Source organism: Ciconia boyciana, chromosome 17 (genome assembly GCF_034638445.1).
Source record: "Ciconia boyciana chromosome 17, ASM3463844v1, whole genome shotgun sequence".
Taxonomy (NCBI): Eukaryota; Metazoa; Chordata; class Aves; order Ciconiiformes; family Ciconiidae; genus Ciconia; species Ciconia boyciana.
In genome coordinates this window covers 1,190,517-1,408,453 of record NC_132950.1, presented here as the reverse complement: position 1 = coordinate 1,408,453, position 217,937 = coordinate 1,190,517, and the positions used below count along the sequence as shown (strand labels likewise).

General features: G+C 46.9%; 1 protein-coding gene across 2 annotated transcripts; it reads right to left on the bottom strand.

Annotated features, from left to right (window-relative positions):
• Window positions 1–27,862: 27,862 nt before the first annotated feature.
• Window positions 27,863–156,635, bottom strand: CALN1 (calneuron 1). Of its 2 annotated transcripts, none has more exons than XM_072882233.1 (6): window positions 156,584–156,635; window positions 141,859–141,983; window positions 102,042–102,185; window positions 87,847–87,959; window positions 34,369–34,522; window positions 27,863–28,176 (listed from the first exon to the last, which is right to left on the bottom strand). In XM_072882233.1, exons 2-6 carry the CDS (start codon window positions 141,974–141,976, stop codon window positions 28,049–28,051), a joined length of 657 nt encoding a protein of 218 aa, XP_072738334.1. In that variant the 5' UTR covers window positions 141,977–141,983; window positions 156,584–156,635; the 3' UTR covers window positions 27,863–28,048. The 2 variants fall into 2 exon arrangements, with proteins under 2 accessions (XP_072738334.1, XP_072738332.1); XM_072882231.1 differs by lacking the exon at window positions 156,584–156,635 and adding an exon at window positions 154,860–154,950.
• Between the last annotated feature and the right edge of the window lie 61,302 nt (window positions 156,636–217,937).

The window sequence follows — 217,937 nt, the reverse complement described above, 5'->3', positions numbered from 1 at the left end:
CATGCACTGTGCTGGGGCCTTTTTGGTGTCAGCCACTTGTGATGCTGTGGGCTGTAACAGGAGCACAGGCATGTGAAACAGCCAACCTCAGCATGTCCTGACCTCTTTGAGATGCTGAGCAGGAGCATACATTGAGGGGGGAAAAAAAAAAAAAGCCTTTGAAAATTACACTGTGTTTTTTTCATAGTAAGAGCAAAGTCCTTGTAGATAAGCAAGCCAACAGCACAGCAAATCGACTGTCTCTCCACAGGCTCCCCAGCTCCATTCACCTTTGGGTGAGTCTTGTCTTCGTGGTCTCCTTCACCAGCATATCTTGTAAAGAGCAAAGCTGAGTGGGGTGGGGGGCCGGGACCCAATCTGAGCATCTGCATGCTGTAGGGTGTCTTTCCAACCAGAGCTGATCTTGCCAGCTGACTGGAGAGGACGTCAAAATCTTCAACGAGACTAAATCACCCATCGTTCCTTAGCAACCCACAGGCATTTTGCAGAGAAACAATCTAGCTTAAGCTATTTTGGCTTTTTCTTCTTTGGTTTCCCTACCCTTGGGCCAGCGTAGTCTTAAAACAAGTAATCCAATGACAAGATCCACAAGTCAGCATAGCAACATCCCCCTTCCCTCCTGGGTGCCTGTGGTGAACACAGCAATCTGCCTCTTCTGAAGTCTCAGTCCTGGTCTTACCCCCAACACAACATTTGCCTTCATCCTCGAGAGCGGATACCTGCAGCTGAGCTGTAGGAGCGGTGGCAGACTGACTGCGTGTAGTGGGACAGCCCTTGCTCTGTACATCGAGCAACTCAGGTCTTTGCTGTCTGAATTTTTCCCCACTGAAAAAAGCCCCAGATTAAATAGCCAGCAAAGACAGCGCCGGGAGGCTGGAGGGCTGAAACACCGACACGGAGCACGATGAAGCCTGACTGTGCATAAACACAGACTGGCACCGCTGCTCCAGGCAGGGTCCTGCAAGGAAGCGACTGACAGTGAAGCTGCAGAGCCCGATTCCCAGGGCTCCTCCAGGGGTGGAGACAGCCGGCCTGGCATCACTGCAGCCTCCTAGTTTCAGGCTATGTAGTTTGTGCTGTCAAATCGGGAGTCATTCACCATATCCCTATAAAGGCTGCAGGGCCCTTACCTAGCACAGCTATTTGTTTGCAGTGTTTTCAAGGGAAGGGTTAGTTGCTCTTGTCTGGAAGCATCTTGTCTTCTCTGTTTTCTGATTCTAAAATTTCTTTAAAGAAGCTATGGAGCCTGCCAGCCTGGACCGCCCAGTCCTCTCTTACTCTTCTCAAACAAACACACTTTTACTTTCCACCACAAGAGGTCCCCAGGATCCTAAGGCAAAAAAAAAAAAAAAGGAAAATACATCTAGGAGCAAGGTTTGGAAGCACCGATGCTAAACCAGAGATGGGGAGGAAGCCTTGCTCTCTCTCTCCCAGACATGAGACTTCCAACACATCTCTTGCTGTTTGGGTTTGGATCCTTGGGGTGAGATTTCAAACTTTCTCAGCAGGTGTGGGAGCTGGTTGGAGAGCCGAGGTGCTCCCACATAGCCTGGGAGCTTCTGCTTCAAGGGAAGAGCCAGACTGGGGGAAAACTAAGTTTTCCAGCAATGGGATGCACCAAAGCAACACACTAGAAGGGCTGGCAGCTGTGACAAGGTCGTTGCCTCCTCAGCAGTCGTGGTCTCTTCAGTGGCTGTGATCAAGTGTCCAAATTTCAGCTTTTCTCCCCTTCCCCAGCTAAGGGGAGCTTAGTCTTATCATGCAGCCCTGTTATGAGGCTGAATACATTTCTGTTAACATGTGTCACGATGTTTTCATGGGGAGTGAAATGAAGAGTGGTGTTAATTGAGGAAACACGACCCGTGATGCTTTGAGGCTTTATGAGTAGTACAGGCTTGCTTGTCCTCCTCCCCCTATGCCTCGTGGCAAACAAAGCCCTGTTTAAACATATTTCAGTGCAGAAATGAATAAAGGTCAACTACAGGACTGCTAAGGTTACAACAGAAATTGTCACTGGAATAGATTTAGGGCCAAAACTGGCTACCAGGTGGACAGCAGCCCATGTCATTTAGCACCGGCTGCCAAGAGAGTCCCCGTGCCCTTGCAGCATGCTCTCATTTCCCCCATGTAAGGCATGGAAGTGGGCAGCAAAGACAGAGCCAGTTAATTTGCCGCGCGCTTTGGAGATTTGGTTTGAAGGCAGATAAATGGCTCATGCAATTTAATGTTGCAAATGATGTGAGGCTGGAGATGGCAGAAAGTCAGGATACAGTAATAGGAAGCCTGGCTTCAGACTGTGGCGTTAAATGAACAGCGGCAGAAAAGGGCACACAAGGGCAGCAGGGTTACTGCGGGCGCTGTGCCTTTGAACTCCCCTCCGAAATGCTCTGAGCAAGATTGTGCTGGTTAGTTCAGAGACGAGCTGTGAGCACCTCCTGGTGAACCGGCAGCTCTCAGCTCCTCTCACCCGTGGCGATGGGCGCAGGGAGGAGGGTTAGCCCTTCTCCAGTGTTGGACATGGTGTTGCTCCTGCATCCTCCGTGGCTCTTTTATCTCCGCTGTTTCCCAGCTGGTGCTATTGGGATTTTTGCCGGTGGTCATAACGCAATGCATGCGTGCTGGTGCCTGCCTGGCTCTAGTGCTTCCTCTTCCCTTTCATCTGCTTATAGCACAACAGGTGTAATGCTTTCTTGCCTTGCCTGGTTTGGCCTGGCTTCTGCTGCACAGTCGCCCTCCCCTGCCGCACGGTGCGGCTTTGGTGGCAGCTCTGAGCACGCAGGCGCACACACGCACAGTGCCATCCCTCGCCTGCGCTGCAGACCTCCCTTGTCCTTTGCATGGCCAAGCCAACGGTGAAAAATCAGGGGGTTTTTTTTTGGCCTGGACTGGTTTTCCATGTGTTCCCAAGCATGGCTGTCTCTCCAAAAAAGAGGGGAAAATGTTTGTCTTCCTCTCCTCACACACCAGCATTGCCTTGGACATCCTTACTGCGTGGAGGGACCATGGGAGCTGGTTACCCCCAGTCCTTCCCTGGCACGAGCACAGGCTCTCTTGCCTTTCTCCCCCAGACCAGAGGGATATTGACAGTGAGAGAAAAATGAGAACTGAGCTTTCTTTTTAATAAAACACTTTGGTGTTACTCAAAGGCTCATCACAGGATGTCAGTATGGATTTCTCTGTGGTCATGATTGGTTTGAGCTCATCAGCAGGCAAAAGTGAAACAATCTTTCCTTTTAAATGTTAATAGACACCTTTCTCATTCTTATCCTGCAGGCAGACTTGGTGATGTGTGATTTATTCCTCTTATTCTTGCTCTTTCTGCAGTGCTGTCTGAATGCTGTACATGTATGTGTATATATATGATTACTGTGTATTTTATATTCCTGTACTTAGTCATACTCTCTGGTCTCTGTGCATACGTTACTTTCAGATCTGAATACTCAAGACCCATAGATACCTCCAACCTCCTACCGAAGCCCATGCTTACAGAGCTGGCTAGTAAACTATCTGGTCTGGGTGGAGGGCCAAGTCCCAGGGGACTGCTCTCATGCTGAGATGATGATTCATGTCACATTGGATCACCAGGACACTAGACACCTCTGTTGTGGACAGAACCAAGGACCCCAGCCCAGGGCTCTCCAGGAGTTGGTCAGTGTGTTGGGTCTTCTGACAGCCTTGTGTTCATTGTGTGGTGATGCACGCAGAGATGATGGACGTGTGTCTAATTAGACCATGTCTGTACTTGGTAGAGTGGAGGAAGATATGAGAACAAAAAACTTGGCAGAGGTTGGATTCAGACTGATGCATTAACCCGGGGCACTCGGTCAGCCTGTGAGAGGGAAATGGCTGTGCTAGACCTGACAGATCTTGTATGAAAACAAGGCGCATGGTTCTCATAAAGAAATGAATGTATATTCTTCCTAAAAGACTATCAGGAGGGTGCATGAGAGGAGCTCTGGCCAGGAGAGCTTCAGACAAGCTGTGATCGAATCAAGAGAAATGGTGGGACTGGAGTCGGGGAAGGGAGAAGGAATTATAGGGTGCCAGTTAACGAAGGGGCAGTGCTTGTGTGGAGACTTTCGCTAATGTGGTCAGAGACTGAAGAGCTCAGTGTTGCCTGGACTCGAATGGCTGGTGAGGAGGACATAGTCGTGGGAATCAAGCACAGTGTCACCAGGGGACTTTTTGGGAAGGGAGCTGGGATACTATCTGGGGCCAAACACCAGATCATGGCTGTGGGAATGCAGCTAGTTAGCACAGACAGGATCCTCCTTCTTCCCATTCCACTGCCCCATAAGTACATACCCAGATGTCTCCCAGGGAAAGGAACCAGGACAATATAAAATAATACTCTCCTGGCCCAGTCCACTCATTCTAAACTGTATGCATGATTTACTCTGGTGGGGTTAGGTTATTGGTATAAGCCCTTGATCGTAGCAAGGCAAAAGTGCAGATGAATTTGCAGGAAGGGAACTGTGAACTCTGTCTTTCCTTTTGAGGTGGCATTTCTCAAGCTCTTGAAGTGAAATTACCCTTGACTAAATCAATGATCTTAAAGTTGTAGCTTGTCTGCAAGAAAAAGGTAGTTTAAATGGAGAGAAGAGGGTTTCGCTCAATAAGAGTTACCTATGGAAGTGAAAACACTCAAGCTCTTGCTGGGATCTAGCTGTGAAATGTGATGCCAAAGGCTTCCAAACATCAGCTGTGAAAGAGCTCTACACCTCACCAAATATACTCCACTTCCCCCCTCCCCCCGAGATACCAACTCTCCATCGTCTTTGCTCTCTCATTTTAACGAGGCATCAAATGTTCAAGAAGTATTTGGGCTTTGTTATCAGATGAGCAGCTCTTCCTTTCTGCTTCATATGGAAAACAAGAAGAGCGTGTCTGGCTTTGACCTTGCCTCATTTCCAAGGCCAATTATTCTCTTAGATGTGGCCTTTGTGAATGGCAGACAATGATTTTCACTGTAGTTCCCTGATTTCTTTGTAGTTAAGCAGACCCTGTTCTCCACGCTGACTCTGGGAACATGGGCAAGTTTCCAGCACACCCAGTGGCTAGTCTCACAAGAGGTGGCTTGCAAGTTCCGCTAGAGAAATGCTTTTCCCTTCTTCTTCCCACCCTACACCCTAGAAAATATCCCATGCTTCATGCAGGAGGGGGATGGATTTCATCCTTTAGCAGCTGAGCCAGCATAATGCACAGACTGCTGACAAGTCCTTGTGCACAAATAATATTTATTCATCACTGAAGGGAGGTACTGCATGGGAAGTCTCCTCCTACAAGAGGGTGAACAATCTCTGAGCCCACTCAGCTGTCTGAGGCGCTTCGTTGCAAGACATTGCAGAATCTGGTGCTGGAAACGTGGAAGCTCTGCAGCAGCCCTGGTGAGAAGGATTTGGCTGTTGAATCTGCTCAAACTCCCGCTGAAGGCAATGGCAGTTGTGCTGGCAAAAAATGGGTTCAAATAAATGTTGGCCCAGAGCTCACGTTGACAAGCTGTGTGACTAATGCAGTACCTAGAGGACTCCTAGCAGGAAGCGTGTGGGCATTAATGTCAGGCTGAAAGCAAGTACGGCTCCAGCATGGATGGGGGAAAGGGGGACGTGAGAGGTACCGATGCTTGCGTCATCTCTTCTAACTATAGATGTTTAGCAGGGCATCTGAGTACAGGATCCGGTGAAGGGACTCTCTGATGACACTTCCCCAGAGTCCTACAGTAAATTATGCAAAAATCCTCTTTGAAGGAGACCTCTCCAGAAAGCCCTGGAGCAAGCAGTATTTCTCACATTAATACAGGGGAAAAAGCTAACGAAGATTAATGTTATCAGGGCATGAGGAGAGTGTGGAGGGGAGTTTCCTTTTAGGTGGTTAGAAATAGATTTTCTCTTGGCATTTAAAACTGTACATTTCTTTTTCTTTGGCCATATTCTTTAACTACAACTTTATATGAGTTCTGCAGGCAGCTCTGCTCTTACAGCTCTCTAGAGATGAAGCCTCACCAAGCACTTTCAGCCTATTCATCACCAGGTTGGATCCTGAATGGAAAAAAAAAATAAATCACATGAATAAGTGTGAACTGGGGCTGCTGAAGGGCACTCACGTACCCCTTCTCCCAGGGTTTTTCATTTCTTTTTTTGTGTAAGTTAGGAATAAAGAGATGTTTCCTTTCCTGCTCAGCAACTTCCTCTCCACCTTGTAATAAGGAAACAGAATGGGAAGAGAGGATTTCTATGCTCTCGGTCATGTGCAGAAATGATGAACCCCTAACTTTCTCACTCTGGTCCCCAGAACAGGAACTGGTGCTCTGAGAGCTGTTTGCATCCCTCGAGCACCAAAGCACTGGCGTGTTGTAAGATTAGAAAGTGTTGTGATCCCTCCCAAAATGCCTGTTGGCCACAGCCACGTGTGAGTGAGAGAAAGCGTGGCTCACACATGGAGAGCTTTCCCGAACGTCCTCAGCTGCATCCTTTGCATCCTTCCTCTCTTCGGGGATATGTCTGACCCAGACCTGAACAAGACCCATCCCCTTCAGGGGGCTTTGCAAACATCGCCTTGGCTGGATCTGACACCTGGAGCTGTGTGGAGGTGTGGAGGTGTCTCTGTTGCCGTACCCAGATCGATGTTATTAAACTGTCTTTATCTTAACTCATGAGTTTTATCACTTTTAGCCTTCTGATTCTCTCTCCCTTCCCACTGGGGGGAGGGAGCGAGCGTCTGGGTGGTGCTTAGTTGCCAGCTGGGTTTAAACCACAACTGTCCTTTTTGGCACCCAATGTGGGCCTCAAAGTGTTGAGATGACAGATCTGACCAGAGCGTGTTAAAACAAATTTGTGTGGATAGTGTGGGACCTGAGCATGACGTAAATGGTACGGAATAAGAGGTGGAGAATGTGCTGGTTTTGGCTGGGATAGAGTTAATTTTCTTCAGAGTAGCTGGTACAGGGCTGTGTTTTGGATTTGTGCTGGAAACAGCGTTGATAACCCAGGGCTGTTTGCGTTATTGCTGAGCAGTGCTTACACAGTGTCAAGGCCTTTTCTGCTCCTCACCCCACCCCACCAGTGAGTGGGCTGGGGGGCACAAGGAGCTGGGAGGGGACACGGCCGGGACAGCTGCCCCCAGCTGCCCAAAGGGACATTCCAGACCATACGGCGTCATGCTCAGCGTACAGAGCTGGGGGAAGAAAAAGGATGGGGAGGATGTTTGGAGTGATGGCGTTTGTCTTCCCAAGTCACCGTTACGCGTGATGGAGCCCTGCTTTCCTGGAGATGGCTGAACACCTGCCTGCCCATGGGAAGGAGCAAATGAATTCCTTGCTTTGCCTTGCTTGTGTGCACGGCTTTTGCTTTACCTATTCAACTGTCGTTATCTCAACCCATGAGTTTTATCACTTTTACCCTTCTGATTCTCTCTCCCTTCCCACTGGTGGGGAGTGAGCGAGTGGCTGGGTGGTGCTTAATTGCTGGCTGGGGTTAAACCACAACAGACGCGCAAGGTCATTTGTGACTTCTGTCCCCACTGCATGCAACAGCCAAGCTACCTTTCAGCATAAAACTCAGGCAGGGGAGCTCTTTGGGTGACATCTCCTGTGCACAGCTCCAACAAGCTATCTGAGACTGTGCTTTGGGTCTATTTAAACTCACCCACTGATTCCTCTGATTACTTCTTGATGCAGAGAGGAGATCGAAGAAAGAAGGATTAACCAAAAGTTGTTTGCAACCATATCTGTTCAAAGACTTGCGTTACAAACTAAAAACCTGCGCTAGCAAAGTAGCTATGTCTTCTCTTACAGACTGTCCTTTGGTGGGAGAGCTTGGCAGAAATGGCAGGAACACAGGAGAATCTGTTTTTTATCTGATTTGGCTTGTTTTATGCAGCTTGGTCCCCTGCAAGAGCTTTAGATAACATAAAGGTCCTAGGGAGCAGTGTTAGCAATGTACCCATTGCCATGTCATTTGATAAAGTCCCTCTATGCCAAGTGCAGTGGATCAGTCACCTTGTCCTTTCCCTGGCATCTAGACAATCTCCTGGGCTTAAAAAGATATTGGGTTGTGAGTCTAAAGCAGAAACCGTAGGTTTTTGCTAATCTTTGAGTATGGCAACTCTTTAGACAAAGGGTTTTTAGCAGGAAAAAGGCAAGTGTTTCAGACCTTTTTAATGGGTACTTTTTGTAGTTTAAAGAATTGCTTTAAAAGGCAGCCAGGGATGTGGCTTGTCCTATGTAAACATTAATATTCTTCTAAATTGATTCTCATTAATTCACTGTGGACAAATCTTAATTCAGTGTTACATTATTTGTGCTGAGTTATTAGGTAGAGCAGTGTGCATTTGAGCAGCACTATCAAGCTGTGCAGTAGCTAGGCATACGCTGCAGTATTTACTTTCCCTCTTCAAAAGGCATGTCCACCCTTTTCTTTCCCCTTCCCCTTCTCAGGGGTTTTCCTTGGGTTCAAGGGACCCTGATTCACCTACTCTGGGCATTATCACCAGCCCTCACTCTTTCCACTTGCTGATCTTCAATGCATGTCACAGTAAGACCAAACTGAACCCTTGTTCAAGCTGGAAAGTCAGCTCCCATGGGCTGGAGGCGGTGCTGGCCACCCCTGAGCGTGGTGGTTTCATTGACATGGATGCCATCATTAGGAGGAAAACTCTGCACTCTGCTGCTGAGACATAGGAAGCACTTGGCGTAAGGTGTTTTTGTTCTCAGACCCTACAGATCTCTGCCTGTCCCTGGTAGTAGCTGAGCGCTGCTGCCCGAGCAGAGCTGAGCCTTGTGGGCAGTAGCGCTCAGCTCGCTTGCAGCCAACAGGAGTCCCTGGTGCAGCGAAGAGTGCCAGCCTGCCCAAACAGGAGAGCGTGAGGAAGAGTCAAGTGCATAAGCTTTGGTGGTGGTTGTTAAGCAAAAGATGAGATTTGCACTGGATTCCTGGAGGAAAGCACACTGACAGCCCTGCTGCACTTCTGAATTAATTCTGGCAGGGAGTGAAGCGATGCTGTAGCAGAGGCTTTGCTATGCAGAAGGTCTGTCGAGGTCTGTGGGGTTTCTTCCAGCTGTGGTCTCCTGCAGGACTGAGGCAGCTCTTCCGTGACGGAGGGCAGCACTGAGTGACCTAGAAAAGCTGAGTTTATCCTGCATGCTAAAGCAGCAATCTGTTGCGATCACAGTACTTCATACAAAGGTGTTTAGAGAGAATGCCAATAATTGGCTATTTGGAGAACAAGGTGGATATAAAGGGCACGAAGGAGCTGTTTTTGCACAAAGGTGCCATCTCTTACTGCTGCAATAAGAGAAAAGCACAGCTACACCAGAAATGGTGTGTGCTCTGGGATGTCATATAGCCTCTGTGTGTGCTCCCATCATTTGAGCACTGACTGGTACCTGCTCACTTCAGAGATCATGGGTGCAGTTTCAGTAGCTTTTTTCTTACTCTAGCATGGACATTTTCCGAACCAGAAGTGTAAAGGATGCAGCCAGTCATCATTTCTGAGAAACCAGCTACAAGGTTTATAATAAAAGCTCACAGATATCTGGGTTTGAGCCGAAGCTATCTTCTATTGTCAGTATGATATCTGCCTACACAAAGGTCTGTTTTTCCATGTGCAGCGTAGTTGGTGGTGGAATTGAAAGCACTCATCCGTTGCATGTAGCGCCTTGACTTCTGATAGACCTGCAAAGAAAGAGTTTACACTTTGCACACAGATTATTGTCAAGAAGTGCAGATGTAAGTACACTGAACTCGCTGCCGAAAATAGCCTGGCTCTCCTGACTGGCATATGAGCGTGCGTCTCGCAGGGCTTCGTGCAGCGACAGTGCATGTGTGCACATCTCCTTTTACCACTAGATGTCATAAACTGTTTTTTTATCCTCATTTTCAGAAGCTGCTTTTAGTGTGTGAGACATCACTTGATGGAGACAGTCATGTTGATAACCCCTGAATAAGCTTCCCTTTTTGGGTTTTGGGCTTTTTTTTTTTTTTTAACTCTGCCTAAGACTGGAATAAGACATGCGATGTGCTTTTTTTAACATCTCACACATGTGCCAGAACATTATTTCTGCCATGCTGCAAATGACACACTACTGCATGTTTGCTGCAATCTCAAAGCTCATTTGGGCTCTGATTTGCATTTTTAACTTTAAACTGCCTCAGTGTCCTTCCTGAAAGCGGTGATAACATTAATGTACTCTTGTTTGCTGAGCAAAAAATGGTGATAGTTTTAGCTTTTCTTAGTTCAAGTCCAGCTCAGAGCTTGCTGTGCATCCACTCTGTGGTGAGGCTGGGAGGTTAAAAACAAAACAAAACAAACCAAACCCAACCCTCCCTCTGGAGGCTGATTAATGTTTCTTGCCAAGAGGTGATGCCTCTTAACAGGGGAACTGGGAAGTGTCCCAGCATGTCTACCAATCTTTCTGGAGCTAGACGGGTTGCACTTAGCAAGTAGGACAAACCAGCAATTTTTCACACTTTACCCTAGCTTTATTTGAAGACAGGCATTGTAAAATCTCTGCTCTGGACTGTGCAGCCGTGTCAGGCATAGAGGACAGACAAGACTACGCTTGCCTGGTGTGAGATCCCTGGCTGCTTTCTGATTGCCCCAAGAGATCTCAAGACACCTTTCTGATGAAAACACACGTATTTGTATGTAAGGTGAACTTTGCTTCGGGCAGTGTTAGCATAGCCTGTGAGCACGCAGAGAGCAAGCTGCACACTTGGGAGAGATCAGACGTTCCTGCAGACCCAATTAAGGATCCAATGCAAATGCTGAGATAAAAAAGTGCTACAAAACGTACTCCTCTTCCCTTTCATCTATGCTTCTTTGGTGCTTAACTCATAGCTGTTTTGTTTCCCTGAGTAAAAAGAACTGGAGAATATCATAGGGGAAAAAGAAAAGGCAAATGAAGCTGTGCTACTTCTTCAGAGCAAACAGTCTGCAAGAATGTGAAACACAACCTTGTTTCTTACAAAAATGTCCATCTATCTTGCAACCAGCTGCTCAGTGAGAGCTGGAAAGCATTTAGAAATGTCTTGACAACCTCAAGAATAGGCTTGCTTTCTTCACCCTACACAACTTCAGGGAGAGGCTGGGCATGTGGCCCCCTCCAGGCTTTCTGATGTTCCCAAACGTTACTTGAGATGTTAACAGTTCACGCTGGGGAGACCGCAGAAAGTGCCAGGATCACACTGACATTACTTCAGCCAGCTCTTCCTGGAGAGGAGCATGGCCATCGTCCTCGGTATGGAGGAAAGTAGATGGAAATTGTCTTCAGCCAGAGGGCTGTCATCCTGCTGCACCGTAGGCTGAGCATTTGCTGGCCTCTCCCCAGCGCTCTGTGCTGGTAAGGGGCAATGCTGTGGGGACAGCCTGGCCCCGTGTGAAGGGGTGCTGGTGCTCTGCCTGGAGCAGGGCAGCCTCCTTGGTGGTGGGGTAGGTGTGAGCCTTGGGGTGAAAGTGCTCATGGCTTCCCTGTGGTCACAATCAATTTTTCTGTGGGCTTTTGAGTTTCGGAGTGGCAACAAAGAAGGACATTTCATATTGGGGTGTCAGTTGTGAAATGGATGAACCCATGTTTGATTCCTATGGAGGGAGTTGTGTTGGTGAAGTATGTGAAAGAGAGGTTTGTGGGGTGATGTTGGCTGAGTTATCCTGGAAACGATTTTGTGAGTGAGCAGCTGGGGGACCTCCAGTGCCCAAGTCTGCTCAAAGCCATGGGGAGGTTGGAGTGAAGCTGGAGCCCAGGTACCCCTGTTGTGTGATAGTTGACTGGGGCTGTGACCACTTGGCAGGTCCTCCTCTTTGACAAAGCTGCCAACTGCTAAATAGGTGGTTGATAGCCATGTTTATGCTGGACACGTTTGCTCAGACAGTTCAAGCTTTAAAGGACAGAAATGCTCTGTGGAACCAATTGGGAGGCCTGTGCAAATGCTAGAAAGGGGCAAATGTGAGATGGCTGCAATAGTGTGCTCAGGGGGTGAAGGAAAGCCAGAAGGCAACTGGGCCTGGGAGAAGCTTGGCCCGTTCAGGAGGTGCCAGGTGTGAAGAGCAAAGTGGAGAGCAGCTGCGAGAAGAAAGAAGCAGGTAGGCATGGCCACATGAGGCTGAGGAGCTCCAAAACTGGACTTGCTCTGATGATGGGGGTTTTTGCTCATCTCCAAGAGAGAGGACGTGGGGATGGCTGATCTGAGTTGAATTCTCTGAGCTTCATTCTTTACCCTTTCCTTCAACACACCTTCTCTCCTCTCTTTCCTCTCCTCAGGAAGGACTTCCCTGTTGTTCTGGTGCAGGTGACAGAAAAGTTTGGCTTGTTTCACTTAATGCTGAATATGGGAGTGTGAGTTACATTACCCATTTATTTTGTGCCTTCTGCCTTGGGCTAGACCCTTGGAGGGTCAGTGCTTCCTAGAGGGGAGTCTCACTCCTCCTTGGGAGTCTCTTGTGCGGCAGATTCATCCAGTGCTAGAGGTGACTCCAAAGACGTGGCCTCCCCATGTCATTGAGGAGCTGGATGTTGCAGCAACGTTTCTCTAGATGGATGTGGAAAGGAGGGAGGCAAATTTCTTCACTAAGCACCAGAGCGACCTTCAGTAAATTTGGGGCAAGGCTATTGATTTGACTTAGCTGCCAAGTTCATTAACAAACTCATTATGGGGGCTATCTGAAGGAGAGAAGGCTTCTTTTTATAGATGTGATGGATTTCTTAAAGTTAATTTCCAAAGATAAACACAATTACCAGAACTCCTCATTACTCATAAATTATCTTCATGGAGTATGGTTCCCTGGGATAGAAGATCTGCTCTGTCAGAAGTTTAGGAAATATCAAAACAAACGAACAAACAAACAAACTCTAGCGAACAACAAGGGAAGCAAAACTAACATAATTAGGTCCCAAGAGATGCTTATTCCCAGCTTGGTGTAGAAATTAAGTCAATACAATTGAATGGTTAAATATTGACTGAATTGTAATATTTAATCAAGTAGTATTCATATTGCTCCTCTTTCAAAAGAGGTTTATCTGGTTGTTTTATTGGCTTTTTAATCAATGCTTTAATTATATTGGTGCTCTAATTTCATAATAAGCTTGCATTAATTAAGGTAGCTCTTCCATATGCAGCGAGTAATAGGAAAACCAAACCAAATAAAAAGAGTATGCTTTTCTCATTCTCCAGAAGACATGTAGACTGTGCTATTTACACTCATTTACTCTTGCAAAGGAAAAAGACACTTGGGAATTTGTATTACTCAGAGTGACCATGGATTTTTTATTCACTGCTTAGGTCAGCTTTGCCTTCAACCTCAGTGAAAGATATGTGAAAATAAGAACTTGGGTCAACAGCGTCTTATCAGGTTATTGATCAGATTCTGAAAAATGAAGTGTTTGGATATAATGGAAGATAAATGAGGATCCCCCCAAAATAGAGAAATACTTAAGCTTAGTCTTGGGCCAGCCTCTGTCTTATCTGGTGTCATTCGCTATTGATGCCAGCTCTAACTGAAGGGATGAGGGTGAGAGGTGAGAAGAGAAAATTGAGCTTTTTTGTTAAACAGGAAAATTTGTCTTGGTACTTAGGACACTCACAGATTCATACAAGCTGGGGAGAACCGTTAAGAATTTGCCTGTCATTTTTTCCTAACTGCTAAAGAAATAGGGACAGGCTTCAGGTGGTTAAATGTGGATGGCTACAGTTTAGATGCCTACACCTGAGCTCGTCTTCCTGTATGAGTAGCTGTGACTCAAGAGAGTCCAGGGCACAATTTGGATGAAGAGCTTATTAAAACTGCCTATGTCTCCACTGTCACTGTAGCCTCCCCTAATAACCAGTGGACTTCTACAGTGTAAACTGGCTGCCAGTGGTTAAGATGAACACTCATGATAAAGATGTTTTGTGCCGCAAATGATAAATCCATGATAAATCAGGGAAGTTGTCTCCCATGCCACCTACCTCCATGCTTTGACCAACCCGTCTCAGTGGCTGTAGTTTAGTGGGGACAGCATGGGGCTTGTGGCAGCCTCTGAGATGCTCCTGGCTGGAGGCTTCTTGTGTTTGCTGTGCAGCAGATCCATTACTCCTGGGTGTATGCGGTATGTGTGCAGCCTAATTCCTGCTGCAAATGCCAATGAAAAAGTAATTCCTCATCCTATTTTTTTCAGGGAAACAGCAAGAAGGCAGATTACTACTTCTAAGTGTGTTTTTGCAGTTGCTCGGTAAATGCAGATGATTGCTCCTGGTTTGGATTAGCACAGAGGTGTGAGCCGCAAGCTCTGCTCCTGAACCCTACCTTAGCATACCAGAGAAGTGAACAATTTCCCTGGGATACAGAAGAAGGCATTGTTTTGGCAAGAGGCAATAAAGCCTTGTGGTGAGGTCATGTCTTGGACTGGAGTGTGTTTGGAAGGCCACGAAGATGCTGTTAGCCCAAGACTTCTTTGTCATGCAGTAAGACCTTTACAAAGCTGGACCATTTCGATACAAAGGGTTTTCATTAATGAGGTCACTGTGACTGGAAGGGTTCTGCTATCACCAGGGTCGCAATAACTTTAATAACACATTATTTCACGCTTAGAAGTGATGCAGACATAAGTGGATTTGTTTAGCCAATGAGATAAGGTGTCCCAAAAGTATTAAGAAATGTCTGTGAATATATAAATCAGATGGTTGGGACTGCAAAAGGATGTGTTTAAGAGACAGCTTTTTGGAGCTGCCCGTAGTTGATGCTTCTACATCTGTTGATCATCATCTTCTGTCAGAGTGAGGAGACTGTGAGCTGTAAAGGGATAACAGTTTGCCTTGTAAGAACGCTTCATTGATTTTTATTAACACTGGTTGTTAGCTCTACCTGCTGGTATCTGCTTAGCTCAGCCTGGGGCGTTCTCTAACAATTTCAGCGTGAGTGTTCAGAGCCAAACCTAGTGAAAGGGATAAGTAAATAAATATCACTTAGCTCCCGCTGCACGCCGTGTAGAAGATGTCTTTATAGCTTATTGCGAAGGCACCAGCATATCAATATTTCATAAACCAAATTTAGAAAGAATTAAATGTTAATCCTTCTTCAGGAGTGTGGCGTTGGCCTAATTGCAGCAATAACAACCTTTGTGCTAGCACAGGGCTTTCTGCTAGACCGGGTTAGTAGTTCAGCCAGTCTGTTAAAGAAACACTGTGTTTACCTGGGCTGCTGGAGGTTGCTTTGGGTTTCTGGAAAGCCAGCAATGGTTTTCACTTCGCCAGCTTCGACGTAAAGGAGTCTTTTTATTCATGCAACTTCACTCTCTGATTTGGTTAAAAATTCTGAAATAATTGCAATTGTGATCTGAACTCCAGCTTCCTGCCTGACAGATGTCAGCAGTCCGTACCCTGAATTCTTAGAAGCAATTTATCATGGCAGCACTGTAACTGCTTTCCCAAGAAACAACAATGATTTGTAGTACCCCTAATATGCTACCTATCCCTTTCTTGTAGCCTGTTACTGAGACCAGCATAAGCAAATCCATATGCTCAACCTTTCTTCAGTTTTGGCACAGCGTTGTCCCTCTTGAGTTGTTTCTTCCCTTTTGTCCTCTGAACCGATGCTTGTTTTTCCTCTTTATAGGGGATAAACATTTTAAAATAATTGCTAGTTTAATTTGTCCAAGAGGCAGTGAACATTGTGATCAGTCTCCAAATGAATAGGACAGTAGCTAATTGATTTTAAAAATGCTCTCTGAAATTGAGTTTAAGCAATAATAAATATTCAAAGTATGTGGTTGAAGGTCTTCAGGATTAAAGTGAGGTTCTGTACTTGCAAATACATTTCATTTTGGCAGGGTTGTGTTGACAGGTCCTAATCTGGAGCCTGTTTCTGGTACTTGGAGCGTTCTTTCACCATAAGAAGCAATTCCCATTTTCAGTATTTTTCAGGCTTCTAGATTCTTTCTTGTTTGAAGTGAGAGAAGACACTAAAATTGGCACCAGCACAGTAGGAGCTCACACAACATGGTAAGAAGCAACATCTCCTTTCCCTCAGATCTTATAGCTTTGGTCATTAGCTTCTTCACGCATATTCCTTGATCTGTCTGTTGACAAACTCTCCAGGCTCCTTCTGGAACACAAAAAGGCTTCCTTAGAAATAGTGAGAAAAAATGACGTATCTTGGTGTGCGTGATTGTCATTGCTGACCATATAATTTGAGAAACCAATTATCCCTTGGCGAGTCTTACCTTCAGCCCAGGGTCAACAGACCCATCTTGATGGAGGCAGGAGAAATCCACAGGTTTTCCAAACATCTCCCATGTGCAGGATGCTCAGAGTTAGTCCCATCCTGTCCATACCAGCGAGGTCCATGCTGCTCCCCAGCCACAGACTGTAAGCTGGAGATGGCGCCAGTTCCTGGGTTTCTGGATGACAGTTCAGATTTAGAAATAAGGTACTGTCCCCCTCGTACGGTGGGGGAGAAGATTAAGAAATCTCTTCTTAATCATAGCCAGGATGCTTGGTGATGCAGAATTGGCCCCTTCATCACTTACGGTTTGTCTGGTTACTTAATGGCAAGGGCACATGGAGCACTCAGTGCATTGTCAGGAACCTGACCCAGGCGCACAAGACGGAGATGTGTTTAGAGAAGTCCAATGAAACAAGGATGAGCAGTGGTAACTGGTAATGCAGCAGTGGCAATATAGGGAGCTGCATTCTCCCCCCACAAACAACTTGAGGCTAATGAATTGCTTGTTCATGCTCTATCTGAAATCATCTCTATGTAAATGAACATGATTCTTCTAATTTCAATAATATGTAGATGCCAAGGTTGCTGATGCCAGTCCAGAAGGTGCAGAGCAGCCCATGTGTGTGGACATGCCAAGCCATGGGATGAGCTCCCCAAACACTCTGCGCAGCCAATGGGAAGGATGCTCTTGCTATTCGATTCACATATCTTGCTGAACATGCAGATGAATTTAATTTATATTTAATCAGTCTCTGCAAACAGCAATCACTCGAGAGGTTTTTCCGTATAACATGCAGTGATTACCCTTATTATAGCGATACTGTTTGTACTGCCAGAGCTGGGGTCTCAGCCCCTCCATTTGAAATCTTTCACCTCAGGAGGTTTTAATGCTTTCTGTGAAATGCTCTGCAGACTGGAACTTGACAAATCAGGAAATGGCTCAGTAGCAGCCATGCTCACAGTCATGGTCTCCTTGGGACTGAGACGCCTCTGAGAGCCCTGCTTTGTCCCCGTGGCTGTACCGGGAGTCGAGATGCCGGAGGAGCCTTGCCTGCTTCACCACACTGACCCATAATGCCAGGTATTTGCAGTATTAGTGATTTTGCCCTAGGATTTGTGTGTGAGAAATTCAGCCCTGCGGAAAAGAGCTTCTGCTCTCTAAGATGTGATGAACTTTGACTATTAGCTGACGTGTTGAAACCAGCCGTGTGGGGCCTGTTCATATGGCTGCAGGCATCTGTCTGGCATCTCCAGTGGAACAGGACCTTTCTAGCAGATCAGACTTGGTGACTTCAGGACAGAGGCTGAAAACTGATGGGCTGAAGGTAGAGAGCTGAATTTTTTGTGAAACTAACTTGTGATGTAGAGAAAGAAGATCTGGAGCTTTTGCACAACCTCAGATGGCCCTCTTCCAGAGTTTTCTCTATTTGTATGTGTATGTAATTTTACCTCAGACCTAGAAGTACTCCACCATCAGCAAGCATTTAAGGAAGCACTGCTAGGTGCTATTTTTCTTCTCAAAGCAGAGGTGGGACACACTGCTCCTCGAATAGTTTTGCAGCTCTGTCTCTGAGCAGTCACAGGACGTTGAAAATTTGCTTGCCTGAGCCATCAGCGTTATGCTACAGGTTGCTGACCCTGCGCTTACACTGTTGCCTTGAATTTCTGTCTGTAGTGACATGTATGGTCACCCTGTGATTATTTCAGCTTTCTGTCATTATATGGTGAACTATTTTTGACAGCTTACTCTAAAGCCAGCTCACTATAGGCAAGTGGAAGCCTAGACAGAAACTGGGGTTAAAAGGCATTTATTACAGTGTGGCAGGCATGCACTTGGCATCTTCAGTCTGATACTTCCACGCTCTTGTAATTGTGTGTGTTGGTGGCAATTCTAGTGGATTTATCAACTTGCCTTTTGGGGACGTGGTGGTGGGACAGCACCTTTATTCATTACAAATGGTATTACAGTTAAAATGAAATGTCTTTCAGCCATTCCTTGGTGTTCCTTGCCCAAATCTCTGTATCCCTAGCAGTTCCTTAATTGTACCTCCTCCTTTCTTCCCCCTTCTCCCCCCCCATATTTCCCCTAGGCTTAGCATCTGGCATGAAAGTATCCCAGCATCCCAGCCCCTGCATAGACAGCCTCCTTTCTGAGCAAAGACCAAGAATGGAAATTTCTTTTTCAGACAGTTGCAAACCAGTAGAAGTTGGGAGACTGATGTGTAGCATTCAGCAACCTCAACGCTAGCAGCAGCGATCAACATCTGCTGTAATTACTTTCTTTAGAACTTTACAAATGTGCTGATAATTTTGGTGGGAAGAAGAATAAATGGGAAAAGATCTGGAAGATACTCTTGGTGAATTTTTTAATTAAAATGTTTTTGATTTTTGAGAAACTCTTAAAGAAGCAATTAAAACAAGATTATATTAGTCTATACTTACATGGGAAAGCCTTGCCAGGATTAACTAGCTTTTACCAAATAAATTACTGCCTCTGGATTTGCATTAGCAAATACTTTCTATAGATGTTAATCAGAAAGAAGTGCATATTGAGTGGGTGAGATCCTAGCAGCAAAACCAGCCTGCAGGGTCATGGGCAGAGTGTACCTACCTGGAGTAAAGTACTGTGTCTAACCAAAGACACTGTCTGCTGGAGTTTTGAGCCTGGGGAGCCCATTGGTGGCAAGACGTTTTAGATAGGGCCATGTCTGAATTTCATTCAGAGTAAGAAAAGCCTTATTTCTTCAGTATTTGTATTTCAGTAATTAAATTTGAGGCCTTGGCCAGACTCCATTTAAACAAAGCAAAGAGCCAGGGTGTGAAATACTGTGCTGTGTGATGACCTAATCCAAATCCCACTAAGTCTGGGAATGTTTCCACCAACTCCCTGGGAGCTGGATTAGACCCGCGCAGTCATTCCTGCCCATTGCCAGTGCCCACTCCTGCGGCACCAAGCACCCGAAACCTCCCGTTGGGGCACAGCTGAAGGATGTGGCTTTTGGGTGGTGTCCTTCCCCTGACCATCTCTCTTGAATGGACAGCATTAAAATAACATGAGAGCTGAACAAGCTTTGGTAGAGCTGGAACAGTGGTCATGTGCACAGGCTCTTTATGGTGGGATAAAGCAGTTTGGTCTCAGTCCAAGTGTGTTGTGTTTTTATCTTTTAAAGTTTGTTTTCTCCCTGCAGTCAGTGCAGATTTCCCAACGGTATCATACTAACCTGCCCAGCATGGTGCTCATCCTTGCTGAGGGCTGATGGGCACAGAGGATGTGTACTAGCAATGATGCCAGTGAATTTCAATTTCTCAATGGTTCTAGTGGCTGAAATACAACATACAAACCTGTGGTTTCATTGAGGATATTGAATGCAATGATTTGCATGAGAACTCTGTTTTCAAAGGAGAGCTGTGTGGTGCAGGTTTCTCCTTCCAGCAGAGAATTTCTTCAATTACTCATTCGTTGCTATGATAAATGTATAGGAATTCCTACAATACATTTGATTCATTCTGGTAATTAATTCAGGTTCATTCCTAAGCCATTCATTAAAACACTCTCCAGTTACATAATGTAAGAGGTCAACTAGAGTGTACCATATCTTTTTTTAAACTATTAGATCACAAATTTTGTAAACATAAGTTTCGTGCATCGCTTGCTTTTCAGTGGTAATCCACGCATAGACAATTGCTCATACCAAAAGTTGTGATGGTTCCAGGAATAAGGAACAGTATCTGAGTCGCCAGGCTGTTGTACAAAGGGTTGCAATTAATAAATAATGTGAGTCCATGAAATGGAGTGTCATATATATCACCGTCTGGGGAAAACCACTAATTTTTTCAGAGTTTAAATGAAGGAATCAGAAATGCTATTTTTACAAAAAATGGTCTGATCTAGAGAAAGTGTCACAGCTCCTTTCCAAGCACAAGGTAGAGGTGGTACTCTACCTACAGGCATGGTGGGAGCTTTGGGGGTTGCTCTGGTTGTCCCAGAAGTCCTACCACGGTGACTTGGGTCCACCTGGGTGAAGATGACTTGCCTACATCAGCTGTTTCCTTTTAAGCTTTAATTTAGGCACCACTACCAGCAATCTTGGGGACAATCATTAATCTCATCCTCATCTTCTCCAGCCAAACGGTTTGCAGGACATGGCAGACTGGTAGCTGTGGAGAATGGTCTGCAGTGAAATGAAGAGATCTGGATTTTGTAAGGGAGCAGCTGCTCTTCAGGACACACGAGTGTAGTTTAGTCTCACAGAGCAGCTCGCATGGTACGGAGCCTTGGCAGTAGAAGAGACAGGATTAAAACCTGTGGTCAACGTCGTCTTCCCAGCAGCAAAGCACTGGACCCAAGCCCATCTGAGCTCAGAGAAACAGGCTCTGACTCTCTGGTAGGTATAAGAAAAGGGGTTTTGAGTTTCTAAGCAAGTGCCATAAAAGAGCACATGGCATGGTCTGACCTTTCTCTTTGAGATCTGCGTGTGGTGCCCACCAGCCACACCAGTTGTGGCTTTGACTTCCACTTCCAGAGGAGAAGTTCAGTTCCTCTCTTTGGCATGCTAATGAGTCCTGTGCATCTGTGTGGCTCTCGAAGCATTGATCCCAGCTCTGAACAGCCAAGGCATCTATTCAGCCAGGAGCTCTTTCTGTAGTAACAGGCTTTAAAATATGTAAATCTACTTTCAAAGCAAAATAAAAACCCCAAATGTTCATGTATCCCTCAGAAGGGCGAAAGGGTCTCTGTCCTAATATTTTATGCAAATCTAGCTTTTGCTGTTGTACTTGGGCATGAATAAATATCAATGACTGCTTCAAAATAAGGAAAAAAGAAACTTCATCCCTCATCAAAAGAAAAAAACCTTTATTTCTATTGCATAAATAATGGTAAAATTAAAATCTTTTTATACAGATTATATATTTACAGTAGTGTTTGGTTAGAGGAAACGGCCGATACATATGGCATTCGTTTTTCCTTTATACACGTCTTTATACACTCTGGTAACTTGCAATAACATAGGATTTATTTAAGTTGCATGCCAAGATAATTTATATTAATATTTACAGTATTTTGTACAAAGGTTTTTTTTGTTTGTTTGTTTGTTTGTTTTTTTACCATTATGCTGCTGACTTTGTGAGTTGTTGTCTTTAATTAAAATGCCATGTCTTTTGTTAACAAGCAAAAAATGGTCAGTTTAGCAATGAACAGTAAATGGCCTGAAAACAGTGAGGGATGAAATGATGACAAAAAGGAGATGCACGTATTGGTGAAGAACTTCCTAGAGATGAAACAGGAGGCATTGAGTACTTAGAACCTAGTATGGATTAAATGGCAACAGGCTGGATTCTGGGCTTATTCCAGTTTAAACAATTAACTCTAACGAGTTACTTCTGATATACCCTGGAGTCCGCAAGGAAATTCATCTCTCTTCCCACCCCGTCCCAATTAAAATCTGAGAGAACAAGAGCTGCTGCATGAAGCTGAAATAACTTTGGCTCCTCTGAAAGAGATGGTAGGAAATGTAATCCCGTTCTTGGGTTGGTGCAATATGAATATGGAGGCGTGTATCTGAAGATTGATGTGAAATGGCAACCCCAGGGGCCTGATGCTGCAAACACATTGGCTGTACGGTTTGGGTTTAGTGGGTCTGCTCGCAAGAGAGACAAGACATGCCTGAGTGCTGGAAAGACCAGAGGGGTAGCTACTAGAGCAAGCTCAACAGCTTCAAATGGAACGGTCAATGCCTACTTGTTGGCTGATGAACACAGAAGACCAGCTGATAAAGGAAAGTTGTAGGATGGATCTCACCTAAAGCGTTGTAGAAATAGCAGTGTTTGAAACTGCTTATTCATGATGCTGGCAAAGACTGGCCATGAACAGCTGTAGAAAATAATTGGTTCGAAAATGGCAATTTCATTTAGTAATGCTCTTCAAGGCTACAAAGTATTCTGGTCTGTCTTGACAGAAAATAAAAAAACTATGGTATTTTCATCATCAAATTTTCAAGTACCGATCTTTAGATCCAGAGAATTTCCTTTTTCTCCTTTCTCCCTCTTCTCCTTGCTTCTGGGGCCAAAATTCTTTCCTAGTGAAGATGCCAAATTGAGGCAGTTTTTCAGACTTTTGTCACTGGAGAGGTAGGAGTGGAGTACTCCTCCAATTAAAATGTTGTTGTCAGATTTTCTGTCCATCTTGCTCTTGGTGAAGCTTCTATAGTTCCTAGAGCTGCCTAAAACGTCCTACTTGAACTGGAGAAAAACAAGACCCAGTCCTGATAACAACTAACAATATATAGAGATGAAAATGTTGTGAGCCTTTTCTTTTTCTGTATTAAATTCCTGGGAAAGTAATAGGTTTTAAGTGATGCCAGGGAAATGTAATTGCACTGTCAGAACACAGTACAGTAAAATAATAGATTGAAAACCAGCTAGTTCTGTACATCTTCATCTGTGGAATGTAAGCATGATTCAGAGCCAAGAAAAAAGATACTTCATCAGATTCTCATTTTAGAAGAGTTGGTTTTTCTTCTTTCAAATAGTCATCCATAAAGCAGAAACTAAATAATTTATTACACGGGTGGATAAAATAGGGAACTTCATTCTTAGTGATCTTAATGTATTCCTCCTACTCTCTTCTCTCCTCACAGATCTAAGTCTGACTCGGGACTGTGCACCTCTTGCTTTTGTGTGATGACAGCCCTTTGCAGCACTGCTTGCTCTGTGCACGTGCGCACGATGTGGGGGGAGAGAATCTTTCGTGGAAAAAGCTGAGAGTGTCCTTGTACCAGGCACCTCGCAAAGCAGTGTGTCGTCTTGAGCAGAGCCAGCACTGGACCTTGGACGGCCATCACAGTCCTCTGGGTGTCCCAGGAGATGTTTTGGTCTTCTGCAGCAGGCAGAAAGATGCAGCGTGTTTTTTGTGAAAGAATATTCCTACACTTTCCATGGAAAAATGTGTTTGTCAGTAGGTACTGTCAAACAGACTTCAGCCATCCAGAGTAGCATCCTTGGGAATGCTTTCTACCTTTTCTTGATTTGCTTGCTTGCTATCCTATTTCTTGTGGGAGAAGGACCAAAAAACCCCATTTACTTGGCCCCAGCTTAAAAAGATATATATATGTATATATCTTTTCTCTTACAAAGTTGCTGGAAGTCTCCCATGTAAAGCAACCAACATCCAGCCCTACCAGTGCATCATATCCAACAGTGAACTCCCAATAACCACTCAATAGTCTGTAAGAAATCTCTTCAAATCACCAGATGATACCCAAATATTCAGCTCTAGCTCACCTGGGAGTAGGGGCAGGTAGCTGTGTCTCCTACCACCTCCCACCCTTCTGCTCACAGGTGACCCTTGTCCTGGGGGGGCCTATGATCACCTTCACCAGGACAGGGTGTCTGCTAACAGTGGGTTATTTGTGGGTATCCATCAAACATGAAGAAGAATTACTTTTTCTTTGTCAACTCTCTTTTATCCTACATGACCTCCAACAGCATGAGGAACAAATTCTCCCTAACAAAGCCAAGTTTTCCCAGTTGCCCACCCTGTTTAATTCTTTAAATTACTGTTGATACTGCTTCTGAATAGAAATTACATCTCAGTGGTGGACTCGTTGAGAGGGTCAGGCCTCAATGAAGTCCTTGGGTGGCACAGCCTGTCGTGGGCAGGAGCCTGCTCCCCAGGGCCACCGCCACCAACATGATGTACTTGTCCTGCCTGGTAACTCCTCAGTTGTGGTTTTCTTCATGGCCGACCTTATGGTATGGCTTTGGACCTGACAGGTAAGCAATGTTCCTTCAGCAACTTTTGCTGAAATTCACTTCTCTGTGGCCTCCAAAGTATTTCAGCGTGCCACGTGCCTGCCATGCCTTCTGTTGGCTTCTCCAGGAGCAGAGAATCAGGATGTGCCTTCAAAGTTAAAGCCAATGGTTAAAGTCAAAGTCAATGGTTAACAGCGATGCAGCCCGGTGCCTTGCAGGAGCAGTAACCCAAATCCTGCCCATCAGAGATAGATTCCTACATGAAGGACCTGCCCAAAGTGTCCTCAACAATCACAGGACAGCCTGTGTTGAGCAGTGCTTATGCTGCCTTGATTTCACTTGCTCCCAAACCAAACCAAAGCCTCTCTCAGGCGAAAATAATCATGTCCATCTCAAAGCCTTCCCTGCATGTCAATCTGTTTAATTGCACACATTTTTTTGTGGCTAAGCCAACAGAGTTGTCTTTGGAGTGCTCACAATTTGCTAATAATTTGCTAATCCACGAGCTGAAACGCTGTCCCAGGTTGCTGGGAGCTGTTTGTCCATCCTTGGTTTGGCTGGGAGCGCGTCTGCAATTGCTGGGTGTCGCTCCGACACGGTGGCACACATGTCACGAACAGCAAGGGTTGCCATAGCAATATCCTTTTCGTACAGAATTGCAGTGCTGAAAAGACACTTAAATTCTCATGTAACTGGCAAGAGCATAAGTTTAGTGCTTTTTCTGACAGCTCTACCTAGCACTGCTGCAGTCTGGGTATTTTTTAAAGTATGTTAATTAGCACTTAAATAGGTTTTTTTTCTTAAAGTATGGGATGTGGGGTTTTTTATTTTTATTTCTTTGATTCTTCTACTTTCTTCCCCCTAAGCTTTTGCCATCAGGTTCCAATCAAAATTTTACTGCTCTATTTTTACCTACTGCCTGTAAAAGCAACAAAAAGCCCTTTTTTTTCTTTTTGTGTAGAAGAAAAAAAAAAGAAGATAAATGTATGTTACATAAATGGAGCCAGGGAGGTAGGTAAGAGACTAAGGTCCAATGCTGCTGGCTAGGAAGGATGGGAAGGTGTCGGTAGAAAGGTTGTAGGGAGCAGAAAGGATGAAATGGCTTGGCCTGATCCATCCTGCATTGCCACTAGCTACCAGAAGAGCCTGACTGATTAAAGATCTCTTCAAGACAGCTTTAGATGGAGAAAGGATGCTCTAGGAAGGAAAAGGAGACCTCTGGCAAGACATGATGCTGATTCTTAATGGATAAATTGGGTTCCCTCCAGAAAAAGCACCCCCTCCCCCCAAATCTTCTACCCAGTAAAATCAGTGGGGAGTTTTGCAATGAACTCTACTGATACCAGGCTATGGCTTTTACCAATATATTAATTATAGGTTTGGTTTTACAAATGGAGCTTCAAGGTGAAGAATTATACTGAAAAATGACTGTATTTACAAAGGTTTTTATGGAGCATGCATGTAGAAATTATGGAGCCTTCCAGAAAGCTTAAAGGAATGCAAAAGATCATCTTGTCCATAAGGTAGCTGTTATAATTGGAGTCTGCCTGGTATTAGCTGTCAGATGAATTAGAAGAATGTGGAGAAATGCCTGGTCTATATGTTTTAGCTTGTGTTTCTGGGCTCAGCGAAGAGGCACTGCTCTGCCCTGTGTTTCTGCTGTCGCTGAGTGGGGCTGGTAGGTTGGTGCCCACCTCTGCCCTCCATTTCCATCTGCCCCTGCTGCCCATGTTCACTCCAGCACAATCCCCAGAGAAAAAAATAAGTATTAGTCAGTAGCAAGTAACATTTAGACTTTTTTTCCGCTGCTGCCACCTTTTCACATGCCCCTGAGACCTAAAAATGTGGATGACAGTTTCCTTAAAATGATCTCAAAGCTCGTTATCTGCAATGTCCAGCGCAGCGAGTGCTGGGTGCGTGCCTTGGCTCCCCAGCGGTGCGAATCCCATGCTCAAAGCTTGCCTAAGATTTTTCCGCTGTTGGTTTGAAGTCTGCTGCTGCCCTATAGCAAACATAAATCTCTCCATCTTCTGGGAGATATAACCATTTTTTGTGGAATATAGAGTTGACCTCTATTAGTCACAGCAGAACAGAAATACAGAAGTGTGTGTTTGTGAAAGGGAGAAAAAAATAACTCAGCTGCTCTGGAAGAGACGGCTGTCGTCTTCAGTGATGGAGGGGGGGCACCAGGAAAATGGCAACGATGTGGAGGTGGGTGACTGAGGCACACATCTAAAGGCAAAATCCAAAGCAGTGGCATGAGTTTAAAGGGGTGATGGGGGACAGAAAAATGAGAAGCAGATTTTTAAATTAAGCTACTAAAAAATACAGCTTAAATGTTATCAATCGAACTTGTAATCAAAGAAAAACCTGAAACGAGTCTTTGGGACGGATCCAGGCTTAAGCCAATGGCTGCTGTGCAGGATGAGGGAAGCTCGTGGTTTGCAGTCCCTTGGGGAGCCATCCTGCTCCCTCTCGTGACACAGGAAACAGTCATCTACATTTACAGGAGCAAGATCTCGCTGTTGCTTGGTGTTTCTGGAGCTTGCCCATCCGGCACCACGAAGCCACCGCAACTCCAATCCCTGGGTGCCTCCGTGGACCTCCCTGGGAGCGCTCCCCACACCGGTTCCATGAGCACCAGCTGGGAAACCTCTCCCATGAGGGCAAGGAAACCAGATCTCTCCTGGGGTGACAGACAGGTGCACCATTCATCCGAAGGTTAATGCAAGGATTTGCGTCAAGTTTAAAAGGAAAAATGCTTTCCGATGTAACCCTGGATCCAGGCTCACCCAATCCTTGCGCTTTCTGCAGGACGTGTTGTGTTTCTAGTCTGCATCACTCCATCTTCCCCTTGCTGCTCATTGAAATCTCTTCCAGGAAAAATAACTAACACTTGCAGGATCTGAAAGTCTGACACACTACGTAACATATGGCGGTAGGCTCTAGTTTGATTCCTTCTTCTCTTGCTTCAGTCTGCTTTTCAGCTTACCCTCTTTGGAGCCTGTCCGTGGGACAGTGGTGGTGGTGGGATGGCTCCTGGGAGGGACTGGAACAGCTGGCTGGTCAAAAACACACACTACCTTGTAGGTGAAAATAACCTCTCCCACGAGAAGGTGTCTGACTCGGACGTTTCACTGCAGATTACAACCAGGGCATATGAAATAAATAAAAATTGCGCGGGCAAGGAGAGGGGAGGAAAGATCTTTCTGAGCTTTCCTCATGATTTTCATCTCAGATAAGGTTATTGAAGACCAATATAGAAGAAGGGCAAAAGTGCTGGAAAGCAAATGTTGTTGAATATGCAGACAGGACCAAATAGAGGGAGTTTTAACTGGTGCTGGTGGTTGCGAGTCGGTTGGAAGACTGTGCACAAATCTCAGAAATGCCCATGTGTGAAAATGGGTGGTGCTTCTCAAGCCCTGATTCATGGTCAGAAAAAAGACATCCACAGTCTTCTGTCAAAGGTGGCATTTACGAAGCAAAAATAGAAATTTTGTTTGATGCTGGCAAATTCTCCTCTTTTTTACTCTCAATATACTGTACAAGGGTGCTCTAGGTCCCCTCTAATGCCATAAACTCAAAGGCATGGTCATAAGGGAGAAACAAAGTGAAGCTGGAGTACATGAAAAAAAACGAACAGAACTTGCTTGTGGCAATGCTACGATCAACTTCCTGGGAATGTGGGCCCAGCAGAGAGCTATGCGAAATAGTCAGTTGGCCCCTAGGTTAAAAGACAGCCCCGCTGCAATAAGTCATGAGGCTGTGCCTTCTTAAAACTGCAAAACAGGCTGCTGGATGAAAGTTTCTTCCAAGTTACCATTGCTGTTTTGAAGCAACAATTCGGGACTCCTGTATATTTTTTTTTTATTGCATTAGGAAACAAAACCTTTAAAGCATTAAGACAGCCCTTTTATGTCCCTGCCAAAAGGATGTAGTTGATTCACAAGACACATTACGCTGCTGGCCTCAGGCTCCTTGTCGAATGGTGCTTTATCTGCCTGCCTCTGTCTCTTTGCCGTGTGAGAGTCGGTTCGGGGGAAGCTCACCCGGTGGCATGCGCATGCATGGTCAGTTTGGTTCACAGTGTCATGGCGAGAGGTTACTCCATGCCGCTCCGCAGGATCTGGTTGGCCGCAATCAACATCACGCTTATAATAAAGGCCATGGCAAATGCGCAGATAAGGCTCTTCCGTACACAGGTCTGTCTGTTCTGCTTCTGGGCATGCACTGCAGGGAAGACATGGGAAAGATGAGATGCTTGGCCAAAGTAACGTTTTTGCTTTCCACAAGGATCAGCTGAGCTCAGAAATCCTCCTTTGCCTCTGATTATTACTGTGGCATAACCCTCTAGTCCACGCCTCAGAGATCCCCTGCATGGGCCAGGTCTTACCTCTCCCTGCTGGAACATTTCCAAATAATCCACCTTACCTTTCATTGCTTCCAAACCAACTTTCCTAATAGACCACCCTCTCATACTGCAGGAGTCCTTTCTCTCTCATCTTGGCTTTTAAACCCTTCAAATGCTTGTAGGTGTGTTTCGGTTTATCTATGTGTTTCTTTTAAGCTCTTTATGAAGTTCTCTCTAAAGTTCTTTAATTGGTAATATTGGTCTTCTGTGAATCCCTTAGACTCATCCAGGTCAACTGGGAATGAGCAGAGATTCAAGATGTACTCCCCGACAACACTTAAAAAACCCCCACTGTGATAGTTCCCATGAGTATGCACAATACGTTAGTCATTTTTCCAAGCTGTCTTTAGGTTTTCTCTGCCTAAGCAAAATCAGACTTATTAAGAACCTTTTCAAATGAATGCTTGCAGAATAATTGTCAAAAGAGGTGAAAGTAATTTGCAGCAGTTAAAATGCAGACAGAGTTGGAATTTTTAGCGTTTGCCTTATTTTATTTAATTTTAATTTTTTTAAGTTCATCGACGAGGATTCATGCTGCGACTTGCTAAAGCCAGTGCATGTCTCCGTCTTTGCCTCCCTACCTATGAATATCAGAACAATACGTGCTGTTCGGGTACTGTGAAGATTAATCTGTTTGAAAAGGCCTTGAAGGTCCCCGAGATAATCACAGAAAGCCAGAAGATCCTCATGCACGGGATGGGTAGTTCTGCCCTGCCGCTATAGGCAGTAACACATCATCTTGTTTTGGCCTGAGAAGGGATGTACCCATCGCCTTTTTCTCATGGACAAACTTGTGATGATGGGAGACTTTCAGATGGTTGACAACAAGCTCAGAATTACAATAAACCTAAAATGTGACCAGGGAAAGGCTCCAAGTGCCCATGTTTGGAAAAGTCCGGGAGAGTGTTTTTAGAATATATGGAAAAAAACCTTGTTCTGATCCAGGCTTAAACCTCGTTGCACAGAGAGCGGGGGGCATTGGGTGCTGCATTTTGAACACTTGTTTCATCCCCCCTCACCTCTTCTGGCCAGGATTTAGCAGTGCCCGTGTCCTAATCCCAGCTCCCACGCTGTCCCCCAGCATCAGCTCGGCGCTGGAGGCACAAGAAGCCCTCATTTGGCAGCACTTTGAGTCAAGCTGCCCAGAGCAGGGAAACGCTGCACTACCGGTGCTCCAAGGGATTCACTATATTCTGTGCAGATAATGAAATCCCCCTTACAGCAGCTCCTCTAAATTACTTGCTTTCTGCTTGCACTGCTCTATTCCTTGATTCCTTCGCTCGCTTTTATAATGCACACAGAATCAATACTGTGGTTCCTTGGTTCTGTGCATGATGCCCTGGCACTTTGAAAAGCTTGTTAAATCACAGCTTTAGTTATTGCTTTATTTATTTTTCTATTATTTCTGTACTTTGAAAACACTCCCAGCCAGCAGACAAAACAGTGTCATAAGCCATCACAGTCAACATTGCCATTCAGTGAGGGGCTCTGATGCTGATTACGGTGACTGGGAGCAGCAGTCGAAGACTGGCCAAGGCTTTTTGTGATGGCAACTCTCCTATTCAAAGGAAGAGAGTAAAGCATGTTCAGTGTTTCTTGCAGAAGTGTTCCTGAATTGAACTATTTCTTTAGTCTTCTGTTATACCATCAAGTAAAAACAGAGTTTTAGAGCAGCAGGATCCAGGTAACAATCCATTGTTATTGTTCTTTACTGACTGGAGGTGCACCAAATAGCCAAATAACCTACCAAATAACTTCAGAAGAAAGAGGAAAGGTCTGTGCTGAAATGTAGAGGTGTTGCAGATCCAGAGAGACCCTCTTGCTGTTGGTTGGGGCTCAGCAGGAATTACTCCAGCAAGAAGATGAGTATTACAGTTCCTCTGCCCCCTTGCAATCCACAGGGAGACAAAGAAGCTGAAATTACTGACTTTCTTCACTGTAAACAAGACTATGTGCTGCCCTGAGAATTGCCCTCTTAAATATAAAAACCCATTTGCCCTCCCTGCTAACTGGTGAGATTTTGCCCTCAGTTCTCTCCTTCTCCAAATTCATAGATCCTTTGAGCACAGCATCTGTGTTTCTTCCTGCTGGTTTCCATAGCTGGCATTGTTGCAGGGCTGGATGCTCAATCTGTTTTGCATTAGGTTGCAAGCACAAGTTTTACCCATGGGACATGCAGGAGTTTGGACGTGAGCTGGTTGCTTGGACGTGGTCAGAGCCTGAAGCTCCTCTGGACATGCCCCAGCCTCTTCTTAGGGGGGAGAGCAATGCCCAGGCTATCCAATGTAAATGAGATCTCAAGAAGCAAAGCAAATTGAGACTGGGTCATCCTTCATCTTCTCAACATGCAGAGAACATGCTGGTGAGGAGGACTCACCATGGTGTCACTAGGTGGCAGACACAGAGCTACCGTGTCTACAACCTCCACCAGGACATGGCGTTAATGGGTCCAGCCCATTTCAGGGTGCATCAGTCCACTGGCTGCGGCTGCCAGGCTGGTCACGATGCCCACGGTGGGTTTGAGATGGTCAGGGTAAGTGCTGAGAGCCTTCTTGCCTGCAGAAAAAAGGCTTGCTAACATGAATAGCTACAGTGTATTTATAGTGGCTTCTGTCATAACCCTGCCAAAGGTGAGTGATATTTGCTTTCTCTGGCTGGCTGAAGTTTTTTTCATTTTAAGAGGTCAGTTTTTCATTCCCAAGACCTTAGCTGAGGAGTGGATGCTCCTAGTGCTTGTGTGGGGGGAGCAGGGAGGGGAGCTGCGGCAGCTCTTGTACATCCAGTTAATTTGAGTATCAGTGCTGAGGATGAAATACCCATGGCAGACAGCACGGGTCACTGTAACCAGCTGGCACTCTTGTTTGCCATGAGTTTAATGTTGCGAGCGTTTGGATAAAGGGAACTGCCAGACAAATGATTTTTGTACTACAAATTTTTGTTAGTACAATGCCACTGCAAATAGTTGTCATTTTCTTGTGTCTCTTCTCATAAAAACACACACTCTTCTTGGCTCTCAGCTTTGTTTGCCTGCCCTGAGCATTAATAAAAATTGAAAGAAAGGCTGAAGACATAACCGTGCCTCCCTTCTGGTTGTATTCTTTATCAGCGGGGCTGGTGTGGGATGCTTGTACTGAGGAGCTGGGCATTTTCATTGCTTTCCTCTTCATCAAGAATAAGGCAAATGAAAACCTCTAGAAATGTGTAGGAGGGAAAGTTGTAATGTAAGCATAGATCTAACATCTTGCAAATGACTCTAATGTTCAGAGTGAACGGAACAAAATCCTGGACTTGTCCCTGACCATAATATGAATATTGTATTTGGTTTAAAGCATGTGTGGTTGTGTGTGTGTATATGAGTGTGTGTGTGAGAGAGAGAGATGTTGATATAGGAAGACTATTACATAGTTGTGAAGACCTTATTACAACAAGAAGCTAAGATGGCAAAATTGTGGGAATGACAGAAATTTGTACGTATTTGTACTGATGGCGATGTGTCCTGTACAGTGCTGTTTAGCACCTGGCTGGGCTGAGCCAGCTAACCCCAGGTGTGGAGAAGAGGGGATGTCTCTGTCCACAAGATGGAGAAGGGTTTTGGGGCTTCTCTTCGATGGTGAGGTGACAGTGAGTGGAGATCCCTCATTTCAGCAAGGTACTACTGAAAGCATCTGCTATGTCTCTTCCCCTAGGAGCCATTCCCAAATCTCAGTGAAAACCATTGGGGCCCATCTTGGCTTCATTCCTACCCATAATTAAAGGCACTTCTATGGGGTGGATGAAATGTACATTAAATATAGATGTAGGCCTCTAAGCTAGTCCCTTTAGGCTACCTTTACAGTTGAAAGAAATAGATGCTTTTTAAGGTGCAATTCATCTGATCCCAAGGTAGCACCTAAAATAAGCCTGAGGAATTATAACGAAAAAGCATCATCTCCTTCACTCCACTAATTAAGAGGTGAGTAAAGGGTGACTGACTTACATGGAGACACTTCCGTATAGCCATTTAAAGCTAGGCTGAGATGCTGTCCCACCTTCATGACAGCTCTCCCTTAGTGCCATGGGTCCATGCCATGAAGCCCTATAATTCCTGCTTTTGAGCCCTGTAGGGATCTTAGTGTTTGGGAAATGGGAACACTGGGGCACAAGTAGGTCATTCAGGTAATGACATGTCCAGCCCAGAGAGCTGCAGGGATGCGACCTGCTCTCAGTCTGCCTTTCCTGGGAGAAATACTCATGTCAGAGCTCCTACGGACCAGAACCATCCCCTTCCTCTGGGACCTGAAGCAAAACTTTGCATCTTTGTTGACAGTGTTCAGTTGATCTTTATTCTCTGGTGGATTTGTGCATGTGTGTGTGTATTTCTAACAACATCTAAAAAAGGGTCTGTTTTGCTTCTAGGTTCTGCCTAGCACCAGCAATGCCAACATCCCACGAGAAAAGCTGTTCTTGCTGTACTTTTGGAAGCTGGGACTTCCAAAATGAGATGCTGAGCATTTAGGTTTTTGGACCCTTTTTTTTTTTGCGACTGGGATAGTTCACCCAAGTACTGAAGCTGAAAGAAGCCTGCATGCCTCTCGCCGCGGTGACAGCTGGCGCATGTCTCCACTGAATCAGCAGGTCAGTGGGGACTAACAACTCCATTCATGTAAGTAAGCATCTCTTCCTCCCTGCTGCTCTCCAGGAGGAACAAAAAAAATGTTGCTTGGCTTGATTCGAAAAGCTTTGCTGCTTGCCTCCCTCCTGCAGGCTTTTTAAAATTCAGCTGTGCTCTTCTACATCTTTTCTGCAGTATTTAGCAGAGGGTGAGTGTGCTGGATATAGCTTCTGAATCCCATTAATTAGCCAGGCTAAGAATTGCACTAATATTTTTATCCTTTGCTTTGTTTTAAAGATGCTTCAGTGTCTCTGCCTGGTGCCCTTTCAGAGCCTGTTTGACCCCTCAGAGTATCAGGATTCCCCCCAAAATGGCCTATATAAAGCGGCATTGCTGTGGTTGAGAAAGCACAGTAGCTGTCCCAGAGTCACATGCACAAACCCTGAGATCCTCTGTAGGTATCTCCCCGGACTTTTCTGCACTTGAGATGATTTGTATCTGTTTAGTTGTTCCAACTGGCAATGCTTTGGAGCAGCACAAGTTCCTCTGGCCAAGAAAATCCTTCTCCCAGGGTGGCTTAAAATGGGAAATATTCTTGCCAGTGTTATCTCTGTTCGAAGTGGAAAATCCACCGTAAAAGTTGAGGTTGTGTCTGATCCCAGTTGCTGATCACTTACTCAATGGTCTTGTGGCACTGCTGAGAGGACACTGTGTTAAGCAACAACTGCCGAAGCAAAATGTTTCCCTTTCTCTAGCTACCTCTGAGGATTGCTTAGACCTTGATCTTGCAGACACTCTCGCATGTGTCCTGGTGTGTACCTGTGTAGCAGCATATTGCAGCTCCACATCAGTAGTCCTGACAGCGCCGAACAAGAGGTGTGCAGGGCAGTAGGGTGCAGGTGCACCATCTCTGTTCGTTGCTGGTGTTACAATGCAGAGGACTCTCCCCAGCTGTTCCCTGGGAGCCCAGAGCAGAAGACCTTTTTCTGTTTGTGGAAAGACAACAGAAAACTGGTGGAGCCTAACACAGCTTGCTAGAGCAGGACCCAGTGCCAATAAAGTCTTCCTATGATAGGCTGAGAGAGAGATACGTATTTATGTAGGGAAATTTAGTCTGTCTTAGACGCTCAGCATGGGCTGCACATCCCTCTGCCTGAATCCCACCAGAGAAAGGAGGGCCATAAGGCAAAGCACCCACTAGTTCATCCCCCTGCCTGAAAGAGGATCAGCTTTACTTAGACCACATGGAAGAAGGCTAATGGCAGCTCTTGAGCTCTCTAAGTGTGTCATTGCTACTTACTCTGAAATAACTCCACACTAACTCCGTGCTTGCCCATTGCATGTCACGGATCAGACTGAGTTTTACAGATGAAGCAGAAAGAGAATAATTGTACGGAAACACAGAAACTTTCTCTCTCACCTTCAAACTCTGTTTGGCAGTTGCCAGAGTTTTCATTTAAACTCTCCTCTTCATTGATAATGATGTTCTCGATGTCCTTCATTGTTAAGTGGTCTCGGAAGGCGTGGTAGAGGATGTGTTTCAGCTCTTCCAGTGTTATCCTCTGCATGTCGAACTGTGGGAAGAGGACCGAGTTAGACTCAGCCACTGGTAACAAGCATGGTACTCGGAGGAAGAGAGGCATGTGGGCATGACGCAGTTCCCTACTTGTGTTTTTTTTTAACCTCATTTCAACACCTCAATATAACTTTGCAAATTTTGCTCTTTTGGGTTCATTTAACACTAACAGTGTGAATGTTGCAAATGGATGTTGCTAGAGCTCTTGCCAGCTTACTTAATGCTGGTAGAGCAGTAGAGAAACACAGCCCTATGCCAGGGATGGTCTTCCAGCCTGGAGATGCAAGCAAGCTGGTATCAGTCCTGGCCATCCCAACAGAGGTAAAACCCCGAGAGACTCCCCTGGTAGCTCTTACATCTTGCTATGAGCCACAACCTTGAACCTGGCCCCTTTTTCCTTCTAAGTCTCCAGTTGTGTCTGCGTGGCGAGCACAAGCAGAGAACATTTCCCTTTTAGTTGAATTCTGCTGTAGATCCAGTAGGTAAATGTTGTTCTTACACACACCAGATATTAAAACCAGATGATTCCTGCAGAATATGTAGAAATGAACATTTTGCAGTAGAGGAACTTTGCACATGTGTAAGGTTTGTGGTATTAATATCTGCTAATGGTACAGAAGAGAGAGCATTCACACTGGCTGACTTGCAGTGCCACGTGAGGAGACCAGTCTCTCTGAGCCATCGGTGCAGTCAATAGAGAAGGATGGAAATACTCTGAGTCACCCCAAGCCTCCCCCTGTGCTGCAGATGGTCATCCTGTGAACAGCACCTTGAACTCTCAGGCCTTACAGCCCAAAACACAGGCTTGCCTACAGCAAACAGTGAGCACCAGGACTTGTACACCCTCTCCTAAACTACCCATCTTTGAGAAACCTCAGAAAGGCCAAAGACCTCTGACTTAACACTGCAGTGGAGGAAAGGCGATGCAAACTTGTGCCTGCTTCTGCAATTGAGAGCATGGCGATAGCGTGTGATCAGATTGCATAGCTGGCGTTTTGGAAACGGTACAGCAAGAAATTCCCGCTCCTTTCGCCCCAGCCTGATAAAGACAGGACAAACCTTATCAGTTCTGAGCTGCTTGGTGTGTTATCTAAGGTTGTCTTCCCTGACCACTGCTGCACACCTCATTGCACAGATGCAAAATCATTAATCCTCAAAGTGGTTAACTAAGAAAAATAAGTGCACTTTGATTAAATCTGGACCCTGAAATAGTATGTGTATCTGTGTGTGTATAGGCAGATTTGCACACTTATATATTTATCCATCTATCCTTAGAAGCGCTGATTTCTACAATTCTATTTATTTGTTTATTTCCTGCAACAATCAAAAACCTGGTGCAGAAAATCTGCAGAAAAGTGGACAGCAGGGGCAAGAGCCAAAGTTCTTGTTTTTGCCCCAGATGAGTTCTCCAAAAAGCAAGTCTGGTGGGTTTGGTGGTTTTGCTGCTGTCTTTGTTCCTCAGGGATTCAATGTTCATGCTGCCCAGCTAAAAAAAGCAAGCGCACAATTGTCACCAGCAGCTCCTTGTTGCACAGTTCAAAGCTGGATTGCAAATCCCCCCGGTATTTAGTCACAAATTTCCAGCCTGCTTTGTTGTGCATGAGGAAATCTCACTGCCCATGTTCTGCTTTCTTTAATGTTAAAAGAGCAAGTAAAATCGAGCAGCTGTGTACTTCACAACCGGCATGATTATGAAAAGCGTTTCTCTTGGCAACTAGAGGTGTGGAAATGGGGGGTTAATTCATATGGTTGCCTTACAGTGGTGTCAGGAGGTGTTGGTAGTGGAGGTTTGCAGAGTGCCTTGAGGCTGTCCAGGGTCTGCAGCCCTCCCGGTCGGCTTCCTGCAGTGCTGATTGCACACCACTGCCATGGAGGTAAAAGCAATGATTTCTCACCTACCACTCACTCCTGCATTCCTTTGGGGTCTTTGTCTTGGGGAAACTCAAACCTGAACTTGAGCCCCAGCATCTTCCTGAGTTCACCCATATGCCAAACCGATAATTTCATCCTAACGGTCACTTTGTATCAACAGGAGCAGCCCCTCTGCCTGTGGTTACCCCATCCCATCTCATCAGGGTGTGATGTTCAACCTGTGTTGGAGCTTTCTTCCTGTTCTTGGCTCAGGGACAGTTCTCTGAGGCCAATACGAGCTTTTTTGCTGTAGTTTATGGGTTTGTTTTTCCCCCTTCAGGGAACAGTCTTTCTAGAAGCTCTCCAAAACCTGTGTTAACCCATCACCAGATGGATGCTCACCCCTATGAGTGCTTCACAGCCCAGAGCAGTGTCTCTGAGATCTGCTCTTTACTTGCATCCTTTTTTGAGGATATCTGCAGGGATGTGTGAACCTCCTTAAGATTTACTTACTGGAAGTGCTCACAGACTTTACATGGGCAGGGTAGCTGAGGATGAGGGACCTCCAGTATGCTGCATGCATCCTGTTCTTGTGGAGAGTAAAAGACGATTGAATGCTTCGGGATGTGCCTCACCATGTCCCAAGATGAGTGTGTTGGAAGACCAACATCTCCAGATCAGACCCCTGCCCCTTCATGTCTGCTTCTGGAATTACAGGTGTGAAAACCCACCTTGGGACACACCATTGCCTATGTTGACATACATATGCTGCTCCTTTCCTCTCACTCCTAGGAGTCTTTGCTGGTCTCCCTCTATACCAGCAGTGCCACTAACAAGCTTTTGCAGAGTCAACTGTGATGCTACCTGTTGCTTTGCTTCAAGCTACCTGGATTACAAAACACAACCATGGTTATCGTCTAATCTTACTGACTTGTGGGGTTTTGGGTCTTCCTGTACCAGTTAATCTACCTAGTGAGAAATAATTGTTCTCTTGACAAATATGCATCTGTTGCTGCATCTCCAGCTTTTGCTTTTAAGCTTTCTGTGAATATAGGGAGAATTTTTTTTATTGTTCCATTGTCATTTTGACTTTTAGGACGAGGAACCATCTCAGATGGGGTTCAAAATCACCCTTGTTGCTCATGTACTGAGTGTTTGGCCTGTTGGCAAAAATACGGTCATTACTCCTGCTTTTCCCTAAGCTCTGGTATTTTCATGCAGGAGGCATGTCCTCCATTAGATATGTATCAGCACAGGAGTTTGTCCAGAATGGGCTCAAGCTCAGTGTAGCCAGAGACAAGACTTTGCACTGGACTTGGGCTCCCAGGTAGTTTCTTCTATTATCATTGCTCTCCAATCTGGCAGTTTCCCGGATTCACTTTTCAATTACTCTGGCTTTTTATTGTTGTAATAACAGTAACCAGGGAGCAACTCCTAACTGTTATTGGCTCCACTGAGAGGAAAACTGTGACTGTTGCAAGCTGAAAACTTTCTATGGGATTTATAATTAGAAGAAATCAATGATGCTGCTTTTGAACCAGTGCTCTTGGAATACACTGTAAGCAATGACATAAAAACAAACTGTGCCTAATGCTGAGGCTCAAATGTCCCAAGTGATGCAGTGAGTGCCCTGAATTAAAACCTGTTCTTGTACAGGTACGTTCAGCTTCTATGAAGAGCATCAGGAATTGTCCACTGCAGTTTCTGATGGACCTCAGTAACTGTCCCCAGCAGAAACATCTCCTGGATTTGGAATATGTTGTCCCGAGAGACATCTGGAAGGGAAAGTGGACCTGATCCAATCCAGCCTGTAGCTTCCTGACGCCTCCTTGATTGAAATTTCCTGCTGGGAATGAAAGCAGAGACCCTACCAGTTCCTTCAGGCTCCCTACCCCCAGTTTCCAAAATTTGTGGCTGATTGACAGCTGCCATGCCTGCAGAGAACTAGTTTCACTCCTGGCACCTTTTTCAGATACTTTTGTGTTCTACCTGGCATGCTCTCCTTCTGCTCTATGCAGGGAAATGATCCTATGGGAAGAGCTTGCTTCTTTGAAGAGTTAAATGCTGAAATATTACTTATGATAATTTTCTTTAATATCAGCTCTGCTTTTAAAAAAAGAGTGGGAGGCTCCTCTCTTGAATCCTAAGTTGGCCTCATTGCCATGCAGATGGGGCAATGCCAGGCTGGGACCCTGCAGCAATGTGAGCGGGGCCACTCTGGTGACCTGCAAGGTCTTTCGAAGCCACATAATAAAAATGCTCTTCTCAACAAGAGGTGGGACTGGCTCCTCTGGCAGTGATGGTTTTAGCTAGGAGAGCACTTGGATACTTCTTTTTCCTGAGCCTATTGGGCACAGGTTTCCCATGTAAGCCATCTAAAAAGGTCATCTTGGGCTGTTGAGGGCTCCAAGTGGAGACTGAGACAGCAGCAGGAGAGCAGGCTTTTGCCTGGTGTTTTTGAAAATCAGGTCTGCAAAACCAAAAGCTTCACAGAATCATAGAATCATTTAGGCTGGAAAAGGCCCTTAAGATCATTGAGTCCAACCATTGACCTTCCACTGCCAATTCCACCACTAAACCATGACCCTAAGAACCACGTCTACGTTTCCTAGATTTCTTGTTTGGGGCAGCCCTTGATAATCTCTGAATAATGAGATGATGCCTTTGTTTTGCTCTCAGACCTATTGCATGTCAGGCCATGGGTGTCTTGAATACCTACCTGCAAGGCAAATGCAGACTGGCTCTGCCCACACTTGCAGCTGACTGCCACAACAGGGCATGTGGCCCAAAAAATACTCAGACTCTTGGCAGAGCAGCTGGGCTTTGTGTTGTGCTAACCACAGTCACATTGTTTCTGGGCGGCTCTGAACACAGGCAGCCCTGTGAGTGCTCACAGCCGACTGTGCAGCTGTTCCTTGAGCCAGACAGGCTTTGAGCTCATAAACTACTGATCTGGGACCTTTCCATAGGACCAATGTTTCATGTTGGCCATATATTAAAGCGCACAGCCCCAGTGTGCTCCACGCAAAATCTAATGTATTCCCATCTCTGCCTGGGGGCTGGATGAATGGCCATTTTGTACTGACTGTACCTCCCAGATAAGCTCAGCCACAGAAATTTTATAATGAGAGGAAAACAGCGTATGCTGGGGAAGCCAGGAGTCTGGAGGGGCAGGGAGACCATGCAGAAAGGGAGTGAGCTCCTGCAAGCAAAGCTGTGTTTGCAGATGGGATCTGCTGTGCTGTGAAGGCTGAAGGACTCACTACTTGTGCCTAAGAGGCAGCAAGTGTCGTTTCAATCCACAGCACCGCGGCAGGCCCCCACTGTAAAAGTTCCTGGTTGAGCTTTTATCTATCTATCTATCTATCTATCTATCTATATATCTATCTCTGAGAGTATTGTCTTATCACATATATATAATAAAGTGTAAAGTATAAGGGAGGGGTGTGTGTGTATATATATATATATATAAAAATATGTGGGAACATATGAAATATTTTTGAAATGCCCAGACATACACCCTCTCCAAATCTGAAGGTTTCTCATTATCTATTTTTCTATCACAGACAACATGCCACTAAAGGGAGAACATCTGCCAGCCTGAGACCTGGAGCGACTCTCACTGCCCCCCCGGGACAGAGGGACAAAGCCATTTTGCAGCCTGTAACATGCTACTGGTTTTAAAGCAGCAATGATTTTTTTCTGTGTTCCCCCAAATCATGACTACCATTACAGCAAAGCTAATTTCCTCTACCTGCCCCCCCTTGCTGACCCACACATCCACTGAAGGAGGGGTGGGAGTCCTACAGCACCGGCAATGAAAGCACAGAAGATTTTTGCTCTGCTCCGTACACATGTCCCTGTCAAGGCTGGCTGTCTACATGCTATAAACTGAAGATAGAGGGGTCCCTTTTCCCCATCACTACTTCTTTTTGTCCTTCCACCACTTGCTCCATGCCAGTGCACTTGCATTTATGGCCCAGGGTGAAGTATGCAGAGGTCCCTCAGGGCTGCTCTGTGGGCTGTGCCAGGGCCTGGGGCTGTTCCCACGTGTGCACAAGCACTTTATCTGGGGACCATGCCCAGCCATCTGTGGAGGTCTCACATCGCCCTGCTGGCAGCAGCCTTGTCCCAGCTTGCTGCCCTTCCACGGGGGACAGGAAGGAGAAGATGGGACAGTGCAAGGGAGAGCATGTTCTTCTCCCTGCACCCAGTGCAATGCTCACCCCCCACCTCCTCCCAGTTTAGCTGTGTGCCTCTGCTGCTGGGAAAAGCCTCCTGCGAGTGGGCTGAAATATGATAATCCGCAGCAAAGACCAGAGAGCCGCCTGCCCCTCCGTGCTGTCAGCTCCCCTGTCGGGAACATCATTTGGGGTAAGAAAGAGAAGCAAACTAATGTCCTCGCCCTAAACTGGGGTGGTTGTGGGAGTGGAGCAAACAGCACCTTTCCCTTGGGATGCCCCTTGCAGGCAGACAGCCTGGCAGGGTAGTCAGAGCACGCCGTCACCCTGCCAAGTTGAGCTCGAGGCCCTGGGTGTCCTCTCCATTGAATGGGCCACTGTGCAGGGCTGTGTCACCATCCCAGCACACAGGTGGAGAAGGGGCTTTTTGCAGGACAGCAGATATAAATTCAGCCTTGGCAGCCCCCAATTGCCTTCAGCAATCCCCACTAGCCTGTAAGAGGGAGCAGAGCTCCATCCATCGACAGATCATCTCCTCCTCCCGGGAGATGATGTTGCACAGCTCTGCTGCTGCAGAAAGACATGGTCCCATCCTACCAGGGGCTGGAGCCCAGGACTGAGTGCTCTGCTTGCCCTGGGTACCAGCAGACAGCGCACCCACAGCGTGTTTCTCCATCCCGCTCTCCCATCACTCACAGGGAGCACGAGGCTGTGCTTGGCCCATCTGTACATACGCACTCCCAGTGCCAGAGGCATGCAGGCTCAAGAAGCCCAGCAGGAACCAGTGCCCCTATAGAAATAAACTTCTTTTGTCACCCAGGTACCACTTGCTTACGTAGCCTTTGGGAATGGCCAGCGTCCCTGATGCTGCACCGGAGCACCTCGCCTGCTGGGGAGCGGAAAGGGGTAACAAGCTCATTTCCATAGTAACCGGCTCATTACTGTGCTGGCTAACGGGAGATTGCTCCATTCTTCCTGGCAGCTTTGTCAGTAGGGAATCGTACACACATTGATAAATTAAAATCAGATTTAAGTGCATATTCACAGCACCCTTAACCCCAAGTGCCTGGCCTAAGTTTGCATTATGAAATGATGTGGCATTCAAAACTAATCTGGTCCGTGGATACCCCCCTGCATGTCCCTCCAGCCACCCCATAGCCCACGTGGGACCGTTGAGAAGCACCGCTGGGAAGCCTGCAGCTCTGCGAGAGGCACCGACGCCTGTAGATTACAAACTGTTCTGTGTATGTGTCAAAGCAACCTCCTTTACCAGCTTGTCTGGGTGGAACAAGACCACGCTGAAGAGCGGTGGTCTCTGTGAAAGGGTGTATGGGGTGAGAGCATGTGAGCTTTCCCCCGTGTGTCTGCCAGCCTGAAACCCAGGGCAGGAAAGTCCTGCACTCCCCTCCACAGTGCTCGGGATAAGTGTGACCAATGCTGGGTGCTCCTCGGGGGCTGGGGAGCAGGACAAGGGGGTCAGGGTGGCCCAAGCTGGTGCTCAGCATAGGAAATGTGTCTGACTGTGCAGACAAGGAGGAGAAAGAACAAATAAAAATGAAAGACAGAACTGATGCTCTGCGAGCATAAATGCCCACCAACTCCTTGTTAACCTTCTAGCAAAGTTTTGGAGGCAGTCCTGAGCCTGCCATGTACCAGAGGCCAGAAGCTGTCCACCTCGAGAAGGCCACAAAGGCTCATTGTGGGCAACGTGCCTCGTGAGTACGAGCAACACTGGGGTGCCCTCCCCAGCTCCCCACTGGTGAGCTGCAGGCTGACACCCCTGCCTGCCCCCATCCCCGTCTGTATCATCCACATCCACATCCCCCCACCTTCCAGGTGCACAACCAGGGACCAGTTCAGGTTTTGACAGCTTGGCATTTTCCCGTGCGGAAAATAACATTTCATCTTAAAAAAACCCCACAACTCAGTCCAATGCAAAATATAATGAAAAAAATCACCTTTGGCCTGCACAGTGGGGATGGAGATGGGTTCCTCACTCCATCCTGCTGCTTGCAGGCTGCACTGATAGCTCTGAGCTGCTGGCTCAGTACCATCTAGTGCACTGGTGTACACAGCCCTTCCCCTGGGCACTTACACCCGCACCACTGGAATAAGGCAACAAACAATACTGAAAATCATTTGCAAAGCTCCTGCAGAGCTACAGCCCAGAACTGGGAGCTCATAGCCAGCCCGAGTGCCCTGCACCCCCCTCCTGCTCTGTCTGGGAAGGTCCCACTTGTCCCTCTGTCCCGATGCTCGGGATGCTTCAAATACCATTTTCTAAATACTGGTGCTGCTACTTCTTATTTCTTTATTACTTCCTCACCCCTATTGCTACATGTTGTTCATTCAGAAAGAGTAAAGCTAAGCTCTTTTACACTTATCTTCCTGGCAAGGCTGACTATTTGCTGCTTTCCCCATGCGCTGTCCTGCTCCCTGCGCGTCTCCATACCTGATTATAGCTGCTGCCAATAGCTCGGACAGCCACACTGTCATATGCCACTTCAGGTCTCAGAGTTAGTCACCCAAGTGCTTGCTAGCGCATGCCTACAGAGCAGGGGCTGGGGGAGGGATGGGTACCCCCGACGAGTCCTGCGTGCTCAGTGCTCACCACGTTTCCTCCCATGGTCCCTCACCGGTGCCCCAGAGGTGGTATTAGCTTTGCTTGCCATGTCCCCACCTGTACCCATTGTGGGTTTAGAGCACTCAAACATTCTTGGCTACATGACACAGGATTCCTGGGATGCGAGTTGGTGCACCCAGCATGTTTCCAAATGAACCCGTGAAGACACTGTTGTTTGGGTCTGGTGATGGAAAACACTGCTGACAGCTGGTCTGCGAAGAAATCCTCTTCTATAGTCCTGGCTGTACAAGAACGAACCTGGAGATGTAGTTCCCTCTGCTCGACCTCACCACCTGGTGAGGTTGGTGCTGTCCTTTACTAGACCCAGACTTTAACTCTCTGGAGTGATGGGTTAAGCAGGGGAGTGGGTCATCGGCTTTGCCTCAGTACGGATCTCCTCGCTTCGCAGCTGGGATATAATGGTTATTAAACTGGGCTAAGAGAAATAGGCCCCCTGATAGGTAAATCGCAGTAACACCTCTGCAGAAAACACAGTAGGAATATTAATCCTGGGCCCATTCAATTAACTTCAAATAGTTTAACTAAAACATGGAGAAGTGGTGGGTTGTTTTTTTTTTTTTTAATTAGAGAATGCTCTCAGGCTGAAGTACAAATTAACAGGCTCTAACGATTTCTTTTGCCTAGTTTTAAAGCTCCCAGGCCTCCACAACAGGCTCCCAGTCTGATCCCAATCAAAGTGCATACATAAATAGGTCTGCAACATCTTGACCTTCGATGCGAGGTCTGGGAGCCTCTTGGAGGAGCAAACTCACAAGATTTAATTAGGGCTAAAGCTGGAAATTCCCATTTGGGAGCAAGTGCCTTCAGCCTACCCCACAGATATGGAGTTTCTAATGCATTCATCTCCCCAGCGTAAATCCATGCGTGGGATGAGGTGAAATGTCCTCTGGGCTGGTGATGCTTGTGTGTCCCGCTGCGGCCAGAGGATTTTAGGCAGTCCTGTTCCTCCCCCCCATTCAGTTGACGAGAGCACGACAAGGGGATTTCATAGCAGGTCATTATGTGGGGTGTGCCAAGCCCCCATGTTTTGCAAGAAAAAAAGGGCCTTCATTCTTTGCCCCATGAGACTCTGCTCCATCAGGGGGAGGGCAGAGTGGTCTGCATCCCAGAGGGATGTGCTGGGACCCTCGGGGGACAGCCGCTCCTGCGTCTGGCTGTGCTGGGTAAGAGGTATTTACATCTTGATCCAGGCACGAGCAAGGATGTGAGGGGACTTTGATCTGTGTTAGCTGCTCCAGAGCTAAAGCTCATGCCATGCGAGGTGCCAGCAAAGCAGCTTCACAGACCTGGAGCATGGGCTATTGCTTTTTGACAATAACGATAAACCTGACACCCAGCAAGAACAGACAGATTATGGAGTGAGGGAAAGCCAACGTCTAGCAAGAATAAGCTGTCCTGTCCGCTTCACAAAACAGATTGAATTCGACCCACTGCTCTTCTCCCCATTTTTCGCACACAGCCGCGGGCAGCATCACTGCCTGGAGAAGCGATCTTTAAGCTGCTTCTGAATTAGATCAGGCAGCAGAAACCCGAGCGAAGTAAATGAACCCGCCATGCAGCCCTGCTGCTGAATATCTCCTGAAAGCCTTTAGCCAAAGGAAACCAATTTTTTACTTATCAGTTACAAATGTTTCGAGAATGCCAGGAGAAGTGGATTAGAAGGTGAGACATGTTCCTGAAATGCATGAAGGACACTAGTAATTAATAAAAGCTTTACCAGGGAGACCGAGAGCTACTGTGGGAAACTTGAGGCATCCTTGACATTGCAGATGATGGTTAACAAAAAATAATAATAACAAGGCAGCAAACAGACCTTCTAATACTGCTGTCTAGCACCAGACAAAGCTAAGATGGATGGAGAGCAGCTCTCAGGCTGCTGTATTTAGCCAAACTACATTTGTTTTTTAGGTTGGGCTCCTGTTTCATAGCTCATGATGGTCTGTTCAGCCCCAAATGCAAGTGCGGGCTGCCATGCTCTGTGCTGCGGTGGGCGCAGGATAAATGGTGCTTTATAGGTCGGGTTTGCTCCAAGGTGACGGTCACCAAATATAAAGAGGACACAACTGGAAAATGGCTGTGAAATGCACCAGCAGGTCTGATAGGGTACGCAGCCTGCGTACCCCCAGCCCCCATTACAGCGTGTTTTACTGGTGAGCGGGCAAGATGGAGAGAGCAGAGAGGGTCATTTATTCAGGTTAGTGGGGTTACACAGTCCCAAAGAGAACCTGACTCATAGGAAACATGATGTGTTCATGCTCCCTCCGGTATGAGCTTGGCAGGCACAAACCTCATCATTTCTGCTGTTCCCAATGTGCTCACATAGTTAGAGATGCAGGCACGGCTTCCCCATCAGTATACAGATCCCTAGGAGCCTTTTGCAAGCTGTGCTTCAGCATTTGGTCTGGTTGGGCCCCCAGAGACACCTCCCAAGCCGGCAGCACTGTGCTATGAAGCCAAAATGGTGCTGCTGAGAAAACGAACAGCACTGCCAGCCTGGCCCAGAAAGCAAAGGAGCATCACCATTATTTGATCCTTTAATATTGCTTCTACTAATGACTTGTAAAACCTATCACGTTTTTGAGCAGCAGCACAAAGAGGGAGCAGCAGGACATCACGCGGGTGCAGCCATGTCTTCCTTTCCCTTCCCTTGCAAAGGTGAGGTCTCTGTGTGCAGGCACACTGGACTATCGCTCATGAGCAAGACTATTTCTTGCATGGCCAGCACTGGAAAGGCAACCGTGCCCAGCAGACGCAGGGCTCTCCGGTCTGGGAAGCAGAGGTGTGAATGCTGCATGACTTGAGCTAGCCTGCATGACCTGGAGCAGCCTAGCTGCCAGGGCGGTGCAGGGATGGGCTGTGAACAGATGCTGACATGGACATGCATGCAAACGTTGTTTTTCTGTCATCACCTAACCCCTGCGTGCAGGCCAGGAGAGGCAGGGTGTTTCCTTGTAGAGGTCCCGCAGCATTCAGGACTCTCCTTGCTGTGTTTCCAGCTCTGGAGAGGAGTCAGGACACAAATAGAGATGCTGGGGGGGAGTTGTGCACTTTGGTTGCAGCTGGAGAAGCCAGGCCAGGGAAGAGTGTGCTGGGGACAGTACCCTGGTCTCTGTTGTCTTTGGCAATATTTATTCAAGGCTCAAATGCCCAACTTCGATGACAAACATGAGAAGACATACTACACTAACAGAACGGATACAGTTCTCTTCTGGGGTTGAAATGGGATTATTTATGCCAGGTTGACTATAATCACTGCCCTCTTAAATCTATAACACGTCCTGCGAAGGGTCCCCCTAAAGATAAATGAACAGCTTGCACAGTGCATAGAAGAGAGAATAAAGAATCTTAGTCCAACACTGAACCACTGCAACCTCTAGGATCAAGACCAGCAGCACACAACAAAACGGCTTGGAAAAGGCCAGCTTTATCCTAAACCGGTCACAGGAGATTGGTGATCAGGAGAGTGGATGGGGCAGGACGGCCAGTGATGGCACGGTGCTCATGCATGGCACAGGGCTCTGCAAGGGCTCTGCCCAGTGGTGCTCAGTGCCTAGCACCTCTTGGCACCCATTGCAGGCGTTTCAGAGGTACCAATGCCTACATCGCTGCCAAAACCTGACATGATGCATAAAGCATGTATGGCTTTATCATGACTAACTGCTTGGTTGTTTTTAATTGCTTTGGTATAATTTGGTCAGTTCCTCCTTTGTGCTTATATTACCTTTATCCTGGAGTTACACTGTGGATTTAGATTAAGCAGAGTTATTGTAGAGTATATATAGTGAAATACAGGACCCTGTTTGGGAACATAATGGTACTTTTGGGGACCTCTCTTCCCTTGGTGCATAATGAAACCAGAGCAGGGAGGATCTTTCCTATCCTGCAGTGTGCTTGCCTGCATGATTTGGGCCAAAATGACAATGTCTGCAAAGGCTATGGGATCTGAGAAGATGAAGGAGGAAAAAAAAAAAGCCAAATGTAGTCAGTAAAAACATCTCAATTTGGTAATTATTGTACAATCCTTGGGGCTTCATTTTGACTTCTATTAATTCACACTGGGTTTGTTGTTACCTTTTAGCCTGTATTTAGACACTGAAAGTTGTAGTGGCCTCAGGACTGGGACCTTCTCATTTGGAAGACATGTAATATTAAAAAAGCAATTTTTTTTTCACAGCAAGTAATTCACATAAGGCATGAGAAATTTATCTGTGCAGGTTAAAGTTATGATTTGTCAAACTGGCACTTTCTAAAGAGAAGTAAAAACTAAAAAATTTAAAATGCCAGAAGTCATCGGCATTATTAATAGGGCCCAGGAGCTGACAGACAGACTGGCTGCATCCAAAGATGGAACTGCCTGCACCAGTCTGCACCAGTCTGCACCAGTGGGGACTGACCAGTGACCTGGGGGACCCCAGCAGCTGCCCAGTCAAGGCACACAAAGAACCTGGGTTTTGCTATTTTTACAATGCCCCCCCCCAACCTGTAGAAACTGGAGTTCTTCTAAAGTCCATCACATCTGCCCTCCAAAGCCCATGGCTTGAATTATAACACATTAGCTAAGAGCATTGATGATGACGACACTCCCTGCTTGGCCTGTGGCTGTCATGGGTCTTTCCTGACAAGTCTAAAGCCCTGAAGGAAGTTGGTGAATATCTAATGCAGCTAGAGACAGAAACACATAGCAAAAAACCCTCCACTTTTGCACTTCAGTTTAGTAATTCCAGAGCAGAGCATATGAAAAATCGGTGTTTGTGCACCAAGACTCAGAAGAAAGTATGTAAGTGATTTTAATACTTTCTGATTTGTTTCTCTTTGTCACATTGTGCTAGGATGTGGATCTGTCTTTTATTTTATTTGCATTTTGCAATTATTTTTATATAACATTGTGCTCTCCACATAATGACCATTGTTTGAAAACAAGATTAATTCAACTGAAAACCGCGAGGTAGAAAGTTCAATTAAAGCCTGGAGTAAGCCTGCTAAGTTACTCTGTTGCTAGGAGTACATGATTTTTTCCTCGCCATGGTAAAAACAAGGTGATCAATTCTGAAGTCTCTTCCAGCAATTCACTTGGCATTTGCTGGCTCCTGCCAGCTACCAATATGCCAGAGCAGAGAAGGAAGAAAATACAAATCAGCTGTCACTGCAAAAACATAAAATACAGGAAAGTAGTTTTAATGCATGACTCAGAGCAGCAGGTCTGCAACAAGGAGTGAGGCACAGAGTGCTCACACCTCGAAACTGGGGAAAATGAGCACCTTTGCTGGTACCTGCTGCCAGGCTGCAAAAAAGCTCAGGAGGCCTTGGGGAACAGCAGCAGGCATATAGCTCAGCTCTGGGCTCCAGTGCCCATGAAACACAGCACAGCACAGGAGGACACACGCCAGTGTGTAGGTGAAATGGAGTAAGAGCAGCACATCTGGTGACAAACTCAAGCTTGCGACAAGAAGGGATGATGCATTTTGGTTATGGCTTTGTGAGCTGACGCCCCGCTCGTTTGGAGCCCACTGGCAATGCGATGGAAACCCTCCCAAGAACCCACCTCTGCATCTCACGAGCTCTACACAAGGTCCCTGGGACAGGTCTTTACTTGAGTGGTACAGAAGACACATTCCTTGAAGCAGAGGACACATGGGATGTAGCTGGTTCAGCATATATTCCTTCATTAGCTTGTCTGAACTGCTTAATCGTTAGATTTTTCTGCGATATATCACAATACATAAATGCCTTTGGATGCTTCAGGTTATCTTTTATGGCAGCTCTGACCATGAGTCTCCCAGCAGACAATGAAGCAAAGGGGAGGTGAACGAGATGGTTGGAAGGCTGACACAGATCTTCTACAAAACCTGGACTCGCTCCAGTCTCTGTGGAACCCTCTGGGGTATTTGCTTCGTGCCTGCACCGTGGCGTATCGCAATGTAAAGTGAAAATGGGCCTCAGCAATGTCTCCCCAGTACCAGCAGCAAATGCTGATGGGGATTCAAGGACTGTCACTAATGGTCCAGGAGGTTCAGCCAAATCCCAGCCGTGAGCTCCCCATCTCGCAACATGCAGTCACGGCACAGTCACGTCACAGAAGAGAGGTCTGACCTAGGTCTGTGAGATTGGGCTGCTAATTGTACTTAAGTTATGCATGAATTAGAGAAATATTTAGCTCAACGACACTTAAGGACTCTTCTCAGCTAAAATAAACTGTCACATGATGATAGCTCAACTCCCTGATCCTGCAAATGACGCTTTGCTAGTGTGGCTGCTGGAGCTGTGCTTGATGCACCCCGTGACTCAGCAAGCCAAGAGACAGGGCCTGTATGGCAAACCATGGCCACATTTCCAATCAAAGCCCAATATGAGTTTGTCAGTCACCAGACCCCAAGCCCTATACCCAAAAGTCTTTGCCAGCAGCTGGAAAGTCATGGCGGTGATGGGCTACTCTTCCAATGCTTCCCCAGGCACAGAGAAACAAAGCTGTCCAAGAAGATAGTGAAGCTTTGCTGCTGCATTTGAGTTCATCTTCACACGTAGTCCATGAATATGGCATACGACTGGACACGGTCCCAGTATCTGTGTTTAGTTTGGGGAGGTAAAATAAGACCACGTGCTCCTGATGACATGCAGCTCTAGGTCTGACATCTCATGCTAAACCTTTTTTCTCCGTCCACTGAAACAAGGCAGTTTTCCTAAGTGCTCACTCTCCCCTTCAAGCCACAACATGAAGCTGCCTTTTATCAGCGGTGAGAAATGCATGGCAATCAAAAAGCAGCTGATAATTTTGACAATATGGCACAAGGGAAACACAATCCTGTTCCACTGTGTTGACAGTTACGCAGAAATATTTGGATAATTTGTTTTGGTTCAAAGCTCTCTCTGACAGGATTAGGCGATTCACTAAAAAAGGGATGTATCCTACCTAGCAAAGGTGACATCAATTTTTATTAGGTCTACCATAAACTACCTAAAACATGGCAAATGACAAAAATGACCAGGAAAAAACAGAGCCAGAAAAGCAGCAATCCTGTGCACCATCCCAAAGGGCTGAGGTACACCGTCCTGCCCAAGACACTTTCTGTAAGGACAATACATGTCTCACCCCTGAACAGATCATCTTCACACTGTAAGACACTTTCCTCTTCGGAAAATCCCTGTGCCTTTGAACAAGACAGATGAGAAGATGTGCAAACTCGCTGTGTATGAAAAAAAAAACCCTGAACCCATTGCCTGAATATCCCTGATTGCCACATGGTACCTTAGACCAGGAACCACAGGGAAAATCGTTGAACAGATACAACCAACACTGAAAGAAGATGCCATCTTGGAAAAAAAAAATTTATGTTCCCTGGGCTTTTTGCCATGCAGCTTTCAAGCACTGCTCAAGCTCAGCAAAGTCTTCGACTGAAGCGAAGTTGCCACTGGCTGATACATCTCACCCAGAGGCTGACCAGGAACAACAGAAAATGTGGAGAATTCACCCAACTCCTCACCCACAACTGCTGATTTCCCAGTAACAGAGCCCCTGCCTGCTCCTTGCACACCCCCATCCCTAAGATACTTAATTTCTGAGAGAAATAGGCTTAAGAATTAAAATTCACAGCTCTCCTGGATATGGAAAATAAGTTTTATGACACATTAAAATTTTTCCCCACTCACTGCTTTCTAGTGACACCAGACCCTTCCTCTGGAAATAATTCCCCATTTCTCTCCATCCCACAGGATGAAGTACCTCACCTGTAGCCTCGCTGAAGCCTCCTCTGCCCTACAGGTGCCAAACCCCATTTTCTCGACAAATTATGAAATGTATTAATATAATCAAGCTGTTTCCAGCCTGTGTTTTGCTTGGAGTCATCAGCTTCTGTTTCAGCTCTGAAGAAGGGCATGCATCTTCAACAGCTTGATGGGGGTTTTTTTTCTAATAGAAAATGTCACTGATCCATGAAAACTCTGTCTCCTTTCTAAAACCTGATTTCATTAAAACTTCATTAATTGGAGACCTAACAGTGAGAGGGAAAGATGCAGCTGGTCTTTGCTTCCAATGTAGACCTGGCAGCTGACTCATGAGCTCACTGCAGACACTCACCCTGGGCAGGGAGCACAAAAAATGGCATCTACTTATATTTGACTGATTTCATCCCTGGAAGAAAGGGTCTGTTGTGAGGGACACGAGCAATACCAGAAGCTTTGGGCTGGCCTTTTGCCTAGAAGGGACCTTGGTTTCATTAGTCCTTGAATCCAGCTTCTTTGCAAATGTTACTTAATGTTTATTATTTGCCCAAGAGCCTTGGCTCGACAGCAACGTTATCATCCCATCCTGTCTGCTACAGAAGTGCCTTCTTTTGCAAAAGAAAAAGATAATAGACTTTTGCAAAAGAAAAGGATAATAGAATAGAGAGACTGAAATCAATATTGTAACTCTCAGCAGCAGGAGGAACCAGGCTGTGGCTTGTAAAGCAAGGATGCGCTTTTGCCTTTCATTCAGTCCCGACCTGTGAACATCTTTACAGCTCCATTTGTATAGGACAAAATGGCTGATCAAGCCCACAAATCAAATGGGATTGCTGATGTCTCCTGGCGTATTTGGGATCTTAACACATGCATGCTACAAGCGTGCATCTTTCTGCATGAGAGGAGTGGTTGAACTTGCCGTAGGATTTATCTTGAACTTTGCTCGTGTGTCTTAATGAATGCAAATCTTGCTGCATTACATGCCCCGGCACAATAACCCTTCAGGGTTATTTGGTCAGCCCTAATGAAAGCCTCACAGCTCTTAGGGATGAGACACGCTCTCTGCTTGACTGTGGAAGTGCCTTTTGGAAAAGGCCATGCAGGTCCCGCTCCCTTCCTTGCCCGGGGTCAAGCTTCGCCACCGGCTCCAGAAAGCCCTTTTCTCCCTTTTTCCTCGGGACAGTCCATTAGCAGGAGCTGCCTGAAGACTGGTAGCTGTGAAAAATGAAGTCCAGTGGAGAACAATGACTGTAGAAAGGGGTTTTTGGGTGGGGAGGGAGCTGCTGCCTGCGCGATGGGGTGCACAGAAGCCCCTTTGCAGGTGAGCTCCCTGCATAGAGGGGGTGAAATGCAGATTTTTTTGGCCGAGGGTTGACTGCCAGCTGCCTCTGGGAGCCTGGAGAGGTCCATCTATCCCATCATGCCAAACAAAACGTTTTTATATTACCTGGAGCTGGTGTAGTCACAGTCAGCTCGGACTTTCAGTCAATTTTGGGAGCCATCCTGTGCAGTCTAGCAGCATGCTAAGGTTTCATTTTGCCCCCGGGCATAACATCAAAAGCATGAGGGGATTTAACTGAACCCCACTCCCATCTGACCCCCCGCTCAGTGGAAGGAGAGCTGAAAAAAGGAGAGAAAGTTTTCACTTATTAATGTGTGTCCTGGTTTCAGCTGGGATAGAGTTAATTTTCTTCCTAGTAGCTGGTATAGTGCTGTGTTTTGGATTTAGCATGAGAATAATGTGATAACACACTGATGGCTTAGTTGTTGCTAAGCAGGGCTTATACTAAGTCAAAGACTTTTCAGCTTTCCATGCTCTGCCAGCAAGGAGCTGCAGAAGAAGCTGGGAGGGGGCACAGCCAGGACAGCTGACCCACACTGCCCAAAGGGCTATTCCAGACCATATGGTGTCATGTGCAGTATAGAAACTGGGGGAGCTGGCTGGGGGGGCAGCAATCGCTGCCCAGGGACGGGCTGGGCATCAGTCAGCAGGTGGTGAGCAGTTGCATCACTTGGGCTTTTTTCCCCTGGGTTTTGTTTCTCTCTCTCCCTCTCTCTCGTTGTTTTCCTTTTCATTACTATTATTACTATTATTACTATTATTATTATTATTATTATTACTATTGTTATTATGATTATTAGTATTAGATTTTATTTCAGCTATTAAACTGTTCTTATCTCAACCCACGAGTTTTCTTACTTTTGCTCTTCAGATTCTCTCCCCCATCCCACCGGGGGGAGGGTGAGCCAGCGGCTGCACGGTGCTTAGTTGCCAGCTGGGGTTAAACCACGACAGTGTGCCACGCTCCATTGCAACATGTAAGATGCAGCTACTCAAGTACTTCCATTCAGACAATTGCTGAGTTAGGGATGGGCTTATTTTTAGACAAACGCATTTCCAGGTTAAAAGCTGCCTGTTGGATGAGGATTTCCCTCTCTAGGCACAGTGTTTGCACTCAGTTAACTGTGTCCCTTTAAAAGTCCAAATAATCAAATGAAAGACACTCCCTCCCACAAATGCAGTTACAATGCTCTGAAAGTGCAGCACTGCCTATTGCCAAGATAAGCGGTATGGAAGTTGGGCCTTTTATACCACCATACCGGATCTGCTCTGTGGCTTGCATCAATCTCACTACCTCAGGCTCTGAACAGCTAGAGTCCAGTCGATACCAGAAAGATTTGTTGGTAGTCCCCCAGGCACCTGTTCTCTCAGCACATTCAGGCTGCAGCGACCCTTGCAGGTTTATGGAGTCTTTACCTGCAGGTTTCCTCTGGTCCTGATTCAGGCCAAGCACCAGCTTAGTCTTCCACATGTAGCATCAGCACCAAGTAACACCACAAGTCAAAGTACAGCAAAGCACTTTCACATTGATTAAACTTTAGGAGCAAGCATTTATCTCTCCACTGTCAGTGGACCAGAAGCAAATCTGTGGTTTTTTGTTGAATTGTCCCCTGCCCGACGGTCTGGATAGCTGAGCTCATCTGAAGCACCAGGACCATGACATTCATCTTTGGCACGAGATGTGCAGATCTGCAAGACCTGAGCTAACAAGGAGCTAAAGAAGAGATGGGGCTACTCATTTCACAGTAATGCCTGAATGACACATTAGGCTCGAAAGCCACAAGCCAAATTTTATTTTCCGTCCCAAGACAATGCCAAGATCAGGCAGCTCACTCGGGAGGGTTTCACGCATGCTCTTTGCCATCCCTCACTGGGTGGCTCCCAGAAGTATTTTTTTAAGCTTTCAAACTCATTGAGGCTGGTATTTTTGGCTCTTTTTTTCTGACTGACCCCTGACTCCCCCCTTTTTCTCTTGTGACCTCTTCCACTTTGCGAGAGTAACTTGGAGCAATTATGTTGCTAATTTTGAAGGCAACCCCACTACTTTCTGCAGGGAAAGCAAGAGAGAAACTTGAACACAACTAATCCTGCTGCAGCATGAACCAGAGAGAAAACGTCAGCTGGGCAGGGCTCTGGTGCTCTGAGCTGAGCAGGTCCATGAGCACTTGGCTGCTTTGGACCCCCGTGTCCTGCGTCTCCCACTGCCCAACACTGCAAGCCCACCTTTGGGGAGAGCACAGAAGCGGCATTTAAAATGTAAGTATGTGACAACCTGCTGGCTGGCTGCTGCGAGTTAATTTCACTGCAAAGCAATGCCAGGCATGTTCCTGTCATTGCTACTGTTTATTTGCACTGCAGTAGCCCCCAGAGACAGCAATCAGGAACAGCAGCGCACAGGAGAGATGGCTCCCCCGGCACAGCTCCTCACAGACCTTACAGAGCTACTGGAAGGAAAACAGTCCTTGCATGCTGTCGGTTAATGACAAGATACAGGGAAAAAGACACTAATGACCCAAGCAGGTCAAGACAGCAATGCGTATAGAGCTTGCATATATAGCCATCAACAAGCATGGGCACTGCTAGCTCTGCCAGTGGGGTTAAAGCTCTCTGCACCCTTTAATGTAGATGTTTTCATGAGTTTAAAGCTTCCCCATGCCCTGGGGGCTCCTTTGCAGAGGTCAAACCCTGCTCACAACACCCAAGTGCATTGCAAGAACAATGCACCCAACAATGCAAGAACAATGCACCCAAGTGCATTGCAAGAACAGAAAAACTCCCTCCCTCCAAAATCCCTGGGTTTTCCTGGTGGGAAAGGGATGTACGAGGTTCTGCATCCAAGGAACTACTGGAGGGAATGAATCAGTACCACAGGGCTGGATGACTATCCATGCAGAGGCTTTCATCAGCAGTTGTGCTGCAGGGCATGGCCTCCCTGACACCAACATCACCCACAGGCTGCTCCACAGCAGGCGTGTGCAGGGGACAACTCGTGGCGATGCTGGTGCCAGCTGTGCAGCGTTTTCAGAAGAACCTCTTTGTGTCACATTTCAAGTTTTTTGTTTTCCTTTTCACAAAAAGATGCCTCAAAAAGCTGGATTTCCCTGCAGGAACACTGTGGCCCCTGGCCAGCTGTTCCAGCTGATTGACTTCGGTCAGCCTGTCATCTCTGATGCTTTTCTTGGAGTGCTTTATCCGTGTGATATTGCTTTGAAATAGCTCAGGAAAGAGAAATCTGTATCTGGCTAAATTTTTTACTAGCTCATTTTCTGACCTTATTCTTTCCTCTTTGGCATAGCCACAGAGAGGGGCAGGTGAAGCCATGGCTTGCTGCCCTTGGGGTGTCCCTGCACTACATGCTTTGTGGTCCTGCAGTAATTTCTTGGGCTACCTCATTCTTTGCTGCCCTGAAGCATTCATTTCACAACATCTGATTTCATGAAAAGTGTATAAAGGGAAACAAAAGGAAACGAACAATTGAAAATGTACCGAGTGCTGCTGCTCTTTGGTAACTTGGTCCCCTGTAGCTGTGCAGACCACCACTGGTGGCTGTTCACTATCGATTAACCTTGCTTTCACTGGTGTAGACTGGTGTGAAATATTTGCTCTCTACCTGAGTATATCAAGTGCACCTGGATTTTCTCAGACAGGTGAGATGACAAGACTCTGTCATATCTGCCTGTAGCTTAGGCATGAGAATGGTTAATTTTTTCACTGTTGTATTTTTTTCCAGTAAAAGGAAATGTGACTTCTTCAGAAAAGGTGCCCAAATTTTGCATGTCACTAATGCCGCTCAGGTTTTATGAACAAGTCCCTCATGCATTAGATTAAGGCCAAAATGAACAAAAGGCCAGTCCTTCCTGGACTGAGGACTATGATTCTGTTATGGATACACTTGTTGGTAGAGATACTCTTTTTGTAAGGCTTTTATGCAAAGGGGAACAGCAGCAGAGAGGCTGGAACCCTTCACCCCATGGAGACAGGCTGCAGGTAGCAGCACTTGCCCCAGCCAGGGAAAACAGAGTTAATTTTTATTTGAAACAAAATAATTGCACTTTGTCTTCCTGACCACACAGGTGCTTCCAAAGGCCACACAGGAGATTTAGCCAATGGAGACAATTTCAACAATAAGGTTATGTTTTGGGCTGCATATTTGTCAACACCATCCATCCTCTTTTTTTTCCATGTGTGTTCTTTTTTTCTTTTTATTTGCCATCATGGTTGACTGAATAAAATTTACATATAAGTAAGTAACATAAGTTCATAACAGACTCCGCCATCTTCCATATTAAACATTTTTTTTCCCCCTGCACACTCTATTTGGAGAAGTTTGATGTTGTTGTTAATTCTCCAAGGGAAAAGCTGGTAGGAGCTGCAGAGAAGTGAGTTCAGCTGAAGCCGTCTCCCCGTGAGCTTACTGTTGCCAAGTCACTGAGCTCATAGACAAGCTGAGCCCGCCAGCAACTGCACAGCCTATTGCTCTGTGCGTGTGCATATATATGTATATACATACACATCATAACTGAATATAATTAAAAGGAAGGCATTGTAAAATATAATTTTAAGTAGTTTGCAGTATTCATGCATAATTCTCAAATTACATTGGGAAGAGAAAAGTTATTAGAGTTGAGAAGTCAACATAATATGCAGTAAGAAGGAATAAAACCCAATTTCTAATTTATATATGATGTCAGTTAATAAAGGAATGGGTATAAATGAGATGCTCAGGATCTAGGAGAGCAAAGACGAACCTGCTTCTCTCAGAGCCTAGAAACAGCCAAAGCAAAGTACCCTGGAAAAGATAGGAAAGAGCATCCCTAGGAAGAGCTGTTACTGTTAGCTGGTCTTTATCAGTGCTAATGAAGACTTCCTAAAATTAACAGGGGCATGGGGAGTCCTGAGGATTTTATAAAAACTCAGGGACTGGCCCTGTCAGGCTATGTAAATTTGACATGCCTCCATCAAGAAAATGTTATCACTCCTTAGATCAGCCCTGCAAACAGCTTAGATAAATTTCCTTGAGTTAATTGCTTTTTAATAGTTTGTTGTGTGAGTGCTAGCTAATTATAAGTCACGCGGCTTTGTGAAAACATATCTGAAATAATCCTACAGGTGATAAGTGGTTTTCTGAGTCTTCTGGTGATCTAAAATCCCACTTCAAGCAACATCAACAGAGGCAGACTAATGTTGCCATTAGACATAAAGAAATAATTCATCACGCGTTAGTTATCCAGGTAGCTTTGGCCTTTCTGTCAGTGGCCGTGTTCTGATTTAAAAGTAATCCAACTGTTTATGCTGTTGGCTGATTTCCTTTGTTTCTTAATTCTTGCAAGTTACTCTCAAACTCCATCATTTGGGCCCATTACAGGAGTCAGTGGAAGTGGTCATGATCCTAGGCTGGAGTATGCCCATAGAGATGGAGAACAAGAGGAACTGCAAAATGGGACTGTAAGAGGTGAAACAGAGATGCATAAAGCTGCTTTCCAAAATCACAACAGTCGGACCAGCTTCAGGTCATGTTGAATGAAGCCACAGTCCCTTCCCATGCTCACCAAAACAGGAACATACAAGTAGCAAAACCAAATGAATAAAAATTTTCTTTTAAACCCTCCATGCAGCCCATCACTCTGTCCGGGTCATGCAAAAATCACATTGCCTGGAAATTTTCTTTGCTTCCCTTTCCCTTAGATGTACTGAATCACAGCCCACCAGGAGCTCTGCAGAAACCAGAGTCCCAGGATCCCTGGATCCCCAGGACCCACTGCTTTCACTGTCTGAAGACCCCAGGCAGCTCTTGGTGGCCTGACGGCATGGGTGCTCCCAGATCTGGCTCCAACTTGTGCACCCTTTTGCTGCCCCCTCTCTTCCCAAGCCTTGGCATTCACTGCAGATGCATTGAATGTGAACTGCTTTCTCCTTGAACACAACGTGAATCAAACGGGTGACATCTGGCACATGTTTTCAATGGAACTTTAAGCAACTCCCACTTTTATGTTTTTTAAATCATATTCATGCTGCTAAGCTGCTGGTGACTCAGATCATAGCAAGGCCGTTGAAAGCTTTTCGTATGAGCTAGGTAATGGTCTTTCTTGTTCCACTCTACACAGGTACATGCTTACGTGGTGTTACATGCATCACAGCTTCACTCCTGAAGAGTTGCTGAAAGAAGGCGCACTTTCTCACCAGGCACACGACTGATCTGTAATACATTTCTCATTCCCTTTTATGAGTTGCCAGTTCAAAAAAGTGAAGAGAGAGAGGAAGGAGTCTTGACAATACAAAATTCAAGCTTGTTGAGTTTAATTAGAAGTGTTTCAGGCTCTTCAAATGGCTCCAACTGCAGTCACAAAGCAACCAATATTGAGGAAGCTTCTGCCAAGTTACAGCTGGTTGTCAACTGGTTGAGCAGTGCTGCATAGCGTCCTCTGCACTGGGGAGCCAGGTCTACTGTCATACGAAACTTTTCAGCTGAAGTGTTCTCATTGTGCCTGCTAACCCCTAGCTCAAATCAATAAATACAGAGAGAAGCATTAAGGAGCTAGCTAGATTAGACTGAAAGATTTCTTACTTGGAAAAGACAGAGCTTTCCAAGGAAGCCTTCATAGTCTCTATGTCCAGGGGAGCAAGAAGAAGATGTGAGGTCATTGTGGTCATCTCCAAATGGGGCTGGTGCCTGTTTTCTCATTAGTCCTCTCACAGCTTGGTAGCTTTAGTTTAAGAAAACACAGTCCTCAATGCAGACTTCAAAGAGAAAAAACCCTAGATTTTGGATTTGAGTACTTCAGGGTCACCTACAGATCTGGGCACTGAACTGTAGCCCCTGTTCTACAAACAACATCTCTTGGCACAAGCTTTTCATGTTATCTTTATTGCCAGTAGTAGGAGCCATCACCAATCTGTTCAGCTGTAAGAATGGCTGTTGGCTGTGAAATGTGTGATTTGCAGTCTGCAGATGAAATTCAGCTTTGCAGCCTTTTCTTTTACTTGCTGGGCAGAGATACACATTACTGTAGAAAACAGCACAGGAGGAATCAGGACTGTGCCTGTCTGTGTTGCCAGAGGTATGAGATCCCAGTGCTGATGGTGATCCCAGCGGGGAACCAATGGCTGGTTACCAAAGCTTCCCAGGGTCTTGAGCATCATGGGCTTTCCATCCGCTGGGAAATACCAACGAAACGTAGGAGAGTATCCAACAGGTTAATGCGGAGTTGTCTCCAAGGGCTGCCGGCTGGCTCAGTGCATGGATGTGGTCCACGTGTAGCAGTGCTGGGGCTGGTGCTGTGGTTCCTTAGGAGACCATCACCAGCAGCAATCACAGCAACCACAATGGCCAGTAAATCCCTCCCTCCCATCCTTAATGATATCCCATTTCTTCATTTCGCTTCAGCCTTGGCAGAGACTTGTTCCAGATCGGCAGTCTGTGGCAATTAGCCAGGAAGATGCAGACTTTGCTAAACTACAGAACAAAAGGAAATGCATAAGGAATCCCCAGACAGCACTGGTCTCATTTGTAATTTATGGAATAAAAATAAAAAGTGACTGCTTAAATTGGGGTTTTCTGTTGACTCTGGGACTATTAATTAGTTTTTTTACCCCATATTTAGATGCTAATGGTGCAATCCAGGTCAATGGTGGGGTTTAGAGGTCTACAAGAAGTAAATTCTGTATGAAATATTGAATGCTGAAATAGCAAATATTGAATACTGAAAGGTGAAGTAGATTAAGTGTTGGCTTTCAGAGAATGTAAGTGCTCACTTTCTCCACTGATGGTGGTGGGAACTATAGGGCCTGGACTGCTGAAATTCAGGCTAATGGTATATCACAGCTGTTATTTGGTTATCTCATAGCACTTTGCAAAAAGGAAAAAGAGGTATTAAAGGCTTTGGTTAAAGGTACATAGAGTAGAAACGCCAGGCTGGACTCCTGACCCCAGTCCAGGAGCTCTGCTTTTTGGCTTATGTTTAAAAACTGTTATCCAGCGCTGCCCTCCAATGCCAGAGGTAAGGATGGTATTGCCCCAAGAGGATAAGGCTTGCTTTTACTATTCCCTAAACTGCCATCTCTTTCTTTGGGAAGAAGCTCTCCTCCACATGGATGCAATAATCTACGGATGGATATGTGTCTGTGTAAGGAGAGGTCAAAAGTAGAAGTCAGGAGAGAATCTTACCTTCATTGCTAGATGGAAGAAGAGAGACCTTGACTGAATAATTTGCTGAGTTATTTCTGGAAGTCCTGTAAACTTCTAGCACACAAAACTTTTGCTATCAAGAAATTGCCCACCTTTCAGGAGAAACCCCCTCCTTTTGCTTGTTCTGAAACTGTCTCCTATCATTTTGTTTGTACCCTTCTCAGATCCAGTCATCATTTTCTGGGCTTCTACCATATCCCTCCCCAGTTATCCTTTTTCCCACCTGAAGTTTCCTGGTTGAGGAGTCACCTCCTGGAATTCGTGACCTTTTTCCTTGCCCTTCTCTGTAACTTCTCCCATCCCACCACCTCCCTTCCAAGATTCAGTGGAGCAGAACCCAACAACATCCAAGATGTGAACACACCACAGATGCACACTGCCGTAACGACGAGCTCTGTTTCTTTCCCTGTTCCTTTCTGAAAATGTCCTAGCTTTCCACTTCTGTTTTGACTGCTGCTGAGGGTTGTGCTGACATTCTCACGGATCTATCCATTATAAATAACTTGAAGATCTCGTTCCCGAGTGGTAACAGCCAGCTCAGAACTCCAAAGATGCCTGATATGGAAAAGGTTGGGTGTCACTCAGAGTTTGCTTATTTTTGTCACAGAAGGTGGGTACTGGATGATGAGCAACAAGAACAGCATCTTTCTTCTACTGGCCTTGTAGCATCCAATGGTGTTTTCCACACCCTGACCTGCACTATGGACCCAGCTTCTGCATGTGACTTGTAATAGCAAAGGCTCCAGCTGGAATGGCCATACGCCTGGCACAGTGTTGATCATTCAGCCTACCACATGTGCTTTGCTTAAAACATTGTTCACGGGGATATGAGAAGACAGTGAAGCCATCAGGATGGCAAGCCCTGGAAACAAGGCACCACATGTGAATTGGGACTGCTGTCCTTCTGCTGGCTGCAGAAGCACCTCCAAAGGAAAGATCCAGGCCCAGCACCTGCCTTGGTGCCTCTCTGCTGCCCTTGTCAGCAAACTCTTGGGTTTGTATCCAAGCAACATCACGACCAGCTTGATGACGGCGGTGAGGCTGTTTGAGCTCTACTCAAACAGACAACTCATCATCTGCTGCCTCAAGTGGCCTCCAGTGCCAACAACTTCAACTTTTAGCTGGCTTTACCATAAAGGACCACTCAGATACATCAAAAGAAAGACTTGGGGTTGACAACCATCCTTGTCAAACTGCAGGTAAATGCTGGAAAGTATGAAGTGTGCTTGCTCAATGTGTAGGGCTCAGAACAATTTCTGGTTTGACACAGGATGGCAACAGTTGGTGAAATGAAGCGGAACCAATGGCCAAGAGTTTCAACAGCTGCTAAATGCCAGTGGGGGAAAATTAGTCTGTGTCCCTCTTTAGGAGTCCCTTGTCACCTTGGCTGATCTGCCAGCTGCATGGGAGGTAAAAAAGTGGTGGCAGCTAACGGCACCTAGCTGGCTCCTGAAATCTCTCCAAGTTGACTGCAAGCTCCCAACTGAGCCCTTGCATCAAAACCTTTGTGTTGGACTTGGGGAAACCTTTGTGTTGGGAGTGTCCAAGCAGCCCTTGTGTTGGACTTGGGGGAACCTTTGTGTTGGGAGTGTCCAAGCAGCCCTGAAGAGGAAATCTCTGCCAAGACCTACTGCAAAAACAGGAGTAAATTGGTAAATACCCCAATACTCTCTCAAAGGTCTCACTGGTTCATTGCTGCTGCTTTCAGAATGATAAAAGAAAAGTCCGTGTGAACTACAGAAGAGCGGACACCCTTTCCACTGCTCTGCAGATCCTGGACCAGCATTAACCACAGTGCTAAACTAGACATCATGATGTAGGCATCCACTTTACCTGAGGTCTTACTCCTAAACTAAACTCCTGTATGCTACAACCACAGAGTAATCAAAAATGAGGAAAACAGACACAGTCTCTCACTCCAGAAACCACATTGGCCACCAGCAAGCATCTACAGATAGGGAAATCAGCAGGGGAACAAGCCACCATCACCCTAGAGACAGCATGCTCACTGTCTTGTGGCAAACCTGGAGGAAAACACTCTGAGTTGGCATGAAAAGGACCATAATCCATGTACCAGTCCAACTTATGTTCAGCAGCAGTGTAAATGCTTCTCCAAAACCCTCACCAAAAATGTGCCCCTGCCGGTGTCCTGCATCCCTTTCTCAATGCTGTGTCAAGACATGCAGGTAGTTCCCTTCCTCCAACACTTGCTTTTATGACTGGAATTCTAATTCTCCAGGCTTTTTAAGCTGTAAAAACATTGGTGTCCTCTACCCTCTTCCGCCTAACACAGGTGAGTGTTTATTAATACTCAACGTAGCATCAAGTGATTCACCACTTAAGGAAAAGCTGATGTACCAAATGTATCTAAAGAATCTGTGCAGCAGCCAAATGGAAATAGCTACAGTGCAAGGAAGCAATTTTTACCATGATCTAACATATGCAATGAATTAGGAGTCAGGATTCCCATCTTCTCTGGTGCATCAGTACAAGGGATGTGTGCCTCCAGTCACTGCGGAGGCACACTGTGCAGAGTAAGCTCTGCTCCAAGATTGCTCCTGGTTTTGAGAGGACCAGGACTGGCTCTAACTTCAACTTCTTGCAAGGCTGACTGATCTCTCAGCTTGCCTAGTTTAAAACCTGCTGTACCTGATTTTGCCAAGCGCATTTGGATATCATCTTGCCTGTTGGGACTTAAAGAAGAAACTTCAAGAAGCCACGTACTGGCCCTAGAGAAGGTAAGTCTAGTCCTGAAAATAGACGGTCTAAGTTTGTAGCTGTTTCATACAGGCATGTGGCATCCCTGCTCCATCCAGCTGGGTGTCTGCCACGGGAACACCACAGAGTCACTGGTCTGCAGAGAAGCATTTGGGGTCACAGAAGCACAGACATGTGCAGGCTGCTTGCAGAAATAGCAACCACCACACTGTATCACCAGTCATGCAAGCCACGCATCATTTTGGGCAGCAATTTTCACGTGAAGAAGACTTTGATCACAACAGATGCCAGCCGAGAGTAGCCTTTCATGTAAATGTGCTATTTAAGAAATGTGCTATTTTGACAGGCCAAGAAGCCAAGCCTTCACTTTGAAAGCACATGTGGATTTCATTGAGATCTTTTCAGTATTTGAGGCTACATTTTAAACTTTACTTGAATCCAGGAACTGTTGAGCCAAGTGTACATTTTGGAGAACTGTGCCCTTTTCCTGCTGAGAGGAGTGAAAAGCATCGTAATGCTTGGTGGAAATTACTTATGTTGTTGACAACTAACAGGAAAACCTGACACCACCTGCTCCTTTTTGTCTAATTATCCATAGAAATTTGGATCATTTGCTTCCCATGAATGGATAATACAGATCATTGATGTGAATTCATCAGCTTGTCACATTGCATTATTTTGTATGAGAATCCAGCCTGAGCCATCACTTTGGTCAAAAACCCTCAAAGTTTATGGGATTCCATAACAATTCCACTTTGAAAACGTGCTATTTCTGACTAAAAGTCAAATTTTTCCCACTGAAAATGAAAGGAGGAAACCAGCTTATTTGTCAAAGTTTCATTTTGGCAGCGTATGTCTTCGGTCAGCCAGGGGCAACATCTCGACACAAGATTTAGTTACTACCTCAAATTCAGCGCGGTAGGTCTGAAATTCCCCAAATATACCACATTAGGCTGCAATCACACTTGCATCTGAACTGCCAGCTGTTTTGTTGCTGAGTTTGACTGGACTGGAAATAGGCAAAACCAAAATAGGAGTGGATTGTGAAATGATTTTTTTGTTGGGTTTTATGAAAGTGGAAAATGGGTATTATATATATAAAAGCCAAACATAAAATCATGAAATCAGGACTGAATGCTTAGCTAATAAGTTGATTTTGCATTTTCAGTACGTCTGCAAGAAAATAATGGCTTGGGTTTGGGGGGGGGTGTTTTCATGAGTTTTATTATTATCTGAGACTGCTTCCCTGCTTGGCAGTCCTTCTGAGAACTACTTACTTCATACAGAATTCCACGCGCACACAACAATAAACCAAAGATAGAGTAAATCTCAGCCAAAGCAGTAGGATAAAGCACCCAAACAACAAAGTGAAGAAGCTAAATATTTTTCAATGAGGGCTGGAGGAGGATGGAGCAGATCTTCCCATATGGGAGGCTACGGCCAAGGCTAAGGTAGGAACAACAGTAGAAAGAAAACCATGTGCCTGCATTGTTTTGTTTATCTGAAATTTTACACACATTACAATAATGTATTGATCTCTGCAGGGCTGGCTTTAAGCAAAATCCAAGACGCAGCACTTACTCTCAAGAGCAAGAAGGGAGGGGAACAAAATCAAAATTGCAAAGGTGAAACATTTATTTTTCCCCAGCAACCAACGTTTCCTGGTAAAATGACAGATTGGAAATAGGAATAAATGCTCTCTGGGTGTTTCACTGGGAACAAGGCAAGGTGACAAATCCCTCCTTTGCCTCCTAGAAAATGGGCGAATGCTGGCATTGCGCCTTCTGGTCACGGCAAAGGTTTGGCCCAGAAATTGCTGGAGCATGGAAGTGGCAGAAGCTGCTAGTTTTGGTGCGTGCAATGTCAGCACTGTCTATCAGTTGCTCCTTTTTATGTTATCACTTCTGATGACTTCAAAATGGTGGCTTTTAACACCCTTTGCTGTACACTGTGCTGTTGAGATGTACAGCCAAAGGGTTTAGACAGAGGACGATTTGCTTTTCAACAGGCAAGACCACAGCATCTATTCACAGCGTAAGTAACCTGTGATGCTCTGTAACACTGCTAGAAGAGGTTATTAATAAAATAAATGTATACACACACACACACATACTTACAATAATTTCCAATTATCCACTCCACAGGCAACTTGGAACAATACATGGGGAGCGGGTGCCCCATTCCTCTCTGTTCCTAGGACTATCATCTCTAATTTTATTAGGGTGAGATTTTTGCTCTGAAGTATTTCAGATGCAATTAAAAAACAGATGGGGAAGGAAGATGCACATGGCCAGCATTAAAACCACACTGTCTGTGCTAAAAGCTCTTGATGCAAGGAAAACCGATAAGCACGAGAACACTTTGGGACAGCAGCAGCTCAGTGGGAAGGAATGCAGACGGGCTAGCAAATGCAGGCAGGGGTGAGGGACTGGGAAAAAAACAGGGTTTCCTGGGCTTGACTCAATACACTGGTCCAGAGCTTTAGAAAATGGCCCTCTCTGCAGGAAGGAGTTTGCTTGTGATGCTGCCAAAGCAGTGACAGCTTGGGTTATGTGCCAGAGACATGCCAGCTACACTGCTGAGATCTTCCTCGGGGCTAAACCTGCCTGACCTCCGCAAGTCTGAGAGGTGATGAACTAGTGTAAGTAGTCACCCATGCAAATCTTCCCTCCAATGCACCCCAAAGCGCTCAGTCGTTCGAGCGCCTGAGGCTGAAGAGCACAGGCTTCTTGAGTCTTTAGCAGGTGGCATTTCAGCAAGGTTGTGACAGGAGTTTTTAAGCGATCACCAAGCAGATGACCTCATTCATTAGCCATTTCCATCCCAAGGCCATCACTTACATTTCCACCGCCTGCTGAGGCTGCAGCCTGTTGTCCCTCCTCTGCAATCCCGGCTGCCCCAGGAGGTTGGGGGCAGTAACCCCCACATCCCTCAGTATCTCAAACCTGCTCAGATCTTATGTGATCTGTTTTCAGGAACTGTGAAAACTGAAGTGTCTATCAAAACCAGGAATCATCCTAATTTAATTAAAAATTTATCTTGCTGATCCGATCATATCCTAAAAACAGCCGCAAGTTCTGCCTGTGTGATAAGATTAGTTACTGGGATTTCAGAAGTCATGTTCCCTTGACACCTTATTACACTCTGAGACAGTGCTCCAGGAGATGTTAAATTCCTGCTTGCTGCATAGACTTAAAGAAATAAAATGTGCGGCACTTGGACTTATTCCCCAAGTAGCCAAAGGAGAAACAGAATGAGGGAAATAAGAGAAATTAGTGCAGTTACAAGAAATGTGTCCACGTACAGGCTCTGCCAGAGAGGTCCTATGGACCAGACAGGAGAGGGTGCTTAAAAGGGATCCCCAAGTCCATTTTGACCAGAAAAAAGGGGTGTTTCTGTCCATTGTACGGTGCATCAAAGCGAGAGAGAGGTTTGAATCCCACTGCTGTCGCCAGCTGCAAAACCCAGGGTGGTCAAGTGTTGTGTGCCTTTGCAATCTGTGCGGAGGGAAGAGCACCATCTCTGCAGAGCTCCTCATGGACAATGAGGGGAAGACATGAAAAAATTGCTAATTAAAACCATTAACTGATTTACTTTTCCCCTGAGCTGCATGGAAATGACTTTCCAAAGCAATAGCCCAAGCTTCTGCTTTTGCACTGCTATATTTTAGCAATTACAGCGAAGAAGCAGGCAATCTTAGCACGATTCAGCATGGGCCTTTCATCTAGCAGCAGAGCTAATTACTTAGACAGCATCTGCTCGTGGGATTATGTTACATGACGGGTGTCTCGCAGACTGATTTCTAACGGAGGGGCGCACACCCTGATGCAGCCTTTGCCAGCTTACAGGTGCCCACCAGCATGCTCTGGCTTTCCAAATGTGGCCCCATCACCTCTTAAAATTGTGCCTACCCTTGAGCAAGGGTCGTCACCCATCACTACATACTGAAAACCAGATTTTCTAGGTCAGAACACAGGAAATACTTTCAGCTTAGGTACCTTACCCCATTCCAAAGAGAAGAGAGACTTATGAATCACTGAGTTTATCATATTGAAAGAATGTGACCTTTTTATTGTCAGTGATATTTTAAGTCAGATCTGAAAGTCTGTAAATGTCTTGTTCGTACTAAAAGCGAATGAGACTTCATCATCCAGCCACCCACGATGACCTGCAGATTGAGATATAATATTACTGCCTCTTCAAATTCAATTGAATTGTCATTATGCCCAAAAGATCCTCCAATTTAGTAAATATATGCAATTGGCTTAAAACACCTTGCCAGCAAATGCCCTCGTTCTTTGCAATTGTGGAGTATTTTCAATCAACATCTAAATTAACGTCTCTTTTATCATTACGATCCAACAATTCAAAAGATCCTGAAATCTGATTCCACATTAAGGCGTGAGCCCATCTCCATTATTAGGGCTTTCCACTTCCAACTTCCATTTTAGCAATAGTCTGCTTCAAATTTGTGGATTTATTTGTGTTTGGTCCTGTTTCCTATCGCTGTATCTTCTTTCTGCTCCTTACCTCAGCATTATTAACAAGAAATGTTTCCATCCCTGTAGCAAGTAGAGGCTTTGACCTCTAGCTGCAGGTTTTCAGATGCAAACATCAAGAATTAAAGTTCTCATAATCAAGTATTTTATTTATCCTCAGCTACAGGAAAGTCTTCTCAACTGACTTCCATATCTCATTTTCTCTGGCATTCATTATTTTGGATGTGATTACTACACTTGCTTGGGTTTTGTATTTAAACAGAGCATCATAGAATCATAGAATTCTTTACGTTGGAAAAGACCTTTAAGATCATGAAGTCCAACTGTTAACCTAGCACTGCCAAGTCCACCACTAAACCATATCCCTAAGCACCACATCTACACATCTTTTAAATACCTCCAGGGATGGCGACTCAACTGCTTCCCTGGGCAGCCTGTTCCAATGCTTGACAACCCTCTCAATGAAGAAATTTTTCCTAACATCCAAACTAAACCTCCCCTGGCGCAACTTGAGGCCATTTCCTCTTGTCCTATGGCTTGTTACTTGGGAGAAGAGACCGACCCCACATCACTACAGCCTCCTTTCAGGCAGTTGTAGAGAGCGATAAGGTCTCCCCTCAGCCTCCTTTTCTCCAGGCTAAACAACCCCAGTTCCCTCAGCCGCTCCTCATCAGCCTTGTGCTCCAGACCCTTCACCAGCTTCATTGCTCTTCTTTGGACATGCTCCAGCCCCTCAATGTCTCTCTTGTAGTGAGGGGCCCAAAACTGAACACAGTAATTGAGGTGCGGCCTCACCAGTGCCAAGTACAGGGGGACGATCACTGCCCTCGTCCTGCTGGCCACACTATTTCTGATGCAAGCCAGGATGCTGTTGGCCTTCTTGGCCACCTGGGCACACTGCTGGCTCATATTCAGCTGGCTATCAACCAACACCCCCAGGTCCTTTTTCACCGGACAGCTTTCCAGCCACTCTTCCCCAAGCCTGTAGCGTTGCAGGGGGTTGCTGTGACCCAAGTGCAGGACCCGGCACTGAGCCTTGTTGAATCTCATACAATTGGCCTCGGACCATCGACCCAGCCTGTCCAGGTCCCTCTGCAGAGCCTTCCTATCCTCCAGCAGATCAACACTCCCACCCAACTTGGTGCCATCTGCAAACTTACTGAGAGTGCACTCAATCCCCTCATCCAGACCACTATATCTGATAAAGATATTAAACAGAACTGGCCCCAGTACTGAGCCCTGGGGAACACCACTTGTGACTGGCCGCCAACTGGATTTAACTCCATTCACCACAACTCTTTGGGCGCGGCCATCCAGACAGTTTTTTACCTAGCGAAGAGTATGCCTGTCCAAGCCATGAGCAGCCAGTTTCTCCAGGAGAATGCTGTGGGAAACGGTGTCAAAGTCTAGGTAGACAACATCCCATGTCTACCTAAAGTCTAGGTAGACAACATCCACTGCCTCTCCCTCATCCACTAAGTGGGTCACCTTGTCATAGAAGGAGATCAGGTTGGTCAAGCAGGACCTGCCTTTCATAAACCCATGCTGACTGGGCCTGATCACCTGGTTGTCCTGTATGTGCTGCATGATGGCACTCAGGATGATCTGCTCCATAACCTTCCCCAGCACCGAGGTCAGACTGACAGGCCTGTAGTTCCCTGGATCCTCCTTCTGGCCCTTCTTGTAGATGGGCATCACATTTGCTAACCTCCAGTCAACTGGGACCTCCCCAGTTAGCCAGGACTGCTGGTAAAGGATGGAAAGTGGCTTGGTGGGCACTTCTGCCAGCTTCCTCAGTACCCTTGGGGGGATCCCATCCGGCCCCATAGACTTGTGTGTGTCTAAGTGGTGTAGCAGGTCACTTACCATTTCCCCTTGGATTATGGGGGCTTCATTCTGCTCCCCGTCCCTGTCTTCCAGCTCAGGGGGCTGGGTACCTGGAGAACAACTGGTCTGCCTATTAAAGCCTGAGGCAAAGAAGGCATTAAGTATCTCAGTCTTTTCCTCATCCTTTGTCACTATGTTTCCCCCCACATCCAATAAAGGATGGAGATTCTCCTTAACCTGCCTTTTGTTGCTAATGTATTTATAGAAACATTTTTTATTGTCTTTTACGGCAGTAGCCAGACTAAGTTCTAGTTGGACTTTGGCCCTTCTAATTTTCTCCCTGCATAACTTCACAACATCTTTGTAGTCCTCCTGAGTTGCCTGCCCCTTCTTCCAAAGGTCATAAACTCTCCTTTTTTTCCTGAGTTCCAGCCAAAGCTCTCTGTTCAGCCAGGCCGGACTTCTTCCCTGCCAGCTCATCTTTTGGCACATGGGACTGACTGCTCCTGCGCCTTTAAGATTTCCTTCTTGAAGAATGTCCAGCCTTCCTGGACTCCTTTGCCCTTCAGGACTGCCTCCCAAGGGAATCTGTCAACCATTCTCCTAAACAGGCCAAAGTCTGCCCTTCGGAAGTCCAAGGTAGCAGTTCTGCCGACTCCCCTCCTTACTTCTCCAAGAACTGAAAACTCTATGATTTTGTGATCGCTATGCCCAAGACAGCATCCAACCATCACATCACCCACAAGTCCTTCTCTGTTTGCGAAAAACAGGTTAAGCGGGGCACCTTCCCTAGTTGGCTCACTCACCAGCTGTATCCAGATGTTATCCACACACTCCAGGAACCTCCTAGACTGTTTCCTCTCTGCTGGATTGTATTTCCAGCAGACATCTGGTAAGTTGAAGTCCCCCACGAGAAAAAGGGCTAGTGATTGTGAGACTTCTCCCAGCTGCTTATAGAATACTTCATCCGCCTCTTCATCCTGGTTGGGTGGTCTGTAACAGACTCCCACCATGACATCTGCCTTGTTGGCCTTCCCCCGATTCTTACCCATAAACACTCAACCCTACCGTCACCATCATTAGGCTCTTGACAATCAAAACACTCCCTAACGTACAGGGCTACCCCACTGCCTCTCCTTCCTTGCCTATCCCTTCTGAAGAGTTTATAGCCATCCATTGCAGCACTCCAGTTGTGCGAGTCATCTCACTATGTTTCTGTGATGGCAACTATATCATAGTTTTCCTGCTGCACAATGGCTTCCAGCTCCTCCTGTTTGTCACCCATGCTGCGTGCATTGGTGTAGATGCACTTCAGTTGGGCTATTGATCCTGCCACCTTTCTGGGGGAAGAAGCCCTAATTCCTACGTGACCATTCTCAGGTGCTTCCATGGTTTCTAACATATCAATAACCCTCGCGTCTTTACTGCCTCATGGATCTCCATCTCCTACTTCCACTGAGACGGCAGACTGAAGGACCTTGCTAGCACACTATCCCTTGAACATTGGTGTGCTGCCCTCAGGCTTATCTCTAGCGAGCCTGGTTTTATCCCTTTCCCCCTTCAAATCTAGTTTAAAGCTCTTTCAATAAGCCCTGCTAACTCCTGTGCAAAGATCCTTTTCCCCCTTTGAGAGAGGTGTACCCTGTCTGTCGCCAGCAGGCCTGGTGTCATGTAGACCGACCCATGATCAAAAAACCCAAAATTCTGCTGGTGCCAGGTATTGATCTGCTGGCTCTTCCTGTTTCTTCCCTCATCATTCCCTGCAAATGGAAGGATAGAGGAGAACATTACTTGTGCTCCCGATCCCTTAACCAGTTGTCCCAAGTCCCTGAAGTCTCTCTTGATTGCCCTTGGACTTCTAGTTGAAACTTCATTGCTGCCTACCTGAAAAATCAATAATGGATAATAATCTGAGGGCCGTACCAGGGTAGGAGTTTTTCAAGTTATTTTAAACGAGCTCTCTGCACATCCACTGGGACAACAGCAGGACCTGCTGACAAAGAGGGACTCTCTGGAGCTGTGTCCCACTTCGTCTGGATGTGTTATCAAACAGCACCATTTAACACCCCACTGCTCGGGTGGGTATAAATCACATTGCTTCCATAATGCAGCCCTTGGAGTTAAGGGGTGCATCTCCTGCCTGTGACTAACCCAGAGTGAATACGGCCAAAGTAGCAGCCCTGGATGGAGTTAGGAGATACTTGTGCATCCATGCGCCCTGCAAAACTTGAGGAAATGTTTGCACACAGATGTTTGCAACAAATAAAATCACTTCCAGTGTTTTCCAGGTTATTGTCAGAAATTTGCATCTTAATTTCAAGCGGAGAATATAACCTCTAGGCCATTAGGTCAGCACCTTAACAGCGTTCTTTTGCGAGGGCTGGAGCTGTCTACCTGCCTGCAGTACAGGTGTACCTCCCAACCAGGCTCACTGTAGCATCTGCAAACAAAAATAATTTGCTGCATCCCAGCTGAGGGGAACTGGCCATGTGCAAAACGAGAACAGAAGAAAAAGCCTGCAAGGCTGAAGGCTGTTGACTTGCCATGTACCAGCAGTATTTACTGCGCTGCTACAGCCAGACCTGGCTCCTGGTCAGATTTGCCACAAATCACCACTTCACATTTGCTGTAACCACAGAGAGCCAGGAAAGCTCTAATTTGCCTCTGAACAAGCCTCAGCGAAGTTGTGAAGCAGGACAAGGATGGCAGCCTTTGAGGCTCTGGGCATGCCAAGAGTCATGGGAGTTTCAGCACAGGTAGATGACACCGATGCAAACAGCAGCTGCTCCAGATTGCCCCACTGCTTGTGCAGCGCTAGAGAGCTTTGCAGAAACATGGAAGCCCGTACAGTCCTCTGGAAACCTGTGCCCAAACCTGGCCTTGGATAGTACCTCCCACCTTTTGCTTTCCTGCAGGACCCCTACCACTGCACTTCCCACCTGCCGCTCAAAGCTTCAGCAGGTTGTCCAGGACCGTGTCCACTCGGGCTTGGAATATCTCCAAGGACAGAGACTCCAATGACACAATAATTTCTAAAAATCACCCTACAAAGCAAGGAGCAGGAACAGTGCTTACCAAGGCAGATCTCGCTGAAGTCAGCAGGAATGCCATACAAATTAGCCATGTTTTGTAGGACCAACCCATGGACACTAACCTTTATATTAATCATCTACAGATCAGTAACAGGGAAAAACAAAAGCAATCATGCACTCAGGGGCTGATCAGGAGTCAGTGGACAGACCCTGTGTAAAAGCAGTCTGCAACCACAAGCTTTAAGAGTAAATCATGCTATTAGGATGCGATGTAAATCATACTATGGATGCTGAATTATTGTCTCTGTGGGGCTGAACTGCACCAATTCCCTCTTCTCCTTTCTTTCAGGTGAGTAGTTTTTCAATGTTAAAAAAGCATTTTAACATAGAGCTTCTCTGCACATATGTATACTGTCATACAGCTGTCTGTGATGAGGTATGAAGGGGTATTTGTACATCTTCTCCTGTCTCCCCCTTTTTATTGAAGGAAGTAAGATAATTAAGTGTCCAAGACTTGACCTGATGAAAACTATACCAGTCTCTGGTCCAAAAGCATCATCAGCATAACTGTGCTCTACCAGCACAGAAAAACCACAAGCCACTGCCCTGATAAAGGGATAAAGGTAAAGGGCATGCAGGCAAGGGCTACACTGCACACTGTGATGGAGAGAGGTGATCAACCAGGCATGGGAGCACCACAACCCGGTGGCGTGACCGGAGGAACGCGCCGTGGTGGGGAAGGGACAACGAGCAAGGTGACAGTGGCAGGGGCACAACGTGCAGCATCACGCCAGCAGCCACCAAGGGGAGATCACGCACAGCAACATCAGAGCCATGAAGGGCAAACTGCTGACATGACCAGAAAGAATAACAAGGGCCACAGAATGACAAAAGGCCACATAAAGGCTTAATTGGGACTCCATTACCCATTCAGCTCTCTAACAACTGCTCTGGGGTGCATTAAAACCAGCCGAGAGCTGGAAAAGCATCTGCTGCTGGTTGTGTTGCGGCAGGCAAGGCAGCGACGCTCCCTGCCTTCAGCTGACTCTGGGCCCTTGGTGTGGTGGCATCTCTGAGACATCAGAGCCCGAGTGTCTACTTGAAGGCAGTGCCTAACAATTGTGACCTGATTTAATCAAAATACTCTAAGTCCAGGATTTAATTTTGCAGGTGTTAAATTAACTGAATGGAGATTTAATTCTAGGAGCAATTTAGATGTCTATCAAACGGCACATGCAAGACAGTCCTGGAGGTTTTGAAATAGCCAGAGCCAGGCAATAATAATGCAAACAATCCTATGGAGGTTTAGTTGCAGGCACTGTCTTGTAATAAGGTCCATAACGACCTTGCACGAATAACAACTGGGATGTTTCTGCAAGTTGTGGAAGGAATTCAGAGAAGGAAAGTTAGAATCAGTCTCCTCAGTGGAGACTATATTTGCTTCACATTCAGAAAAGGAGTATATTTAAAAGGAAGATACGATATTCACTAGAAATTTCTGAGATGCAATAAACCACACACCACAGGATTTCTGAAATCATCAATTCCCGCCGCAATTAAAATTTTAACATCATCTGTATTTCTTCTATGTCCCTGGATGCACGAGTGTGATAGACCACTTTCAGCGTGTTTCTTCCTGCAGATTCCATGCTTTGTCTGCTATAAATCAAATTATTCCTACCTTCGCTTCCCATTTGCTTCTACGTGTGTATACAGCACGTACTCAGGCTGTCATGATGCCAGCAGTAACGTGTCCGATCCTGGGGCACTTTGTCGGGGATGATAAGTGAAGTCAGCAGCGATTATCAAACACGGAAAAGAGCCAGGGTGGAAGTGGAGAGAGAGGATTAGAATTTTTTCTAGTGAATTTTAATGGACTTTAATCAGCCACTCCACGTTGATTACCATAAACCTTTTGAGCCTACGTTTCATATGCAAGTATGCATGACGGTGATTGATACGGGTTTTTAACTCACCTAATTTAATTCCTGTACAGCAATCAACAGTCAGCTGTCTCCAAAGCAATCAGACTGGCCCATGCGGAGAGACGAGAAGAGCTCGGCCGGGCTTGAGGGTCTGCCAACCCTTCCTCTGCCCCTGCTCCCAGGGCCGGCACTGCTCCTTCCCTGAACCATGGTAGAGCCCTCCTTTGTCCTTGGCCACGGCCAAAAACAACATTAGTGACAAGTGTCACAGAGAGAGGGGCTGTCAGAAAAGCGAGACACAGGCTGCCCGAGGAGTGTTTATTCTTCAATATATGGAGCATAATCATCTTTACCCCATGAGAACCCAGAGAGATCTGTAGGAAGTTTGTAGAGAGAACAATTCACCACTACAACAGAAATAAATGCACTCAAAAAAATAGTAGTGCAGCAAGATTTGCAAGTATCTGCCACCAGTTGTAGAGATACCTGCCCTAAATCAGGTGCATTTCTACTGGCTTGGTAGCCAGCCAGGCAATGTCTAGCAACCAAAAAACTATGCCCAACAGTTATACATGATAAATTACTATGAGTTTAAAAAATGGAAAAACCCACATCCCATATGTTTAAGTAATTTTCATTTTGCCAGGTCCTAAATGGATCAATTTTCTGCTACAAATGATATAATAGAAAACCCATTTGATTTGTTTGCTGAAAAACATGCTTCATATAAATAAGAATGCCATGTTGCTTATGAATAAAAACTATTTAAAAACGTGTTGATAAAAAATAGGCACATATTCAGCAAAAACAATGCAGAAATTCTGGGAATAATGGCAATTTCAAAGAGTCTTTGATGAAAGTTTCACTTGGGAAAAACCAAAGGGTAATTTTTCAATAAAATTGGATTCACGAAAACATTTTGATTATCTCTAATCATCAGCGTAACTATTCTCTAAGGTATTACACAGCTATCCTAAATAAAAACACCATTTCAATAGGAGAAAAAGGAGCACAGTACAAATAGGCAAGACTCGGCTCTTCCCTTAGTACCTAAGATACCAATCTTGAGAGATTATGCCAGTGTTTCTCTGGCTGTGCTGTTATGTCCACCATGAATCAAGAAGATGCAAAGCTAAGCACAAATTTAAATCATTTCAGCAAGCTGAGAGCAAGCCCCAAAGTTTGACCCGGGATAGCCGGCACACATCCCCTTCCAGCCCATAAGGCTGCTTCGGGCTGATATTTTGGACCAATCCATTCTCCAGCCCTGTCCCACATGAGTTTGCTTGTTCCCTATTCACCTATTTTAAAAGTCTCTAGTCTGAGGCACATGCGCACTAAACTGCTGCTTTTTTCCCTAAATAAAGTGCTTAAACGGGACAGAAGTGAGCCCTATCCTATGTAGGAAGAAACATGAAGCCAAGCAAATCTACAGATGAGGCAGAAGGCGGCAAAGCCTCAGCTGGCTCTGGACACACCAGGACCAGAGTTGAGGTCCCTCTCCACCTGCCTGGACATACCATCATCATAGTGGTTTCTTCTTGTTCTCTTAAACATTTTACAAAGTTAACAAAACAACAAAAATCCTGGGGAAAAGGTGTTCTCTTTCTGCAGTACTCCAGTGCACGCCTTTCCTGAGCTGAACCAGCAATTCCTGGAGGGTTTCATCGTCATTTGATTCTATGATTATAACATATTCTACTTTGGCTCTGAAACTGCCCTTGGGATTCAAGCACTTTTGAATGTCAGTAGGAAAAAGAGATACAGTCTACTGAAGGCTATTTGAATAACTACAAGAGCATTTCTGAGCCAGGAGTTCAGCAGAGTTTTCACACCAGTCTGTAATAAAGATGTTGCATTAGAAAAATGCAAGGATGGGGCTGATATGTAGTAAGAAGCAGTTAGTATTGGGGAAAGGATATATTTTAACCTAACATACTGGCTAGTTTTGTGAAAACATGTGCCCGCATACTAACTAGCCATAAAATAAACATTAATAGTAGCTCAGTTGTCTCTTAATACAAAGGATACAAGTGCTGGAAGCTGAGGTTCATGGGTTTATCTTCACAGGGGATCGCAGTTCCTGAAAGCCCTGAAATCTGGCACCTACATACAGCCTGTCTGCTTTGTGACAGCTCTTTTCAGGTTCTGCTCCCCTAAAAAGCATCAATTTATTTCATTTGTCTTTTCACTGCTGTCACTTCCAAAAGTTCGAAGGAATTGGAGCTTCGTGTGCACGGGGGGAGGTGATGGATTGACAGTGATGTCTTGTACTAATAATCCCCTGAGCAAGACAGCCTCCAGGGGAAAAACATCTAAACTAACACACTCAGCAAGAGTAGAAAGAGATTAAAAACATGCAAATCATTGTTATATGATTACTTTTTTTTTTCCATCTCTCCTCCAGGGTAAGGCAACTGTCTTCTACACTCTGCTCCAAAAACAGGGTCATTTCCGTGAACTCCACCTGTGGACCTTGCATGGTTATCTCCTGAGGTTTGTGTCGCTGCTCAGCATAGGAAAGCTGGACATTAGAATACATCTCCAGAGGGAACTCCAATATCATCCTGGCTCATTTTGAACAGAGATCTTTCCCTTACATACTAGATCTGCTTATTTCCATGAAAAAGGGATCAAAATCAGTTTTGAATGCTTCCCACCAAGCACACACATATACTGCCACCGACTTTCTCAGGTTGCTCTGGACTTCTGCCATAAGCAAATGCATCCTGATACATTTTCTTAACTGTGAGTAAATGTACTGGGTTACATAATTATTTATTTTAATTACCACTTTATAGCGTTGTGTGTTACTCAATAGTAATAGTAAAGAAAATTTCCTCTGTGGCACTACAAACTACATCAGGACTACCAGCTCTGGAGACTGCATCTCAGAGTGTAAGATTTCTATCTTTGCCAGCACAGAAATACATTCAAACCTCCACAGACAGTCAAATGACGGTGCAGAAAGCACACAGACAAAGAAACAGTTTCTCAACAAAGTGGCAAATTTGTTTGAAAAAAGATCTTAAGGAATTTCTCCTGAAGATCAGCGTCTTTCCACCCACTTAGTAAAACTACATTATGCCTCTGCTGGAAAACTGTATTAATAAAGTCAGACCTTGGGGAAGGGTCTACCAGAGCCTGTTTGGAGCTCAGCCAGTGTGGTGGCACTGAGCTTGCAGGGAGAAGTGATGCTCACAGCACCAGGAACATGCTCTCAGTACCTGCACATCACCCATCAATCCATGAAATTCTTGCCAAACAGTAAAAAAAGGCAAAAGAAAGTGCAGCAGGTCTGTTGTCAGCACTCGTGGCACAAATTCTTGGAAAAACCAAGGCTTGTGCAGACCCCAAGGGTAAGGGAGGGAGATGTGTGGCCCAGACCCTGTCCCACCTCCTGGCATGCAGAGAGGTCGGAGGGAAATGGAGGGAAATGGTCTCAGGGCTGCCAGTGGCAGTTAGACAGCCATGTCCCCATCTTCCCCTGTCCTCAGTGCTGGTGGAGGGCAGGAGGCGGGGGCAGATGGAGCTGGCTGTGTCTGCAGCATGGCCAGGGCATCTCCATCCTGGTGGCCAGGGAAACACAACCACCCTGATGGCCAGGGAAACACGACCACCCTGATGGCCAGGGAAAATCCTCCATATGGATGGCCAGGGAAACCTCTCCATCCTGATGGCCAAGGAAACATCTCCATCCTGATGGCAGTCCAAGATGGCTGTTGACTGGGGAACTGTCTGCTAGGGCCACCAAATTTGCCCACCACCATTGCTCCTCAGAAACACCAGTCTGGGACAGGAAGGGTGTGCCCTGAGCCAGGGGGGAACACCACAGAGGTGAAGGTTGGGTGGGCATGGCAGAGACAGTCACTGCTGCAAGTCACAGGCAGCTGGCGAACACCCCTTTCCTCTGCAGGCAATTCCCAGCACGAGCTGCTCCTCATGCCCCTGCACAAGCAGAAACCCGGCAGCTCTTGGCACCTTGTTGCTGCAACCTGAAAGAGGCACCGAGATGCTCCAACAGCTGCTGCTGCCCCCGGCTGTCAGCCGCTTCAGGGCTGTAACACAGGTATTTTGCTGGTACAATTGAGAAGCATAAAATCTAACCCAGGCGTCACTTAGGGCTCGATGGTATCAGGTAGCTTTGTTTTGGCTTCAGATGTCAGGCTCCAGCACACTGCGCTGAAAATCTTGGATACATACTGGGAAAATCTGAGTTATACGCTGTGCTGTAGAAATTGTCTGGCAGCCAGGACCTGGAGGTCCTTCCTCGATGCCAGAGCATCCACCACTCATCTGGCTCGCACTAATGAACCTCAGCCATTGCCTGAGATATCCACCATCCCCATCCCCATCACAGTGGTCCTTCACAGCTCTCCATTTGCATTTTTTCCAAGGTCTGTCTGTCTGTCTGTCTTTCTTTCTTTCTTTTTTTCAAGAGAGTGATTTCTTTTTCTAGCTTTTCTTTCACATAAAAAGTCATTTTTCTTTCTAAACACGTTTGTTGCAAACAGTTGCCAACACTTTTGCCTTTTTTGTTTGTTTGTTTATGACTGATGGAGTGTCTTTTTTCCTGCTTTTCCCTCTTATTCTTGTCTGTAAAACTGTAGTGAATTTTTCACATTTTTACTCTACCGAAACCCAAGGCTTGGAAGCAGGGTACTATATAGATTTCTGTCTCAAAGTGGGGATTCTTTAGAAAAAAGAAATAGAAAAAGGCCACCACCACCAAGTCTGTTTTAAACAATTCCCAAACTCTGATCTCCATGAAAATCAGACTTTCGTTATAGTCAATTAAGATTTCCCTCAACAAAATGACAGCAGTGCAGTGAAAGAGATGATTTTGTTACAAGAACATGAAGTATCCGGGCAAGCCAAAGGTAGTGTCCTCTGGTGACACCTGAATTGCAGATCCTTACATGTCCTTTTCTCTGTGCAGAGGAAGGACGGATCCTGACATCTGGTGCTGGCTTAGGATTTGAGGACTGGTGGAGCCTCTGCTCTGAAAGAAAATCCTTCCTGACGTTGGGAGTGCAGGGGATATGGGATTTGAAGCCAGAACTGTTGCCCTTGAAACTCCCCTGCATGAAACATGCCACCTGCTCCATCACCTAATGGTGCCTTTCAAAGGCATCAAAGTGCATTCAAAGAAAAAAGATACCTGCCCCAACAAAACCAGCACCAGAGATGTACTCTGGTACTCAGAGGTGCTGGGGAGTCTGACCCCTTCAGCAAGGAGTCCACAACAAGCAAGAAACTCTCTCCCCAGTCCATGTTCCAGGTACCCATGTACACATCAGACAATGATCATACACGTTTACCTTTCCTACACAATGCTCCTTACATTTCTAAGCAAAACGCAGAGAAAACCACAGTGCAGTTCCTATTTCACTCGTCAGGTATGGGCAAAAAAATCCCAATGACATGCAGAGATGCAGACTGAGTTTATATATAAGCTGGCATAGAAAAAATAACCTCTGTACCGTAAGAGCTGGATGGAGTATATGTATGTGAGTGCTCCAGAGTGTATGTAAAGCCAAATCACCACCTGCCAGGACAGTTGTACACTGTCATCCAGCAGGCAGGATGCCTCTTGATATAAACTGCCTGCTTTAAACAGACTTTGAACCAAAGCTGTAGTGTGTTTCTGAAGGCTAAATGTATAAGTAAGCTGGTTGAAGCTACAAAACACAGTCGGACAAAGAAGTCTTGCTTTTCTCCTGCTATTGGTGACAGTCCTGCTTTGGTTCACAAGTGCTTTCAAAATTTTATAATTTCCAGTGTCTCCAGTTTTGAGGTCTGACTTTGATCCTGATGACTCGAGAGAACTGATTTTGTTACAGGGAAAGATGTGTACTGGTGAAAATGAGGTCCCTTCATATAAACAGATAAAAATGAGGCCACTCAAACATTATTGCTCACTCCTGCCCACTGGCAACTTCATACACTGCAAAGGGGTTACAGGGATGTGACAGTCTCACTGTCCAAGGACAACCTTACCACCACCATCCAGGCCATGAACCTCTCCAGTGTTCATGTCTACACCAGAGGCTGTGACAGCACTTCTGGGCTGGATACCCACACTATGAACAAAGAGAAGTCTCTTGTTGATGAATTCACCACCTGCAAGCAGTCAGCTTTCACTGTGTTGCAACAACAACCATTGAGTGCCATGTACTCAGTCTTTGTCAACGAAAGAAGATTCAATAAGGCAACCAGAACTGTTCTCCTTCTACTGATAACAGCCTCAGCACCGGCAGAGCTGGTGAAACCCTTGGTGGGACTCATCAGGTGACATTTAGCTGTCCCCAGTGAACACATCTCCATCTGAGCCACTTTTCTAGACTTTCTTTATACTGAGTGGAGAAAAATTGGCACTTTTGAAGCATGATGCATCTCTTCCTGAGGTTGATGCCTGAAGCAGATTCCTTGAATTGCACCCTAGAAGTGGCTGTTTCTCTGTGTTAACTCTAAAGGGAGTCTAAGCAGTGTCCCAGGTTAGCTGAGATGAACTGCACGCTATCCACACCAGCTACGTGGCCAGAGCCACTCTGCTCATCACCACAACACAGCCATCTGCGCCCTTGTAAGGGGAAATCTCGCAACACTTTAAAACCGGGTAGAAGGAAACCACACATCCAATCTAAAATGCAGGAACAGACATTGTGAGACACATTTAATTTCTGAAACTGGAAACACGGTCAGGACACTGGAGCTAAGGGGGCACTGGGTGGATTTAATGACTCCAGCTGAGCGCAGCCCAGTATTAGATGTCATGGAAAAGATGGCTGCCTTGGCTCCCAGGCCAAATTGCAGTGGCTTCTGCAGGAGAGGCAATGCAAAGTTTGCAACCAGTCCTTCAGTTTGGTGGTATCCAGATTGGGAAACCCAAGAAAGGGTAGATCTTTAAGAAGTAGAGAACTTCTTTTCTGTGGAAATCACTTTAAGATATTTCAGGTTCAACAACCTGAAAAACAAAGCAGGCACCCACATTGTTGCTAACACTGAAAAGATTGCTGTGGGGTGGAGGGTTTTGTGTGGTGAAAGAGGATGTGCATGGGTGAGGGGATATGCATGGTGCAATGGCACAGCCCCAGTTGCCCATCCTTGACCCCATCCATCACGTTTTGGCACCCAAACTTTCAGCTGCAGCGTTTCCCAAAGTAGTCACCAAGAGGGAGGCCACTGACACAGGCATTAAGTCTGCCCATACTATTAAGCCATCCTTCCTCCCTGAATCTCAGCTTCCTTTACAAGCAGCAGTACAACAACAGTCCCTTACCCACTCTAAACTACACACACTCAGCCCAGCTGCGAAACCTGCCCTGCCAGGAACCACCACCGACCCCCAGCATCACCTGGTACCCTGAACTGCAAAACTAACTCTCTTCCTCCACAGAAGTCGATTTGAGATGGTTCTTTGAAAGGCTGAAACAGCGGCACCTGAAATCCTGAAATCAAGGGGTATTTGCAGCAGAGCAGCTCACTACCAGCAAGCAATTGTGGCGCAAGATGTAAAATGGCCCCTCCTGGGGTTTAGCAATATCCCACTCCTGTACAGAGGGGCTGCACCAGCCCAGAAGGAGGAGAAGGATGAGGAGGGGAGGCCACGTGCACCCCACACCTGGCTGGCCCTGCTGCAAGAGGCAAGCTGTTATTTCAGCAATGCCATGGTGGTGGTGGGTGGCTGGATCTGTTACCACGTGAAATTGCACGTGGAGACACAAACGCTTTCTCCACAACTCGGGCAAGGCTAAGTTGCCATCATCAAATTAACTCCTCTGCAGGGACAAGAGGAGAAAACTCACATATAGGGACAAATTGCATTAGGTTTATCTACTGGACTTCATAAAGAAAAATCCCTCTCTAAGCAAAACTGTCTTTGTAGAGAGCCAAGTGCCACTGGAGGCATGCACCGCTTGCACACCTTGCCGGCAGCGTGACTCCGACACTGCATCCTCGGCCCCTGCCTTCCCTCCTACACCATCACCCACCGCAGCTTCTCTGTACCCTGCCCTGTGCCACCGAGGTTCCCACATATTTTCTCCTTCATTTCACTCTATTAAAGCACTAATTGATTGACCAGATCATGAGAGCCCAGATCTCTCCCCCGGGACGCTGTTGCATTTGCAGTGACAACTGCAAACAAGATTACGGATGGGCAGTTTTGCATGGCAAATCATTAAAGCATCAGCAGCCGTGCCGGAAGGATGAAACCGCTATGTCCCATCCCAGCCACGTCCCTCTGCTATCCCGTGTTCACAGCTGGCTCTGAGGCCCCCTTCATCTCCCTGAGCCCCCTCCCCAGCCAGTGCCAGATGCAATACTGCACAACTGGACAGCTGCACAGCTGGCCCCTGCTCTATTTTTCCTGCATCTAGGGAACAGAATGCCCTTGGGTGCATGGTGCTGAGCTTGGTGGCTCAGGAGCACGGGGGTTTCTGCTGTCTCTGGCCTGCCCCTGGCTATCCCTCCTTCCTTGCATAGGGGTGCCACGGGATCTAGCTTTGGCTGTCCCTACTCACCCACCAAAGATCATCAAAACCAACATATTCCTCCTCCTGAACGAAGGTATGTGGAAGCCTGGAGAGATGAAAAAGGTTTTCCCAAGCCCAGAAAACATGAGCAGTTGCTGAGCTCCTCCGGTCACAGGACCTGCCTCCCCAGTCCTCCAGCTGTCCCCCCCAAAACTGCGGAGACATCTCTATGGTGGAAAAAAAGAGATCTCTGAGCAGCATCTCCCCAGCCTGAAGCACCGTGTTGGTTTTCTCATCTTCCTGCTCCTGCAAAGCAGCCTTATTTATCCCAAACCAACCAGCCTGCTCCTGAACACCAGTGAATTATACTGGGTGATATCTAAAGCGATGAATGGGCACCACGTCTAAGCAGATGATACAGTGCTGTCCCCTCGTGCAAGACAAAGCTTCCAGATATCCTTGCACAGGCAATGCATTAGCACTGCCTGAAATGATGTTCGCTGCAGCTTCCACGTGCATATGGTAAAGACAGAGGGAAAAAAATAGCAGGCAGGGTTTTGCCTCTCAAATTATCACCATACAAAGTATTGACTTTTCAAAATAATCTCATCAGTGCTGCTGGGTACAGAATTTATTCTGCATCCGATGCAGGTGCAGCCCTGTTGTTTAACTATTCAAACTTGTTCTGACTTCAGAAAGCATTTTAGCCAAGACAGAGAGGTTTATTTTAATTAAAAGCCTATAATCCAAGATGATTATTACTTCTGTTCCTGTTGCTTACCCCCAGGGACTGGAGATCCACTACACCATGTCCTGTGCAAACTATTTAACAGCCATGCCCGAAGGTCTCTGCTCTTAGAAACAATCTGGGCAGAAATTGTAAATGAATATGAAATCCCAGTTTCTCCCTTCTCTTTTCATCCCTCTCTCTGGCTCAGAATGGCAGGGCACGGTGGACAGATTTGGAGTCTGTTTGCCAAAAAACGGAGCTAATATTTACCGGTAGCGATGTTTGTCTTTTCTGTAATGCTCTTGGTCTAAATCGCTTTACAGCCCTGAATGGCCATGCATTGGAAATGCCTCAAAAATCAGTTGTACAAAACACAGCCCTTACACTCAGCGTGTAACTGGAACCAGGCTCATATTCCCTGAGCTCTGGAAAAACAAATTCTCATGCCTGAAAATCGATCAAATAGCATCCCTCTGACCATGCAATGGCTACCGCATCACTGCAAAAACACTGCCAGACATGCTAAAGAAAACCAGCTTCAGGACAATAAATGTGAGCACCAGCAGAAGCAGCTCAGAGAAGGTGGGTAGAGGAAGGTGAGCGATGGGTGGCCACTTTTTAAAAGGGCACTTTTAAAAGTGGCCATTTTTTTCTTTACATTTTGTTTGGAATAAATGTAGACCCTGTGGAAGCAGCCAAAGGGGATGTTTGCATTGTTGCTGCAAGCTTGGCATGGCAGGTCTGCCCCAAACCAGGGAGAATGGGTCTTCATCAGGTGCTTCCAGCCTTCAAACTCCTCCTGACCGTGATCCTCCATGCTGAGGACTGGCTAATGGTTACCAGGCAGCTGTGTATTTAAGAAAAAATATTTAAGACAGTTTAAGACTGTCTTAAAAATTTAAGACAGTTAAAGATGTCTGTGCAGTGGTACATGTTACTTCCATTTGCACACAGTTGGCATGAGGATGAGAAAACCATTTTGAAACAGAGCAGGAGGCACCCGGGGATGTTCTCTGCAAAATGGTGCTTGGTGTGCACTGCTTCTCACTCGGGAAAGGCAGACTTTCTGAGATGGAGGAGAGTCCATGTTTCCTCAGCTCTCCGGATATCTTTGGTCTATATTGACTTGGCCTGAAATAATATTTGCAGGGATAATTTTTCCCTCCCCCTGAATATCTCCTGACCTGGCTGAGGGACCACGGAGAGCCATTCTAACTGGAGCAGAACTGATTGCCGCTACCTGAGGAAGCAAGAGTCAGCCGCCTTACACGCCGATACGTCTCAATTTAAAGCCCACATGGGAAATCAAGGAATGAAAATACATCTGAGAGACCCTCCGTGTCTCTAACACCTGCCAACACTCAGGTATCGGCTGAACCCTTTTTCTCCCAGGCTGGCCATCGCTCTTTAGGCAATACATATGATAGGAGGGATGCACCCTTTCTCTATTATTTCAAGCCTGTCTCTTCCACGCATGATCCCTCTCTCTCCTCCCTATTATTCCACTGTTTCTACCCCCTCTCCATCTCCTGCAGCCCCACTGCTGTTGTTGTAAGATCCTTCCCTCTGCAGCTTTTGCCATCTGGAACTGCCTTCCTGTATCCCACCAACTCACTCCCAGCTTCGTCTGCAAACGCATCTCCAGGCCCTTGCCTGTTCTTTTGAATTCCTCTCTCCTTCTGCTGCTGTTTATTATTTAACTCCGTCATTGCATTATTTAAAGGGTTATTAAGGTGCACTTGGAACAGAATCTGCACAGAAGTGCCACAGTATAGAAAGATGCACCCTCAGCAAAAATACCCCGAGAGCCAAAATCGTGACAGTTGGGGAGAAGCTGTTTGCATGGAAGAGGGGAAGGCACTTTCTGGATGCCAACATGGATTTTCTCTCACCCTGGGACTGATATAAGAGCCTCTTCAAGATGCCTTTTGCTGCCTGCAGCTTTGGGGTGAGGTTTCCTGGTAGTATTGTCTGGCCACCTGACACCAAGGCAGAGTTGTCCCTTCTTGTCCCACCCTTGCTGCCCTTTTCACCTAGCACCAGTCACAACTATAGGCTTGTGGGCACTATCCCCTCCTTAAAATCAGTCCTTGGGGATGACTGCAGGGGTGAAGTACTCTATCAGCAACCCAAACTCATCCCCCTCTCCCTGCCACTGCTTTCCAGCAGATGTGAAAATTGCACATCAAGGAGATATGGGAAACACAGCCAGGCCCTAATTTTGAAAAGGACTTTGTTTCAAATCAGACGTAATCCCACAGGAGATAATGCAGATGCATAAATGCTTTGCTTAAAGACGAGGTGACTTATGGCCCTGCAGAGGGCTTGGGTAAAGCCAGGTAGGAATGGGCAAAGGGAACCCCTTCCCTGAATGGGACTTCCCTACGTGGTTTTATCCTTGTTTTCTCTTTAGGAATAAGCAGCAAAATTACTGTATTCTTCATGAGCTCTCCTACCCCAGGAGAAATGAAATGTGAGATGAAGCCTTCTCTTCAAGGGCTTTGAAATTCAGGTAAGTGCTATGTAAAGAGATGCATTTTTACGCTTACAAGTAAAAGACCATAACCTTTTTTTTCTGAGACCCTGGAGCACTTGTGCAATTCAGTCAAAGCTTCACTGCCTGCGGACAGACCCCAGGGCTGTCCCTTCCCACCGTGGGGCCAGTTACCTAAGTCTCTGCACTCTTTTCACTCGTCCCACTACAGCTGGGGGGGGGGCACAAGGGCCATGGTCCCTGCTGCATGAAAGAGCAAGGTGAAAGCTGAGTCCAGGAGTCCTACTGCTCTAAAACCAGAGCACACGTCCTCCCTTCCTCAATTCCTCTGAGCAAAGCTACTGCAGGCATTTACATGGGCTGAAGGGTCACTAAATGGCAGCGGGTTAACCTGTGAGCTGAATTTTAGAGAGGGCTCCAGACTTCTCTGCTTCCCCATTGAAGAGGTCAGCTCATGAACTTGATTTTCCCAACGGGTATTTTTGCTTCGTAAACGGCGCTGGTGAGGCCAGTCTCGCCGGGAGGTCTGGAAGGCACCGATGGCTCAGTGGGATGGGATGGTGCTTCCTCCTTCCCCCGTTGCTCACGTGCTGGGATGAGGTTTGCAAGGTGCAATGGAGGCAATAAAACATTTCTGACTGCCACAGTCCTGCCCTTCGTGGTGTGAGTTCAGCTCTCACATCTCCCCAGATATGTTACAAACCACTGTGGCTTCACCAACACAAAACTCTTGCTTTGATGACCGAATCCAGACCAGGATTTCCAGGGTTATTTCTATCACATGCCAGGAGGCCAGGAACAAGTTTTTAAAAGACTTTTAAAAGACTTTTACAAAACTCCACCCAATTCAGTCTGGACAATGCTGGAGGGTAGTAAAAGAAGGCAGAAATGCTTATATCTGGGTTTGATTCCTTTGATTCACATAAACTTGGTAACAGCCAAAGTTTATTAGCAAGCAAAGGCTGTTGGATGATCAATGAGCAGTAATCTCACAGGAAGCCACACATTTAATCCATTGGCAAGAAATGCGCAGCACTGTGTTTTGGGACATTTTTAATCCTCACCATAACAGCCTGGACTGTCCTTGCATCACACTGCATGACAGACGCGAGGCAGCTCCCGCTGCCAGACCTGCCTCCCCTCCAGTGCCTGAAACCGGCAGGACTACCCCAGGGCAGTACCATGGGTAAAACTTGCACTGGCACAACATGGACATCCTCAGCCTTGGACCTGAATTAACCGCAGAAGCGCCAATCAGACATGACCTACATGGCACACCTCACTCTGCTTGGATCATCCCTCCGCCACAGCCAAAGGACATTGAACATGGCACATTTCTGAGAGCAGCTGGACAGGTTCAAGGTTCCTAATTCCAAAGACTCAACGAGAAAAATACTTTTCTCTTTCAAAAATGAATTCCAAAATGCTCCCAAACATGTTGCACAAATAACTGGGTGCTTTGTTATGTTCAGCTGCAGTTCATCCACAGTAAATGCTTTCCCTTCCTCCTACACAGGGCTTAGCTAAGAGCAGGTCCCTCCAGCAACACGGGATCGTCTTACACAGCACACAGCAAAAGGGACCTGAGTAGCCTTTACACAAGCATTCACATTTAGCAAAACGTCTTGTGCTCCTCAACAAATCAATTCTGGAAGCTATTGATAGTTGGCTAAAGTTGCATTTAAAAAAATGACTACTTACCTGCCAGAATATGCTGTCTATTGTATTTCCCAGAAAGCCATCTCTGCCTTCCGATGATACCAGCTTAGGTCCCAGAATAGTCATAAATTCGTCAAAATCGACCTGGCCATCCCCTGGAATGAAAGAAAAAAGATCAACGCTTTCACTGAAGTACCACTTAGTGCCAATGTCCAACATGCTGCTCTGGATCTGCTGCATATCATGGATCCATACATGCACTATGGCACCTCCTACATCAACTTCATGGTGCCTACAGACCCAAATTTGTTGTTATCCCAATGAATGGCACATGTTGTGGAATACCCACACCTGAAGACAGGACCAGGTGATGCACAAATAGAGATGCATAGGTCATTCCCCAGCCCCAGAGAGTTTGTAGGCAAGTCAGTTCTCAAAAAAACAATTTTGGCAGGAGGACAGCATGGCCAGGGCTCTTCCCCTCTACAGAGCTGCCAAACAGCCAGGCCTCTGCAAAGCTTTTACAGGGCCAACCCCGTCCTCCAGAGGAAGGGAGTACACGCAGAGGGAAGAGCCAGACTATTGCGAATCCACAAGGCATTTCATTTCAGCTTTCCATCAGCATCCATCTCTTAAAAGCCCTGTGTGTTCAGCACGCAGAGCAGACAGTGTAGACACAGCTTCAGTGCCATTAGCTGCTCCTGCCATTAATGAACTGAGCCTATGCAGTCCCAAGCCCCTCCAGTATATTGTATGTTTTGTAAATGAGGCATGTGGCTGTTTGAAGTATATCTGAGCATTGTATCAAATATTACTTTTCCCTCAGAGAACTTCTGCGATGCTTAATGAAAATGGTAAAGAAGGGAAATTCATGCCTGTTGAAGGATCTTAAAAATACCTGCTTCTCTGAACAGGGTAGTTCAATGTCTATATGCCTCTTCTTTGTCTATCAGTCCATAGACATATCTTCCTACATATTATTAGGCCAATTGATATGGGTGGATATATTAGCTCTCCTTCAAGTCTGGAAACAGAATCAGCAACTGTAAGACTTTTTGGTTGTTCTTTATTCAAATTCAGCTGGAACTGACTGCATTCACCTCTCCATGTAGTTGCTGTTGCTAAATTATTAGGTGTAAGAAGTGTCTAAAACCATCAGACTAAAGCAGATCAATGCAAGGGCTACTATTAAAATGTCACTATTGACTGCAGTACCTGCAGCAGCCCTGCTTGATAGCTTTACCACATGCACTGCATGCTGCTGCTATCTGTCCTTTTTATTATATTTCATCTGCTTGATCTGAGCATATACACCACTGATTGAAATCTCTCCATGTCCTTATCTTTGCAGAAACACAATGTGAAAATAAGCAGAGTCAAAACGCTCGTTTGCCAGAATAGTGATCTCTATTCGCTAGGCTCTGCCCGTAATTTCTTGAAGACAAAAGTGAATATCCTAGGGGTGAGCCAGCAACAGGAGCTCTGAAAGGAAACACAGCAAGGATTCATAATAGCTTTGATCCCCTAACGTGCAAGAAGACCCCATCCAGCTGCTAACATTGCTCACACCTTCAGGGCTCAGCACACGCTGAAGGGCTTTGCAGGGCCGGAGCAGGCTGAGCACTTGCAGGATGGAGCTCATTTCTAGGACAGCTTATTAAGCAGAAAAGGAAAGGGGTGGGCACCCCATCACTTGGAAAGCCATTCTTTTAAACATTTATGGGCTACGAGAAAATGTGTTCCTTCTGCTTCCCCATGGGAGGCATCAGTTTATGACATCAAGTTGGATTGTATCAGTCACAGCACGTTGGATCACGTTGGGGAAGGTAATGCAAGGTGACAGTGGATTACAGGGCGATTTACATTGCAGTACATCACTTCAAGGGAAAGGCAGCAACAAAACCATATACTATGATGCAAATTGGGTTAAAGAAATTAGCCAGATTAGCAAGAAAACAATTTGTATTTTAAAGAGATTCTAGTACCTGCCCGTGCATATATTTGGTCTATCCATATGCAACTCCAAAATATTGAGTTATTCAATTTGCGTTTTCTACAATGTCATTTCATCCACAGAGGAGAGGCAGAACTTAGTCCTACACATGACTCATGAGAAAGCAGGTGCCAGGACTCCTGGGCTCTGTGCCTGACTCAGAACAAGACTTTGGGCAAACCCTTGCTCATGACTTCCCTGTGCCTTTGCCAGTGATCATAACTAACTTCACGGGGTTTAATTATCAGCTCAATTATAGCATTTTCCACAACCTCAGAAGAACAATGCCATTACAAAATGCATTATCCCCTTATTGACTGCTTTTTCAATTAAAACTGTTAACTAGCAAGGAAACTAGACACCAAAACAGTGCCTGGTAGAAATATCCCTTTAACATTCACTTTAAGCTGCAGAAAACAAACCTTCCTGCCATCAGGATCTCAGGAGACTGCAGCATCATAATATCAAGAAAGAGAACTCACAATTTTGGCTGAAAATTCCTTCTACAGTATTCAACAGCCAGGAGAGAAATATAAAAAACAACACATAGGCTCCAAGACACACCCAGTGCAACTCCGCATGGTTGCAAGGTGAAAATGCCCAGGGTTGCTCTCTACAACCATGGCATAACCAGGTCATGCTCAATACCCACGTCGCCTATAGGATCTATGAGTGTTCAGGCCACCCATCAGCTCCTGGGAGCACTCAGCTGAAATTTGTGTTGGGAACAGTCAAAAGATGTCTTCCTCCTCCTCTGAGCCATAGTCACGTACACGGCGCTACAAGCTGATGTGTGATGCACACATCAAGCATCTGTTCGAGAATCTGCATTGGAGGCAAATCAAACACCGTGCACGTCCCCACGTTTGGCTTTGCTGTGCCTACAGATGTGCTCCTCGCCTGGGAGTAGTTGATATTCAGAGCGAGTGATGTGCAGCTTATTCAGAAATGAACTTTTAGTTGGGTTTAAGGGATGGGAAGAAGGGAGGAAAACGCCAGACTGGAGCATGTGTTCTGCCTACGCTGCTCTCACCTTTGCTTGCTCCTTTCCACGAGCCATCCAGCAAGCCCTGAACAACACTGCCATCAGTGGCGATCACACAGCCCCAGTCCCTCGCTGTCCCCCCAGGCCCATTTATAATCTGTGTGGTGTTCACATCCACCCCCCACCTTCTGCCTTCAAGCTCACATTAACTAGTCTAGCAAGAACTCATCACACTGAAGGAAAACAACCTTGTAAGGAGGGATGGGGCACAAGCAAGTGAAAAGCTATGGCCAGGATGGAGCAGGCTGTGCTCCCTGTCCAGTGACAGTCACAGCTATTCTGCTCTCCCTGCTCTCACCAGTTACAAATGCAGACGAGGTTTATAAACTCAAGCCATGCTGAAGTCCCTGCTTGATGAAGGCACTCACACATTGCAATAACTTACTTACAAACTGGGAGAGCAGGGAAACCTCGAGGCACGGTGGTGTGGGTCAGCTGGGGCAGGGGAAGACCGTCAGGTGGCAAGGTGGGTGAGGACCAGAAGGGTTCCGGGCAGGATGCGATCCAGATGCCACCCCATCCCCGAGTTAATACCCATCAGCCAAGGGATGGTCACTGCTTCTGTTTGTGATCTTAGCAAAACACCAGAGCTGAGCTTAACCCCTGGTTTTAAACCACCTAAAACATGTATTTATTTACTTACATTTATGCCCTAACATTTTTCTTCCCCATAATGCTTCCTCTTAACTCTGGCATTAATGTAAAAGAGTCAGAAGGGGGTTAGCAATCAAGTGGCTGAACCTTGCATGACTAAAACTATGACTCAGAACATCGCTGGCCACATCATCAGAGACAAATCAGATCTGCTTATCATTACTAGTCCGTTAGCATCAGCTGGGTGCTAAGTGCTTCCAGATACCCACAAAGATTTGCTCCCTGCAAGACACTGTCTCAGTTCTGACAAAAACCAGGCAAATGTGATAATAAAAAGGAATAGCAACTAAATGCACTGTCAACAGCCCTGGGAGCAATCATGTGAGCCTGGCTGATTGCTCTATCGTGGAAAGAGGGTGCTGAAGGCACCCAGCAACATCTTTGGGTCCTCTGGGAACCTTTCAGTGCCCAAAGACCACGCATGGCCAGTAAGGGGTCCTGAACCTGTCAAAGTCACAACGCACACTGTTGACACACTGGGTGCAGAAAGACCTTGGTGATAATTTCAGTTTGAAGAGCCCCAGCATCAATGTTTGCCGTCCCGTGAGCTCAGTTTGGCCACCACTGCAGAGCTCCACAGAGCTACAGCAGGGAAACATCAGGCCCTGCATCATGTTCAACATCCACTTATGCCAAGCACCCCAAAGACAATGGAGCGGCAGCTAAGAGCAGCATGAAGCTGGGAAACCAAGCTTTTTTCCAGCTCTCCCAGATGCTGCAGCCCAAGGAAAATTGCTTTGGACATGACAGCCCCAAGGAAGGAGTGTTTGCACCTCTGAAAAATGCCCGTTAGCTCTTCTAAATAAAGCAATGGGATGTGGAAAAAGGAAAAGCACGAATGACTTAACATACAGAGGAGCCTGTAAAACTACCACTGCACTCCCAGGGAGCAAACTCTGGGTTGGACTTGTACGTTGGGGGGAGCCGAAGGAGCCTCCAGGACTTTTGAAGGGGGATTTACTCTCCTAAGCTACTTGCCTTCAACCCCAATTCATTCATATTGAGATTGTGCTTCCAGATCCCCATGCCAAAGAGGTTTCAAGGTACTATCATTCGTTCTTGTTGGAGGTGCTGTGCTTCACTGGTGCATCAGAGCTGAGCACAGAAAATCACAATCCTCCCTCTAAGCTGACAGGCTTTCAGCTCCAGTCCAAGGATTTCATCTTCCCTCAGCCCCCATGACTTTAATGAAGAAGAGAAGGGAAGGTTGTATTTGCTGGAGGATGTTTAGCAGGAAAAATGCAAGCGTTTGAGGGCAGGCAGAGCTCTGCAGTCACCTTGTCAGGGCACCAAGGAGGGCAACCACAGCACAAAATACCCCCAGCTGCACTCTTACACCAAGACAAGCTACACCCATGTGGCCTGAGCCCCATCCTGCCTTTCTCCTTGTACATTTGTCCCGATCCCACAGGATCTACCGTCAGCAGTGGTTTGCCCAGGTTGGATGTGCCAGGCAGGGAGAGTGCAGCAGACCACCCCCAAACCACGCGGGACCAGGAAGAGGAGAGAGGGATCGGGCTGAGGCAGGACGGCAAATCCTCACGTCCCGGGTAGCAGCAGCCTGCGTGTGGGCTCTTGCAAACTCCCCTGCCAGAGCTCTTCTGCTTTGAAGAAATAATTAAACGCTCGTGAGTGCTCAGCAGCGTGAACCCATCTCACCCTCCATCCCGTGGGAGAGCCCCGACCCTCAGCCTTCAGTCGACCGCTGTCTGTCCAGAAGTCTCCCATCGGAGCAGCTCCCTTGGAGGATGTAATTAAATATTCATTGGGCTGGAGAAAGACAGAGCAGGAGAGGGAGAGAAAACGAGAGGGGGAAAATGTGTATGGATTGCATTGCCTATACCCAAGGGCAGAACAGCTATTTACACCTGGTTTTCAGAGCCTTGTGCATTAAACTGGGAGCCTGCATAATCTGGCCTGACTGCTTCCTAAATAAGTCTTTTCCCTGGCCAGTCTCAGGATAATCGGGTTCTCTTTCCTCTTGAAAAGTTTCTTGCCACGGCACTAAAATGATGCACACATTTAAAGAGAGATGAGGATCTGCTGTGTGTAGACTGATAAGTATTCACACTTTTTTTTTTCTCGAATTTGACCTCCAGAGTGCAGCTAGGTGATATATTTAAAGTTAATGAGCTAGTCTTTTGCAGCTTGGGTCCCAGGCGCACACAACACTCCTGTTTATTTTTATTCTCTTAATAGCTAGCTGCAGTGACTCTCTGTCCCGGTCTGTGTCATTGTTTGCGCCCATAAAGTAACCTGTGCAGTAATAATACAGTCTGATGAAGGCTGTTGCTGCTGTGTCTTGAAATGATGGAGAGGATGTGCACAGAAAAACTCCAGCCACAGGATATTTCCCAGACAAGTATTTCAGTTTCAGAGATTTTAAGGTCAGAGGAGAACAGCCTGATGGCCAGCCTGACCCTTTCCCCAGCACAACCCAGAGACTTTCTGTCTAATTACAGCCTCAACCCATAACTTCAACAAGAACTAGGGGAAGTCTTTCATCAAACTTTCGACTTTGAAAACAGTTTTACTTCTAGACATCCATGGAATCGGCTGAAATGAAGAGATAAAGCTCCACTACAATGCTGACACAGCTGTTTTGCAGTGGGGAAACTGAGGCACAGAGCATCACCTTCCCAAACGTTGCCAGAAAGGAGGCTGCCAGCAGAGCCGGGTGCTAGACCTCCCCTGCCTGCCTACGCAGCGATCCACAGGCACGGACGTGCAACCAGTCCCCAGGATGGAGAAAGACGACAACGAGCATCTCCTATTTCCAAAAAGTCCTGTTTGCATTCCCTTGGGAGTTTCTGCCCCAGAGCCATCTGCAGAGGGTCTCTGATATTCCCTTATCAAGGCATACATGTAAAAAATACAATTTCTCGTTTCTCTTGGTCCTTGGGAACAGTGGGGGCATATCCATCGGCCACTCTTTTACCGTTCACCAGCTCTGTCATACATCCTACAGCGTTAATGACTGCCTTTTGAAGGAAAAACTTCATTGGAGCTGAAGGAAGAGGTGAAACATCTCCACTGGAGCCCACTCTGTCCCTTAAGGGCACCTCCATGTCCTGCAGTTTTTAGGAGCCGCTGTGCAGAGCTGGCTGCTCTGGTTCAGTGACAACTATACATAAAAGATTAGCAAATTGTACAGACATATGTTCCTGGAGGAGGAAATTTCCATGGGGTCTGAAAGGCTCAAATGGAGCCCAGAAAGACAGAGCCAGGGGTGCATCTATCATGACAACGAGAAAAGGACCTTGAGAGTTACTCATTTTGACAGCCCATTGGCTCGTCTTGCAAGGAAGAGGAAATGGCTGCAGAGGACTTATTTGCTTCCCCATTAAAAAAAAAAAATCTATTAACTCCCCATGTTTGCCCAAGGGGAGCCTGTCCAGGAGCTGACCTGTGAGACAGTGATTGAAGAGGACTGGGGGCTCTGCCTCTGCGGCACCAGGTGTGACGTGTCCCGTGCTCCACCTCAAGCACTAAAACAAGCAGGATGCTGTTAGTGCTTGGCTAGAAGAAAAGTCCAACAAAAACAGTGACTGCAGTAAAAATAAAATATCCATCAGACACCTGCCAAGCAGCACGCCAGCTTCACGCCAGCCCTAGGAAGCCACAGGACGCCCCAATTACTGTCCCTATGACCAGCTGTCCTGCAGGGAAAGGCACTGCAGAACCTGCTGAGCGTGGCGTGCCTCCAGCACGGCCGCTGCAAGCCACCCCCATCCCCTCCGCCCATGTCCCCCAGGAACCTCTCCCCTGTGCAAAGGCATCTGGCATGTACAACCAAGAGGGTTCATTTTGCAGGTCTTTGCAGAACTCTTGTATCTTGCAAGTTGTAACCGGTTGATCCCTTTGTCAAGAGGAGCAAAATCACATCCTGACTACCCAGGACTTTAATTATTTTTGCTCCCCAGGCCCTGGGAATAGCAGCGGAGCTCTGCATGCATCGCGGCAGCTATCGGACAGCTCGGCACAACTTTGAGACAACCAGCAAATCACAGGCTCATTAAAACAGAGGAATATGTGTGTTCCCTGTGGCATATGCATTCTGTGAAACCAAAATCATAATACCAGGAATACTGCATTTTAAGGAATAAATAAAATTAAACAAGGATGCAAACAAATTTCAAGGCATGCCTGCATGAGATCACAGATTGCATGCTGTGTTTTGCAGAGGACTTTGCCCCATTGGAGCACAGGGTGGACAGGTTTCACGGGAGGGAATTGCAATTCAGTGTTTCCTCTTGTCCTGTCTATTCAACACGGCTGCACTCAGCCATCCAGGCACTGCATCGAAGACAGAATTTGATATTACTTATGAACCTCTTCCCAGTACTGAGCTGCAAATCCGACTAGCTTCGCCAGCAACAATAATTACTCTTCATTCTTTGCAGCGAGAACACATAATATGATAATCTCCATTTTATAAATCAGAGCAGACACGAAGAAAGTGGCCTCTATAAATAAAGACAAGTCTCATCAAATCCATCTCACGGACCAAGTTTCTCAGCTCAGCAACACACTTTAAAGGACAACCACGCTGAAATGTTGCTAGATCATTTCTCACATATAAAAATCAGAGGCCTTTGAGTACAGAGGACAAACCCAAAGTCTGTAACAACCTGTCCACGCTTTTCATATTAACTCTGCATTTTAAACATGGAAACCATTTCTGGTATACCTCCAGCAGCCTGGGCTATTTTACACAGTTTCATGTTGAAATCTTGAAACACAAGGAATTATCCATGGCAGTAAAGTGGGGGGGGGGGGGGGAAACAAGGAAGAAAAGAAGAGAGGGAGGGACAAAAGAAAGAAATACAATGTTTTCAGTTTGTGAATGTCACTGTTGTCCCACACAGGGCAGCGCAAGCTGATCTTCTGGACAGAAGCAAACAATTGGCCATGCAACGTCTGAGAGCAAAGCAGCTTGCCTTCTGCAGGCCTCGGTGGAAAAGCTCAGCACTTACTTAATTTTTAGAAGGGAGATTTATTCTCTCTCCAGCTCTCCCAGTCCAGGTCCTTTGGTCATTCCCACCCCTGTGACATGGCATACGTGCTCCAGCCAGTGGAACACCCCAATTTGATGTCCCTTCCCTTGTGTGGGGAAGCAAGTGCAAGCAAACCAAAGCAACGCCTATGTACAAACCCTGATCCAACAGCTTGGAGAACTGACTTTTAGGGAGACAGTGTACTGACACCATCCCTTGACGCCATGCAGTTATGTCGCTGTCGTTTATTCCCTTTCCAAAGGGGATCACAGCAAGTGTGTGTATGCCTCGCTGTACGGGGCAGCACCTGAGCAGCACAACTCCTGCATGCAAAGCATAAGAAGACAATCTGCAGAACCCTGTTGCAACCATGGGGCTGCCCAAAGTTGGATGAACCTCAGAAGTGCCACCTGGGAGAGCTGCATACCTTCAAAATCTTTTTTGCCAGGGTCACTGTGAATAGCTTACTGGTTTTTTTCCCCCTCTTGAATTCCCTGCTCCACAAAGAGCCATTGCAAAGCAGCTTGGGAGTATGCAGAATTTTAAATTGGGATTTCTTTCCCCTGTTTTTTATTGCTCATAAGGATGTCATAGCTGTACTGTCACTACTACTGCTGACGCATCACATAATGTGATAAAAGGTAACAGGTAGCTCGCTTGTACGCTGATGAAACCGGCTCGTCTTTTGCTTGATCAAAGAATTTCCTAGTTGTACTATAATAAACAATTTGACACACTGGGATTTTTTTTCCCTCTTGTGTTAGCCTGAGGTTATTTTTCCGGGGTACTGAAAACCAGCTGCTCCTCTAATTAGTACACTGAGTGCTTATTTTATTCCTCAGATAGAAGTGTCTTATGTTGTAACAAAACAGTTTGACACTTAAGTCACACATTCATCTATTTTATTGCAAAAGTCTGCTTAAAGAGTAGGCATCCCAGATAAGGCAACACATTTAATGTGCCATTTCTCTGCATTTTTATTAGCATTACTGCCAATTGGAAGAATTTACAAATAATTTCTTTTCCAGCACATAAATATATAAAATATTTTACTTTCCACAGAAAGTACTGGCAGAACATTTCAGGTCATTCTCCAGATTGCAGACAGAAATGTATGCACCTCTCATAGTCTGCAATGTTTACATTCATGCAATGCCTAATTATGTCTAAGGATAAGGCAAATCAAGGGTACAAACTAAGGTAAAATTTGACCTCTTCTTCCAGACCAAAAGCAAACAATATGTCCCTATAAGGCACAGCACACTGGATAGATGCCCAGCTATACTGAACAACCTTCTGCTGGCATGCAGTCATGCACCACTTCTATCAAGATGTAAGCAAAGCTTTGGCCTAATGTGAATCTCATGCTCTGAGTGACGGAACCACCATTCCTCATCTTCCTTCCCCAAAAGAGGCATTTCTGCACAGAAAAACCCTTTGCCTTCTGTTCTATTTTGGTACTTTCATCTCCCCTGTCACAGCAATGCCATAGCATCTTCTGGAAGTTCATAAAAGGGTGTTTCTGATTATTTATAAGATTTCTCTTGAGACCTTGAAATATTCCAAGTATATTCTCATTTTTCTCCCTAATTCAGTTTTTTATGCCAACTGTAATATTTCCCCCTGCGGCAGCTGAGTTCCTCTTCACCTGGGTGAAGCATGCCTTGCAGAACAGTAAAGAGAGTTGGAAGAAAAGGTGGAGAAAGCGTTTGTAGGAAATGCAGTGGGTACTTCAGCCTCTGATGCCTGCCTTCCTCCAGTGAGGACTGGCAAGAATGAGATATTCACTGGAAATACCTGCATTCAGCAAAGCCATGCTAAGAGGGCAAATGTAGCTGGAAGTGTGGCCCTTTGCAGGGCTGCGGAGTGTCCTTAGGACAAGGCACGGCCAAGGCTGAGGGCTTCCCACGTGCCACCACCAGCTCCCATCACTCACCCCCTGCCACAGCATGGGAACGAAACATCTGCCCCAGTGGAGCAAACTTGCCTCAGCTGTTGGGGTAAAAAACCCAAGTAGATGTGCAACTGTGCAGTCAATCTTTTGAGAATATTTGACAGCCATATCTGGGGATGGGAAGCTGGTTTTGATGCTTCTTAACATAGGATTTGCTGTGAGTTCACACTTGCGTGTGCACAGGAAAATATACCTTGTTCTGTTTATGACTCCAACTCATCCTGGAGTCCCATCTTACCATTTCTTGTCTGAACTTCTCTCCCTCTTGCCCAGCCCTGAGACAGCTTTGCTGTGTCATGGCATCAAAGCCCAGCAGGTAAGTAACCCAAGCCTCTCTGTGTGCCATGGGCTTCACAGCATGGGACAACCTGCATCCTTGTGATCCTAACAGGCAGGAGTCCCCTGCTGCCGCTTTGAGCCCTGGAGGACATTGGGAAGCTCTTGAGCATCCTCAGCATCACCCCATGACATTCTCTGAGAGCAAACCCACTCATTGCACTCAATTCTACGCTGTCAATGCCAGGGCTGCTGGCATGTCACCTGTCAAGGAAGGCTGATGGTAGCACTCAAGAGCCATGGATGCATTAAAAGCAATACAACACCTGTGAAGAGTTCCTGGGCAAAATCCAAGCTGTGAAATTGCCATTTTCACTTAAGTTCATGCAGCATTTTCTAACTAACTACATTTTTGCCTTCGAATGCAATGAATTATGAAATGCACCTTCATTTCTGCTCTGATTTGGAGGCTCACTTTGTGCTACTGAACAGCTGCACGCTACAGCCCCAGAAGCAACTGTCCTTGGGCATCTCTGGAGTTGATCCCTGTGTTATTTACTGAGCTCGGTGAGATCCTTTGTGGCAGACGGTGACATACAGGTGTGAAATGCTCTTGTCATATCAGTTTATGCTCAGCCACAAAACCACTCCAGCATACATTGCATATGCTCCTCTTAAAACATGTTTTGTCCAACCTAGCCATCCTGCTCCCACAGTGCGAAATGTCTCCTCAGCCTGACCTAGACAGGGCTGAGCCTCCCTCCTTATCCCTACAGAAAACAGGGTTTGCAATGAAAACCAAATTCAGACCAGCTCCGGTTGCTCATTATTTGAAGCCCATCAGTTAAATAAGCCACGGCAGACACAGCCACTCTGCCATCCTGCAATGTGAATGCACTCCCAAGGTAATTCCTGATGAAAACCGTATGTTTGCACTAGGTCTGTTCGGGCTGGTTCAGATTAAATATAAACCACTGCCAATTGTATTACCTCATTATTAGCAGACACTGGCAGCAGCCTTGTGTGGAGAAACGGACGTCTGGCTTCGCTACCTGCCGTTACGTCGTAATTTATGTCAGGTGCGGGGGGATGCGCAGGAGGATTTCCGCCTCCCCCTTGGCTTTCCTGACCACAGGGGACTCCTCCTTGAACGTGACCTTTCATCCAGCCAAGCTTCCCACCCACCTGATGCTGAGCCAAAGCCTTGGAAAAATTCGGCAACAGGAGAATATGGGAAGGAGGGTAAGGCTGTCCCTGGGAGCGCAGGGCACGACTGACATCCCCAGGAGCTTGTTGGGTTCGAGCCCTGCTACTGGATGATGCTCACGCACAGTGGGAGAGGAAGGAGGAAGCTATTGCTGGTGCTCACTACATATTTCAAGCTAAATCCCAGAAAAAGATGAAGACAATCCATCGGAGAAAAAGTAGCCATAAGCCATATAATATTAATTCAAGCCATATAGTATTAATTCAATTTGCAGGCAAGGTAAATCTTTCACATAATATTCCCTTATTTGCTCAGTGCCTAAGGAATTTCCCATTAGCCTGTCTTTTTTCAATGTATGGCCCATTTGACCTTCACATAGCACACACTTGTGTCCAGCCCCAAAAGCCTCTGCTCAAAATACTGCAACAATAGGCAGCTGAGACATAAGAACAATAAAAAAACCCAGTACAACCAGACTGTATCTTTGGAGCTGTTGGAACTGTTGAGCTGGAAGAGATGGAGGGTCACCTCCCATCTCTGCAGAAAACACATTGAGCTTGCTGAAAGGTTTCAAACAGGAATTTAACACCTTCCATCTGCAGCCCATTACTCTACATTTTAACTCCACCTCTCCGATTACAGGTCCCTGCACACTAGGAGTGTATACGAAAGAGTGCCAAAGTCTCAAGTCTGTGAGATCGAGAGTCAGGGAATAACTGGAGATGAATCAAAACTGGAAGCCAAGTCCACAGCACTCTTTTTCCAAAAAAGCACAGAGTTTCGGTAAAAGACCCCATGAATTGGCACCATGCTGAGTCTGGCCTTTGCAAAACCTAAAGAGAAATCACCTGGTCTGCTAGGAAAGGCCAGCAGAACATAACAAGGTGCAAACAATAGTTTTTTGAGAAAATGCTTTTTAAAGTGATGGATTTTTTTTTAATTTTCTTTTAGGAATGAGATTATTTCAACAACTGATCTTCTCTATCTGCCAGGTTTTGCATTACTTTGTCTCCCTGCTCTAAGGGAGATGCTGAACACCCTCGAGCAGGCTGACAGCTTCTTCCCCGCTTCCCCTGGCCTGATGAATATAGTTGTACTGTGCATCCCATGGGGGCATTCGACTCAGATATCCCCAGAGAGGTAGGAGAGCTTCACTCCTGCTGCCACCATCTCACATGGGCTCTGCTCTGAGCAGTCTCCCCAAAGATGCTGGTGTCACATCAGCTTGCCAAGCATCCCCCTTCAGACTAGGGCTGCATCCAGCTCTGTGGTTTGGCATTATTTCATCTAACTTTGCACAGTGTTTCCACCCTGCTGCGGCCGCCTGCAGAAGGGAGGGAGAAGGTCGGATCCACATCCCAGCTTTCCTGCGCATTTCAGGCATCAGGAAAGTCTCCCTTCCTGCTCTGACCAAGGACATTTTAAAGACAGCCCGCTCGTTGTGATCAGCTCTGATTGTAGCTTTGCAGCAGTTAAAAAGTCCCCCCTGGCTCCAGCATCCTGATGCTGCATTTCCCTCTTCCCGTTAATGGTGGGTTCTGTTTCTTTTATTACCTCTTAGTAATCATTTGACGAGCTCTCACAGCAGGACTTTGCTCAAAATTATTCCACCCTTCTAAACTTCTTCAAAAACCACCAACACTTCATTACAACACAGCACAGCTCCCATCCACAGCATCTTTTACTTGCAAGGAGTGGTGAGGCCACAGGACCGGGCAGCTCTGCTGGGCTGGGCATCCAGGTCATCTCCCAGTAAGCGTCACTGGGCCAGATGCTGCCCAGAAATGAAAGGTTACAACAGCCTTGCAAAAGACCACTTACAACTTCGCAGAGAAAGGTTGCAAGAGCTGGTCTCTCTTCACCCAGCTGTATCAGCTGGTCAAGTAAAAGATGCTCCCTTGCATGGGTTGCCTGAGAAGCAGGTTTATCTATGGGAGGTTACGGCTCACAGTCATCTGCCCTTTCCTTGCTGTGGTGAAAGACAACATTTCATGGCTTCCTCCGCAGTCCTTCCTTGGTGACCATAAACTCTTTGAGACAAAAACATGGGCTGCAATGCACTGGGAAAGCCCCCCTCCACCACTAACAGACAACCAACAGCAAGGACTTACCATCCATATCAAGACGTTGCATGATAATCGCCAGCTCCACCTCACTGGGCATGTATCCCAAGGAACGCATTGCCATGCCCAGCTCCTGCTTGGATATAAAGCCATTCCCATCCCTGTCCAGCACCCGGAAAGCTTCACGGATTTCTGTAAAGCGGAAGGAAAAAGATGGGAGTTATTATGGTGGAGGACTTGCTGGTCAATGCATCTGAACACATGGGAGACAGAAGCAGCATATATTGCCTTTTCTAATGTTAATGATGCATATTGATCATTTCAAGTCAGTGTAATCACGATATGTTCATACACACGTGCATATGTGTGTGTGTGTGCACTCATGCACGCACGCCTCTGTACGCAGATAGATAAATACAACAGCATCCACACTCACACTGGCTATTTTCTGTGCTAAATATCAATGCAAAATTATTTATTCATTACACACTGAACTCCGTTTCTTTCTGCAGAATCTGCCCATGACCACTGTGGCTGAACCATCTTGATCTACAGTAAAGTTTCTCTGCATACGGCTGCACAGCAAATCCCAGCGCCAGGGGCTTCTCCAGCAGCCCTTCTCCAAGCCCCTCAGCATGTCTGCAAGACAGATTTACTTTATGTCACATGGGCAGACCAAGCTCTAACTTTCTCCAACAAAATGACATGAACAGGAACAGCTGGGTGCTGACTGCCTCCTCTGCAGGGCACGGAGCCCTGCAGCCAAAGCCCAGATGCACACGTTCTCCCTTTTCTGACAAATGTGGATGTACATCTTTTAAACCATACCCGGGCAATTTCCATCTCTCACTCCTCTTCGTAGCTTTTCTCTAATTTTTAACTGGTTTACAGCAATAAACAGCGTCAGATCAATAAAAATGCTGACGGCATCAAAGGAATCACTTCCATCATTCTTCCTCAGCCTGGCTCATCTTCTGACATCTGACTTTGTTTTGCTTTTTAATTCAAGCATATCCCCCTCCAGCCTTTAATAGCCGCTCTCCACTCGTGCAGCACACTGGAAGACACCCACGCATCCTCCGCCTCAACAGCTCTGCACGTTTCCTGCTCCTTACAGACCTCTCAACTTGAAGCCCCACCACCAAGCTCCCCAGATCTGACTGTTGCAAATGCTAAACAGAGAAATTTTAACATTTCAGCCAGCTGGGAGCCTGTTTACTTGAAAGGATTTCATTGGAGGTGGGGAGAGAAAGAGGCGCTGATTTCTTAGTTCTGGTTAAATGGTCTTTGTACCATGCTGTGGAGAGGAAAACACAGGATGCTTTATCATAACTCTTTTGGGAATGAGGATATATGAAAAACCAGCATGCTGGGGCCCGCTGCAACTTTGCTCAGAGGAGTTTAACTTCACGTGAAAGCATTTCATTGGAGAAGTGAGAGAGAAAACTCCGCACGTTTTTTGGGGGAAAAGAAAAAAAACCTAATTAAAAAATACTCTATTCTCTATCAGGAGACAGATTGGATGGAAAAAGTTTGTCCAGCCCTGGGTAGTTCAGGCATTAAGCCTCAGATGAGAAAATATTCTTGGTCCTGCCATGAACTCCTGGCACGCCGCCTTCCTCTGCCCTCTGCTCCCAGGTATAAGGGAGGCACCAGCCCCCTGCAGCGGGGCCATGTGAAAGGCAACGGATGGTCCTTGGTCCTCCCAGGAAAAAGCCGGGAGCATCATACCCTACCAGGAAACGGTTTCAGTGATGTCTGCGCTAACAGGTTATTTAAAACTTTACAATTCAAAGGCTGCTTCTAAATCACCTCACATTAAAGTTCAGCACCTCCCTTGACAACACCAGTGCGTTAGCAAAGTCTGCTCCAATTTCCATGTGCTGCTTTCTGCTGTGTGTAATACCCTGGTGATGTGCCAGGGCCAGGGCACTTCTGTGACCCACTGCTTAATCTTCACTACAACTGTGGTTATCATAATGAGATACGATCAATTTTTAATCCAGCCAAAGAGCCCACTGATGCAAAAAGGGAAGATCCTATTAATTCCAATGAATATTGGGCCAGATCTGTAATATCTACACTTTGGGCTTAGGTATGCATCAACTGTGTCTTCTTTAAACTTAAATGCTTCACCTTGTCTCCCTGCCAGCCCAAGCTGGTGTAAGCTCGGTGATATGAAAAGATGGTGAGGCTGTTCAAAGCAAGCTCAGCTGGAAGTATTGGTACATAATGCAAAGAGCCTTTGGAGTAGGAACGAATCCCATTAGGCACTGCCAGCTGTAGTGAAATCTATTTTCATATGCTGTTCTGAAAGCTAAAGTGCAGTAAATATTACATTGAAATCAATTAATTTTAAAATAAACTTTTGACAGCTGAAGATGAAAGAACTAAAAATATTGCAGGGAGCTGAGAAAGTATTTTTGAAAATAAAATATGAGTCTACCTTCAGAAAAGTTTACACGTGAGTTAGACTGATCCAAATTACATTAATAAATTATGTCTGTAGAGGGGCTCCGCTGCAAGGTATCTGAATGCCAACGTCTAGTGAGTATCCTCTCCAGATACACTGAATTTGGAAGGCGCATTTAACAGCACTGCAACCTTTGAGCCTCTATCAGAGGAGAAAAACCCACACATTTGGGGTCCAGCTCTGTTCCATACCTGTCAGAAACCTGAACTATTGACCAAGCCTGAAACATCCTTCACATTTCAACTCCTGACCCCAAATGGAGCTTTTTTCGCTCATCACTCTATAAATACCACTTGTGCAAAGGTATATTTGAAGAGCTATTTATAGGTTGAACACACTGTACACGAAGCAGCTATGACCTCAGTCAGTGCCTCCTCTTTATCTTTACATGTAACACCACCTCCTTATCAGCTTTTCTTTATCGTGATTCCTTCTCCTCCGATGTACTCGCGGCTGCTGTCCTGCACAGCACCCAGAGTGTGAGCCACAGGCCTGAGCATCCTTTCCAAACGCAGCCCCACCAGCTCTTCCCTCCGGCACTGCTGAAGAGCCGGTCCCAAACAGCAGTCCATGAACCTGTGGCACCCGGGCTGGCCCTCACCTTTATTTCCAGCTGTTAAATTTCATTACCCAAAGCTAAAAATACATCAGCACTTTCCCCATACGACTTTCCCAAAGAAGTCGCCATGGCAACTGATGCTCCTGGCTCAGAACTGGGAGCGGATGTGGTCCATGGAGTAAATCTCTCAACAAAGACATTGCTGGGGCTTTGGAGAAACTTTGACACCTCTTCCATTTCAGCTGGAAGCTGCTCTGCATAGGCATGCTTTACCCCAGTCAAGAAAAGCAGAGCCCCGTTTTGCCTTTAAGAGGGAGAGTAAAGATAACAGGGGGAGTGGGTGTCAAAGTGATGTTGCCCTATCAGCTGCCTTTCCCCTTGCCCAGCCTGGCTGGCAGCAGTCCTCCACACCGAAACGAGCACATATATTCGGATTACACCTACCTTGGGGCGTTAGCAAATATTAGTATTTATTCCCCTTTCCACTATATAGTATTTTCTTTTACTCCCAAATATAGGCAGGTGACACAGAACTATACTAGAATATAAAAGGGAAAAAAGAATAGAAATATAGAAAGACTTAGAGAACAGAAAGTAGCCCATTTTGCTGGTGATGGCACTGGCCTGAGCCTCAGGAAATGTCACTTCTTCTCAAGGAGTCCAAGCTAGGACCTGAGTGCTCTTCTCCATGCCTCAGTTTCTCCAGCCCCTGGGAACAGCGATACTGCTCCTCTATACAAGGTGATTTCAGCACAGAAGTGCTCATCTGACAGCCAGTGACTCTTAGCAGCACTAAACCATCTCACTCCCAGAATTAGTTCAAACAGTACCAGCAAGCAATGCTGCTGCAAAGAGACTTTGTCAGATGGACCATACACGATGCTTAATGCTGAACAGCGTTCAAATCAACGAGGGGAGAGAAGGGATCAGCATCTGGCCCCATCCTAACTGACATCTTCATTAATGATCTCAAAGAGGGAGCAGACACAACATTAATTAAATTCCCAAATAACACAGGCTGGAAAGAGTTGCCAGGACAAAAAGTCCAGCAAGAAGGAAGGAGCACTGTGCAAATGGGCCAAGATTTCGGAGCAGAAGGGCCCTCGCCTGAGAGTCATCTGGGCCAAGGCAGGTCTGGTGAGCTGGGTTTGAAGGCACGTTTCTCAGGAAAGTTTAGCTCAGTGTTTTTCCCAGGTGAGGATTTATGTTCCACGGGAGCCGAGAGCACAGCACTAATTTCTCAGAGTTATTTCAGCATTCAAAAGCCACTTATGGGGGGGTTGCTTTTAATTCATTCCCCCTCTTTCCTCACATTTAACAGCTGCACCTTCCAGCTTCCCTATCCTGGAGCACATGGCCATCCAATTACCCCCACACTCCTCTGGGAAGAAAGAAAGGAAGAATCAGGGAAAAGGATTATTTTTTTAATTACCTTTCTGAAGGGTGCAAAGCAAGACCGCTGTCAGAGTCAGACCTGACACCCGGCCTAGAAAGTTGTTAACTGTCTCCACCTGCATCCAGAAGATCCAAAGACAACGTCCTCACCCACCCACGCACACCGCACCCGCGCCAGCCCTTCCCTTCAAAACACCTCTCCGCACTCACGCTGCCCTGCGCCTGACCTTGCGCTCCCTTCCCCGGCTCATCCCTTCTTCCCCGGCTCATCCCTTCTACAAACCAGCAAGTAGCAGGTTTATTTACAGATGATTTCCCTCTGACTGGTAACTAGAGGCAACCATCATTATTTCTTGTTTTGCTTTCTGAATGAGAATGAATCACAATTCTCTGGGAAATAAATTCGGCCTGAGCCACTGGTGTCCACTAGCTACCCTCGGGCGCTGCAGATGGTTTCAGGTTATTTCACTGGGTATAAACACAACCATAATAAATTTTGTAATTACACTGTAACTACCACACCCTAAGTGCACCGTAATTACAATCAGAGTTCTATATGGTTATTTTCATTAGTATGATAAAAGAAGAAATACCACCACCCGAAATCTTGCAAGTCATCTCATTCACTTAATTGCAGGTTTGGGCACCAAAGTACAAACTGAATGATCTAAAAGCTGCAAATAGCACGTCCTTGAGTGAACTGTTAAGTGAGTCTTGTAACTACTATGTCTGTTTAAAAAAATGGAAATTTCCATCCCTCCATCTGCTATTCTTACACTTGTTTTTTTTGCTGCAAATTGTAACAAAGTGTCAAAATAACTACATTTTTTCATCTAATGGAAACGCCCCCCCCCAACATATTCCAATTGAAAGTGTCAAAATATTTCACTTGGTTATTCTCAATCTCAGCAAAACAGTTCAGCATCCCCAGATCAAACTCACTGCAACCTGGAGCCGCGCCTATCTGAACGGCTGCAGCATCTTGCTGAGGCTCAGGCACCGAGTCCTGTCAGCGTCACCAAAAACATGCAGCTGGAAATGGGGCATAAAAACCCAGGTTTAATAGTGGCCTCAGCACTACAGCCGCTCGGATAGACACAGTTATGTCAAATGGGCAAAGCAAACCGGTGCTAGTCAACTTGATGAAATATCTCAGCCCAGAAAGGTCTGCCTCAAAACAAAGAACCTCATCTTGTTTTTCCTTAGAGGGACTTTTTCATTCATAATTTGGCAGATTTTTTTTCTTCCCCAGGAAAAAATTATTTGTGGAAATTACATTTCCTGTGGTTATGTTCCCAAATACATTTAACACTTGCCAAATAACCTGTGGGAACACCCCATTACCATGTAACTGCACAACATAAAGGCTATCTGCTGCTACAAGATACCCTCTTAAATGGAAGCTTTTAGTGCAAGCAACAGGGGCTGGATTGGGAATACCTGAGGATATTTACTCTGAGGGCAGGATGGCGTGGACAGCAGCACTCAAATGCCTTCGCACAAGGCTGCTCCGTAAATGCGGCTGCGTGCCTTCTGCGGGCAGCGCGTGCTGAGCAGCATGCGATCGCACGAACCCTGCAGCACTGCACAGAGCCAGCGGGGAAGCGCAGTGCTGAAAGCCAGCTGTCAGAGGAATTTGGCAAAATAACAGCTTCCACTTTTCCCTATAAATTTCCCTACTGTGGCCATAATTTCATCCAGGAGACAAGCGGGGCTCCTCTTCAGCTCCTCCCAACGCCAACAGAAGCATGTATGGTGTTGGAGGTGCTGTGCTGGGGCACTCACCATTAAATGATGCAGAATAATCAAGTTTCAAGTGCCTGAGAAAGGTACAGGCTGGTCCTGAGTGGTGAGGGATGAACTCAGAATGGAAGAAGTGAGGAGGAGGTCGGAGAGGATGCAAATGGCCAGGCTGGCAGGTGAGAGAAGAATAGGGCTCGGCTCATGGAGGTGCTTTGATTTCCATCTGCGATGCACTGAGGAGGGCAGGGAGATGGAGGGGACATCCCAGGGACAAAGAAAAGCTATTTCAGGTGAAGAGCAATACTGGTCTAAGAACAAATGGATATGAGCAAACGTAGCCTGACAATTAGAAGTTTCAGAGGTGAGCAATGACTGCAGTGTTTCAAAATGGGGCTTCACCCGTTCTGGGCAGCTTTGGTTTCTGTGACCAAGTCACCTCTAGCAGTAGGAACCGGCTTCAGGCACCTCTTCCAGCTCATGCCCCTACTCCTCTGCATGCTAAGAAAATTTTTACTCCAAGTATATCAGTGCACACTGCACCAGTCAGCATAAAACCAAGGTGATTTCATGTTAATTCTTACATGAGGAATCATGTACTGAGGTTCATCATCTGCCAATCCCTGTTTGAAAACTTGGCTCAGATCTCTGGTCCTCCTGATGTATTGCTGCATCCTTGGCTCTGTGGTTCCACCCTCTCAAGCAAACGGCTCATAACGTGTCTCTTTTTCTGAGCATCCACAATCAAACAAATCATTATAAATAGCAGCATTAGGATGGGTGTTGGCTGCATAAGCAAATGTCTCATTTCTATTCATTGGATGGAAAGCATCTTTTTAAAGGTCTCAGCATTTTATGCAAGACTCCATTGCATATCACTGTTGTTCTGCAGGACATGGACGTGGAGCCAGCACTGCACCTTATGCCATTTCCAGAGGGGCATTTTGGTCTCCTGGACCCTGTGTGTCCACAGGCATGTTGGGTGGTGTATTCAATGCAACTATCAGGAGACACCGTTCTTTTAACTTGTTCCACACACAGAACTCTGCAGCTAAGAGAAAAGAGAGGGCTATGTACCTCCAAACACACAGAATGGGGCAAAATATGTAAATTCAGAGAGTTCTACAAGACCTGCACAGTCTCCTTTTGTCTTTCTTTTGTTCTTCTCCTGTAATGGATTATTGAGCTGCTAGAAAATGCCTTGCAAACAGCCCCAGAGGCCCACACCTGTTTATCTCCAGGCAGCTGCAGCTTGGCCACTGCACACTGCTGATGAAAGCCACTTCTGTCCTTGTGTGGACCCTGCACTGGTTGGGCTTACAGTCCTCTCCAGCTCTGGTCTCTGTGATGGGACTGTTACTAAGGGGGGCAGTCAGGCTCAGGGCTTTTGTGAGGCTTTCTGGAAGTGTCGTAGAAGTAGATGTTCAAGGAAGAGTAAAAATTCATTACTCATTCTTGATGGAAAAGGAAAAGGAAAAGGAAAAGGAAAAGGAAAAGGAAAAGGAAAAGGAAAAAAGGAAAGGGAAAAGGAAAAGGAAAAGGAAAAGGAAAAGGAAAAGGAAAAGGAAAAGCAACTCCTAACAATGAAGGAAGATCACCACTATGAAAGTAGATAAATTTAAGATGCATGCTACAACTTTTGTTTACAACTTAAGAACATGATATTAAAAAGGTGAATAAGGAGAGAAGAGATTTCCACTGTTTTCCAAATAAACCTCAACCTCCTCTTTCATTAGTTCTTTTTATTAGGAAACAGTCTTTATCCTTCCCTCATCCTTTACATACAGCAGGCACAAAACATTTTCTCTCCCATGACACTACACCACTTCAGAGAACCTCACGCACAGTGCGTATTCTCCTGGGAACAGTTGAGCCGTGTAGAGAATTGTTTAACTTCACAATATTTTTTTTAAGCTGCCTAGACATAAACCTATAATATCTGGGAGCTGCTGATTTAGTTTATTGACATCAATACTCAATTCATCATCAGAAGTGAAACACTTGCTGGACATAAATAGGTAATGAGCTTAAGACCCTACCCTGGAGCATCTCGGAGAACGAGAAGTGATTTGATTCAAGATTGCTTAGGGACGACTTACATTAATGTTGAAGAGATAATGGCTTCCCATCTTTTCATTTTTTTTTAATATATATAATTTGCATCCTGTACTGATTTACTGCTAGAACAGTCTTCATACATTTCTTACCAAAATGAGAGTTTCAGTCTGCAGTCTTGCCTGGCAATAACTGCGTAGGAAATATAACCTCTCCCATCATTTGTAGCTCTTTCCCTAGACTTTGCAAAGGTGGCTTAATTAAACTTTGAGCACTCTCTGTTGGAAATTTACTGCCCAATATTCAAACATAGGTACCTGCCATTTAGAATAACGTCCTCAAAACAGCTATGCAGAGACTCATCTGTTACAAGCATCTCAAACACCCAGAGAGTTGGCTCTGACAGAGATGATAAGTTGGCATCTTTCTTCCCATCGCAAAATGACCGTCGAGTCAGGACAGGCAGTACCTGCGGCAAGTTTTACTGGAGTTTGATTGCTTTCCCAGTCCCTCTGCCTTTAATTAAATTCCACATGGCTACCCAGTGGCACATTAAAACCAACTTAATATGTCCTTACTACAGTTATACTAAGGACCAGAGAAGCACCTCGGTCCCTGGCAGCGGCTGCTCAGGACTTATGAGATGAGCCCACACACCTCTAAGTCCATGGTGAGATATTGCTCATTGCTATTCCACCGACTCCTCCAGGTGGGACGGGAGCAACGCCTTCAGCATCCCCCTAGTCCCTTTCCAATCAGCAGATTTATCACCTGGCCCTTGGATTTATTCTCACTACTTGTTTCTCTGGTATCACCACCCAAGGTGAGAGACTGCCCCTTGGAAGGACCACACTATACCTATAATTTAATGCTTTTCAGTTCAAAGTTGCCTGTTCCTGTGCATTTTCTGTTCCCCAAGTCCCAGAATCTACTCCATCCCAGAAAAATACAGTTTTTCATCTTAAAAGCCAAAGTTATTATAACGCATAAATTGCTTCACTGAGAGCATATCTTGTGAACAGGAGCTCGGCAAACCAAATCTGACTTCAATGCACCCTCTCCAGTTCTCCCTCTTCACCGTTTCAAGATGCAGGAATATGAGCTTTGTCCTACAAACAACAATCCTGGCTCAAAAAGGAGGAAAACTGCAGAGTTAGCTCCATTTTGAAATGAAACTGTCTGGGAAGCACTCAATATCACCAGAAATGCTATCTTGGTCTGAGTGCCAGAGACAAATTGTAATTTCTGCTATTTATTCACATAAACTCAAACTCTAATGCAGTGAATTAAATTCTTATTTTGCCCTTGGTTTGGGCCAGTTTTTCCCCCTTATTTTCACTTTTAGTTGCACAGTAAAAATGGGTACCTCTTCATCTTCTCTGGCCAACAATCACTATAGTCTCTGAACTCCGCTGAGCACGTTTACCTCAAGGTGATCTTCATATGTCCACAAATCCCTGAGAAACCAGTAACAACCTGACAGAAGAGCCAGCCTGTACACCTTGCTCCTCACTACCTGAACCCTGCAGCACCAATGCTCCACCACCTCCATGGACACCTATTAATTACACTGGAAATACCCCCTTAGTTGCCCAAACAGGCTCAGAATCACCAGCAGATAAAGAAGGCTGCTTTGAAGACGAGATAAAACCAGGGGATGCAAGCTCTAGATAATGCAAGCAGATGTGAGAGCTCATTGCGGGAGAGGGGGAAAGGAGAACGGCGATGGAGGAGCCCTGGGTGCAGGCAGGAGGGATGCGGCAGAGGCACTGCCCGAAACGTGAGCTCTGCCGGGTGGTAAATTACAATCCTGCGCTTGGTTGGGTTTTGGGCAGCTCGGCTGCACATTGCCTCTTCCTCAGTCTTATGGCAGCTATGATCAGGCCACGATGGATCAAAAGGGTTAATTTCAAATATTCCAGCTGAAAGAAAGGTGAGGAAAATACTGCAATAATCTGCCCTTCAGTTTGCTTTTCTTTCAGTGGCTTTGCAGTGTAACAAAACCAAAGCTCATCTATCATTCCTGTTCAGGAATTGTTTCCAGAAAAGGCTTCACCGCAGTGAAGTCCCAATATTTTATAGCCATGTTATTTAATATTTTAAAAAGTGAAATCATAAATTCAAAACGAAATATTGCAGCATTACTGAAATGAAGCTCTTCTATTATTTTCAGTTGAAAAGGCCATTGTCAACAGGGAATGTAATCAAATCTGCATTTTTCTGATGGAAAATGTTTCCAGCAGAAGAATTACAATCAGCTTGAGCTCCCCAGCTCCCTCCATACTTTTTGGTCCAAGTTTATTGCTTTACAAAGTATAAAGCAAATTGAGAAAGCTTTTCCCAACGTGACTGCAAAGCATTGTTGGAACATACTCGTTTAGGGACAGGAAGCACCGAAACACACCACAGCAACGCTTTCAGCCTGCATGCAAAACTGATATAGCTACAGCATTTTTTTTAGCAAATCCAAAGCATTTCTTTCTGCAGATAGCAGAAAACTCATTGCAAATCACTTAAAAATCTGAATTTTTCCCTGGAGCTACATTATCTGAGATAACGTTCTCACTGGCTGAAGGTGCATCTATAACAGCAGAAGGTATTCTGATACTGTATTAAGATCTGTTGGAGAGGAATGGAAATTGCTGTGGTCTTTATCTCTGGGCAGCATCCAGCCACATGTCCTGGCATATGGGACATGCTCTGTTATTCTGCATTTGCTAATCCCAACCTGTTGTATCACTGATACAGTATTGTGCTAGACCAGGGCTCCCAGGCTGCCATACACAAACCATAAGGGGAGCTCTGCCTATTCAGGCTGCCCATAGACACTCATCAAACAGCTGAAAAATTGCTCCTGAGCAGGTCTGCAACCCTGTGCAAAGTCAGGGGAGTTGCTACAGGGGTCAGGGTGAAACTCAAACAAATGTCCTTCCTAAATCCTGTCCAAAATCCCAGAGGTGCTCCGTCAGCTCACGCTCTGCTGGGGTGGGTTATGGCCTGAGAAGCTACAACTGGGAGGAAAACGAAAGGCTTTTCAGAATATTTATTGCTAAGTTAACCTCAAAAAGTCTGGTTTGCATCCACACAACCCTACACTGGGACATGTTGGCTAAAGACAAAGTCACCAGCCAGTCTCAGGGTTTTATAGAATCATAGAATAGTTTGGGTTGGAAGGGACTTTTAAAGGTCATCTAGTCCAACCCCCCTGCAATGAGCAGGGACATCTTCAACTACAGCAGGTTGCTCACAGCCCTGTCCAACCTGACCTTGAATGCTTCCAAGGATGAGGCATTTACCAACTCTCTGGGAAACCTGTTCCAGTGTTTCACCACCCTCATCATAAAAAATTTCTTCCTTATATCTAGTCTAAATCTAACCTCTTTTAGTTTAAAACCATTACCCCTTGTCCTGTCACTACAGACCCTACTAAAAAGTTTGTCCCCATCTTTCTTATAAGTCCCCTTTAAGTACTGGAAGACCGCAATAAGTTCTCCCCAGAGCCTTCTCTTCTCCAGGCTGAACAACCCCAGCTCCCTCAGCCTGTCTTCATAGGAGAGGTGTTCCATCCCTCTGATCATTTTTGTGGCCCTGCTCTGGACCCAGTCCAACAGGTCCATGTCTTTCCTGGGCTGAGGACTCCAGAGCTAGACACAGCACTCCAGGTGGGGGTCTCACCAGCGCAGAGTAGAGGGGCAGAATCACCTCCCTTGACCTGCTGGCCACACTTCTTTTGATGTAGCCCAGGATACAGTTGGCTTCCTGGGCTGCGAGCACACATTGCCGGCTCATGCCCAGCTTTTCATCCACTAGTACCCTCAAGTCCTTCTCCACAGTGCTGCTCTCAATCCCTTCATCCCCCAGCCTGTACTGGGGGTTGCCCTGACACAGGTGCAGGACCTTGCACTTGGCCTTGTTGAACCTCATGAGGTTCACATGAGCCCACTTCTCGAGCTTGTCCAGGTCCCTGTGGATGGCATCCCCTCCCTCGGGCATGTCAACCACACCTCTCAGCTTGGCGTCATCTGCAAACTTGCTGAGGGTGCACTCGATCCCACTGTCTGTGTCATTGATGAAGACATTAAACAGTACTGGTCCCAATATGGGCCCCTGAGGGACACCGATCTCCATCTGGATATTGAGCCATTGACCACTACCCTCTGGATGCAACCATCCAACCAATCCCTCATCCACCAAACAGTCCATCCATCAAATCCATATCTCTCCAATTTAGAGAGAAGGATGTTATAGGGGACTGTGTCAAAGGCCTTACAGAATTTCGGATAAACGACATCCGTAGCTCTTCCCTTGTCCACTGACGTAGTCACTCCATCATAGAAGGCCACTAGGTTGGTTGGGCAAGACTTGCCCTTGGTGAAGCCATGCTGGCTGTCTTGAATCACCTCCCTGTCCTCCATGTGCATTAGCATAGCTTCTGGGAGGATCTGTTCCATTCTCAGGCACAGAGGTGAGGCTGACAGGTTGGTATTCCCAGGGTCTTCCTTTCTACCCTTTTTAAAAATGGGTGCAATGTTTTCCTTTTTCCAGTCACCAGGGACTTCACCTGACTGCCATGACTTTTCAAATATCAGGGCTTGGCAACTACATCAGCCAATTCCTTCAGGACTCTGGGATGCATCTCGTCAGGTCCCATAGACTTATGTATGTTCAGGTTCCTCAGGTGGTCACAAACCTGATCTTCTCTTACAGTGGGAGGGACTTTGCTCCCTCAGTCCCTGTCTTGTAGTCCATCCACTCGAGAGGTGTGCGAGGAGAGGTTGCCAGTGAAGACTGAGGCAAAAAAGTTGTTGAGTACCTCGGACTTCTCCTTGATTGTTGTTACCAGTTTGCCAGTCGTGTTCATTGGGGGGGTACAGTTTTCCTGAACCAAGACATGCCCAGCCTAATTTCCAGCCAAAGAAATCAGACAGAGATGCTATAAAGCCAGTTTAAAACATCTACAGCTGCAAATGTAAATGGATAATTGAAAGCTGCTCACTGATGTGAACAAATTTACTTTAGTGATCTGGAGACTTGCATTTCTGAAGGAGATTAAGTGAAGCATGTAAGGTCACTGAGATATGGAGAGACCTGCTCAGGACCCTCACCATGTGAAAGACTTTGCCTGCATATCCAGAGAGAGTTTTTACTTATAAAGTGCTTAATAGTAGATGTAGGAGAAACTTTTCTGGTTTTCTTTTTACTATGCTTATCTTTTGCAGAAAACAGGAAAATGCTGTATTAGAAACCTTGCATCTTCCAAACATTCCAGGAGAGCAGTTGAAATATTTACATTTCTTTCCTGTTTGGTTATTTGAATGAAACTGTGGTTTCTACATATCAAAAGCACAAAAAAATAAAGCATTCCTAAGAATAAATCTCTGTACTTTTTCTGTGCTGTGTACCTGAAAGTAGTCCTTGAGAATTCAATTGTAAAATACATGTTGGAGGTAGGCACAGACAATCCACCTTAAAATGGATTTATTTACTCACAAGCTTTAAAGGCTGCTTAAATAATGTTGAAGAATTTCTTTATTTTCATTTTCTACCTTTCAGTAACTTTTTTTTTCTTTTTTTTTTTCCCCATCCCAAAGATAGGAATATGAGTTTGGCAACTCCTTCTCTGGTGAAATGAAGAGAAACATTGCTGGCATGATGGAAGAGAAATGAGATTCGGGCCCTTTGCTAGTACTGACTGCTTGGACTGGGACACCAAAAAAGACAACCTAATTATTTTAGTCCTTGCAGATCATCAGATCTGTTTGGATGAGGACAGCGGTTAGCAGAGTAACCTCGCTCTGGTTCTCCAAGGTTTAACACTCTCTGAAGCCATTCACAGTGGGGTGAACACTCACCGAAGTTCACACATCAGACACAAGAGCAATGCTCCCAGGCCATACCCAGGGAGTATGGCCCACCTCCCCACCTCACCTCTAACAGTGATCCATATGATGGTGGAGTTGGCAGTTTGTTCCCTCTGTAGAGCCTGCTCTAAGCCTTGAGGTATTTAAGCTTTGAAGAAACCAATGCCAACAGGCAATAAAGTCCCAGTGTTTGCCTCCTCTGGCTGGTGCAGTGAAACACATTTTAAAAAAATGCATCTTTTAGGGTTAAAACATCCATTTTACACTGCAGAGCAGGCTTCATGCCTGATGCAGGAGGATGGACTGTCTGCAAGGGATCCAAACTTCCCCAGCCACTTCAATCATTCCATTGAGGCAGTCTCTCCCAGCTACAGAAAAGGCTACAAGGACTCTCAGTGGACACCTTCTCCCTCCCTGCTTTCATGAAAACATACCATGTTTTTTCCAGCCAGTGCTCCTGGAGAGTATGTTGTATAGTCAGCCTCCTCCTCCTGGGAGACTGGCACTTTGGTACCCATGACCAAAAATCCAGCTCTTCCTACAGCTGTCAGGTTGTACCAGCTGTACACACCATGGGGGCATCCTATGTTGGGTGAGGTCACCAGAAGTCCCAGAAAAGGTTGAATTAGTTGAGAAACTGCTCTTATTTTCCAACTTTAAGAGTAAACTTGGCACTTCACACCACCGCAGTCTGTGCGCTGAACGCTACAACTGCATGCTTGAGAAAGAAAACCCCGGAGGCTTGGAGACATCTTCATCTCCTCTTAGCCACAGCTCTTCTGCCAGTGGCCTTCAGCCAGCCTACAGGACACCATCCACTAGACCACAAGTGGTCTGGGGAGCACAGCTCCTCATTTCTGGCTGTTACTAATATGTTGCTTTGCCATGAATTAAATATTTCAGGCATTTAATAAGATACAGGAAGAATATCACCAAAAGGAGGAATGAGATGTTGGTAATAGAGAGAGAAGAGATCCTCCTTCCCTTTTCTGCAAGAGCTGCTCTCTTACCTGACAGGCTGAGCCCACTGTCCAAGATGCAGGTCCTTCAAGCCATGACGTGGCTCCTCACCACTAACTAGCAGCCTGCACTGCCTCCTTCCCGTACAGCCCACCTTCACCGATCTATGAACTGTGTCCTGTGACATAAGTGGAAGGAACATAATGATAAGACACTCAAGGAGATTACTCAGGAGAAACAAAAACTACAGCAGGATTCATGTCTCATGGATCAAGGAAAACTTAAATGGAGAGAAGCCACCAAAAATGGGTGACAGCAGATGCACACAGTATACAGGATGGCATACGGCCCCTCTCTTCCTTCCACCACCTTTGGTGGAAATGAACCTGGTTTACACCAGTCAAACAAGACGAGGATTTGATCATAGCTCCCATTTCCCTTGTGTTGGTTCCCATCCAAACTAATGCCAACGTGAGCGCTGAACACGAGAGCTGCCTTCAGAGTTTTTTTGTTCTTGAGAAGGAAACAGCAAAAGCTGAAAGTACAGTAAGTCTCTTCAGAGAGGATGGTTTAATTAGCTGGTGTGATATCAAACCTGAATGACTTCTGACATACAATTACAGTGCATTGTCTAAGCTTGAAAAAACCATGTAACCTGCCTTTATCATCATTTCACTCTACATTCACTTGATACTTTAAAAATATATCACATGTTCACATTTCAGCGGCCATTTCTGTATCGCCTGGTCCTTGGAACAAATGAACATTTCTAAAAATAACATAAAATCTCATAACCTGAACACATAATCAAGTGCATAGGGCTGCAATTGCCTTTCAGAGATGATATTAAAATTCAAATGTGTTCCTTCCAACTATGGAGAAGTCCAGCTTAAGCTCTACTTGGGAGGAAATAATTTACACCCAGCCATCCATCTCTATCTGGGAGGCAGAACAACACCTGAAGTGGGGGAACAGCCTTCCCCAGCATCACAAGCCAGAGTGCAAATACGACAAAGGCAGCTACCAGAGAAGGAGTTGCCAGTGCTGGCACCCTGATGGATCCCTAGGAAAGATGCTACCAGAATACAGGTTATGGCTGGAAAATCCTCTGGCAGATGTTTGAGCCTCTTCTTGCTCATCCTCCCTAGATGCCTCACGTGCATCCCAGCTGTGCTCCTGGAGTGCCCTTCCTTTGCTGGGCTGCATCGCTCCCCTCCTCTCCTGCCCCTTGCACCCACTACGCAAGTGTAATCCTTCTCCCCCAGTGAGCCATCTCCTCCCACCCTCCATCTTTGAGTAATTTTTAATTTATTCCCTTTCTCTCACATCAGCCTCATGCTGCCCATTTCAGCTCTTTCTCCAGTTCCCTCGTTTCTTCTCCTCTGCCTCTTATGCATGGTGTGAGAGTCCCTAGCTGAGTTCCAGCTGTCATTCAAAGCCTCCCTGCCATTCAGGAGCCCTGGCACTTCTCGAAACCAAAATGCATTAGGGTTGATAAGCCCAGACACACCTCTCCCCTTTCTCTGCACCCACCAATTCAGGGTGGAAATTAGGATGAGAGAGGCAGCCCATTAGCAAGGTGGTAATAAAGTCTGCAGCTGCACTACTCTGAGTGTGCACCGCCAGGGTCCATACGTGGATGAGGGAGCAAATTTACCAGGAAGGTAAATAAGTGACTGTCCTCTCTGAGTCACTGCGGAGCCTGGTGGGTGTTTCTGGGCACTACAAGATCCTGCTTTGCACAGATGCACAAAGCCGAGGTTCTCCAAGAATCACAGGGTGGACAGGTACTATCTTTTGTAAACGTAAAGCAAATTTAATTAAAATATACCTGGCTCAATATCTTAAACATAAAGGGAATTTATTAATAAATCAGACTCAAATGCAAGCATAAGTAGAACCTCACACTGGGTGCAGAGTGATTTATACACATAAGCAAAATAGATCAGTCTCACATTTCTAGAAAAGGACACCAGATGTCTTTGACGTCATCTAAATTATCTCTATTTTTAAAAGTTACTCTTTTCCATTTGCTGCCAACTCAGAAAGTCCAATTTGCCAAGATAATATATCTAGTGTGGATGAAGATTTCCAAACTTGAAGTATCAGTCTCTTAGCAACCATAGTACTCTTTGTATTAAAACTGAGCACAGCGAAACTGTCATCTTCTGTAGCCTTTTATGCACCTAATCAGTGAATTCCCATTAAAGACACAATATTGGAAAAATGGCATTTAGGATTCTAGATGCATACAGAATATATATACACACATATATTCCATATTCTCTCTCCACAGAAGGATAGAGTATTTATAGTAGGTAGACATGTCAGGGAAATATGTGGCATATCTTATTCATGCAAGGAACTAGATAAGAAATGAGAAGTTGAATGTAACAAAAGGTGCAGCAGGAGCCGATAAGGAAAAAAAAAAAAAATCATGGAAAGAACTTTTTCTTCCACCTGGGTCTGATTCAAGTGGTGACCTTTCGGCAGTGGGCAGGGGTGAGATAAAAGAAAGCCTCCCTCTTCTTGTCTGCTATGCTTGCAGCCCAGTGCTGGAAGAGCCATTTGATGCCTCCCTTCCTCCGAGCCTACAAGAGTTCTGGAAAGGGCTTTTGACTCCCACATTCACATCTGCTTCTTCCAGCCCAGCACAGAAGCTTACACTCCTGATAAGCTTTCCTTGGGTAAATAACACTTCAAGGTCCTCTGCAGGAAGATACGGTGTTGCAGAAGTACGTGAAACTGTTTTGAATGTAGAAGGGATCACACAAAGCAACTTCTTTCCCCGGGTCTCCTGTCCTTGTGGAGCTTGTGTGCTGCCTACCCAGCAATTCTGGGCATTTTCTTTCACAAACATAGAGAAAACTTCAGAAAACAAAATGGAAACATGTCTCCTGACACAGTAGTTCAATACAGATAGTCTAAAGTTGGTTTCTTACCTCCCTGCATCCCTGCAGGGCTCCGGTCCCATCTGAAGACCAAGCCATACCCTTCTCCCTCTGTTCCCCAGGACTCAGCCTGAAGGTGGCTTGACTTGGCTGAAATCCCCATCCTCCCTGACCACAGTGCGAGCAGGACCAGAGCCATGGGGTCTGCACATACAAGGACCAGGAGGCAGGACCAGTTTGGGAGTTTAGGCACCAGGTACATTCCTCTGCTGTGGGGTCTTGAGACGAGGACCCCGGTGGCTAAATCCCACAAGCTGATCCACCAGCCTGCGCCACGGACCAGACTAACCTTGATGGCTGGTGGTGGCCAGCAAAAAGTGAGGGCAAGGAGCACATTTCCTTGTCCTGAAACCATTTGAATTGAAACTCTGGACTGAAAGGAGAGGGAGCAGCTGTCTGGGCTGTGCCGTGCTCCTTCCTGCTGCCTTGCAGCCACATCTCACCCTGCAGCCCCATCCCATGGCAGGGGTGGCCGAGACCACGTCCTGGGTGCTCCCAAGCACTGACTATCGCAGGTCATCCAGACCTCCAGACCAGCAGCTTATTGCACACCAAGCACCACAGCTGCCTCAGGAGGAGATGGAAGCAAAAGCCTCAGAAGAAGCCCACAGTGCCCGCTGCTCCACCACTGTGCAAACGGGCACAGACAACTCCTTGAAGCTTTTACAAACATAGTGGGACTTGTTGTCTTTTCCTTCTCTCCTGACAGATAAAAAGAAAAGGAAATAAATTCAACCTCTACTCTATTTCAGCTCTGATCTCAGCTCCTCCAAGTATTGCCAGCCTTATTTCTACAGCACTCACAATAGCAGCCCTCATATAATTCCATTATATCGCTGCAGTTGTTATTTATGTCATGATGATTGCATTGCACTCAAGGGCAGAGGGAAGAGACAGTGAGGTCCGTTTAGATTTACAAGACAGAGTAGCTTCCCCATTTTCCACCGGCTGTATTATTCACCGTGGTTTTACTTACTGGCACATGAAAAATGATTGCAAAATGATCTAGAGCTGACTGTACAGCACTTGATTTCAAATGCACTTTAAGTAATCAATCTGACAGCGGGCTTCGAGGACTGCTACGCAGGTCCGCTACATGCATACTTCATTTGCTGTCTCAGGTTGCTGAGGGGGGAGCAACTCACTGCTAAAATAAACAGTACGGCTAAAGTTTTAATAAAGGAGGGGCTGACATAGCTGCAACTCTCATGTAGCTCATCCTCATCGGCTGCTGCCATTATATCTCTCACCTGTATGCACTGCCTGTCTTGCTTTTAATAGTGTAACACAGCAAAGAGAGGATTTTATTCATTATCATCAACTATTAACTAATTCACTGCAAACACAAGACATCAGCATAGACACTTAGGCAGTATATGCAGAGTCGCAGCAGCAGGCTCAATATATAATCCCAATTTACATGTACAATATACATCACAGACACGATACTCACACAGTGCCTACCTCTAAAACTCATAGTCTAGCTAGACTGCAAAGTGGAACTGGTCCCAGATTAAAATTGCATTGAATTTCCCATGGCAATAATGAAGTTGTTTGATAAAATTACTCTGGAAGTATTTCTTGCAAATATTAATCTATTTAGATTCATAAGAAATATAATAAAGAAAAAAACCACCTGACAGCTCTTGGCAGCTTTGCCATTAAATACATAATTAACTTCAAATAAACCTAGTCCCTACTCTAGATTCCCAGCACGAAGAAGCCAACTGCAGGAAGAAAAAGGCTCCAGCACTAATCCATTTCCTAACGCAACCGCCACACAACCCCCTAAACTGAGCAAGGGGACAGGCTCAGAAACACGCCCCGCTGGTTACCTGCTCTGGGCTCTTCCAGAGGTGTGCAGCTGCTCTCCCCCGGGAGGGGACAGCTTGAGGACCCTGTTCCAACACCTGCACTTAATTCAGAAGTTTGCTATGAAAACGTCTTAGGAGAGAGAGGACCAGGGAAGTATCTTGCTAAGAAAACAGTGACAAGGGAGCAATGTTTCTAAGTCAGTTCAGAGAAGATTAAGTTTTTAAAAGTTGAAGGGGAAAAAAAGTTTCTGTTATATTCCCACCCCTCTCCCGTGAAAGCGGCTTCTCTCTCAAAACAGAAAACACGCTGCTGGTTTGTGTCCCAAGCTGTGATGCAGCTTCTGCTTGCAGAGACTCCCTGCATTCCTCTCCAGCTGAGCCCGCTGTGCTGGACAAAATCTGCCTGTTATCTTGGAGACATTACTACACTAAAACAACATCACCAGAGCTATTAGGAAAGCTGCTGTAAGTTATGCAGGTTGCCAATAGCTCCAGGGGATTTCACAGTGGCCAAGGATAACAAGGAGGAGGGAAATCCCAGCTGTGCTCCTTCCATAGGCTGTATCCCGTGTGCCAGCTGCCTGCGGAGGGGGACTGCGCCCCGGCACGAGCACACTGGAGGATCCTGCACACAGAAGACCGCTGCTTCACAACCATGCAACACGACCCAGGAGGTGAGGGAAGGATAAAGACAGCTACTTGTTCTCCATCTCCATCTGAGATTCTCTTCCGGTGTATTTAAGCAACAGTGCAGAAGAGCAAAAAAGGAGGAAAAATCCCAAGCAGGTCAGCTAGTTTATTGCTGTAGCACATCAGCTGCTTTCCCTCTTCTATTCCCTCCCATCTAGTCCATCACATATGCAGCACTACACAAATCCCAGCAAGGGACTGGAAGGGCTCTCAAAGGTCACATATCTCCTGTGCTCACCCAAAGCCTGGATAAAGCTCACCTAGGGCAGTGTTTGTCAAGCTGAGTTCATATCTTCCCAAGGAAGAGTACTAAGGAGGACTGGAAATGCTCAAACTGACCAAGGGACACAGTACATATCTCCAACTACCGGAGCAGACCAGAGTAAACGTGATGCTCAGCCAAGGGTACATCTTCAAACAGTTCCAAGACTTCCACAATTTTTTCCAGTTCCTTTTAGGATCACATTTGCTTTTGTTTGTCCTGTAGCAAGGAGTTCCACAGTTTAACCATGCAATATGTGATGATCCACTTTCTCTTCTTCTGAAACACCTCCTCCAACCTCCATCTGACATTTTCCAGCTCTTGTTTTGGAATGGACAGTAAACTGTTCCCTGTTCTCATGCTCCACACCATTCACCCACTTTATAGATTTAGGTTTACCATATCCTCAGCTGTGTTCAGGCTGAAAAGCCTTTGTCTAGGTATCAGACAACTGGCTTCATCTAATCTGTCCTTCCAATGTGGCCCATTCAACCATTGCTAAACACTCAGCGGTCATCAGAAACACCGGGCTTCCACCAAACCCTTCAGAAGGTCATCAGTCTGTTGCTGAGACCTTTTCATTAGAAGAAAATAAATAAAACTCCAGGCCCCCAAAACCAACTCCCTAAATATTCGAGGTGGAAATCCCGCACTACCTCACTGCAGTCATCAGCAGTACTGGAAGCAGCTCCCATGGGAACAGGAGCTTCCTGATCACCTGAGCAGGTCACCAGGGCTAGGAGCTTGGTTGCATCCCCATACCCAACACCCTTGAGAGGGACAGGTCAGCGAGGTCTCCTAGGAGGGACTGGGATCTCCTATCCATAGGAGTCCATATCAATCTTCAGTGTATTCATATGCCCTATTACCTTAGCATCTGAATACCACCCTGCTGCATGCATTTATGCATCCAAGATGTGATGGGGAATGGCTGTTACCTCCACCCCATGGCCAGCCAAGGCCCAGGAAGTGACAGAGGCAATGTCTGGACTCCTAAACTAGACACACACAATGGGCCAGCAGCAGCCAGCCATCCATCTTGGCCATCTCCAGAGGGAACCGACTGGACCATTACCACCAACCTCCCGTGGAGGCAGAAGCAGCAGCTTGGCCAGCGGTGCCTCTGATGCTGCTCAAATCGGCTGATAACGGCCAGACCCGCCATTTGCAGAATGGCCCCATTACAGAAATGAGGAGACGACAGAGAGCAGGCAGTAATTGGCAGGGTCTGCCTCTTTCCTGCCTCACTCTCCCTGTTTTAATGGAAAAGCTGCAGAAACATTCACACTTAATTATATAAAATGCTGTACATGGGCCCAGCTGCAGGGTCGAGCCAATGTATATCACTTCGGAAAGACATCATTGCGTAATTTCTGTCAAGTAATTAGCGTGCTCTGCAGCACACCAAGCTGAGAGTTTTACTAGCACTAAACAAGGTTAGCAGATTTGTAAACAGCTTGCTATGGAGTAATATTTTTCTGCTCATATTGTCTAAAAATATCTTGGGAGATTTTGCTCCAGTACAAATGGCTCTGCTTGAAAGGGTTTAAAACAACAAAAAAGCTTATGATAATTCAGAGCAGGTTTTCACTTTGTTTGCCTGCCTGTCGCTTGCTTTTTGGTTCCTAACTTCAAACAGTTGCACAGCCCAGAGCTTGGCTTTACTAAAACACCCAGTTTCACCAGAAATGAAATAAAAACTATGCTAACACCTAGCTCCTTCCCTTCCCCACTTCCTACATGACCTTACGCATGGTTAAATTATAGTTTCTTGTTTGTTTTACTGCAGGTCCAAGAGGGCTGGGGTCCCACGTGGTAGTTGCTGTACCACTGGATGGGAATGCAGAGTCTCTGCCCTGAGGAGCCGTGGGAGGAGAAGACACCTGGAACCAGTCTAAAGCTCACAGAGAGCTCCATGGCTTCCTAAGTCCTGCATTAAAGATTTAACTCTTCCGAAGACCTTGCATGTGGCATGCGCACCTGGGTGAATGGCATCCTTCTGCCCAGATGACTCTCCAGGAATCCAGATTTGCTATTTCCCAGAAGCTTGTAGATGACCTGCACTCAGTTCAGAAGCAAAAAGATATTTTACTTCATCTGTTAATGCTTGGGTTCCCCATGGGAGTCCTCAGGTCCTTTCATCTCACCCTCTGGTGGTGAGAAAAAGCTTGTTTTATGCACTTTCATTCTAGGTGAGCTCACCATCTGCAGCGTGGACTGAAGATGCTAGCAGGGATTCTAGTAACCAATGCTACGTCATCAGGAGCAGATCCTGACTCCTCGGTCGGGTTGGATCCTCAGCTCCTGACAAGGGTTGTAAAGGACATGTATGCCCAGAGTCAGCAGCTACCACACCAAATACTCCAAGTGGGCAAAGCTGCTGAAAAGATGGTGCAGACGAATGAACTGTGCCATACCTATACCTGTCTTGTAAAATCAGGATGATGACACTGAACCTGAACAGGGCTTAAATAGGTTCATATTTGTGACAAGTGACCGTGTCCTACCGTGGGGCCTCCCAGAGCTCCTCAGAGCAGCTATGGTCTGGTGGGACAGTGCTTTGCCCAGCAGGACCCCAGGTTTCACTGGACTGCAGTCAAATGAGCAAAACACGTGTAATTTGAGCACTTGTACGAGTATCTATTTTCCCCTTTGCTTGTGCCAGGTTCGGCCATTTTAGCAGTTAACTCTGTTGGTTTATTTGGGAAAAAGCAGACCATCAGGAATTTTGTTATTCCATCCATGCTTATCATTAGGAGGCTGCTAATGAAACCACAGAGACCTCCTGATGCCCAGGAATAGCAGAAAGAGGAGTACAAAGTGGCACACTTTTTACACTTCATTGGGAAGCTTTATAAATTAATTGGAGTACAAAGTCAGGTCTAATTGATGTTTGTATTGATTGAACTGCTCCAAGTCTTAATTTTGGTTGTAAAACTCACTTTAAAATAGAGCCATTTATAATTAAGACAGGATCTGTAATTAATGGAGTTTTATACTCATAAAACTGCCTCTCTCATCAGTCTAAATTAAACTCCACATGAAAGTTTGTGCAAATTAAATACAGTAGACGCCAAAACTACTTTCTCTGAACTCTTTGCTATTCTTATTAATGTCAAAACGTAAGTGATTTGGAGACGTGAAAAAGTGATGAAAATTCGTACTAGAAGAGGTGACAGCAGGGGAGGGCACCCCGTGGGTGCAGGGAGCCCTGCGATGGTGCAGGACACCCGTGCTCACCCCGTGCAATGCAAGCACAAAGACATCACGGTCATGTTCAACATGTGACGGCAGCAAAGCTGTGAGCCATTTCCCACATCCCAGTTAGAAAATTAATATATTGTCCCTCTTGCACAATTGTGTCAAGTCGTAACACAAACCTGCTTTTAAAAATATTTTGTCCCAACAGAGTCACGCCAGGCCACCAAGCACAACGGGGGCTTACAGGAGAGAGATCTCCCTTGCCTTCACGTGCCAGTGGTTATTTAAAACAAGGGCTGTAATGTGCCTGGCCATGCCCCCAAAACCTCCTCAGCTACTGGAGCTGTTAATGAAATTCTCCAATTCTGGTAACTGTGGTTGACCATATGACTCTTTCCAACTTGATCTCATCGGAAATCTTTACAGCCATCAACCACAATATTTACAAAGCACAGACAATTTTGGGCTTGTGGCAAGAAAATAAATCATCTTGGACATATGTACATAGATAAAAGTTCCCCAATAAATCTGTTTTCCATGTGTGAGAGTCTGCCTCATCCTTATCTAGGTAATTAGCTATTCGCTTCTTTAAAGGCTCCCATTTAATTGGGGTTGCTGTTCTTAGTGGAATATCATTTCCTCTTCCCAAAAGGGCTACTACTATTTTTGTATAATTTTTTTTTTCTGACTGCCACATTCTGGTTTTCCCACTAAAATTAAAAAGTCACTGCAGCACTCACCAAGTATTTATGGCTTGAAGATTCCTACACACATCCCTGAGCCGACATCCATAAAAGCTTGTTACAGCTGTCCAGCATTTTCCCACATAACTTCAAACTTAAGCTGAAGCTCAGGGTCCCTCAACAGCTACTGTAAAGAGCTACACAGGCTGACTCGCTCCCTGGTAGCTCCCAAGGGTCATCCTTTGGAAATGCCCATCTGTCCCCATGGACAACAGAAGATCAGGGGTTAGAGAAGTCTCAATGAGCTCTCCAGTTAAGGGAATGAATTGTGGTCCATGCCTACAGCTGTAAACCACACCAGGGTTCCTCCCTCCCTTTTGGATAAGGTCTGTGTTAGTCCTCTGGATGGCCAGAGCCGGTCCTGCTCTCACCAAGGTCATGGAGAGTCTGAAACCACCATCAGCCAAAGCAGTGCTGAGGCCATGGTGGAGACATAGGAAGTGCCTCTCCGCATGGGTGGGAAGAAAATGAAAAAACTAGCATGAAACCAATTTGTTTAATCCCTTTTAGAGCTAAAACAGACAGGTTCATAGTCCTCCTGCCTCAGAGTTTCTCTTTTTAGTCCATTCTTTTAATTTGTTTTACTCCCATCCCATCAAAGCCTCAGAGGCCTCATGAACGAGTGCTGGAAGAGGTAAGGGAGAATGCAGAAAGTTGATTACTAATGAACCACATAAATTATCATACTGGTAATTACTCAAAGGACTAAGGTTCAAAAGAGCCTCCTTCTCTTCCATCATCAATTCTCAGTCTAAACACCCACACCAGCCTTGGGCTGGGCCATTCCCACAGGCAGACTTGCTCAGGTGCATTACAAACTGGGATGGAACTGGATTTGTGCCATCAAGAACTGACATATCCTTACCAGCCAGCAGATAAGAGATGCCAATATTACCTGTGCTCATGTGCACAGATGGACACACGCAGCTACATCCCAGAAAGCACCCCATGACGAGACATGATGTCCAGTCTTTTAGCACTAAGTTAGGGAAGCTGAAACTCAGGCTGTGAGGATGAAACTTTAGGAGTTGGTACTAAAAAGCTTTCCATTAGAAAGAGAAATAGACACTAAGGAGATTAGCCAGTTATCCAATTTTTTCAGCTACAGAGAGCGAAAGCCCAGCTCTGTCGATGGGAATTTTGCTCCTTCTATCAATGGGATCAGATTTTCACATTTGCAAAACAAGCACGTTTTACTTTGAAGACAACAAGTCCCTTTCCAAGCTGAAAGCAGCTCTTCCGTTGGTTAGGCAAGGAGGACAGCATCGACCCTTCTGCCTCTCAAGAAACACTTCATGGACGGCTTCTCCATGCAGCCAAGCAATTAGGAAATTCAGGGATGTGCAATGTTTGGCTTTAAACATTGTTCTGATGGAGAAACACATACTGCCAAGGTCAACAAGTTATCAGAAGGACTTTTTATTTGCTGGGACTTAACACTGTGATTCCAACCCTGAATTTGTGGTGTGCTGCAAAGCACCCTGAAAAGTGTTAGAAGGCACAATAACTGCACAAAATACCTGAAAACAGCAGCTTCAGGCCTCTGTTATTGCAAATAAACACTACCAGAGACATCACCCAGTGCATTACAGAGTCAGCACTTTCCCACAGCTAAACTCCTGTCATGCCATAGCAACACACGCAAGGTGTCCATGGGGCACATATAATCCAGCCAAAAGCCTTTGCTTTTGGAGCACCGTTGGAGCACTTTTGGAGCAAACGCTGCACCGTTACACAGAAGACAATAAACTTAACCTGCAGAAAAATTCCTACAATCACTAGATCAAAAAGACCCCTCTAAAAACCCAGAATAGCTAATGATAAACAGCTTTTTAAGTGAGAGGCTGCTTATCTAATCCAATATCCTTCTGCATTTTAATTACGTGACATTCTCCCCCTAAAAGGACACATAAGCCTTACCCTTATCGATAGGAGTTACAGAAACCAAAGCACGTCTCCCGTTTGCTATTATCAGAGCGAAAAAAGGGCAGGCAGAAAATGCTGGACCTCAGTGGAGGACAGCAGGAAAGCCTGAGGCCAGCCAGAACCTCCCTCCAGAGCCCTGTATTTAACCAGCCTCTTTATTTGCTTTGCTTCCATTTCCTCGGCTCGTATATTCCATCCTTTATTGTGAAAAATGAGAGAGAGAGAAAAAAGAAGATGGGGAATATAGCAAAATAAAGCTATTGAGAAACAAGCCTGGAAGGCAACTGGAATGAACTCTGAAGAAGTCATTAGCTACCTAACCCCTTCACAGCCCCAAAATGGGGCGGGGAGGGGGAGAGTGTGCTTTCTTTTTGCATTTCAATCCAAACCAAACCTTGTATATTTTTACTGCTCAGAAGCACCTCTGGGCTGAAACGCCCATTCCTTGTGGGCTCGCCAGCAGACCAGGCTCAGCTCACAGGAGCTCATCAACGAAGCAATTAAAGCACTTGAGAGGCCATTTGCCTGATGGCTACATGGAAGGAGCGTGATCCCATGGACCTAAAGTTGCTTGTGTCAAGGTGACTCAGTCATGATGCCACCAGTTTTGGGGATCCTCTGCAACTTGGCCAGGATGGGAGGAACTGCTGAGGGTCCCTGCCCAAACCTCCTTCTCGCCCCACCACAGCACCTTGCCGTTGTTGCCTTGGTCGGAGAAGAAACATCACAAGACAATTTGTCTCCTGAAGTGCTTTCACCAAAAACACAGATTCAGCCTCTCTGAAACACTTCATCAGCTTGCAGCAGCTGCACAAGCTGCCTGTCCAGGCCCCCGCTGAAATAAAATATTTTGTTTTGACTCTTGTAATGGAAGCACGTGACTTGGCGAGCCAAAACCTACAAGTTTGCCGCACCTTCAGAACAGAAATAAGCTAAGAAGCTCCAACACTGTTTTGGAACAGATGAGATTTTTTCCCAGCTTCCGATTCATGGAAAAAAAATGCAAAAATAAAAATGTGCTGATTTGGCTCAAACCAAAATGGATCCCCCTACCTTTTTCTTTCCTTTTTTTTTTTTTTTTTTTTCCAAACTGCTGGTGAACTGAAAAATCCTGTATTTGCACAGCTGAGTTTGGGAGGCAGCGCCTGTCCTAGGGCTGTTAACTCCCATTGCCAGCCCCAGAGGTACAGACTTGGTTCCTACAGCCTGTACAACCAGGGACAACGTTACCTCTCGTGCTTTTATAGAGGGAAACCTGAGCCCATCGCACGTCCACCTCCCCGAGGGGCGAAGAAGGAGAGAATGTCGTTTCAGCGATATCCCGCAACTTTCTCTCTATTTTCTCGTTTTCCCTTCTGCAACACTGAAATCAAATTTACAAAGCAGTGACAAGCTACATTTAAGTACTTGTGATGGACATTTCATCCATCAGACACATTGGCAAACACAGTTTCACATTTCAAAGGCAGAAATTACTGTGTCCCTGCAAAGCACAATTTACTCCTTATGTGCAAACGTGAAGAATTGCTGAGGAAAAAAATGCTTCAAATCTTTTTTACCTTCGGGAAGTAATAGCAATTACAATCAGTTACACAGCCATATTTCTTCCCCCTCCCATCCAAACCTATTCACAAAATCTCATGCCCTGGATTAGATTTAGTTGAAAGAAAAGTAATGAGATTTGTGTTTCCTAGCAAATTAAATAGAAATTGCCCAAAAGAATAATCCTAAAATACAAAATACTGCCTCATCCCACGTGTTGCTAATAGGCTTGTGTTCTAATGGCTTATTTAGAAAGAGGGACTTTTCTTAAATGACATCCTAATGATGTGCATTCAGGAACATGAGACATAAGTATCTTTCACTACCAAGGCTTTGGGGTTTTTTCATACATTGTTTTTACAGAATTCTTATCAAAATAAAGGAAACATTTTAAGAAAGACTTTGTGCTGTTCTACAATACTAAAGACTGAAAATTCCAAATGCTAACATTTCTGAAAGTTATTTTCCTTGCTCTTACTTGTCTCATGGTTGTTGCTGCAAAGGGTCTCAGTGCTGCCTGCAACACCTCAGTTCCAGGCAGGACACAGCGTGGGACTGAGCAACTCACTACTTGTCAAACCCATTCAAATTCCAGATGGATGTTTGAACTGAACTACTTTTCCCTCGTTGAACAGTGCCAGGACTTTGCATACGCAGCCCCTGAGGACACTGATGTCCGTGATCTTGTGTCACGACTCATTTTGAGTGTTGCTCCATGTGATGCTCACACAGGTCCTGCTGCTGGTCCCAACAGCACCACCACAATCCCTCCCTTTCGGTCCTCTCAGCTGGATCCAGGGCACAACAGTTGTTCAGTGTGGAGATGAATGGGAGACCAAGGCAGACAGTAAGGTCCTGGCTCAGCTCATCCTCCACAAATCCACATGGTGCAAGGACCACGGTGCCCCCAGAGAGCCCCTGGCTGAGCTCTCTCTGCTGCACTGGGAGCACAGCCCTGCATGGAGCAGCATCACTCAGCAACAGGACCTTGGGCTGACCTTAGTCTGCAAAAAACCTGGCATAGTTTTAACTCATTTCATTTGGAGAGTGAATAATCTGAGCCAGACTGGCATCAGCCTTAGGAACCTCAGTGATTTCAGCCCATGCACCCTCCACCGCAGTGGCTGCTCTGGCACCGAAGGCTCACAAAGCATTTTATGAACTACCACTCTCTGCCTGGCTCTGGTGAGCTGTGCTGCACGCCCTATGCTCCTAGACACATCCCTGACATCAAGTGTCAGAGTGGAAAAGCAAAGGTGGTTGAGCTCTTGTGCCTCGCCAGCGCACCCAGGAGCGTCGCTGTACCTGCACGGCCCTCGCTAGCAGAGCTCCCGGCGGTCCTGCGCAGCACCCACCTCCTCAGAGCATCATGGTCAGCCTGGTAGATTTGCACCCCTTTGTTTTCACAGGCAGGCAGGAGCTAAGTCTGACTTCAAAGGGTTTGTACTGATCCTCTTTGATGTTGCCAAAGCCAGCCAAGCTGGAAAAGCAGTGCTTCCCCGCTGCGTTCCTGCTCTGTCCCCCTGTACCCATCCAGCTGGTGGCTGCAGCCACAGGGCCCTGTGAAAGCTGACAACTGCTGCACATAGCGCTGGCTGCCAGCTCATTTAGCTCCAGGAATAGCAGATCCAACACTGGATGCAGCTGCGCATTCTCTCACCTCCTCCCCAGCTCCAAACTCTGCCCTCTGCTCCCTCCTGCCCAGCACCCATCCTGCCCCATCCTGCTGCCCTGCTGCCAGCCCCGTGTTCCTCCCTTGCTGCCCCTCACGTCCGCCTGCCTTCCCCAGCTCCGACTTTTCGGGGAACCACCCAGTGCAAACCCTGGGAGGGAGCATCCTTGCACAGCCCATTTAACAAGCAGCAGACCGACTGCCCTAGCTCCCTTTCCCCGGCCTTTTGCACCTATTTCTCATCTCAGATAGGGCTGAGATGGTCTCAGGACCCACGACTGGGCAAGGGAAACTGGGAAACAAAGATTTCCGGCCAGAGGGAGAGGACGGCCAGATCTATTTGTTTAATTCTTGGCATTACTGTCGTCTGCCTCCCTCATCTGGACTCGCACCCCGCTAAGTGACTTCTCACTCTGCCAAGCCACTGGCCGCATCCTCAGGAAGATAAATGCACTTTCTCGTAAGCAGGGGCAAGCGGAAGGGGACTGCAGACACCATCAGCAGAGCGCAGCAGAGCAGGCTCACGAAGAGCAGCTGCGGGCGATGGCTGCTGCCCAGGAGCGCAGCAGGACCGGGATGCTATCTGCTACCGTGAGCAGATGCCCCGACAGCCAAACGGAGGCCAGAAGCACCACCCTTGACATCGCACTGCTTTGAATGGCATTTGAAAAAAAATAGGTTCAAAAGAGCCAGGTGAAACCCTCTCCGGATCACTGAGTTTTTCTCCCTGCCATTTTTGCAGCAGTGCTCTGCCAAGACACCATCCTTCTGTGCCAGTCCCCCCTGTGTCACAAACAGGCTCAGCTGTGACCACAGGCACAGCAACACAGGGACTGGGGAGTCAAAGCAAAGCCATTGCTCATGGGGAGCAAGATCCAGAGATGATGCTTGACCCAGAGGTCTTGTAGCACCCCAAGCAGTGTACGTATTGCTCTCCTCCCTCTTCACAAGTATTGCTACTGCTAGGTAAACTGAGGCACAAAAAGATCAGTTATAGCCAAAGCATCCCAGTGAAGAATTAGAAATAGATATCTGGACTCCTGCTTCTCTGTATGTACATCTAACTCCTAAACCTCATTATTTAGGGGGCAAACCTATTTCTGAGTGTTATTCTACAGAGAGCGCGTAGATGCAGTGCAGAACAGAGGCTTTTTGCAGATGTTTGAGCTTTGGTGAGGTGGCTGCTCCGATGGAAGCAAGGGAATTTATTCAGGTTTGCTATGGCTTGATTAAAGCTGGCGTGCTGAAAGACACAGTGAACACAGCCTGGCTAAAATATCGGTCTCCACAACTCGGAGGGGCACCTGACAGCCCACAGCATCACGACCATGAAAAGGGCATGTGCACAGCATGCAGAGCATCACGATAATCTCCGAATCCTTAAGGATTTAAAACCATGGTAATTAAAGGAGCGACCTGCAAAGCCTAATGCTGACTAACTATAAGACACTGTCTGTGCGACCAGAGACCTGGCAGTGCTCACGAGACCCTCAGGTCCAGCCTGCGCCTGCACTTCGCAACCATCCACGCCAGCGCTTGGGTCCTCTCGCTCAGGTCCGCGCTGCTGGGATTCACAGGCACACTGAGCCATTCATCTTCCGACTCGCTCTAACGGCAGCTTGTCCGGGCCCTTTTCAAGCCATGCATCAGCCCCCGAGCCCACTGACAATAAGGAGGCCCCAGGAAATGAAATAAATAGCAAGCCATTTGCTCGGCACTCAGTGCCATGGATGGGATGTCTAAGGCAGCTTAAACCCAGGCCAGAGTCTGGGTTCATGCCTCTGTCTGTGCAGTTAAATGAGAAGAAATGGCTTCTCAGAGCAATTTGCAGTTGGGGACCGGCTACGTTGACTCTCCGGAGCTGCTGTGGCTTCCGCAGAGCTGAGGTTTCCCCAGTGCCCCAGCCCCATGGCTTGGAAAGGAGCCAGACGGCCAAGACGCTTCCCACCCGATTCAAAAAAGAAGCACCATGACTTCTGTTTCTGGGGTGGGGAAACCATTCCCAGGCTGCTTTGGATGGAAATCTCTGTTCCCGTGGCACTGCCAGCCCCGTTCAGCCCCAAAAGCCACAGGCCTGGGTCAGAAATTGATGTCTCCCTTTGCCAGGGAAAGATGTTCTGGACAGATTGACTGCATCCCAAATGAACTCACTGGGAGCTGGACCAGCACAAAAAGGTGTGCTCAGAGGTGGCCACCTGGCTGGATGTGCAGACAGAGTACAACACAGCAATGCCCCGCCGTATCCACAGCTCTCCTGTGCCTTCTGGGGAATGGGGAGACAGAGGCATTTAGTCTCCTTTGCTTCCAGTGCCAGGGTGTGTGCCACGACCTTATGGGTCTGGGCTGCAGTGACCCTACCCTGGCCCCCATCCTCCCATGCACAGCTAAAAGCCACTGCCTCGGGAGTACATTTGCAGAGCAATAAGGTAGCAGGTAAGGATGAGACCCCTGAGTCCACACAGCAACACTTACTAGAATAGGAGCAACTCACTAAGCCAGGTCTTTAAGGCAAGGGATTGAAGGAACTTGTAAAATTAATCACCCAGCCTAGAAGCTTGTATAAAAAATTAAAAATCCATATTAAAATTTGTATAAACATGTCACAGCAAGATTTAAGTGCTTTTTAAAGCATGTTTAGCTCTTGATCTGAATTTGCTCCCTTCCCATGGCCTGAGGCATTGCAGGCAGCGAGTTATCAGCTCGCTCCACCAAGAGCCCGGCTTGCAAGCGAATGGGCAGCATCTGAAACGGCTGCAAGGAGCATCGGCCCGGTACGATTCACGGCATGTCAGGGAGCACTGACGCCTCAGCAGCATCTCTGCAGTGAGAGACAAAACCAGCAGATTTGGAAGGAGCTGGATGAAGACACAGTCTGCATCCCTCTCCCCAAAACCATCTTCTTCCAGCTTGAAGAGGCTCCTTCTCCACTACAATAAGCAAGAAACCTTCAAGCCTCTGACCAAGGATATCTGAATATTCACGACTAGTAACTCGGTTGCTCGCCAGCCAGTTCCTATAACTATGTCAGCATAGCTGGAGTTCAAACAATCTCTTTAATTGTTGTCCAGATGGTGTCCCTGTAATTCTAATTTGTTGGCAGCCAATCTCATTTTATTTATACTCTCTAGCTGTAAGGACTCTTTCCTTGGAGATGATGCTGATGCCTGTTCTTGTATTTTGGGGGCAGGGAGTCCAGGTGACACATCCCCCCCTTGGCAGAGGCGGTGTGGAACAGGGGGAACAGAACCTCTGCAAGCCCTTCCCAAGGCTGCACCCAAAAAAAGTCTGACCCTCTGGGTAATGAAGCTGCCAAAGTACTGGCACCTTATATAGGGTTTGGGCTGTAAAGCGTTGGAAGATGGAAATACTTGCTGTTCTTGAGTTTTTCCCCCAATCCATAGCTTTCTGCCACCTTCCTGCTGAGGATCTCTAGTGCTGGAGAAAACTCAGTGCTGATCTTTAAGTCCCAATAGTCCCTAAGGCAATGCAGCAGCTGAAACCCTCAAGACACGGTCTTCCTCTCTGGTGAAACCCGGAGGAGCCAGACCTCCCTTTGCTCAGCCACTTTGGGTGTCCAAACATTATAATTGTCTGTTTGGGGCGAGAAGTGCTACTAATTTCAGTGAAAAAAAGCTTTCCTGGAGGCCAAGAGTGAAAGGTCGGTGATGCTGGGGCCGGATGGACAGATGTCTGTTTGCAGCACACAGGACCTCACTGCCGCTCTGTGCGAGGCGGGGGAAAGCTTCCCAAAGCCAGCACAGGGGAACTGAGCCCTTCCAGATGCACTGCAGCGGGGCAGGGGCCTCGCGTCTGCCAGCTGCTCCAGTCAATGCTGACATCTGGAGACTACTAATGAGGCTGGGGCAGACCACGGTGAGTTATAACTATAAATCTCTCCCTCGGTGCATTCCCTTGAACCTCATCAGGGCTAAGCCGGCACGCAGCCTGGGACAGGAGGCCACAATTTCTCCATCAGCAGCTCCGCTCCTCCACTGGACACGCACCGTCTGGAGCAAATGTGCACCTTGCAATAAAATAATACTCTGCAGAATATTAATACTGCGCCAGTTTTTACGATTTTTAAATGGAGGCTGCTTCATACCTGAAACTACCAAGTCCCAAAGAAACCCACACTGTAATTAAAATACGTAACTAGAAAATTAGCAGAAGGAGCTCTGCAGAAGTGAGAGATACAGCTGCTTCTGTCCACAGAAGAATCTGCATAGTGATGCCGCAGTTTTATATTCAAAGACATGAAACACTACTAAAGCCCAATGTAAGACATAAATTACTCCATTTCCAGCCATGATCACTCACAGTGGAGACACACCACGGATAAACCTCTCTTTAAAAAGAACTCTGCAAAAGAGAAAATGAGCTTTATACAGTTTCATCCACTTAATTAACAGGCTGCTTGCAGTGCTTACACTGAAGCATGGACTTGGAGACCCATGCACAAATCCATGCACAGAGCATCCCAGTGTGGCCATACCCCAGCGCACGCTCCCCCTTGCCATGTCTCCTATCCTGGGAGAACATCCTTGCAACTCCTTCCTTGCCAGCAGGATGCTTTTTCTTCTTTGTTTCTCTTTCCACTTCTCCAAGTGTTTTTTCCTTCCCATGGACAAAAAGCCGAGTGGAGCAGACTCAGCCTGTTGCTGCTACATGAGTCAGTCAAGTGACTAATGCCTCCCCCCTGGGTTTCCCTCCTCAAGCACACTGCTTCTCCAAAACACCGTTTGATCTCACCTGGGACACCAAAGATAATCAGTCTCAGCCGCTGACACGGCGGAGCCAGCTGGCTGTTGAGGCTGGAGGGAATCTGCCTGCCCCTTTACCTTCTGCGCCCATCAGCAGGATTAAAATCTCTGCTAGCAAACAAGCAGACCTGGAGAAAAATCAACACTTAGAGAGAGATATGAGGAGTTGCACAGCAGCTCCGACTCTCCAGCAAGCAAGGGACTGTTTATCAAGCCTTTCTGATAACACAGGAGTGAACTAGGATCTGGATCAGCCACAATCCTCATGGCTCATGGGGTTTCTGCTAAATAACAACCCCCAAACGAGACTTCACAGTGACAGTGCTCTGCAGCACCACGGTCCCTCCCTTCCCAGGACTTAGAACATCCAAGGACCATCATATCAGACATGCACAAGAGGGTAAACACTCCTGATTTTGTCCTTAATTGCAGAGGCAGGACTAGGATGGCATGGCTGTGTTTGCAAAGTGGGACTATTTTACCCAGTGTCCCTACCAGCAGGGACCCAGTGTGCCACCAGCCCCACGACTGACCACCTTGCCATGCTGCTGGGACTCCAGAACCGGCTGCAGGCCCAACACACCTTCAGCCACTTGGCATTGCCTGCGTTATTGGCACGTGGGAGACAACTGTTAATTTAAAATCCATATGGGGCATCATTTAACCATGCCCTTTAAATTATTTCAAGAGCTGTTTCCCAGTATACGCTGAAGCTGCTCATGGTTGACTTTTACGCAGGAGCTCAGGAAAGAGCGACCCAGTTACGAGCTTCAGCAGGTGACAGAAGGGAGGTTGCTGGGAAGAAGCAGAAACCAGGTAAAGCACGTCCTGCAACATGATTTATAGTCTATAACGATAGAAAAGTCCCTGGAGAAGGAAGTCCCCAGATTCCTGCCTTGAAGTCTACTGCACACCAAGCTCCTGCAGTCAGCAGTTTTGCCCCCATTTCACGTGCTGCTTTGCTGACATCTCCAGTTTAGGCAGGCAAAACCGTGCACTGGCATTTCCACTCTGGATCTCAACCTTAAGGACTGCATCAAGCCGGCCAGGTTGATGTCTACAACCACCAAAAAAAAAAAATCTCCCAGCCTAGAAAAAGCCTTGTAGATACCACAGACCCCACCTGGGGAAAGGGCTACGTGGTCTAAGGCACCAGATGCCAATAGTTGTCCTGCTGCCATGAAGCAACATTTCCATCTGCACAGGCACTGCTGATTTCAAAGGAATCTGGGTCAGGTAAGGATTTATCATGATGTCTTTCTGGACAAATAGCTGTTGCTGTGGTTCACATTTGGGTTTTCTCTGCAAGGCACCGACTAGCATGCATTTCACAGACACTTTTTGCAAAGCCTACTTATAATGCATGTGCCTCCCTTCAGGTGATATTTGTCAGATTCCTACTATGGAAATGTTTTTACCTCCTGACAATACCCTTTAGATAGTGCCTATGGAGGTGGATGACTCAAGCTTGACATGATGATTTCCATCCACCATTTTTTATTAAAAATACTCCTAGCAGTTTGTAATGTGAAGACAGAAGCTGGCTTTAAAAGGGATGTGGAAACCACAGAGTATGCACAAACTGTGCCACGATTTTATGTCAACCAACAATAGCCAGAAAATCTATATGTAAAACAGTTCCTCCCAGCCTTAATTTATAATCTCATGCATAGAAACCGCTAAGCATATGGCAATAACATCCATCTGAGACCCCACCGTACTTTGCGGTCCCTAAGAGACAGATTATGGATGGCCTGCCACTTTCAACTTCGTCATTTACTTGATGTTACAAAATTAAGTATCGCCTAATATAGCTTTCTGCAAGTTAATTCCCTTTGTGACGGTGACAGCTTCTAAAAACCCTCACGCTACTACAGAACTGCAAATAGCAAACACCGCTGCTAGGAATAGACAAGCCATCAGCAGAGTGACCTGCTATCTCTCCAGCCTCTTTCCTTGCTGCCAGCATAGTATTTAAAGCAGGATGGAAAAAAACAGAGAGGAGTTAAAGTTGACAGATGGCTGATGCAAGTCGGAAAAGTTTTCATAGGAGAAAAATAACTGGTCGGAGAAGAGGCAGAGCAGCACCCTAAGCATGCCGCTCTGAACGGTGCGCGTTCATCTGAAAACCTGGACTCCTTCCCCCCTATGTTACTTGAAGTCAGAAATATTTTTAATTTCCCGATCTCCATATTATCTTTCATCCACCGCCCGCAGGCTGCAAACATGGAGTATTCGTCAGTATTCACTGCAGGGACGTGCAGGGGGAGACACGCTGCGTTCCAGCCAGGCTGCACAGTGCTTTCGTCCTGCAGCATCCCAGGGCCCACACTTGCAGAAATCCTTCCCAAAGTGAACGGTGTTGAGACACACAATGCTAGACACGAAAAAAGAAAAAAACCCAAAAACTCTGCTGGAAAAATCCCAACAGATCAGGCACTTGTTGGAGCCTTGAGTGCAGAGGAGCATTATAGAAAATTCCCACCGACTTCCCCAGCTTCAAACATTTAATAATTTAATGTGTGTGACTGGAATTTCTCAATAGGCTGGAACTCCCTCAGGACCAAAATCTCATTGAAAAAGAAACCAAGGAGAATTTGGCATCTCTTTCCCAGTCTGTAAGATTAAATGCAAATATGTTATTGGCATCGAGCTATCACAGCTTGATATATCCACAAAGCTCCCATACACTGACATTAACTTCTCAAGGAAGAAAAATTTTTTACTCACCCTGAGAGAGTTTATGCTTAAAGGCAGAAAGACTATTTCTGTTTTGGACTTGGGCAGTGAACAGTGGTACCTTCACCAATTACCAGCACACCTGGGCACTGATCTAGTATTAGTGACAAAACACAGTAAGATAGTGACTGCTGACCTAATATTACATGTAATTTCCAGTGGCTAGGCTGTACTCTGGTAGCTGGCACACAGAAAAATATCTCCAGCTTCTTACGCTACTCTGGCTTTAGCGGACAGGAATCAATTTGGTACCACTTCTGTGTTTGCAGGTGGAAAAAAATGGCCTGAGGTTGAGCTCTTCTCTGCTAGGCTAAGAACTGGGGCATATCTTCATGGCAAAGACACAAAGCCCTCGAAAATACGTGTTTGTAAAGCAAAAGTCTGTCAGAAAAAAATATAACTAAATTCTAACAAGAAGCTTGTGCTTAACAGCCGGAGAATAAATGAATGATTAGGTAAAGAGCTCTAACCATCGTCCTGAAGAACGAAGGGGATACTCTTTGTGAACAGAGATGAATGAACTCTGCTGCTCTCCAGCTCAATAGCACAGTTATAATGGGGCACCGACCACATTAAATGGATGCAGCACTTGCATTAGCAGCGACTCGGCTGCTGCCTTCTCAAAAGACGATTCCTCTACACCTAATTCACTTCATTTGCTGTTAATTAACGGAGATGATCCACAGCCTCTCGAGTGCTGGTTTCTCCTTAGGGAAGGCAGGTCTGGCCGTGGGGCTGTGCTCCGCCACCTCCTGCAGCTGCTGCTCCCACCCCGGAGCTGCCGGTGGGAAAGTGATGCCGAGAGGGCTCGCGAAGCTTGCAGACCGCCCAACGTGGCTCAGGCTGGCAGCAGGGAGACACGGGAAGGATGGAAATGAGACTGGGCTTCCTTCCCACGTCCAGCCACAGACCATTTCCAGGCAAACTGCAGGGGAACAAATCAAGGACAAGTTTCCCTCGTGCAACGGGATGGCCCTGACAGTGGGTTGCAGCCCTGATGCCACTTGAATCAGCTCTTGACAGTTGTCTGCAAATCTAAAAGGCAATTACAGCAGATGTGCTCTAATCAGGGTAGACATAGCAGAAAAACCCTTGTTCTCTGCATTTGAAATAAACTGCAAAACCTCATCCAACGTCCTCCTGTCTGCTCAGCCAACCCCTGTCATCCTGAATAGGGACAACAGCTAAGCTTTACCTTGGAACTTAATTTGTCATCTATAGGATGCACAGAAGATAAGCTCATTCAGTTCTGCTCACCAACTCAAATCTTCAAGTGAAGTTCCTGTAACCCAGAAGAGCCCAGAAGGTGCCTCTGCAGTCCTTGTGTTCCTGGGGTCTTAGCTAAGCTGCACTGAAAGTGGTTTCTCACATTGCATCTCTCACCTGAACTGCATTCAGCACATACTCATTGGGAAGAAGAGAAGCAGTTACAAAGACTCAGAAAACACAGTTTGTACTTAAGATAAGTTAATGTAAAGCTTGCAAAACCTAATCCAAAGGCTCTGGGTTGAAAAGGCTTGAAAACTAAGGTCTGAATTACCAAAGCACAGGTGAAAAGGGGGAGGGTGGGCAGAAATGTTGGCCTTCTGTTTTGCCAAAATGCCTCCAACCTGTCCTGGAAGGACCGTTTCCACCTTGCACCATTCCCTTGCTCATTTCCTCATCAAGTTCTCCGTCAAGACCACTGATTATGATCATGGCTTGTACCAAATGTCCGCTGGGAAGCAAACCAAAAGCTTCAATTTGTTCCACAGCCTTCAAAGACCAGCTGTCAACAATATTGACTTTTGCTTAGAAATGACCCTGGTGAGCCACAAATTGCCTATGAAAGAGACCTTCCCGGCACGAACCAGACTGGGAGTCTACCTGGCCTCACATCCCGTCTGCAGGCAGAAGGGATTAGCAGCAACCCGCTTCTAGGGAGGAAATTATGGGATCCTACAGGCAGCAGATGTGGACAACCTTCCTGATAGCCTTTGCCAGCCTGAGGCCAGCCTGTTCTGCCAATCACTGACCTGGAAAAGGTAATTTTAAAGCTCTTTCCAGCTTCTTAAGCCACAAGCCACCTCCGTGCATCTTGTTATATTGAGACAGAGAGAGAAACCTCACTTTTGACAGGCCACAAAGCAAATGAGAAGACTTGCTAGAAAGACGGATTCAGCTCTGCAGGTTCCCAGGCTAAAGACATCTTCATAAAATGATATTAGCCTAACTTTTTCTCTTGCAAAGTTTTGCCCATAAAAAGCAGCCTTACTCTTTCAAAAAGCTGCCTTATTTCTAGGCAGGACAAAATCTCAGGCTAAAATCAGTCTACAGCTCTCAACATAACTTTGGTCGGGGACCTTTTCTTTGTCCCTGATCTGCTGAGCCATCTCACTTCTGACCTTGCTTCTTGCTTCTTTTGCTCCTTGCTTCACGGGGAGAATACCTCCAGTTATTGCATGACAACACTACAGAGAAGGTAAAAACGAGCCTGTCCCCATTCCCAGCCCCCTTTGGAAAACCACAAGGACGGTGCTCACCATCCAGCTCCTCCACGGAGATATTTGCTAGCTGTTCGCTGTCGCTGCCAGCGGAGAGTGAGCGGTTCAGGTAGTTGCCTTTGTACAACAAGCCAGCTGTTACATGATGGAATGGCATCTTCTCCCTGGGCACAAGAGAAAAGGGAAGAGAAAGGCTTATTTTATTTATTTGTCTTTGTTTTATTTGAGTAGTACAATAGCCTGCCTTGAAAGAGTAGCTGGACCAAAGCATCCTACACCAGGGAACGCGCACTGAAGTTGGGTGCATGACTGATGGATTGCAGATTTTATTTAGTGTCTAAGACAAGAGCTAAACAAACAAACAAAAAAGCAGCAGCTTCTTCTTTATGCCAAACAAGAGTTAGCAGAGACACAACAGTGGTGCCTTAGGAAAATATGAGTCTGTAGCACTCATACTGCAGCTTTCAGACTAGAGATTTGCTATTTGATAATAATTATATAGTGCATAGAGGTCTACTTTGACATGCAATTAAAAAGTCATAGGATCCAGCAGCATGACTTTCAAAGCCACGCAAGGGTCTGGACGCCAGCTCTCAGACCCTGCTCCGGAGCATCTAGACCCCTACGATGGTTCAACCTCCCCCACCCAGCGCATCTGTGCTGAGCGAGACGCACATCGCACCAGTGCCTCCGCTCCAGACTTCAGTGGCCCTCGCTGAAAGCAGAAAATTCACATTCGAGCAGGGCCCAACAAAGAACATTTTCATCTCACAAATATGACAGCTAAGGAAAAATACTACTCAATGGGAGGCTGTAGCAGAAAAGTGTTTGCAAACTTAGCAGGTATAAACACCGCAGCCTAGTGAAGGGCAGCCATCTGCACAGACAAAAGTGGAAATTACTGTCAGCAGCACTTACACATTGATTTAGGATACACAAGAAAGAGGCAAGTTTGCCAAAGTCAACTGAAATATTAAGAGGAAGATTTGTCATACCCTTGGCTGGTTTCAATCAGTGCAGCCCCATCATGGGCCTATTGCATTTTATACTGTACATTTCCAGCAGATATAAATCAGCAGAGTCAACAGAGCCACCCAGACATCAGCCAAGGATCTGGCCCAGGGTCTCCGCAGGGGCTGGAAGGTGGCCAGGACACACTGGGCAGTACTGTTTGGAACGGACCATTAATATAATTTATATGGCAACTTTGGCAGATCTCACTCACACCAGTGGGGGACACAGCCCCTTGGAAGCAAACTCCAAGGGCATTCTCACTACAGCCACGCTGGGACATCAGCTTGCTTTGCCATAAAGAGGTAAGTGCCACCTAGTGAATCGTTCTCCAGCCGACACTACAATTACAAGGATGATCTGGCTCTTACTGAGCCATACGTTCTTACCACAGTCAATAAAACAAATATATATATACATATATATGCATTAATTTTGTAACAAATGCCTTCTTGCCTCACTGAGTTAGTAAAAGTCTTAATAGACTCACCAAGAGCAAACTAACCTCGAGACACAGGAAAGCAAAGAAGAAAAGCCATGAGGTTTCTCTTGCACTGCTTAGCACGTACCTAGAATTTCTCTTGCAGTAATTATGTAAATAAATCCTAATCGTAATTTTAAGTATTTTTATTTGGGAGCCAGTTTCTTCAGCAGCACATTAGAAACCGTAAACAAGGTTTTCTTTTTCATTAAGCATATCTGTAATTTCCCAGCACTTGCCAATTAATGTATTTCATTCTGATATATTGCTCAGTCTGATATATTGCTCTGCACTAAGACAGGAATTTTACCTACCCACACGGAGACACGTAGGCAATGCCAGCTTTGGTACTGCTCTCGGTCCCGACAAGCGGGGCTGGAGAGACACTTCCAGCACTTTGCACCATCCTCATTAGCTTCCACAGTCCCACCACAAAGTATTCAGACATCAATCGATCCGTGTTTTCTCTTGATAATCACACGCCCAATGTAAAAGCAATTACACTGATTTTCAAAACCCTATCAAATTAAAGAGATTTAAACCTAACACCTGCAACGGCCCAGGCGGAGCTGCGGGGTGAGCTTGCACTGTAAATGCAGCATGCGATGAGCCCGTGGGGCTGGGGACTGATGCCAGCACCCACCTGCCCTGGCCCCTGGGCAAAGGGAGCTCAGCCCCTCACACTCCCTGAGCTCACCCACAGCCGGAGTAGCTGCAAGCCATGGATTTAGGTGCACTAAAGCATTTCTGAAATCACTTTCTGTGCCTTCACTTCTACAACCATTAAAAAAAAAATGATAGTCCATCTCCCCTGAGGGCTGAAGTGCTTAAAATCAGCTCCCACCTGGGATCCTGTAATGCATTTTAGTACGGGGGGGGACACCCATGATATCCTAGAGTGACAAATCCTGGATTAAATTCTATTGCCTAGGTATATAATTTTTTAAAAAAATTGCAATATTATTCAACGGAAACACTGCAGAGCTTCTGGAATTCAGCAGCTCTCAGCCTGCCTCCAGTTTTAACAAGAGATGCTCAGAACCGGACCAGCAGCAGCTCCAGCGCCAGATGTCCAAACAAGGATGCGCAGCCACGCTTCAGGAGCGCTCAGCACCCTGCAGACGGGAGCCTGCTGTCAAAACCGAGACTGCATGGGGGCAGAAAATGTCAAAAAGGGGCATTGCAAGGTGTGGGCTGTGGGAGAGTTCATAAAGCAAAGCACCACATTTTGCAAAGCACCCTATTTTGAAACATGTAAAAAGCTTAATGGAAATACATAGGTGCCCAATGCCTGTCTGGGAACAAGAGGTCTCTCCTAGCAGAGCTAGATCACTCCAGGCTCATTTTGAATTTAGCCAAAATGTCCATGTTAGAAACACGGTAACCTTAAGCTTGCATATGGCTGCTCCTTCCAGTGCCAGCTGAGACCCTGGGCAAACTCAAACCATAAGTCAACCGGTGCTGATGGGATCCATGCCACACCATGGTGATGCCCTTCCCGGGCGCTTGGTCAGCAGCAGATGCTGGTGCTGGAGTGCAGGGTGCCGACAGCTTTCTATCTCTTCAACGCGTTAAATTTGCAGCAATGTGCACTCACCTCCTCTTGATGGGAACAGGGAAGACGCTGTGGCTCTTGTCCCATTTCACAGAGCTGTACAACAAGCCTCTAAGCAGGCACCTAAGCAGTGAGCTTTGCTCTCCATCTCCGAGCAGTCGAGACAGACACATTTTCCACTGAGCAACTTGCAAACTAAAAGCAGTTTTCAAAGGCATAGTGGGATTTTGGAGAAATGAAATCTCCTTGAATAATATCATGAAAACATTGACATTTAACCAAAAAGCCCTCAAAGAACCCATAAACATGTGTATGGAAATGTTACCATGGTACCTTGCCAAGGTTTCAGTCTCTGCGCCAAGCTCACCAGCAGGTTACATCCCCCGTAACGCCCGGCAGCAGCACTGCCAGCCTCGCTCTTTCCTTTCAGCACAACCACATTTGTGAAATTTATAAGATGTTCATAAGCAATTTGCCATCAGGAAAAAAAGGCAGTTACACGATGCTCACATGTCTACGCTCGCTCTGGTTTGCATTCTTCACCAGCTCTTGTGATATGTTTTTTAAAAAGGCTTTCAGACCCAATTGAAAATCCACACGACTATTCAGCTGGAAGGTTTAGCTTAAGTATCAGTCAACGAGATGGAATCAGGATCAATTTGTATTGATCCTGGATCTCCCTTGGTAGTTACCAATTTGGAAAAGATTTCTTGCTAACCTCTCTCCTATGTGCAGCAGAAAATGATGCCCAGGAGCTGATCCTGGTTTTACAGCCTCAGGCACATAACACACAACATCATTTGCGCTTGCCTGGGTGTTACACCTGGCCAGTATTGTGTATTTTTCTTCTTTGTTCAGCTGTAATTTGGTGAATCCTGGCTGCTGCCCAGCAGGTTGTATGCGACCTGGGCTAACAGGTCCCCATCCTGGATGCTGATCAGCCCCACAGCTACTGCCCCACGGGCGTCAAACAGACCAGGCAGAAACGATGCCGGTGGGGAAACACGGGAAGCTGGTAAAATTGAGATCTCCATCTCTCCCACAAATCTGCCTGAGGTTGAGCAGAGGGTTCGAGCTGATAGTATGGGAAAACACACATACATGGCTGGACAAGCACGCACGTGCAGTACAACAGCGTAAGCTTCATTTTCGTAGGAAACCGGGCTAAAAAAGATACAGGAATACATAGAAAATCCATGAAGCAACCAGATGGTAGGAAAACTGGAACAGTAGCTGTAAAGTCCCCCAGCTTGCTCTAAAATCCTTTAAAAATTCATCAAATGAAGTAACAGTGTTAAAGATGCTTCTCTCTGGGCAGAGCAACATTATAACATCTAAGGCAAATAAGAGCAGTGACTTCCAAAAAAATTATCTCATTTTCCCCAGAGCTGAACAATTGCCATTATCTTTTCAGGTAGGCTGTGTAATATCTAGCTGGATCGAAAGGGAAGAGCAGAGCAAATAGACCCTGAATATCACCTGGGAAATTCCTGGGCTATTTGATCCTCCATGCTCTGGGCATGAAGCATCAGTCAGGGGACACAACCAACTTTCCAAAGAGTCTTCATTGCTGTTCTGGTACATTTTCCTCTCGTTGCTGCCCATGCACTAGTCCCTTCTCCCTCTCCCAAGGAGGCAGTAACAGCTGAGAGTCATGGTTAGCCCGTGCTCTCGGGCATGGGAGCAACTGAGCTGGACTAAATCCCCAGGTATGTGTTTGTAGCCAATATAGTTAAGGGAAGACAAGTCAAGCATTTTGTTACAGGCACGTGGCTTTGGCAAAATCCTTCTGCTAGGAAGAGGACTAAGTCACTTTGTACCTTATCACCTGCATTCACTGCTGCTAACAATAGCTTTAGAGATTTTTTTTTCATTTTGTGCAAAAACTTGGCAGCTCAAATGCAATATGAGCCCAAGCTACCAAAGGGCCCAAAGAGTCTCATTCTGGCATTGGGAGGAGCTCTGAGGATGCAGAGAAGGGGAGCACATCGAGAGCTCTGTAATGAGGTGTGAGGATTTAAGCTGCTGCAATAAAATGCAGAAGTCTTGTTTAATCAGTCTCAACTCAGGTGCGTAAAGAGACACAGGAATGAAAGCGTGCTCAGGCAGATGGCTTTTTATGTAGCTACAAAATCAATATAAGTGGGTCTTGGAAGGGCGCCTTGGGATTGAGAAAAATAAGGTCTGGTGCATAGGGAGCCTTAAAGGAAAGCCCTAATATAGATCCTCCCAGGGAGGAAAATCTTTGAGGAAGTTTGTATTTTCTGACTATTGATACCAATAAAGCCAAATCCCCCCAAACACATGGAAAGCCACATTTGGGCCTATAAACAGATCTATTCCAGGAAAAGAAAGACAAGAGCCTCCCTGCTCCCAGTCCACCGCTGCAGCCTCCACAGAGCAGTAAACACACCGGATCATTTTTGGAAGCCAAATTTCCTCAGACTGTAATGCAAAGTCATTGGGCTGTGAGTGCAAGTGAGCCCTAAAGCTTCCTCTGAAAGGCTTTTTCTTTTACTTCTGGAAAACAGGAGTACTCCCACTTTCTGCTTATCAGAAGCTAGACCCAGCATTTACACACATGATATTTTAAGCAAATTAATCCATCCAGATTAATTTCATACCTTTTACAAGGATGTATGGGCTGCAAACATGAGACCTTAATTCACAGTGCACATACACACATATGAGATTCACTATGCATTTGCTGGTGGTGATACAGGTACAGACTAAAACTGGTCCCCAGGGACCGCTTGTCAGCCCTGACCCTCCATGCCCACATGTGTCCTTGTTTTTATCACACCATACATGGCATTTGTGTTGTATGTGATTATTTATTGGCATAAACCTAAGAAAATATTCCCCTATCTCAGACAATGACCAAGAAAATGGAGATCTCCTTGCTGATAGATACTGGGTTGGGATACTAGCAATAAAGTCCCCCATGGGGATCAATGGGTAAAAGGACTTTACAAACCTTAGACCATTTTAAGCATTCAAGGATGTAACTGGGAAGAAAGTTCTCTGAAATGCAGAAAACAAGATCTGAGTGACAAGCCTAATGGATGTAGTGCCACAGAGGCACTTAATGAGCAACAAACTCCCAGGTTCGAGGACTACAAAGCGATAGGTGCTTCAGATGGTTTTGTGCTGGTTTTTTTCCCCACTTTCTCCAGAAAATTTGAAATTAAAAAGAAGAGGAAGGTCACTTTAAAAGACATCACATCGCTAAACAACTGAAGCTTCATGGCTGCCTTTGAATTTTGCATGGCAGAAAGGAAGAGCTGTGGATGCCAGGTCAAGTATAAAATATACACATTTCTTTCTGAAAGCTGAACATGTGAGAACACAGTGGGACAGTTTTAAACCATAGTTGTTATTTGTTATTTTTTAACTATGGCCTAGGCTGATCCCCAGCTTAAACTGCCAGGAGGAGAGGACTGCAATGACTTGATAGCGCTGTATCTGCAGGGCAAGCATATCACATGCCAAGGGTATAAAGACCCCTTTCCATTCCCAAACAGGCTTAAACCTGCATAATTAAATAACCATCATAACCAACTCACCAGCGTTTCATCCATTCACACAAGCTCCTCTTAGCCCCCAAACTCATCCTCACCTTTCTCAGCCAGCAACCTCAAGTTTTTTGTTTCCCTCTCCCACTTTCTGCCACTGAGCCACTTTCTGCTACTTCTGCTGCCCCCAGCCTCTGGCTGCAGGGGTAGAGTTTAGCCAGGGTTAGTAAAAAATGTCCATCTTCGTATAAACCACAGTTGTCTTTGAAAGCTTCTGAGCTGATATGAAAAAGCAAAAGAAAAGCCAACAACACAACAAAAATCTCCAAATCTTCCTCTCTTCCCCCCTCTAAAAATTCACCTGGAAACTGGAAAGAATCAGTTTGGCAAGGGACTTGTTATCCCTGGGGAGGCTGCAGCGTGCATGCACCAGCCTTTCGTTCCCCCCATGGGTTCAACTCCTCTACAAGATGACAGGACCCATAGCATGGAGCTGCCAAGAAACGACTCTTTGAGGACAAGGTAAGAGTTTATGAGAGAAAAACCTGCAGGCTACTTAGAAGCTCTAAAAGCTAAAGGCGAAGGGCTTCCGTTGTGGGAAGCTGAAGGCTATAAACATGCAAATTGGAAATTAAGCAAGAGTTTTTAATGGCAAAGGTGATTAACCATTGGAACAAACTACCAGAACGAGTGACACATTGCTGTCTCCCAGACAAGACCAGATGCCTTGCTGGAAGACACGCTTTAGCCAAGCACAAGCTGCCGAGCTCGGTATCGGACTTAACTGGGTGAAATCTAATGGCCTGTGATATATTGTTTCCCAGGTTAAATGCTCTGACACTCCTCCTGGGCCTTAAAAAACAGGAGTCTGTGAACTCACCCCGAGGGGCTGAGCGGCATCGGTGCCAAGATGAGAACACGTGCAGCTGACAGACCTGCCAGCTCCCTCCGCACTGTCCCAGGCGCCTTCCGCCGCACTTTCATTTCATTTTTCTCTACCCAAACTGCCCAGTTAATACTGCCAACGTGAGCGATGACCACCCTCTGCCCACCCCCAGGGACTCCCTGCCAGCACGCAGCGGGAGCTCCTCCTGCCCTGTCCCAGGCAATCGGCTGCGGGGGCACGGACAAAGTCAACACCGAGCACATTTGGCTGAGCACACATCGCAGGTCAGTGGTGCAAGAGAGGCTTTGTACCGTCATCCGCATCTGCTCACACAATTACACCAACTCCCTCAGCAGTCCTTACTGTTAAAATACAAAAATATAAGATTTCTCTTTTTCTGGAATACTTAGCTTACTTTTTTTCTGAGCGGGAGAACACAAGAAGATAATACAGAACTAACTGATGGCATAGGGTAACGAGGTCCTTGTTGGCAGTAAGAAAAAAGTATCACAGAGCTGAGATGAAGAGGATGTCAAAACAGCGAGGAAACGTCACTTGTGCATCTTTAGCCCCCCGTAATGCATTTCTAACATGTTTCCCTGCTCTGTTTAACCGTTTTCTCCTGCACTCACAACTGTTGAGTGTTTGCTTATCGAGAGAGTCTCGAGGACAGTTTTCTGAGCATGCTTCTGTTCATTTACTCATGTCCAGTTGCCTTCACTTCACAGGCATAAATCAGACATGAAGACATTATTAAGAGCGATTCCTGGCACCCCCAGCACACTGAGCAAGCATCCTATTTAAGAAAACAATATACAATGGATTATTCATAACAGACTGAGTGCGTCACAGATGAGTAATTATAAACATGAAATATATCAATAATGACAATTTTTACAGCAGATTTAACAAAGTAACATGCTACAAATAGCCTGTTGGTTGGTTATGTATTATTAATGAAATGCCAAAACATTTAGGTTTTTTAACAGGACAATTAATTACTTCCAATAAATATGACTTATGCCAGGCCTCTTCTTTAAAGGAGGCTTTTGGACATCTGGTGAGGGTTATTTTTTAAAAGCAATAGCTGATGGTTCCTACAGAAAGTTCCCTAGGAGCTATGAGGACTGGAGCCATCAACATATATAAATGAGCCAGAAGGTAATTAAAGAGGCAAGGGTAACCATAAGACTGGAATAATTTTCATATAAATTGAGGTGGATCATAGTGTTAGATTCCAACCAAGATACGCTCCAAGCATCTCCCCACTGCAAACGTTCAAGGCTATTAGTTTCCTCGGGAAAGTGTCTTCATACACCTACTATGGCCCAGCTTTAAAAGAGGATCCAGATTTAAAAAGAGGATCCCAGTTTGCTTGCTGGGAGAAGGTCAACTGACCCAAATGAAGACCTGCCCCAACAAGAAGTTTCCAGAACCACCAGGCTGGTTATTATGAACTACTATTAAGCCAGGACAGGCTATGGTGAGAAAGGGTTCAGAGACCGTTGTGCTGACGGCACCATTTCATGCAGAAAACTGGAAGTACCAGCTGCCTTTGGATGCACAGGGCTTGTAGCACTACTGCAGAAGGTGGCCAGGGCCTCCATCGAACGGTGCATTGTCCACCCAGAGCAGCTCTTTAACTCCAGCCACAACACTGTTTAGCTGCTTATGGGAAGAGTATATAGGTAGATCCCAAACCTGCAATGACCTGTGCACAGCGGTCGGCAGGAATGGACCTCCTCCAAGGGGTAAGCCCTGGAGCTCTGATGCTGCAAAGCGTTGAAGCACTCCCTGGACTCAGCAGGATCTGAGCATGTGCTGGAGCACCTCGTTGTCCAAGACCTTAATTCACAAGAAACCAGATCCTATCAGAGCGAGCTGAGCTGCCTTGAGAAAGTCTGCGTTTCTTTCTTTGCGAGCTACCAGTCTGCGGAAGATTATAGTAAAGCTGTTCCAAGAAACCAAAATGATCATTTCCTGCTGGAGCGCAGTATTTAGCTCTTGGGGTGGCACAAATTACAGCATCCTTATTTTTATTTCAGTATTTATTTGAAGGAAATGTACAACAGAAATCTGATGCTGGCTGTATTTTAAACCCACGAGCACTCTGTAAACAAGCTAGACCCAGAGAGATTTGCATGTTTCTTCTTGAAACATAAGAAGAACCAGCGAGACCAAATAATTGAAAACAGTTATGGAGACTTCATTTTCTTGTTTTTCCTGGGATTTGCTCTTGGGCTGGCTGCTGCTAACCTTAATACCTGGCAGGGATGATCAACTATTTGGAATCTCATTTGCATAATAGTTGATGTGCCAGCAGCTCTGCATGGGGAAATCACTGCCCTGGTGGAGGTCAACAATATGCAGAAAAAAATAGTGTAGAGAGGGCATTTTTCTTAAACTGCAGTTTTTAAAAAGGGTCAGAGCAGAGTATCTAAGATCAAGGATGAATACATAAATATATCTCAAAGAACACATGACTGTGACATCCTTGGTAGCCTCTAGCTATGTCCTCAAACCCTTTGAGAAGCTTGCCAATTAGCGGCACAAACATGTCTGGGTCTTCAAATGCACGCCCATGGGGCACGCTTCCCTCGGGGGCAGGGGGGACCACAGCGATCATGGCAGGCAACGGCAAAACTCCAGTTACCTTCACTGGGACAGGTTGCAAGCATCAGCAGTGCTCATCCAAGCCAACGGGCTATTTACTTAGCTGTTTGCCTAAGGCTTTGCAGGATTGGGTAACCCTTCAAAATGTTCATCGTATCTATGCAAACAGCTATGGTCCTGCAAATAGAGGAGAATGAAGAAAACCTCATTAAAGTGGATCAATCCCGGCACAGGCACAAGCTCGCTGCAACTCATTAACTTCAGTGAGGCTCTGCCCTACTGACCTCTTTGCAGAATCAGGCCCCCGGCAGGAAGCGAGTACAAACACAAAGAGAATTTAGGTTAGGAAGGAATTAAGCCAAACTGGAATTTGTGCAGGATATCAGTGGCGGCCGTTCCCTCGACTGAACAAGCTTCCAGCTTCTCAGGCTTGCTCACATTATTGTTTAGCGTGCCGGCATCAAGGATAAAAAGATCCCAAGGAAACTATTTGCACGCAGACACTCTCTCCGCGCACATGTGCCCACCGCGCTGTCACCTCTGTCATCCCACACAAGCATCCTCCAGGACACTAAGTGACCACAGGCAAAGCCAGTATCTGCTTATGCCCTATTTAAAAGGCGAAGCAGACAGATTTTGACCCTTGCTGCATTTATAAATATCCAAATCCCTTCTGCAGATACCATGGGGAAAAACTTCAATAAACACACATGATGATGATGATGATGGAAATACAAGAGGGTAAGGAAAAGGGATGGCTCAGAGACCCCCAAACCAGCACCTCCACCAAGCTCTCTCCAAGTGCTGCTGGACATCAGTTCACTGCTGGGGGTTCAGAGGCAGACACGGCAGCCGCCGTGCCTCGGCACCCCACTTTGCAACGCCTGCACCCCAGGAGGTACCCACCGAAGCTGCTGGGATGCCAGCACAGAGGAGTACGGCTACAGGCAACGAATGGCGTGGATCTGAAACCTCCATCTGGGTTAAATGGCTCGATAACGTATGAAAAAGGGAGGTATATGCTGCCTGAAAGCTTCAGCTATGAACAGACCTAATGACAGCATGCAGTGCAGATGTTTAAGGTTTTCTTTTATCATGCTGTAAAAATGTATATACAATTATGCCCAGTAAGCCTCCACAAGCAGATATTAAGTTCAAGGAATGAGAGGGCAGTTTTAGAACCACCTACTGAATTTCTATACATTTTCCATGTCCTGCCCATGGACTTCAGGTTCAACAGACTAAATCCGCACTGTGGCTTTAATTACCACTGCTTAATGTCTTTATTCTGAGAAACATTTTCACATTTTAGTGCTTTTATCAAAGTAGACTGCATTTAATTAAAAGCAGCCCTATAAAACAGTTTGCTTCTATTGCCCTCTTTTCATGATAGCCCAAGTACTATTGCATAATACCCAGTATTTACTTTAGTTTCTTGCTTACACTTTTAACACTAACCACATTCACAGGTTAAAAATACAATTAAAGCCTACCCAGTCTTGCAAAGCTTCTCCATACGTATCAGTTCCCCCAGTTAACAGCTGAACTAACTAATACATCTTTAGCTGTGGACTGTATAAAACTGAATAAAACTGCCCTGGTATTGTTTACAGGACTCATAAAAAATCATTTCAGTTTACTTTAGCAAGCCACCTGGCTAAAATGAATGCTCTCAGACCCATTCGACATTCCGAACATATTCTGAAAAGGCTCTGCCTGTTTCATTTTACATCTCCTAATAGATTGCCTGCCATATTTCATGCTGAATCAATAAAGTTATATGTGCACAAATCGACTAAAATGATGTTTGCTGGTATCTCTAATACAAGTAGTTTCTCAATGGGTATTTTGTTCAGTTTATGGTAACTCTGGAAGATAAAACATGCATAGTACTATCATTTCACGACTGGTCAAGCAATGATTTTGCTCAGAAATTAGGTCATTTAAAGAAAAATAAAATGAGAGGACTTGCATTGCATTGTAACTTACAGGGGAAGGTTTTCTGGAGGCTGCGTGAGATGCATGGGACCAGCCATTTAAACATACCAAGACTGGGCTGTGATTTAGTCTGCTGAAGGAAAGCCTGGACAAGTGGCCACAAAAATGTTGTTTATGTATCCATCTATATTTATATATACCCATATATCATGATATGGTAGGAATAAGCTGCATCAGCATAATCCTCAAGCACGTTATGATTGGACAAAAACTGCATGACAATGAAGTCAGAGAGAGTGTGAGTACGGAGAGAGGAGGTATGACCCTGTCTCCCCATGCAGCTGAGGCAGGAAAGGAAGGAGATTTTGTTTAAATTAGCATTTGTGCAAACTATTTCTCTTTAAGTGCTTTTTTTTATTTTTGCAAGACAAGTTTTGCCCTGGGATTCAATAGCAGGGAGATGCTTGCAAAGTGTTTTTGTTCGCTGCTGAAAGCCATCAGTTTGCAGGATCGGGCCCCGGCCTGATCCGGCCCCATGGAAAAGTTAAGGGAAGGTGTTGTGAGACCCAGATGAGGTCTACACACTACCAAAGAGTACAGGACCAGAAGCCAGCTCCTGCAGGACAGAGCCCTCCCCACAGGAGACCCCTGCAGTCCTCATGCTACCTGGAAGTTTCACCTGGCACAGGGTTTGGCCCGGGTCCACCACCCTCCCCATCCCTCACCGCCCGATCGGGATTCTGCCCGGAGACACACAAACTGCCTCGCCGGAGCCAGGGCAGAGTATTTATCTACAGGTGCAGTGCAGAGAGGATTTATCTACAGGTACAGTGCATACTCTGAGGAAACAGTTAAGCATCTACAAAGACTCCAAAAACTGAAAAGGTGAAGCTTCCCCTATCAAACCCTTCCCAGAAATAAACAGTCGCACCACCGCACATGCATGCCAGTGGGGAAACGACGCGTGCAAAGACCCTCTCCCTCCCCAAAATAAGCCAGCTGGAATATTCCTTGTTAAAAAATGGCATTGGGAACTCTTACCTGGTAAAATTTGTATTCCCAGCTACCAGCACACCTACAGTACCAGGCTCTCATGGGGCATCGCGCGAGGGTGCAACGGCAGATTGTTGCAGGTCATGGAAGTTTACAGCCAGAAGCAAAAAAAACCCAAACCAAACCAAAAAAATCCCCCAAAAGCCACAACATGACCCAAATGATATCCCTGCAACGGCTGTCTCGTTACAAACAAGATGAGATGAAGGAGGGGTTTTTACTTGCTCTGAGGCATCATATGGAGCTTAATCACAGGCAGTTACGTATATGGTTCTTTTGGCCTTCAATCAAGTGTGTCATTTCGGTGGCAGCTGCCTACGTGATGTAAGCAACCTGGGTGATCCAGTCCTTTGCCAATCACGGCCTTGTGCAGCTATTTTACAGCTGAACAATGGGGAAATTCGATTTCCCAGGCAATGAGGAGATCCTCTTGTAGTCCAGCAAGCACATCGAGCAAGACAGGATCACGCACCTCTCCTCCGGCGGAGTTACAGGCAACCACAGCCTGGCCAGACCTAAGCGAGCCGCTCCCACAGCAGATCTCGTCCCGCTATCACTTCCTGGCGGAGCCCGTTTGCATCCCGACGACTTCCAACACACTCCAAAGCCACCAAGAGCTGAGACAAGCTTGCAAGGCACCCAGTGAATTAGTGAGACACAGCGTGGCGTGTACTAAGGGGGATGCAGCTGCTACGTGGAAAACAGTAAAACTTGGTGGGTGGAAAAGGTCTGAGCTGCTGGTGAGTAACAGGAGAAACAGCTCACACTCAGGACACCAGCAAAGCACGGCAGCTCAGCCTTCCTTAATGCATTCCTTTTGCTGTTCAAGTGGGTAAATCAGGAGGCAATCACTGCAAATAATGTATTAAATCTGGTGACTGAAATTATATCTGAAATAAAACGAGGCTGAGCTGAATACATTAAAGCTATTAGTAGGCATCTGGGCAACCGGCAGGACCCTCTTTGGGAGTCTTTTGGTTGCCGACAGCGGCATCAGTAGGTGTCTGGGGCCAAATTCCTCCGTCGCGTACATTTGTTGATTTTGACAGATTCATTAAGACCCGTCTATTCAAACAGATGGCGGATGCTCCCTCTGCTCTGGGATCTTCATTCTTATCTAACTCCACAAGAGCAGGACACCACATAGATACCGAGTGCTTATTACATCATCCCCGGTATGAACGAGGAGAGGGCCCAGAAATTAAGAAAAAGGGCTCTCTGGGCAGCAAAAGTGATGTTACGCCGCTCCATGGCAACTTGCGTGCCCCTCTCCACAAACACGCGTGTGTGTGCCCACAACAACCGCACACAGCCAAAAGGGGGGGGGGGAGGGGGAGGGAACCCACCCGTGAACAAACCACACATGCGAGGGGCCGGGGTACCAAGTGCTCCCGCGAGTCAGCGTGGGGACGGCCGGAGGGGACGGGGACGAGCATCCACACCCGCAGAGCACCCCCCCCCTTCACCTCCAGCCCCGGACCCCGCTGCACTCCGCGGGGGACCGCTCCGCCGCCGCCCCGTCTAAGCAAGCCGGTAGGGCTGGGCGAGCCCCCGCTCCGGCCAACAGGTCGCTTCCCCGGGGAGCGCCGGCTGCCCCCCACCCGGGGAGGGGGTGTTTGCGCAGCCGGCTCCCTGCAAACACCCCCCCTCCCCGGGTGGGGGCAGCCGGCGCTCCCCATCCTTCTTCGGGGTGTCACCCCTCCTCGACTCACCTCTCCACCAGCCGGCTCCTCCGCCACAGGTTTGCTCGGCTCCTCTTCCCCCCGCCCCCTCCTCTAGATCGCTCCTGGCCGAGTTATTCAAAGGAGGATGGAGGGAGGAGGCAGAGAAGAGATCTGGGCGGTGAGGATGGCGGAGTGAAAAAAAATAAAAAAAATAAAAAAAATAGAATCCCCCACAATAAAAAAAAAATTAGAAACGAAATAAAACCGGGTAATGCCGAATGCCGAGTGCGGGGCGGCGCGGCAGCGCGCTGCGGCTCAGCGCCCCATGGCCCCGCCGAGCCCCGCCGAGCCCCGCCGCGCTCCCCCGGCAGCCCCCGGCCAGGGCGGCGGCGCAGCGCCCGCCCGGGGAACGGCCTCCGCCGCGGCCCACCTTGCGGCAGCCCCCCCCGCTAACCCCTTCCTCGCCGGCTCCTCGGTGCCGGCCCCCCCGCCAGCCCCCGGGGGACGCTGCGCGCAGGGCAGAGGGGCGGCCGGCGGCGCGCTCCATCCTCCGCCAGCTCCCCCTGCCCGTCCTTCCTCCCTCCCGCAGGCGGCTGGGAAGGACCGCAGCCCCAAGCAGTCCACGGCCCCAAAGGAATCACTAATGTGGGGCTGAGCCCCGTAGAAAGTTCACTCCCCGAAAGCTCTCCAGGTCTCTTTTCAGCATGGAGGGGGGGTAAGCTGCCGGTTCTTTTTTTAGAAACAGCAATGGAGGAGAAGAAATGTGTCTGCATGTGTCTCCTGTGCACGCAAAGGTGTGCGTCTCCCTGAACCCAGTGTCCCAGCCCGGCCGGCCTGCCTGACCCTCTGTTGGACGCTGAGGAGGGCAGGGGAGCAGAGCAGGTAGCTACAAATCACTGATGCCGGGCAGCTCCAGGGGGGCCTGACTTCTCCAGAGTGAAAGAGCAAGTGCTTGAAGGAGTGCACTTCTCCCGGCTTGCGGAGCATCTCCTTAAGCTGAGCTGAAACTATGACCGCAGATCAGCCAGGAGACACCTTTCCTTACTGCAGTCATCTTCAGGGGGTTACTGGAGCTCGGTGGAGCTTGCTTGTCTTTCCAGTTCCCTTTCTGAATGCACCAGAGGCACACGCTCTTTGGATCACTGCCTGGTATCAGCAAACCCACTGGAAAAGCCATAGCTGGGGAAAGCTGGACAGGGTACTTCCAGTGGGGTGAAATTTAGCTAAAGACAATTTAGGCTAAATATACGGAGAGATGTTCTGATGGTGAAAGCAGTTGACTGCAGAAGAGTGGGAACCCAACACTCAACTAAGACTGCCTCGGCTGGATCCAGAAAACAGCCTGGAGAGCCACCCAGCATCTACAGCAACGCTCACACAGTTGTGTAAGCATTGAACAAAGCCTTCAGAGTAAGTGTCCATTTCATAGCTCAAAGGTGTTGAATTCACATCCTGCCCGCGTTGTACTTTTCTGAGGTAAAATCCTTCCCGTCTCCTTCCTCTCAGCCTCATGGGTCATGCCGTTCCCCATGCTGGGATTTTACCATCAGAAGGAACAGGATCACCAGCTCAGGAACCACGGGAAGAGGGATTTTTGCTTTCTCTGCTCCCTGTGCAAAATAGAAATCCCATCTCCATTGATACTAAACTACTTTTGCTTCACCAGCTCAGCTGTCCTGCCCAAGGATGGGATTTCTGCATCCCACTGCCTGCACGCTGCCTGCTCACCAGGTCCTGGGCCTGGTGAACAGGCAATTAGCCGTGGTCCAACAATTAACAATTTAGCCATGGTCCAAGTCCCTTATAAACCATCAGGGCTGTGCAGGCCCGGCTACATCCTGCGATTTTACCATGTTTATTAAGTTGTTGGCATTCCTATGTCCAGGGGGAAGATAATTCCTGCTCCAGCAACGTGGCCCTCAGCACCATCAGTGGAAGGTGAATGATGGGACCGAATGCTGTTTCATCAGGGTGAAACTCAGATTGATCTCTTCACGTCCTTTTACTCTTCATTTCTTTTTTTCTTGATCCATAAGGAAACTCACCTGTGACTCCCTCAGCTTCATCTGGACTGCTTACGTGAGTAAAATGGGGGCAAAGCCCCTCATTTGTAGAACATTATTCCCTGCCTTTAGCTAATTTCCTTTCCTTCAGCTCTGGAAGACATTAGCCAAAAAGGTTCCAACCTTCACGGCTGAAAACGGTAGCTGGAAAATCCATTAGGCTTATATATTTATTATTAAAAATTGTTAAAGGACCAAGTTCTCATTAATCCCTAAATATATCCAGAATGTCTCCGAACTTGTGTCCGCATAAATAAGACCAGCCAGAGGCCCTTTTCTCTTTTTCTTTGTTAAAATACAGCGCTAATAGTGTGAAACCCTCTATTTTTAAGAAGACTTCCTTGGTAGCAAGGCAGCTCCCGGGGCCGGCAGCTCCCCGCGGCCGGGGGGCGGTGATGGGAGGGCGTGCTCTCTGGAAGAAGGGGGCTACCTCAGAAACCAGCACTGTGACATTCACATTATGCTCCTGAAAATGATATGGCGAGAGACAATATAATACTAATGTGACAAAGTAACGCACTGAAAAATTATGCAAGGCAGGGAAGTTTGTTGTCAGAGACCTGCCTGGCTGCCTGTTGGGGACCGGTGATAGTTGTCACTGTCAGCGCTGAGCTGTCACTCCAATAACAAGTGGATTATCGCTTGATGTAATTTGCTTTCAAGCTGTTGTACACCGGTCAGACTGATTACATTTGGGTACCACCCAGCTCGTAGGGAGATGCTCAGCAAACCCACAGCTGCGTAGGCAGGGCGAGGTCTCCATTTCATTTCGGGTGCCTTTTTTGAGACTGAGGAAAGCGGTGGCTGAAGCACCAGGTGAGCACGCGATAAATATGGCAGCAATAAATGCGGTGTCCAAGGGGAGGCAGGGCAAGCCAGTGTATGATTTTAGAAGAGGCTGGTGTCTTAAAAATATCCCTCATAATATCTAGATGTAAGGCCTGTAGGGTCAAACACAGAGGTCCCTCAGATAAGGAAGTCCTCTGTTAAAATTAAATAGTTTTGCTCGTTTAGGGATGACCCACTGAAATTAAAACTCAGAAAGATCTGTAAGGCCCATTGAAGTGAGGAGGTCTGTAATTATTCCCTACGGTATTGGGGAGGGGGTTTCTGTCCAGTCCAATTTTAAATGTCCTGAGAAATACACATTCGACCGCTCCCTGGGGAGCGTTCAGTAACATTTCACAGTCTAATGGGTCTCACGAGTGGGATAAGTTTTTCAGCTCTTAGCCTACATTTTTGTATTGTTTAATTTCATCCCATTATTTCTGATGAAACACTTTGTGGAAGGCGTACAATTGCTCTCTAGCCTGGGTTTTCATGTTTTAATGATGGTTAATTGTTCCAGGAGAAACTTTTATTTTTACTTTTTATTCATCTCGCTTTTGCACTGGATGCTTTATTCTGAAGTTTAATTAGCGCATTTCAGAACTAAATATCTAGATTAAATCATTGCTGAGTGAGCTCCGCTCCCGGATTTATGGTCGTTGTGCACAGTCTTTATTGTACCTGCCAACTCAGGCAACTGATTTATTGATCGATGGGTTATTTGGGCCGGGAGCGAGCCAGCCGGCTACCGCAACGGGCTTGGGGAAGGGGTCTCACACAGCCTGGCCCGGTGCTGCTGCCCTTCCTGCTCCCCCCCCCGCTCCCCCAGTGAGGAAGAGGACGGACGAAGGTGCCAATGACGATGGGTAGACAGTGGCAGCCTCCAGCTCCTTCTAACCCCGGTGAGGGTATTGCACACCCTAACAGCAGGTCTGGGATGCGGCAGCGCTGGCAGAGTCACATCTCCAGCCCTACCATCTGCTTGGATCCAAGGTTTCATTTCAGCCTATTAGAGAGATTGGGGCTGGCTGCAAACATCAGATGTAGGCATAGGTTTGGCATGAGTCCATCCCCTTTCCTGCTGCCTCAAACGCCAAGATTTTGATTCAAGCTCATCTGCAAATGCTAAAAAAGCTTCAGTTTTGCAACAGAGTCCACCCGAGTGGAGCTCATCACGAAACAACACCTTCAGGGAGGGGAAAAAAAAAAAAAAAAGAAAGAAAACCAAAACCCAAAAACCACACAACAAACCGAGAACTCCTTTTAATTACATTATCTCAACAAACTAAAGCTATAGACAAATGCGATTACACCCACAAAAATCTGCTTGCTCCCAACCGAGAGCCCAAACACTTGTGGCTTAGCCGGGGCCAGAAGAACATGCTGTCAAGATGAACATACGCTTACACTCTTCCCCAAAAGAAAGCTTGACATCCAGCAAGCCCATGCAAGGGGGTTTATCTCCAGAAAAATCAACAGAAATGCCCATGTGCGAGAGAAAAGCACCTCCTGTTCATGCTGCTGAGCAGACTGGTTTTACTCTTATTATTTATACAGAGCAGCTCTGGCACACTATGTAATAAAAATGGATAAGGTTTCAGCCCTTTGCTAGCCCACAAAAATAAGATGACTGCCTGCGCAGGCACTGCTGGGCAAACAGCCCCAAACCAAACCCAGAAAACTCACAATGAATTTCAGCAGGGAGGGTTTGGGGTTTTTGTTTAGTTTTGTTTTGCTCTTAGAAAGATAGCCCTGTAATTTAGTGACTCATACATTCTACATCCTTTGTTGCTTTTCATTTTCAACATCTTTAAGCTGTTTGTGGAGAACATGCTTATTTTTAGACTTCCCATCAGTGAGAGACATTTTAGCTGGTTCGGAGGGGAAAAGCTCCATTGAGACTTTTGTGTCTGGGGTGTTAATAGGCAAATTTCCTGACCGGGAGATATTTTCTTCCTTTTTCTTACTTTTGCATCTCACTCAGGATCTGGGCAGTGATTTTCAGGCACGCCAAGAAGGGATGTGCCCTGTGCCACAGGTGGGGTCTCTTGGGGATGCACTGAGGTCTGACCTGATGGAGGGGGGAGGAGGATGGCTGCAAGCAAAAGCAGACGTATGTTGGGGCGTGAAGAACACCTGGGGCCCCAGGATCACTGATCATCATCTTCCCTCTTCATCAAATCTGCAAGTCTCGAGCTGTGCCCCAGAAAGCCTCTGTACCATGGAGTCGGCTTTCAGCAGGTAGGGCGAAGGGGAAGAGCATCCCACAGCCAAGCACCAACCCACATTTCTCCATGCTGGGGCAAAAAGTATGAGGGGTATTTTAGGAACCTTGGTGAATTCAGTTAATTTTACAAAAAACCAATGTTTTGTTGGAAAATAAATGAAATTTTTACTTTTTTCCAGAAAATTGACTTTGCAAAACAGAAGATACTTTTTGAGTCAGTTAATAGATTTGGGGTTGGGATGGGTTTGGTTTACAAAGCGTAAAACCTCCTTTCAGTTTGCAGCTCGAAATTTTTGGGGGGAACTTTAAAAAATAAAACTAAAGGAAATTTCAAAATGAAAATTGGCTCTGTAGCCCTCAAAGCCAGGCATCTCATAAAAAAAAAAAAGAAAAAAAGACCAATCCTGCCTGCTTCTCATTTTTTTTTAAAATTTTAATTAAGTCAGTCAACAACGGAAAGGCCTCCAAATGAAAACCACACAGGCACCAAATGTCTCCGAGCCTCCAGATGTGCATTCTTCCACCTTCCTCTGGCAAGCTTGCAGCAGGCACCATGGTGTGCTGGCTGCCCCAGATTACTCAGGGCACACTCCTTGCTCAGAAATGAGAGCAAGGGACACAGGAATGGGACAAATCCGGCTCCTCCACAAGCAAGGTGGACCCAGGCCATACCCGAAAATGCATGTGGGAGCATACAGACCTGACGCTGAGCTCACAGGACACGTCCTATGGACTTTTTGCTTTGCACTATAGAGATATTTGGTTTTTACCAGCACATGCCACCCTGAAGCAGGCAGTAGGACAGGAGGAGCCACCGTCCCCGCGGTGTCCCTTGGTGCCAACTTGCTCCGCAGTGGCACACGCTGCGTTCAGCCATGGCATGGCCCCGTGCCGGCTGCCAAGCGCAGAACCAACTCCCATGCCCAGAAACGATAACGGCTCTTTTGCCAGCTCAAAGGAGCGTTTTCCAGGACACATTTGTAATTTTGCTGAAAGCCGCAGTCCTAATGGGTGGTTGGAAATACTCCACAGCTCTCTGGCTGTAGCTTCACCAAGGAGTCACAGGCAGGTCTAAGATACTCAGTTTCTGTTCTGCAGCCTCCCACCATCATAAGACTCAAGAGTAGGTTCAGAGGTTCGTGTCTCATGTTTTACATCCTGTCCACAGCTCTTCCTTTCAGGGATGCATGACCCAAACCAGCACAACCATGAGCCCAGTGCAGAGCTTTCTGCTCTGCCCATTACCAGGCCACGGCTTCACATTTGCACAAAGCCAGGACTCAGCATCCTCTGGAGGAGCTGCACCATCTCCCCATTACACATTTCCACGCAAGATACTGCACCCTCCCTCATGCTACCAGCCCTTGCCCTTTCCCAGAACCCCTTAAACTCAAGGAAGTTTTTTTGCTGCATCCAAAACCCTGCACAAGCAACAGGGAAACCACCAACGAGGCTCTTGGGCAAACCCCAGCATGATGTGCCATCACAAGCACCAGCTGAACAAACTAATGAAGCAGACGGGGAGCAAACCCACGGTGAACATCTGCCCACCACGCCAAGCTGAGGTCCTTGCAAAAACAGCGCTACGACACTTTGCTCAAACATTGATGAGCCAAACTCGTCGGTCAGTGGCTCGGGAGCAGCAGCTCTGAGAGGAGCTGGCTCAGGGAACAGGCTGTCGCATGGCGAGAGCAAGGCACAAGGATAAACGTGCGCAGGCTGGAGGGTGGACAGTGTCAATAGGATTAGTTTGTTCTATTATTTATCATGCCATATGCCCCGGCACTCGATCCACAAATCTGAGCCATCAGCTGTGAACACCTGTCAAGGAGTTGAGTAATTTTCCAGTTTCTGGGTAGAATAACTGGAGACAATAAGGCTGATTTAATCAGTAAGTACTTAGCTCCAGAAACATACTGGCTTAAAAGAAAATCTCACTATATTTTTTTAAATGAAAGCCTTTCTGCATTAGAGTTAACCCAGAAAAAACTCCTTATTAGATGTATCGCAGTACAGTAGCAAGGCAGGTATTAGCCAAAAGCATGGTGGAAAGGAGATAAACATTACACTGTGTCCTCCTGCATGTCCACAGGAGACAAATTCCCCATTTAGAAAGCCCAATAAAAGGTAATTATTTTATAACAGCTGCATCCACTGTATATTGTTTCTCTGAGAAAAAAAAAAAGTAAGCGACTTTGAAGTCCTCCAATGCCATCGAGAACATACTTTTTTCCCAAAGTATCTCAAAAGTAGCAAAAAATACGAAAAAATTTAATGACTGCTAACAGCTGAAACAGATGGTCTGCCGTGAATCCCCACAGCCTCATGCAACTGTGAGTCAAGCCATTTTTCAAAATGGTGAAGACAAAAAATAATAATAATAATAATAATAATAAAAACCCCAAAAAATCAATTTCCAAGACTACCAGGCTTCCAAAAGATCCATTCAGACTTCCCAGCCGAGAGGCAACAAAAAAGGAGGGTTTGGCTGGTTTAGACCCACAGTGGGCTGAAAACCAGAGTGCCTCTTGCCCTCACATCACGTGCACGTAGATGGTCTGGGTACGTTTGCATTCAGCACAGTCCCACAAGATGTTTCCCTGGGGTGAGGTTTTACTCTAGAATTTTAACTAAGGATCCTTTACACTGTAAGATTCCCAATGCACGCACCTGCTTCCAGTCCCCAGCACTGTCCCTGCTGCCCACCCTCGGGAGCTGACAGCATCTCTCCCACCCCATCCTCCCGGCGCACCGATTGCCCTCGGCAAGCAACACCCCCCATGCCAGCTCGCCCCTTGCGAGGAACAGTTTGAGATAAGAAATACACTTGCCAGGAGGGAAACTCTGGTTGCCTGCTTCTCTGCTGCGGCTCCTCCTTCTCCCCAGGAGACTCGTCCCCTCGGCCACCTTCATGCTTGGGCTGCCCCTCTCCACGCTCTTCGATCAGCCCCATCAGGCAGATGAGACGGCAGGTTCTGTGAGATGTGCGAGCTCATCATGGGGACATCAAAGCCAGCAGTGTGATTCTGTTCAGAGTGGACAGAAACTTAACTGCACACACAGTACCAGTTTATCATTTATTTAAACTCAATCTTTCAATAATTCATGCCAGCCTTTCACTGTGTAGCAGGACAACAATGGCAGGAGTACAGCAACACAGGCAGTGAATAACCACATCTGGAACAGATGTTCAGTTCTAAATATAAGCTGGTTAAATGCCACGGGAATAGTGTGCTCTGGGACACAGCCCTGCTCCTTCCAGGGGCCAACAGCAATTTGCTCATGTTTTGCAACGCAGAGTTGGCACAGATCAAATGAAACATCCAGGGCTGGCTTCAGCTGCAGCCCAGTAGTCGCAAGAGAGCAGACCTGCAGCATCTGCAGGCACCTCCTCGGAAGCGCTGGGCATATGCCGGCACTGCGCCTCCGAGCGTGAACACACAATGCCATGAGTCCTCCCGACAGCAAGCCATGCTCCGTGTCCACTCCCACCAGTGCCAGCCTGGAGCATGTTAGCACGGGATCCCTGCATACAGTCAAGAGTGTGCCCACCTCCCTCCCGTGGAGAAATTGCTGCTGTTCCTCGGAGTGAGCTGGGTACAGCCTGGTGGTCCTGTGTTACAGGGATGAGGGTGCAAACAGTCTTGCACAAGAGGAGGAGCCAGAGCCACCCGTATCTGAGAGCCACCCATATCACCATTGCCAAGAGCCATGCACGTATCTCTGCAGGGCCCCCACCTGCACTGCGTACACCCAACCTCTGAGACCCCAGGCTGGGTATCCCTTTCAGAGAGCATCTCTTCCCCAGTTGTGACACACAAGACCTCTAAGTCTGAGCAACACCTTCTGCATCATGTCACTAAGCTCCTGTCCATCACCACATGCCACCTGCTGCAGCATTGCCATTCAAAAGACGTCTGCAAAGCTCATTCCCCACCACTGTGGACATACCTCTCCACACTCCCCGTACTCTTCTGCATCCAAGACAAGCCAGTGTCTCCACTGCCAAGACCCTTCATGGCTTGTACGTGGTTGACCCACCACCTCGAATTCCTGTTGGGACATCAACCCATGCCTTCAACCAACCCGCAATGTCAGCCACTATCGGGATCTCATTACACTTTTGAACTAGCACTTTATTCCTTCCCTTGAGCTGGTGCTTGCGCCCAGACAGGTGCCCCCAAATGATCCACATATGCACCTTGTTATCCTTCCTGAAACCACCTCTATAACAGCCATGAGCCTGCTGGTGCCCTGAGACATACCTTGCTTGTGCCAGCTGCCGTTACCTCTCTCTTCTCCCCTGCCCATCTGTCGCTAGCCGTCTGGCCTTGCTCTCCTTCTATGTGGTTTTTAAGTGCTTTGAAGCAAGAACTTATTTGCCATTTCGTCTGCAATTGCACAGCGCCTAGCAAACTTGAGGCCTGACCCAGGACCAGACCTCGAAGGTGTACTATTATCATTATTACTACTACCACAATTATTACCAACTCTCTGAAGCTCCGCTTGGGCTCTTGATACAGTCCTTTCATTTTCTGGACTACCTCACTTATCTCTGTGTTTTGCAACACGTCCTCTGCTAGCTGGACTCCACTCTTTGTCTGGATAATGCAAATTTACAGATGGCTTTCACTGCAAATTTTCTTGCTAATAGTGTCTTGATCTTCCAGGTTACTTGGATAATGAAATAAGTAATGACATTAGAAGCCCATTAATCAGTAGTGAGCAGTGAATAACACAGAGTGCAAGACTGTCAACTGTTCCTGAAGGACAAGCTAAGGGGAACTGTGGGAAAATGGTGAAACCACTCAAAATCTGGTCCCCTGGGCGCCACATCTTCTGTTTTACTTCCTTAAAGTGGCTGGCAATCAATCTGGCAGAATTCTTATCGTGGGGGACCCGGACTTGTGCCAGGTAGTCTGCGGTCCAGATTAGACCCCGGTACTTGGGAGATTCCCTTTAAATTCACAGTCCTGCTGAATTTCACACATAGCAGGAACTCACTTTCCACAATTTCTTCCACTCCTTGGTACAAGACATTAAAAAAAGAGGGAGGAATCCAGGAGGGCCACTCTCTACAATCGCGTTAAGGGTGGTGGTAGGAGAACACAGCTCACACCTCCAACAGGACTTTCCCCCGTGAGCCTGTTCTGACTTGAACTACATTTCCCCAGAAGCATCCCCAGGAGGAAAGGGCACGTTGCGTTGGAACAAGCACTTGCAGTTGTCATGCCAGCGGGCGTGCAACAGGAGATGCTAAAGCAGATCTCAGAAATAAATGTCTGAGCAAAGTCACCCCTCAGAGATTGCAGCCAGTGGGGTCATAGTCAAGAACGCAGGCACCTCTATTAGTGCAGAGGCTGATTTATAAGTCTCTCTGTGTATCTACACCCACAGAAAATGTGGTACCCCTGGGGCCCAATGTCTTCAATCCACATTTATAAATGTCTCTCCCAAGGGACTGCTCAGCTGTGTTACACACAGCTGATGACAGCTTCCCTCCATCTTTATGCAAGGCACCAAGAGGCGTAAGATGGGACGCCTAGGAAGAGAGCTATCCTGGTTAAATGCCATCCTGAGCTGCTGAGGACCTTTCCCCACATGGAGCCACAAGTGCTCACTCTGGGACAGAGGAGGATCAGGAAGAAGAGAACCTTAAAAAAAAAAAAAAGGTTGTCAAAAAGAAGACAGAAGTGAAACCCTTTTTAATCCCTTGCCTACAGCACCTTCTCTGTATTTGCCTTCAGCCCATCTCCCACTACCCCAGTGAGGCTGTGAACGCATCCCCGGCTTGGTGGCAACTGCGTCGCTGAAATGGTTAAGTGGGAAAGCACTTGCAACCCAGCCCCCTTGGCTGGCCAAGCACTGCAGCGCTCCTGGCCCTAAGTTTACTTTCCTCTTTTGCTTCTCGCTCTCTCGTGCCAAGTGTAAGGATCTGGCCCGCTCTGCAGCCTGCTTTGCCAGCACGAGCACAGTGACTCATTCAACAGCTCTTCATCACAACACATTCTTTCAATGGGACTTCATTCTGGATGGCACTTGTCTTCAAAATCTGATGCCAGAGAAAGGTAAGAAATGCATAAACATGGGCACAAAGTGAAGAGTCGGGGGGAACAGTGGGGTTGGGTCAAAACTCGTGGGGTAATACTAATTTTCTTTTTACCTCCACCAGCAGATAACTGATTTTGCTAATAAGAGACACCCAGCTCAAAGGAAAAAGAAAGGTCCTCACATCACTTCTTCCATCAGGCTGACACCTCTTCATCTTCGGGAATTTAACATCTGTTACATAATTCAGAGAACATGTGGTTATTTTCCAGGCTTATTAATAGCTCAAACCCTAAGATTTAAAATGAAAATCAGCAGCTGCTCCAGACTTCACCTCTCGGAGAAGTAGGTGAGAGCAGGTACAATGGCTGGCTGGGGGTCAGGGCTTTCAGTCACTCCAATGCTTCTCATTACAAGCCATAAAGGACACATCTTGGACTGCGTCTCTGATGCTGAGACAGCTGGACTTTCAGATTTTTGTCAACACTTTTTTCTTTCATATCTCATTTTTCTTTCCAGTGAAGGCACATTTCATGGGTAGAGGCAAAGAAGGGAGAGGATCACAGATATGAGAGTGGGCTGGAAGAGTGTAGACAGGAGGGGAGGGAGATAGTCCATCATCATCCCTTTCATACACAAAGCACTTCCATTCATAGGGCACTCAGTAACATCTAAGATGACTAGCACGGCTTACAGGCGCTTTGATGTAAGGAGTGTTTTCTTAATGCATATGTCACCCTCTAAGTTGGAGAACAGGCTGAAGAAATGCACTTGGCACCTGGAGTAGTGAGAAGGTTGGTTGTAGCTTGGGCTGCTCTGTTCCTGGTGGGGATGGAAGTACACCACCATGGGCATAGCTCTCCACCCAGTAATAAATGCCTTAAATGCTCTCTGACAATATTTTCAGATAGGATTCAGGCTGGGTGATAGCCTTGGTAATGGTGAGGCTGTGGCTGAGGCAAACACGTGTGCACATGGCTGTTCCCAAAACACACAGCCTGCAGCTCATATGTCATATCAGGCAATGGTAAAGGCAAAGCCTCCCAGCCCTTGCCATCTCCAGCCCATCTAAGCATCAATGACAATATAGGGTCATTCAAGTGATCTCATTCTCTTAACCTTCTCAAGCAGAACCTGAAGTTCAGCTTTATCCAATCCCAAATTCATGTGGGGCTTTAAGCCAATGAAGAAAAAGCAAGCCTGACAAAAGATGGTGACTAATGCAAAACACTTCATTTTCTGGCACTTAATAAAGGCCAAGAACATTTTACAAGAAAGGCTAAGTTCACCAGACACCACTGGTCACTGCAGGGAGGAGGTGACTGTGATGCTCTGTTCAGCTCTGAGCCCCACTGGTTTCAGACACTTGAGTGAGAGGCAGGTGACCCATGCCCAAGAGCTCAGTCTGCCAGATTCAGAACAGCAAAGTGCATGGCCTAAACATCAGGCTATCAGAAATCAGGAGCTGGTCTGTCTCCAGTTATAAGAAATGCTTAAAAACTTACTGGGACAGAGAGTAGAGCTCATACATCTTGCCCTACCAGGAAAAAAAACCAGAGAGTAGACTTATTTCTTCATGTCCGGTGAATATCCTATTATTTATACAGTGCAAAGCAGCAGCAGGAGTACTTAAGGGAAATCCACCCAAAAACATGATACAAGCTTGGAGGCAACTCCACTAGGAGGCAAAAGTCCTCAGCTCAAGACTTTCTTTCAAACTCAGTAGAAAGATGCCTTCAGCCAACACATGCAACCTTCTGACTCTGCTGGATCAAAGACTGGCATGCTTCCCTGACCCTAGAGACTGCAAATCACAATCTTTGTGGTCAAGAACCTCAAGACATCTACTACGCTCCAGGAGAGCTGGGGGAAGGGGTCATAGACAGGACCCACACTGCAGCCTGAAGCTGGGTTGGGTTTGTGGCCAATTCAGGCACCTCCAGCAGACCTTCCTGGCTTGTTTGCTCCCAGCCCAGAGATTTGTGTTACTCAACTCTCCAGCTACCCCCTGGAGCACTTCCCATGCAAACTAAAATGATCTGCTGCAAAAAAAATATTAAGTAAACCATTCCTCTGATTCTGAATTCACCAAATTAAAAAACTGCTTCAGTTGATCCAAAAGTATGCTTTCAGACCAAAACCAAAAGGTACCATTTTGGCAGAGGAAAAGAGCTGTCAGCTTCATCATAATATGACTGAGATTTTCTTTTTTCCTCCCTGTAGCTACCTTTTTCATCCCCACCCAGCTGAAAATTCACTCATTTTTACTTTCATAGACAGCACTTCATATTTTTCTTGTCCACCAGGACATGCTTATCTGACCACAGGGATCTGCAACAATCATTTCTTATTCCTTTCTCTGTACCTGGACTGATCCTGCCAGCTTTTCTGGAAGAACTTTGACAAAAATATTATTTCTCTATAAATCCAGACATTGTGAGATTCTTGCACGGGATCTTCCATTCCAGCTGTTCCTTTTTCGCCTTCATATACTAATCTCCAAACCTGCAGGGCAGCAGTTCGGGGGTCAATTGGACGCAACTCGGTTTATTAGCATAAAGACAGAGCCACAGGGTATTAGGGAAGGAGTGTGCTGAGTACTCAAAAGCTCTTGGAAATTTAGAAAGCATCTAATTATGACTGTTACCCAACAAGGACTTTGCACATTGTTCACAGTCTTTAGAAAAAGCAACTGACAACGTCAGAAAAATTATAAATCAAGGATTTGGAGTAAATGACCTCCTGTTCTTATTATACATTTGCCATGTAATGAAAGAAAAACAGGAAAGAGTCTTGCCAAGGTATGGGGAGGGAAAAAACCAACAACAAAAATGAAAGGGATTTTGTTGGCAGAACTTGCAAATTATTACTGCTCCCTTTCACCCAACTTCCGTAACATAATTGCTGTGTGCTGCAGCTAATTCACCAGCGATGCTTCTGCTGCAAAGGTGGAATTGCTTTGTGCAGAGAAAGCAGCTCCCGTCCTCAAAGACCCAACCAGGAATGCAGGCAGCAGTGAGGGGATGAAAGAGAAAAAGAATTTAGGTCAAAATCTGGCACAACTGGATCTAAGCTAAGCTTCAGTAGGTATTTATAAGGATGGCTAGGCTGGAAGGCCATGCAATAACTGTAGAACAGCAAATAGTTACTTTGAACTCAGAGCTACTGTTTCTGTCAACCAAGGATTGCACAAATCAAGACCTTGACATATAAGAAATGTCCAGGCTTAATTAGATGGTGCTCAGTAGTTACCTGAGCACACAGATATTCTCATCCATCCAGCTAAGGAGGCCTCTCCAAACACATTTTCACATCCTACTCCTGACCTCCATAGCATTAGCTCCCACTTATGCAGGCTATGAAGCCAAACTCAACCCCAACCCACACCACTACTACTTATGCTAGCACCTACTCAGCAGGAGAGATTCAGAGATGAAATGTCTGGTCAAGAACAGGTTTGTCAGGGAGTGGCAGAGATGGGTCTGCTCCATGGTGGGAACAACAGAACCAGAAGCCAAGGGTGGCCCTAGTCCAGGCAGTGCTCTTACCAACAGAGGTCCTACAGGATCTGAACTTGACAAGCAGAGCTGAGTGCTAGTAACAGGGTACAGCAACAGCCCCAGATAAAGTGAGAAATTAGGTCCAAGGTCCACCTAAGGAGCTCAGTCAGGAGTAGATGGGGCTGGAAACAGAGCTACAGTGTAGGTCCAAAGGCCATCCAGGAAACAAAGGTGGGAGAAAAGCTACCTGCAATAGAGATGAGAGATCCGTCCAGAAGGCAGACACCAACTGGACACATCTACAGCACAGCACAAGCGGGGTTTAAAGGCCCAGGGCTGAGCCTAAATGGGCTCCTGGACCATGGGCAGGGCTGTGGGTGGGACCTAGGTGAGGCTGCTTAGGGCAATTAGGGCCCTCAGGGCTCTGATAGTGTTAAGGCTTGATCCCAGCATTGAGAAACACTGTGGCACTGGGGTTCAGATGTTGAATACCAAAAACCTTGTCATCTGTCCTGGCATCTTAAATAGTGCTCCTCTGAAAGTTGCTCTATGCCGTGCTGGGAGTAAGCTGGTGCATGTTACAGCACAAAGCAACTGGTGTTCCTGTTTAAATCAGTTGCAAAGCAGAGAGAACTGTCCTGGTCTGCTAGATCCATGCATACAGATTTGCCCTGGCTCAAGAAAGCAAATGTGAGGATTTATAAAAACACCAGTGCACTTGCTTAACCTCAGCATGTGCTCATGTGCCATTGATTTAAGTTACTTCACTTGAAGTCGCATGTTTTTCTAAATCAGGACTTTGCTAGCAGCTCTTGAGTTCTGTAAAACAACTTTTTCTATGCTTATGTTGTTTTTCAGCAGCACTTTGAGACATTACTTACCAAAAGGTGCTTCATTTCCCCAGCCTACATATGTTAAATAAATATTCCATAAAGCATGGGATGTATATTATAGTCAAATGTGCTTTCAAACATTCTGGGATTTTTGGTAAAAAAAACATGTTCTGTTTTTAAACTCAGTTTTACCTCATGCAATATCACTGTGCAAAAGTTTTCATTTGATTATACATCTTATTAACTGTGCTCTTGTGTGTTCTCCCCCTCTCTCTCCTGTTCCACTTATTTACTTTGAAATAAAACCCAGTCATCTCTCACACAGCACTGCAATTTTTATCAAAATTTTTCTGCAAGATGTTAGCAAAACATATTTAAGGCTGACCCTGACAACCATACTCATTTTCCTTCAAACATTTCAATTATTACTTAATTTAGGCCCACTTGAATAGTCCTGCCACCTCTAATATGACCATTGCCACAGCAATGCAGCAGTGTCTTCAAAATGAAAGGGTTTTTTTAATTGTCTGTAGAAGCGTTGATGTTAATACTATGACTTCATTCAATATGGTGGGTTCTACCTCTAAATAGTTTTATTGTTTTCTGGAGATGTGGCTTAGACAGGTAGGAAAATAATAGGGCTTGCTTTGGGTCAAAATGGAATACAGAGGTGGTGCAAAGGGCTGGAATCCAGGTCCCTCCCCATGGCCCCATCTTCTGCTGGCGGTGGCTGAAGAGGCACTGTAAGCGATCTCCAACTGGAATTGCTGCATTTTGAGAAGTGGAAACCAGCTACACTTGTTGCTGATTTACCAGTACTATCCAAAGCAGGCAGGAGTGTAGAGCACAGTTCAGAGCGGTTGCCTTCAATATTTTTGCTGCTGCTGGAACTCAAAGCATGGGGTTACCCATTTGGGTGCGAATATCAATACAGCTGTCACTCAGATTTTGTTGGAAAGAGGCTGACTGGTGGGGCTCTGTGATGCCAGGACACACGCTGGGTAGACTACGTCTAGCGTATCTCACTTGAGGCATGACCTCTAAAATAACTTTTGGACATAATAAATAACTATTGGAGCTAAAATCATTGACTCTAGAAGCAGAAAAGGATCTCAGTTTAGCTCAGAGATGCCTAGAACCTATTCAAGATGTAAGTATTGCTCATATGACCTTAAAAATGGAAAGTAAATTAAAAACAAAAAAGATGCTTGAAAATAAATTAAAATGAGCAGTTAAAAGAGTAAAATAACTGTTTTAAAACTCTGTATTACAAGCCTGGAATAAACATACAGTACCAAACCAACCAGAGTTAAAAGGAAAAGAAGTTTGTGCAGCTAAACAGCAGAGTAGAAGAGTTAAAAGGCATTTCTCAAAAAGCACAAGTCACGTTCAAGAGAGGAAATAGATCCCTGAACGTGACAAATTGCATGGGGAAGAATAATATGGCAGGCCAAAAAGGGTTTCAAGCAGCAACTTGCTAGAGACATAAGAGGTAACAATAAAACCTCTTCAGGAACATTAGGGGAAGGAAGTTTGCCAGGGAGGTGGTGTGGCTGATAGATGATCACCGAATAAAAAGCATAATCAGGAGAGACAGGTCATGGCAGAAAGGTTAAGTGAATTGTTTGCATTGTTTTTCATTATGAAGGAGATGGGAAAAGAAGGCAGGAAACAAAGATAAACAATCTGTTTTCATAATGAAAGCAACTTCCTATTGCAATCCCAGAGAGACCTGTAAAATAGATCTACTCATTTACTAAGGAATTATCTGGGGACTGAAGGTGTGTGAGGAGTGAGATGACAACATTTATTAATGATACACAATTAATCAGGATAGTCAAAACTAGAATTGGTTGCAACAGTTGCAAAAATAATCTCACAAAACCCAACGTCTGAAGAATAAAGTAAGAGCTGAATTTCAGTGCCAATCAGTGCAAAATAACACACATGAGAAAAATAGCCTGCAGTCTCCCTACCAAACGGTAAGCTCTGAACTAGCCATTTCCATTCAGCAGTGAGTGACTGGGAGGAATATGGATAGTTCTGTGAAAACATCCACCCCAAGTTCAGCATACCCATGGGTAAATGTAATGTGAGAGATTTCTGGCAAAGAAACAGAGAACAAAATTGAAACTATGCTGTTGTCTGAATCCATTGTGCACCTTCATGATGAATAAATTTCTGCTCAGTGCATTTGAGAAAGGAGATAACAGAATGAGGATGGGTGAGAGGAAGGAAGTGAGCTTGGACAGAGACAGAGAGCATCTTCTGCACGAAAACAGACTAACGCATTAGGGCCCTTCAGTCTGGCGAAGAGATGGTTGAAAAGGATGTAGGAGGCACCTATTAAAGCAGAGTTTTATCATACCCTCAACATCACAGAGAAAGTGAATAGAGAACAAATACTTGCTGTTTCTCACAGCACCAGACGTAAGAGGTATCCAATGAAATCACCAAAAGAAGATTTAAAAAAAAAGCCAAAGGAAGAATTTTTGCAAATAGTGCACAATTATGTTGTAGAATTTTTCCTGGAAGACAGCATGGTGCTCAAAAGCAGAAATAGGTTCAAGGAGGAATAAAATAATGCATTGAAATGGACAGACACAGCCTTCAGCTCAGGAGGTTTCCATGAGTGACTGAGAGAAGTTGGGAAGTTGTAAGAGAAGGTATATGCTGCCCTTGCCCTCCTCCAGGATATTAGGTGAGAGGGGAATTTGTCCTCACTATTTATAGAGGCTATGGCAAGGCGTGGAGCTCCCATCCCATTGCCCTGAGTCTGTGGCTTTTTTTCTGCTGACAGAGAATAAAATGTTTCCTCTTGTACACTAGACACCTAGAGCTGGAAGACATTCTCCATCAGACTGCAGCAATTTAATGTGGATCACATTTTTGACATTAAGTGTTCAACTAATGGTCAAGAAAAAGCCTAGTGAATCATCAAATGTGACCCTGTGCTTTGCACAGAGCAGGTTCTTTTCATAATTCACGCTATTAAACTCAGCTAATCCGTTCTTTAAAATCCTCTATGGTGAATCTTAGGCACATTGTCACAAAAAAAAAATAATTTTTTTTTCAGGGGCTTGTCTTCAAGAAACTGCACAGCAAGGATGGATATTCTGGCTTGTCATGTACTTTGATAGCATTGTGCTTATTGATTCATATTCCAAATACAACCAGGTGCCCCTGGCAGGCCCCAGAAATAGTGGAGGGCCTCAAGGGCCTGGAGAATGCCCTTGTCCCACCAGTTGTCCTCACCAAGCCCTGGTTGCTCCTGAGTCCCACCTGTCTGACCTGCTGCAGCCACAGCTATTGGACCCGTGTGGTAGTGGCTGGAGGAGGCGGTAGGGAGGGGAGGAGGGAAGCCACTGTGGCAGACTGGTTTCTCCAGGTCCCAGAAGTCCTGGTGTCCTACTGTTAGACCAAGAGCCTGCTGTGCTGTACAAACACCGATGCAAAAGATGCTTGCTGTGGTTTACATCACAGCGCTCATCTCCACCCCTGCTTGGGGACATATCTCAGGATCAGGGGAATACCAGCATGTTCCTCCAGCTTTATACTTCCTTCACAGCTTCCTCTCACATGCCCTGCCATTATTTTTATAAACAAACCCTATTTTCTTCAAGTTTTTTCTCTAGCAGCACGTGAGACCACAGGAATGGGATACCTACTGGGGATAGTCCATATGACAAAGATAGGGCCATAGACAATGTTGTGTTTCTTTACAAAAAGCCCACTGCAAAGCTCTGTTCTCTGAAACGTGATTTGATTTCAATTCAAAACCAAGTATTTTTGGAAAAGCCTAGAGCAACCTCCCCAGCCTTCCCCTCTCCTTCCATTCCTATACCTTCTGACAGCAGTGCCCGTGAATCACTACACTACCTGCTTCCCACCCCTAAAAAGCCAAACCATCAATCAAAAGAAATCAAATGTGGCTTTTGGAGATGCAAGTGTTCCTCATGTCAGCCAGGCCAAGCCAGAGGTGTACCAGCGCTCAAGAAAATGACCATGGGTCCTATGCCAATGTGAAGGCAGACTGAAGCACATGGAGACCAAGGTCTGCAGCCCCATGTCTGCTCCCAGCGTCCCAGGCACTCCTATGCCATCTGCTTCATGGATATGCATGGACACATAGCAGCTCCTCTCATGCCATCCTACCTGGAACATTCTCATCTGGACGCTGATCATATGATTGCCAAGGCTTGTCCACACCAGTGGTTTTGACAATTTGCAGCTGACCCTGGACCACCCTCGAGCAGTTCGTGAGGTCCATCTCTGACCCAGAACAACATCTGCTGGGTTTTTAATAGCTGACATGGGGAAAAAGTAGGGTCAGTGTTACCAAAGGGATCAGCAGGACCGTTCAAGGTTTCTTGATGCCTCTGGCTGCTCTCAGCCTCTCTAGAGCTGTAATTGTTTTCTCAAACATTAAATGAGACCTGAGGTGGAGCCCATGTTGTCTTTTGTGCCACAAATGATATAAGCCCATATCACTTCATCATAAAACCTCTTGTTGAAGTCGCACAGTTCAGCTAGGTTGTAAAGAGCAGTGTCAGTATTTTCCACAGATCCATCTTCTTCTTGTGCCCCGGAGAAAGCCTGTATCTCTCATAAATGACATTTCAGGAGGGAATAAAATATTTATCAAACTTCCTGATGACAGCACTGTACGATTTCATTTCTTCAATCAGCAGGTCACAGGACAAAATTGCACCTTCAGTCAATGGTCCAATCTGATGGAGAAAAGAATCCATCTACTCTTTCAGCTTGCTTTTCATGGGTGAGGATTATCTAAAATGCCTGAATCTTCTTTCTGACTCTGGACGGTCATCAGAAACTCAGAAAGCAAACAGCCATGGGGCTGGGCTCCATCGCCTGGGAGCAGTGGGTCTCCTGGCTGTGTCTTACGCCCCAGCTGCCCCTCCACAGCCCAGGTGCTGTGCCAGGGGTGGGGCGTGCGTCCCCCAGCTGCCTGGGGTCCTGCCCCATCAGGTTTTTCTCTGGATTTTTCTCTGAGGCCAGTATCAGTTAGGATTAATTCTACTGGTGTTATTAGCATTACAACAGACCCTGGATCTGCAACTTTTGTTCCAGAATTGTTTTTGCATGCAAGCTCATTGAAAGGAACTTATAAAAATAACACAGCTTTGCATGGACTGCATGTGTAGTGCCAAGGGACAATGCCACCCTAACAGAAGCTTCTTGGCACCATCACAACTCACATGTTACAGCACGTTGACATGTATAACACTCACATATTATAACAACATTATCTCCATCACCAGCCCCTTGGCCACAGCAGAACTTCTGCCCTTCCCAGGAGCCACCAGCCGGCAACCGATCCCTTCCCGTGCCGACACGCTCCTGCTTTCTCCTCCCGGGCATGGCTGCAGATCTGGAGTCGTTCTGTGGTGTCAGCAGTGTTGCACATCTTTATGAACAGCAGACGTCCATGGGGCAGCCGGACTCAGTATCTCCTCCACGAGAACATGTCCTGTAGCACAGCAGCTTTCTCGTTCTTAAACCTTTACACTTCTCAAGTTAATCCTTTCCCAGCTTCATAGGCTGTTTCACCACAGTGTATTTACAAGGGAGCAAAAAGAAAAATACATTTAAAATAGATTCCCGTTTCATTTACAGGACTGCGTATGCCAGACAGTTCCTGTCTTTCCTCTTGCAATAGAGAGAAAAGAGAAATCTTTGCAATATCACCCAGGGGCATCCCACCAGCTTCCAGTAAAGCATCTGCAGCTCCTAAGGGCTTATTAATCCACTTTGAAACAGTGCCTCAGGCTCCCAAAGCACTTGGGCAGTTCTCATCTGGAGTCTATGCTTTGGTTAGAGCCAGAAGTAATTCAGAGTAATTCAGTTCCTGAGCAGACCGGGTCGCAGCACAAAAGGATTTAAAGGGTGAAACCTATATCAAACTGGGCAAGATCTGTACATGACTTTCTTGAAAACCTGCTTTCAAGGATCCCCAGGGCTTCTGATACAATTTGGCTTAACTTTATTTAAAGATTAGCCTCTAGCAGACAATTGATTTTTGGCAGTCTCTGGGTGGTCATGGAAAACAAGGTTTACATTGTCTGTGCAGCCTCTTACCTCCTTCCATTAAAATGTAGGTTTTAAATAATACACTGAAAGTAACTTATGTTCAAAGGGAAAAAACATATCTTGAAGGAAGAAAAAAAAGATTAAAAAATCAAAGAAGAAAATAGCACAGCAGATGGTGGATTAGCCTGCTCTGAAAGGCTACCTGAATCCAGCTAGACCATCCATATGATCAGCAAAGATGATCAGATGATCAACATGATCCACATCTGGATCACTCTGAGTCCTCTGGATGTGACTGCTCTCATCCTTCTAGACTGACATGCCACACTAATGTTTGTATCGCAAACATTTTGCTTAATAACTGTGCAATTTCATTCATATAATACATTTTTACGATTGAAGACCTCTGTAGAATTTTATGACTGTTTTTAATTTATCATACTAATTCAAACTGTAATACCCTGCCAGAGATGTAGAATTGGGTTGACATATGTCCCTTGCTCTGAATAGAAGAATATATTAGACTCTAGCAGCTAGAAAGAGTAAATTTAGGTTTTATCTCAGTCAGATCCATTTTGGTCCGGTTCTGCTCCAGATATCCTGCTATTTTTCTTTTGTTTAAAGGTGGCTAGCGAAGAAAAAGCAAAAATGAGAGCTATGCCTTTTGTGTTTGTGCTCTTTCCAGTGTATAGAGTAAAGGAAGTGGGAAAGGTTATTACCTACAATAAAAAAAGAATTATTTTTCTGCTTGTTCTTCAGAAATTCAGGTCTTGTTTGTACTAGGAAAATCTCGGATGTTTGGAGACTGACAAGCAGGGCAAGACAGAGCAAATTGCCTTGTGGGACTTTTATAAAGCTCTAATCTTTGTGTCCACTTGGAGACTGGTCTCTCTTAGTGTTATCAAGTAGCCTGGGGAGAAGGAAAGGGCTCTGGGATTACAGAAAACTTCTTGCATCGAGAATTTTTGCAGGATGTTGGTGACTGTCCACCAAAATTGCTGAGGGCTGGCTGCTCGATCGGGTTTCAAATTCACCCTTTCCACCTGCAACAACCTCAGTGGCCATCTCAGCCCTCCAGTGCATCTGCCCAGATAGGGAGAGACAAGCTTGATACTACTCATCATTTGTAAGTGAAGAAAAGAAAAAGAAAAGGAAAAAAGAAGGCTTTTCATCACCACAAAGCCACAAAGAGGAGTCCAAACTCGATTTTCTCAATTTAGAAAAGAAAACCTTATGCAGGTCACCTTTAATTTGAGTGATGCCAGGTGAGCGATTCTCTGCCTGTGTCTGCCTGCCAATCCCTCTAATTCCTTTTGTCATCATGGTTCAAGAGCGTTATTGAAACGCAGAACGCAGAGCTTAATTATGGAAGACAAAGCACTGAATTACAGTAACTGCTGATCTCGAAAATGGCTTTCCCCCCTGCTTTTTAATCTCAATGTTCATAGAATTAGAATGGAAAAGCCAAACCTGGCCACCCAGCCCTCCCCTGCCACAGAGCGCTGCTCCCCTCAAAGTTCAGATATCCACCAGGAGAAAAATCCAGGCTTGGGCATCAGAGGTGGCTCAGGGTGGAAGTTACAGCTGACATTTAAACTCCATCCTCCAGGCGGGTTCAGCTCCTTGATGCCTCCTGTCCGATTTTGGTGGGGTCCCACCCCAGCGAGGCTTTGCTGGGTCTCCAGGCTGCATACTCGGTCACGCTGGAGATGCAAAGGGCCGGGCCTGAGAAATATCAGTCTGTGCCAGGACGTGTTCCCTGATAGTCAGCAAAACTTTTCAGCCCTTCATTTCATTCTATTATTTCTGCTGATGGCACTATAAATAATTACTCCCCACCCTCCGTATGCTTGCGAGGCTTGAGTCACTTTGCTGAACCGAGATGTACATTTTGTTCATCTTTCTTCTCCCCACTTGTATTTGTAGGTGGTTTTCAAATCCTACTCTGGGTTTTCCAGCTCTGCAGGGTGGAGGAAACAGGTTTGGGGACTTCACCCAAGAAGAGTTTGTCTGCAGCCCCGCTCGGACCACAGGAACAGGTTTTTTTACTTTCAGGCACTTTCAGGTTTCCTTGCCAGGTCATTTGCTCTCCTGCTGCAAGCTGGAAACAAGGGAGCTTTTATCCCGCATCTCAGTTGCAAAGGCCAAGCTCCTTCCTAATGTCACCGAAAGTCACAAATGGTTAAATCACTACCAAACAGAGAGGAGCCACTGATGAAAGCAACCCTGACCAGGAAAACCGATAAATGCAAAACCCCAGGGCACACAACATTTCTTTTCCTCCACAGTCCCACACCCCTGTGAGTTAACTGCGGAGCCTGCACTGCAGATTTCTCTCTGCCCTGGCATCTTTGCTTTTGCTTGCAGGCGCTGTGCCTCCTCCTCTGGAAGTTTAATTCCTTCAGCTGCTCAAGTCAAAACGTCTTGCTGCCCACAAACCACCTGATAGCTCCAGGTGCTCTTGCTCTGCTGCTCATACACTGATCTACGGCTCCACTTCCCTTGCTCACTTGCAAGTTTTCCCATCCCATCACTCTCTCACTTACGGCAAATGCTGCCAGTGAGAAAAAAAAAACCCCACATTTCCCTGACCCTGCCGGGCAGCCCCACAGTCCCATGTGCTTTGGGCCACGCTGAATTCACAGGATTCCCTACAGAAGCCCGCTGACCTGAGAAATGATGGCAAGGCAGAGTTTTTGCCAGTGGATTAACAGAAGGATTTTTTTTTTTTTTGCTGTGCTAACGTCTCAACATGCCATACATAAACAGCTTGTCTCCTGATTTACTGAGAGCAGTGGCCACCATCTAGCACTTCTCAAGGAGATTAGTGGCTGCTTTTTCAACCCTATTTCAAGCCTCGAGGAGGTCTGCTATTTGTCAAAAGTGTTATTAACCTCAGATAGGCACCAGGATAAATGTTTTCCTGGCAAAGCCTCTGTTCCCCTCCAGGGATCCATGCAGGAGGGAGGCTCCTTGGGACCTACGCTCACCTGGGACCTGGCTGCAAAGAGGAAAATGGGCTCTCATTAAGGTCAGGGGATCCTAACTATGCACCAACCCGAGACAGCGATGGAGGAATGGCAATACATAATTTAAAGAAATAGCTGTGTTGCGTAGAAATACAAATTAAGAGATCACTCAGTTAGGAGCCGAGGGGGAGAGAAAAATCGATTGGTGAATGGGATAGTTAGCAGTTAAATGTTCTCCGTGCACAATGTTCCCAGTGAAGGGCAATTTATAAGCCCAGCTAAAGCTGCTGTGGGTTATACTGCTGAAGAGACTAGACTTCAGTGTGAATACAACGCCGTCTTTCCTAATAACCCTGGGATTCGGTCCGTGAGACTCTTAAGAAATGCTCTGCATTGAGAGTGCAATGCGCATGAAAGGATATGGCAAAACTCTCTTAACCTGGTACACTTACAAGGGGAGGCAGAGGGGAGAGCAGCCACAAGCGGAGCCGGCAGGGGCAATCAGCAGCAAGAGCGCGACAGGGACCAACTTCTCCGGTGATTTATGAAACAGGCATCCCAACTTATCTTCTGCTGAATGGCAGCTCTTTGATTTAAGGAGCAAGGAAAAAAACCAACCAACTCTAGGTCATGCACTTAGTTATTTAAAAGGGAGGGAGAGGAGAGGGAAGAGAGCAGCAGTGGCAGGATGGGGAGCCCCTCGTCCCCAGGTGCGCGGCGGGAGGATGTCTCCTGCCACTGTCCCCGCGCAAGGTGGCGAGCCAGAAGCAACGCGTTAGACTTTCTCTCCAGCAAACGAAAAGACATAAAAAAAAAAAAAGGGGATGCTTCCAGCTGACAGCGAGGAGAGGGGGAGAAGCCATGCAAGCAGCCCCGTCCTTCCGCGCGTACCTACTGCTGCCGGTCCCAGGTGAGCAGCTTCCCCCGTCCATGCCACAGTGCTGGCAAGCCCCGAGATGTCCTGAAGAAGCGAGAGTGACTGCTGCGACTTGGGAAGACAGAATATGGTACAAGCTTTAATTAAAAGAGTCTGAAGGCTCTCTCCTGCTCGCTCGCCCTTTTTTTTGCAGTACTGGATTGGATTTAAAGGGCTAGAACCCCAATTTGGTGTTGCTGCTCCCCCAGGAGCGATTGTCTCCTGCCCCGGCCTGCCAGCTCCAGCAGCGTCTCACTGCCCGTCGGGGGCATCTGGCAGCGGAGCAAGTCAGTAGTAAGCAGCAACAGTAGTTACTCGGTGGCAGGAGCAACAAATTGCAAATCAATGCTTCGGAGAGCAGGCACGGCAGGTGACGAGTGGGGACGGTATTGGCAGCGGGGTGGGCGAGGGGAGCCCGAGTGCTCCTGCAGATGCAGGGAGGAAAGTTTGTGCTCTACCGATGCTCCAATGAGTTGGGAGGAGGGTCACGTCCCCTCTGTCCTGGTGCTGCCACCGCTCTGCGACGGTGCCCAAAGGCATTGCCTTCCCTTTGCCAGCCCAAGCTCTGGGTGGAGGGGGGCTGTGGGGCAGGGTTGCATCACCCCAGCTTGGCTCTGCAAGATGGGGTCCTTGGCCTTCTCCTGCCTGGGGCCAGCAAGCAGGGCAGCATTTCCATTTGGATTTGGTGGCCGCTTGCTCGTGCCAAGGCAGTGGGGAGAGGACCTGGTGCTGGCGAGAGTGCAAGTGGCGCTGATCCCTCCTTCGATTTCAGGTTCCTCCAGCCATTTTCCAGATCTCCATCAAAATGTCCATCTGCAACAGTCCAGGCTCTCAGAGCATCCTGGTCTGCTCAGCATGGCAGGGACAGCCAAAACACGTTGTCAAGCCCTGCCAGACTGCTTTCCCGTTCCTTTTCCAACAAAGAGGTGCTGAAGATTGAGCTCAGGGTTTTCACTGAGTGCTACTTGCTCCAGATTTTGAGTTGAAATGAGGAAAAAACAAGGTGAACAACCAGGAAAGAACGAACCTCATCTCCTCCTCCTTTTCCCCAGTTTGGCCCCAAAATGCAACCCACCGTCACCGAGGCCGGCTTCAAAGCATCCTGGCCGTGAGCTGCGGCACTGGCCGTGTCCGATCAGTCCCTTCCTCGCACTCAGGGCTGACCCGCATGTTCTGGCTTTCTCTTGTCTTATTAATTACATGAGGCAGTGGATGCCAAAAGGAAAAGCTGGTTTTAATTCCATGCTGCAACCCCGTTCCAAGCTGCTGAGATAATTAGCAGGTTTTTAATGAATGAGAAGACTACCAACATGGAATAAGGAAGGACGGGGAGAGACGGGAAGCACAATTTGGGCCTGGTGAGGGAAACTGCATTCAAGTCGGAGACTCCCTTCTCCAAGCCAACGCTTTGAACTGCCCTCAGTGCCTGGCGAGATGCTCCCGGCCGCAGGGCTGTTGGATGGCTCTGCAGAGCGGTGCACTGAGGCGTCTGCTTGGCCAGGGGCCACGCCGGGGAGCGAAACGGCTCCGTCTCATTGCCATAGCCTGTTGACATCCATCTGGATCCGGGGAGCGGAGAGGAAGCGGTTTTGGAGCCTGCTTTTTCACAAGTCTTGGGCAACCACAGCTGCGAGTCACGTCGACCTGGAGCTATTGGGTTTGCTGGAGCATCACATCCGTTCTTGCAAGGGTTTCTGCTGGTGGCTGGAGGGTTTCACCCCAAAACACAACTATCCAAATCGCTTATTATCTATGTGAATACCTCTGTGTCTTCCTTCAAAATTAATTTGATGACAAGCATAGATACAATTTCCCAGGCTAATGCTGAGGTTAGCCATCAGCTGCAAATTGCTAGGTAAGACATTCCTTGGCAAAGGCTGGTGGGAAAGTGCTTTTCTAAATAATGAGGTATACCAGGCGGAGGTGAAATGCCAGCAATAACAGTGCGTCCCCAGAGACTCCAGCCTCTGGCCTGAGCTGTTGCTTTCTTGTGTGTATCTCGGAGACATGTGGTTGTTGTTCCTTTAATTATTAATCCTTGCATTGACATATTCAAATGTGCATGGGCTTCTACAGGATGCTCCGATGTAAAAAATGAAGAATAAATTTCCTTCTCTCCCTTAAAACTTGTCTCAATCCCATGACCAATTTTATTGACGTTCCGCTCTAATTTTAAATATAACGAGAAACATTAAGGCTTTCAACTAAAAGATCCCTTCCCCGAGATACTGGAAAGTAGCCTGAAGTATAGACCACGTGTGATATTTTTCATCGGGATGGTGTGTGCTATATCTGATTTCCAGATCAGGCACCTTGGCTGTCGGGCAAGGGCTTGTGCACTGGCCAGTTTGGCCAAGCTCAAGCAGCAGCGTCAAAGATTGGAAGATCCTCAGCCTTGTTTGTATTTTCAGCCACAGACCCATGTTTCTGAAACAAACTTTGCATTTACTCTATCTGTTTTGGTCAACCTGGAAGTCTACGGTGAGGGGCAAATAAACCTCAGCGTGATGACACCCTTGATTCTGGGATTTTTTGGCATTGGACTGTGGAATATTAATCTCTCTCCTTTTCTTTACAATGGGCTGAGCCATGGCCATGACACAGGAGGTCTTCCTTCTGCAATGAGCTCAAAACCCCTCATTTGCCACAATTTCAGTGTTGGGTTCATTGGACGCTGTGAAGTGTGAAGTTTGGTTCATTGAAGGTTTTGTCATGTCTTCTTTTCTCCAACAACCTAAATCTTGCATTTGACCTCATCTGGTCATCAAGTCTCCTGGAAAGCCTGCAGCTAGGGAGATACATAATCTCAAGCAGAAATCAGTGTTTGCAAGTATTTGCATTACCAAGGTGCCGGCAGCGCTAGACCCAGCTGAGCTTGCAAGGTTGCAGCGCTGCTCAGTTGTATCGTAGCAGCTAGCAGCTCCTTTTACTTCTGGTGAGTTGCTGCTTTCTTAATGGAAGCGGCATCACTTTGATTTTATTACCTACGAGGATGTTAGAGGATAGCTTCTCATGACGCTGGGGAAAACAGCGGGTTTCTGAGGATGAGATGAAAAGATAGAGCTGGGTATTATAGCAACATGTAAAAAGCACCAAGGCAAAGGCATTTCAGGTGAGAGGAGCTGCTAGGCTTGAGCAGCTAGAGCTGCTTTACCTTGCCCAGAGCACCCAGACTCTGCAGCAAGCAGGGACACTGCTTGCCCTTGGCATGAGGCATTTCTCTTATTTACACCAGCTCAACCATCCTTCCCCAAATCCTTGGGTCTGAGTGCAGTTAGGCAGGGTGGGAAGGGTGCAGAGGCAAGGAGATCACATGCAATCCAAGCAGTGAGGTGGCAGAAAACCCATCAGCCAGATGCAGAGCTGTGCAGGATCTTGTCCAAAAACCACATCATGTTGCTGCTAAATTCTTTCTCTGATCCAAATGGTGAGGCTGCCTGGAAAGCCAGGGACGGCTGAGTACACTGGTGAGCTGACTCTTCCACTCTCGAGCCAAATAGTGTTAACTTTTGTCATTGCTGCATGTTTTTGATGCATCGGGATGCATCTTATCTCTTTACATCATGTTTTCTGGAGGGCAAACCATCTTCTCACTTGCACAGGTTTCGAGACTGGAAGACCCCATTGCTGCTTCTCTCATTCAGAGTTTCCCACAACACAGACTAGAGAGTTTCACTGATATAACATATTGCTACAGGATAGCCATGCTGGCTGAAGACCCTGAATCTGATTTAATTAATTAATAATCCAAGGAGGAGTCTATATGATAACCCTTTTTCTGCTGACATGGAAGCAGGATTTAGTGTGTCTGCTCTGGGCAGACAACGGGCTCTCAAAGTGCAATATTGTGTTTGTTAGGCCAAGAAAATAGCCATATGCATTAGCAATTAATCACACAAATTACAGCCCTTTAATAAAGATAAAAAGCAAAAAGAATAAAACATGCTGGAAACCTACAGGCAGAGTTTTGGTCTCCTGAATTCAAACGTAAAGCTTTGAAAACCTTGTTTGCTTTCACCAAGTGTCACAAGGGATTACTTAAAACTTCAAAAGGAATTTGGAAACAAACAAAAAACCTAGTTAAAAACATGGAGGAGCTGATGCTTAATCCACTTTTGCATATCTGCCCGCAATCTCGCCTTTTGCTGACTTTCCAAATCCCTCTTGGACACTGATGTCCAAGCTCAAGCCATGGAGAAAGTTCTCATCCATCTTTCAGAATAAAGGGGTACTTAACTAATTTAATCACAAATTATTCTTTTTACCCAGATTTGCAAATGAAACTAGATTCATCCCATGTGGATGTGCATGTGTCCATCTGTCTCAATGGCTTCTGCATCCCTGGAAGCAATTTAGCTGTATTTGGCCACGTCACGCCCAGCTTCAGCTGGACCCTGACCCTGAGAGATGCCAGGCTGTCCTCCAAGGAGAGAGCCCTTCAAAAGGTGCAAATCTGGCAAAAAACTTCACCTAGGCTCACAAGACAGAAATCAGCAGAACACTAAGCTTTACTAGGTCTAGTGCAAGGGGATAGAACAAAGACACATAAAATAACAGTATCTGTGCTCCAGCTAATGGCTGTTCAAAATTGAAAATGAAAAAAAGGGATTTTTTTGTTTCCACAGTTAGTGGGTGATATTTTGTGCAAGACACACTGACAGCAAGGGCTTGACAGAACCCAGGGAAGGACTGCTCACGGGCAAATGATGGGAATCCCTACTTCCACTGGCAAACAGTTTGAAAGAAAAATGTGAAGGAGACCTAAATCATCCTGCTTCAGGACATAAATCAGCCTCTAACTAACAGTGGAAACAGAAGAAACCTTATTGATGGGCTGGTTTAAGTTTTCAAAATGTAAAAGAAAAATTAGGAATCTGCTGACAGTTTTAATAACTGCTTCTCATTTTATGGCTGTTCCTAGCTTTAGTCTAAGGAAAAGCCAAGGTCACAGAGCCAGTGCAACCACTCATTTAACTGTCCGTCCTTCTTCACTAAAAATAATTTTGCATATATTGGCCAACTCAAACTCAATTTGATACTGGAGCAGAGATCTCAATGATCTGCTCTTCCAGCAGGTTTCATGACAACTGGCTGGATAAGAGAGAAAGCCCAAAATAATGTCTGTAAGAGGAAGAGCCAAATTCAACTCTGTCACGTATTTACAAGACAACATGTCTACTGTCCAGCCCATCAGCAAACACATAGCTCCAAACCAGCAGCAGTACATGGTGCCACCTGCCCTGCCAAACTGGTGGGGGATAAGGGAAGGAGCTGGGAGTACTGGGTAAAGAGCTTAAGGTCATAAGTCCGTAGGAAAGCAGGTCCTGTTGATTCTGCTGTTCAGAGTTATTTGACTGCTTTTTTTGCCTTCAACTGAGTTAGAGACACAGTTGGAAAATTTCAAGTTGCCTTGAACCAGGAAAATGTTCAAATAAAACCCACCAAGGCTTAGTCCATGCAATCTGTTCTGCTCCTGAGCATGACCTCTTTGTGCAACACCCGCAGGACTGGATGGATTTGCAGGGCTCATCCATCACAGCAATTCCCACCTGCCAACCTGCGCCATGGCTATAACGTGATCACCATCCCTTTATCACTCAAAGCCAGGCTTTGCCTACAGGAGGGGAAAGCCAAGGAGAACCTCTGCAAAGAGCCCACAATGTCTTATCCCCAATGCATGTTTCATATCGTTGTGGTCATTTTGTTTCCTTTTGCTCTTTCAGGAAGACACAGAGAATCCTGCACCCACATGTACGATGGAGCAAGCCAAGACACTGGTTTTGTTACAAGACCCCGACAGCCACCTCCCTGTTCGTGTGGTTTTACCATGTGCTGTTTCACCAGCTCTCCATGTAACGTGGCCAAACCCAGCTCTTGAGCAGTTCATGCCAAGCTCCAGGAGCCCCGTCCTGGGCCACCAGTCCTGCTGGGTGGCCTTGGGGATGCCAGATGGACCCAGCCCTGGCATGGACAATGTGAACCTTCAGCATTATGGACATCAAGCTCAGCCCTTGGGAGCCCAGCTGCTGCCATCTCCATCTGAGCTAAATCACGTATGAAAAGGATATAAGAATAGCAGTTTCCATGATTTCATGGCAGCTCCCTGCTTTCCAGCCCATCAAGAGCCAAGAAAAGGGGCTGGTAACACGCTGGGAGAGGAGATGAGCACTAATGGGTGCTCAGATGTTTGTGCATGGAAGCAGCATCTGCTCAGGAATGGGGGTCCCCTGCCAGCATGGGGACCTGGTCTCAGCATCCTACCCTGACTATGTGAAAGTGTTCCCTGAGAGGCTGAGAAAGTTTGGCTCCCCTCTTCCTAATAGAAGAGAAACATGTCCTGACAACCAGAGGGTCTCGCAAGCACCTTCCAGCCCCTCTGCGCTTGCTCCCCACTGAGATTTTGGACACACGTCAGTGTGCCAGGCAGCGCAGCAGAGGACGCTGTGCCCGCAGGCTGCCGCCTGCCCCACAAAACCGCGCTCAGCATTTCAAGAGCCACAGTGCGCTCACAGCTGCTAATTGGGTTTTTATGAGCTCCTGCGCTGCTCTCGTGTGAGCAACTCAGAGGGCTCAGCAAAAGAGTCATTAAGCAATTCTTTGAAGTGTAGCTATTATTACCTAAAATGCTAAGCACGATTTAATGCTACCAAATTGTGTAACCTGCATCCGGCCGCACACTACGCAACCTGTGTTTGCTCGTTTATGTGCAGCTGGCATGTGAGTGCGCACAGGAGGAGGAGGAGGAAGGTTTCAACCTGTGCTTGAATATTTACATCCCATAGGGAGCTGAGGCATTTGCTTAAAATAAAAGCCCCAGGGAACAATCCTGCCGGTGATGCCAAACTGTGTGTTTGGAGCTGGGGGAATGCATCTTTCCCCACTCTCCCCTAGCAGATGCTGCAGGACTCAGGGTGAGGTCCCCACTCCCGGGATGCTGCCAGGAGCAGCGTGGCTCCTTACCTTGGCTTTCTGTCTCCATGGCAATGGCTCTGCATCATCCTTTTAGCACAGCAACCTCAACCTATGCAAAATCTGGCCTCATTTTGGGATTCCAGGGTGGAAACAAGTGCAGTGAGTTCTCCTCACCATCGCATGCTGGGTAGAAGGTGCTGTCTTGATGGGATGGCCATCACATCGGGTGCACGGTGCTGAGCTACCTGTCCACGTCCAGCACTCACGCACAGCAGGGGATGGACAAACCCCACTGCTCAAGGTGGTCTGCGGTGCCCAGCAGGGGGGCTGCCAAGTCACTTCCAGCATCACCTACCTTCGCCCCGCGGCATGGTGCGTGAGCCAAGCTGAGGAGGGGTTTTGTCACCCTGCCACCTCGTCCCCTGCAAGAGCAGCGCCTGGCGCTCCCTGCCAGTGGGGTCTGGGCTGGCATTTCAGGCTGCTTTTTGGTTCTTTGAGCCCTGGGGATCTGAACCCTGGAGTGGGGATGGCTCGTCAAAAATACCAGTTGCAACTGGTGTTTCCTGTACCGCATGCAAAGAAACCCATAAAGGCAAAACACCAGACCTGCCTGATTTGTATGCCGAGAAAAGCCCAGAGGCTGTTTGATGGGCTGTGCCATGCAACCTCTGGGCATTCGTGCTGTCCCTTCCCCGTGGCTCTGCCTGGGCTTGCTCCAGGCAGGGCTGGGTCCCTCCTGCTCCGGCACCCGCTGAGGAGGTGCAGAGGGGGTTCTCAGCACGGCTGAGAAAGTGCGGGACAGCGACAGGGATGGGACGATGCTCCCTCATTTTGTACCTGGCGTGCAGGCAGATGTGGCATCCACGTTCGTCTGCCTCGATTCATATGTTAATGCAGTCCCCAGAGCACAGGAGATGTCCTGAGTGTCTGCTCAGGGAAAAATAAAGAAAAAAAAAAAGCTAAAACCACAAGGTTGGGCGGAAGAGCTTATTAAGGGGTCTTGGAGGGAAGAGGGGAGAGAAGAGAAAAGTGTTGGGTTTATTTGAAGCAGCCATCAGTGACTGCTGTGGCTGCCCCGGGCCCCATCCATCCCCAGGCTGCTGCTGCCCCATGCCTATATCCTTTCCTAAATCACCTCCCCTCAATCACCAGGGTGATTTTTTCAAATGCATTTTAGATTAAAATTAAAGAGTAAGAGATTCTCCCTCCTAAACCCTCATTTCGGGTTAATCTTGTATTTATGCTAAATGTGAATGAATCAAATAATTGAAGGACTAGGACACAGCAACAACTAATATCGTCATACAGAGCTTCCCATTAGCGTATGTGGGATTACATCAATTCAGTCTTGGAGAGCAAAGATTAACCCTTTGTGTGGCCCTTACCTCTTCATCAGGCTCCTGGGAAACCTCTCTGCTGGCTGCCCCTCGCCTGCCATCCCCCGTGCTGGAGGATAGGCACAGGGAGAGCAGCCCATGGACTCCCCCAGCCCTCTTTTTTGGGGCGAAGAAGGAATCAAAGGTTGATGGTGGGTCCTGAATGTGAGCAGATGGGGCGATAGGATGGGAACAAACTTAAATGACCTGTGAAAACAGGCACATGACATGGTGCCCCAGTGCCACCCTTCGCTCAGCCACTGACCTTCTGGCCACGCTGCAGCCACCCGTGAGCTCCTCAGGGACGGAGGGTGTAAAAGAGCCTGTTCTGCAAGAGAAAAGCCTTCGAACACACGCTGACTCATGGTTTTGGTAGAGGAGCTGGTCAGAAGAAACCACCCAAGCAGGGACAGCCCTCGCTGTGGTGCCAGGTGGGTTGGCTGGGCAGAGGAAGTCGGAGAAGGGACCTTGACCATGAAGCCCCTCCAGCCTGGTCCCAGACTGCCGCCCTGAAGAAAGATCTGAAAGGATGCTAAAGACAAAAGGGATGCTGGAGGCAATGGGGGTGAGAGGGCACAGGGACAGCATGGCGGCGATAAGGCAGACCCCCATGATAGGCTCGTTCCTGGGTGCATGGTCATCTGTAGCTGTTCTTTTCCAGCCCGCTCCCACAGCACAGGCTGAGCCAAAACGCTCGAGCCGGGCTCACCTGAACTGCATCCGCGGGGCCATCGCGCAGGAGCTGGGGAAGGGCCCGAGGGCTTTTTTCCAGATGGATTTACAGGCGCATGCACGAGCATCCCTGGTGCATGAGCACATCTTTCCACGCAGGAAATCCCCCAGCTAGGAGCATGCTTAGGAATAATCCCCTGGCCTTTTCCACGAGGAGAGGGGGGGTCCCGCTACAGTCCCATCGCCAAAGGATTATCCAAGGAGATGTCTGCAAGACAACCCTCACAAACACCTCCTCCCTCAGAAGAATTTTTCCTCCTGTGGTTGTTCAGCAAGTGACTAAAGGCCTCAGGATTTTGCCCACAAATAATATAAAACAGGTGCAGGAGTAGGAGCGGGTTGCCAGCTCCATTACTCCTTTATAGCTCCTGGCAGTTCCAGAAGCAGCCTGGCTTTGCATGATGCAGGACTGTGGCATGCTAAAAATGCAAACCCAGTCCTACAGGGTTTATTTGGATTGCAGGAATCCTTGAGTTCAAAAGAAAAGAGGCCACACATGCCTCTGCCAGGTTACCTGCCATCAGGCCATTACACCAGCGCAGTCCTGCGCCACAGAAATGCTAACTTGCACAGTAATCCCAACTTGCACAGTAACCCCTTGTTCTACAGAAAACACGTTTCCTAGATTGAACTGACAGTGGAAATTTCTAGGCAGTAGTCCTGTTCCAGTTTCCCATATATACTCACTCTTAGTGGTGATTGTATTATTATTTTTATAGCCACACTCTGTATTAATCTGTTACCAATATCACCGTAACACGGTGACTGCTACTTGTGGTGCATGCTGGCAGCACTGCAGGACTCTGTGACCTGCACAACTGCCATGGCATAATTAAGGGTCAAGAAAGGCTGCTCTGACTCTCCAGCCTTGTCCTCTTGCTGGCACCATCCAGGGAAGTCCTCCCAGCCATGTCCTCAGCATTACCAACCACAAAAATACCTTTGCTAGAAAGACAGCTCTACCCACACCTCTGCCTGGGATTCACACTGGTGCACAACTAGTAAAGGTGGAGAGGACCAGTTTCTCCAGTTTAAGGGGAAAGGATTGAAGTGGTGGCATATCACACATGAGCTCAGCAGTTAAAAAGAGAAAACTTTGGAAGAAATGAAGGGGAAACAAATCCCACACCCAGGGTTGTTGCAGTGATGGGCACCCCAAGCAACACACAGGCATCAAAAGAAACTGAACTGAGGGCAGTGGGTGCAGAGGATGGTCCAGATGCCAGCAGTGAGCCCGAGCTGGTGGGATGGTGCTGGGGAAGGCTACTGAAGACACCCTGCTTTGCCTCTGCCCATCAGCGCTGTCTGCTTTTCCAGCTTATTTTGGGATGTTTCCTCACCCCCGCCCTGTGCTCCCCTTTCATGCTTTTTGTGCAGGTAAAGCTGAGCACCCAGAGGTGCCCTCAGGGGGGGAAGCGTCCCATGGACTGTCCTTCCACAACACCCTTCCTATCAGGTCTCCTGCAGGCACGGTGCCACAGCTCAGTTTTGGAGCAGAAGTGCCCCTCCTGAAAAGCTTTTTCTGGAGCAGACAGCAATTGCAGGCAGCTGGCTCAGCGGAGAGGAGATGAGAGATAAAGGCACAGGGTGGGAAAGGACCTCACAAGCCCCAAGGGATTTGGCTAACCCAGCCCAGGACAGCACGCTGCAAGGGAGCCGGGGCGTGATCCAGGCTGGCGAGATGCCTCCTGCCAGTGAGGAGCGGCTGACACCATGCCATCGTCCTCATCACGAGTTGGCTCAGAGCAGGAGCTGTCATGGGTTGGGGGCTGCGGTTTGTGCCCTCGCCGTGGGACAGCACCTGCAGTCACACCAGGGCCGGTGGCTGTGCTAAACCTGCTGCGATGGTAGCACCAGCCCCAGGGGGATGAAGCCCTGTACCACATCTCCCCAAAATGAGACACGCATCTCCAGGTGTGAGAGCAAATGCTGCCTACATGCAAAAAAACCCCAAATCCTGGCTGAGCGCGGTTGGGTTTGTCCGCGTTTCCCAGCGCATCGTGCAGTGCCCTCTGGTGCACGTTCAAGCGAGGGAGGTTTCGGGTTTGCAACAGTCTCCCACTTCAAACATCACTTCAAAGCCAATTCAACCCTCACTTCACTTAAATTGGAAAAAAAAAACCAACCCAAAACATAATCCAAAGGGTTGGGTTTTTTTGTGGGAGCTCAATCCATTTAAGACGGGATCTTTTCCAAAATGATAGAAGCTATTCAGCATTAAAAAAATATCTATGTCATAATATTTCTCATATGACTGATGGCATTACAGGCACTGATAGAGCATTAGACATGACATCACACATTTCTATTATTTAAAGGGACAAAGTCAAGTTAAAATTAACAGTCCCGCCTGCTTGTTCAGCGATACGAGAGAGGGTAACGAATCCGGCTTCAGTAAAATTGCTCTTGACTTCTGTCAAAGTGATGTGATTTTTTTCAAATACATGTAATTTCCTTTCCCATTATGTTAGGACTGGAGAAAGACGCGGTGTCAAAATCCAAATCAAAATGATCGAGCTGTAACAGAGACAACAAGGGCTTATCAGCCAGGGCTGTCATTTGGCCGATAGCATCCCTCCAGGAGCAGAGGTCGGGGGGAGCCGTGCCCCGTTGCTCCCCGGGATTTGCGCCAGCACCCCCAAACCTCCTCGACACCCACATCTGGCTGAAAGACCTCCCCTGGAAAAGCCTCAGGGGAGCAGGGACAAAAACCACAGCATTTCTCGCCCAGCTCTAGAAATCTCTGATTTCTGGAGTTAGCAGCAAGAAACTCCAGGGATGCTCAGGCTTGGCAGCACACTGTCAGTTAGAGTCCAGGATATAAAGCGTAATGAGCCAAAGTGAGCATGACTATTTGATGGAATGGAAGTATAAAAGAAGAGTGAGTGACCAGGCTGCTCAGCCCGCTGAAGCACTTAATGCCGTGAGGAAAATAATTAGCACCTAAAATGAAAAGGGACCAGAATCTGAAGATGCCAGGAGAGTTAGAAAAGAAAGCTTGCCATGGAGGGTCCAGGTAAACAGAAATAAAGATGCAAGTAGAGACATTAAGTGACATTTTCAAAAGTGGTTTAGGAAGCCTAAATTCCATTTTATGCAGGACTTTAATTTCCATGGGCTGTCAATGAGGTCTGAGCTATAGGGTCCTGACTTGAAGGGTATTTAAACACCTAAAATACAGTCCTGAGCTTGGGGCCTGCAAGTTATTCACTATGAAATAGTCCCTCGGTGTGACCAGCATCTTTAAAAGCCTCTGGTCAGACCTGTGCAGATCAATTCCACCTTCATCCCAGGAGGCTCAACCATTTCAGAAATGGTCTTTGGGACAGCCTGAAAACTTGCCCAAAATCCCATTTCTACAAGTGAACGTCTCAGAGTTTGGCTCAAGTGTCATTTTGAAAGCCACTCCAGTTGGCTCTGAGCCACTAACAAAAGCCCCGCGCAGTCTGGGCAGTGGCTGCACTTACAGCTTGTAAATAGAGTCCAGGAACAACAGACAGAGATCCAAAAAGGACTTAAAGGTAGGAGGCTGCAGACATGGACTCATATAACATGAAAAAGGAGAATTAAGCAATGGCAGGGAGGACCCAGGTGTGGGTACGTGTGGGTACCATGTTTATCAGGGACATGGATGTGTGCTATGGGGCGATGCAAGATCAGAGCTGACCGGCACAGTAACAACAGCAGAGAAGACGTTCAGTGAGCACAAAAGGGAGGGATGGCTGGAGACAGCCACTTCGTTACTGTAATTCACAAAACGGGTGCCCAGGGTGTGATCCAAGCACAGCTCCTTGCTTCGGAGACCCATCTGTTATTTCTCCATTGGTAAATCAGCCTCATAGGAGAGGCTGTCTGATAATGCTGCCTAATTCCCAGCAAGGAGGTACAGATAAACCCCTCCAGTGCCTTTTTTTTTTTTTTTCATTAGTATTCCTGCTGTCAAGGAAGCTTATTCTGATCCATTTGATCTCCTCTTAGTCATCCAGCCCAGGACATGGGCAGCTCTGGAAGCACAGGGTTTACATGTCACTCAAATTTGCATTTCCATTCGTCCAGACGTTTTCTCCTCCAAATGATCCACTGGCCCATCAGCTAGCAAATGCACAGGGCACCCACAGGGTGTTTTGTCCAGCAACGTCTATCAGTGACAGTCCCACATCGCTCATCTTTTCCAAAGCCACTCGCAGCCAGCTCAGCCCAGCGCCAGCATCCCTGGGAACTCCACACCAAGGTCCTAACGGGATGCTCCTGGCTGTAACAGCCATGTTTCCAAACATCCCCTCTTGAATGTGACACCCTAGTGGGTTATTAAGTCCCCTTCCAAAAATCTACTGGAGGGGCTCCAGCATTGCCCTCGGTGCGTGCAGCTGGGAGTGCTGCCAGTAGGTGAAACCACCCTCGGGCATCACACGTTGAAGCCCATGAAAGCCCTTGATCATGGATTTCCTCACGAGTCTCCATCACCCAGAGACAGAAGCAGTGCAACATAAGGAGGGGTATAGAGGGCAAAAATAAGCAGAGAAAAAGAATCAGATACGACTCAGCTGAGGGTCATCAGGATTTTGGCTGGCTCTTACTTGGAGCTGGCTCAGCACATTTCTCCACCTTGTCCTGGTCCCTGCCAAAGCTTTATTTTCTCATACCAGAAATACAAAACGAACAGAGAAGCTCTAGAGAACTGAGGAACTTGCACATGCCACAAATGTGCTGCTTTGTAAATCCTTGTGTGGCTGAGATGTTTGAAGCTGGAGGAAGGAATTGAAGGATGGTTTATTCCATCGTTATTCAGCTGGTCTCAAAACAACTTTCTTTGCAGCCATAAGGCCTTGTTGCCTCCTCCTTTCTGTCTCTGGGATACTGAGGAGCCAGACCTAGGGCAAAATGAGAAACATGCCTTCTCCTCACGTTTCCTCAACCAGACACCAGCCAAACCATCTCGACACTTCAAGGTTTTATCTTCACACTCTTGCAGGTGGATTTCTGTTGGGAAATTCGTGGTGTACCTGGGGGGCCTGAAGTGAGTTCTTGATGTGCCAGGCTCTCCACACACACACGAGAAATTATGACCTTCATCTGAGCAACTCCCAGCCTGGGGTTACAGAGCCAAGACTTCCAGCGACATGATGGGTAAAGCTCAGTCCCGCAGGCACTGAGCTCATCAGACAAACCACCAGCCTCCCTTCCCTCTCCTCTACAAAACTTAATATTTTCTTGCCTTCGGGTGAGAATATAACATCTCAAGTACATAATTCCCGTCAGAGTCAGGGATGATGTGGCTGCAGCCCTAAACTGTTACTCTGGGAATGGTGTTCATGACTCAGCCACAACTTCTGGTGTGAAGCTGGGCACGTCTAAAAACCCTTATGTCTCAGTCTGCCACCTGCAAAAGCAGGACAGTTAAGGACTGGTTTTCTCCAAGTCTTTGCTCTTCTTTTATATTAAAAATTGTAAACTGCCATGGCCAGAGATGGTTCAGACAATCAGACTGCCTCTAGGCTTTTCCTTAATGCAAATAAATACTTCCATTACGGCTGTGGTCATCAAAAGCTCAATAATGCTGACACAACATCAATAACAGTGCCTTAAGTGAATTAATGTTACAATTTGGGATCTTTGAACAGTCATTCCTCATACCAAAGCTTTCAGATTTAACATACCACTATAAAAAAGCCTCAGTGAGGACTCAGCAACTTGTAAGCAGCCTGACAGTAACCAGTAGCCATCAGTGACATGCTGAATTACCTGGGCTGCCACGTGTTTGGGAACGGCAGATATACCTGGCAATTCTCCTTTGAGAGGTAAAAGAAAAATGTCAAAACACCCCATTTGATCCTGTCTAGCTCTGTTATTAGAAATGCAAAGAAAGTAACCAGATGCATGCAGGTAGCACCAGGATGATTTATATTATTACTCCTACAATTATTATTAGAGCTGAAAGGATCCTTAGGCACACCAAGACCATTATAGAATAAAATACGAAAGTAAATTGCAGAGGAAGGCAAAATAATTGAAGTAATAAGTGAAAACACATAATGCACAAGAAAACACTGTAATCCAACAATGACTTTCCGTGCCATAAAACTGGAAGGCTTCCATAGGAAGAAAACCAAGGAGCACCCGTTTAGGAGAGCCTCCATAGTGCTGAAGTGTTTCCATGAGCTTTAAAGCAGGCATCAGAAAGCAATTCTGCCTGCACAGCTGATTTTGAGGGAGAGCCGGGGGGGAAATGCTGGGACTGGGGTATCACAGGCAAGGAGACATCACCTCCGGGTCTCTGCTGGAGACAGGAGCATGGGCTGGATGGAGCCAGCTCTGGGCTGACTTGCTCAGCCTCAGGGCAGAGCCAGGAGCAATGCAAACCTGCCCCTCCAACCTCTCCCAAATTCAGGGTGTCCACTGGGGTCCCAGTTACAGCAAAGGGAGCTGCCTGGCGAGTCCTCATTTCAAAAGCTGCGATGAAAACATCTACATGTGTCTTACCTCTGTTTTCTGCACTTTGATGTTCTCCAAGCTTGCTGGACTCCTGCTCGGTCCAGGGACCACGGTGATTTTCCCCACCTCGTGTCCAGATTCTGCTTATTAACCAGCATGGTTGGGGCTTGAAGAAAGCTCTCCCTTTAAGCCTCCTGAAGCAGCAGCTCTGCCTGGGTCATTAAGGTACGTCCCTGTGGCCTGAGAAGATGCTGCAAGCCAGCTGCAGGCTTTGCAATGCCAACACCCACACACGCACAGAGGAAAGGTCACCACGGCATCTTACCTTGCTCCAGTTTTTCATTCCACCTGAAGCACCACAGATCCAAGGCTGCAGCACGCTCAACGCAAGGTCCTGATGGCTCAGACAAGGAGAAACACTCAGAGCAGAGATGACAGACTGAAGGGCTGGGACTCGTCATGCCTGCAGCACAAAGTTTGCGGTGGTTATGGGTACAATGAGTCTATAGAGCAAGATGCTTAAAAGGAGCATAAATGAAGTATTGGCCAAGAGCTGTGGGAGTCCCAGGTGGAGAAAGGCACAATTTTCTCTTCACAGTGAAGGTCTCTCCAAAGAATTACTGCCATTCCCACTAATCTCTTTACTAGTAATGGTGTGGCACTTCAAATGATGGGACAAGAGCTCGTGGTATTTTAAGGATCATGCAGAGCAATTTCTTGTTCTCCTGCGGGATTTGTTCTTTGCCTCCTGTTTCCAAGCAGCAGCAATCACAGCAGTCTATGTCAGGGTTATTCTGGCAGGTTTTACAACTGCCACAAGAAATCAGAAACGGATGCAGATGTTGGACACCATTTCCCGAGGGCACTAATGACTTAGCTGTCATCCCCTCTACCTCCACTGCCGTCAATGGTCTTGGCAGAGGATAAGAAGCTACCATGCTAGGAGCACCTGTGAGGAGGTGGGAGGCTTTTTATGGTTGGGTTTTGTTCTTCCAGCTTCTTTACACGCCTCTACCTGGGGCTGCAAGGGTTTGGTCCTGTTTTAAGCTGTATTTCTCACAGCAGCCCTCCGACTCTCACCTACCTGTGAGGATCAGCGGAATGCTGTGGGGCAGGGGAAGGGGTGGTCTTGCTTCTTCCTGGGGTTCAGGTGGCTCCCCTGGAACTCATGAAAAGCAGGTGCAGCAATCCCACTTGGTTATACCTAGAAAAGACAAGCTGCATTTTAATCACAGCTTTTGCAATGCAGGCTTAAGACTGCCAAGTTCACAGCAACACAAGTTGTCCTCCTAGTTGAGTTCAAGCATGGTTCCTGCTCTTTCAAAGCAGGAAATACTCACATTTTCTCTTGCTTTTGCATAAATATTATTTTGGATGCATATAGGAGAACTACATTTGGTAGGAGATGAAATTAACATCAAGCAGCCCCTAAACCCTTATCTGAGTTCAGAAATACCACCTCATGTGGAGGCTCAGCTGTCCAGTGTAAGATATTTACAGCAGCTTCTTTGCTGGGAATAAAGTTCATCTCTTCACTACCATGTACCAGCAAGACTTTTTCTTTTTTTTTTTTTTTTTAAAAAAAAAAAACCTTAGCCTATATCAGAGTTTTTTCTCTCTTCCCTCATTTTGTTGGCTGGATTTCAGGGAACTTGCCAGTGTGAGGTTATCAGCAAAGCTTTTCTAAGCTTATTGATAGGAAGCCGAGGGACAGGTCAACGTGAGGTGTGCTGTTTTGGCTGGGATAGAGTTAATTTTCTTCATAGTAGCTAGTATGGGGCTATGTTTTGGATTTGTGCTGAAAACAGTGTTGATAACACACTGATGTTTTAGTTGTTGCTAAGTAATGCTTATACTAAAGTCAGCTCCCCATGCTCTGCCAGGTGCACAAGAAGCTGGGAGGGGGCACAGCCGGGACAGCTGATCCACACTGCCCAAAGGGCTATTCCAGACCATATGGCATCATCATGCTCAGCATATAAAGCTGGGGAAAAAGAAGGAAGGGGGGGAGTTTGGAGTGATGGCGTTTGTCTTCCCAAGTCACCGTTACGGGTGATGGAGCCCTGCTTTCCTGGAGATGGCTGAACACCTGCCTGCCCATGGGAAGGAGTGAAGGAATTCCTTGCTTTGCTTTGATTGTGTGTGCGGCTTTTGCTTTACCTATTCAACTGTCGTAATCTCAACCCACGAGTTTTCTCATTCCTACTTGTTTTTTCTAATTCTCTCCCCCATGCCATGGGGGGGGAGGGGGGAGGGGCATGGGGAGGGAGGGTGAGTGAGTGGCTGTGTGATGCTTCGTTGCCACCTGGAATTAAACCACAACATGAGGTTATCAGTTCAGCCTTTCCACATTGACTGGTCTAACAGGGCAAGGCAGAGGACTCCACAAAGTCAGTTTCTGAACCTTGGGACCTCTAGGTAGATCTTCGGTCATTGGCTCAGTCACTACTGCTGTCTTCATGCCAAAACACAGACTTGGGTGCATTATGGGCTCAGCTGCATTAGTTTCCCAGAAGGACAGGTCATTTCCGAAACAGCTGGATTTCTCAGGAGCTGCAGGCAATCTCTGCACACAAAGACACAGGGCGACGCTGTGAAGGGCTATAGGCATTTTACCTCTTGTTACGGTGAAGATGGCAGCAGGCACGTATGGGCAGGATTCCTGCAGAACTCATCTCCCAGCCAGGCACCAATATAAGCCTCAGTATTTCAAACAACATCTACCAACCTCTGATGGGAAGCTCACAGGCAGATGTTCAATGTGCAGTATGTGCACCACGTGCTTTTGAAAATCTGACCTTTCTGGGTTTAATGGGTTTTTCACAAAGAAATGAAGCAGAGGACAAAGGGAGAGCAGTCAGAAAATGGTTTTGTTTCAAGCAAAGATACAGAAAAATATGAACTTTCCAAAGCTGCTGGCATTTGCCAAATTGCAGCGGGAAGACTGAAGTGCAGGGACTAAGCCTGACTCCTTCCTCCAGCATTACAATTTTATACAAATCACTCCTGTTTTCTCACCATTCTCTTTCTGTAGCTGTAATTTTTTTGTTGCTGAGATTTTCCTGTGACTTTAACTGCTAACACTTCACCAGCTAACACACAGCTTCCAAAACTCTCTGCGATGCTGGGCTTTGAGACCACTGTGAAATCTATGTCAGAGGAGTGATAAGCGTTATCACTAGGGGCTTTGCATTTTTAATCAAGGAGAAGAGCTCATCCTGAAGGGGAAGCTCTGGCCAAGCCATGAGTGCAGCCTGTCTGCCTTTGGGACCTGGGTTTTGGAGCTTAATTTTATCATCATTAATTTCTGCAGAACATGCTGTACCTGCTGCTCTGGAATGATGGAGCTGGTACCTCAAACTCACACCCAACAAAAGCACCAGAACTCACCCATTTTGCAAAGACTACAAGAGCAAACCATGCCCACCTGGTGCTCCTGGACTGCTCAATGGACTCAGCCAGCGTTTGCAAAATAAAGGTAAAGACGTGCGTGCCACCATCCTTTCCTAAAGGAAAAGGCTGCTGAGGAACTACTCAATAATTAATGAGTCTCTTAACTCCACTTAACTTGTACCGTTAATATTTACAGCCAAGAGAAGACAGGTCATGGAACGGAGCCATGCAGAGACTAGACAACCCGGGCCAGGGATGCTTTCCTGGTGCCACGCTGGGATGCACAAACCGGGATGCACAAACCAAGAGAGGAGTGCTCAGCAAACACAGCCCGCGGTCAGCCCACCACCAAAATGCAGACTCAGGTGTAAAGGTCCTGGAGGGAGCAAGACCCATGGATCCAAGAGGCCGTGCCCCAAAACACATCTCCCAAATCAGGGGGCCTGTTGTGCCCCATCCACTGGCAAGGGGGCCTCCGAATCAGAGGGTTTGGAAAAGCTTAACAGTGTGGTCAGGAAGGCGGAAGAAAGCAGGCACAGCTATTGCAGCTGTTTTCTCACTACCCAGCTCGCACATTGTCACTGGAAACAAAGACCTTTCTGCCAAGCCTGGTTTTAGTGTTAAAGGTTTAACATTAGCAGAATAAACCAATGGCCATTAGACTACCGGAGAGCGCTAAGGTCAGCTGAATTAATCCAGTCCAAGGGTTTTAAAATTTCATAGCAATGCTTTTGTGGATCCTTTCCCTCGGCCGTAGCACACCGGGGACACAACTCCTCATGCAGACCAGGGCGGCGTGATCCAGCCACACGCTCCCCGGTATCTTGCAGGCAGCAGGAGTCAGAGGCAGGGGGTGTCAGGGAAAACACCCACCCTCCAACCCAGGCATGATTGCAGACAATACTGCAGGAGCAACTGTAACCCTTTGGAGACGGGCGATATCAGGATGTAAAGTGTGTGAAACATCCGATAACCTGGAGCCATAGTAACACAGAGGTTTATGATGACAGCGTAGCTCCTGCATTGTGGTAAGGGCTGCGATGAATATCCTGCAGCTACTTCTATTTGCAATGCACACCAGATTTACAGCCTCACCTCCAGACATCCCTCCAAGACGACCAGCTCTGTGCCCTATGGGAGGACAGGCACTGCCTCTCCTTCCTCTCCTCAGCCATCAGCTCCTTCCCTGGCACCAAGACCCCATTAACACAGCCACAGCCCAAGTTATTATCCCACCTTCCCTCCAGCTCAGCTTTTTATTAGACCAGATACCCCCACAGCCCACAAATACAGAGCACAACCAGCCACGTGCCACACCAGCTGCACCGTTTGCTCTTGCAGGAGACCAGCACACGGTCACCCCCAGCCCCTGCTCCCCTCTTCTATCTCAGACATGCACCTCTCTCCCTGAGGCGCCGGCTCACTGCTCTGCCTTGCAAACCTCTTGTGCTGGTGTCTGTGCCCAGAGGTGTCCATCTGAATCCTCCTTGTGCATGGTCTTTAAGCAGAGGTGACTTTGGGAGCCCTTCCCTGAACCCCTCCTTCTGCACTATACACACACATATATGCACACACACATATATATTTAGATCATTAACTACTGATGAGATTAAGCATTTTCAATTTAGCAAATTTCAAGAGCCTGAGGGCTCTCGGTTCCCTTCGTTTTCCCTCTCCCTTCCCACCCTCACAGCCCAAAGACCATTTAAAGGAGGTCCGTGCATTGCTGGCCCGGCCGGGGGACCTGGCACGTGTGGGGTGCCAGCCGTTGCTCCCTCTGGTATATGCAAAGCAACTGCAAAGATCATCATTCAACCCAGCTTACTGAACCTTCATACCACCCACCCTCCAAGTTGTTCCCTGAGGCTCACTTGAATTTTTGCTAGAAGGTTTTTAATTTAGTTTTGTGGATTTATTTATTTTTTTCTTGCAAACATGAAACATGTCCTGATAAATGACATCCCTGCTTTTATGGCTCTTCCCCTTGTCTCTCTCATATATTTTCCCCACTTATGCAACTCCTTCTTTCCCCTCCCCCCTGTCCCTAGGCTTTTTATCTTATGCATCATTCATCCCAGCTTACTGCCTTCTTTTAACACAGGCTTCTGGGAGATGCATATCTCCTTGAATTCCTTTTTCTCCTTCTGCCTTGCCCTGATTTGCACTTTCCCATCACTACAGCTGCCTGCAGTCTTGCTGAGAACGCTACATCCATGGAAGAGCAGAGGGAAGGGGAGCAGCCTCAACGCACCTTTCACCAAACCTTGGAAAATTTCCATGTGGTTTTGATGACCAGAGCCTGGCCCTGGGATATCCAGAGGGATAAGCTGCTGCTCAACAGTGTCCACCAGCATTAACGCATGGGCAGTGGAAGGGGATAGGGTAACATAATGGTGCTAAGCATAGTAAAACGCAAGGCTAAATTAGCAGGATGGCTGCCAGGCACATTTCACCAGGCTTTGGGTATGCTCCGACGCTAAGGGAGGATGCTGTCGTGGCTTCACAGCAGCACTGGTGAGGACACTGTGTTCCCCCGCCAGTGTGCTGCAGGGTGATGCTCGCATCTAAACTCCATAGTTGGTCTTTCCCTGAACAGCATCTTTGGGAACAGCCACTACAGATGCCATCCCTGAACCTGCCAGCTGGATTTTTAACTGTGGTTCAAACGCCTGCAGGCCACCACAGTGTCCTTGGCATGCCCACCACAGCAGTGTCCATTGCAGCAGGTGATAATATTTCCACCCTGGATATTTCTATTGCATTTCTCCTTTGTTTGCCAGTTCTCAGGAGGGGACCAGCCAACCCGTGGGCACAGCTCTGGGATAGCTAGGTCTCTCCTCTCCTCTCACCCTTTCCCTGTGCTCCCATTCAAATCCACAGTGCAGATTTGCCAGAAAACGCGAGTCCTCCTTTGGTGGCATCTGCCACACTTGCCGCATTACAGCCAACAGCTCAACACACCAGAAAGCTCCCTCAAATTCCCCAAATGTGCTTTCTTCTGAACAAAAATGAGAGTCTTGGGTAACATGAACTGAAAGACAAAAGCAAGCATGGAAGTAAAAGCTTGGGAAGGGCTTTCCAGTCCTTTTGTGAAGCCTCTCAGCTTTCTAAAAGCTACAGAAGCCTGTAAACATCCCATCTCTTGTTTCTGACACTAGTTAAAAGGGTAAAAGCTTCAGAGACGTTACCACATATACCCAGGACTGTTACGAGAGCTCACAGCTGGGGATTTGGCCTCTTGCTGGTAAGAAAGAACAAGACAGAGCCATCTCCATCTCCTTTCATCAGGTACTGGCCCCAGTGACTGCACCAGGTGCTACTCGCTAAAGTGCTCACACCTGCCAAGCACATGGGACTAGCACATGGCCTGCATTTCTCTATCGGGCCATAAACGCACATAAAGTTTTAGAGGCAGAGCATGGCAAACTGTTGCTGAGGAGACATAACAGATTTTCAGATGCTTTTTGCCTGTACTGAATGAATTAATGCAGCAGGTCCCTCATTCCAGCAGCTCCTCTGCTTACCAGTAGCTCAGAGACCTTGTCCAAGCAAGTCCATAGCTCTCGTGCCTTGTAGAGCTGATAAATACATATATAGGCAGGTATACATAAGTGTGGCGTGTCTTTCAACCTTTCTTTAGCGTAAGATGTTTAGAGCCACTGTTCACCTGCCAAAGCAGACTCAGCAGGACCCCCCGCCCCAGCGCCATGGCCATGGGTGCTGTGGAGCAGAAGCAGGGCTGAACCAGGGAAAGCCATCAGCGAAATCGGAGCTGGACATGGGACAGCCTAATGCCAAACCACCACTGGAGACCTTCTGGGAGTAATGGACCTTCGCCAGGGTGTGGAGAGACACAGGCAAGATGCCTCTGGAGGCAAATTTGGCCATATCCAATTGCAATTCCCATGGTCTTAATGGATGAGAAATGCTTGGGCACACCCCAAAGCAACGCTGTCGGGCTCCACCCAAGGAGCAGGGACCCATCCAGCTGTTTCAAAGCACATCTCAGGAGTAAAGCAGGGGTGACCAGCCATAACAAAGGGCACCGGGATTGCTCCAAGACTCTGGCCGAGGGCTGATCCCACCTGGAGCTCACTTCTGCATGCAGGCATGGGGTACACAACCGAGCAGGACCCTGGGCAGGTGATCAGCTCATGGTTCCCTTACTCAGCATTTCCAAAGTGCAGTTCACTTCTGAGAGGATTTAAGATGAAGCTCTTTAAGTAACAAAGCAAGATTTCTCTTTTAAACGTCTATTTAATCACATAATCCTGAGGGAAGACCTCTCCTCCCCTTGTGGAAAGAAAGAGAAGCAGGTTTGCTGAGGGAGACATAATTCCTTTATCCCCATATAATTGGATGATATTTGCTGATTAAATATAGAAATCCTTGGGGAAAGTTTGATTTTTGATAACAATTTAAAGATCTTTAAGAAAAAAAGCAGATACCTCTCCAAGAAGCCAAAAAAACCCACAGGAAGAGCCAACCAAGAGGCTGGGGGGGGAAAGAAAAAAAAAACGTCTTCTTCTGGTGGCTTTGTGTTGCAAGAAGCAGAGCATGTTTTGCCGTCACTGCAGGAGGATGCAGGAAGGATTCATGACAACTCCCGTTACGGTCCAAAGTTCCAAGGAGCTAAACCACCCCCAAAGCCTGGCTGGATGTGGTGGGAACTGGAGGGGCTCAGTACCAGGGAAGCTGTCATTTTGGGTGACCCACGGCACAGCTCAGCTCTTGAATGAAAAAGATCACCAGATATTTTGGGTTGGCAAGTACCTCCAGAGGTCTCCAGCCCAACCTTCTCCTCAAACATAGTGAGCTATGGGGTCACACCAGGTTGCTCAGGGCTTTATCCAGGTGGGTCTTAAAACCCTCCAAGGATGGAGGCAGCACAGATGCATGGAGCCAGAGCTTCACCTCCACCCAAACACGGGAGGCTGCAATGCTCCCATGTCCCACGTTTGCTAACGCCGGGGCTGCTGGGGAACGGAGGAGCTGCAACTACTCTGTGTGTGCGTGCAAAGCCTGATGCACAAGGAGGCTTTGATCCCCAGGGCCTCCAAGGAACAGAGAAACACAGAAAATGAGGACCGCAAAGCCCACCCAGCACAGTCATGTGGGGAAGCGTGTTTCACTGATGGCAACGAAGTGCTTTGAAGACTTTAGATGGAAAATATGAAATATAAAAAAACCCCACATTATGTTATCAAAGCAACAGTGAAGCAAATCTGGAAAAAATCTAGAAAATATTAAATACTATTAATATAAGATATTATTGAATACCTAAACAATATTAAGTCTCATTTTCTGTCTCAAACTGTCCTGATTTTTCTATGAATCTTTCTGAGTTTACTCAGCACTACTTATATCTAATGTGATTTCAGCACATATATACAAAGGAAGCAGCTCATGTGAGTTTGAAATCTTTTTCATATGTGGAGCAGTTCACTGCTGCCAGTGTTCCTGCAGAACTGATCCTCCATCCACCAGTTACAATTTAGGATCTCAGTCCTCAAAGCTGTTAAGATAGTGAGAAAAACACTTACTCCACTGGTAGCTGCTTTTTATAGGACTCTCAGACCACAAATGGCGATACAAATAGCAATATTTGCATGCTACTGTTGGGGGTTTAATGATAATGAATATGTTGGGCCATGACACATCGCACCCAAGAAAGGAGCACGCAGATGCGTTCCAGTCACAAGCCCACGCTGCAGCATCACACCAGTGCATCACCTGCAGCAAGGACAGCCGAGTATCGGACCACTTGGTAAGTGCTCTGTGGAGGAAGCCAGCTGCAAGGAAATCCCAGATTTCCTCAAAGCCACTGAGCCCCAGAGCCACCTCCTCTGCTGTCGTGATGCCAGCAGCCCTTGTGCAGGCAATCCCTGCAAAGCCCCTTCCCTCCTCTTGCTGCAAACCCAGTGGCAGCAATGGCCAGCAAAGAGGCATTAGGGACAGCTGTGCTGGGCAGCCGGAGACCAGGATGGGGTATGAGCAGTGACCGGTACCTGGCACCTTTCCCTGGTGGCCCTCCAGGGTGGTGGTCCCCAGAGCATCACCTCCCCAGCACTCCCAAGGCTCCCAGTCCATCGGGACATCCAATTGCAGACATACAGGTCTCTTGCAGAGACAAGACTTCCAAGACTCAAGTGATTGAGGGCGATTTGGTGCCGGGTTTGGGTTAACAGTCTTGCCACAAAGCGATGGCTCAGGGTAACCCAAGACCCTCTGCTCCCCTTCCAGCAGCGGAGACGGCTGCAGCTCTGCACCAGCAACATCCCACCCACAGCCTCAACGAGCCCCATAAGGGAAACCTGCACAGCATCATTTACAGCAGACATCAAACAGGGCCTTTGAAGAGATCAGAGCTTTACAAGGATTGTTCAAAAGGGTCTGGATGTTCCCCTGTTCTCCGTTTAATCTTGGGAGGAGGAGAGAAAAAAACAGGGAGGAGGAGAAACACAAAGCCAAGAAATATCTGCTGCATGGGTGAGCATGGGCAGCTGAGGTAAGGCACCGGCCTCAGTCCATCAAGGGTCTGGTAAGCAAACACTTCCCATCCCCTTGCAACAAAACTGATACCCAAATTAATCCCCCACATCAGCTGCAATCAGGGAAACCCCTGCCCCATCGCTGCTCGCTCGCTGCTACAGTCACCTTGGTATGTGCTGACAAAGCCTCTTCTGAAGGCAGCTCAGCACATCACAGGGTCGGATCGGGTGCCCAGGAAAGCCTGCCAACACGGACGGAAAATCTACCGACCCTTCTTCACTCTGAAGATACTGACTATAAAAATTATGTGAAAACCTGGTTTAAAAAAAAAAAATACCCAAGACCACTTCAGAAAGACACAGCTGGCTGTACAGAGCTCATTTGGTTTTTTTTATGGAAGCTTCACAGGATTACAATTATGGACAATCATCAGTTTGATGCACTTGGTTATTAGAATATTAGCAGGAAATACATACCTGAGACAGGCTGGCCAGAATGAAGTTAGGAAAGAAACACTCACCTACAAATTATTGTCTGAAACTCAAGCTTTCAATATAAACATTGGCAGTTTTGCCTTATTTCTTTTCCACTGAAAGTATTGCCAGTGCTGATGTGTTGCCAGACCCAGAATCTGGGCCAGGTTTTGGAACAACAGGCAGTTTGGCATGCCTGGGCTTTCCTGTGGCTGGTCTGAGGTCAGAGCCGTGATCTCTTCAACCCACGCGTGCTGGTGGTGTCGGGTTGGGCGTGCAAGTGCAGGCAGGAAGCCCCGGCCTGAGAGCCTGGCTGCTGCTCAAGATAAGGGATGAAGGCAGCGAGAAACCCCTGCTGCCACAGGGAAGACTGAAGCATCGCTGGGGACCTTCAGCATCCTTTGGGGCAGTCGCTCACAGCCAGGAAAGAAACACCCAGAGCCCGACCTTGCAATTGCTTTTCTACAACGAAGGAGAGGAGCACAAGCTGCAGAGTGCTAGCACCCAGATGGGCAGAGGGAGGACCAGCAGGGTGAGATGAAGCCATGACAGAGGTGGGAAGGGTAAACAAGAGCTTAAATACAGTAATATAGATACATATTTTGAAATACAGTAATATAGATGGATATTTTGCCTTTCCTGGGAAGTCAGAGCATGCTTCTGGCAGCTCCTGCCCAACCCGCCCCGGAGTGCCGAGGTCATCCGGCCCCCTGCAATACATCTCCCATTGTGCCAGGCTTTAACAGAGGGAAACAAAGGATTCAGGGAAAAGGAGATGCGGGGTCAGTAACACACTGTTCCTCGCAGCCCATGGGGTTCTTGGCAGCACCACAGCCCCCAGGGAACTGGCCCATGCCAGGGCTCCCAGTGGAGAGGATCTTTCAGCCTCTGAGAGGCCAGGGCAGATCTCAAAAGGCTCCCAGGGGTCCCTTTTTTTCTTTGCTCTTGAAGCGGTAAGATTAATTTTGCTAATGCTGTAAAGCACTGGAGCAATTGCTGCTCTATTTCATGGCCATTTCCCAGCAGGTTTCCCACCCGCCACCTCTCAGGATTCATTTGCCACCTCTAACCCCACTGCCAGGTGTGGGGTGCACCCTCCTCATCCGCCTGCAGCAGAACCCGGTCTGGCAGGGCAGAGCTGCCAGCAGCCCTCACCTCATGGGTCCCAAAGAAAGGCAGCCAAGAGGCCTCAAAGCCATAGTCACCACTAACCCCACCAGCAGAGTTTATCTGATATGGCACTGTGGGCAGCACATCCCCACCCCTGGTCCCACCAGGCTGCAAAACTCACCTCAAACACCACCACAAGCAGTGACATCCTTCAGCATCAACTCCCCCATGCTCAAGGACCTACCTTTGAAGCTTAAAAGCAACCTCCTTCCATTTGGGCAGCCTCAGTAGCTTTTATAACCTTCCCAAGCTCCCTGCCTGAGTCCCTCCCTCCTGCTGCCCTTACAGCAAGCCCGGTCCACCTGTAGAGAAATCACCTACTGCTGGTTTTCCTCCTCCAGAGCCCTTTGCTAGCCACATTGCTGCTTCCATGCAGCAGTATGGCCCTTAAGGCTGGGGGAAATACCATGTAACACTGACCTGGAAGAGCACAAATTGCAGAAAGTGGAGGTTTTATGAAAATAACTACAGGGACTGAATGGGTTTTGCTGTTGGCCATGTCCACCTTTACTGCGGTGCATGAGGGTGGAGGTGGAGATGGATGCTTGTTGCTGTTCTCCTGAAGAACCCTCAAGGAGCCATGGTGGGCTGCTGGGGAAGCAGCAAAGACCTTGAAATCACAGATAAACACATCTCTTTCCCATAGATTTGATACTGCTGACTGCCACAGGAGTGTGTATTCCTGGAGCTGGGGCTAAGCATGGGTCTCCCATACCCAGCAAGCACTATGCGAGCACCAAATATGCTTCCAGCCATTCACACCTCCCTTGCTGTGAGTCTTCCTGAAATCTTATGGGAAAGGATAAAGAAGGAAAAACATGTAAAGAAGCAAAAATGTGGGAATAACCTGTTCTTAAGCCCCAGCACAGCATGCAGCAGAGTGCTGGCAAGCCCTGCTCACCTGAGGAGGTCCTGCCTGCAGCAGTGCGATCAAAGCCTGCCTTCCTAGCAGGGAGGACTATGGGACCCAACTCCCATTTACTGTTTTCACATTTTCCCTTTTAAAATAACAGGCAGCAGATCTCGTTCCCTTTAGATATGCCTAGGACGAGCACAGCATCACGGGCTGGCAGCCTGACAGCGGACACAGACAGCCCGCAGCACAGCCAGGGCAGTGAGGGGTGCTCCATCCCCACTGAGACCCCAGCCAGATGTTATCCCTCATTTTGTTACATGAAACTTGCTGCTTTCTTATGGGGCTGTTGAAAAAAACCACATCATGTCCACTCCTTGTCTTTAAGCTCACATTAACCACCCCGGTGGGGCTGGTGGGACCTGTCCCATCCTCTTCCCAAGGGCAGGGGCAGACCCAAAGGGAGTGAAGGGGAAAAACATGACGTCCCCATCCACTCTCCAGCCATAAGCCCCTTTGCAGAGAGCTCCAGGATCAGAGGAAACCCAGGGACAAGGTGATCCCCCATCCCCGAGGAGGGCTTTGCCCCAAGCATGGTCCCTCTTTGCAAGGGGAGCCCCCAAATCACTGCAGACTTAATCGTGGAGGGGCCACCTCCATGAGATGAACAACTTGGTTTAGTTACAGAGAATTTGAGCAACCAGCTTTGTCCCTGACATTTTAAAAGTAGACACAAATGTGCTCAAGGAAAGGTGGCGATTACCTTGGCACACTTCTCCGAGTGATGCATGGTGCCTGCAGCAAAGGAAGTGGCAACGTTGATTTTAGCTCCGTGTCTTCTCACTGTGCATTACACAACCGCACGCCAAGGCTACACTGCTCCTTGGGTGCTCTCTGCTCCAGCAGTATTTGTTGTGGCCGGGAGACATTCATCATCGCTTCCTCAAACGAGGAGGCATGATTTGGTGCTTCATTTTGAGCAGCTTCGATGCCATTCTCCCAACCCATGAGCTTTTTCATCTTATTTTCTCCCTGTCTTGCCAAGGAGGGAGGGTGAGTGAGCGGCTGGGTAGGCACCTGGCAGCCAACCAAGGTCAACCCACCACACACATCCATGCACGTTTGCTCCTTTTCCAAGTGGGCATTTGCAGACCTTCTAGAAACCATGTGCTCCCCAGGGTACAAGGACAGTGGGCAGCTTGGCATTGGAGAGGGCTCCCACAGGATGGGGACTTTTGTGTCCCCATGTCCTCAAGGGCTCCACTTGGCCACCGCATGGGGCCATGCACGTAGCTGCATGCCACCACCCTGAGATGTCACAAGTGTGACCAGACTCAGAGTCCTCACCGGGAATGGAGATCGCTGGCTCCATCCCCCATCCCTCCAAGTGTGGTTCAAGATGAAAAAGCTGGATAATAACTTCAATTTCTGTGGCTTTGCTTTCTCACTGCTGTTTTTCCACAGTGTTTAGCAGCTTTCGTAGCTTATCTGTTTAAAGAAACCAAAAAGCTTTGTTCTGAGCAGATGTTGGGAGAGCAGCGGTGCAGGTATTTCGGCGCTCCCCACATAAGCTGAGAAGAGCTCAGAGCAGCTTTTCTTGTAATGCTGTAAGCCTGCCACCAAAGAACAATATTTTATTATTAGCGTGCTAATGCCACGATCCGGCGTTTCACAGCCTCAGCTCCTGCCTGCAGAGCTCACCGCTGGTTTTCCTTCTAAATAAATCTGGAAAGTAGACTTCCATAATATGTGGAGAATGTATTGTATCATTCACAGGGTGGTCTGCTGGAGGAGACTGAAGCACGCTAGAAATCCCTCCAGGAACCCCGCGTTGTGCTGAAACATGCCACACAGCATGAATCCCATGCAAAAGTTCCGAGGTGGATTTTTATTTATTAGCTCCCTCGCAAGGACCACGCAGCCTCAGTGCAACAAAACCCACCATCACCGCATGCTGGAGAGGACAACTCTGTTATAACCTATATCACCTCGACGCTGCAAGCACAGCCCATGCTGGCCGATGCCCCACCAGCCCCTGATAAGGTTTGACTGTGGCCAGGGGAAAGAACAGACCTTGGCATGCAGCAGTCCACATCCAGCGGCTGGATGTTAACCAGAAAGAGAAAAGATGGGTTAAGGCTTTACATGTCCAGCCTGCACCTGGGCAAGAAGCAAAAAAAAAGGAGAAAAGTTCAAGTTAAACCCACAGGCTCAAAAAAATGTGTCTTCACTTCTCTGGCTTGCAACCATAGAAAGATCAGAGCCGGTGATGGATGCCTGGGAAGAGCCGTTCCCAGTCCGGAGGAGCTGAGGTGAGGATGGGAGCCCCTGGCTCCCCGAAACCTGAAGGGCACCTTGATGTGCCGTCAGTGTCCATCCTCTAAGGGGAAGGGGAAAGCAGAATCTGAAGCCAAACAGTTGTCCCAAAGTGGCAAATAGAAACTGTAAGCCACACCTATTTATCTTTGTCAATGTTGTTTTATTATTTATTGTTTTATTGTATTATTGTTGTTAATTAGCCTATTTTCACATAAAAAAGGCCTTGTAGGATCTCCTTAAATAGTACATAACCTGTAGTTTTTATGTTAAAACAAGTCAAGGAGAGTTATTTCACTTTCATTTGCGGCAGCCTTTTATGCCACATATAAATTATGCCCTTACCTGTTGCCAGCTGACGTGACTGCGCCCCGGCAGCGGGCACTGCAGCCGCCTTGCAGGGGAGCGGAGGTGCCCGAGCCGCAGCGAGGGGCACGGCGTGATGGGGGGCATCGCCTGCTGACGGAGCCAGACCCCCCAGCTCAGGATGAAACGCTTCTTCAGACGTGGCTTGCTTCAAACCACACAGTCGATTAGCAAATATCACCCTTAACTCAGTTTTCTTATTTAAATCACGTTGTTTGTAAGCATGATTTGAGGGATGGAATAAGCACAGGATTTCTGGGGCCATCTTCTCCCGCGCTAAGCAGATGTGTGTCTCAATGAAATAAAGTGCTGGTGGGTCTGGTTTTGTATTTCTGGACTGGATTCCTGTGGATCTTGCCTTTTATTGAAAATAAACCCCAGACGAACATGTTTCTGAAAACCCTAAAGCTGCTCCCCCCAGGAAAGGATGGGTGCGTGGGACAGCAGCAGTGGCAGGCTGGGGAGATGGGGAAAAGAGCAATATTTTGCTATCATCTTCTTGCTGGGCAGCTGCCCCAGGAGGGTTTCGAGCAGGACAACAGGACCCGACCCAAAAAAAAGGCTGCAATTTCTGTACTTATGAGTCCTGCGACCTCCTGGATGTTGGACGCCCTGTCCCTCCTGCACTGCCAAAACATCAGGGCCAAATACAGCCAGAGAGGGAAATAACAGCTATGGGGAGGGAATGAGTAAAACTCAGATTAAGCAAAGATTTAGAAGCAAGTGGATGTGTTTTATATCACATATTTAAGCAGGGAAGGCAGGAACTGGTGACCGAGCACAGGGTGCAGGCAGCCATGCAGGCAGCACGGCTGCCTGCAATGCTGGCGGCTCCATGCAAACCTCCCTGGGGGCTCTCCAGCCCCCCAGCACCAGTGGGTTTTGGGTTTTTGGAGAAAGAAGTGGAAATACCGATACTAAGGCAGGGGAAGCAAGGCAGCACTGCCTCTCTGCCGGCTCCACCAAGGGTGTGAGATGCTGCCGGTGACACACCAGCTGCCTGAAGGCATCATTCCCCCCTTATAGACCCTCATGGCTGGGATGTAGCAACACCACAAGGTGCAACAAGCCCATTTCGCTGCAGAACTTCACAGCCAGGTCCCGTCTTCATGATTACGGGGCAAACCAACCTGCCAGCGGGGTTTCACTTGCCGTCCTCCCCCAGCCCCAGCCAGAGGAGAAATTACCAGTTGCTGATGACAGCTCAGCAGCTCGGGGGGGCTGCCGATAATTTGACAAGCGGCTTCACATTTCCTGGGGCAAGCCACCGCATGCGGCTGCGGTGTTTAACAGCTAATTATTCATGTCTTTGATGCTTTCTCTCTGTTTTCCAAATAACATGTATTTAGTGCTAAGATGATTTAAACAGCTGATCTAATCTGAGCCCCTGGCAAAGAGGATGAAATTTAGCCAGGCAGTGGCAGTTTAAGCTCCCAGATGGCTGCCCCAGAGGTGAGGATTATGTTATTATCAGCATCCCTAAAAAATCCCAGTGATAGGAAAGGCGTACGGCGATGCGGTGGCAGGATGGAGGTGATGGAGCTGGCCCCGGCAGAGGTGCAGGTGTGTGCAGGAGGCAAACGGACACGTCCCTTGTCCCTCGTGGTCACCCAGCTGGGATGGCCGAGGGCTTCCAACCCACCCTGCAAGCAAGGGACTAGTCCTTGGCTGGTTTAGGGAGCTGAACTAGCTCACGCTTATGCAAGCCAGGCTCCATCAGAGCAAAAAACCAGCACCACGTTTTGGAGGATTTCTCCCATCAGCATTTAACCACAATATTTTTCCAAGCAATTGCTGCTGTTCTGAATTTTTTCAGGTTGGGGGTTTTTTTTGGCTGGAATGATTTCTTGCAAGCTTTCTCATCGATTTTGATCTATCCTGGAGATTTACTTTTGTTTAGAAAGTTTCATTCCAAAGATGCCACCAGTCAGCATGCACTGGGGAGCAGGGGGTCTGGCTTCCCGTAGCCAGGACGTCCTGGCAGCGAGCACCCACCCATCCTGGCAGCTGCCCGACGGGCTTGAGCCCACCCTGAAATGAGATGGGGAAGAATGTGAAAATTCCAAATCATTGAAGCAGAAACTGTCCACGACAAAAGACCCTTCCCAGCTCATCTTCCAGTTCAAACATTCATTTTTAGGTTGTGAAACCCTTGAGAAGTTTCCTTCTTCATTCAAGAGAACAGCTTATTTTAAAAAAAAACCTTTAGTCACTTTGTTACTTAAAAAAAAAATTACAATACATGAAGGTAGAGAAAAGTGTAGGAGAAAATAAAATTTTAAAAAAAACTAATTAAATCTCCCAAGAGATATAATCTAAATTTAATGGAAAACCAGAACTGAGCTTATTACCATTTATTGGAAGGCTTGGATGCCCAGGCCAGCGCGATTGCTCCTGGCTCCTCTCTGACCTGGACCGCACCAGCACAGCTGGGACGAGGGATTAGCTGCTATAGCTTCTTCCTGCTGTAACAAACCCTCTTGTACTGGAGATCCAGCAATTTTTGGCATCTTCTGTGTTGCATCCCCCCAGAATTTTCCAGTGGAAGTGGGGAGCCCTGTGCAGGAATGCCGTCCCCAGTGCAGGGCTGCATCTTCACTACCCCTGTAGCATCCTTTGGAGGAGCCCACAGCCATCCTGGGAGATCTGTCATTGGGAACAGCCATTTTGGACACTTTTAATACACGTATGGGGCCGTGGCCTTGGCAGCCTACAGACAGAGAGGCTGCTCCAGCCCTGGGATGGGGTGTCCCCGGGATGGGCTGTCCCCAGGGCTGGGCGCTGCAGCCAAGCAAGCATCTTCCAGGGAGGCGGCATCAAGTGGCATTTCCAAGCCACCACATTGGGTTTGTAGAGGTATAAAAGGACAAGGCCAGGTCAGACACAGCGATATCCTGTCGGGGACGCACACGCCAGGTCCCCCTTGGCTGTGAAGGGCAGCACAGGGAGCTCCGGCTACATCAGTCCCTGGGGAGAGGGAGGAGGGTCGGCCGGGAGCCAGGGAAAGTCACAGCCAGGGTACGAGACCTGGGGGATAGTGCCAAGAACACAGGGCAGGCTTTTGTTAAAAAAAAGCAGAATAAACAGTAAAACCAACAGAAAGCCTGCTGCAACAGTAACTTATATCCAGTCCGACACGAACAGCAGCTTCTGGGGGAAATGCTTGAAATCGCCAGACTAAATATAACTGTTCCCGGCGTCCGCCTCTTTGCATCTCCAGGGCCCTGCTGCGTCTCCAGCCACCCTCAGCATCAGCGGCTGCAGGACTTCGGGACCCCTTCCCTGTCCCCTGCCCGGGCCAGCCCAGGCTCTCCCCACCCCAGGCACCCCCTGCCCTCTCACTGCTGTGGCCTCTCTCCACCTGGGGCTTCCCCACTTGCAGAAGACATTGATAATTAATTTAAACCAGCAATTTGCTCTTGCAGGTGAGTATCGCCACCTCTGCCATCTTTCTGCAATCATTTCCCAGCATCTCCTGGGATGGGAGATCATCTCAGCATCACCTTTTTGATGATGGCTCATGACCTGGGGTCACCAGCACTGTGCAGAAAGACCTTTTCTTCCTCAGTCTTTCCAAGTAATAACAGAGGAAGGCTTTGGGATGAAGCGAGAGGCTGGGATTTGTCTAAGCACCAGGGAGACAACCCAAGCTCGGTGGCCCTGCTCCAGGAAGCTGGAGGATGCGTCCACATGGGCTTGTGCCCCACACTGGAAGGGGGACGTGGGCACCAGAGATGGGGCGGTGGATGGTGACAGCCATAAAATCACACCTGCTTCGTGCTCTCATTGGCTTCAATCGTGCTGGACGGATTTTGGGAGCGAAGATTCGGTCTGGCTGAAGGAGCTGGGTGATGCCTGGCATGGGTTCCCTGCCTCTTCCTACATGTCCCATCCCTGCTGGAAATGAGACCCGGGAGCTCCTGCCACCTCCACCCCTGCTGCAGCGAGCGGTTGCTGTTTCGTCTCACTTGGCCGGGGAGGGGAGAATACGGAGACTGAGCCAAGGAGGAGGAGGGGAAGGAACCGATGAGCTCCCACCTCCGGGAAAGCTCAGCTCCAGAAAAGCAAGGCCTTCCTTTGAAATATTTCCCCAGGATTAATTGCCTCCCCTTCAACGCAGCGAGCTGCTAGAGCAGCACATGTTCTCGCTGCTGGGTCGGGTCCCCTCCCGCGGGGCCTGCAGCCTTTGCCAACTCCTGGCTCAGTTTGCAGTTGACGAAATGAAAAAGATGCCCTTCCTTCAATTAATTCAGATATCTTCTTCCTTTCCCCTCGAGACACAATAGCAGCTCTAACATCATAAATGATTTAGGAGCGAAGCCAGATGAAGACAAAGCTGATGGATGACAATTCTCTGTTTGGGGGATGTTTTCCTGCTGGAGATTTTTGGAAACAAATATATTTATCCTCATTAAAAAATGAAACGCAACCCCCATTCCAAATGACTCACCCCGTGAGTCAGGGCACAACGGCAGCGCGGCCGGACAGAGCCTGCAGCGCGGCGAGGAGGGATGCCAGCCTGTCCCACAGAAGGACGAGCCGGAGCAGGCAGAGGAACCGGGGCACAGGGCTCCTCAAATGCTCCCTGGCTTGAAGTGGTTAAAATAATTTGCGCCCTTTTTGCCTTTAGAATGGAATCTCCTGAGCCTCCAGGTTGGCTATTGAAGAACAGGTCCCTCAGGCTATTGAAGAACGGCGCCCAGGAAGCACATCGTGCCCCAGCTTTGGGCAAAACCCCCCCAAACCGGAGGGAGGGCAGTTCTTTGGGGGGGTCCTGGGCAGCCCTGGGGGCAGCGAGGAGGATGGAGACCCCTGCACCCCAGCAGCACCATAGGCATGTGCTGCTGGAGGGTGGCTCTGGTCCAGATCGAAACCTATGGAAAATGGGTTGGCATTACCCAGTTACAAAGTCAAACATATTTAGAGCGACAGAGCATCACCATCACAAGAGCATGGGCTGGTTCTGAAATCGTGACTTTGGAGAGGTTTTCCCAGACTGGGATCTTTTACCGATCTCTGGCAGAGTAGAAAAGACCTCGTTTAACTAAAGATCACTTTTATCCAGAGTGCATCCCATAACATTAAAGCTTCCCTGTGAAAAAAACACAACCTCCAGCCCACACGAGCATCCCGGTGAGTGGCAATCTATTTTAAATCTAAAAGAAGCAATTTCAGGTGAGGCATGAAATTCTGGTCTTAGAGAGCAAGTTAAAAAAAACCCTCCCAGCAGAAGTGAAGCTCCCGGGCCCCAGCACACCCGGAGCACGATCCTCACGACCGCCTGCAGACGGCTGGAGCTACAGCAGCAACCCACACTGGCTGGCTGGGTCTTCAATTTAGCGTGTCTCCAAAATAGCTATAGCTGGCGATTTGTATTAAGTGGTACAACTGAAAGCTACTTGTGTAAGAGGATTGCTTTCGGATACGTGCGTTGAAAGATTTGCTTTAAGCA

Bases quoted from the DNA above. Each gene is read 5' to 3' on its own strand.
- CALN1 (XM_072882233.1), bottom strand. From the start codon at position 141,976: ATGCCATTCCATCATGTAACAGCTGGCTTGTTGTACAAAGGCAACTAC. The intron at 87,960-102,041 runs GTAAGTCCTTGC...CTTTCATTCCAG, and splicing joins GCAACGTCTTGATATGGATG to GGGATGGCCAGGTCGATTTT. The intron at 28,177-34,368 runs GTGAGAGAGAAA...TCTTCCCTGCAG, and splicing joins CTGCCAAACAGAGTTTGAAG to TGCATGCCCAGAAGCAGAAC.